General features: G+C 43.5%; 1 protein-coding gene and 3 long non-coding RNA genes across 9 annotated transcripts; 3 read left to right on the top strand and 1 right to left on the bottom strand.

Annotated features, from left to right (window-relative positions):
* Positions 1-24948: 24948 nt before the first annotated feature.
* On the top strand, positions 24949-74438 carry LOC134169652 (uncharacterized). Of its 2 annotated transcripts, XR_009966973.1 has the most exons (4): positions 24949-25267; positions 54748-54835; positions 56754-56936; positions 58194-58792. It is a non-coding gene; the product is annotated as an uncharacterized LOC134169652 (long non-coding RNA). The 2 variants fall into 2 exon arrangements; XR_009966974.1 differs by lacking the exons at positions 54748-54835; positions 56754-56936; positions 58194-58792 and adding exons at positions 63176-63314; positions 74346-74438.
* Positions 74439-117597: 43159 nt separating this feature from the next.
* On the top strand, positions 117598-185481 carry LOC134169574 (uncharacterized). Its single transcript, XR_009966926.1, has 3 exons — positions 117598-117670; positions 183435-184920; positions 185186-185481. It is a non-coding gene; the product is annotated as an uncharacterized LOC134169574 (long non-coding RNA).
* An 11071-nt stretch (positions 185482-196552) lies between these two features.
* On the bottom strand, positions 196553-197650 carry LOC134169572 (uncharacterized). The gene is made up of 2 exons (XR_009966924.1): positions 197439-197650; positions 196553-196896 (listed from the first exon to the last, which is right to left on the bottom strand). It is a non-coding gene; the product is annotated as an uncharacterized LOC134169572 (long non-coding RNA).
* On the top strand, positions 197125-279951 carry ADAMTS9 (ADAM metallopeptidase with thrombospondin type 1 motif 9). 5 transcript variants are annotated; one of them, XM_062630225.1, is made up of 40 exons: positions 197125-197500; positions 197620-198008; positions 199176-199338; positions 212618-212904; positions 213987-214070; positions 214168-214289; positions 214694-214734; positions 214849-214954; positions 216720-216866; positions 217717-217858; positions 218286-218393; positions 222286-222431; positions 227995-228176; positions 228278-228414; positions 229359-229476; positions 229742-229837; positions 232269-232435; positions 232541-232670; positions 233238-233364; positions 235109-235319; positions 236239-236403; positions 237418-237582; positions 238438-238557; positions 240524-240628; positions 240774-240941; positions 241146-241430; positions 242066-242227; positions 242785-242961; positions 256676-256843; positions 261435-261608; positions 267129-267299; positions 268749-268943; positions 270898-271030; positions 271261-271355; positions 271515-271609; positions 271704-271837; positions 273268-273359; positions 274978-275082; positions 277090-277184; positions 277304-279951. In XM_062630225.1, exons 1-39 carry the CDS (start codon positions 197407-197409, stop codon positions 277177-277179), a joined length of 5796 nt encoding a protein of 1931 aa, XP_062486209.1. In that variant the 5' UTR covers positions 197125-197406; the 3' UTR covers positions 277180-277184; positions 277304-279951. The 5 variants fall into 5 exon arrangements, 4 of the variants coding, with proteins under 4 accessions (XP_062486209.1, XP_062486210.1, XP_062486212.1 ...); XR_009966923.1 differs by lacking the exon at positions 277304-279951 and having other exon boundaries at positions 271704-271803; XM_062630226.1 differs by lacking the exon at positions 256676-256843.
* The last annotated feature ends 8407 nt before the right edge of the window (positions 279952-288358 follow it).

Genomic DNA, 288358 nt, shown 5'->3' with positions numbered 1-288358 from the left:
ATACTTGTGTGTGTGTGAGCAAGGAACCACGCATGGCTGCTAAAAATCAGTTACCAGATTTTACTGAGAGAAGGAATTGCATTTTAATGCCTTTATGGACTGTCAGCCTTAATCGCTCCTTGCCTATTTGTGTGGATACTGAAGAGAAGACCTTGCTGTGTCTGTAAACCAGGATCAGTTCTCAGTGGGTGTAACACTGCTAAAGCCACATTAGCACTCAGGGATTGAGGACCTCTGATGAATTTCTCTCTTTGGAGGTTTGGGTTTTTTCACCAGCAAAAGAGAGGTGCCCTTTTTATTGAGCACGATCAAAACCTGAGGAAATTATTCCTCCCCAGAGGAACAGAGTGGGTGTGAATCTCTCAGCAGTGAGCAAAGACTGTGAAACCCCACCACGGAGTTCCTGAAGGTGATGAAAATACTGTTTTCAACAGTTTTGCAATGTGCATTTATCCCCATGAACCTCCTATCAAAACAGTCACACACAAAAACACATCTTGCTGCAGACTCATTTTTCTGTCTCTTCTTAGTGAAAATAAATAAAATAATAAGAAAAAAATAAACCAGCTTACAAATGCCAACAGAGATTGCAAAACCTGCGGTGCTTGGGGGTGTGTTGCACCCTGTGCTGGGTGTGTGGCACACTGTCCCCAGCCCTGGGGTGTCACAGAGAGGGAAGTCAGATAAATGAAAGAGAAAATGGAGGTGCCAGCATGGATGTGGCTGGTAGGCTAACCCCTCCTGAGACCTGGGTTAGTTGGGATGGCAGCAGATGACAGAAGACATCACTCCTAATTAAAGGTGTTTGGCTGCAGTGTCCTGTCTGCTGCTCTTGCTTGAGGACACTCCAACAGAGAGATGGAGCTCTGTCCTTCTCCAGAATGAGAAAGGTGCCTTGCTGGGCGATGCTCCCAGCTCCCAACCACTATGTAGCATGAGCAGCACTGGAGTTGCCAGAAAGGAGTCAAAAACCTGCCAAAGCTCAGTTGGGATAAGGAGAGAGAGCCCACGTGGGGCTTCGTTAATAGGGAGCTGTGAGGGGTTGCTGAACAAAAGGACTTGTCCTACAACGGTACAGTAGGCAGGGAGAGATTGGGTTTATTTGCCTGTGTTTCATCCACGTCTGAGAGGGTTTATTCCACTTTGAAAGTTCCTTTATTCTCATTTGTGCTCCTACAAAACAGCTCTGGTGTTTCAGGGCTCCCAGGGTGTTTTTGTGTGCACAGTGGAGAGGGGTCCAGGTTGGGGCTGGGATGGGTTCCCACCAGATTCATGCAGCCCTGCCCAGTGAACTTTAAATCTCCTATAGCCCAGATCAATATCTAAAATCACTGCAAGGTGCCACAGCAGCTGAAAAGGAAGGGTGAAGGGCAGCAACAGTTTTATTCAACTTTACAGGTGGAAGGAATTGGTTAGGTGAAAATGGCCTCATAATTCAAGGAGTGGAAAAACCCCAGTGGCTCTGACAAATTTAACCCTGGCATGGAGGGAGCCTAGGAATAATACATGTTTTATACAAGTTTTCATTGTTAGCTTTTCCCAATCAGATTCTTTATCTGCTGGGGTTTTATTCACCAAAGCCTTTTGATGTTACTTTTCATTTTCCCCAGTCATTCTTTCTTCCCAATGGCCTGTTGTTGTCCATCCTTATTACCTGGAGCCATTTGTGTGACATCCCTTTTTTACTTCTTAAAAAAATTCCACTTCCTTTGCTAAAGGATGGATCACCTCCTATTTAAGGTCAATGGAAAGATTTCAATGAGCCCCACACTGGAACTGAAATTGCTGCTTCCTTTCAGATTTCTCAGTATGATATTTGCCTCCTAGCAACCACCATTTGCAGGCAGTGGTACAGCAATATTAAACACTCACTTGTGTGCTGCAACTGGCTTCCCAGTGCATCCCACAGAGCTTTACAAAACACTCAGTGGTATCAAATCACTCGTCTTGCTGTAGGTGCCATTTAGACAGCAGCATTACACAATAAGCTGAAAAGCAAAGGGAAGTACTGCCCCACAAGGCTGCAATAGGAGGATAGGGAATGTTGTGGGCTAGATTAATATCCCAGGTGTGACAGAAGTACCCAGAGGATGTTTAGGGATCGTCTGTGAGTTTTCTGCCTAGAACATCCCAAATAGCCAGTGAAGCTCTATCTTGGAGCTGCACTTTGTGCATAAGCTCATCCCAGGTGCAGTCTTCCAATCCTGCTTTTTGACAGCTAATTTGGTGCTTTTTTTCTTCCTTTAATTACAGCAATTCATCACATTCTCTGCCAGCTCATCCTCTCTGATGTACTGTGATGGTGAATGTCATTTGTCCAGGTAGGACAAGGTGAAGTTTGCCTGCTGGGAGCAGTGATTTTTCCTTAAGGACCTGATAAATGCTCTCAGCTGAGTGAAGTCTTTGGGTTATTTTGGCTCCGTTCTTCTTTCTTTTCTCCTGTTTTTGCATGTTAATTCCATGTGTTCAATTTCTGATTAGCCAGATTGCATCACTAGTGGCTCTATTTGGGGAAACTCAGGATCGTTTACCTTCAGCTGTATTAGAAGAAAGCTGTATGTTGTTCCTGTGGGGCTAGAGAACTAACACTGTTCATGCAGCTCCATCAGCAGGATGTTTCAAATGGGTATTTGTGGTTCAGAATGGCCTGGCCTCCTTAGCTCTTTGTTAAGAACCTCACAACAACAGATGTCTCACAGGGTTTGGATGAATAACCTCCACTCTAGTGCATCCTATTTGTAAGTTGCCAGTGACTCTTCCTAGTTCGTTAGTCACTAATTTAAGATCTGAAGGATTCCTCGTAATATTGGTGGGGTCATTCAAGGTTATCTCAGCTTCATTAAAGGAAAGGAAAGAAATAAACATTTAGTCCACCAAGAAATTCTAAAGAGAAAGCTGAACATATAAAGCTGGAGGGCCAAAATTCACAAACTCTGCCACATTTAAAGTTATAGTTATTATTTTTAGATATCACGACATTTTTAACAAACTCCTGAATTTTTAGAGCCTGGAGCAATTCAATTGGGAAGAATTATAGTTTTCAGCTGCAGCACACCTTTGGAATCTTCCCTGGTTTAGCTAAGAGAGAAAAGGATGCACAAGGGAGCTGTCTATGTATGTAGGGTTTTTGTATGCAGTACATATACGTAAACATATTAGCACACCCATTTTACTTGAATTGCTAAGTGGACAGTTTGTAAGGGCCATGTCTATAATCCACGAAGTTAAAAAGTTTAAGAGTAATAGCACAAATATACTGTGCATTTTACTGGCTGAACAGTTATAATACCTGGATCATATAAAAATAGCTGTTTAACAACAACTGCTTCTCCCACAGCAATTAAAATCCCATGAAAGTTGAAAGATGATGAGCATCACATAATTGCTTTGTGCAGAGTGTAATGAGACTATTTGCTTGGTAAACAGGGTATTCTCTTTCTTGAGAATAGAAAGAATGACCGATGATAAATACTTATAAATTAATCTTATCTTTCTCCTGTCATGGAGTCTTCATCAACAAACATGCTTCAAAAAGAAAGGTACTCTCATTAGAAATTCAGCTTGTTTACTGTCACTTAATAGTTGTACAGCAGTGGTGCTGAGAAGAATCAGTCCAAGGTCTCATGCTTCCCATGCTGAATTGCTGGATGCTCAGATCAGGTTATGGTAAAAGTCCAGCTAACTCCAAGGGCACTTCGGTGTCCAAATCTGTCACAAAAAGGTGTCTGGATGTCTGTCTCCCTGTGCAACACCCCGATGGCCATGGGAGCAGCAAGAAGAGCACACAATCGTCTGTACAGGCCATTTCATCTGAGGATGATGGCTGACCAAGGCACGAGAGCTCGACACTGCTCCTCATGCCTACTTTGGAAGCAAACCCTGGAGTAATGCACCATGAAGCAACAGAAGCAATCTGAGGGTTACATATGGCTTTTCTTTGCTACTTGCTCAGCTGTTTACTGTGCTTTATCATCAAAGCGTATTGGTTTGTGTCAAAGCACAAGTGGTTTGTGTCAGGGCAGCGGGTAAGTGTGTGTATCTCGAGGTATGAGTCAGCTACAGATATCTTTCAGCAAGTAAAGTTTTTCTTCAAGGCTTTGTTCTTCAGTCTGATTGTAGACAAGTTTTAACAAAAGACACCAAACAGTTTCCTCTGTAGACAAAAAGGAACCCCAAACCTGCCTGGGCAATATTCCCAACCATCTATATTCCAATGTGAAGCACATCGTTGGTGCTGCTGTGATCTCAGTTTGCTGCCTGCAAGACACCCCCATGGAAGCATCATGGTTTTGGGGAGAATTCTGGAATCTGGAAACATCCTAAATAATGCATCCTCCATTCACTGCCTATTTTATTTCTGTAACTCCACTTAAAGTTCCTTATATTTGGGTTTTGGGGGTGCATTTTCTGTATTAATTCCAGTCACTACTGGAGTGACTGCTTAAGAGACATTCTGGCCATGGCATGAGCTGTGCATGTGCAGTCTGAACCTGTTTTGTCAGGATGGATTGTACAATGCACTCACGTAGGATGTCTTGTCCAGCTCAGTTGACGTGTGCTAAGATAATGGTCTGACTGCAAGTAAAATAATGTGACGATATATATTGATATTTCAATTACTTTTTAAATTGCATTTGCTGAGATCCCTGTGCCTGACTTGGGCATTAAAGTATGGATTGTATCTGATTCTGAGAACACATCATTTTATCTGTTCAGTGCACATAATAACTTATACTTCCATCCTTGAGTAATCGCCTCTGCTTTAAAGAGTGACCCTAAATTGTATTTACACAATAAATTAATGTTCATTTCTTACGGAGAGAAAAACTGCTCCAAGGAATCTGTGTAAGTGAAATTTTCTCTGCTCTTCCTCCATGGTCTTGATCATAAATAAATAGCTATGAGTGCTCATGGGACAGTGCAAGGGCTTCTCACAAGCAGTTGCTTTTACAGCTTTTTTATGGCTAGGGTGTTGAGGAACTAACAGTTTGAAACAGAATCAATGGTGGTTGTAAATACGTCTCTTAACATTGCTGTATCTTCATTTGTTTCCCAGGAAATGAGATGATGGCAGAACAGAGACTCCTGAAGAACCTCCATTTGAAGGCAAAGGTGACCTCTTTTCAGCAACATATTAATGCGTATCATGTGAACAGCTGCTGTGACTGCAAGGCAAGTACTTTATTTAAGGAGGAAGAGCTCCTACTTGTCACCGGCGAAAGTTTCAAGTGTACAAGCATTGTCTCATGTAGTACAAAATGCCACTGTGCTCTTTCCTGGGGCATATGCGTACACAGGATTTTCTCTAAAGAAAATGAGGGGTGAATGTTGCATACCAGATGTCTTTTTAAACATGCTTGCTAAACAAGGTCATGTTAATTCATTTGGGTTCAAAACAATTTCACTTCCAGGATCTGGGATTGTTATTTCACTGAAACTGAATAAAAGGTGCAGGTCTTAAAAGCAACAGATATTTCTTTTAGTGATATTCTGCATGAAAATTGTATTCTCTTCTTAAAGGAAATGGAATTAAATAAAGCATTATGAGTGTTGCTGACCTATACCTGTGCTGAGACCAGGGACATAGTAAAACAGAGAGAGAATGGTTTAATCTCTGTCTACTTCATTGTCATGTTGAGACTGGAATAGCAAATACAGTTTTGCCTTTCACATCTCAGAAAGGATGTTGCGAAACTGGAAAGAGCCAGAGTAAAGATACATGGGCAGGAAAATGTGCCTTGTGTTGTGAGATTTACAGAGCTCAATCTGTTTGGTTTATCAGACAGATTTTAGCTTTCATTTGGTTACGCGGTTTACGTATCTTCATGAGGAATAGAGTTTATAGGTACTATTCCATCCAGTGCCTACAGGCATAGCAAGAACCAATGTCCAAGAGTTAAATTAAGAACCATTTATGTTTTAAATAGCACACACATTTTCACTGTTGCCATGGTTAGGCACCAAGAAAAGTGAAGAAAACTCAAAAGAATCATAAAATCACAGAATGGGTTGGGTTGGAAGGGACCTTAAAGCTCATCCAGTTCCAACCCCCCTGCCACAGATAGGGACACCTTTCACCAGACCAGGCTGCTCAAAGCCCCATCCAAATAGCTCCATTTTGAAGCCTAAGATAACGGCAGTGAGTTTCTTGAAAGCATGCAAGCAGCCAGTCCCTCTCCAGCAGAGCCACCAGACGTGGGTCTCCATCATAGGGACATCCAAGCACCCATGTGAGCCGTCCACGGAGCACGGTCACATCCTGGTGTGCCCTGGGTCCAGCTCTGGGTTACAGCAGAGGGTGCTCTGAGCTCAGCTTGGAGGGGCAGCATTCCCGGGAGAGGCAGAGGAGCTTCCCTCAAGCTGTCCCAGGAGGAGCGAGCCGGCTAATCCAGCCGTGCAGGCAGTTTGTGGTCAGCCCTGTGAAGGATTTTTCGCCTGTGAATTAAATCACTGCGCAAATGCCCGCCGCTGCCCGGGGTTCAGCTGGGACGCTGGAGCCGCGCTCTGTGTGCAGTTCCCACCGAGGGTGGTTATGTAAATACCGCTCTCACGGTAGTTAACTAACAGCATTAGCTCGGATGGGAGGCAGAGGCAATATTCCTCTCATTTGTCCTCCGTACTCCTTTCCCCACTGCACTGTTGGCAATGGGGCATTCTTGTATCGAAGCTCTGACGGGGTTTTGAATCGAAATAATCCATTTTAGAATAATTTCTCATTTATGTTTCTGTTTCCTTTTCTCACTGCAAAAAAAAAAAGGGCAGGGAGGAACATGGAAAAAAATACACTGCTCATTTCCCGGTTTTGTTAAAAAAAAAAAATCTGGAAAACTTTCAAAACCCCTTTCGCTGCTTGTGAAAATGCCCTATTTCAAACTCAGTATTTGGGCTTGGGGGAGAAGCTCTGCAGTTCACTCCAGCCGGTTCTAATACCCATTTTAAAAGACTGTTAGTGTTGAAACTAAAGATGCAATATCACCTTCTTCCTGAAAGGGGAAGGGGAGCAAGCTTGGATGACATGTAAAAGGAGCATGTGGGGAGCAAATCATTTATTCTCTCTTCCAGAGGAGCCATCCTGCAACATGGTGTTGGGAATGAAGGAATAAGAGGGGATCCTTGCAACAGCCCCAGCTGCTGCAGGGCCTGCAGAGAAAAGGCAATGGGTTGGGCAGGGAGAGGAGTCAGTCTGCCATAGCTGGGGTTTGGGGTCCTCTTTCCTCCCACAAAGCTGCTGCATAATGATGCTGGATTCCTCCATGGGAGCAGTAGCATAAGTGCGCTCCTTGGCATTTGGAGGTGCACACGCTGTCAGCTGTGGTTTGTTAGTCATTCTGGGTTTCCTTCCCCTCCAAATCTTCAAGGAAAGACTTGGTATTTACTCTCTGACATTTTATTTGCTAAAGGACTCTTCTTAAAATACCGTGGTTTATGTACAAAATATTGTTTATGCATAAAATACCACTGAGGCTCAGTTGGGTCCTGAGCTGACCCCTGCCTCCCCCTCAGATCTTCTAGCTTCTTATTTGATCTTAACAGTGTAAGCTCCCCATCTCCTGCACAGTACACAAAGCTTGCTTCCCGGTACACATACCTGATTTGTAGCTAATACTGTCTTTGTGGCTACTTTAATAACAGTATAGATTGTTTTTCTAAATGAGATGCACATGTGGCTCCTAAGCCGGCATTTCTCTGTTTCAGATTAAGCACATTTTGTTTTTCCAAGATGCCACATCATACATAATTTTCTATAATCTTTTCTATTGATTTCATTCTTAGCCTTCCATCAAAACAGCACTGGAGCAATTGAGGAGCAGACTGTGACCTAACATGCAGAGTAGGAATGGGCATGAAGAATCTACTTATGTCATTATATTGACCTTCTGCTTTGTACGCAGTAAGCTTGGGCAAAAGGAATAGTATTAGCTAAGGAGTACTGTTTCCAGGGGGTGGGAGTCCTGGCTATTTTCTTTCTTGCTAAGCCTCCTCGAAAGCGTATCTCTCCCGTGGGACACCGTGCTGCTTGATGGTACCATCTCCTTCCAGGACAAGCTGGAAATTCAGAAGATGCCTGTAACATTCTTGCAAAGCCGCAGGCAATGACTACAATAAGGACAAGCACAAATCTTGAAGGAGAACAAAGTTAGAAGTCAACCAGCTGGAGCTGTAAAAGGTCACTGGCTCAGCTCCAGAAAGAGTGGTATGTTTTGATGTTTGTGGAATATCCTCATGTTTCCTACCAGGACACACTGCTGGGACAGGATCATACCAGAGCAAGTTTATGATGCGGAGGCATCTCCTGGGTTTGACTACAGCAGAAATACCTTGTGGTTTCTCTCCATCTGGGTGAGATTAGGCAGTCCTGAAACACATGAAGATTAATAATAAAAATAAAAAGCTTTCCTTCTACCCCTCCATCACCTCCTCCCACTGACACAATTTAGAGATTCAAAATCAGTTTGTACTGGGGCCAGAGACTGGAGTTAGGATTGTAATGTTTCCATTTAGAACAAGGAAATTGAACTAGAGCAATTAATCAATAACAGTATGGGAAAGTAAAGACTGAGACAGTCACTTAAAGCTTGCATGCTTAGCTGGAGAAGGGGAATTTTAGAAGACTTCTGTCTTTTACTGCCTGTATAAGTTTTCTATTACCAGCTTTCAAGTACAGAGAGAAGCAGTGCTTTGTGTTGTACTGCTTTACCCGGCACTATAAACCCATTCATTTACAGCGAGCGGATACTTAATTATGAATAATCCCAAAGTGTTTCACTGACTTGTACAAACTGTGCACTCAGGCCTATTTCATACAGCCATGAAATGCCATCATCCCTCAGGTGAAACAAAGCAACTCTTCAGCAGCACAAAGCAAAGCTGCACAGCAATTTAGAAAAGGAAGTGAAGAATAATGGATTCATTTGAAACTGCAGGGGGATTTTAACTATGCAGAATGCAATTACCAGAACTGGAGTTTATCCAGGATACTGGGGTTAAGACCCTATCTATTACAAAAGATGCCACAGAATTGCCAGCATCCTTCCCCTCATTTCCTATGTGTTACTCACTGGGCTCCTGGGCACATACTGAAAGAGGCCAGTCCTTTTTAGGCTGTGAAAAATGATGGGATCTCAGGGCAAGGTGCAGAGGAAAAACCACTAATTCTCGCTGACCAGAGCTTCCTGTTTGAACATGATGCAAAGGGCTTTGTACTAGAGAGGGAAATGAAGGGCTCCTAGGTGCGTGACTCCATCCAGAGCCATCAAACCAGGGCAGCTGCTGCTCTATAGTGTAAGCTGCTGAAATAGCAGCGTGGTTTCACAGTCTAAATTTGGTCATCGGTACTTTAAGCCAGAAATGGGCCATTTCCTGACCAAGTTTATGCAAGTTAGACTGAATATCTAAATACTTTTTAATTTGGATTAGAAATTCCACATTTCAGTGGAAGCAATAAGCCAAGGTCAGTGTCTCCAACATCCTGGCTCACAGTGAAGAGCAGCATTGCAGCACACAAAAAAGACTTAAACCTCATCTGTGTGATGTCTGTTAGGAGCTCTCCTGAACTGTTTTGAGTTTCGGAGAGTTCCTTGACCTCCAGAGCCCAGCTCCCTTCAGGCCCTCTTCTGTTTCTCAGTTGTACACACAGTCCTGCCCATTGTTTAATAACTTCACCTGATAAATAACCAGAGCCTTTTATCTTGGAGCATTTACACCCCAGCAGAATCAGAGAGAAAAATCTCATATGCCAGAAGCTGTTTTTTGAAGGAAAGAGGACAAAGGGAAAGCAGAGAAGCAAAGCCTGGTCCAGGTAGGGGTGCATGGAGTGAGCATCACATCGCAGGACTGCCCCTGCTTTCCCTCTTGCTGCAGGCAAACAAGCATCATTAGCTCTGCAGGGGAGGAGGAGAAGCAATATTTGTTCATATATATGTATATTTTAAACTCCAACAAAAATACTGGTTGTGAAACTTCGGGAGCAGCATTTTTTAACTTGGCACAAAAGCTCAAGTGTACGTGGAAAGCTCTCAGCTGATTTGTGAGGTACAAAAGTCAGTGTTCAACACTTCTATTTCTGGGCATTTAACTGATTAAATTAGAAGTCAATAAGCCCTGCCTCTTTCTCCCTAGAGTTCCAGGTATTAGGTGTGCTCAGTGCTGGAAACATTACCTGTCTTATATCCCCTCCATTTACTGTTCAGAGTGTTTAGGTCTTATCTAAATGTCTGTAGTTAGATACCTGTAGCTATCATTATTCTCTCAAGGCTGTTGAGACAGACAAGGAAGCATCACAGAAAATGCATGATAGAATCTGGTTGCCCACTCACAGATGCTGGGGGAAAGGTTAGCAATTACTAGTGAAACCCCAATAAATAATGCTTCAGTCTTGTAACTGCAAATCTTTCTAATAGAACCTGCCTGTTTCATGCCCTGCATCATAAATCAGTGCCCCTGACGAGTAGGCTTTGAATGGCTGGACAAAAATAATTAATCAAGATTAAATCAAAAGCAGCATGCTGCATGTGAAGGAAGTGTTCGTCAGGATGCATTCCTAGGAATGAAATCACTTCGAAGTGGCTTATAAATCTGGGATGTGGCTGAGGTTGACAGGAGGAAATGTGATTGGTATGGATTTTCAGGTTTTATTGTGCATAGATACTGCATACGGTTAAGTCTTCCTGCTCCTGCAGGCAGCATCAAATTTCAGACCACATGTATCTTGCATCTTAATCTACCAAACATGATAGGTGACGATGCTGGGCTGACGGAGTGCTCTCACACCCTTCCTGCAATGGCATTCAGGAGATTTATACCAGGAGAAAGGCAGAGAGAATCCCAGACAACAGGAAGAAACCTGGGGAACTCAGACACTGTTTGTGATTTTACTGAGTACAAGAAGGACATGCAAAATCTGGAAAAAGAAACATTGCTGGGGTAGAGTTTTACTCTGTTTTAGCTGGTATTCTCCCTTGTGTTGCCTGAACTGAACACTGTATGTATTTTCAAGCAGATTGGAAGTGGCAGTGTCCTGATAGCTACTGTACCGAGCCCTGGCCCAGTCATTGAGAGTTTATCCAGTTTTTCTCTTGTGTTTATTTATTGACCATTCATGTATCAGGACTTACTCTTCACAGACACTGAGCTAAAGCTGCATCTGTGATACAACCAGGAGCAATGCTCAGGAATGCAAGACTATACACTTGCCAGCACGAACAGGTAAATTAAATAATCATCAGAGATGGTCTATTTACCTAATGCAAAATAATGCTCTATTTCAAATTCATCCTTAATATATTCTCTTAAACTAGTCCAATATATCTTTTCCATGTAACATTCCTGCCTGGAATATTTTTCAGCTTATTTTCTCTAAATCCTCTCCAGGGGAGAAAGATTTGCATATCATTAGGTCAGAAGCCCATTGAGGATACACTACCTGGAAATTTTGTAAAACAGATTCATCCTCTGTCTGTGAAGGGGAGCTGGGCGCAGAGCTAGCTTTACAAAGGCACCAAAAGCCAGACAATACCCAGAGGTTCTGCTTGCTACCGACAGTGCCCAGCAGAAAATGGGAAGGTACTGAATAGTTAACAGATCCATCTCTATAGTACCTGAAGTACACATTGCCAGAGCAATATAAAATCTCCCCAGAAGAATGAGAAGGTGGTAGCTGAAAAGTGATTATGATTCATAAGCTCATAGAAGGAGCAGGGCTGGTGCTGTGTCTCAGCATGACAGATTCACCTTTAATATAGTGGTTGTACACTTATTATTCAGTAATGGAGCACGCCTTGCTATCCTCAGTTCCCACCTCTCAGCACTGGTGAAGATTTCTGTTTGGGATAAATTTTCTTTCAAATAGTGAATAATATCAATTTTCTTGGAATTCTGCCTTTCAGCAAAAGAACAATAACCTCAAATTCTAATACCTTCATCATTCCGCAGTAATGCTGAGAGGATTAATAGTAATAGCTATATTTTATTATTTCTATAGCTGGTTGTAAGGGAAATGAATGTTGTGTGTCAAATGAAGGTCACTCTGACCACCACTTGTTCTAGCGAAACTTTGGTACAACTGGTGTTCTGGTTAGGTAATGTCATGAATAAGGAAGGGGGAAAAGCATCCTTAAAAATTCAGTGTGCAAAAAACCCTGCAGTGCCCAAGCAAAAGCAATAACACAGTATGAAAAATGGCATAAGAAGCAAAATAGTTGCTCTCCTGGCTCATTTAGAAATACTTCATGCTGACCTGATATTTCAACTAAGGGAAATCCAAGTTTTTCACCTAAACTTGTGTTCATTTTTTTGATGAACTCCAACCTGACTGAAAAGAACTCAAGTCACCCAGTTCAGTGTTTCTTCTCTCTCCTCCCTGATGGGTTTTGTTCATGCTACTCTGGAAGACAAGCACTGAGGTGAGACTTGTGGTGCTGGGTCATCAGTGGGCTTGGTGGGACAGTGGAGAGTGCCACAGGCCACAACACAACACAGGGAACCTGATTGTATGGAATTCTGCTGGATTTTGTGTCTTAATACTTTTCTTTTTTCAGGACTTGATGTCTGCCCAGTCTGGGGCTCAGGATAGATGTGTTCCCAGAGATGCAGCTGAAGAAGGAAAGGGGAAGCATCCCAGGGAAAACCATGAACCAGAGGAGATCCCAGGTATTTCTGCTGCGGAGTTAGGGGTCTCTCACCCTGCCATATCAACTCACTGTGCCTCAGAAAACATTTTGCTGCTATAAACATGGCTCCAGGTCCTTCTAAACACAGCTCCATTGTGGATGGTCACACCAACATCTGTGAGAGCTAAATACCTATGAAGACTTTTGGGACAGTTTTCCTTCCCCCTGGGTAAGTAACCTTATAGACAAACTCCTGTGTTTCCTGTCTTTGTTCTAAAATCGTGTGTATCTGCAGTTCACGTCAACTGGGTTCCTCAGCTGAAGCCAAGCTACTTGAGTTGATTCCTCTTCCAAACCCATCAGGTGCTGATAGAAAAAGGGGCCACAGGAGGTTCTTATGAGTGCCTAATGACCACATGTGTTCTACAGACTGATGAGTAGTTTTTAAATGGAAGAAGAAAGAAAGGATTTGTATGTATTTCTCCCAGTCTGAGGAAGATGACATGTGGAGGAGGAGGAGGACAGGACATATTCATCACTGCCAGCATCATTTTCTCTGCAGGATAGTGAGTGAAGCCTTCTGGCTTTGCAGCTCTTACTTTGTATCTCATTGCTGAACTAGCCTGAATTGTGTGAAACCCAGTTTGGGATTAAATCAGGTCAGTTTGTGGCTGCCAGCTTTGGATTGTGTTCCAACAACTATGCCTTCTTTTGTTTTACTGAGTATGATTTTGCCTGTCCTGCTGCTAACTAGTGGTTTTATTATAGACTGTGTTGAATCATAGCCAGTGGGGCAGGGGAGGGAAGCGGAACAATGTAGTGGGTGTGCAAGAATAGAAATGGTCCTTAAAATATGTTGGGGGTGGAACAGCAAGGATTAGAAGAGGATAGCAGTTGTCTTTATCTGTAAGAGTTTTTCCCCACCCAGACTCAAGTCTTGAGAATCTTCCTGCTTTTTCCAAAAATAAGGGCCTTCTTATATATCCAGAACACTTCACAGCAATTTCATGTCCTGTTTAACTCCTGGCTAATAATTTCATCTTTCATTTCCTCCTATTGTTCACCCTGGCATGCATCCCATCTATTATAAGCCCCAGATATCATAAAGTAGTGGGGTTTTTTTTTAGATTTAGGGAGAGGGATATAAAGAGTCAGCTGGTTTGCAGGAAGGTTTTTATAGAAGCACAAGTTCTGGAAGCATTGCACTGAGACTAGTATTAAAGAAATAGCTCTGTGGAAGGAACCTAGAGCGAGGAGACAAAACAGCCCTGGCTTTTTGTAAGAGCTGTGTTACTGCCATAGAGAAGGTAATTGGTCCTGTAGGGGACTCTCTTGCAAAATGGTGCTTTGTGGGCACAAAGGAGAAACATGAAGTTTTCACAGGCACAAATTAGCTGCTAGATAAGTACTTGTGGGAGCTGGGCTTTTCTGAAAATCTCTATTGAAAACGTTGGCTACAAAACAGCATATTTGCAAAATTAAAATGTCTGCAAATGTGGCTTTTGCCTCTGTGTCTGCATGCACAAAGACATGCTTTTACAGAATCCCTCAGCTGGACTAGAGTATGTTTCCCAGTTGGATTGCGCTCTGCTATGTCACATCTCAAGATCTTGTACTACTTCCATGCCTGCCTTTTTCCTACTAAGAGAAACGGCTCTTGGACTTTATCTTCCTTTTGTCTTGTGAAGGCAGATCAGAATCACCGAAGTAGCAGCAACACCAGGGCTAGGAGGCTTCTGAGAATGCTAAATGTAGTGTTGCAGCTCTGCTAATGAACCCCTTGGATCTGTTTCTTTTCCCTTCTATACCTGTACCATAACATTTTGCTTTCTAGGCTGCAGAAAGTTGACTGAGTGTTCTTTGGCCATTAGACAGGACAGGATGATGAGGGTTTCTGGAGGGCATATAAAACTGGTCCTATTGGCAAAGCTATAGAGGAAGTGGGTGGAGGAACAGGAGGTGTGGATACTAGGATTTTATTTGCTCTGGTGCTCCTCATTCATATCAGTGATAAAAAATTTATAGCATGTGAGAGATGAGATACTGCATCACAAAAGTTCTCCAGGAATCCCAAAGCATAAAAAAACCTCTACAGATCAGATTTAATGGTGGAGCAGAAAATCTGGGTGCTACCCTGGATTGGCACACCCGCCTCAGTCACTGTGGGTTTTATCTCCTTGCTCTGAGCTGTAATAGATACCTTGTAGCCTGTAATGCGAAGAGCTGGCTATGCTTTGATGTGTAGAAATCAAGGTTAATTAGAGAATATTCTTTAAAATCGCAGCTTTTCACCAGACTCTTCATCTCCCCTGTGCCAGGGCCCTGAGCTAGAAGAAGGGCTGATGCTTTGCAGTCATCTCCTGCTGTTGTCAGTTTGAACACTGCAAGAGCAACTCTACCAGTCTCGGGGAGCCTAAAGTTGTTCTTGAGGACATGTTTCACAGGTCACCTCACCTCCTGCACAAATTGCAGTTTGCCTTCTCTGAAGAATTTTTCATAGAAAGACTGTAGGAGGGCTGCTGGAAAGGAAAACTTAGGTTTAGAAAGGGAATAAGAACAATGAGGATATAGCAGTAGCTCTCCCAGGTCAGTCAAAGGTTGAGCATCATTTGAATGTGGGATACCAATACTAGAGGAGATGATGAAGGCATCAGAAAAAAATGGAAGATGCATCAAGAGAGTTATGAAATAAACAGCCCATGTTGTCAGTTTTCCATTAGCTAGTCCATGACACGCACCTTTTTCTTCTCTCTGTCCAAAATACTGTCAATGAATTCAAGTCTATTGTAACTTGGTCTAAATGTGTGTTTTCATACTACCGAAGAGATAAACACTCATTTCTCCCTGAAGAATTCTTAGGGCTAATAATGAGGGTGGTGCGATAGCTCTGTTTTGCAGCAATTGTGTGAAGCTCTTTGAGGGATACAGGGATAAGGTTCCTTGTGGTGTATGCTGTGATGACTCACAGAGTGGTAGTTCACCAAACCAATGTGGTGTGTGTTGTCAGTGACCTGTGTATTTCCAGCATGTCCCTAGGACTTGCACTTGCTGTGCTGTCCAGGTGTAATCTTGGGTCTCGCAGCACTTCTTCACACACACTGGTGTGCTTAAGATTAGTGTGCAAGGACCTAGGCCTGACCCTGTAAATGCTAGACTTTTAAAGCCTTACTGTTCTGGATTGTTTTCCACCTGTAACTGTGTTTTGGATTTGATGAGCAGTTATGATGATAACCAGGTTCTCACTCTTTATGTAAAGGCAGCACTTCATAAATACTGAAATCTGCTCTTTCTACATCTGTGCTGGTTTCCTACAAACCTGGAAATGAGATTATGTGGCTGCTGTCTTAAGCCTGTAGCTATTGAATAGCTATTGCTAACAGATTCATCTGAAATACATAAATAAGGAGAGGAATTCCATATGGTCTGGGAAAACAAACAAATACCACACAAATATGGCACGGTGTTTCTGAAGAGGGGGAAGGTGTGTGTTTGCTCTTTTCTTCTTGCATCATGAAGATACTGCAGTGTTACAGCTAAAGCCCTACTTGTCTTCAGCTTCGTGTCTGTTCCTTGGCTTCCCTGGCTTTGCACCACCAGCACCTCTACCTGTTGTGTGCTTGTGGCTGAGGTTCCCCTAGTACCGCCAATGCGATACATACAGTGGTTTATTATGAATGACACCTAGCGAGGAGAAAATGGGCACAATCTCTGTTTTGGGGCTGCAAGAGTTCAGCTTTCAAACAGGGCCACTATCTTAGTACTGTGTAATACCTCTAATGGTCTTGGAACTTCTGAACTCTGGCACAACACTTGTGAAGGCAGCTGGGTTTTTTGGCTTGTGTGAGGTTTTTTCCCCTTGATCTGAAGGATGCTAGATAACAAATAGGAAGTTGGAATAGGTGGAATCTAAGAAGAAAGAAATTGTGGACATTCAAGTGCAACAGTTTCTTAGAGGATGATGTGGGACACGGAGAAAACAACTGCAGGAATTTAAGGGACATCTTCTAGGTATTAGTTGACTATAAGTGAGATTAAGTCTTATGTAAACCCTAAAGTAAGCTAATATAGCTCATGAATACAAAATGGATATTTTGGACCAATTCCTTTCATGCAGCTACTGATATAACCTAGTAACAATAATGTGATTCTGAATTTTGTAGCAGGATTCCCATCAACTTTAGATGATGAGTCTGATTAAATAGTGAAAACTCCAGCAATGGCAAGAGCACAGGGTTTTCTGAAAGCATCACAGTGCCACCACCCACCAAGAGATGCAGGAAGACAAAAAGGGGCCAGGAGAAAGGAAGGCTTTTGAGAGAAGAAGGTAGTAAAGGATGTTTTGGGAGGGTAAGTTAAAATGGAGCACAAGGAAGGGGAGAACAAGATCTGCAGTGAGTGTGTTCTGCATGGGAAGGTTCAATGTAAAGGGGTTTTATTGTTCTGTTGGGTTTTTTTTAAGTATGAGTGGAAGGTCCTTAGGAGAGCTGTAAAAAACTATCTAAATCCTTTATAAAAGAAAATTAGTTGTCTCATGGCATAACCTGAGGAAAGGAAGTCTGCCAATGAGAAATTTTTGGAAATATGACAAGCCAAAAGAAAAAGCCTTACGATGAAAGAAGCAAGAGCTGGGTTGTCCCCAGCTGGGGCTCCCTGAGGATCCCTGGGGGTTGGAGAAGATGTGCTGGTTTGAAACATTACTGCAGCATTTTGTGGCTCTAAGTCATCATGGGAACAAGTCAGTGCTGAGCATGGGGAGACACCAGATGACCAGGAGTCCCCATTCTCTTCCCCTCCACCTCTTCTGTTAGTCTGTTATAAAGAAGCAGCTAGCCTGAGACAGCAGAGTTAAAACCAGCAAGAACTCCAGGCAGTTTAAACATTAAATTATTCTTACATTCATTATATTAAAGAGTCAAATATTTACTAATGGCACCAGAGAGAGTACATGAATTCTCCAGATCAGAACAAATGCAGTGATGCAGTCTAGGCTATTTTTAATAGTAAAGCTTTGGACACAGTGTGCTGAATCCAGTGTGTCTCATCACTATGTGCATCATTCAAAGCTCTTATAAACAGCCATGCTTCTTCAGGAGTCGGACATTAGGCAAGCACTTGGGCAGCACCATGGAGGAGTGACGTAGCAGCATGATAAACATTCACAGAGATTCAAGCAGGGCCTTGAGATGGCTAAATATTTGGCAAAACAGATTATGTTGGAAGGAGGGGTTGTTGCAGGACTTGGAAAGCTGTATCAGCTGTGCCAGTAATGTGCAAGCAGCAAATTCCCTTGAGGTCCCAAATTCTCAGAGTCTTTGTGAGGTTTGTACTACTTAAAATAGGAACAGGTTGCTGAAGAACTCCTTCAACAAAGGATATGTATTTCTTCTGCTACTTACAACAATAGTAGAAGAAACTCCTGCAGCTGTCAGGAGGCAGCTGTACAAGGCAGGATGCCACCTCTTCCCCCTGCCCATGTTGGCTGCATGGAGGTGAGTTAAACTTGTTTTCCTGTCTCCTGCAAGGCTGATGCATTCAGATTGTGCATGCGGGAATGACTGCATGAAAGCCTTGCCAGAGCTATAGAGGGAGCCATTTTAATTGACAGCGTGTTCTAGTATAAGCTGCCCTGGGTTTTCAGTACCTGTACTTCTTGTGTAACAGAAGTACAGCTCAGAACCTGCTTCCTTGGAGACATTGCATTACAGCTCCTTGTAGCATTGCCGGTGCAGGAGGGGGAGTGGGTATTTGAGGGCGTGTGGTCATGCTTTAGGTTCCCTATTTCTCAGATGTGAGTTCTAGAGCTGACCTGCAATGCAACACAAAGAACTGTAAGGAACTAATGCAGCTGATGTGGGACTCCATAATATATATATGTATATATATACACACACGTATATGGTGACCTGCTTTTTGGGAAGCTACCTGTTGTAGATCCTTGGGGGAGAGGAGCTGGCAGGTCATGTAGAAAGGCAGTACATCAAAGGAGGGAAGAGTATTTTGTATGTGGATGGGACATAAGCACTTTGTGTTCCCCATGTTAACTCTGTGCAGGCTGCAAAGCCTTCACAGCTGGGATAAACTTTCTGCTGGTTCAAATAGAACCATCAGTTTAGTGGGCTCCTGCCCCCAGCTGAAGTGGAGAGGGAAACTGATATATGAGCAATGTCAGAAAACAGGCTGTCTAGCTGACATTCAAAGTAGTGGTATTTAACAGCAGCAACAAATGCACTGTGAAACCACTGGAGAAATCACACAGAACATGGATCAGTAACTGTATGATCTAAAGCCAAAAGGGCACCACAGAACTGATGTTCAGAGTCTTTACATAGTGCTTTTGTCATCATCAGTTATAAGAGCTGTATTCCCACCCAACTGATGTAATTCCTATGGTTGTCTTGGCAGTACTTGAGTTACATCCCACCCCAAGGGAGATGACCCTTGCTTCGCTGAGAGCCGGAATAAAGTCCCTCTCAGGATTCAACAGCCCTGTTCCAGTTTGACCATGTACTTTGTGGTAGCTTGCTGAAGTCACGTGTGTTGACTTACCCTACTCCTGCGTAATAAAAATTGGCAAAAGTCCTTAGAGAGAGACCATGACTCTGCACTTACTGAGCAGCATCAGAGTGCTGAGTTGTGCCTCTTGTTTCAACAGCTCACGTGACGCTGTGACTTGTTTCCACAAGCTGGAGCAATGACAGAGGCAAGGCAAAGAGGTCAAAATGGAACAGGGAATAGATGCCACCTCCTGCCATGAAAAGCCATCCTAAATAATTCATCTGGGATCAGAAAGGCCACATTTTAGAGTAAATAAATGGGCCAGCATTGACAGCAGTTTCCTACCAGCACAAAGAAGGGAAGAGACCATGTGTTCTTGAAGTGTGTCAACATCAGTAAGGGTTTGGTTGGTGAAAGTAGAATTTATAACTGTTGGCTTACAAAATGTAAAGATCAAAACCGCAGAGAGAATAAATCAAATCACAAAAATACAGAAACGAGAAATAATGGGAAATCAGGTTTTCAGAAAGGACGAAGGAAATACTGCTCAGGAAAGAAGACAAAAGAGAATAGTGAAGAACATGATCAAAAAAGAAATTAAAAACAGAAATTCAAGATGCTCCTTTTCCCATTAGATGCTCAGATCGAAATTAAAAGCAAGGTGTTTGAGAACAAAGGTAATGAATGAAGTGGGGAGCTGGGATGCTGTCATCAAAAGAATAAAGGCTTTCAAAGAACTCTAGGACTCAAGAGATGTGAAAACTTCTTGCTTATACTGTCGTTAGCCTCTCCATCTCATTCCTGCAGCACTGTCACTCAATCAGTCTGGAGCACTGATGGTAACGGAGTAAGGAGGAGGGGGAAAAAAAGGAAGAGCTGAACTTTGGCTCTGCGTATTAGCACAAAAATAAGCACTTCTGAAATTTTCTTCATATTTTTTTCCCCAGCAGAAAGTTATAGACAACTTTAAATGGAAACAATTGAAATATTTTGTAGCTAAAACTTCTTTCACGCACTGGTCCCCAAAGAAAGCACTACACAATGTCACAGTATCATGCTTCAATCTTTTTCTTTCAAATGACTTTTTTTGAGCATACGTAGTGTGGAGAATCTCTGCAAAAGTCAAAATGGGAATGCTGTGCACCCTGTTGTGGCTTTGTTTTGATACAGGGAAATAAGAGCTTGCACAAAGAGAAGTCTGCTTTTGCAGCTACTGCCCTTAGTCCTCAAAGCAGGTTTCTTTTAAGGGAGAGCTGCTGCTGCTCTTCTAAGAATCACACAAGCTCTGTTGGCACAGAAGCCATCACAAAAATACTTTAAATATTGAGAGTATAATGGCCACTGTTGTAGGTTCAGAGCACCTGAAGATGTTGGCTACATCTCATCCAGCAGCCTGATTTAGTTTTGGGAGCCATCCAAATACTCGCATCTCTTAAGGCTTAGAAAAAATACAAGCTTTTGCCATGGTGCTATGGAGAATGTGACAGTGTTTCAAAGGGATTTGGCTGAATAAGCAATCCTTGGAATTGACATCACCTGAGAGTATAGCAGCAGGGCCTGGCTGTGCTGATATGAGCAGAGAAAGAAAAACAGAGAAGGCTCCCGGGAAAATAAGTAAGGTATTTTCTGTCTCGATTGACATTGTGGCAATCGGCAACAGCCCATTTGAGAATGAATAAATCCAAATACTGACTGTGATAGAGGTTTTGAGATACCTTTTCCTTTAAGTAAAACTCTTTGGTTTGGTTTTTAATGAAACCTATTATAAAATCAGACATGTTTGTTTGCCTCTGGAATAACTACTGATGTACTGCAAAGGGGTCACAGCAAAGGACTTACATTTGGGAAAAATGTGCTGCACGCGACATGAACTTCAACAGGATCTAGGTCAGCTCAAAACCCAGAGCACTCAAAAATTCAGCTTGTCCTCTGTTCTGTCACTCATCCACCATATGTTCTCTGGTGTTTTCATTTTGCCAAGTACAAAAGCTTTGGTGTGGGAAAACTACCTGTGACACACTAGGACTCTTCAAAATGGATGGTTGTTTTTTTGGATGCTCTGAAAAGACCATAAACTAAACTTGACTCTTTCTCCATATATTAAGCTCAGCTGCTGCTTCCCTTTCCGATCTAATCCGCAATAGGGGTTGTCATATCCTGAATACTTCTCCACGTGGATCAATCTGTGGTTTCCATAAAAAGTCAGGCATTCTTACTGGAGAAATACAATACACACATAAATCTGGCAAGCTGTTCATTACAGAAGGCTAAATCCTCTGTCCTCCATCCCATGATAAAGCCTGAGAGGTTACAGCAATGCCCCAGCACAGATTGCATCTCCAGAATATAAGCATCACAAACTTTGCACTTTCTTGAATAAACACTACAGCTGAAATGTGAAAACATTTCTGCAGATGTTGCAGTGTCACTGCAGTGAGAGAACAGCACCAGGTTACTGATTCAGCTGAAATGCTTCTTGCAGAGCCCGCATCAAAGCGAGGCTGTTTTATCAGTTTACATACTTTAAGCTGAGTTTATTCCTTGTGTAATCCTCCTCGAGGCACTCTGGTGACTGAGCAGAACCATTGCCAGAAAGTGTCTGCTTCCTGCTCTGCAAATGTAATTTCTGCTCCCTTCCCTCTGTTTCTGAGCTGGCTTCTGTGAGTTTTTGTATATGTGCTGTTGCTGAGCCTGAGAGAGGGCTTTTTTTTTTTATGATGGAAACATGGATTTTGATTTTTAAGGGGTTCCTGAGTTTAGACAGAAATGGCTGGTTTGCTCCTTGGAAATCAGTGTCATCTCACTATGAAAGCGCACTGCAACAAGGGATGTTTTTCTCCATCTGCAGAAGATCACACTGGAGCTGGAAAGCTCCAATGTTTTGCTTCACTGCAGGTCAGCTGCACTGCAATTCAGCCATCTGCTCATCTGTCCCTCCAGCTGCAGAATAGCCTCAGTAAAAGTGATTAGTTGAGAGCATTTTGAGACCAGTTCATCTCTACAAGCCATGTCTGGCTTTAGATAATGTGCTTTAATGCAGGACTCCTGCAGCACGATACCCTTCAAGATCTCTCTTCTGTTTCTGTGCTCTCCTTCTGATATTAAGAGGGACATCTTATAAAGGCAGCTTAACAGCTGGAACCAATAGTGAGGACTGTAAAAAGAAGCTTATTAACTGTGCACTTGCATTGATTACAGCTGAGGGAATCCTTCTTTTGTGAACTTCATGGGAGATGTATACCAAGATGAGAATGAAGCTGTTTTAGGATGTAGGTGAGGTAGGCTCATTGCTTTCAAGGCTGTGAAATACCTGCCTCCGGTAGGAAGTCTGCTGAAGTTCCTAGCATAGCAGGCATTTTGTGTGTGAAGGCTTCTCTCCTGTGTAATATTCACAGGTCTGAAGAGCTGGATATTTCTGTTGTCTTACTTACAGTAAAACTTGAGCAGGGTAGACTGAATCATTCTTAGAGATGTGCTTGAGCACTAAGCAGTATCTCCTGTGGTTTCCTACTCCTATGCCCTGTTCCCGTGACCAGGTTGACATTCCACATGGATATTTTGGTTTAAACAGGGTTAATGTAGTGGATGCCAGGAAATAATGCTGCCTATGAGAAATAGTGTGAACATCTGCTGTTACCTTTATTTCCCACTGGTGTTGAAGCCCTCAGGGTTCGGTTGCTGTGGGACTGGCACATCAGGCACCTCTGGCTCTGCTGAGAGTGCATTCAGAAGGTGAGAAGGGAGCTCCCTTCCCCTTTCTTGGACTGGGGGCTGTCTTCACCTCTGCTGTTGTTCTTCTCACCCCTACTGCCACCTGAACTGTTTCTGTCCAAAATAAAGCTGCTAACATCTCTTTTTACTGTGCTGGACAAGCCTGTGTGGCACTTTTGACAAGAGAGAACAAGCACAGCAGTTCTTTTTTGGGACACCTTGTTCCTGAGCACAGGAAGTTGTAAAAATGCTGATAACGAGCTAGTTCATTCAGAGCTGATGCCAGAAATGATTGCCTTCTGTCACAGCACCTCTTAGTGAAAAAGAGCTGATGATTGAGAAAAGCAGAGAGTTGTCAGTTCTGACTCTTTCAGTTACTTTTTGCCTTGAAGTCTGTTATCTTCAACTGTTCCCCTTGGAGCAGAGTAGGTAGTCTTGGCCAGGGCTAGGCTCTAATTGCTGTTTAGTAATTAATAATGCTTATCAAGTGCCTTTTCTGTGTTGTGGTTTCTACGGATCAAATGCCAAAGGTTTTGTTTTTTTTTTCTGAGCTGTTGTAAATAGTTGACATTTCAGCTCCTATATTATTAATAAGGCATTCTGAGAAATATTTTCTAGATGTATTTCCCAACATCACAATAATTTTATACTTACTTCTCAAGATGCAGAAATGTGTGTTAGTCCATGGAAGAAAACATCCCAAAACAAAAACATGATTCTTAGAGTTAAACCACCATGCTACTTTAATGAGTATCATTTAAATCAAACCAAGTTATGGGCAAGTGATGGTACGTCTCCCAGCAAAAACTTGTATTGTGTTTTGGCCCTCAGCATAAGGAGACAAGGATTCATTTTCTTGAAGAGCTTCCTTTTTTATGTTCTTCACATACTTGTGGAAAAACAAATTATTTAGGGAGGTGGATTTTGGTATTTATTTTGCCATCTTTGGTCTCACCCACCAATAAATCCGGAACATCAAGAGGTTTGTCATGACTTCAGGGAGGATGGTTCATGGCTGTTTCTGGTTACAGTCACATCTGGGAATCTAAACAATATTACAGGGCACGGTGGAGCATGGGTTACTTGCAACAAGGGCACATTGACCCCAGCTTGTTTCTTTTATTGCTACTTCTTTTATTTTTGTGGGGTTTTTTTTTGGAGTGGCCTTGACTATAAAATTGCTGTCAGTTCATTCCCCCTATGTTTGGTTTGTCTTTTCCCTCCTGAGACTTGCAGTGAGGGTCATAACTAAGTTGGCTGGAAGTCTTACAAAGGGTAGATGAAGTAAGGAAGTAGCCTTCTAAGCCAGACTCCTTTCCAAGATCCTGGGTCCTATCTCCTTAAGTTACCAGCTAAAGTTGCATGAAAGCAGGAAGCAAACTGTGCAATGTATAACCCTGACTGTAAATGCTACTGCTTTCTTATTCACCTATATATAGTGGGGGAGAAAGCTTGGTGGACTTCAGGGCAAAATAATTCAGGACACTTACTCTGGTAGTCTCTTTACCTTCTTAGAAGGGCCCTGGCTGAGCTGTGAGGCAAATGCATCTCATTGTGACTTTCCCATAGCACACTTCCCTCTATCTTTCTAACATTGGTTTTAGATGAATGCTCTTCAGTGTAGGGCAGATATCTCAAATAATGCTTTTTCAGTCAGAGCAAAAAGATGATAGTCTTCCTAACCAGGCTGGGGTTCTTCCTGACTCAAATCTGATAATGCAACAGTTAAATCTACTCCACTACGCTAAGATTGACAAATGGCAGTGAAATTGTAATGGCTCATTTGACTTGTGTCATGTTAATTTGATAAATACAATTTATGTAACTCTATCCAGGATTGTACTTAACAGCATATGATCTAGGTACTAAATGTTTACATACCATAATATGTTGATATTTGTTCTGATCCTTTTGTACTTAAGCATGAGATTTAGAATACCTCACTTCTTACAAACTATCTGTGCTTCTTTGTATTATTGAGACGAATTAGAGGAGTTCTTCAGTGTAAAATAAGTTGTAGAATTCATCTTGGCTGCACTGAGGGATCTGGAACTGGGGTCTGGTCCAGTCCTCTTCTTTCCAGTGTTTTGCTGTTGAAGTAGATGCAGAATAGCCAGCCACTGGGGAACAGCAAGCATCTGCTGTCACTCTAGCAAGCTCTGAGAGACTCTGGGTCCTCCTACAAGCTCTTACTGGGTCCCTGAAGTTGGTTTACACTTCTATATCCAGCTATGTTGCAAGAAGCAAAGGGCTTTTTATCCTTGACAGTCCACACCGATAAGGACTGCCTGCTGCTAGCAAACCTGTTTTTCCGAGTAATGAAGTAAAGCCAACAGAACTGGTGACAAGGGCTTGCTTTTCCTAGGCAGGATTCATCCCAGGAGAGCTTGGTGCACAGTAGTCAAGAGTTCTAATGTTGCCACAGCAGAATAACCAAGGGTACTTCCTGGCTTGTGAGTACTATGGAGATTTTTTTGTAGCCTCTAACAATGGCTTTTAGGTGGAGTCATTAGATGCGGTACAAGTAGTTTAATGGTAAAATCTTAGTAGCCTGTGTGCATGCTATACTGTGGTTGACAAAGTGGTGTGATCCTTAATGCACAGGGAGTTGAAGTGCTTCTAAATGTGCCTTGCACATGTTTTTAAAATATGTCTCTGCTCAGAAAACAAATTGGGATGTAATGTTACATACACTGTAGATCTTGCATGTGTTGTTTTTGTGCCTCTGGTGATAAGCCTGTTTAGTTATGTGTAGCTTTATGTATAAATCTCTGTACATATGCCAGAAGAGATACATACTTCTGTTGGTGCAGTTGCTGGGTTGTGCTGATACAAATTTAAGCAAGACTTGTCCATGTAAAAAGGAAATGTGTGTGTATCTAATCAAATTCTGTCCTATTTTATACTCCGGTTCAGCTCCAGTGAGAGATACGACTGATGTCAGGCTTTGGCTTTGCTGCGTGGGTTTGCAGGAGCTTTCAGCAGAGAAAGGCTTGCCACTGCTCACTGCAGAATTTCTGTTATTCACACAGCGAAATACGTTCAGTTAGAAGTTGTTTTTTTCCCTTTGCATCATGTTTCAAGGCAGTGCAGTTGACAGAATTGACTGTCCCCCATTAATGGAATGTGAAGCTGCTGAAAGCAGCTGGAGAACCATGAAAGCAGGGAAATCTGCAGCCCATTGGCTGCACTAACTACACTGAGAAACATCTGCAATGCCAGTCTCCCAATTCTGCTGGATACGCTTAATTATTTAGAGCGGAGCAAACATTTGAGTCTGTTTTCCTTTCTTCCTCGGAGAGTAGATGCATTAACATTTTCCTGGTGATTTGTACAGATAAAGTAGCTGTTCCAAGTGCATTTCATGATGCAAGATGTGCTTTTAGAGGCTTTCAGATACTTCAGTGAAGAACACAAAATGATCTCGCTATTTCATCAATCAGTGTGAAATGCTGCCTGTGATTAACATCTCCATTAAAAGTAATCTCTTGAACTGCTTGAAAAACAAAAGTGCTTCAAGAGCATCATATGGGTGCATAAAAAATAAAGTACTGATCAGTGCAGTGTAGTGCCAGGGTCTGACGGTTACACTGGAGATCAGGCTGGGGATAGTGTTGAACATAGGGCCTATTCTTTTAAAGAAGGAACCAACCATGTAGAAAATGGTGTCTTTTCCTGGTTATAACAACTTACATGTTTACAGGCTTTGTGCAGTGGAAACTACAACTATTTGTCATAAACTGAAAAGCACATGATTATAACATCTCAAAGTAACAAGGTGTTCTATAATATTTGATGAAATGTTTCCAATAAATCATATACATATGCATATCACCCATGAGAGAGCAGTATCCTCTGGAGTTTTAATCCCATCTTGGATGTTTATTTTCTTTTGGCTTAGAACAAATACTTTGACTTTTCTGTGAAGTTATTGTCTCCGAGTCACTTTCTTCCCTGACACTAGGGTTGTAAAGACATGTGGTTTTAAAGAATATCATGTTGATATTCTGTAATGTTAATTAAGGAGCAAAGGGTCTACAAAAGACCCTTGTACCTTGTCAGATACAGCTATTTATATGTTGTATAGTTGAAGCACATGCTCCAGATAGGTCTCTTCAGACAATAAACTGTACTGGAGTATCATCAATCACACAACTCTGCATATCCCCCCAGAATGGGGCTTGAGGTCAGTCTGCATTGCTCCACAAAAGCACTGACCTGACCAGGTTACAAATGCAATTTGCGTAAAGTAAAACATATGACAAGAAATATGGTCATAGTTAGAAATGACCGAATAAAAATGTAAACTATGCTCTAAATTGCTCTGATTTACATTTGAGAAGAATCCACTGTGGATTCTCTGGTGTGCTGTCCTGCTCTTCTTCAAAGCAGCAGCCCTATGTTGAAGTGTTCAGCTAGAGGGCACAGGAGTTTTTGCCTGGAGTTTGAGGTGAAGAAACCCTTAGGGCAGATGCACCTCCCCATTAAACACAAAGTACCCATACTCCTAATCTACTCCTCTGAAATCACCCATGTCCTAAAATGGTTCTCCAACAGCTGAACAAGCTCTTCATGCAGTGGTTGCTTATGTTCAATATTTTTAATAAGCAAAATGCAGATATTTTGGAGAAGTTAGCACTGGATCACAATGAAATGGAGGATCTAGTTGTTTTGAGCATCATGACAGCAGTTTGTCTCATTTGAAGGCTTGGTCCAGAGCTTAGTCCAGAGCCTTCTACACTGTTGGTGATGACACCAGCAGTGTAATGACATGAACATATCTCCAATTTCACTTACTGGTTTATAACCAGTATTGGTTCTGAGCCTTAGATGAATGAGGAGCTGCAGCATCCCTTGGATTTGTTGACTTAATCAAGCATATGATTTTTCTTACAAAGAAAACCCAGGTGAGGCTTTGTGTAAATGACTTTGATAATTGAATGTTGGAGGGAACATTGCTGGCTGGAGTGTCCACCTGAGGTGTCAATGAGAGAAAGCACAAGATATTTCATAGAGAAACTGTGGTGAGAAATAACCATGGAAACATTATCATTTGAGCCTGCCAGATGGTGAAAACAGGCTTCCCACACACATACCTTATTTTCATTATCACAGGTCCAATGTGAAAGTAGGGGACCAGCCAGCAGGACAACTCTGAGGTGTGAAGGAGCTCAGCTCTGTGAAGCAAGAAAGCGTTCGGTGACATTGCCGTTTCTTCTGCATCCAGGCTGTGGTCTGGGCCATGCACAGAGAATCATGGTCATTTTTCCAGCAGCAGAGAGGATGTTTGATTGCACAGCTCAGGGATGCTCAGTACTATCCAACCTTGCAAGGATGGCTCATCCAAAACCTATGGGGGCAATTGCTACAGGGGAAAAGAAACTGATTTCAATGTCCTGGGCAATATTAGATGAGCAAGAAGGACTCCATTCTTCCTTTATAGAATCCTGCTAATAAAGTGAGGAAACCTGAGGATCACCTAACCCATCTGCTGGCTAAAGAATTCTTGCCTCTCTCATTAGAGCAATGGAGTGAAAGCTGCAATCATTATAGAAGTGCAACGGTAATGAAAATGAGTTTCATTGGGGATTTGCCTTCATTTTTATTTTCCCGCCAATGGGGGAGGAGGAAAATGGATTGGAGAAGAATAAGGTACTAATTTTATAGGAAAGAAACAACTAAAAATGAAATAATGAAAGCACAGCTCTTCTCAGACATAAGGGGAGTGATTAATTCAATGGGAGATGGGAAGAACATATATAGGACTGAAGAGGTGCCAGTGATGAAGCCAGGCGAGTGAAGAATAGGAGGGATACTTAGGAGAGCGGACACTAGAGGTGCATGGAAAAGTCTTCAGGAAGGCATATAATTCAGGAGAAGAAAGCCTCAATTAGATTAATTAGAGAACCACTCAAGTCTGAGTCAAGACACCAAGAGCAGGCACTGGTGGGCTGGTTCAAGGTGCCACCACCACAGTATGAAACATTTAACCAAGAGGAAGAGCTCTGCTGCTCACCCAAGCTCTTTTCTAAGCACTGCATGTAGTGAAACTTAGTTCTAGTTGTTTTGCAGGTTACAGTGTTCAAGTATGGGTAAAGGAAAGCTAAAAGCTCTGTTTTCTCCCCTGCCAATCTTCCATTCACACATAATTTCTCCTGTATTCAGAGAGTGAGGGCTTTGGAAGGCTTTCTCCTAGTGTTCATAGTCCTTGGGTCTTTCTGTATAATTTGAAGAGGCTGTCTTGAGTAAGGCAGATTGGCATATGCAGCATTAAACCAGTGACTCTGGGTCAAATAGAAGTGTTCTACTGTATTTGTTCCAAGTATCTCTAAGATGCTAACTTCAAAATGCTTAACAAGGGCAAGTTTTAAATAGTGGAACATGGAAAAGGTCTATAGGGACAGAAGGGGAAAAGGCACTTAATAAGAGAGAAGACCTGTTAAAGGAAGATCTCCATTTCTTTGTTTAAAAGCCAAAATTTCAAGAGGGGATTGATCTTGAGTTGTTTTGGATTAGATTTGGTTTCTGATTAATGTGTTCCTTTCTTTGTGCGACAAAACACCAATTCTGTTTAAGTCTTCTGAGTGATGTTACAAAATAAACATTTCAATTTGGTTCAAAGGAATTAAACAATGTAGTCACACTCGAAGACACCATATTAAAGTGATGAGAGATGTCCAGGTCCACTTTCCTCCATAATTAAAGCCCTACTTGAATAAAACCTGAAAGGTCGTTGTCAGATCTCTTCTTTCAACCTTCTTTCATTACATTTGAAGTTCAGGTTTTGAATAAACCTTGGCAGAAACTTGAGAACCGTAGTTAATTCCAGACTATATTTGACAAATAAAAACGAGCATGGCTGGGCACTTCTGGCCAAGCGCATGCTGGGGTTTTATGACTTTGCAATGGACACTTCAGTCATCAGTTGTGGTGTCCTTTGGAAATTAGCTTCTCTCTCCCTTTTGTCCCCAGAATTTTGGATGTTTGCAATATAAAATCTAAATATTTTTATTTCTGTTGCAATATTGTACCCAAAGCTTTCAACACAAATATTTTATTCCTTGTTCATCTGGTTCTCACTCAAATGTGTGAACTTTTTTGCTATATTTGCTTCAAAGGAGCAGTTTTGAAGTAAAACCTCAATTATTTTGTAGTGAATGCTCAATCTAACGACTTGGCCAAGCTGATATGCTTTGTTCATGACCACATTTCACAAGATCTCACAGAAATAAATCTATCTCCTCTACTGTGATTAGAATCTATTCCACTTTTTCTGCTGTATGACCTTGTGGCAAGGTGTTACCAGGCAAAGCTATGTTGTTTTATGCCTATTATCTTGTATGAAGTCCCTGACTGAGGTTTATTGAACCTTGCCTCCTGTTCCAGCTCTGCGAGGAGGAGGACTTCCATTTATTTGGAGAGCTCCTAGCAGTGGAAAAGCCTGGGCTGGGGATTTGTTTCTAAGCAGTTACTATGCTAGGTATTAAGTTAGCTGCTACATACTGAATTTTTGCAGTGAGTGAAAGGTATTTTCAATGCTGCTTTCTGCAAGTGTGGATTATTCCCTCTGTTCACTGGGGAATGCAGATGACGTGACATCTCTGGAAGGCAAGGTAGTAATCTTTGAAGTCAGATAGAAAACTTGGTCTATCTGCTGAACAGAAGGGTATCTGAATGGTTTGTTAGTGCTAAATACACTGAAGGTGTGAAACACAGGCAGATTACAGTGGTAGGGTAGGAAAATCAGCTAAGAACAGTCTTTTCCACTGATCTTAAAAGAAACCCAGATAGTTCAGGACAGGTGTTTGTGAACCATCTGAGTGCATGCAACTCTAAATCTTCACAGGTGGGATGGACTGGGGGTCGTTGCCATGATATTGCCGTAAGTCACTGTAGGCTATCTGCAGTACATGATTATCTCTGTGTAACTTGTTATGAAGACTGCAGAGACTCTGCTTTTCTCAGCTGAAGTTTTCCTTTGTCTCAAAAGGCTGAAGCACAATGCAGGGCTGGGTTGAATACTCTATCCTGAGGTGAACTGTGCTCTTGGGAAACTCCCTGTAATTGTACCCAACCACTGCTGGTTATTGTTCTGTAGTGGCCATGTGTGCTTATGTTTCAGTTTAACTGGGTGGGTGCTGTAAGATCTATAGAAGTTGGTAATCATACAGTTATGGGGGCAAAAAGCACAGTCATTTAGCAGTTTTGAGAATATGATTTGCTTGCTGTCAGGTATGTCTGCTACCTTTACAAGAGAGCTATTGCTGCTAGAAGTTGTTGTGTTATGTAGTTATTTTTAATGCTTTAATATTCTTAGTGCCTCTAAGAAGAATGGACATAGTCTCCTTCCTTTTCTTTCATTAAAACCTTACCACTAATTGTGAAAGGGTGGTTAGATCATGAGCAGGCTGGGACTATTCTGGTGTAATATAACCCTACCAGCCAAGTATCTATAAGAGTACATATTTACTGCAAACTCATCCTCAGGCTGTATCTAAAAACTGATTCCTGACTATAAAGGGAACAAAACCAACTGTGAATCAATAGAAATGTTCACTTGCACATAGCATTAAGCAGAAGCAAATGCCCAGATTTGTCCTCTGGAGCAGTGTGGATGCTCACTTGAGGAAAGGGGGTTTCCAGCCTGGTGGAGCTGATGGTATGTGGTGGGAAAAGAAGCAGTGCTGACACCGGGAGTCCACAAATGGGATCCAAACTGGGGGAAGAACTGAGTCTGACTAAGTTTTAATACCTTAATATTCGAGGTTACGGACTGGTGTTGGTAGGGAGTGCCTGCAAACAGCTCTGCAAGAAGCTGCTGTGTTGAGCAATTAAGCAAAAGCTTAGTGTTTATTACTAATATTTTTCAGTTAGACTTTATCTCATATTGTTATTTTGGAAATGTTTTAATGCTAATCCATGGTTGATGTTGTTTTAAACTTAAAACCCAAACCCCCAAAGCACTTGATGGCAGTGCATAAGCTAAACTCACCCATGTACTAGGCATTTTAAATTTGTTTCACTGCAGTTTTATTTTTAGTTAGTTACTAGTGAAAGTGAATAAACAGAAGGCCATACCCAAGCTTTCTACTTAGGTCACCTTAGGCACATCTCTTTTTCTCTGCTACTTGTAATAACTGTTAAGTAATGCTGGAGGTACCGCAGAAAGTAAATAGTGCATGTTTAATTTTAGACTTAAGTATGACAATATAAATGGAAAGCAGTGGAAAAAAAGGTTGCTGATTCAGATGCTGAAGGCAGTGTAGTTGAGACAGTCCAGAGTTAAGCAGGGAGGCAAAGGCCAGTTGCTTACCTAGAACAGGGTTTGTATGGCACAAGGTAATGCCTTTTCTTTGGACCTGGGTTGGCCTAGCCTGAGCCTAACTCACTGCTCCTGAGGAATGCCTTAAGCGCTGTAGGGACACACCACAGACTGTTCTAGTAATCCTGTGGTCTTTGAGAAGCAAACAGTTTGGAGACATGCCAGATTTCCGCTATGTGACTCTTCTCTTAGGAACATGCGCAGTAACCATGTATTTGAATTCCCAATCTGAAACCTTTGATATTACACGAATTTTTATTTATTTATTAAGTTCATTTGAACTTAAGCAGTCACTGTGCTGCTAATGGAAGCTATTAAATCTTTGAACAACTGGAGCATCGAAGACTGAAGTTTCCTCCCTTCCTGCTGCAGCAGCAGACAGAAAGCTAACTTAATAGAATGGTATTTTCTTGGTTCCTGTGTGTGAATGAAATAATGCAAAGTGTTGAGTAACCCCATCTATGGGGTTGCTAGAGGAAGTATTGGAAAACTGCAGTGCTTTACTTTCTTTCAAGTGTTCATCTTTTTCTGTACAGACCTCCTAACATGCATGGAGTAGTCTCAGCTTGAAATGTGGTATCAGGATTCTCCAGGCTTTCTCTTTGTGTCACTTAGTTTTGTGTCACTTGTCTGTCATATTTTTGCTTGTGACCATATGGTTTATATACTGCCACTAATGCTTTGTGGATGCCTGTTCTCAGTGCTTCTATTGATGAATTCTTTTGTTTTATTAACTTGCATCTACAAGGCAAAATTTGATTTTTGAGGTCAGGCTGATTCCACTGGTCGCCTTATGGGAGTTAATGAAAGAATCTGGTTTGTAAGTCAAAGAAGTTTGTTCCCTGATGCTGTCATTATGTTCTCCTTATTCAGAAGCTTTTGCAACTTTTTTGATGACACTGGTCTGAATTTGTTTCACAGATGAATCAGGGCTTTGCTGTAGAACTCGTGACTTGTCTAATTAGATTTGTACAAACTGTTCTTCTGGAATAAAATGGAGTCACTTGGCCTTTGGGGGGTTGTGCTGATGAAGTGATTTACATCTTTGTTTTTTAGGACTTGGATTAACAAAGCAACTGAGTAAATGCTAAATTTTAGTAGGCGTATAAATATTTTGGGGGGTATTTTAACTACGTGTTACAGTACTGCAATGATAAACTCCCTGCATCTTCTGTAAGCAATGGCAGGAAAGAGGTGTTTCCATAGTGGGATTCATTGTCTTTTAAAAGCCATGGATGCAAGATTTCTTTCTGCAGTGCCTGACTAAAGCAGGAGCACAGATTGCTATTTTACACTAAATGCCTTGTATTTAAGTGGCTGAAAGTAGGGGGATTCATCTCTGGCTCTGCTGCTCCTGTGTGGAAGAAGGATTTCAATTGCAAAGGAAGAATGTGGCTAAACAGGATTAAGAAGGGTAGCATTAGGGCCTAAAGTGTCTTCTGGACTGATTATTGAAAGCCACAGGGATAAACTTCTGGTGATTTTAATAAGGTAATGTTCTCTTTTTAAGACCAGCTAACTCCAGCTGAGCCTACTGAGGTCACCTTCCAGCTAGGAGGATGTCTGTCTGTGGGGGGGGAATGGTGCCCTGAAGTGGAGAGAAAAGATTGTTAACTTGAATAAATGTGCAATAAGTAGGACTGTGAGTACCCTGTTACTGACTCCAAACTTCTGTGTGTGCAGCTGGCACCACAAGTCGAGAAAAGCTCTGCTTCAGGTACGAATGCATTTGAGACTTAAACTAGTATTTAACGATGATGAAGATTGACCACCAATGTCCCTCACTTTCTCCTGCCGCAGCATGATGTAGTCTACATGTAGTCTGCTGTTTCTGTGATTTAAAGTCAGCTTCCTCCACCTCCCCTCACTCCCCTCTTGCTGTCAGCGGTGGCATTTTCCAGATCCCTTCCCAGGACTTAACTCACATTCTGAGCCTGAGCAGTCCTGCCTCTCAGGCTTGCGTTAAAGCGTCTGCCTTGGGTGGGAGATGATATACAGTAGTCTGCTTTATTTACAGGAATGTCTTTTTAATGAGAAATGTCCCCTAGAATTTCCCCCAAAGAATAGTCTGGCTGCTGTACTCACACATCCCGTTCCCCAGGACACCCATGGAAAGGGCATATGGATTTCTCATTGCCCGAAGTGAAAAATGTTCCTGGTGAATGTAAATTTTCTGCTGCAGTTCACAGGTATATTTGGATCTATGGTCTTTTTGTATGGTTTGGAGTGCTGCTCTGCTCTCTACCTCTGAAAGAGGGGGTTGATTTATTGCAGTCCTCTGTGAAAAATGGTAATACATGATTTATAAGGGTACTCAGACAACAACGATTTCCCAAGCACTCATTTAAGGGGGAAAAAAAAGTGGAAGGGGAGCTCAAGCTGCCTGATAGATTCAAGACCATCTCTACCATGGCCAAAATCTTAAGTTGTGGGTACCTGTGGGAAGATCTGAGAAAGAGATGGGTTTGTTCTGCAAAACTTGACAGAGGCACCCCACAAACACTACAAAACCCTTGGGAAAAGCTGTGACCCTCCTGAAGGGGCTGAGCAGACTGTGCTCCCCTCCTCAACAGGTACATGTGAAATTCAGACCTGGATCATGGCATTTGTACTCTGGGGATAGCTTTGCTTCTGACTCCCAGAGCAAATGGTTTGGGATTTCAGTCCTTGAGGGTGGGAAGAGCTGTTGCACATTGATAAGTGGTGGTGGCCAGTAATTTCCTTCAACTTGTTTTTCTGATATGATCTTCCTTTCTCTTTCTTCTTAATTCCATTCCCTTGGCGTGCGAGTTGGTGTCAGGATGAATATGTATATATGTCCTTCACTCTGTCTCCCTCCTGCCCGCTCAGTTGATGCTAAGTCCTTGTCTGAGAGAAACAGACTCCTTGGGGTGAGTAAATACCTCCCTAATAAAGGGGGAAATATTCTTTTATTTTCCCTGATGCCAAGGGATGCGCTTGCAACTGCAGCACGCAGTCGCTGCCTGATCCTCTTCCCGTGCCTCCTTAGCCCAAGTGTTTCCTAAGGGGGCGCTTTTGGCTTCAGTGATGTATTACTTGTAAAGGAATTGTGGCCTTTTCTGTACTGACTAGGCATAGCAAGTTTCTCTTAAGAACATTTCGTTAAAACTTTAGCCGCATGTGCTGCAAACGGCTCCTGTCATAACTATGTCCAGATGTGTCTTTAAAATTGTCTTTATCCATTGGTTTTGATAACCTTATTTGGCAACTTACCTTCTGTGCTGAACACTGCATTCATTATCTTGAGGAGTTTTGCTCAAGTGCCTCGGTCCTTCCTGGTGTTTTAATTTTCTTTAGTGAGAAGCACAATAAACTTGGAAACACCAACTTATTTCATGTTGGCTAGGGATTTAGATTTATAGTTCTCTGGTTAGAGACCAAATAAGTTAAAATAAAGCCCAGTCATTTTGCCTTATCTAACTGGTGAAACGCTGTCTGCAGAAGCTGAAGTCATCCTTTTGTTTATGCTGGTTTAGTTATTTGTTATTCCCCAGCCTTTTCTATTCAGTACATCCCAGCCTCTTGCACAGTGAAGCTTTTTCCCATGCTTTGATTGAAACTTTCAGCTGTGCTTTACCAAGAAGACTTTGTCCTGAGTAGTAAAGATGCAGCTCCTCGATGCTGGTTTGCAAAGCCCATGCTGAGAATTCTTGTTCTCATTCAATAACAGCCTTCTGAAGGAAGGCGGTTGGAATGGCACACACACATCAGCGCTGTGTAAGGCGACGGCATCGCTTGGGCTGGTGTGATGTCCTTTGTTAGTGCACCCGCTGGACTTATTTGCATTCATATGTACAGTGGGAAATTGTGAGGACTTCATGATAGCTATAACCAACAAAGCTTCCCAGGAGGGGATTCCCGGGGGCCTATGATATTTCCAGTTAGGGAGTCTTGCGTCTTGGGTGTGGGGTTTGATTTTGTTCTGTTTTTCTTGGCAAATACTGTTTGCAAATACTTCTGTAACAGGCTTGCATTTTTATTTTTTATTCTATTTAAAAGGCATATTTTGAATACTCATCAGTATTTTTCTTTAGTGTCACAGCCACAGATAAAGCAAACTTATAATCTTCAGCTTTTAAATTATCAGCAAACTTTGGTATTCTGTTTTCCTTTTCTCCTAATGGTGTACAAATACCTATAAAAAAGGGGAGCTTTTCCTCATTTTTCTCTTGCCAGAATCTTTTACCTGTGGTTGCCACTGCTTCTGACTACTTGTTGCACCCTGGAGATGAAACTGCTTTGTATCAATGTATTGGGTTGGGTGACCTGGATGTGGCATCTCTTTGGTACTCAGAGCTGGACTTGTAACCGTAATCTGTCTCGGTAATGACACATTAGTTCCAGGGCAATCCTTAAGCTGTATAAGGGCAACTTCAGCATCTTCCTGCCACCTCACATCTGTGGCTTGCAGCAGTACTTAAGGGAGCTGGGTTCAGCAAGCCACATGCCTACTTCATCATTGTGAAATGTGGTTTCTGTATGTTTATTGTATCCTATTCTGTTTCTCTGATTAAACCTTTTTGTAACAAATCTATTTCTGATGCAAGTGCTACCCTCCTGCATATGTTTTTGAATATTTTTTCATTGTTAATTTTTAGTTTTGTCCAATGCCGGGCCTATTGCTGAAAATTCAATGCCTAGAGATAGATGTAAAATGAGTCAACATGGGTGTTTCAATAGTGACTTTAGGCATAAATCCCTGAATTCATATCTGTTACATCTTCCCTGACAAGAAAATAAGACATTAAAGGAAAAGAGTAGGTAGGAGTAGAATTTAGGTGTAGCAGTTCTTGATTGCATGGAAGGTAAGAATTTCAGAACTTATCTTATTCTCCAGTCCCTCCTTTGCCATTTCAAATGAATCAGCATCCTGTCGATGATGCAGTTCTACTCTGTTATTGCAAGAATCATATCTCAGTCAATCAGAGTTGAAGTATAGTAACATGTAGATAGCAGAGAAGGATGGAAAGTGCTGCCTGTGTCAGGCCAAGGCTTGGCTGAAAACCTGTTCTGTGCTGCCTCTCTCTGCCTTTTGCTGTTCTGAGACTGAACCTTTGTGAGTCCTTTAAGCACTATTAATGCTAGTCTTGTTCTGAAATGCAGAAAAGTGCTCTCTGCAGACAGCACTGTTACACAAGCCATGCTTCTGGTTGAAGTTTTGCCCATGGCACTGCTGTCCTCCTGCTTGTCACTGTGGCCTGTAGTGCAGTACTGAGGCGAGAGGATGCAGGCAGATGCAGAGCAGGTAGCCTGAACTGCCACTGCCCTCAAGCAAGGACTGCACTGGCTGGTGTTATAGGCGAACAGTATGTACGCTTGTAGGCTTTTAGAAAGACATTTATTTGATACATCCGATCCTCAAAAAACATGTATCTAAAAATAGCTTAAAAATGGCAGAAGTACAGATTTCTTTTCCGTCGAGTTATTGCTGCCACCAGAAGAGAACCATTTTGTTACCTATTATTAAGACCGCAAGTTTGCAAATGGACTAACCTAAATTGCGGTATTGCTTTTGTTATGTAAGATAATTTTCCTGTTTGTTGCAGTTTTATTTTAATTCCAACTGTGGCCTGTGGGTAAAAAACCCCAAACCAGTAGGTTTGTTTTCTGATGACTACAGTAAAACCATGGCATAAAACTTGTAATATTTTTTTAGTAAATATTAAGTAAATCCTGCAGTTGCTTGTGAAGCAAATGTGTCTTTTACTCTGATGTGGACCTCCAAGTACCAAGCACAAGAGAGCCCTGATAACCCCACACAGCAGGGAGGATTAAAACTGGGAAGAGAAATCATTGGGCCGCCCAGACTAGTGACCTCTGTCTTCTGCATACGCTGCAAAATGGTGAACTCTGTGCATCCTTTTTTCTTAACGATGAAAGAATCTGACCCTTTAATCCTCTTCCTTTAATTACCTTACATCTGTACCTTTCTTGATTTGGGCCTTAATGCAGCAAAGCTTTTTAAGCATGATAAAGTGTTTTCCTTAATCAGGAGTTCTAATTCAAATATTCCCAGAGGCCTTTCCTCCCTGATTTGGACAGTGTTTCCACATTTCCAGACAGAAGCAAAACATGGTATTATTTTTGCCTCCTTGGCATACATTGTAGAAACCTCTCTTACCAGTTCTTGAAAGCATTTTGGCTCTTCTAAGCATGCTGCTAATAAAGCTGGTCTGATAGGTACAGTCAGGACCTTTCGATAGGGCTCAGAAGTTGCTGCTCTCACTGAGAGTGCTCCAGGGTAAGCAGCTATGCCCCACTGCCTGCCCTAACTGCTGTGGTGATCCCTGTATTGGCCAGTAGCCACCCCTCTCCTATTTTGCAGCACCTTCCTTTTTATTTGGTACCAGGCCGGTTTCTAGTGGACTTTGTGTGGTGTCGTCATTTCTCACTGCCAACAAATGCTAAGCATGTTTAGCTTGTTGCTGCCCATGGGTATGACCCTCCCATGCCTCTGCTCTGCTTCACCATCTTTCTTCTTATTCTCTTTCCTGGTCTGCTTCTCTAGCTAATCTGCTCCTAAGGCTTGCATGCATTTGCATTCAAGAAAAGAATGTCAAGATGCACAGGACTAATGGCATTTGCACTCAATAGCCATGTTGCCTCTTCTTCTAAGCAGTGTTTTTTCTCCCACCTCCAACTTTGTCTTCTCTATTGAGGCTGCAGGGCAGAGATCCAATCTCTCTCTTTTCAGAGAGGACCATGATTTCAACTGAGCTTTACAGGCTTCTGCGTAATACAGAGTAATATTTGCTTTAATTTAATTAACTATTAGCATTTTCTTGGTGTGTTGTGTTCTGCTGTGAAGATTTTGTGTTGCTAGGCAGCTTGCTATTGCCGAACAGCCCAATGGTACTGACGAGCAATCCCTAACCTTTTAAGAGGGGTAGTTCAGGCAACGCTGAAGAGCATGTCCTGATGTGCAGCATATCCGTTCCATGATAAAGCTGGATAATTTATACCTCTATAGAATGTTCTTTATGAGGATCTGATTGCCTTTAAAGAGAGCTTTATGAATCCGCTCAGATTTTATAAAACTGTATGGGTGTTGTCCATGTGTAAGATTTTATCGGTCATCTTCATTGTGACAGAAAATTGAGTTTCCCTTTTACTAGTCTATAATGGCGGCTGGTATATGTCACACCACTCAGTAAAAAAGTAAAACAAAGCCTACTTTAAAGTTGGAGACTGCTGTATTTCATATTTCCACTGCCCCAAGGAAATGCCTTAAAATTGCTTTTGAAAGAAAAATCTTCTGGCTGGATCTGGAACTGGACTGTTGTATCCCTATTTCACATTAAAGAAGCTAAACTGTAAGGAAGAGCAGCTTCTATGCTTATCACAAATCTGTGGCAGAGTGCCATGGGTTATAAAGTGCAGATGAATGCAGAGAAAGTCTCTTTCTAATAAAAAGTGTGGAAACAATTTCTCTGCCTCTTTATCCATTCACTGGCCTGAGGGCACACAAGGCAACAGAGGGCATCCCAAGGTAATCGATACAGTCTGAAAGAGCATCCAGAGTGATAGTAGAGTGTGAATGTAGTCATGCTCCACATCTGAGAAGTGTGGCACATCCCTAGATTTACAGCCTGCAGCTCCAGAGAGCAACTTAGATTTCTCCCTGGTGTTCAGATTCCTTTTCACGTCGGACATTGCTGCAGCTTGTGCTGAAGTTGAGAGCAAAACCGTGGCTAAAGGCCACAGGGCAGGTTTGGTCCTTTATCTCCCCAACCATCAGGGTGGTTTCTTTCAGTTTGTCCCCTCTCTCTAGACAGCAGCAAGCGCTTTGGCATCCAGACAGTCTTCTTTCTGTATCTTTCTGGTATTTAACATGTCAGCTCTGCATCTCAGCTGGGACTTTGAGGTGTTACTGTGATAGCATCATAATGTAGGCAAATCGGCAAAGGATTCAGGGCTCAGTAGCTGTTTTCTCTTGGGTTTGGCCACTGGCATCTGCCTGCATGTGTTTCTGTTGCCCGAATCTCATCTGAGCCCATTGCAAGTGCCCTCTATTTGCTTTTGGGATCCATGGGACACATCACTAAATTACTTCTGCAGGTTAATTGAAGAAGCTACATGAGTTCAGGCATTAGGATGAGCTGAGCACTAATCCCCTCCGTGTGTTTTGAAAGCCCATCTCAAAATCAATAAGCATGCAGCTATTCTCTCCTTTTAAATAAATATTGTCATAAAGTGCCCAGTCCTTGCTGGTATAGATAGCGTTTCTTGGGCTGCGCTGTGATAGTGTCTTTTAGAGGAGGACACAAAAGGGCAAACCATAAACCCAAAGTAAAGCACTTTTATAGAGCGAGTCAGATTGAAATCAAGCAGGTTGTGGAGGAAGTGATGCCTAGTTTAGTGTACTTTAATTAATCTATTTTAGTTTTGCATCGTTAATTAATCTCTTTTGTGGTTCACATTACTGCATGCAAACACGTACTTCTAATGTGATAGTTTGTCCTAACTGCTAGCATACTCTTATACAATAAAATAGTCATTTCTGCCTGCAGTTGTTTTCTTTGAATTTCCAGTCTTTCAGTGACTTACATGAAATGCAGAGGAGCTGTGGTGGGAGACAGGAGGCTCTGCATGATCAGAAATAACTGTGAAGGGCAATAACTGGAGCTGCTGGTCATTCACAGGTTGTGATCCAGTAGCATCCTTGAGCAAAAGACTCGCTTTTGGGAACTTTAACTCTTTAAAAACATCCTGTCTGATGGCCAGTATTTGCAAGAGTGTGGGTGTAAGTTTTATACCTGTACCAAGGCGGGGGATATGTGATGATTTTCACAGTGGATGGAGACATCATAGTGCAAGTTTCCAGGCTACAGGAGTGAGTCAGAGTAAACATGGAAATGTCAGAACTGACTGTCCTCCTGGATGTTATGATAATTTCATCTCCTGCAATCAAGTAATTGTACAGCCCTGGAAGGATCCAGGTTTGGGCAAAATGCTTTGAAGTTGATCAGTGTGCTGTGAAAAGAAAACCCTTTAGAGGTATTGCTTCAGCTCCACATCCCTTGGGTGTCTTTTCTCCTGCTCTCAGATGTGTTATCTGGTGTGAGGTACAGGACAAGAGTTGTTTTTCAGGAACTGGAATAAGCTAGCTTCCAAAAGTAAAGGCTTCAATGGATCAGACACCACTTTAAGCCTGCTTGTGGGGGGCTGCCATCATCCTAGCAAATGAATGGGTCCGTGGCTGACAGATCATTGGATTAAAGCTGACATACAATATTTTATCAATGGAGAAGGAATGATATTGCTGCACAAATCAGTCTGGGTAATCTGAATGCAAAGACTGTGTTGAACTGAGCAGTAGGATAAAGGAAGCATCTGTATTTCTGACAGGGTCTGTAAGAGGCTTTGCAGGTCCTGAGGAATCATTGATATTTAACTGGAGAGAAGCTGAGAAAAATTAATTGCTGCTGTGCAAAGGGAGAGGCCCTTTCACTGCCAGTGGTGTGCAGCATGCTGACTCCAAAGAAAGAATTGAAAGAGGGAGACAAAGCATGTGGGTGAGAGGCATGACAAATTAAACCTCTGGGTAACCCGGTGTCAGTAAATCACTTGCCCCCAAACAGTTGTACTTCGTTCCTCAACATGCCATGAAATTGTGTAGGAGCACAACTTTATACTCTGTATTTGAAGTTGAAGCCTTATTGAAGTGCATAAAATACACTTGGGATCTTGGGAAAACTCTGTAGGGTCATCACATAGCACAGGATGTACCTCAATGTGAGTCAAAACATCCCGTGGTTGGGGTGAAAGGGAGGAAACACCTTTTGATACGGCATTTGGGATACACCAAAAGTTAGGTGTATGTTATGCTGAACTTGAATCTCCGTGGAAAACCAAACCAAGCTCCAGCCTCAGTTCTTCAATTTGTGGCAAGCTGCAACCTTCTTGCGCAATGAGGTTTCTTTTCAGACCCTTAATACATGATCAAATAGTGTACTTGTAAAAAGCCCCCACTATTTACTGAATAGTGGAGATGACTCCTGTTATACAGTGGTTACAGGTAGTGCAACATTCCCAATTAAATTGTGTATGTGTATCTGGAAGTCAACCAGAAAGAGAACTTTGGACAAACTGTCCTCTGCCTCACTGCTCAGTCCCACAAAGAGCCAAAGCCAGATGCAGACCACGTGTTTGGATGGATTTGCTCCTTTGCTCTTCCTTTGACACAGCAATCTGTGTGTGTGCACATGGGTATTTTCATGCACAGGAAGGGATTTGGTGCCTCTGTTAATGCTGTTTTGTTTTGGACCTAAAAAGAGATGATGAGCTCTAAAATGGACACAGAAGTACAAACATTCTTCCACATCTTGAATATTTTTTTTTTGACATTGACTGCTCAAAAGTTCCGTGTTTGAGGCATAAAAATGTGGTTTCCAGCTGAAGCGCAGCTATAGCAGCTCTAGCTGAGCTGCAGTCTGTAGCATTACTGCCATAGACTCCTGAGGTTTTTTTTTCCATGCAAACAGTTCTAGGTAATCACATGCATTTCCCAAATGCTGTTAAATTTCAAATCCAGGTGCAAATTCTAGTAATGCTGCTGTCCTTCAGGCTCCAGCAGAGCCACCAGCTCTAGCCAGTTGTAGCCACATGTAAAATAAAATGGTGCAAGTAGCTCTGCTGGTTATAAAGTCTTGTACCAAATACTTAAATTTTGATGTGTTTGTGATGCAGGGATGCTGATGAAGGCTGGCAGGAAATCAAAGGGATGAGGCAGGGAGGCACAGTGCTGGGCAGCTGCCCCTGCACAACCAACTGCATGAAGTGTGACCCACTGCAGGGAAGGGGAGTCAGACAGACAGATGTCCAAGCAAAACTGTGCTTTGGGGATTGCATGTTTGACTGTAAACTGAATAAAGTGAACTTGTCTTACCAGTAGGCATCCCTGAAACAGCAGGAACAAGGCAAATAGAGGCAGAGGGGGCTCTGCCTTAAGAGAGCTAGTAGATGAGCAGCAAATGAGTGCAGCCTGGTTTGGACTGGCTTGCTTTCATGCATCAGAGGCACGCTCCCCTCCCTGGACCTCCCTGCCAGGCTGTAAGCTGGGCGCTCATGACTGCTTCCCCGGTGCATACCGGAGCAGCCTTGGGGCTGTGCCTGGAGAGCTGCAAGGCTCGTGACCTCCAGCTCAGCTCTGGGGTTTGATCTCTCTCTACTGTGGGAGAATCTTTGTCTGGTGTATTTTGTTCTGTCAGCACAGAGATGTGCACATCTGTTTTTTTCCAGCCTGAGACCATTCTCATCTTTAAGTCCTACTGAACAAATGAGATATTGTTTGCTAGTTCTGAGAGCTGTTTGTTAGTGTAAAAAAAAACAAGAAAACACAATTCCTTTCTTTCTTTGTAGCAAAGAAAGCCAAATGAAGTAACAACTGGTTTAACACTTTCTTGTTTAAAAAAAAATGTATAATAATTCTCATAAATGTTTAACATTTTAGCAAAGTTCAGCACACGCTTCAGCAGTACTGCATCTGTGTTTCCTCTGCTATTTTTTTAAGCTTGGCATACAAAGTACCATTTAAATACCATGGTGAAAAGGGCAAGCATTCAATTTAATGCTATAGAAATTATTGTGGAATTAAATCCTGGGCAATATATCTCAGTCGAGCAGCGTTGCATGTAGCCGCATGCAGCTAATGAGCCATCAAAGGCAACGCTTTAAATCCCCAGTCTTACAGTATTCAGATCCTTTATTTTTGCTGTCATAACACAAATCACCAACCTTGATTCTAAATCAAACACAGGTAAAAGGAAGAAAATAAAAACCTTAAAAAACAAAAGGAAAGAGGGGGGAGTGTAACTTTGTGGCTAATTGTAAAGAAATTTGAAACAGCAGTTGGGGTTTCTTTCAACGCTATTAATCACCTCTGCTGGAACATCCTTCGCAACCCAAGTTTTTCTTGTCCTTGTTGCTATTTTCCCTCTTCAACATGGTACAGAATGTACGTATTCTTTGTTGTTCTTGAAAGCCATTTCTCGCATGCTGTGGTGGAAGGGCTTAGAACACAGGCCATTACAGCTCCCTTTGGTCTTGGTGGGGGCTGCAGGTTTTCTGCCTCCATCTGGAGCCCTGAACTTACTAGTTGTGGTTCTTACCAGGGTTGGTTCTGCCCAACAGGCTGCATAGGGAGATGCTGATTCATTTTCTACATCATCCAGTGCAACAAGGCTGAGACCTCGAGGATGTAACACAATAAGAAGCCAAAGTGAGAGGGTGGTATTTGTGTACAGAATTGAGGCATGGGTTTTGCCAGCATTTCCTTCCCCTACCTTACTTTCTCCCAGGCTAAGGTAAACATATGCAACAGCTTTGGATCCATGCTGATTGCCTGCAGGCTGCTTAGTGGCCAGTGTAAAATGAGAGGTGGCCATTAGCTAGCTCCATAACCATGGGCATTCACCTTGCTAAAATCCTTGAGGTATCTCGAGGAGGAGGTTCTGCTGAGGGCCACCTCGGGCTCCTGCAGCCTTTGAGCAGAGGAGCAGCACTAGGAATGTGTGGAAAACCACACTAGGCTACTTTAATTTTCATAGGGACTATGGGGAGATCAAAATAGGTTGTCCCCAACCTGGTTTTGATTCATTCAGGCTGCTTGACAGCAAGACAGCTGAATGGGTGCTGTGTGTCTGTGATTATTACCTTAAGTTTTCAAAAGTGAGAAACCATCACTGCACATTAGCAGGTTTGTAGCTAGCTGTAAAATGAGGGGCTGTACACTCCACATGTGCCTTTTTTTGACTGGTTTGTGTTTTGACAGCTTCATGGGGTGGGTTTTTAATAACTGGTGTCAGATATCAGATATTAATTGCATGATAATGATAGAAGCCAGAAAATGAGCAACTATGAGAAGCACCCTTTATGTTAGGCAAAAGACTTTTGTGGGCTAAGAGGCAGAGCTTGCCTTAAACACTTGAAATGCCCAAGGTAGTTAAAAGGTGGGAGCAGGGAAAGGTTGTTACTGTCTCTACAGCTGCATCGGCACGGCACAGAGGAATTAACTCATCTCGAAATATTAAGGAGGGTATCACTTAAACCCAGCATTACCCATGGAGATGTGTTTGAATGCTATGGCTCAGTGTCCCCACTCGGCTCCCATATGCCATGAAGCCACATAGGTCACATACACGTGTGAAAATATGCTTGTTTGCTGCAGTATTCTGAAGTGGTGAGTGAAGAAGCTGAGCTGGAATTTGTAACTATCATAATAATTTAAAAATAATAATGTAGTAAGCAATAATGAAAAATGCTTAGGAGATTGGCAGATACATCTGCGCAAGTCCTTCAGCCTGATGCGTTAACCAGGGTATTCCCAAGCTCTTACAGTTTATCTCTGCAATGTAATTTTTCTGCAAAATGTTTGTGCCTTCTTATTAAAATGTTATCCTCGGTTCACACTAATGGAGTGGTTAAGAAGTTATCATGTTTACTGAGTTTTGAATTTGCTCTGGTTTTAATCCTCAGGCAGTATGACCTGGATTCTGTGAGATATTTAACTTCCTGGCAAAAGAGGTATAGAAAATAAATCAAGCTTTGCTATTGTAATTACAATAATGTTTTCTACTTGAAAGTATGTTGCCTGTATGTTTATGTGTGCATGTTTATGTAGCATACACAAGTCATTGGGATTATTTTCCTATAGTGGAAATTCTATTCATGTCTTAAAAGGCATCAATGGACACTGGTCATCTTTGTATTCAGCATATGTTAGTGCAATGAATAGAGATATTTTCCCCATACCATTGCAAATATTTATACACTACACACCACTGCAATTTACTTTAAAATATATTTTCTCTCACAGGGGTTTCCTCTGTTTATCATGGTATTTATCCAACTGGGAAACACTGAAAAATGGGATTGTGTTAACAGAACAAGCTAGAAGGATACAAATCATTCTCTTTCTGCCCCTCTGTGAGAATAATGTGAATATTTATAGATCTGGAAAGCTTTCAGGAGTCTTTAATAAGTGAGAGCCAAACCATTCTCTTTGTGCTGATGCCATTTCTGCTTTGACCTGAACATCCATCAGCTGGGAGTTGTAGCACCAAGGCAACTGAATCAAATCTATCATCTCTACTTATGCCAAATTTCTGGGTCTTTTTCTATTAAAATTGCAATCAAACAGGAGCAAAGATGCAGAGCCCTCCAGTAATGTTGTCCTCAGCACATGGCAAAAGGGACACTTAAATGCAGCCACCTTGGGGTGTGGGAAGCGTGTGGCTTCTTGCTTTTAGTTTTACTGTGAAGTTGCATGGGTCAAACACAAGACTTGCTTGTCTCACACAGCTAGTGGTGTTCTCTGTGCAGTGTTGAGTCTTTGCAGTGGTTGCTTTTTGCCAAACTGTTTTATGTGGAAGGTGGGTAGGGTTTTATGAGAAGTGAAAGCACACTGGTAAGACAAAAGAGGAGGTTCCAGTGAGCTCTTATTGAAGCCAACTGATGGAGTGGGGAAAGGAGGAGGGTTAACACGATCCAGTGGGAAAGCAGAGAGCAGAAAAAGCACTTCAAAGCAAAGGCTGAGCAGGGGTCAGAGCTAGTGTCAGGTCCAAAGAGAAATGGAGAGGGGATAACCTGAACTCCCTGACAAAGAGAGTGGTGTTGGGTACTAGGGGGAAGAGTGAAGGCTGGCTGAAACAGACACGCTGCAGGGAAAAGATTAGAGAAATCTAGGGAAAAGAAAATTGATTATGATTTAACAAAATAAAAAGCAAGCAGGGTTATCTCATGAAAAGAATCAGTGAAGTCTCTCTCGTTGCCTTTTCTGAGTTTCCAGGAGCAAGGTAGGAGCAGAGCTCCAGAAGGTGAGTGGGAGTGTGTGTGTCTTATTAGAGGAGATGCAAGGCTGAGTCCTAGCATAGCTCATTCTTCATACAGTTCTCCATGTAAAGGTCATATTTAAGCCTGTTGTTATTGGCTTTAGGATTGAAGGCCCAATTCTGACTGGGGCACAAGTCCCCTTTTCTGTACTACAGTACCAACCTAAATTAAAGCTGCAGGATAGATCCTCAGGTCTTTATTCATATATAGGCAAAACAAATCAATAAAACATACTCAAAGATTCACCTGGGGTCATGCATCCTATAAAGCTTTCCAGAAGGTTTAGTTCTACTGGATTATTTTGCCTGAGAATATTTTTGAGCATGAAGCAGTTATACCCTACAACAGTCCATGGGCGCACAAGAACTGGAAAAACATACTATATATAATACAATACTGTAATAATTGCTTTGCCTCCTAATAATGGAGGCAAAGCAGTCTCAAGCAATGAACATAGAGCAGGAAGATGGACTATAATTGCTTCAATCTGTGTTTAATTTTGTGGGGGGATGGGAAATAAATGTCAAGTATGACTAAATATGACATAAGGAGATGTGCTGGCTGCACTGCTGTCAAATTAGACAGCTGTCTGCTGCACCAGTGTGCGCTCTGAAAGCAGAGCGTAGGACCACCTCAGTGGCAGGAATAGTAAAAATTGTCTTCGGGAGAAGAGCGATTAGCTGATACCAAAGCAGAGAAGAGCTTACTACTGACTTTTGCTGAAGCACTGGCCCTTTGCCTGGTAACTGCCAAGCTGCTTGGCAAGCTGTCAGGGAGTTTGGGTTTTTGGGTCTGCTGGCTCAGAGCCTCCCAACCATTCAGACTGCTCCTGGCTCTGGTGTCTGCAGGTTTAGCACATGTCCCAGCTGCTGCTTGGGCTGAGGGTACCCAGCTCCATGGTTTCCCTGTGAAGAAGCCAGCAGTCTGGCAACCTCTGCTGTGCCCTCCCAACAGCCTGGGAACAGGCTTGGGGACACCTGGGTCCCTCTCAGGTTAGTGGGAAGGAGAGTGCCTGGCACCCTGAGGGACCAAGAAATGGGAATCTCAGCTGTTGCCTAATTTGGAAAAACTCAATATTGTTTTGATGTTTTTTTTTTCTTGTTTTCTGCCTATAAAGAATGCTGTAATTTCCAATCTTTTCTCTAAAACAGAATGATGATGATTTTATTCCAAACTCTCCATGGACTAAATTTGAGTCATTGTACCCTCAAGATTAATCAGATTTTTCTGTTGCACATCCTTCCTCCTGACCACAGTTTCTGTTTTTCTGTGCTAGTCCTTTTGGCTTCAGGGTTCAGTTGCCTTCATTGTACATACATTGTAAAATAGTTGCTTTGTCTTTTCCAGTGTTCAGAGAAACTTTTCTTGTCACCATTTTCCCAAGGGCCAATTTAGATGCTGTTTTATCTTTGCTGATTTTTTCTGTCCTTTTAATAATCCAGGGGCATGGTGGAGCCTGTCTCTGCTCACTCTTTAGTCTCTGGTGCTGAGCTGCAGGCTCCTTTTTCTCTGTTGTCTACCTGTCTTGTTTTGGGATTCTTGCTCTTCCTGCTGTCCTATTGCCATCACCAAGGTTGTCCAAATTCTCCCTTCACCCTGGAGCAACCCCAAAATGCGTTGAGCTCTTAAGAGAAAATTCTGAGATAGGGACCAAACTGACAAATGTCTCAAGACATCAGTTGCAGTAAAAGTTACTGAAGGAAGAAGGGTTGGTAGAAGAGACTAGTTTCTCCTCTTGTTGTGATGATTTCTGAGCCAAAATCTCAACAGGGAGGTCATACTGTCCCCAGTGAAAAGGCTGTTATATTCAGCAGGTGAAATACATAAACATATAAGAAAGGTGCTGTGCACCAATGGTTTGTGGTGTAACTTTCAATTACAGGGAAGGCAGGAAGAGCTCTTTTTTGTTTGTTTTGATGTTGTGGAGTGCTGGATACCCACAGCAGGAAAACATGCTATGGGCTCAGAGGAAACTGATCTTTGAGATTACTCCATGTCTTGAGCCTGGGAAAATGCCTTCAGTGGTGGTTTCATCATTTCTGTGAAGGCAATAGCCCTGTCCAACAGCTTCAGTTTGCTGGTGAGAGCATCCTGGCTCAGATCAGCCCTCTCTGCCCTTCTTTGCTCACAGGAGAAGCAGTACAATGCTCAAGAGACTCACCCATGCCCTCAGTGATGTGCATTGTCCTGGCATTGCAAGTCTGGTATCTGCAAAAACTCAGAGCACTCTTAATCTGTGGCTTTTGGGAGCTGATGAGATTTGCACCTTTAGCCGTGTGGCAGCATGGGGATAAGAGGATGTTCTGAAGATTCTCAGCTATATCAAAAGAAGGAAAAGATTTGGTCCAAGAAGAATATCCCTCCACATGCTATTAGCAAATGCAGTGATTATGTGCCCTCCATTTCAGGGGCTCTGTGTTAGAGCATTTTGGAATTTGGATTAGTAGTTCAGGTTGGTGTGCCATGAGTGCCCCTTCTCACACTTTGGTATTATTTTTAATCAAACTGTTAGATAATAATGCTTTTAAAAGAAACCAAAAACACTTCAGGAGAACATTGAGTCCTGAAGTACCCAAACAACAATGCTGCTCCAAATTCCTTCTCTGTGTGTGGTGAGGAGACCAGGACAAGTATGGGGCTTTCTTTTATGAGACCTAAGCCACTGCCACTGATTAGAAATGGAGTAAGAAGGGTGGAAGGGAGTCTATAACAACACAGAAGCAATGCTGCCATCTAAAACTGGCCCTTTACATAATCTGGGATGTCAACGACACTTTTACTGGGGTTTATTTTAATGGCTCTTAGTAGTTATGGCTGATTGGCAGCGGCAGGGCTCGCACCATGCCTTGGAGGGGTAGCCTTGGCATTGCAAACCTCCACACCCTGCCACCAGCCTGCCCCAACTCCAACGGGACCTTGGCCAAGCCCCGTGCCCTTTTGCTCCTTGCTTTTCCCTGCTGAGCCTGGTGAAAAGACCTTCAATTACTTCCAATTGCAGTGACGGTCAGACACCCAGGAATGAGCCGACCGCCTCATTAGGCCACTGAGCTGCCCGTCAGTGGTGGCTGCTCCCTGTCACAGCTAACCTGGCTGGCTTCTGCACAGCGATGGCTCTGCATCTCCCCAAGCTCTGTGTGAGCAGAGGCTGTCTTCCCAAGGGAAGGTCAGAGATGTCTGCAAGGCTTTGAATGGCCCTACTGGCACCCATGTTCTTCTCAAACCTGATACGTATCTTTGCTTCACAGGGAGCAGTGTTGTATAGAAATGAGTGGTCCAAGGACAGATCCAGATGAAACTGTAACCTCTGACATGACTACGGCATGAAGGAGCAATCGTTTTTTGATTTTTATATAGTACATGCACAAAAGCCTTGTAGATGCTCTAGTACATGTTGTGTTTGTTCAAGTCAGACTATATTTGGAGTTTGGTGGGTTGGCCAAGGGATGGATACATATGCAAGCAAAAAAGGGATGTGGGAAGGTGAGAAGTTGGAAGGGGAGGGGCAAAATCGGGTTGTGTGGAAGTAAAGCTGGGATGATCTCCCATCCTTAGGAGAAAGAGCAACACTCTAGTACCTATAATTGCTCTAACCAAAATCATGGCTAAATAGGTTTCAGAGGAGCTGGGAACAGGAACGAGAAAAGTCTAAATTAGCACAACTTCAAAAAAACTCCAGTTCTAGAAAGATCAGCATGTCCTTCAGAGAATGGCAACACTCAAAACAGCTCTCCTCCCTTCATGCGCCATATCTACACAGCTCTGATTTTCATGCTGTAGGGTTGTGTTACTTGCTGAAATTGAAGAAAAGTCTATAGGATTTATGAATCTGGTTTCAGAAAGAACTGGATTTTGCCCTTGTTAAGAGCAGAATCTTTGTTTCATGAATGGTTACTCCAGGAGAGTACAATTGCACATCCCATACTTCCAAGTAAAAGTTTCTTCTCCACATCTGTCACTTAGAAGCTGAAGAATGCAAATGCAGCTTTGGGGTATCTGGCTATGATCTCTCAATGTCTCAGCATGGACATGTTACTCCCATTTCTGATGGCCTCCAAGCAGCCGTGTGCCTGCTTGCAGCAGCTTCCTTAGAGACATTTCAGAAGGAGTTTTCCCTGTTCTTCTAAGGCATTGGATAACATGAATGCCTCTTACAATGGTTTTGCTCTAAATACCCTTGAGGTCACTGGTTTGCAATTCAAAAGCAGGCAGTGATAAAATACCCATAGAATGCAGAGGCTTTTTCTCCTCCCTGCCAATAAACTCTTGTATTATTTGCACATTGCATTCAATGAGATTTCCTATTGTAACAAAACCAGAAGTTCAGCTGATGTGTTCATTTAAGCAAGATGTGTCTATTTTCTTGTGTAGAAAAAAAGGTGTCACTTACTTTCTACTTAATTTTACTGCATCTGTCCATATTCTCCAGGAATGAGCTTCTCAATGTGGTCTGATTTGTGTTCTTTGTTGGTTGTTTCTTATGACCTCCCTTCTGTTTCAGCCTGGGGGCAACAGCAGGCTTCCTGTGGAGATTGGTCCATGTGACATGGTCTGTTCCCTTCTTCCTTCTGTCATTGCCTTCTGCTCTCACTTCTGTTTCTTCCTTTGTAATGGCTGTTCAAGGAGGATGGGGTAATTGTTGAGCCTTCAGTCCAGATTGTTGCAGTTCATTTTAGATTTGCTGTGTACTGCTGAAGGAATGTGAGCAATATTTGTTATTGTCTATTACAATAGTAGCCAGAGGCCCAAAGCAAACACAAGGATCTTTGTGCTTGCCATCACGCAGGCAGAAGTCCTACACTGGGAAACATCAAAATGCACAAGATGGGCATTGGGTTAGGGAATGTCCAGTCACTGAGGTTTCCCACTTCTTAGGCAAGTTGTATTTTGGGACTGGGTTTCACTCTGTGGAGCTGCAATAATGATTTTCTCTGTCCATGTTGTGTTTAAATCTGTCATATGTGAAAAGTCTGGCTATTTTAGTGTTAAGCAATGATTAAAGACCCTTTCACTTTGCTTTTTCCTTTTATATCTCCTTCTCTTCGAGGCTGTGTGTTTCCATGCATTCACTTTCTTCTCATCTCCCTTTTTTTGCTTAAGCACAGGCTCACAGCAAGTCCGCCAATCCCAGACCAGCCATTACATTTAATTTTTTGCCTCTTGAGGCATCATTTACATGTGTAGCAATGTCACCAAGCTCATTAAACTTGCTTGTTTAAAATCTGTGTGATGGCTCACATTTACAGATGGAAAACTGGCTGAAATGCCTTCCAAAGCATGGTCACAAACCTGTGCTTTACCTCCCTATTTTATTTAGAGGAACCAAACTTAGAGCAGTGTGTTCTCTTTTAGAAAGGCTTCACCTTTTATGTTACTCTACGCTGTAGGGCGCTTTTCTTGAGCATGAGTTAGTGCATTGCAGGACTCAGGGCAGCCTGGACCTCCAGAGGTCTGGAAAAGCTGCCTAAAGAATGGTTTGTAGTTACGAGTTTTACCTCTACAAAAAGCTGCTTAATTCTCAGCAGAGACTAAATCAAAAGCATTTTATACTGTAGAACTTCAGTCCACATGAGCAGAGAGTAAAAGATAGTAACTTAAGGGTAGAACTAGTGTTCGAGAGACTGTCTCAAGCAAGCTGAGACAGAAGACCACAGAAGTTAAGGGACAAATCTTATTGGGTGCTAGTCAGCTTCTACTGCACGCTCTGCATCTTCAGCTTCCAAAAACTCAGTAAGCTGAACATGTTCCCACCCTGAGGAGCTGAGCTGTAGTTTAAAATGATGACTATTCTTAACACAGAAGTTTTACAACTTCTGTGTTAATCAACTTCTGTGACATAATTTAAGGCCTTTACATCTCAAAGCTGCATTGAGGTGAATCTAATGAAATAGTAGCAGTGACCAAAAACTTTATAGTTCATTTGGTAACTTGGAGATGTGTTGTCAGCTTAGCAAAAACTGATAAAGCATAAAAGGTAAACCAGCATCTTTCAATTCCGAAGATATCAGCTTTGTGTTTAATTCCAAGAGTCATTTTTAAAAAGTATCTGAATTTATATACTGAGATTTATTTATCAAATACTATGCTATAGAGACATGAGTGAATGATACCCTTACTGTTTTCTGGTTTTTGGTTATGAGGGCAAGAAAAGGGAGCAGAAAGCTTTCCCTCATTTCCATCATCACTAGCTGTGAATCACCAGTACCGACAAGAGGTAGCTGTAGCACTTTTGGATATAGAGAGAGGGGACCTGTATGAGAGAAGGACCCTCTTGTGCTGCAAGTTGGGCAAAGCCTACAAAGTGTGTATTTGACCTGTATCCTTCTGCAGAAAAAAATAGTCAGAGTTCTTATTCCAAGCACAGCCTCCTTCAAGCCTCCATGGCTGAACATGAGCCATAATTGGAGATTTCACCTGTAAAACAATTCAGCTGAAGAGCAGATTCTTGGCTCACTTTTCTCCTAGCCTACAGGGTCCAGTTCATTTGAGGTAAAGAACATCAGTCATTGTTCTCTGCCAGTGGAGCGCTACTCCTGGAAAAACAGGGTACACCTGGTTACCAGAAGAGCTTTGGTGGATCTTTTCCATTAGTTAGAAACTACATGGAGAGCTTCATTTTCCAAATCTAGTACAGAAAGTGTATGGAAAACATTTGAGAAAGGCTGCCTTGCAGTTAATGCTGGTAAACTTTACCTTAAAGCCCTTGATAAGGGCTTCAATTTTGTATTAGCTACAGATGTCATGAGGACAAAGCCAAATGTCAAGAAGCTCTTAGAATAATGCAGTAATGCCTTAGGTGCGTTCTGTCACAATAAGATGTATTTTTGTCTTTCGGACAGTCTTGCACAAAACTGGCAAGTCAAAAAAGAAAATACAGCACTTACAGCAGACCCAACCAAACCAATTACATTTCTATGTTGTCAGTGACATTTCAATCATATGTGTGTAATTTCAAATATGTGTGCTCCTTTTTGATGCTTTGAATGATTATTTTTGTTACTTCACGAACATCTCGCTTTGAGAGAACCAGTATCATGCAGACCTCATACACATAAGGAGCTTTACAAGAGTTGTTGACTCTTGGAAATAGCTCTTTGTTCTCTGACTGAATCCAGTTGCTTGGGTTTTCAGTGTTCAAGTTCAGCCTTTGGTGTGCAAATCAGCCCTGCTGATGTCAAGAACAATTGCACAAAAATATTTAAGTGTGCAATCAGTCTGGATGAGTAATTTTCTCTCTCTATGTATTTTTTGATATATAAGGGAAGTGAAAAATTTTTCTTTTTTTCTGCATTATTGTTGCTGAAACAGTGTTTAGTTTTTTGGACAAAAACATAGAAAAAGAATGTTTGGCACAAAACTAAGATGTACTTGTCTACCCAAAACATGTATGGTGAGCTCCAAGACATACTTGACTGGGAGTAGAGTTGCAGATCATGCCCCATGCCAATAACGTACTTTGCACAAAGACAAGATTTAGAAATTGAACTTTTCAAGGTCTTTCTGATCATATAAATAGCTCTTTGTCCCTGACAGATATGATACAGAATGTGCTTTTGTATCTTTCAAGGTATAACAGGATCTTGCAAGGTATAACAATATTTGCTTTTTGTTAGAGTTCTGTAGAAAAATACTATATTGGTGCCTGACAATTCATATGAGAATACTTATTTTTATATAGCAACTTTATAAAAAAAGGCACTTTCAGGATGTTATAAGAATTACTTCCTAGTATGTTGTTCCATGGCTGATGTTTCATTTCAGATTGGACATAGGAAGAACACGCAACTGTGGTTGCCTAATGGTGCCGGAAGAGCACCATCCGCTTTAACCTTTTGCTGCATTGTTAATGGTAAAGTATGAATCACAGTTATTGCTTGGTACATTTTCCTCATGCTGTATGGTGATTCGGATGTGCGTATCTGTAATTAATGTGAAGGAGTTGCATGGCTAATTCCCTGTGTGTACTGCTGACATCCTGTCTGCAGCTTTGTCCCTGATCTGTTACTTACGTGTCTCAAACAGACGGTTATTGCATTACATCCTTGTATTATATGAATAAAGCCTTGAACTTTGTCCTTTGCAATATTGGTTCAGAGCAGTTTTAATTCAGTTTAAAGAAGCCCGAGTGTTAAAATCATTTGAGTCTCCCTTACGCATCTTAAATGTTGATGGGATGATTTCTGCTCAAGAGAAAGCACTAAGGCTAAGAAATTGCCTTCTAACTTTTTGTCATTGATAAATGAGTGCATGTTTCTTCAGATTGAAACTATGCAGGAAGTCCTTTCTGGGCAGGGAGTACTCGTACTCCTCTGCTTTGCAAGGCATCACGGATCTACAGAAATTACTAGTGCAGTATTTTGTTTATTATTTCATCAAACAATTCTGAAACAATAACTCTCCTCAGGCAACTTCCTTCCCTTGCTGCAGGCAGATCTCCAGTAGTCTCTTTATTTTTCCCCATCGCCATGTTTTACAGCTTAGTTAAGGTTTGTATCTGTGAATCTTCCCTGATAAAGCTAGGTTGGCTCTAGAAACATTGTAGTCCATTAAGAGAGAGGCCGGCTCGCAGATATAATGGTGTCAGGAGCCCAGGCCTCCAGGAGGAGTCTGAGCTCTTTTCTATGTCCCCATCCATGTTGTTCTGTTTTTATCATCCCAGTATTTGTGTCAAAAGTAGAGGTAAGCAGGATGCTTATGTCTTGGAGCGTCTAAACTGTGTCACTGCTGAACTTCAGTTCCGCACTGATAGAAAATGGGGAAAAAGGTGCTTAATTATCTTCTGTGGATATTGTGGGATAAAGTCATTAAAGATTTGGAGTATTAGAGCTAGACACAATCTGGCCTTTGTTAAAATCATTGTGATTGTAATGCCGTTATTACCTCTGTGCAAGTCCGACAAAAGTAATTTTTGTTATAATGGTGGAGATACAGATCCTCTAATTATCTAGGGCAACTCAAATTAGCACCACAAATAACTGCTAAAAATTGAGACTGCATGATGTGAAACATAATTGATTTTGAATATGTTAGGGCACAGCTGATGTTAAGTGATATGCAATATTATTTTCTCCTCTTGGATGTTTAGCAATGCTTTGAAGAGAGATGTGATTTATACCATTACTAGAGATTTTGGGGAGCAGAAGCCTGAGAGAAGCAAGTAAAGGAAAGCAAACTCACAACTTGCTTGAATTTCTTAAACTATTGCTACTTTTACCTTGTCTTGTTTAGTTACAAGTGCCTTTATATGGATTTTATCATATTTGCAGATTTTAAAATGGGTGCAGTTACAAAGCCAGAATTAAGACTTTATTATTGTTATTACTTTTCAGATCTGTCATATTAGTAGAGAAAAAGAGATTCCTAGCAAACATCCATAGGTGTTTTTACTGGGAGAAGTAGAATAAACTTGATGTCTGATAAGCTGACTCCATTTAGATTCTCTCCCTCCGCTTACTTTTGTAGTTATGCGTAAGCAGTGATTGCATGAAGCTGCCTGGATTCCAAGTAAATGATATGCCTTTGGCATACGAGAGTTCTTGTAAATAATTTAAAGCTGGGCATTCTTCCATGCTTGGCAGAAGAAGGATACAGAAAGCTTTTGTACCTCAGTTGCATCAAATTGAATATTTCTTTAATCACCCTGGAGAAGAATGCACTTGATTGCACTCTGCGAGTTCTCCTGTTATTGTTCTTGGGTAGACCTGGTGGGTAACGGATAGCCTGACTGCACACCACTGCTGTCCCAGCCACCTCCTTTTATCCAGCAGCTCTTCTCCCTTGGGCAAGACTTGCTCCACTGGAGTAGTAATTGTGCAACAGTCAAAAGAAAAGAATGTGAGGAAATAGCCATCAATAACAAAGTTGGCAACCCCCTGTGAGGAGAGCTATTTTCACATGAAAATCTTCTTCAAAGAGGTAATGAAGCCTTGCTTCATTTGACATCTTATCAGGTAATTGCAGAGAAGGTGATTTCCAGGTAAGGATTTATTATTTCTTCCCTGAATGTAGGGTGAATATCCACTATTTAAAACCAGATAAAAAGCTCTGCACACTGCCCGAGCTGTCAAAGCACACAGTACAGAAGTTCAATGTTTCTTTTTTTCTTAATAAGACAGAGCTAAAAAGACAGTAACTCCTATATGAGAGATTATTAATCCTCCACAAGAGAGAAACTGATGAAAGCCTGGGACTGTTTCTGCGTGTGGCTGCCCAGTGATGTATTTAATTTTGACGGCTATTAAACAAATCTGAACCTTTCCCTCCCCTTTTGCATTTACAGCAGATAGTAAATGTAAGGCCATAACTAAAAAAGTAGATTGTGCTGTCATCAGTTTAGGAATTTTTCTGGGGAATATTATGAAAAAACAGTAAGGGGAAACCCACATTTTTTCTGTTCTAGTGTGCTCAGTTTTCACTCATAAGCTCCAAGCTTTGAGTAGTTGCTTAAATTATTCTAGTCTCAGTTGTCAGCCAGAAAGAGTGGAAAAGGAACCCTATTCTGCTGGTGTCTTTAATTGGCATAGTTACATTGAGTACCAGAAAGCTAAGGGGAATTGCAATCTTTCTTCTCAGTTTATGAACCAATTTGACAAATGTCACTTTTTCACTGGAGGGCTCATTTGGAAACTGTTTGGTCTGTGGTAAAAAAGCAGTTAAACTGCTACCGATGGCTTCCCTCCAAAGAAGGAGTAATAGTGCATCTGAGCGAGCATTCCCCTGGTGTTTTGGTGCATGGTGCTCAGTACACAAGGATGAGCCTTTTCCAGGCAGGGGAGGTAATGCTATTAGGCAAGAGCAAGAAGTGCTCATCCCGCATTTAGACCAGCTACTAGAAAACGACGTGTGACATCCTGAACTGACAGGATGAACACATCTCATTCTACTGAGTTCTACAAGCGTGTGGGGGCAGAGTTTTGCCCGTCATATTTTTCATTGAATCCACGTTAGAGGCTTCATTTTTGACACGGTCAACAAAATCTCTGGCTATATGTCCACAAGAACAGGTGCAAACACTTGCTTTTTCACCTCCATCTGGATGTGAAGCAGCCCAGGCTGGGAGCTGTGGCAGCTTAACTCCGATTCAGTGATGCAAGTAAAAGGGGACTTCCCATCTGCAAGCAGTTCACATCTGGTGGGATGCCTGTGCCCATATGTGTAGACATACCAAATGTAAACATGAATCCTGTTAATTTTCACGTTTGTTACAGCTTCCCCTGCCTCCATAGAGGCCTCCCACAGCTGCCCTCCTTGATCTTGCTGGGAAAGCCTGGATTTACGGCAATGCAGATTGTTCCTTGGCCTCATATTGGGATGCCAGAAGTGGGGCAGTAGTTTCATCGCAGTGTCAAACAGAGAGGCAAGCCCGGCTGGGAGGTTCAGTCTCATCAACCCATGTTGTCATCCCAATTCGTTAGCTGCTGTCACAGAGAACAGGGAGAGCAAGACTGATGGAAGGGGAAAGGTCTTTTGAAGAAACACCTACGAGGTCATAAAATGTTTCTCAGACTGGGAGGAGGGATTTACTTGTAAATCACTGCTTTCCTGCTCACAGTGTCCCCTGGCATGGCTTTCTAGATGAGCACATTCCAGGGATGTGAAGTGGTCTGTCTGCCTGATTTGATGCTTGCTCTTTTAACCAGAACCACAGAAGAGGAAAATATCAATGATTTCTCATGTGTACTAAGTGCACGTTACAATTATTTATATTTTGCTTCCTGTGTGTATTTGGAGCCTATTTAAAGTAGCAGCACACAATGCTTTTCCAGTGTAGCAGGCAGGTGGTCAAACATCAGGAGAGGAAAACAAGGTGGGGAAAAATCTTGGCTTTGTGCTTGCATCTGTAAGTCCTGCCGAGGTTTTGGGTGCCTTGCTCCATAACAGGGTGCAATAATGTGCTGGGGCGGTGGCTGGCGGGATGCTGGGACCAGAAACTCCTTCCTGTGCGCAGGCGGGCTGGGACAATGGCCTGGGTCTGCTGGTGAATCAGTGCTTGGGCTCGCCCTGCAATCAGCGGTGCTTGGGAAACGAGCCACCTGCCCCGCTTCCTCTGATTTAACTGATTTATTTTTAAGTGGAAAAGGCTGTGAGCTCTGTTCCTTTTTCTCAGGGACTTCGTGTCCTTTAGGGATTCCTGAAGGCTGCAGTATGATCAGCCCCAGGGACCCTCCTTTGGGGAGGCACATGCCGGTATCTTCACTCAGTACCATACACTAAAGCCAAGGCTATTCATGAGATACACACGAACCGAACTACTGGACAGCATGGCAGAAACTCCTGATGTTACCTGAGCCTCCTTCTGCCACATTCCCAAGGAGAGCAGTAGAAACTGTTACTGAATAGAAAGGCAGGTACTGGCTCTGCTGAGTCTGTGGTCTCCTCACTTGCATTTGCTGACTGTTACTGGTGCGGTCCTGGTGAATGGTGAAGCTGTTGGGCTGGGAGGCAGCATGTTTGGAGTTAGTCTGATCTGGACTTTTGTTGACATCTACAGTGTTATATACTCTCTCACTGCCCATTTGTAACCACACACTCTGAATTTGCTTCTGCTGTACTTTTTTTGTAAGACAAATGTGAATCTAAGGTCCAACTGTTGACCAGTGGCACATCTTCCATGGGGTTACTATTCCCTAGGGTAGCATTTGAGACGATACCAAGCTGTGAGCCAGCACAAAATAGTCCATCCAGATATTACAAATGTGATCTCCAAAAGCTTTGCTTTGTAAATCAGCTTTGGAAACATCAAGGTGGCCTAATGTGATGATGTTTTTCTATGTTTTTCTATGTATTGTGCTTGTGCTCTTCATACAGCCGTTACCTGGTCTCCATCCCATACTGTGCTGCTTCATGTAAAGGTAGCTGATGTAAATTCTGGCTTAGGTGTTGTGGCTCTGGGCCCACTGCTGTATCCAAGCAAGACGTTCCTATAAGGTGATGCTGTTTCTGGGACCTGAACTGCTTTGTCTCTGTGGTGCAGCATTGCACTGTGTAGATATACTAATTGGCTCTTATGTCTGGCTTGGGGATCTTCAGCAGACCCCTGCATTATATGGGTAGGCATGCCTGTATTTGCAAAACACTGGTAATTTAGGATTAAGTAGAAAACTAAGCAGTGTGTGTAAACTCCTTTCTTAGAGTGATTCATGCTTATCACCTCTCCTTTTATTCTACTCTTCTCTGTATATGTACTAATTCACATTAGCACCTATTAATTCATATGTTTTAACTTGCTCAGCATCCTCTTTTGTTTCCAGATTAGAATAGCTTCTGGGAGGGGAATAGCTTCTGGGTTTTTATCTCTCACTTAACTTTTGCCAAACCAGTGATTCTCAGAGAGGAATGTCAAGTGCTTGAGAATTAGTTTTAATCAAATAAATAAATAGCATGGCACTACATGTATGAGAACAAGCCCTATCTCTGTGGTGTTAGGGTGGATTTTAACCATAGCTCCAGTACCTCTTCTTTCTGTGAGGAAGCAAAGGGGATGCTCCCAGAGCCATATAACCCATTGGGTTCTGCTGGAAAAGGTGCACATCACTTCACCTCTGCAAAGGTGTGTGTAGGTAATAGGTAGGACCATTCTCTCCAGTACATCCTTCATTTTTGTGTGGTTATCACTGTTTGCAAAGCAAAGCTCTGTAGATGTAGTAGCAAAGACTGGGCTGAATCTAAAATCCCAAGTCTTACCACTTGTGTGATACCTCATCCAGATTTACCCAGCTGCTGTGACCAAAATGTTGGTGGGTTTTTTTGAAATTTAATTCCTTTCACAAGGTCTGAAGTTTTAGCCAAAGAACAAACCCGAGAGGTCTGTAGCCACCCAGCTAAACTCAACAGAACTCATTCTGTACTTGTGGTCTTTCCTCTCTCAACCTCCTCACCTTATTTTTCAATATTCTCATAAATCTTTACTTCAGCCTTTGTTCAGGAAATCATAAGAATAGTTAGGGTTGGAAAGGACCTTAAGATCATCTCGTTCCAACCCCCCTGCCATGGGCAGGGACACCTCACACTAAACCATATCACCCAAGGCTTCATCCAACCTGGTCTTGAGCACTGCCAGGGATGGAGCATTCACAACCTCCGTAGGCAATCCATTGCAGTGCCTCACCACCCTAACAGGAAAGAATTTCCTCCTTATATCCAATCTAAACTTCCCCCGTTTAAGTTTTAACCCGTTACCCCTTGTCCTATCACTACAGTCTCTAATGAAGAGTCCCTCCCCAGCATCCCTATAGGACCCCTTCACATACTGGAAGGCTGCTATGAGGTCTCCACGCAGCCTTCTCTTCTCCAGGGTGAACAGCCCCAACTTTCTCAGCCTGTCTTCATATGGGAGGTAACTAACAATACAATACAAACCATGTAAACAAGGCATCATTGCACAAGGTCAGTGTATGATACTATTTGTGGATATTTCTAGCTATGATAGCTTCATTCTCCTTTTTTGAATACCTTTTTTTGCCTGTACCTTTTCTAATGTTTGTCTTTTCCCAGTTGACAAGTGCAGGGTTTTATTCTGATTTTTACAATTGGCTTTCCTCATTAACTGCCTTAGCATAAGCACCACCAGCTGTAACATTCATAGTGTTAGCAGTATGGTGCGGGGAGAAGTGTGTATCAGCTAACCCATATTACCTCTCAGAGCTAGATGGTGGGGTGAAAAAATATTGCAAGTTCATGTTTTCAGAGCTTTTTTTCTTCAACTATTTTTCAGGACTGCATTAAAAAAAAAAGAAACAAACCAAAAAAAAACCCAAACAAACAAAAAACCCCAACCAAACAAAAAAAACTAAAACCCCATCTCTCAAGTGAAACCCCAAAGTGGCTGAAATCTGGAGAAGAGTGAACTCTGGCTCATCTTGCACAGTGAAGCCAAGAAACCATGTAATCTGTAAGACCTTCTTGGTAAGACTGGCTAGAGTCAAATCAAAAAGGGGGGAGTATACAAAGTCATGCAATTTATTATTTAATCAAATAATTATTATTTAATCAAATGATTTTATAATCAAATGATCAAATAATCAATAATCTGTAAGACCTTCTTGGTAAGACTGGCTAGAGTCAAATCAAAAAGGGGGGAGTACACAAAGTCATGCAATTTATTACTCCATTGCAGGTTCTCCAGAAGAATACAATACATTGCAGTAATAGTAAGCAGAAAAACAACTTGAGGTCTATGCAAGTTCATGCTGGATACTGGGTGATGACTGGCCCAAACTGCACTAAAAGACTATACAAACACATTCTTTCTGCTAGTACAACAAAACAGTTTAGATATAAATTAAAAATAACTGCAGTTTTGTGGTCCTTGTCAGTTACGTACGAGCCTCTTCAAGTATTTCTTTATCTGCCTTTCTCATAAGAAATTAGGCAATTACATAAAGAAGTCTGAAGCTGGAAACACAAAATTGTGAATCATTACTGGATCATTACATGGGAAGTGGTAACAAAAGGAAGGCCAAGAGAAAACTCCAGGGTTTTTCAGCTTCAGGAAATCAATTTTAAATGAAATTGAAAACAAAGCCTTTAATAAGTTTAACGTAACACTGTGGAAAAAAGCTGTTGCACAATGAAGAGGCATTTGCAGCCTGAAATTCAACTGCATGCTACTCAAGATATTTCTAAACAGGAAAGAAATAATTACTGTGTCATTGAACTTGTCACAAAACTTTGTATAGGGGACTCTTTCATTAGGGAGAAAAAGAAATGTTGTCTGGAAGTCAAACAATTCAGAAGGAAAGAGGAAATATTTCACTTAGTTGTTGTTTGGTAACATCAATGTATATGCATTCTTTATTAACTTTTGGTTTAATTGCATAGTATATATATACTCAATGTTTTATCTATGCATCTATAATACAGCATGAAACTATATTGTTGTGTAAGAATGGCATCACAAGAAAATATTTCAGGACCAGAATAGCAGCCGTTTGGGGTTTTGGGAGTTGTGGGTGGGTTGTTTAGTTTTTTTAGCCTATTCTGATATTATAGAATCGAAACATAGAATCAAATCATAGAATAGTTAGGGTTGGAAAGCACCTTAAGATCATCTAGTTCCAACCCCCCTGCCATGATCAGGGATACCTCACACTAAACCATCTCACCCAAGGCCTCGTCCAACCTGATCTATTTATTTGTTTATTCTCAGTCAGCAGAAGAACACATTTTAAGATGATTGGGTCTTTTTCAGGGTGAAAATTGAAGCTGTATTAAAAAAGCGTTACACTCCTTGCAAACCAGATCAGCATTCAAAATGTCTTCAGTTTCTGTGAATGTCAAAAGGGAGTGCTCAGCAAGACGTGGGCTTGGCCCTGATTTTATAACTTTAGGTAAGATTTTTTGATATTGCTTACACAAACCTGGTAAGGTCTGCAGAGCATTGCTCCAGAGGGATAGGCATCCAGCAGATGTAGATAAAATGAGCCACTGGTCTTCAGGAACTGAGCTGTTGGTCCTCTGTTCTGCTTGTGCTCTATAAAAAATGAAATCAGGAAACTGATGCCCACACTTGCCAAAAACTGCAGTCAGATCACAACAGACAGGAGTGATGGTTTTGATTGCTGAACACTTCCCACAATTCTCTTCTCTGGCTGCACTGCTATTAATCAGAGCAATGGGCCATCATAGCTGGGAATATATCTGCCACTTAAATAAATGTCCAGTCTCCTTTTTAGTTCAAGTATTTCTTCTTAATAATTCACATCAAAGCAGGGCAAATTGGGTGGAAAAGAGACTATTTGAACTGCCTCAGGTTTGCTCAAACCTAGTGACTCTTTTAAGGAGATGTCTGAATCATGTGCTTAGTATTGGTATGCCCTAAGAATGTGATTACCTTTGAGCATGTACCTGAGTACCAACCTGAAAGATGAGACTTGGGAACCTAATATCTTTTCCAGACCTTAAATGTGCTGTAAGGCAATGAATGACTACATTTTTCATTTTGCAGAGGATGAGGGAACTCTAAGGCAGTCACCATAGTTCAAGAGATGTCATTCTTGATTTGGGTAATGACAGAGATGAGAACTCAAAATTGGGGTAAATGGAGTAGTAGGTCACCAGGTTAACACAAAATACAGCTGAAAAATGTATAGGTAATAATAGCTGGCAATGGGAGATGACGTGCTATTGTTCACAAAAGGACAAGCTATAGCAAATTGAGTCATGAGAAGATGAACCTTGGTGTTACTCAGAGAAATTATTAAAATCTGTTTCAGAATATTCAGCTTGGGTTCAGAGCCAATCATATCTTTTCTAATGAGGATGTGAACATTTTAACAGTAATATTAAAGTACTTTTTGTATGGACTCACACCACTTAAAAAAAGGTAAAGTTGAGGAACCTCTTGCCATCAGACCAGTCAGTCTCACCTCTGTGCCTGGCAGAATCTTGGAGCAGGTTCTCCTGGAAGGCACATGAAAATCAACAAGGTGCTTGGTGACAGCCAGCGTGGCTTCACTAAGGGGAAATCCTGCCTGACCAATTTGGTGGCCTTCTATGATGGGGCTACAGAACTGATGGACAGGGGTAGAGCAGTTGATGTCATCTACCTGGACTTGTGCAGAGTGTTCGACACTGTCCCACACGACATCCTTGTCTCTAAATTGGAGAGACATCAATTTGATGGATGGACCACTCGGTGGATAAAGAACTGGCTGGATGGCCGCACACAAAGAGTTGTGGTCAATGGCTCAATGTCCGGCTGGAGACCAGTAACGAGTGGTGTCCCTCAGGGATTGGTGTTGGGACCGGTCTTGTTCAACATCTTTGTTGCTGACATGGACAGTGGGATTGAGTGCGCCCTCAGCAAGTTTGCCGATGACACCAAGCTGTGTGGTTTGGTTGATACCCTGGAGGGAAGGAATGCCATCCAGAGGGACCTCGACACACTTGTGGGCTGATGCCAACCTCATGAAGTTTAACCATGACAAGTGCAAGGTCCTACACCTGGGCCGGAGCAATCCCAGGCACAGCTACAGGTTGGGCAGAGAAGAGATTCAGAGCAGCCCTGCAGAGAAAGACTTGGGGGTGTTGGTTGATGAGAAAATGAACATGAGCCGGCTTCAGTGTGCGCTTGCAGCCCAGAAAGCCAACGGTATCCTGGGCTGCATCAAAAGGAACGTGACCAGCAGGTCAAAGGAGGTGATCCTGCCCCTCTACTCTGCTCTTGTGAGACCTCACCTGGAGTATTGTGTGCAGTTCTGGTGTCCGCAACATAAAAAGGACATGGAACTGTGGGAACAAGTCCAGAGGAGGCCACGAGGATGATCAGGGGACTGGAGCACCTCCTGTATGAAGACAGGCTGAGAAAGTTGGGGCTGTTCAGCCTGGAGAAGAGAAGGCTGCATGGAGACCTCATAGCAGCCTTCCAGTATCTGAAGGGGGGCAATAGGGATGCTGGGAGGGACTCTTCATTATGGACTGGAGTGATAGGCCAAGGGGTAATGGGTTAAAACTTAAACAAGAGAAGTTTAGATGATTGGATATGAGGAGGAAATTCTTTCCTGTTAGGGTGATGAGGCACTGGAATGGGTTGCCCAGGGAGGCTGTGAATGCTCTATCCCTGGCAGTGTTCAAGACCAGGTTGGAGGAGGCCTTGGGTGATATGGTTTAGTGTGAGGTGTCCCTGCCCATGGCAGGGGGGTTGGAACTAGATGATCTTAAGGTCCTTTCCAGCCCTAACTATTCTATGATTCTATGATCTTATTGAGAGGTGAAGGTAATAGAGATGCTGAGCGATAGAAGAGGACCAATAATTCATTTTCCAGTTTAGAAATATCAAGCAGCTTCTCAGAGTAGTGGTAGTTATCTCCTTTGTTGCCTTGTGCCTGGTTTTGAAACCTTTTCTCTCAATCAGTACATTGGCTTCACTGTATTTGCTGTGTAGAGAGATCTGTTATGAATTTCAGTGGACAAGTTGCACATTTCTAAGGCCCCAGGAGAGAATAAGGATCCATTATGCAAGGTGCTGTTTAAACATGTAGCTGGTACTTACATCCTGATTAAATAAAAAAGGAACAGAAAAGTTCAGTTATGTGCAACAACCCCATGAGAAGAAGTGGCATTGTCATGGTTTAACACCAGCCAGCAATTAAAGCTGGCTATACAGCCACTCACTCACTCCTATCACCTCCCAGTGCGATAGGGAATAGAATTGGAAAGAGGCAAAACCTACAGGATGAGAGAAACTGTTTAATAATTCAAAGTCAGTAAAACACAGTAAAAGGAAAAAGAGAGAGGAAAAAATGCAAGAAAGACAAGAGATGCGCAATGCCGTTGCTCACCACCCACTGACTGATGCCCAACCCATTCCCAAACAGTGATCAGTGGCTCCTGGCCAGCTCCTTTGGCCAGTTCAGAGGGATACTTTCCTGGCTGTGCTCCCTCCTGGTTTCTTGTGCCCATCCTCATTGGCAGAGCATGGGAAAACTGAAAAGTCCTTGGCTTAGGGTAAGCACTACTTAGCAACAGCTAAAACATTGGTGTGTTATCAACATTATTCTCATACTAAATCTGAAACACAGCACTGTACCAGCTACTAAGAAAGAAAAGTAACTCCATCCCAGCCAAAATCAGGGCAGGCAGTCTGGAGTCAGCCCAGCTCCCTTGACTTCTAGTCCATTGCCTTTTCTACTGAACGTTGTTGTACTGACATCTTGGATTGTGCAAAAAATATTGGATGATATATACCAAATGGGAGGCTTATCACAGTTATCTCTCAAATTCTGGCACCAGAAGGAATTACAAAACAGACATAAAATTATAGACACATGGCTGTATCCTGACCATATCTGTTTAATGCAGTAATGTATAACTGCTTGATTATTGACAAATGAAATCCTCATGCTGCTACTCATCTCCACCTGTCTCAATATACACTGAGATCAGTCCCTAGGTTTATTTCTTGGTCTCAGGTGTAGCAATTAAAGAAATGTTCTGTATTGCTGAGAGCACCAGATGTGTGCAATGGAGCATCCTATACTGACAGACATTTTACTTTTAATAGTTCCTTTGGGTACACGTTGGCATCTGGTTTTATTTTTCTGTTTATACTTTATTTTTCTGTTTTATGGAGCTGTTTCCTTGATGGGGTTTTTCAGTTTCTTGCCTCAGAGGATGGTTTGGGGTAGCATGGATTATGGCACAACAGCAATAAGAGCTGTCTTCTGTTTCTATTTTCAGTTAAGTTCATTCTAAGTGCTTCATTTGAAACCTCTTACATGAAATAAGAGTGGTGCAAAATCCATACTGATTCTGAAGCACGCATTGTGGATCATGATGATATCTTCCTGAACCTTCCTGATGTCTTCTTGATGTCTCTTTTGTCTTCCTAGACCTGGATCCAGACTTAAGTATATGACAAGGCTGTTTCAGGAGCAAGGTTTTTCAGCCACCATAGTTGCAAACCTCTTTTCACCCACACCCTGGAGGTTGTGGGCACCTACAAGGGGGCAGATGATTGTCTCTCAAGGTCTATGTTTGCAGATTTTCTCCTCCAGTCTAACTTTCAGCTGGTTCTTCCCTACCAAATGGAACAAGATGCTGGGTTGGGAAACTCAGTGTGAGTCAAACGACAAAAGGCTGGAGTGAGGCAGCAGGCATATTCTAATGATTTAGAGAAATCTGATCTATTTTTCTCTGTGATGTTTTGTACCAAATTGAGAGTACCATGGTAGATATGACTGGCTGAGATGAGCCACAAACGATGTTTACTCTTGTAAGTAGACTGGAAAGTCTTTCCTTACCTCTGCAGTTGATTATCTTCTGAAAGGGTGGAATTTGACTCTTTTGGCTACAGTATGAGCACTTTTAAATGTTGTTCAGTATGGTGGATGCTATTCATTCAAAGTAATACAGGCAGTAAAAAAAACAGATCTTCACACTCTTATTATTTATTAGAAGTGTCAGAGCTATCATGATACCATGACCAGCTGAATTCTAATATGGGAAATCCTTATCTTGCAAAAACCTCATTTATTCATTTTTTTCAAACAACAGTTCAGGTAAAAGCATGATGAGCAAAAGATTAAAGCTCTGTCAAATAAAAAGCAATGCTGCACTATTTCAACTATCCTACTTTTGAAAAGATAATGAAATATGCATTAATTCAAGCAGACAACATAAATATTGAATAACCATTGCAATGGATTGTATTAATAGATATACAAGATGAATAAAAACATGTTTGATTTACTTCTCTGCTGATGGTGCCAGTGGATTACAGGGACTAATCTGTCTACTGCAATGTTACCCATCAAATAGCTATAACTCAAATCTTTCCTTTTTTCCCCCCTCCCAGAAAAACAAAGTAGTTGTGATAAATAACTGTGCCTACACCATTTTGTTTCTCTGGAGACCGATCCTGATCATACCCATCTAATTTCACTCAACCACCAGTGCATCTACTTGGGCATAATTGGGCATAAATTTGGTGTGAGAACTCTTGAAGAAAAATAGGACCCAGGTTGCCACTGACTGGCAGTGAGATCAGGTCCCATGCTGCCCTCTCTCCTGTCTTGTAGAGATGAGCATTTTGAGGATGGGGGTTAACGGGCATTCCTATCTGCAAATGGCATTCGTACTTCTTTATGCTGACATGAATAGCCTATTTCCTGGGAGCACAGTATAGAACTAATTATTTGACAGATATTAATGTTAAAGAATTCCATGGAGTTCATCTTTATGGAAGACTCCTATTACCTGTTATCTGGCTATAGATCGGGGATCCAAGATGTTGCAGGTATGCTCTCTTTCCCCCTGCACTGTGTGGCAAAACCTGTGTGTGGTCAGACCAGCCCTTTCTCCTGTATTACTCTACCAGTTGGCTGAGGAGTGCTGCAAAGAGCCCCTGCACCCCTGGCCTGGCTCTTGATGCCTATGGCTTCTCTTTGGTGCCAACCCCTTACAGTAACATCTAACAGGTTGAGAATAAGCGGGAGTGATGTTAGTGGGAGGTTTTCTCCTGTATCCATAGATCCAGGGTGCAGTGTGCTTCAGGGATGGAAATCTTAAGGATACAATTTAATATTCCCCCATGCATTTGAGAAGTGATAAATCATACCCTCCATTTTGATTAGTTTTCTGTCACCTCCAGTGGCTTTTCAGATCACCCCTAGCGAAGGAATGCCCGTGAGGTGGCATTAGAGATGTGGCTCTAGGAAATGTATTACCTATATTAAAATGTGCTAATTCAGAAATACCTTTGCCACCTTTTGGTTGCCCTTGTTAGGGAAAAATACTTCACTTTAAACTCCAGCTAACTGATTACCTGCCAGTTCTGAAGCTGTGCTCTGAATTAATCTGCTCCAAAAGCCAACAGAGATGACTTATGTTTGGGCACCTCACAGGAAAGCAGGGAGATGAAAAGCCTTAGCCAAACTTTGACAAACAACTTGGAGTGTTTGACCAACTCTGCACAGCTGCTGCTGAATGAAGAATGCAGGTAACATGCTGAACAGAGACAAGAGGTGATCAGCAGGGAAGGCAGCTTTTGTAGTTGAACTGAGCATTTTATATTGAGGAAAGGAGGGGAAATATTCTGAATTACCTGTAGGAGGTGTGCCTGCTTTTGATAATAGACGTACCCAGTTTATGCATTAATCCCTAACCGGTCAGATCCTGTACTGATGTGCACTGGAATCGCTCTGAGATCACTGGAGATACACCCATGCACAGCACCTTAATTCGACTGATTTCATCCCACCCATTTAAACATGTCTTACAGACATGTTTGCAGAGCTGAACTGAAATATCTCTGCCCCCTCCAATTCCTGATCTCAGGCAATGATGTCTCCTCATAAATCCTGGATACGATAGCACCAGTGTGACCCATCACTTCATTACATCAATGTGCAAAGCTGTGTATTCTACTGTGGAGGAGTTTATCTGGTCAGAATGGATCCAGTCCAGGAACAAATAAAGGGGTTAGGAATCTGATTATTTCTGGGCCAATTCTGTATGAATTACAGCTTCTCAATTTTCCTGATGTCAGCTAGTTCTACTCTGCTGTTTTCCCTCCCCACACAGGAGGTGAAGTATCTAGCTAGCAAAGGCATTTTGATTGCCTCCACCATTTAGCTGATTTCTCAACAATGCAGGAGAGCCAACTGGAATCTGGAGTCAGGTTGGGATGAAATGTACCACATTCAGTGTTGTTTGAGCATTGGCTCTTGGTGCATGCCAAGCTTATTTCAACGGGGATCCACCTCACTGCCAGGGTCAGGGGGAGTACATGGATCCTCAGATATCTCCCCATCTGCCTCATCAAGTGCTGTCTGGGAGGGGCAGCCTGATTTGTGATCCAAATGAGGGATCCTTGTACAGAGCAGTGATTTCCTGGTGACCAGATACCGCGGGCTTTTGTACAGCACTTTTCCACTATCAGCAGGAATGGATTAAAGCAAGATGGTAGGCAGGCTTTAAGATACTCTGCATTGATTCAGGCATGAGTTGTAGGGAGAAAGAACACTTTCTTCCATTTTAGTCAATAATCCAATCTTTTCTTTAGAATTGCTTTCCAATGATTTCAAACATAGTGCAAGGCTAAGAGAGAACAGCTATTTTGTTTAGTCTGAAATGGTATATATCACTTGTTTATTTCTTCAAGGGCATTATGTTTTTCCATGTATTTACTTAATGGTTTATATTTGACTAATGCACATCTTTCAGAAAGGCTTTTAAACTGGATTCAATGATTGCTGGAATTTCCTATTTTTTCCAAAACATGAAAAATTACATCAGTGTGTCAAGAGCTTCCCCTGCTATGATTCTTCTAAGCAAGTTTTGCAGACTTGATGGCTTTAGCAGACATAACTTAATGTAGGTACTCACTAAGGTTTTAAAGTATTTAATTCGTCTTGAATGTTCATTGGAATTAATATCTCAGTCCAAATACAGGGCTGCAATATTTACTGATCCCTTTTGTCTGTTCTGCACATCTGAGTTGTCATTTCCAGGTAGGTTGGTACTTGTGTATAGGAATTGTAAAGTTCAGTGGCTTTCAGCAGAAAGGGAGATGTAAGGGGAACTTGTGGGCGTACACCCTTAGCTGCAGCATGGTCACAGCTCCTCAGTTACTGTTTCTGGCACCTCTCTTTAGGGCCTTACAGAAAGTTAGCTGGATGTTTCATCCTGCTCCCTCCCAGGCGTGTGCCTGCCTGGTCCTTTTTTGATGTGCCTGTTCCTGTGCTGTAAAATCAGAACTGGTGAGAAGCTAACTTGCTTGTTTAATTTAGCTTCTAGTCCCTGCCCTACAGGGGAATTAATCCTTTTCCAGGAGCTAAGGACCAGCTTAGCACTGGTAACTGAGTACCAGGTGGCGTCTTCAACATCACCTTCAACACTTCAGTGCAGAAATTAAAACAAATGTCTTGTATTACAGAAAACAGTTTGAAAATGAGTGCAGTGTTTTAGCCAGCCCCCAGAGCTTGTAGCATGAAGGACATCTAGTGTGAACCCACAGCGAAGACTGCAGTGTGGAGCTCCCTTGCTGGGCTTCTGTTACACTGCAAAGTTTTGGTGCATGGAACAGGATTTCCTAGTGCCAATATTGAGAATAGCATTGAGAACAGCTCCAAAGCTCGTTTTGAGGAGTTACAGTGCCATTGCTCAGAGGTGGAGGTGAGTACTCCCCAGTCCTGCCCTCCTGGCAGCCTCTATGAGCAGTGAGGGTTGATGTCCTGCTCCTGCCAGTGGGGATAGAAACTACCAAAAAAAGTCATTGGCTTCAGAAACTATGCTCTAGACTTGTACCAAGTAATTGAGTTGGAAAGTTCCCTTTCATTGCAGTCACATTAATTTAGTGGACTAATTTCTAATCATGTAGAGAGTTAGAATTTAGAATAAGTATTTGAGCTAATAAAGAATTTTGATTTTAGAGCTGTGCCCTTTCTGTCATATCTGAGAATAATGGTGTGTAGAGAAGAGAGTTTATTTCCGGGCTGGTATAAATAGTTACAAGGGACAAATCTCTGTTATGTGCAACTGGTACAAATCATACTTTATCATGCAACAAAACATGATCTTCTCCGATTCTTTCTTCTGTCTGTAAGGCAATTCTGTCCTGTGCATAGCAACATTCAGGCTGTGGAGTGCTTTTGTTGTGCTTTCTTCTAAAGCAGCTGTGAGTTAATCTGTTCAGGTTCTTGTCCTTTTGTCAGTTGTTCCTTAGTGGTGAGAACCTGTGTGTATTTTTACAACACAGATGCATGTTTTTTTTTAATTTTCAAATTAACATTTTTCTCCTCTTAAAACTAAACTTGAACACACGTATTCTGGGATGATGACAGCCTGAATTTGTTTTGAATGCCTAGCACACCATTATGTTTTCTTATTAATGAACCCTTACATAAAAATAACAGAATATTGGCAGTGAATAACTCAACTGAAGAATGTCAAATTACTAAATTGGAGAAATTACTAGTTAGACACCTGGAATTGGAGCTTCTTGAGTAATAAACTAGCTTTTGACAGCTGTAGCCTTTTTTTGCAGGTGCAAAAAAGAACATTTTCTTCTTTCTATTTTATCTGGTTTACATCACTTAATGACTGGAATATTCCAAGTTGGGAAAAGAACTCAGAGTTGAAAGAACAGGAAAATTTGTTTATCCTCTCCCACATTATGAGCAAAAGGTGTGTGTGGTGGGGTGTGTGTCTGACTAATCCTGATCTCGGAGAACATGGAAGCAAGGAAAAAATAGCACAGCTGATTATTTGCTGATAATATTTGCACTGTTAGATGCACCAACTACCTTGAAATCCAAGGAATATTTTGATAATATTTCCTAAAATATGCAAGACACAATGTAGTTCTACTTAAACAATTATGTTCTTCTGGATATTGTTGTTCAGAAGCAGCATGACACAAAGCACCACTGAAGAGGTTCATTGGGTGACTAAAAATGCTATGTCCTGTTTTCTCCCAAATCAAATGTAAAAATAAAACCCCAAAATAAATGCTGAGGTATATGGTGACGTAAGCATGGTTTTGATGTATTCTCTTAGTTAACAAAAACAAATATTAAATGCAACCTCAAAGCCACCTTTCTTTGCAATTAAACATTCTAATTAGTTGTCAGTCTCTGAGAATAACTCTTTCTTATGAATATCTGTTAGAAGGCAAAATTGCAATGCAAATTAGTTACTTAAATTGTTATTTCCTGGTTCTGATTTAAACCACAATTAAGAAAACTGACTTAAATCAAAGTGATATAAATTGGTCCATCCTGCTTTAAAACTAATTAAGGATGTGCCTTGAAAGCATGCTTATATCAGTGCTCTAACTCAGTGGCTTCTCGGTATCACTCAAGTCTTAATAAATCACAGGAAGAGGTGGAATTTTTATTTAGCTGAGCAGTCTCGATCTCTGAATTTAAGGCCACTGAAGAATAGATTAACATTTATAATTACTAGGTTGATCAGTAATGCAAATTGAAAGTGAGGATTTCAAAACAAATTGACCTTTGCAGCACATCACACAGAGACAGACAGTGAAAACTTTGAAAAGGTTTCTCTTGTCCTTGAAGTGGTTTGTCACAAATCACTGTATCCTCTGTGGTGCTTTACTGCTCTGCTAGTAGCCTCTGGAGCCACAATGTCCAAAAAATAAACTGTGATAACCGAAAGAACAGCATGAATGGTTTGAGGCTGGCAAATCACTGTATGGGTTATTGTTGTTTTGTGTCGCTCCAGGCAGACTTGTGTATTTGGGTACTAAGATTAGGATGTTTAGGCTAGGGCCAAATGGGTTTATAATTAGACGTGTGCAGGCTCTGACCTATTAATTGAGGCTCATGCTTCCCTGCATCTACCCTCTGTGTTTGATGAGACTGTGCTTTAAAGCAGCCAATGGAAAGAGGAACTTCTGTACCTACATGCTTCAAATCTGCCTGTCCCATACTTTGCTGAGAACGTTTCACTGCTCAAGAGGCAGCTCAGCCTTTTTCCGAAAGCTGTCCCTCTTTGGAATACCACATGGATAGAACAGGACAGTGTGTCAGTATGGTCTGCGTTGTGTTTATTTGTAAAACTAACAGCTAGATCCCACCTGGAGAAAACAGCCAGATGTGATCAGCACTGTGTATGTGTCATGCTCCTCCCTGGGCAGGAAAGTGGTCATAACTGAAGAAGATTGAATGGATTTTGATGGCACCACATGAAATCTGAACAAGTCTGAGACAGTTCCTTCCATGCTTAGACATCTACAGAGATTGGAGACTATCAAATGAAAGAAAATATTGCAGACGTTCATGGAGGGATGTGTGGGGAAAGTGTGGGGCAGTCTAAGGCTCGACAACCATGGAGGGAATGGAAAGAGCAATGGTATCACCTATTAGAGCAACCAGCTTTGGTCTCTTCTCTTGCAGGTATGTCAACTCTTGGAACGCTCTTGTCAATCAGTGTAGCCCATGAGATCTCCAAGTTCACTGTGATGTAGTTCCAAGGAACAGGAGATAAGGCAACTGTGCTGCCAGTGTAAGCACGCATGATACGTTTCTGCTGTGATCTGTAGGCTCCCAGAAAATTGCTGTTTTCACATCTACAGTGCTTTGCCCAAAATTTCAGTTCCTTTGGACAACCTTTATTGCCTTCAATGCGTATTGCTGATGACTGAAGTAGAATGCAGAAGAAATGTTCCCCTTTTCTCATAACTTAACTGAGTGCTTCCACAGTACTTAGCAGAACTGAATAGTCAGAAACCAAGGTGGAGTACATGACCCAGTAGTCTGACCCTGTGGAAAGTATTAGACTATGCATATCCTTTGTCTAACAGGGAGCAACTGCGTAACTTGTTTGTAAGTGGACTTACATGGGGGGAAACCGGTAGTATTATCTCCTGATCCCAGGGCTCCAGGAGGATATAAATAGGGAACTCATAGTGGTATTAAAAGACTCCTCTGAACAGAAAACTTTGTTGTTATTGTTGTTGCTAAGTTTATAAACAGAAATGAAACTAAGCCAAGCTAAACTAAACAGACTAGAATAAACATAGAACTGTTGCAGCTATTGTCATCACCAATAATTGAGAGTGAATGGTATTTTGGCTAACGGGAAAGCAAAACCAGGGAGGTTCCTTAAAGGTGTCCAAATTTGAGCAGCGGAAATGCAAAACGTTTTTCTCTGTGGTTGAGCATAGATGAGCAACCTAGGTCCTGATGGAGCAGCAGGGGCTGATGGCACTAGTCAAAGTTCAGTGGTCGGCCTTGTGGCGCACTCACAGGCATTGGCATCAGGCATGTGAGGTGGGGACAGACCTCTCCTTCCTGCCAGGGCCACAGTAGCTACTTCATGCTAAGCTGCTCTTAGCTTCTGTCATCCAAAGGATGGTAAATGTGGGTGGAAGGTGAAGAAATACTGGTGTGGCAGGTATTGATAAGGCTACTGTGTGGTGAGCCAAATGCTTGGAATATTTGTCAGAAGTTTTAGCAGACAATACAAGATGCACTCTTGAAGAAACAGGTATTTGATGTCTATTTTGTTCAGTGGTATTGGCAATAGCAGCTAATTAATAGGTGGAAAATTATTGCTCTTTTAATGCATGCAAAGATTGCACAACTCCCATAGACATTTATTTCAACATGCCTTGCTTTGCATTGCCTCATTTTTTCTCACCTAAATACACTGCAATTTGTTCAATAATCTCTCCCTTTCGCCATGTTCTATTACTTGCTGAATAATTATAGTTTTTTTTTTTCCCCGAGGGGAATGAAGTATTGCACATGGACTTTTTCCAAAATCAAAGCTCTTTGGTATAGTCATTTCTGGTCTGTCTTGTTACTGATATTTATACAGATGTACTGACAAACCCAAATTTATTGCAATATTTATTGGACTAAATTCTAGGTTATTAATAATGTAGTTAGATGGCTATTTATTGGACATGTCACAATATCTATTTAATGCTTCTCCAGCTGTCTAGCTGGGATTATGACATAAAACAGTATTTATCATATATAATCCAGAAAATGTTACAGGAAGAGTAAATTCTGAGTGAGAAAGACACAACTGTCTGAGTAATGGAAGGACAAAGATGTAGTATTAAACAGCAATTCTCAGCCAGGTTGAGGGAGGTGAATATTTAGGATGTGAGGAATTCCAGGTGCAAGTTTTAAGTTCTCTAAAGTGCACCAAGACTCTGCCTAACAGCTGACCTTTCCCTCATGAAATGGACATTTTTCATTTAGAAAAGGAAATGAGAATCATCTTTTTTGAGGTTTCCTCCTTCCCCTTTTTTTGGCACTGATTAAGCAGAGTTAAAAGTTTCTATGGGACCATTTTCAGTAGGGAACAATTTAATAAAAATCAACCATTTCACAAGCAGGTGTTACTTTGACATTCTTATGCTTCATGTTAAGGTGGTATTGACTGTTTTGTTTCACTGTGATGGATGCAAACGACAATGTTTTTTTCCTGTATTGGTGTTTTTTTAGCCCTATGTTTCACTGCTGTGTGATCAAGACAGTTTTTTGCAGCATCAGGACAAAAATCTTCAGTGTTTATTAATATATATGGTTCTTTTTCTTATTTAAATCAGAAAATGAATTCACATATTGAATATCCCATGAAGAAATCTGGATAAGGCTTGCCTGCAAGGAAGAAGAGACTGTAAGGGCAATAATTGACCAAAAGAATTATGTATTTCCTTTACAAAATAGTTTCCTGTAATCTTCACCAAATGCAGATACTGCAGGAAAACTAATCCCCCGTTTTCATATACAGACACAGGCCATCTTAAATATTTCACGAAAAAAAAGCCAGTCTCCTAACCTCTGTTTAACAGATAGACCCATTTCTGTGGGAGGATGCGGAGGAGAGAGGAAATGAGGCCAATGGAAGGTTGTGCAGGTGTGAGGGTGAAGCTGGGTTTCCATTCCTCATGAAGGTGTGGTAGGTGAAGGATGCAGTGTGGGATTAATGGGGTGGTCCTCCTTTTTCTCATGCTTCCTTTTTGCTCTTTCTTATGGCAAAAGAATGTGTTTGCAGACAGTGTCAGCACTGCGCAGAAGCAGCAGACCCCATCCCAGCATTTGCCTTCCCAGCCTAATTTGAAGTTGCCACCCCACGTCCCATGGGACTACTTTCTCTGCATATATGTAATTAGCTCACTACAGAACAGCAGCTGTTGTGGACCAATAAATATGTATTTATCCTTCACTACTTATAGATGCAAGAGTTGAAATACTCCAGTCTTTAGATACTAAAGCCTTGAATAATGTAGGATGAGATGTTGAATAACATGGAGGCAGGACTTGGAGGAAAACTCTGTCCAGATCAGACATGGGCTGGGAAGAGTTTTAATGACGATTTTTAAAAGAAGGTAGCTGCCAGCTAAATTCAAGCTAATGCTGGTGAGAAATTACAATAGGCAATCCAAGGTATATACAGTCTCTCAAATTCATGAGCTTCCCATAGAGGGTTAAACAGCATAACTAAAAATATTTACATAGGAATTACAGTGTTCAAACAGAATGGGTTATTCTGCTCACACCGAACTTTAAGGGAGGTGAATTAAAGAGGATTACTAGCATATTCTACTTTTTCCTTCCTTGTAAGAGTTGTTGAAAAATATAATAACATAAAGGAGCTGAAGATTCATGGTTTCATAATAGCTGTATCTGAACTCTCCTGCCTGTGAAATTTATTCTCTGTGGGTGCTGATGCTACTTAATATTTCTGATTTCTTAGCCATCCTGTTATTCCCGTGTATATAGATCTTTTGAGTATGGATATTAACCTGCAGTCCTCTCTTAGCTAAAACATTCTTTGGCTGCATTGTACCTGGGCAAGGTCTTTTACAGGGAGCAAAAAGCAATATGCAGAAGTGATCAGAAATATACTCACGAAAATTCATTTTTACTTTGCTCGTTCACTCTAATTGTTCTCTTAAGGCTTGATCTGGAGCGCAGAGAAATCCAAAGGGGCTCACTAGGCTGTAGGTCAGGTTTTCGGGTCACCCATACATGGCAAGCGGTGAATAACGAGCAGCACACTACACAGTGCCAGCTCCTCTGATCTTACCTTGATGATGGAGGTAAGAATTTGGCTTAAGTGCAGTTTCAGGGCTGGAGGAGAGCATAAGCCACTCTTTCTGCAGTAAAAAAAAAATCACAGACCTTAATGATCAGCAGTTTGCTGTGTCCCAGTAATGCAGTTGACTGTGCCCTGTTTAACTGGTGCAAACAGTGCCCCAGAATGTTTTCTCTGTAGAGTTAGCTCTTTTATGGATGGCAAAGGTCAAAAAAGTTGTTAGAGTCACTGCAGGGACTTGATTTGATAATAAATATATTTCCATGTGTAATAATGAGTACTGTGATGGCCAATTTGTCCCTCCCACTGATATAAACAGGCTGGAATTAATATGTGTATTTTGCAATCAGAACTGCATAAACTGAAAACTGTAAAACTGTTTAGGTTGGACTTTATTTGTTTTTCCTTTTATTTTTAACTTAATAAAACTCTTTAAGCTAGTTGAAGAAGTTTGCTCTTACTGACAGAAATTTCCTTCTCCCTAGTACAAATTAGGAATTCAGGTGGGAAATAGGATTTGGAGTTGCTTTGTTGTCCTACCAGGCTTTGCCTTGCTTTGTTAGATTTAAAGGTTGTGAGAGGTGGCTGCTGTCTTTTGTCTTTTTTATAGAGCAGCATGGTATGACCCAAGACCAGGGGCTCTCGACATCATGGCAGTAATTGTGATAAAGGTTTAGGAGCCTCTTGGTCAACCCCAAAACTCCCACCTGTTTCCACAGTGACAGAAACAGCCCACTCTCAGCTTCTAGCATTTAGCATCTCTGAGGGTACCCCTTCCTGGTGTTCCATTGCTTTCCATACATTGGTTCTACTGATGTCACAAGGATCTGGAAACAGATGTGTAATTAGCAAGACTAAGTCAGATTAGTTCCAGGCTTGAGCATTTCTTTTTCTGCCATGGAGTAGAGATTTAATATATAACTAATTTCTCTTTCCTACTTTCCAAAGATGTCAGCCTTTCTATATAAATTCCATTGTCACTAATCTAATAAAGCTCTACTTTGTTCATAATTTACTGCATCTTTCAATAAGCATTGTAATATTTATGCAGGGCAAGTATATAAATCATTGTTGCCCTTCTCTACTTTTTTACTAATCTGGTTCTTTCAGGGTCACTAATCTACCTTATAGCTTTCATCTGGTTTAAATATTCTGCTATTACCTTTTACACCTCACTTTCTCATTCATGCCCATTTAGATACCTGCAGCTGCATTTTCTCAAGTAGCTATTGATCCATATTTCCTTGCTAAAGATTACTATAACTTCACCAGCAGTAATGATACAAATTATATCTGTTAGGGTTCACACATACCTTTTTGCTGGTTAGAAAGACTGTTTTCTGATTTTGTTGTTATTGACAATCTCTTCTGCCTAGAATATGTAGAACACAGAAAAATTATAAATATCTAGTAAAATACTCTCATTTTGACACGTGTAGGCTTTAAGCACCCAGGTCATGCTAAGAGGCTAATCAGTCCCTTCTGACCTCCAAGAGCCTGAAATGTAGCTGGGTAAGGCCCCAGTCCAGCAAAGCACTTAAGGATATCCTTGTGTAAACATACGATCAGTCCTATTTTCAGTGTAATTTGGTGAGAAGTGCATTTCAGAGTAAAGCATCTCAGGAGATGCTGCTTCTTGCAAGGGCTGTGCAAGACCAGGCGGTACCAGTCACAAATGCAAGCTCAGTCCAAGATATCTTGGTATTCTTGCACTGGGCAAAGTAATGTTCTTCAAGTGTCTTGCTGGTGGGGAGATCCCCATGCTTTTGGGGAAGCTGTTGCTGCGCCCCTGCTTTAGAGTCATAGTGCGTTTGTGAGTGTGAGCCCTTGTCCTCTGCAGCAGCAGTGAGCTCTTAGGATGCTTGAATTTCTTTTGCCTACTGTCTAAGAGACAATGAAATGATTTAGGAGCGGGTAGAGTAATCGTCTAGGTCCTGCAGGACCTGATAGCTGTGCTCATTGAGTCATGACTGGAGGGATCATTCTATATTCTGGCTTCAGAAGTGCCAAGTGTGTTGCTGCCATGGGATTGTCACTCATATACAGAAAAAACACAGGTGAAGTGGAATTTTGCTGTGGTGGTTTGCCAAGAAGCAAAGCTGGGACAGTTATCACCATGGTATAGAAGAAAACAGGGCTAGAAGGAGGCCATCTCATCCATGCTTATACAAACTGCTCCTGACACGTTTGTCTAACGTGTTTCTTTAACCCCACCAGCAGTGGAGGTCCCCCGGCCTCCCTAGGCGACCTCATCCAGTGTCTAAAAACCCTTTCATCAGAGAAGTTATTCTAGCACTGAACTTAGCTCTCCCTTGATGCATTTAAACCCATTGCTTTTTGTGCTTTCCGCACAGATGTGGATAACAATGTCTTGCCTTCCTCTTTGCATAAACCTTTTACATAATTGGTAGACTGTTATCATGTCTCCTCTCCGCCTTCCCTCCTCTAGACTAAATAGCCCAGATATGAGGATGAAAGCTGGAATGGGGTATCAGGGAGAAAGGAAAAGGCATTGGAGGAGGAAATCAGAGGGATTAATCCCTCTTCCTGTGCCTACAGAAATGGACTTTTTCCTGCTGGAGGATGGGGAGCTGTGGGAGGAGGAGATATAGTGTGCAGTGCTGATGATTCATGAATGCAGCTCTGTGGACTCTACCTGATTGATGGGACGCTGCCTTGCAGCCTAAGGAAGAGGGGCTTGGGCTCACCCTTCACTGAGCTGCAACACACCTATCTAGCTTGTGTGCTTAGGAAACAGTGCTTTAATATCTTATATTGGTGAGGCACGTATCCAACTCACATGTCAGCTCCTGCGAGATGTATCTGGTTGAGCTTCTGTGTATCATGAAAGCTGTTTCTAGGTGCCATGTGTGTTATACAGTCAGATAAAATGACAGTATAACACCATTACCCTGCAGCAGCATCCAGGCAGCTCACTGTGAGCCGTGCCGGAGAGCAGGAGCCCTCTCCTCTGATAGCAAAGAGGGGTTTCTGTTTGGAGCTTTGCCTTCCCTACAGCTGTGTGCTCCCCACCCATGCACAGGATGGAAAGCCACCCGCCACACACGCTGCCTACATGTGTTTCACAACTTGATTGCTGTTCATAAAACCAACACGTGGAACAGGCAAACACCATCTGATCCAAAATGCCCCAGGGCGTATTATGTCAATGTCACATACATTAAGAAAGTACAGCAAGCACTCAGAGTGACTTCTTGTGTTCATAGCCCTGTTCCATTATTCACGTCTGCTGTCAGAGCTGTAGCACGTACACAGCCGTTGGATCGTGGCTGTCATAACCTGGAGGAAACAAAAATAGCTCCCTGCCTGGAGACTTCCAGAAGCACAAGGTGGGGGATAACATAGGGAAAAAAATGGTTCTTCACCACTGAGCAGTCCCAAACAGCTTTCAGTGGTGCTTCTGCTTTGCTCTAAGGGCTCCAAGAACAGCACGTAAGGTGGAGCTGTTTTCCCTGGACTCCTGGCGACATGGGATCACAGGTTTATTTACATCAGAAAAGGGTTGGCCTTGAAGAAAACAAAGTATTAGAGGCTGTTTAGGACGGAGGGGAAGTCTGCGGCGTTGCAAGCACATTGCAGGCTAGCTCCCTCATTTGCTCATCACTCAGATGTTAAGACTCTCTGATTCAATTTCACAGTAAAAAAAAACTTGATAAATTGCAATCTAATTAATTTTTGTTTAACTCTTCTTCTGCCCCCCTTCCTCCCCAGCGTGACTTTGAAGGTGACATTTGTATTCCTGAATGAAAACCACATTTGCCCGGCTCTGCGAAGGGAGGAGGCAGGGGCAGAAGAGAAACCCTTTTGTTCTTCTCCTCGTGGTTCCCCCTCACCTGCCAGGGCCAAGCTCCAAAATAATTCCTAACAGCTGAGGTTAGCCGGGGACATCTAATCCTGGAAAGCTGGCTCTGAATTCCAGCACACAACATTTGAGTTTCATCATCAGCCATTTTCATCTAATTCCTCCAGACTTCAGGAGTGTGAGTATATCTATAAGTATGTGCTTATTTAATTGAAACGAAAAAGAATAAATCTGTTTTCTCCTAAATCTGAACCCAAATGGCATTGACGGCAGTGACAACAGTCATGCTTTTTAAAGCTAAGCAAGCCCAGCCATTGTTTTGAGGATGTACTGGGGTCTTTTAGGTGTACCCTGAACAGCCATGTCTGTAGGACACCCAAGAATTGTGATCCTCAACAAAAGGAGAGCTGCCTCCTCTTTCCCTGATTTTCTGTAATGGAAAAAGATTGCTCTGTGCAAAGGGAGTTTAATGTATCTTGCTGAGTTTGCCGAGACCTGTCCTGCGTAAGAACGGATGTAAGGAGCATCCTGGCAACACATCAGAGAGAAACCTCTTGGACTTCTGCTACTCCAAGACAGGAGGATGTGGTAGCAACAGGCTGACTTTGAGGGAAATGTACCTTCCCAGGCATGAACAGGGACCAAACGGGACATATTGGGTAAAATTGCAGTTGATTTTCTTTGGAGTCAGTCAGCAGAGATAACAGGCTATTCTTCTTAGAGGAGTTTCAAAAAGAGTTCCCCATTTTGCCCTAAGTATTATCTGTGACCCAAAGATAAAACTCCCCTTTAGTTCTGCTGTATCCTTTACCAGAAAGAATATCTCCAACATCTTTACGTTTGCTTTAAGACTGTACGCTTTTTATTAAGAAAAAGCTTTAGCTTTGCTGTTTAGCCAATTGAAATGAGTAATGAAAATGTTATTTGTATGGAACAAAGGAAATATTTTCTTTTAAATTATCTCATCTTACTAATTGATTACAAGGAGGCTGCTTGGATGCTTGCAGTGTACAGCATCCGGTCCCTCTGGTGCGAGCACGGCTTCAGCCAAGCTGGTATAAACCATCTCATGGGAGAAAACAAGAGTAAAAACTGTATTTAGGGCTGCTTGTCCCATAAAGCCAGCTTAGTCCTCATGAGGAAATAATTTGTGTTTCTGTAAAGAAAATATATTAAATGTTTCTGTGGAAGATGAATCACTACTGAATATTGATAATTAAAAACATAATCTAGAAATACAAATTAAAAATTATCTAGAGAAAACTCCTTCAAGGAATAGGTATTTTCTGTTGCTCAGATATCACTGAACACGCCTGCTAGCTTAAAAACGACTTGCTATTGATGAAAAGTAATAACATAAATCCACGGTATGTCTGAAATCAGAAAGGGAAAAGGCTAATATAAAGGTTTGCAGTAAATTCCCTTGGGATGCAAAAAGTCTCATTTGAAAGTGAGTTCAATATAATAATCTTCAAATATTCATGGCTGAAAATGTTTCCTAAATGCTGTTTCCAAAATAGATGTCGCGAGACAGCAAATACATCCTGAGCTGCCTTCAAATCCATGGCAAATAATGTTGTTTCATATAAACACAGAGAAAATGTGACATAAAAAGAAACTAACGGGGGGAAGTCATCCAGGTCTGTGTATCAAGGATGAAGAAAGAGAGAAAGAGCTTAAACAGGAAAGCTGCAAAAGCCAGCTTGAAGAAGCAATGTCATTCCCAGCTCACCAACCCATCCGTGCGGTTTGTGGTTCTGATCTATTCCCTCTCGGCTCTGGCAGCCGCTCTTGCTGCTTCTTGCTGCCAAGAAGTAGGTCAGAAACCCATTTTTGTCTCTATTTATTCTTCTGTGGTCACATCATGGTCGCTCGCCCAGTGCAGAGTCAGGAAAGATTCTGAACAGAGGCTGAGGGACCAGACTGCTGTACCGAGCAGGGTGACCTGTCCCGGGCACCCTCCATAGCCAGTGGCATGAGGAAAATGATGTCTCCAGCAGCAGGGATTTCCCTGGGGGTGCCCATCTCTCTCTGCTTCCTGGAAAAGGATTCTTAGTCTGTGGTTAAATACTTTACAGGATGAATTTGAGCCAAAGTGTGTGTAGTGTGCCAGCCCCACCCTGTAAGCCTGCATTCAAGCAGTGCAGAAGGTTTTGGTGTTAACCCAGCTCTCTGTGGGCTGGGTTACAGAGTGGCCTTGCAAACACTCACGCTGAGGTGGGGATGAACGGGGGTGTAAGGCTGAAGCAGGAAGCAAGGGATGAAGCAGAAGGCACTGTGTTGTGGCTGCTCCAGAGCTGAGAGCTGTCTGTTTCTCCTCCTGTCCCCCAGGGCTAGTGATTTTATCACCTCTGCTTGCTAACATCCTCCTTTCCTCTCCAGGTACCAGCTGTCCTCTATTCCCAACTCTCAAATTGTCCAACTGATTAATATAATACAGTTAAATTCAGTAATTGTTTTCAACTTGTACTTACCTTTAAAGTTAGCTGCAAGATGCGCCAGTAGGCTGTTCTGATTTTCCCACTCTGTCATCTAGAAATTAAAGAAAAATTAAAATCAATTAACCTGAAGATACTATTTCTCCTCATGGATTTGTCTTCCTTGTATCTCTGTCAGGAATGCCAAACTCCTTGCTGCCTCACCCTGCTCCTGTCAATGCAAAGCAACTGGCAGGGATGGTGGTTTTGCCATCCTGGAGCCCTGTGACCTTTGGAGGACAAGTGATCCATCTCCCTGTGGGAGACTCTTGTGTTTTGCCACTGGTCAACAAAATACTGTCCTCAAGTGAGCAGTTTTACAAGTAGCAAACCCATCCATTGCTTCTGCCTCAGAGCATGGCACTGTTCTGAAACTCAGCATTGTTGTTTGTCACCAGTGGGGTGAGTTGCAGGAGGCAGATACCAAGCAAGAGCATTAATTGTAATGTGGACCTCTAGTTATGTCTCTCTAAAATATGTGCAGGGCTCAGTCAAACAGTGCTACTTTATCTGAGGGAATTGCAGGCTCTGTGACATAAAAACAAACTGCAAAGCCATTGCCTCATCATTCTGCTTCTAGCAGGTCCCGAGTCCAGCTTTTCAGACCAATTTTTCCCTTTTCACAGCGCATTTGTCAGGATTCCCACTCTGGAAAAGAAGATCAGGGAAAATGGGGATTGAGGAGAACAAAAGCTGACCCAAACCTTTGACCTAAACTTAACGTAAGGCCAAATGAAACCTTAGAGGTTTGTAAATGTTCATGAAACTTTTCTACCTCCTGCTCCCCCTCCTTTATCTTCAGTTTCTTTATACTTCCACACTTACTGTTTCTAATTGCAAGTCTAACGTAAAGCCCCACTAAATTAATGGAAAGGCTCTCACTGGTTTTTAGAGGCTATTGATTGAGCCTGCCAGAGAAAGGAGATAATGTCTTTAATGAAAGTGCCTTTAAACTTAAGAGAAAACAAAACCTGAAAAGAGAGAAGGAAAACCGGAGGTCAAAAGCAATTTTCCAGCTAGCAGCACATGTTCTTGATCTGAACCACACCCATGAAATTGATATGGGTATTGTTAACCCAGGAAAAAAATCACGGCACAGAAACAGCGAATCACAGTGAACTGGTTTAATAAGCTATAATGGTTTAATATATATTATATTTGTATATATCATATATATAATAAAATACAAATGTTTAGTAAGCTATAAACCCATGGCATTTTGCCAGTGTTTACTGTCAGCTTGCACTGTAGAAAACTACAACTGGTAATCAGCTGGCATTTGTGACCTGAAGTTTCCATTTATATGTGTGAGATTGAATCTTTCCCTTGTTACCAACACTGCAACAGAAAAATACTCTGCTGCTGATAAAGTGTTTAACTTTCTAGGTGACTTTTGTTAATAGGGGGTAGAAATGTGACTGTTTATAGGGCGTACTATCACCTGAGCTTCCCTAAATGAAGCATTAGATGGTCAGAATAAAAGCATTCTTATCTGAGTTATGTTCAGGATTCACAGATGAGGGACTTGTGGAAGGCTGGTGAAACCAGCTCAAGCAGAAATTAAGACAGGGCTTTTCTTGGAAGGCTGTTCTTACACTGTCATTTAGCAGGGACAGCTCCGATGGATTGGTGGTGTCAGTTCAGAGCCTGGTCTCTAAGTGCTGACCTGCCTCAAGCTCCTATTTTGCACGTACAGATTGAGTGTTTTGTGTGTGTGGACTCGTATGGCTGCATGTTTTACTTGTGAATACATGCACAGCTTATCTAGAGAATTGTTTCCCAATACTTGTGTAACAGTTCTGATTTTCCCAGTCACTGGGTATATACACACAGAACAGTGTGTACTCCAGGGGCTGTTACTCAGTCTTGATAGGAAACACAGATGTGGGAAGTGGTCCTAGGAAGGTGCTGCTAATAAGCAGCCACTGGTTGTTCATAATGTTTCTGTAAATGAGCATTATTTTATTATTATTTACATACAAATTTTACACAGAATGGGGTCAATTTTTTTGTCGTACACTGTTTTCCATAATTTTTTTTCTTGTCTTTGTCTTTTTTCCCCTCGCTCCCGCTAGATTTTCTTGCTGAACTCCTCCAGAGTCCTCCCCACTGTCAAGTCTGGACTGTCTGGTCACTGCCAGCAATACGCTAGCTTTCTTGGAGTGCCTGACAACAGTGATGGCACCACCTCTCTGTGAGACCCTGTGCTGGGGACACTGAAAGGCTTGCTGCCTTCAGAGCATCTGCTGGGTGACTTTGACTTTGGAGGTTTGGCCAGTTCTCTCCATGCAGTAACCATTGTTCAGCTCCTAAAGAGAAGTACAGATCTTGACCCAAAGGTGCTGGCTGAGGTCTGTGGACCATCCAGTGCAGGGTAGAAGCAGTGGAGGGAGTCCTCTGTCCAGAGAGACCAGGGACAGAAGAAACTGATCCTTTTTGGTTTTTTCACCCTAAGTTGGAATCTTTCTCTTTATAGAAATCATACATGGCATGAATGCCTGGAAATGAAGCAAAATATACCAGACATAAGCTCAGCACATTCTCTGTAGTTCAGTATTCTCTGAAGACTCATTTGTCCCTTTCCTCCTTTTAAATATTTCCTCTCTTCTTTCTGGCCTGATCTTGTTATTTGTTTCATCAGCCAGTTGTTATCCAGCTCTTGGCGGAATATCAGGGAAATCTTCCTGATCGTGAACTGGAAGGGAACAATGTGAAAGTTGTTCCCGTGAACTTTCTTAAGGGAACAGCGACAGCTTCTTTACTTGAGACAGCTGAAAATGAGATAAGACCAGATACTGTCTTTGCGGAGACAAAGTTTGCGAGAGCTGTGATGTGCTTTGTGGACTCAGTTGTGCATCTGATGAAGTTTGTCCTGCTGGGCTTTTCTTTGGTTTTTAACTCCATTAAGGTGTGGTTTCTCCTTCTAAAACTTTCCTCACTGCTGTGATGGTGGTCAAGTAGGCAGGGATGGAGGGATGGACTGAGCTGCTGCCTGGTGGGAGCTGAGCTCCACGTGTGTGACTCCAGGGAGGTGGGTCTTCTCATTTAGGGGTGGAGATGCCTTTCTGGCTACAGGCAGCCAGATGGTCATTAAAACAAGCAAGCCATATGCTTTCATCTCTCCTGAGTCCACAACTTCCTCAACCCAGATGAGATGGGCTTAGACCCAGTCTGGGCCTCAGTAAACTTTTCACTTTCAGCCTTTCATTTTGACCTTACTCTGGGATTATCCTGACATTCAGCTGCTGTTGGGTTCCTCTCTGCCTCCTCTCCAGCTGAAAGCTTATAGCTGAGCTGTGCAAGTGTGTCCTGACTTCAGAGCAAGCCCAGGAAAAGGCAGACTCCCTTGGCAGGTCTCCGACAAACCTGTTACTACAAATTCACCCCAACCGGCAATTCTGGCAACCACAGAAATCTGCATGAAGTTCATATTAGTTCAACGACAGCTCATGTTGCCAGGAATTCAGTAGCTCCTTCTAACTGTTTGAATCTCAGCTGAAAGATTTAAGTGCATTTGCCATGCAGCCTCTCTGAGAAAGGCATGAAGGTAGGTGGGCAAGCATTTCCTTTTCACAAATACCATGGCGCAACTGATTTTTAGAATGTCATCTGACAGGATTGAAGATTATAAGTCCTAATGCATAGTTGTCATCTCTGCAAGGTGTAATAGCATCTAGGTTAACTTCCAAAACAGCATAAGACATAGAACATATAGTTTGTATAGTCATCTTCATTTCCACTCACTTGATTCATAAGGTTGTACAAAAATTGCATAAACACAAATATTTATAAAGCCTTTCTTTTTGAAATAGTTTCTAATGCTTCTACTGTATGTATTAAAACACAGCCTGTTCCAAAAGCACTTCCCCCCTTGTAATGCATTCTGTACATTATAACATCTGCAATATCTTCAGCTGCTACAGAGGCTTTGCAGAGCTGAGGATGTTCATGTTGAATAGATTCTGTATTTTTGTTCCTCAGGTTTGTCAAAAGTCTTTTGCTCAAAAAAAAACCCAACCCAAAAATCTATGTTGGTCAAATTTGATTTCTTTTTTTCATCTGGAAGTTGAATTTCAGTGTCAAATTTCAGTGGATTTTTAATGAATGGCATTATGCAAATATTAGCAACACTGCTGACATTTTCTGTCCTCTTCCAGCTTCTGATAAGTTAACAAGGATTAATCATTGTCTCACCCCTTCAGCTGGGGGAATGTCATTTAGTCTGGCTGAAGACTAATGAACTAACCTCAGTCCTTTACTAGATCTGGAGCGAGCCATTGGCTTCTACAGCTCCCAACAAATTTCTGCAGTGCAAAGGTAAAAGCATATCCTATGACCTGGTCTGGTACCTGTTCACACACTACCTAGTGATGTACCATCAGGTTTTGGAGCAAGACTACCTCTATCCTGCTGGAAAGGGCTTTACAAAGAGGAAGCAGAACTCCTCCCTGGTGCTATGCAGAACAGGCTGTGGCTTTGCAGGGATGACCATGGGAAGTGGCATCTGTGGGAAGATATGGCTGCTGCCCAGCCCTGGGAATGGGAGGCATGTCCACAGTGGGAGGCAGCCTCACGGGGGGTTCCTGGTTCTCACCATTGAGCATTGTTCAGAACAAACGAAGATGCTGTATATGAACGTAAAGCTTAATTTGTGGTTTTTACACCCACCACATTTCTTGGAGTTGACATTTTCTGCAACTTTAAGGCTTTTTATTTCCAGGCTGTGTTATGGGGGGGGGGGGGTGTGTGTCTCATTCACTTTATAGAAAGCTAACTGCCCATGTTTTTTCATCTACATAATAAAAGAGCATGCAATCAAATTGGCCCACGCTTCAGCCAAAGCAGCTCAGTAATGCTGCTGTAATCCTTTACTCAAAGGTGTACGAACCTGGAAAGCAGTGGGGACACATGTTCAGTTGGTATAATGTAGTGCAGCTGCACCATGGCATTGCTTGGGTGGATTCTGAGAAATTTGGAGGAATTCCCTGGGGAAATGCGGAGTTGGAAAAAGACCAAACTCAAACCTTGCTTCATCCACTGTTCCCCTTTGTGCCCAACACTGAGAGCAGAGTAACTTACTTTTCAAAAATGGCTTGGACCAGCTGTAACTGAACACCACATGGGCTGTTTCTTCCTCTTGATAGTGCCCAAAATGTTCAGGTCATTTTCCAGATGGGAGAAAGATAGAACTAAAGAGACATAGAAGACAGAGGGAGGAGATTCAAGGCAGCAGGTATTTAGTGTAAGTGCAGTCTCATTCTTTCTAAAATTTCAGCCTTCTGTGATGACTTTATAGATTAAAATAGAAAATATTTTTCTGCTCTCCCAGCAGTACTGAAAAGTTGATTGCTCCTCCTGCTCTGTAGCAGAAGATACTCCATTAAAGTTTGTACAGGACTTTGGCAGGAGGTAGATAGTGCTCACCTCTGACAAGGAGATTAGCATGAGATGGGACAGTCACCCTTTTTCTGGGAATTTCCAGCCAAAGAGAATAGTTGTGTGTTTTAAGTCATTGGCAAGTGGGCTTTAGCATGGATCATTGGCAGGCATGGCATGAGGGCTGCGCAGAAGTGGCAGGATTGTTATCACCTCTTGCTCTGCCATCATCAGGTGTGTGGCTTTGGCACACATCCTGAGTCAAAACCCTGAATTGTGGATTTTGGCACATGAAGCAAGAAAATGAGAGGCAGCTGGGAAAAAAATGGTAGTTGCCCCAGGGAGGTATTGATGGCCATTTCCCATTGGTTGGAAGTTTCTAGTCTAGTTTCAAGGACACTTTAATTTTCAAATTTCTTTTCTACTGGACATGTACATTTGAAGTCAAGTAGCAGAAATAAAAGCACAAGAATATATGCTTAGCCGCCTGATTTCTATTGTATACATCAATTATAGTAGCATGCACTTTGGACTGACAGCATTTTTCAGCAAGAGTACTTTAGAAATATTAATCTCACATTGGCTATTTGTGTTGAATATTGCCTTATTCAGCAGGTGATGTGAGCCAATATTATCATACTTTTATAGACAGCAAAACAGAAAGGAAGATTAAGTGACTCACCTCAGGTCAAGCAGTACGTCCAAGAGGAAACCCATTTAAGCCTGGGAATTACTGACTCCATGTGATTGAGAAATGTGGGCAGTATTTCTGAGAAACTAGTATATGTGCACCTATAATAAATTAGAAATTATCCTAATTTAGGATGTTACTCATTCACCAGTATAAGGGACATTTTCGTTGCATTTTATTGTGAAAGCTGTCAAGGCATGGTACTTACAGACAGCAATAGCCAGATCCTGCAGAAATGTCACCATGTTCCTACTTCTGCAAGTCCCATGGACTTCAGTTTCTTAAAGGAGAGATGGATCTTCAGTAAGTGATTGGCCATTTGCCATTAATGGAAAGGGATTAATACAGATGGGACTATTTCCCAAATATGGGGAGAGACTACATGATGAGGAACAGGAGTTGTATGTCTGTGTGTCTCATGCAACAAGTCTGGAGGTCCAGCATCTCTGAAATTGAACACTGCTGGTATAGTAATTTTAGGAATCTAATTATCCCTTAGTTGAGTAAATTTCAGGGAAAAAAATGTTCACATTGAACAACTGACTAACAATAGGCCTAATATATTTGTACGTGTGGGAAAGGAGAAGCAAAGCCTTTTGTTCCTGGACTTTCTTCTCTTACATTGCATTATGAATACCATTCAAGAAAGTGACCTCTGCAGAATAGGTCTAATTGGTACCTAATTATGTTTCAGCAAAAACGAGCAGGGTCTCAGATTTTTCTTGGCTTGGATGTTTAAAGGCAAATTATAAGTTACGTAATAAAACAACAAAATCATTAAACATTGATTTACATGTTTATTTTGCTATAAGAAATGAAATTTTTATTGGAACGGGATTAAACAGAGGTTTATGTGCTTGTATTCCCCCTATCTTTTTATACACCAATAATACAGCAATATTCATAAATCATACCAGAGTTTTTGAATTTTCTCAGGAGTGACCTAGGCAAGAAACCCTTAACAACTTGCTGAGAGTCTTTGAAATTAAATTCAGCTGTAATATCATCATGACTAATTTATGGCTAGTTTGGTTGCTACAAAGATACGTTTAAAGAAGCTTCAGTACATTTTGAGGATAAGATAAAACATGGGTTTAGTGTCACATAGTTTTCCAGTGGAATGATTTTTTCTATGTTTCATTCCTTTATTTAACATAGCAAACCAGTCTGCTTCTTGAGAGGAAACCTTATATAATGAAATACGTAAATATTAGATATAAAATCAAACCTTGTATAGCTATTAGACTCCATTACCTTTGACATCAGATACCTTTGTGTGTGTATATGAACACACATGTGCACTCTATACATGTGTATGTATATATATATGTGTTCATGCATGTGGTCTCCACTTTAGAATAGATTTCATAGTAAAATATGGTTAAAGCTGAGACAGACATGATCTCATGCATTTTGAACCATGTTTCTGAAATGCCCAGCATCCCTGAAGCCCATTTTTGACCCACTGCAGCTTTTGAACCTCCTGCTAGGCTCATTATGGCAAATGGAGATTGATGACAAAGTGCAATGTTTTGAAATTATTAAAGGTATTTGTTTTTCCTCTGATTTCTTTTACCACAGGATGAAAAATGATTCTTTTTTTCTTTTTTTTTTCACAGTAATTACATGACTGACTTCTCAAATTTTATGCAGGTGGAAAACTCCCTCTGAACTGTGTGTGTTGGGACCTAGCTCATAAGGGTCTTGCTTTATCCCACTCCAGCTTCATCATCACCTATTTTTTCAGATGTGGATATTCATTCTGTCCTTGCTGGTTAAGACCAGTGAGTCATTTCAGGCAGAAGTTAAGCTAAAATGTTTCTTGGTCTATTTCTTTTTGTGCTTCCTGTCTTTAGGTAAATGGTTTTTCTATTGTTGAACCTTCTAGGATATCGGTTTTCTGTAGGTGACCTTCTCCAGGGCTTCTTGTCCTTACTGCCTTCCTTTGTATCTATACCCAAAAAATTGACTAACAACCGAAGCACTGAGGGCCAGGCCTCCCAAGATCATTTTCCCAGCCACTCTGTGTGATGACATCTTGACATTGCACACGATGAAGCAGTTTACAAAAGCCCCTACAACTACCAGAGATCTTCACCATGTCCCAGTCACCCTGTTGTCACATCACTGCCTGTGATTCAGTGGCTCAGTGCTGCAGTCCTCATTCCATGGGTGCCCTCCCAATACCACATGTGCCTGGACTAAGGTGAACATGTCCCTTCCAGAGGAGAGCCATGAAGATGATCAGAGGGCTGGAACACCTCTCCTATGAAGGCAGGCTGAGAGAGTTGGGGTTGCTCAGCCTGGAGAAGGCTCTGGAAGACCTTAGAGCAGCTCCCGTGACTCCAGCAGCTCCAGGGCTGACAAGAAACCTGGAGAGGGGCTTTGGACAAGGGCCTGTAGGGGCAGGACAAGAGGAATGGCTTTAACCTGCCAGAGGGGAGATTGAGATGAGCTCTTAGGCAGAAGCTCTTCCCTGTGGAAGTGCTGAGGCGCTGGCACAGGGTGCCCAGAGAAGCTGTGGCTGCCCCATCCCTGGCAGTGTTCAAGGCCAGGTTGGATGGGGCTTGAAGCAACCTGGTCTAGGGGAAGGTGCCTGTGCCTGTGGCAGGGGGCTGGAACTGGATAAGCTTTAAGGGCCCTTCCAACACTAAACCAGTCTGGGATTCTGTGATTCTGAGATGTGCTTTGGCCAGAGGTGCACAGGAGGTGGGGGATGTCTCTCCACCCCTTGGGGTGCACTAGGGTTTGCCTTTCCCAGAGTTCCCACAGGGCCTGGGGACCAGAAATTGTGCAGCTGGAGCCCCTCTTTGCGGGTGAATGTATGGCCTTGAACATTGTACTTCTTTGTAATATATCTTCTCTGTGTGGTTTGTTGTCCTCTATGCATCTCCTGTTACCTGCTTGCATCTCCCTTTGTATTGTCCCCTTTGCCTTTGCACTAAGGTTTCTTTTTAAAGCCCATGAAGATGTGTGGTGGTGCTGCTGAGACCATTGCAGCCCTGTCCCAGGAAAGGGGCATGATGTTCACAGTTCAGTATGACTAGTGTTTCCATGCTTCTTATATGTAAATGACCTTGGAACGTGTCACTGTTGGTGAAGTTTCACACACACAAATCAGTAATTGGATTAAAAAGAGCTGAGTTGCCATAGGGCTCGTGTCCAGCCCCTGTGCAGGGTGCAAGGGGCCTGGCACTTCTGTCGTGGTTTAAGCACAGCCAGCAACCCAGAATCACGCAGCCACTTGCTCCCTCCCTCCCTTCCTCCCCCTGCTCCCAGAGGTGTGGGGAGGAGAATAAAAAGAATGTAATTCCCACGGGCTGAGATAAGAACAGTTCAGTAACTAAGGTATAGCACAAATCACTGCTGCTGCCACCAATAATAATAATGATAAAGGAAATAACAAGGGAAGAGAATACAACTGCTCACCACCTGCAGACCAATACCCAGCCTGACCTGAGCAGTGATCTAGCCCTTCCGGGTAACTGCCTGCAGTTTATATAGTGGGCATGACATGATGTGTTATGCAATACCCTTTTGGTCAGTTTGGGTCAGGTGCCCTGTCTCTGCTTCCTCCCAGCTTCCCCTCCTCCCTGCAGAGCATGAGCCTCAAAAAGTCCTTGGTCAGACTAAACATTACTGAGCAGCAGCTAAAAACATCGGTGTTATCAGTGCTGTTCCCCAGCTGAAAGTCAAAACCACAGCACTGCACCAGCTACTAAGAAGGAGAAAAATGACTGCTACTGCTGAACCCAGGACAACTTCCCAGGTCACCTCAGTGTGAGAAGGAGAGCAAATTCCATTCTCTGTGTGTGACTCCTAAAATGTAAATTGAAGGTAACAGCCCATGGCTGGGCAAATACCATCAGTCACTCTCTTGTGCTCTCACCAGGTTGTTTTTCATGGATGTCCCTCAACATGGATGTAAAACTAGATACAGGGATGATTTCTCTTACTACTTTTTGAAAGAGGAAGAAGATGTTGCATCGAACACAGATTTTCATAGACACATGGTTACTAAAGAAGGAGGACATGAATATTTCATTTTCAGCCAATGGCTGAAGTGTACTGTTTGCTTTGTTCTGTCATATGTGTAACCTCCTCTGGATGGTCCTGCCTTGGCAGGGGCTTTGGACTAGATCTCCAGAGATCCCTTCCAAACCTTATTATTCTGTCATATGAATAACATGGGCTGCCGGCTGCTGGCATGTCCCCCTCCTCTTGTGTGCTCCTAGAATGGGGATGGGTGGCCCAGAAAGACAAACAGATGCACTTAGCTGATGTTCTGAAGTGGATATAGCCATGGCACTGGAAGCAATGCGCAGAGGGAGGCTGCGGGAAGGGGTGGCTGCAGGTTTTGTTCTTTGCTCACTATTTGGTTTGCGTGGAATCTGGGGGGGCTGTTGGGTACCCTCCTCTGTTGCTGGCTGTGCTGCAGTGCCCAAGAGGAAGGTAAGTGCCCTAAAGCTGGGAGCAGCCTGGTTTGATGCCAGGAGTGCTATGGGGGCTGTCTTGCTGCTTCCCAGCCTGGGTCATTGAAACCTGTCTTACTGAGTTCTGTGCTCCCGGTGTTACTCCTGGGACCCGGGCTGTCCTGTGGCACCTGCATAGTGAGCACTTGTGGGCTGGCCTGCAGCCTGCTCTTGTCTTTAGGGTCTTAAGGACAACAAATGATCATAAAATCCTGTGGGAGAACATTGCGCAGAAGAGGATATGGACTTCCCATCTATCCTTCTGAAAACCAGGTCCCCATAATCTAACTGCGAAGTGTCTGTTAACTTTTGGATGTGCTGTGGTGTTGGTAAAAGTGTTTACAACAGGTTCATGCCCAGGATGTTGGTATGAGGTAAACTGTGGGGCAGAGCAAATGGTGCCCCTATTTCCCACCTTCCCCACGAGTCCACCCTCAACTGACTCTTCCATACATCCATACCTAACCTATTATGTGACCTACAAGTAAAGCCAGACTGTCCATTAGGTAGATATAACTTAGCCGTGACCAGTGGGTAGTTGCCATTGCCACCTACAAGAGAAATTATGTGCTCCTCAGTGGAGCCTGTTCCTTCTTATGTGTCCTTGGGGACAAGGTCAGCATAAGGAGCTAGGAAGCTGTTGTCCTGGAGAGGATCTGAAGGAAAATTGCACATGCATAAGCATGTTTGGGATCCACTTCTGTTTTAGTGAACTGCAGGCACTGCGAGGGTCAGGTAACAATGTGGGAGCTTTAAATTGGGGATAAGCTTTAAGGTCCCTTCCAACACAAACCATTCTATGAAATCAAAACTGATGCTGATGCTCAGCATTTAATCTGTGCAATTTGTGCCCTCAGGGGACCCTGATTTATAGCTGAGGTTTCCCGGTGATACTGCAGAAACTTTGTTTTTTTTTCTAAAGCATTCCTCTATGCTTGGGATTTATCCCTAAAAATAATTTATTATTGATAGAAAAAAAATGCTTCTTGTAGAAAAATATGTTGTAAGGTGGTTGGATTTGTTTATGGGCAGTTGTTTTCAGCATGTGAATTGATCACACAGCTGATACTTGCTTTTACCTGCTCATGTCTCTCTTGATAAAAAAATCATCTCTTCTTTTTTATCACCATTCTGTGTAGTCAGAGACTGATTTTGCCAGTCCAGTAATTTCCTGGAGAGCAAGAGGCAGCCTTTTGAAGGAATGCAGGCTCAGGGTTCTGAAGTTTCACCTCTGAGGGGAAAAATGATTTTATTCCTTTCCACTGCAGGCCTGGAGAGGAACTTCATCAGAACCTTCTTACACTTCTCACTGTTCATTTGGTCTTCTACAGCCCCATGCAAGTGCTCCCACCTTTCACTGGGCATGATAATGGCAACTTAGAGATCTGTGGTGTGTTGATTGTTTAGAGATTTGTTTTTGAGAGTAAAAATTGGGATTCTGCCTCCTACTGCTTTGGTACCTCTGTGTATCTCTTGCAAGGCATTTCAAGGTGGAAGGGACGGGTAACATGACGGATGCCCTGCAGGCACTGGCCAGCAGGGTCCAGGTGCCTGGTGCTGCTGGAGGTCTCGTCTCAGGGTGTCTCTGCACTGTGGGCACAGGGGCTGCAGCAGACCCTTCCGCAGTGCCTGTGGGACCGCGTTGTTGGACGGCACTCTTGTGGAGCCTCGCAGCAGCGGCTGGGCTCAGCTGTGGCTGGCGCTTGGGAGTGGGGATGTAGCCCTGCGCTGGAGCTGCGCTGGCTAGGGAGGGTCACCAGGCACGGTGCTGATCCCAGGCTGGATCCTCTGCCCTTCACACCGGGGGAGGGGCCGTACACACCCTTCGTGAGCGTTTTTTCTGCTCCAGCCCTTGGAACCGAGACAAAAGGTTTCCAAGGGTGGGTTTGTGTTTCCCTGTTTGAGTTACTGGAGCTGCTGAGGGACAGCTGATGGCTCCTGCCTTACCTCTCACGCCTCCATGCTTGCAGGTGATGCTGAGGACGGTGAGGACCAGCCTGACCTCCTCCACCTCTCCTCCCACCTCCCTGTTCCCTGAATGGGGGCTGCCCCTGCATGCCTGGTCACTCTGCATAGGGCTCCCTGGAGCAGTTATCACCAGTGCTCTTCTGTCTCCATACTGATGTTTACGCACACAAACACTTTGCTGTCCTGCTGGTCTTGTAATGGAAAGAAAATCCCCTGCTCCGCTGCTGTTTGCTTTCTTTTCCTGGTGCTTGGCTGTGGTGGCACAGGAGGCTCTGTTGCTCCCCAGCCATCTCCTGGAGGTGATTCCTCTTTGCATCCATGCCCTGCTCCCAGTGTGATGGGAGACAGACCTCCAGGGAAGGTGCACTGCTGGATTCCCTCCATTGAACATACCCGCTTTGGGCCTGTCTTCTTTCCTGCAGAAACCATCCTGCGCTCTCCTGCTGGCCTGGCCTGAGGCTGGGCTGGCTGAGTGCCTTGGGCAGACCACCACTGCAGCTCAGCCTTCTGAAAGGTGAGGCTTGCTGTGGTGTTTGACCCCGGGCTGCTCTGCTGAATGCCCCTTGTGCAGGTAAGTATCAGTCGGAGTGGGGATGCATTTGATGTTGTATGTGAACGGTGGGATCCCACAGATGGGCTCTGCTCTGCCTGGGGGACCCCAGTCAGTGACCTGAGTGACCCCACCACGATCTCTTCCAGCAGCACGCCATGGCTCAGCCCCAAGACAGACACTAGTTTAGCACAGGGATTTCTCAGCCTGTTCCTAGTGACCCCCAGGAAAACTGTAGCTGCATTTCAAAATACCAGATGCTCTGTTGTTTCCCTCCCACCGTGGGTTTTCTACTGCCCCAACCTTGGCCAAGGGCAGCCAGCCTGGATGCTCTCCCCACTGTCCAGGCCCTCCTGTTTCTATGGAAGGGCTTTCAGGTCAATAAGTCCCCGCTCCTCCATATTTGGGAGCATGACCTGGTGAGAGATGATTCACTGAACTTGCACCAGGATGCTCAGCAATGACACAGGCAGCTTTGCTCCAAGTACCAGACCCGGATGGCTCCTGCTCCCAGGCATGGCTGAGGAAGCTTGGGCACAGGTCAAGTGTGCACAGGGGCCTGTGGTCCAGCTGAGCCCAGTGCAGGGCTGCCCAGCAGAGCACTCACCCAGGAGAGCACCCTGGGAGGACACGCACTGCACTGAGCTCTGCAGCCCATCATGTCGGTGTGTGATGTTCACAGTTCAGTATGTCTAGTGTTTCCATGCTTCTTATAGCAGCTCCAGTGACTAAAAGGGGCTACAGGAAACCTGGAGAAGGGCTTTGGACAAGGGCATGTAGTGACAGGACAAGGGGAATGGCTTTAAACTGACAGAGGGGAGCTTTAGATTAGACATTAGGAAGAAATTCTTTACTATGAGGGTGGTGAGGCGCTGGCACAGGGTGCCCAGAGAAGCTGTGGCTGCCCCATTCCTGCCAGTGTCCAAAGCCAAGTTGGACACGGCTTGGAGCAACCTGGTCTAGGGGAAGGTGTCCCTGCCTGCGGCAGGGGGTTGGAACTAGATGCCCTTTTACAGTTCTTTCTAACCCAAACCATTCTATGAATCTATGTAATGCCCACAGCAAGTATCCAGCCAGTAGCAAAGTGAACCAATGTGCTTTGCTGTTTAATATGCAAGGGAAATGAGTCGCAGCTAAACTCATTGCATGCATCTATTATGTGAGAGAAATATTGATATTTCTGTAAATCCACCAGGGAATTTATTCATTTCAGCCTCCAGCAATGCTGAATTACCCTGGTGACTGGTGCAATTTGGAAACACATACAGCCATAATGAAAAAGTACCATCGTTTCCCGTAAAGTAATATAGTGGTTATTGCCGATAGTTACTGCCTTTGTGAAGTATTAACATGTGCTTATAATGCAGTCATGTAGCAAAATTATAGGGAACTGTAGAATGTTACTTAGCAACACTTGCTAATGTTGAGGTGGTAATGAAGGCATGGAGTAAAAGAAATGCAGAGTATATGAGAGTCATAAAATAAACTCTGGTGTGACTTGAGAAGGCTGTTCTGAAGATAAAGATGTTGTTTCATTCTCTTTTTGCCATGTAAATATGGTAGAAGAACTTAAGAGCTGATTTGAAGCAACACATTTGAAATATCTAAGTACCAGAAATGAGCATTACATTGGGGTTTTTTAATAGTTGCTGCTGCCTGGGAAAAGCATCAGAGTTGCTGGGCTCTTGAAGAAGCTCTCTCTGTCATTCCAAACCCATCCTAAGGCACTAGCTGGCCAATCAAAATCATCTCTCCTTTGGAAAGCTAGAAAAGATTCTTCCTACTACATCCATTTTGCCCATTCATTCCTTTACATAACTCCCTCCACTGTTACTCAAGTGCCTGTAGGCCTATCTCAAGAAAAGGGTAAGGCCATAAAAATAAAGGCAGACATTTCTCATTACAGATGAAGCTTCCCCATGCTGGAGATCAGTCTCAGGCCTTTATCTTGGTTTATCTCCACCTGTTTAAATTGGAAAACTCACAAAAATCCATCTCCTATGAGATTTCCAAGGTTTCTTGATTTCATTTGGGTCAGAACTGCCGCAAGAGATGCATTTCTCTGAGCATATCTGAGCTGCTGCAGGAACAGGGAGTACTGGACTGTGCCACTTAAAAAAAAAAACCCAGAAGTTTTCTTTGAAAAGTCACCAAATTTTTTAAGCTTTAATAAAAAAAAAAAAAATAGCCTAGCTTAGTCTTGGATATGAGAATTGCCCTGATTTATTGGTGTCAAACAAAGTATGTTTGGGTAGGACCGCATTTTGTAATGGAAAAAGTGTTAGTGGAAGCACTGCCTACCAGCAGGGCTTGGACTGGATGAGAACCAAGCCTTAAAATTGCAAGTCCTGAACACTAGAGAAATGAAAGTTTGCTAAAAGAGTTGTAACTAAAAGGCTGTGTCTCAGTCTCTCAGATAAGGGTAGCTATGAAATCAACCTCAACAATATCTGGGGTTCTGCTGATTAAATAATAGATGCTATTTGCCTGCTTTGCGCCTTATCCTGGCCCGGCAAAGCAAATGGAATGTCTCATTTCTATCCCTGCCAGGAATATGGAGTGATGGTTTGGGGACTATTTCATAGGAGAAACTTTCTGTATACATGAATTTAATAAAAATGTAATGTTCTCCATTTGGTAGCATAGCTGTCTCCTGCTGTCTTTGATCATGCACTTCTTTTTAACTTGTAAATGAAAAGGCCATTTTATTTTGACTAAGTTCTTCTTGCATGTTACCTTACCCAAAGGTATGCTCTACCAGACCACTGTCACCAGGGACTACCCAGAAACAAATGGAAAATCAAATGTGAATGAGTGGTGATGCAGAGGAGCCAATCCTGCTGTCAATAAGTGAGTCTGTTTCAGCCCCCACACGTCCCACCAAAACAAAGAAAATCATGATCTTTCTGAAGCATTTTTAATAGGAGAACCCTGTGAAAAGAGAGACCTTACTGAGACAGCCACTCTTGCCCTTCCTGAAACCACCATGTTCATTCTCCTCCCAAAGCATGCAACTGAGTTGACTTTTGGCTTTCAGTCTCCTTTATGACCCTTTGAGATGCCATTGAGATTACAGCTGAGGCCCTCAGCAGGACAAAATTAGTATCAAATACAAATTTAATTTGGTGAACTTAGGATAAAAATGATATGGAAAAATCAACATTGACAGGAAAACCCTAATATGAAAAGTTACACTGGAATTTGCAGAGTCCTCTGCATCTATACATATTTCTTCTAGCAGATGTTCTGCCTGTCCCACTTTCAGGCAAAACTACTCTTGGTCAAAAAGCTCCAAACATTAAGAAAAGGTGGTCCTCATTTTGTAACTTTTAGCAGTATTTATTTTGGGTGAATAAAATTGTCTTCTGTCTTCAGATGTTTAATGATTATTTGAAAGCAACTTGATGAATAGAAGAGCGTCTACTCCCACTTGGGGCAAATGTATTTTTGGAGTGATTCATAATAATTAATCTTTGTCTCAGTGGAATGCATTAATTTCTCCTACTGGTGGCAACTGTACTTCTGTTTCTTTTCCTAAGTTAGATGGTTCTGCTCCAGAGGCATACTTGCTGATTAAATTGGATCGCGACCGGGTGCTTAGGTTATGTCACTATTACCCAAATGATCTTTTAAAGAACACAGAGTACTTGTTTATTCAGATATAGCGTGCTCCATGTTTAATCGTGAATCTTTGGAGCTTGTTATTTCTACATTTCAGATTAATGCAACCTAAAAGCTTCTCTGTCCTTGCCAGTGCTCAGTGACATAAAATGAACTCATGTATTAAGAAACAAAACCACACAAATCTTGTCAAGTTGCACTGAGGGATGGCAAGAAAAAGAAAACATGCTTTACGGTGCTCTGGAAACCTCGTCAGCAGCACAGCTATAAAGGGAAATGTTGTAATTGGCTACTATTGTCCATGTAGGAGAGCTTTACTTTTGAGAGTGCTGTTACTCATAGCAGTACCCATGCAGCTGGGGGTCCTGAGTTGCGGGTGGGTTGTAGATGCATAGTGAGAGATGGTTCATACCCCAAAGAACATCTGGTGTCAACAGAGGGGAAGGGGAACACAACACAGGAGCCGATTCCCAAAGTTGCCTGCTGCTGCTCAGTGGGATCAGCCACCAAGCCCCTGGTTTAGCCTCATGTTTGCTTCTCCCGACCCTGCTGTGGGCTGTATGACATACCCAGGGTCACTTGTGGCTGGCCTGGAGGCTGCTGAACAACTGCAGAGCAGTGTGCCTGTTGCCATTTTCCTCCTGCTGCCTCCTCCTCCCTGGAGCCAGGGATGCAGCTTGAGCTGGCACGGCCCCTGCAGCCCTCAACGTGCTTGGAGTTCCTTTTTTAGTAAAATGGCTTTGTCTCAAAAGTGCTGTGGAGCAAAGCCTGTCCCCGCTGCCCCCCTCCTTGCGCTCAGTGCGTTGGAGGTGCCAGGCTGACGTGCCAGAAATACTCCTTATCCTCAGAGACTGAGCATCCCGCAGCCTGTCTCCCCCAGCCCAGTGCCTGGTCTACCCAGTAAGAGCCGCCTGCCACTCCCTGCCCTAGCAAGTCCCTCTCTGGTGAGGGCTGGTGGCAGCATTGTTCCTTTGTTCATTTTAAGTGTGACATCTAACGAATGGACAGAAACTATCCACTCTTCTTTTCTTGGCCTGGGATAACAAATAACTTGCGTGCAGCTGTAAAACACTGCACCCAGGGCAGGATTTTGCTGGCTGCAGCATGAAAAACTCTGCACAGTGTCATTAGTTTCTTCCATATTGAGCTTTGCCCTTTTGGCACTGGTCCTGAGCAGCCCACACTACTGCTGCTGAGGCATGGCCAGGGTGCTAGGAAGCAAAATGACACAAAGTGGTGATGGGGGTAAGTACCTTCATCTGTTGTTGCTTTTGGTCGTGCTCCATTTCCTAGTTCTGATGTTTTCTGATTTCAGAAAGGGCTTTGGCTCTGTTTGCCAGTATTCCATCACATAAATAATTTACTTGTCCAGATATCTCCTCCAGGTCAGATGATAACTTGGGGTGGGGATAACTGGCATCACCTTGCCCTCAGTGGAGGTACAAAAGGAAGGCACAGAACAAAGGGAGAATACGGAGTGGGTGGGCAGGGAGCATAACAAAGGAAAATGGCCCTGGGTTGTTGTAGGGGAGTCATGGAGATGCTGGGAGCTAATGATCTGCTAACGAGGCTGATAAGAAACCTGTGGAGATAGAGTGAGTGAGCAGTAAATTGAGACGGTTGGAGGTAGGATGTGGAGGTCTACAAGTATCTGAATATATGGTAGGGATGGAATTAAAGCAAAGAAGACAAGGCTGGATAAGGGGTGAAGGCAGGATGTTTGGTGTTGCAGGTAAGAAGGGGTAGATTTGCATTCACAAGATTACTGAACTGATTTGTTTTTTACTCATTAGGTTAGGTATTAGGAAGCTCTTCCCTGTGAGGGTGGTGAGGTGCTGGCAGAGGTTGATCATAGAAGCTGTGGCTGCCCCATCCCTGCCAGTGTTCAAGTGTTGGACCAAGCTTGGAGCCACCTGCTCTAGTGGAAGGTGTCCCTGCCCATGGCAGAGGGATGGAACTGAATGAGATGTAAGGTCCCTTCCAACCCAAACCATTCTGTGATTCTATCGGATGTTGTTTTCTCTGGTGCTTTGTTGGAGTTTAGTGTTCCTGGCTCAGCTCTAAGCTCCAGCAAAGGGTCCCTGTCTCTACCAGAGCCCATCTGCATCTTTGCCAGCATATGGGACAGATGCTTGTACACACACTGTTTCTGTGGCTGCTCGTATGAGCCTAAGTGTGAGAGAGCGTCTCTGGTTTGAGGAAATAAAGTGCTGGACAGCAGTACAGTCCTTGGTAATGCGACAGTGTTCTGTTGGGTACTGGGGCAGGTTTTGTCTTTCTATTTAGTTATTTTTAATCTATTTCTATACATCTCCTGCCACTGCTTTAGTCCCATATCCTGAAGGAAAGATGTTACCTGTCATATTTCTCTTTCTTCATATTGAGAGGTGAGGCTGGGACTTCAGAATAAGGCAGGATGGTTCTATGATTCAGGTCATATGCATTTCAATACCATCCTGCCAAACTGAATTCAGTTTCCTCAGTTACCCAAACTAAACTCTTTCCTTGGTTTTGGCCAAGGATTGGTGTTTTCAGACATTGATATTTCCAGTTGCAATAGATATTAGAGTTGAATTTTGCATGCATGGTGTAAAAGTCTCTGAGAAACAATTTTTCTGGACAGTTTGGACACCCACAAGGGGTACCGGGTTAAAACTTAAACAGGGGAAGTTTAGATTGGATATAAGGAGGAAATTCTTTCCTGTTAGGGTGGTGAGGCACTGGAATGGGTTGCCCAGGGAGGTTGTGAATGCTCCATCCCTGGCAGTGTTCAAGACCAGGTTGGACAGAGCCTTGGGTGATATGGTTTAGTGTGAGGTGTCCCTGCCCATGGCAGGGGGGTTGGAACTAGGTGATCTTAAGGTCCTTTCCAACCCTAACTATTCTATGATTCTATGATAAACTGGTTTATAAAACTGAAGACTTTCCAAAGCATGAATCTTGCCATCCATCAAGTGCATTTTGTTTGGCTTTTAATATATACTTCATACCTCTTTAACCTTGACAACTAATATGTTAGGGTATAAAATATTGCTAGGGTGAAAGATAATGTTTGCAGCTCCTATTTCACTCTGTGAGTGCAGTCTTAGTAGTGTAAGCACAATACAGGAGTAGACCCCATTCATGATTTGCTTCTACCTTTCTGAGGCCATCAATGAGACCATGATCTCAGTGACATCCTTGGCAAAACTCCCACTGGTGTTGGTGGTGACTAGATAACTTTCACTGATATCATTCTTCCAAGACCTTGGACCAGCTATGTATTTAAGCATGTGCTTGGCCTTGAAGCCCACTGACTAGTGAGGGTGTTTGGTGCAAACCCAGTTAAGAGAGAAAACACTGGGGAGATGGTCACTTCCCATCCAGATTAACTGTCTTTCACCCTAACTGCTGGGCAGGCTCCCTTCAGCCTCCGATGATGTTCATTACTTCTTGCATCATTTTAATCTGGAGAATGGCTTCTCCAGAGATGGTGTCTCTGTGCCTTCCAAGTTTTCCTCTCCTCTTCCAGCTCAGTGCAGTGATTGCAGTCAGATAGTGCTTGTCCTTCAGCCAATGTTATGATTCACTTACTGTATGGAAAGCAAAACCATATGGAAGACAAGGAAAAGGCCATTTATCTCTAAGTCTATTGAGATGTGAACATCTCGCATTAAGGCTTTAGTTCAGCCAGGCTTTCTTGCACGTGTTGCTGTCATCTCTTTCCACCAGAACAGAGATGGATTCCTGCATCAGCCAAAAGGATCCTCTTAGCTTGTCATCTGGTTTGTACTTAGCATGGCCCTGCATACAAAAACATTCAAAGCTAAAAAGAACAATATTATGTGTTCTCCTTTATCCTGAGAAGCTCCCTGTGCCAGCTTTCCCTTTGGAGACTGCTATCTAGTAAAGGAAACAGCATTCTGAGATAGGGCTGTAGTTCAGTAAATGCAATGTGCATCAAGCTTGGCAAAGGAATGCTTGTTTTATGTTAACTAATTAGATGCTTCCCCCTGAATGGCTGAGAAGGGATGATATTATTCAGTTAATAGCTGCTTTAAAGGAGGGGAGACCAGAGGACAGAGCCTGGTAATGCTGGCTGTGCAGCCAGTTGAGGGACAGCAAGCACAGCACATGGCGCAGGACATTGCTCCAAAGTGTCCTGATCCTTCCTCATCTGAGAAAGACCTCTAGCATTTAAGCAGGTATTTAATGCTCCTTACCTGATACTGTCTCCCAGCTTCCTTTCTGCAGTTCCCACCAACAAAATGAAATGACAGCTTATTTAATTTGGGGTGAAAGCCTCCATTTTTCACTCCTGTGGAGAGCAAGAGATTGGAAGTCCTCTGAGATGCTGCTCCGGTGGATGTCCTGCAGTGTCTGCTGGTATATTTCTGCTTTCTTCTCTGGGGTTGTAGCTTATTTGCTGATGGATTTATGCTGCAGTTGGAAACCAGAACCCAGGACAGCCTGTTCTCTGGCTTCATGCTATAAACATAAATACACTCACATAGCCATTTTTATCTGGTTCTTTCTATCTGCGCAAGGATTTTATTATCTCTCCAAAACAGTCCTGAAGTGGAGCAAGAGACTGGTAACAAAAGTATCCAAACAAGAGCAAAAAGGAGCAAAGGGCAAGAAGCTGCTATGAGACCATGCAAGAGAGAGCAGGCAATTAATGGCGGGTATCAAAGTGGCTGTTGGAAACTGCAGGTTTTCCTATGAGGCCCCGTCTTTTGAGTAGGAGCTGCTGTCGGATAACATCAGAGTCACCCTCGTCTGAAGTGTACTTCTAATATGGAGAAAGCTTTTTCCCATCTCCAGTTTTGAACCTTGCAGAATGAGTTGCTAAGTTAATGACAGGCTTTTAAGTTAACTCATGCTATGGAGCAGCGAAATGAGTAACATGGATTAAAAAAAATGCAAGCAATTATGGTTTAAATAAACCTCACCCTCTGTGAAGAAACTACCTGAGAAAAGGTTTCAGCAGTATTAAATTCATCTTCCAAACAAGTTATCCCAGCTCTTCTGTGTGAGAAACTGGGAACCAGAGGGTTTGCAAAGCGTGGGAAACACTGAATAATTTTAGGCAGACAATACCAAGATCTCAGATGCTTTCTTGGAATCCTTATGAAGTCCTCATATTTGGGTCCCAGTTTTGTTGTTACCTTGCCACTAAATGCTCATGGTCTGTTCCACATGTGGAACAAGACAAGGCAAATAGGGGGTGAAAAAGGGAGGGGGGACAAAAAAACATTGAAAGGTGCTTGCCTGATAATGTGATGCTGCCCAGAGAAGCTGTGGTTGCCCCATCCCTGGCAGTGTTCAAGGTCAGGTTGGACTAGGCTTGGAGAAACCTGCTCTAGTGGAAGGTGTCCCTCCCTGCCCATGGCAGGAGGTTGGAACTGGATGAGCTTTAAGGTCTCTTCCAACCCAAACCATGCTGTGATTTTATGCTGATTCTATGTTTGCAGTGTCTAGAAAAAGCCCAGTCTAACCCCTGCTATCTACTGATCCTGGACTTAGCTGAGTGTAAATGCCTTTCATATCCTGTTGGCCACAGCCATCCTGAAGAACCGATGGTGCTTTGCTTGCGTAGACAAAACTATTGCCATCTTTCAACCACCACTCAAATTATCATATTTCGAATGATTCCAGCTGTTCTCCACACTCTCAGAGATACCATCAGAAAGCAGTGGCTTACACTGAGAATACTTTAATGATATCAAAGGGTGTGGAAGAAGGCTGCTAATTAGTAAACCCTCAAGGTAAGAAGATATAAATAGCCCTGAAGCAGCGAGAACAGATCCAAATTTTCAGTCTAACATTATCTTGGGATGAAAACATTACATGTAGACTGATTCCTCTAGAGAAGAGTGATTGAACATTCCTTCTGAGCTGAACATTAGGGCTTGATTGATTGATAAATTTTGATTGATAAAGCTCCTTGTCAGATTGAGCAGGATATTATCAATTTATTGAGCCACCTGCTAAGGCTCAGCTGGGAGCAGCAGTAGCAAGAACTCTGGGATGAGCAATCCTGTTGGAGAGGAATTGCTGGTTTGTACTTATTTTAATAAATCAATAAAATAGCACCATCTTCTAATTTCCTTTTGCCAAAAGCTAAAATGCTTTTGGGGTCCAGCCAAAAGGCAAAAATGGTGATAAGCAGCTGAAATTCATCAACTGAGCATTTGCTAGAAAAATAACCCCATACTACCCAGCACAGTCATTGCAGAAGGGAAATGCAAGGCCTGGGAAAGATGGAAATTGTAGCATTGCCTGTTCTGGATCTCAAGATACACATCCCTCATCTTGCAGCTCTGGTGACAATTCATTCTCTGTCTTCCAGCACAACTGAAACTGGCAAACCAGTCAGCTGCTCTGAAATGGCTGTCTTGTATTTTGACAGAGTTTACTGTACTCCTTCACACTTTGCTTTCTGTAGGGATTACTTAGGACTTTTTTTTAGTCTTATGCTGTGTCTCTTGAATACAACAAAACACAGCTTGCAGTGGCTTGACAGCACTATCACCCTGTGATAAACTTGGAGAACATGGTTTTAAAGTGAAGGCTGCCTTAAGAGGGAGAAAAACACAAAATCTAACCCAAGCTTCCCTTCAAAATACCAGCCCAGCCATAGGCGTGGATTTGCACAGCTGTTCCCAAAGGCAGGATCGGAGCACTGCACGTAAGGAGCGCTTCTGCAGGACCACACAAGTTTACTGCTATTCTTAAATCCAAGCCTTGCAACAGGGAAACTCCTGCCAATTTGTTTGAGACAGTGGTACCTGGGAAGCATTATAGGAGTCTGTATTGCATCATGAGAACCTTATTTGCACTTAATTAGACATCTCCCTCCTTCCCTTCCCCCCAGTATAACAAGCGAAACACATGCTGCATCTAACAAAGTGAGAAAGAAACATAAGTATTAAGTGGAATCTGACAGCCAGAAGCCGAAGAGCAGACTTCGGGCAAAGTCCCAGCAATGAAGATCCTCACAGTTTAAACTGGTGAAAGTTGGTGCTGCCTGTAGCAGTACCTGAATATCCCATGTACCTTAATGCAGCTGGGATTCAAACAGGCTGTCTTGCACTCCTGCCTCCTTGTGCTGAAATGCTGGTGGAAAGGTCTTGACCTCCCTTCTCTTCCTTGGTTCCTTTCTGTGGGCCCATCTCTCAGCTGAAAGCCTGGACTTTGTCTTCACAGGCCTCCTGCCAGTTGTTTTCTGTGGTGCTGATCATAACAGACTTACCCAAAACGTGTTAAGATTCCTTGCAAGGATTACTCTGCCTCTGTATTTGGGGCAGTAGGTTAATAGGCACTGGTTGGGCTAACGGGTCTTCTCGTGCAGGCTGCTCTTCCAGGGGTGGGTGATGGAGAGGCAGGAAAGCCTCTGTAACAGCAGCATCGCTGTGCTGTGTTTAACAGGAGCAGATCGCCTGTAAACAGATGCAGCTGATAGGTGGGCACAGATCCATCACCGACTAACACCCGTCTGAAACCCAGTGTGTTTATTCCCTGGAATGGCTGGAAGACAAGATATTCCTGTTTCAGAGGGCAATCCCAGGGTGTGCTTATGACAAATGAGCCAATCAGTCATTTTAAAGCGATTCATTGGAAGCATGGGTTTCCAGGAGCACTTCTAACTTGGGCTCATTACTCGCGGACTTGCTGTTGTGTGTACTTACGGGCTTTACCCTTTTATTCTCCCCTCATTTACACATCAAATCCCCCATCCCTGCCAAGACAGGAAATTTATTTTCTGTTAACATCAGGCCATGGTAATGCAGTCACTAATCTGGCACAAGCCCGGGTTGCTGTAAGGGGGTGATCCTCCTCCCATTGCCCTTTTCGCACCATCTCACTCATACTGGCTCTACAATTCATGGGTTTGGGCTTTAATTGTGCAAGTCCCAGAAGGTATGATGGAAATGTTTATCAGATGTGGTATAGTTGAGTGAATAAAGTGAATGCTCCTTTACAGTGTTGAAAATGCAAATTTAGCAAGGAAAGTTTCAGTTTACCTGGTTCAGCAGTTTTGCAGATAGTGACTATTGTCTTGGCTGAGAAATGGAATTCCTCCATATTTTGTATTGACTGTTCATCTGCATAGAGCCCACTTGACACAAGTTTGAGTTACTGCAGATCACAAGATGCCTCTGCACAGCTCCTCTGTATGATGGCTTTCAGTACAAAATGGAGGATCTTTTGTGGTTTCACTTTAAAACTTGCCTAATTAAATCCGTCACTTATTTAGGCACTGGGTTTAAAAACGAGAGAAGGGAAATATATGTGAGCAAAGTCACACTTTGACACTCTTCAAGATCTCCAGCATCTTTTCAGATGGGGTTAAGTTCATTCTGCGGAAGAATCATTAACACTTTTTCATGTCCATTCATTTTAATATGCATTAGAACTCCAAGCAAGCATTGGGATGCTTAAAAAAAACCCACCAGAAAACAAACCCACCCTTAACCAATAGTTTAGCTTTCCTGTTTACTTTGACATGTGATTTGAGCACATTCTTCTAAATACACCAAGGCTAGTTGGTGTCTTGACTCTTTGGCACACTCAGAAAATATACATGTCTATCTTTGCAGCTGAAATGTGAGTCATTACTGCAGTTAAATGGTTTATATGCTGAGAAACACAATGTCTTTATATAACAGAAAGCGCTGTTTGCAATGCCTATCGGATACTATTAGGTGAAAAAACATTCCTTTTACTACGCCTATAATTGATTTCTTCCCTGTATAGCTCTAGTAAGTTATCCCACATTCTGTTTTAAATGTGTTTCTAATTTTAATGAGGTCTCTGGTTTAATTATGTGTCTGTTTTAATGACGTGTGAACCCCAGTCAGAAAAAGCTGCTTTACATGGAGATGAGAAGGGGTGTTTTTTAACTCCCAGATCTTCAGAACCTGTGTGCTGTGACCGAGCTTACCTGCGAGGCAATAGCTCAGGTTTCCTTCTGTCCTGGAAATAGCACCAGGAGGATGATCACATGGATATCACTGCTTTTCAGCTCTCTCCAGAATATGGTAAACTGCACAGTAGGGGGAAGCTTCCATGGCTGAATTCCTTTTGGAATTGGGAAACTGATATTCATTCACATTCAAGGCGGTTTAATCTGATTGTGTGTCATCTGTCTATTTAATTATTCAAGAAGCTGTGCGGGTCAAGGAGTGTAAAGTGGAATTCTGTGAAATAGCTGTGCTATTAAGTGGTCCCTATACCTGATGGTGCTTTTGCTCAAACTTTCTCTCAGGCATTGAATTAATCCTGGTTTTCACATTAAAACTAGGAATTATTCAGCAGGGCAAGATCTCTTACCTTATATTATAGATTTTTCTCCTAGTGAGGGGTAGGAGCTGCTATACTTCAAAGTGAGTTTAATTCAGCTGCTACACTGGCAGGCACTTGTCAGAATGAAGGCTATTTTAATGGCTTGAACAAAAAAGGAATAATTGAAACTTCATGGAAAGCTGTTTGGATCCAGCTGGAGTTGGAAGGCTGGATGTGTCTGTCTCTGCAGGACCCTGTTGGACGTCACTTCTGGTTACGCATGTGCCAAAGTATTTTGTGGAGCTGGGCCCTCAGAGCATGCAAAAACACCCACACACTTCCAGAGACTATCCAGGGACACAAACACTTTCCATTCTTCCCGCAGAGAAACTCGCCCTGTCCTCGCCTCTCTGAGAAGTGTAACTTCAGCAGCAAAGAGAACTTTGCTGGTGTGGGAGGAACAGACAACTGCATGCCTATCGGGAAGCATCAAAGGTGGTGGGTTTTCTTCTGGACGTGTTTCCTGAGGCAGCTGAAGGACTCCTGGATTCTTGTTTTATTACTGTTATTCCAGCCAGAGTCTGCGGGCAATCTCATCCCAGGTCAGCTGCATATAGCAGGAGCTATGAAAGGAGCATTTTTAGAGGGAATACTGTTTTCTTAAAGCAAGAAAAAATGATAGTCTCTTGTGATTAGGGAGAAATATATATTAGATGTACATGAGCGTGTGTGTTGCTCTAAGATAAGGTAAGAAAATTAAGCATGACTCTTAATCATGCTGCAGGTCTGAGGGAGGATGGACAGCAGCTGCGTCCTGCCTGAATATACTGATTGAACAACAAAATGGGTTAAGTCAGGGTTTTACCCACTTGTGCTCTTTGCGGGTCACTCAGTAAGAGCTGGCCTGCAGCCCTGTTGTTTCTACTGCTGCACTGGGGATGGAAGTGGAGGTTTTGGTGCTCCATGAGGCTCAGCAAGCTGGGGGCAGTCTGCCCAGCCAGCAGGAAAGTTCCCCAGCACAGGGCTGTTTGCTGCAAACCTCATCATGAAGCAAACCCTGAGTCCTTCTTAAATAAAAGATATGATTCATCTTGCTTGAATTGGTTCTTCCTATTGTTTCAGACAGTTTGTCTGTGCCTTCAGGCATGCAGCTGACGCCTGTGTGTCATGTTTGATTCTGCATGGCACTCAATTGTTGCAGCACTTCCAGCCTGGCCTCAAACCTTCATTCTTCATCCCTCAGTGGACTGAGAGTGGTTTTGCTCAAGCAGATTACAGGGTGAAGTTGCACTGAGTGCAAGCCAGCAGTGCTGCTCCATGGCAGCAGTGCAGGTGGTAGCATCGGCCGCAGAAGGCATCATGCTGTGTCCAGCCCCAGCCTCAAACTTACTTCAACAGGAGCTAGGGTACTGGCCAGAAAAACACTTGGCCTTGAGTGCTTCCAGGGAGGAGTCTGCATACACACACAGTGTCTGACTGCCTGCTGGCCAGTGTAATCTGCATGTTGATGAATCCAGCCTATGCTGACTTGAACACGGGTTTTGTGTAAAGTTTATGTCTGGTTTTGGAGAGTACCTGGCTGAAGTGTCTTTTTTTCATTTGAAATAAAAACGTGTATATTGAAAGATGCAAAAGATGTTCAAGAAATGCACAAATCATTGTTTGAGGCAGGTTGAGCAGTGGGACTGAGTTAAAGCATGGATAGCATCTGTTTTGATTTTTGAGGGTTTCTAAACTGTATAGTTACACTAAACAATTTTGAGTAAAGAAATCTTTCCTAGGTAGCTTCCAATTTATCCCTTTGCTTGCTCAATCAGTATTGCTGTGCTCTGCCAAACATCAGTGCAGTTGTGTGACTATAGCTGACACTTTTAGCTAGATCAACCAATGCTTTCTCATGTTGCAATATATATATATATATTTAAGTAAATAGATTCAGGGACAAATTGTCCAACAAGAATCTATAGCACAGAAGGGATTCTGGAGTCATCTTCAAAGTGTCTGCTGATATTTTTAAAATGACCTATGAGTGTCCCTCTATTTTGCAGGGAGTCCAGGGGGATTTTCAATATGATAGCTAGGTTATTAAATTACTGTTGGAAATGTGGAGTAGACCTCCAGTGGCAAATATTTCTGTGAAAACATTGGCATGCACTTCATTTGGTGAACTTTCCTCTATTGTTTCTTTTCTAAAATCAAAATAAACCTTAGAAATACATTGGATGAGGCATGAAAACAAAATAAGCCTATTTTGTTGCATTGCCTGATAAGCAATTCAATCTAACTGGTAACAAATGTTGGACACAGCTACTTCTAGCAGATACTTGAAGTCCAAGATGCCTTTGAACTTGCACATAAAATGAGATGAAGTTACTGTTCCTTTTCTGCTGATTTTGACTAATGCTGATGAGGGACATCCCCTTGTACCAGCATTTCATTGCACAGTGCTGACTGACAGAAATGTGTTGCACTCAGTAACACTGTGAGAAGGTTCCCGGGGATGGATTTTGGGCTCAGAAAGGCAGAGTGAGTGGCAGGAAGGTGATGGAGGAGATGGACACTCAGACCTGTGACACTTCCCTGTAATGTGCCTGGTTTGGAGATCTGCATGGGAGTGTCCATCTCACATCTATCATCCTGATGACCAGATTATACTGGCAGGAGCTCTAATCTGGTCAATGCTTCACTGTTTATACAAATTAACTGGTTCCAGCAGAAGGGAGCTAAAAAAAAAAAAAGCCTTTAGTGAGCAGGAAAAGGACTTGAACCTGAGCCTCTTGCACTGAGATGAGTAGTTGCGTGTGTCCTTTTTAAATGAAAAAGACAGTTTTGATTTTGACCATTAACAAAACCAACCCATAGAGTTCATATGATGGATTTCTCAGTGCTTTCAGGCCCTTTATGGAGAATTTTGATTCAGCCCTTTAATAATGACCTCAAAATTTAAGGCATTTTCCTTATGACCTCCTAAATTTTCAGACTCGGGGGTGCTAGAATAAAATATTTACAGACTCTGCTGCCCTAGGCTGTGTGACACTGTTTAACCGGATCCCCATCTCAAAAGCAGTGCTAAGCCTCTCCACCACCTTGCACTGAATAAACCCAGTCTGATTACTGATGCTGTAACCATCTTTGGATCTCCTGGTACCTTTCAGGACAAAATCCTGTATCTGGCAGTTTTCCTGGGAAGAAAGGCCCCAAGGTCCAGTTCTTTAACCCCAAAAATTCATGCTAGAGTAGCATGGCTCCAGCCATTTTGCGAGAGCTCATTAACCCCCAGAAAAGAAAAAGATATGATAAAAAACAATGGACACTGGAATAGCAGAGATATGTTCTAAGGACAGGAAGTGTTATTTTTAAACTGTTTCAGAGGGTTAAATCAACAAAATCCTTAACTGTTCCCTGCAGACTCCATTCACATCTCTTTGGAAACACGAGGTCTGGACAGCATCCCCAGGCCAGATCGCACATCCTGCTTTCTGAGCTGGGACCCCTTGGACATGCCTGTAGAGTGGCTGTGAGCAAACTGGCCCCTTTCCACACTTGGTTTCTGGTGCTATGGCTCAGTCCAAGTCACATCCAGCAGTAGTGTTTCCACCAGGTATCGGACTCTGCAAATAAAAGCCTTCTTTGATATTTGACATCAGCACAGTGCAAGAAAACTGGGAGGCCAGATCACGAAATCAATTAAACTGCCAAATAACAATTACAGTTACAATAACAATTAAAATGCAAAACAGCAATTACAATGTAAAATAACAATTACAGTGGAAAATAGAGCTTGGGGGAGGAAACATCAAGGTCTACAAACCAAAGCTAAGATCACTGCTATTTGTGCTGCCTTTCCTAGTAATGGAAAAATGCTGAGATGATTCTAAAAGCAAAATAATAAAACATGACCCAGGTCAGCTCCCTGAATCCTGATGTTCCTGATGTGTGGGAAACAGAACTGCATCTCTGTCATGCACTCCAATTCCATTTCTTTGCAGCAAGGTAATCAGCAGTTTTGTGGTCATAAGTTAAAGCTGAAACAAAGTACTACAATTCTGCAGATGCAAACAGAATGTATTGACACGTACAGGGCCCTGTGTTTTACAGTCACTTAAATGTTTTGTCTCACCACAGGAAAACACGCAATTTGCTCATTGTTTAGCCATGTGCTCCGGAGCATTAAGAGGAGTGATCATTGATAAAATGGTAATAACTAGAGGGGGAGTGCAGCTCCATTTTCTCACTTCAGCTTGCCAAGATGTGGGGAGCTGACTAAGCACTGTCCAGGCTTGGAGTGGACAGAGAGCAGATCTGGTTATCTTATATATTGAGTGGAAATATGCCAAGGGGGAACTGCAATCTGAAACTAGCTCAAGTGGTTTGGCACAGAATGTGATATAACCTTCACATCAATAGCATTACCCATGAGATGCAAAACAAAGGCCACGCTATTGTATAAAATCATTCTTCCCTCTGGGCAGAAACGGATCTTGCTTCCTCACTGCTTGCCAGCTACCCAAGTTGGTTAGTAATTGTTTAAGTTCATGCTGATGAATGAATGGTAAAACTGAACCAGAGCTGCAGAACACAGTTCAAACGGCAAGATAAAAAGGATGGATAATGCACAGAGAGCAGTGTCCAGAAGTGAAATGTGAAAATGATGACAAATGAGAACTAAGTTTCTAAATGGCAAGAAAGCAACACATGGAATGGATAAAAATTTAAGTGAAACATAGAGGGGGTAGCACCATGTGGCCTCTCTTGCCACGTGTTGCTGATTTTCTGGACATTTGAGGGTAAATTTTCAGGTTTGCCGTTCTGCATCACTGGTGGAAGTATTACCCTTTCTGCTCCAGAGCCAGCCTGGAGGTCTGACTCTGTGGGCACACTGCCAGCCTCACTGGGGACAGGTCAGCCCTTTGGAGTACACACGAGTTGGGCTTCTAGGATTTTTCCTGGTCTCTTCTATTATTCTTCTACTGAAGTTTAAATTTTGCTTGATTTTACTGTATGTTCTTACCAGTTTTGAGTTGGGTGAGTTTTCTTCTTAATAGAGAGGGCAAAAGTCTGTTAGTACCTATGGAGGAGGAAGGGCTGTCTGCAGGAGGCGCAGATATCTGGTGAGTTCAGACCATGATCTATAAGGGATAGGGGAAAGAAACCTTTCTCTTTTAAAAGTAATATGTTTAAACCTCTGAAAATTAATGTTCTGCTCTGTGTATTTTGTGTAGCAGTGTAAAGTGAGGACCCTTTGGGTCATAGTTGTGAAGAGCGATGTGATGTGTTAGCTCTTCTTTTTCCTGCAGAGAAGAAAATTGAGTCATTTTATGATTATTTATGTCAAGATGGAGCTGTGATTGTCCATGTGGCACAGCAGCTTCTCCTGCAGGCAGTGCCATGGATGTCAGTAGGAGTGCTTTTTCGGCACGGGATGACTCAAAACAACCTGTAACCAGCAGTAACCCATAGATTTGGGGACATTCTGTGTTGTATTATGTCTCATTAATTCACACATTCAGAGATTAAAGGCTAGAGGGGACCCTTAGATCATCCATACTAGCTTCCTCCTACCTCAGGCTGTTTAACCTCACCCATCCACCCCTTTGCAAAGCAAGAAATCTGTATTTAGCTTGCACATGTCTTCCAGGAAGGCATCCAGTCTGGATTTGAAGATACCAGGAGACAGATGATCCATCACTTCATTGGGTAGTTAATTTCAGAGGTTAATCCTCCTTGCTCTGAAAACACAATGACTTATTTCTCATCTGCATTTGTCTGGCTTTAGTCCTTACCCAGTCATTCTTGCTGTCTTCCCTCATTCTTAAATAGCCTTTATGTGTCTGCTATTTTCTCCCCAAAGTTTCTTCTTTCCTGTAGCCCAAGCATTTCTTAATCTTCAAAAGAACATGCTCTGTAAGTGTGTGCTGAGCAAGCATTGAGGTCACTGTGCCCTCCTCTCCAGTGAAACACCTCCTGCCTTTCTATGTCCTTCAGAAGTCAAACACCGGTGTAGTCCATGGTGTTGCAGCCCTGTCCTCCCTGCTCCTGCATGCCCAGGAAGGACTGTGCCCTCCTGCCCGTGCTTCTTGGGACCCTTTTTGCCATAGCATCTCTCTGGAGGTGCGTGACATCCCACCCCTGCTCTTAGCCATCTGCGCTGAATATAGCCATGGTAAAACTCATTTTATCTCGCTAAAGTAAGCAATCCAGGTGACAGATTGCTCTCTCCATGTCTACAACACTGTGAACTCTCAGTTTGCACCCAGATGTTACCAGTGATATATTTTACTTCTAATCAGAAGTTTCTAATCAGCTTCCTCATCATTTCTTTTACTGTACTCGTGAGCTGCAGCAAACCAATATGCCACATGCTTTTGTAAAATATTGTTTTAGTAACAGGAAAGAATTGGAAAACCTTGAGCCAAAGGGATTATTTGTATTTTTACTTCTAGTTTTGTCTTTAACAGTTACATCTCTATCTGCTCCATCGGCTGCTGCACAGAGCAGCTTGACCCCAATCCGGGCTTGGTTCTGAGGTTATGAACATTTACTCACTGATTCACTCCATGCACTGTGGCTTTTGTGAAATGGATTCGTTTAGAAGTTTAATTACTGGAGATTAAATATATGACAGCAGAGGTAAACTGGAACATAATACTGATGCTCAGCCAACCCTGATGCTGCATATTTGACTCGCTCAGCAAAACCCCACCAGATGTGTAGAATCACCATTTACCTATGGACATTTTCAGGGTGCTGTTTGTAAGAGCTGGCTTTTTCGTCTGTGATTTGTGTGATGTTGGAGGATTATGTTAAAAGTCCTAAAGTCTGCACCTCCTTTCCCACCTGTGAACATCTTACACGTGTCCACACTTTTCCCTTGGGATGTGCATTGGGTGCATGAGTGGATTTGCAAATCAGTATCTACCTGCCCCTGCTGCAGAGGCTGGGAAGAGTGAGTGCGGCTAACACTGCTCGCTTGGTGGAGAAGGAATGGGGCAGCTCTTTGCCCCTGTATGTCTCTTGTGTCTGATGGAGCTGGCAGGGCTCCAAAGGCACATTTGGAGACTCCTCCTCCTCGGGATCATAGAGTGACACTGAGATGTTGCCTTGTTCATCCACTATGAAAGACCAGCTGCGTCTGGAATACTCCCTATAGACACCAGTCCAAACTAAACCTTGTTACTGAGAATTTTCACCTGCCCAGAGGATGTGCTCCAGCATTTAATGAGCATTATTGCAGGGAGCAGCCTGAGTGCAGCTCATCCACCTGTGGTGGAGCATTAGGAGTATGCGCTGGCACCATGAAGCTCATTAAAAGCACTGATGATTCAGTCTTGTTTGCTTGCTAGCTGAGGAGGCTTCCTGGAGGTGGTGTGGGCTGCAGAGAGCCTGTCCTCTAGCCCTCTCTTTGTGGGTGTTTTGCAGGTAGGTGCGAGACTCTCTGTGCAACTGCAGGGTCACTCATGAGGGGGAAGAGTAAAGAAGCAAGCACCTATTGTACAGGTTGTTTCCCTACTGTCAGTATGGCTGTGTGATGGTTCTCCTTGCTGTATGCAGATGGTTTGCTCTCATACTCTCAGACCAAGGGTACTGTACTCACTGCTCCTGGATGTGCATTGCAGTGACTTTCTACTGGCACTGCTCAGGGGTAAGCAGTAAGCAGGGAGGAGGTTTGCAGAGGGCATTTAGCTGCTCCTCTATTTCCTGATACAATTTTAGCTGGCTGTGTCTGGGCCATTCTTTTCTTGCTTCATCTGAAAATATAGGTCTAGCAGTTGGTGCAGGCACATGCTGTAATACCCCCACCGATTTCATTAGCCTACACTGATTCAAATCAATATAAGAATGGTTTTTAAATAAGGGAAGGGGGAGGTCAGAATGGATTTGTCATGCTATGCAGAGTGATGTGCTCAGACACAGATCAGTGCTGGCACTAGCTTGGATTAGAAGTAGAAAGGTCTGGCAGGTCCCTCCTCTTAAAGTTGGCCCTTCTGCCACGGCCATGGTGACACAGATGGACCTTGTGCTCCCCATGTGTGCTTGCATGCTATGCACCCTTTCAATAATAAAATATATGATTTTCTGGATTTGTAATTAGAAAATCCTGGCTGCTTCCAACACTTTCCAGCAGTTCAGCTAAAAGTTAATTTTGAGAAATGTGGAATCGACTGCTGTACCTCTGGATTCCAGAACACATCTCTCCAAGAGATGCCTTTCTGGAGACAGCAATATACCACAACCATAATTTTGCAAGGAGAAACAATAGCAGCATCCTCATACAACAGGGATTGCTCTTTCATGCGGTAAGGTCAGCACCACCCCCACTGCTCCATAGGAGATTACACTTCAGTTACAAAGCACCAAAAGCATGAAAATAAATCACTGCTTTGCCCTGTCCAGTGGGTCAGAGCTGGGCAGCCAGGAAAGGCTCCAGCCCCCTGGCTGGGGGTCTCCCTGCACCTCCCCAGCAAGCTAAGCCCTGACTGCAGACATGTTCTTATGGTTATTTTTAATACATTTCAGCTTCTCACTGTAGGTTTTGGCACCCACACCCCCTCGAGGCTCTCGCGTGCTGCTTGGTTCAGCACAGATTGCTGGATTGGGCTGAGTTGTGACCTTTTAGCGCTGGGGTGGCAGCTGCTTAATCATAGACTCTGTGCAAAAGATGCAGGATCACACATGCAATCTTCATGGCTAAGAAGAGCATGAACTTGAAGCATACTAAGGGCAGCTGAAAATAATTACTTTCTAGCTGGTCTGGTGGAGACTGGCCCTTAGAAACCATTTGATTTGTTGTAAGTTTCCTATACTCAAATGTATGATGAGATGAGCCACAATACTCCTTTCTACAGTTCTGTGGTCTTTATGTGCTGTGCTTCGAGCCAACTTTTAAAGTTCACATCGATATGCCAAGGAAAACTTCCTCAACAAACACAGTTCCTGCATCTGTGCAGTAGCTGGTTTTCAAAGTTAAGCATCCCTGCTGTTTCACGTTTTTTTAGATGCCAGCAGTGATTAGACATTACCATGGGCTAATTGCTTGTACAGTTTCAGTTTTTACCTTGCAGCCGCCTTGAAATTTACAGCTGCAACACCACGAACAAACCGCGTGCTCTCAGCAAATACAAATTAGTCAAAAACAAAACAAAACTGCTTTTTCTTGTGCTTTGTTTGCAGCTGTTTATCCCAGAATGGGAGAGCTGCTTACACCTCTCCATCTGAACTTTATAAACAGACATTACCCAGGTCTATGGTGACATACATTCAATGTCAGCCCTGAGCTCAGCAAAGACACCTTCCCTGCTCAGAGAGAAATACTTGCATTTGCGATTAGTACTGTGGATCTCAAGGTTTTTCTTTCAACGCAAGGGATGGTGAACTCTTTGTGGAAAGGATTTGTGACTCGTGTTTTTCATGTATTTGATACTGCTGTTCAAACCAGATTTATGCAAAAGGAATGCTATTCCTGCTGTAATTACTGCAGGTGCACCTAGGAATCAACAGACAGGGCTGAAAACACATTGAGGGAAGTAGCTGAATTGTAGAATAGTTAGGGTTGGAAAGAACCTTAAGCTCATCTAGTTTAAAGTTCATCATGCTGCAAGTGCTGCTGCTCAGCTCCAGACTGGGGCATGTAAGCCATTGTTTGGAAGTGTTATGGACAATTTTTTCCCATGAATAGCTTGTGTGGGTTTTAAGGGAAAAAAAAGGCATGCAGACATGTACCCAGTGGTGACTCTCTGGGGCAGTGTCACACAAGGGTTAATGTCTTGGTCTCCAGAATGAATTTCTGTATTAACCAAGCTGAGTGTCTCTAGGACAGAAGCATGTGTACAGCAGGGTGTATAACCTCCCTGTAGCAGAGCATCTGTAGCTGACATGACATGTGTTTCCAGCTTGTCCTGACTTCAAAGAGCTGCCCTGGCCCAGGCATTGCCACCTGAAAGAGCGAGGAGGAATCACCTTGCTGCCTTGTGCAGATTTTGGCATGCCCTTATTAGACTCAGATGCTGGAACATATGCTAATGCTGGAGAGCCTACATCATGCCTGCGGATGTTTGCTAATCCCAGATTTCAGAGCCTCCCTGGTCTTGCCAGAACATCAAAGTTTAGCAGAGCATTGCAGCACAAGGAAATTACAAAGGGCAGCACATGGCAGGTAATGGATTAGGGTCTTTCAGAGGACTGAATGTTTGGATCAGTAAAATGATAGGTAATTATGAACGGTATGGGACTTGAGATGATTCCAGGATTCATTTATGTCTAGCTGCTTTTTTTCTCTTGTCAGCATTTCCTCTGTCCCTTCCCCAGTATTCCCGATGGGCAACAATGCAAGAGGCCAAGCAGTGCCTGAGAGGGCAAAACTGCTGCCCATCTTCTCCTTCTGTTCCCATTATGGATCTGCTTCCAGGTGCTGTTGGGCTCGACCCTGCACTGATTCCAGAGGCTGCTCTGTTGTTAGCAGCTCTTAATCTTGCCTGCTACAAAAAACATATGGCGAATTGGTCCTTCTGCCCTGTTTTATGGGGACAAATCCCCAAGCAAAGATCAGCACGTGAGCTCAGACACATACGTACTCCCATGAACGCTAGTGAATGCCAAAACAAAACTAGGAATAAGTAACAAAATGTGAAGCCACTTTGGTAAACTCTGCTTTTAAAAGCATATATTTGAGTAATTGTAACAAGATGTTTAAACAGCCTGGGTCAGTTTTAGTTCCTAATTCTAGGAATGGCTTTAAAACAAAATGCTACGCTGCTGTTTACTGGACATGGACAAAGTGCAGCCTGGTGAAGTAGGGAAGTGGATGGTTATATTGCATAGGTTGAGGGGACTGTAACTTGGCTTTTCTCTCTCCAGGCATAACCAGAGCCAATAATCTGCCACTCAAAAAGCTGCCTGAAGTGTTGATGTGCTGGTGAAAGCTGGGTGGGTCTGTAGCAAGGGCTCTCCTTGCCTCCTGGCTCAGCAGATGCATGTGCCCACTGGTTGGGCTGCTCAGGGGCAAAAAAAAACAAGCAAGCAGAAGGTCATAAATTTGGAGTGTACTAACCTGCAACAGCTAGTAAGGCCAGAAGAGTCTCTGTGCTGTTTGAGTTAAGGCACAATTTCTTGAAGCATTTTCCATCTATCATGACTTCTAACAAAATCTGTACTCCCTCTACTTTCTGCTTTCTAATCTCTACTTCTCTACAGCCACTGTTGCTCCCACCTCTCCAAAAGCCCTCATCCTCTGTGGACTCCTAAAAATCAACACGAACTCCAAAGCAATGCCATTTCCAAACAAAAACCATCAGCAGAGTTTCCCCCCGTGGTCCTGTGATGTTACACAAGTACTGTAAACGCTACGGGGAAGGTTCCATCCTATTTCCCCATGTGAATTCCTTGGCTGTATAAAGATTCAGGATTTACTATGTAATCCAGGTACCTTTTGATTTGAGCTATAGCTGTATTAGTCACACAGGAGAGGAGGTAACATGTTTCATTGGAGCTGTTGGGAATTGATTGTGGCCAGGAAATGAGAAAATGTGGCTGTCCCTCACCTGCCTTTTCATTGCTTTCCTCCCTCCATGCTCCAGTCTCTCCTAACACATGGGGAGGCATTCAGTGGCCTCAGGAAAGCATTTGTGTATGTGCTGTGCTCTCTCTGGAGACCAGGTAATACCTCGCTACTGTTAGTAGCAAGTACATTTATTTCCTTAGCCAAAAAATGGCAAAGCTCGACCTGCAACACTGGTGTCTCTAAAGCTTTGACCAGTAGGTCATTACAATATCTGCACCCCAGAGCACCAGCTAGTCTGTTTATTGCTTTTCTTCCTCTCTCCCTCTTTTTGTCATGAGCAAGAAATAAGAAACTGTCCTTTCCCCTACTTACCTCATTAGGACTTTAATAACTGAAAGCACATTTTTGGCAATTAATGTTGGCAGTCATCAGCATTTATTTCTTTTTTTTTTTTTCAAACAAGTCTGAACCTTTGCAACAGCCTCAACAAAAAAAAAAAAGAGGTTGGGGTTTTTGTTCCCCTGTCTTTATTTTTGGAAGCTTCAAAAAAGAAAGTCTGTACCACTGTTGTGTAATGTTCTTGAGTGGAACAACTTTCTATACAGCTAGCAAAATAATGGGGTTTACAGCTTTTCCAGCTGTTTTCTGTGATGCAATGTAAACAGTAAGAGTGATAGCTTTCCTTGGAAAGGCTCTGTGCAAGCCATACAATTGAATTCCAGCAGGATAAGGTTAGGCTATGCTGTCTGCTGCTGCTTGTTGTTCTTCTCAAATTTCTGAGTCAGCAAAAACAGTGAGGAGAAAACATGCAGCTATCTTACCATCGCCCATTTTCATTCCTTCCCCGTGCCAGAAGGAATGCAATAAAATTGATGTAGGGACACAGGGAGTTACTGAGGAAGTTTTTGTGGCTTCTAGAGGAGAAGCTCTGGGCTTTGTATTGTGGGGAAAAACCATTCTCGTGGCATTTCCAGAAATAAAAACTTGCAGAATAAGGGAGATTTCATGCCCTTGTGTAAGAAGAGCTGTGCAAAGCAGGGGCCTATCCATCATCAGTAGTAGTCATAAGTTGCCTGGATTGGCCCTTTCTGTGAAGTGCTGCATGGATAGATGTAGCCATGGGTGCTCCGGTTAGACACCAGGCAGCTCTAGTATCAACTGAGCCTGTTTTTTGCCCATCCGCATAAATTTTTCCTTGTGAAGGCACAAAGCATATGATTTCACCATAGTGGGGAAGTTGGAAGCAGGCACAGGGTGAGAGAAGTGGAAGGAGGTAGTGTACCATTGAGGTTGATTTGATGCTGCTGGCCCGAGAGCCGTGCTGGAGTAAATCTCAGTAGACCTAAGAGCTGGGGGTAGAAGCTGAGCTGGAGCCAATACAATGGCATGGAGCCATAATACCATCCTGAAATAGTGCCCAAATGACAATGAAGCACCAGATTTAGATGGTGAAAGTGCCTGGTTTTAGTATCTAAGGTAATAACCTGCTCTGTTACTGAGACAGTGCTCTCCATGTGGGAGTGAGCTAGTGGAAAGCTCAATAAATCTTGTCTGCAAGAACTGCAATTTCACATGCCGATGAAGCATGAATGAAGCCAAAGACGAGCTGAAACATCCTCTGAAAATGGATAAACCCTTCTAGAGCTCAGAATCCACTTGAGAGCACCTTGCTGAGGATAAAACAATCAACAAAGTGAGTCTATTTCTTTAGTTGTAGGGCTGAGCTTTCTAAAGCAACCATGGCCTTTTATTAAAGCCAAGGTAAAGCCATGGAGGAGGCTCTGTACTGCTTCAGCTCCCATTGAAATCCACAAGCCCAAGATGCCTTTACACACCTAGACATCACATACCTGCAGATGCCTCAGCTGTAAAGGTACATTTCTTGTAAACACTGTTATTTTATTGTTGAACTTCAAGAGGGAAAATCAAGTGAAAGATGGCAATGCTGCCATATCCGATTGCACTTCTCCGTTACACTTTATCCTTCCACGATCTCTTCAGCTGGTGAGAAATGACAGGGTCTGATGATGATTTTGTGCCAAGAGAAATCATCTGAACCTGAACATAGCCTTCCAATGAGATGTTTTAGTGAATTACAGAGGTGAGGTTTTTTCCCTCTCTGTTTATGTGCAACAAGCCCTCTCCTGCCTCCTCCACGCCTGTCTTTTTCTATGGCTGCAACGTCTGGTCATGCCCTGCTCCACGGAGAAGAAGCCAGGCATGTCTGAAATGTTTGTAGCTGTTGTTGCCAAGAGACAGGAGGAGGCTCATTGGGTCTGTGAGCCAAGCTGTTAGCTACTGAAAGTGTACCAAGGCAGGGGGTGCAAATGTGCAGTGACAGGTCTCTTCTTAGTGAGAGGACTGAAGGCAATAAGCAGCATCTTCAAAGCAATTTTGGGTCATTCCTTTAGGCAGACTAAACTAGAAGGCAAAGTACATTGATGTCAATGGTGGGTAACCATGCAGCTGAGAACAGAACAGAGTAATAGTTCTGGTGCTTTGATCTAGCTGAGACACTGGTATTGATCGATGCTCTCAAGTGAATTGTGAGCAGGATTCAGCAATGATGTTTATCACAGTCTTTCCCCTAAAATCTCCAATTCCTGTTGAATCAACAGCTGCAGGAAAAAAAAAAAAACAACTGGTATGAAGAGCTAGGAGAGAAACAGGCTTCCTGTGCCCAAAGATTTTCTAAATTTCAGAGATTTTCCAGTTCTGCATCAACACAAGGCCTTCCAAAATGATCTTCAGAAAAAAGATTGAAAGAGGCATATTCAGGAACAATAGAGAGCTAGAGGGCAAGGCCAGTTGTGTGGGCTTTGGGAGGTGAAGCTTGCTCTGAGTAATGGTGCAGACTCGAACTTGATTCTCCCGTGTTCCTGACAAGCTGTCCAAGTAGGCAAATCCTTAACCTCTGGTGAGTCTCTTACCACAGAGTAGGTCCTATGCTGAGGAGCACTAGCCAGGAGCTGAGAAACCTTTCTTGAGCAATGTCTCATCAGCATCAGTACATTCTCACAGAGTCATTTCATGAGCTGACATCTCGCAGTGTAGATCTTTCACTCGCAGAGTCCCAACCTCTTCCAAATACAATATTCTAACATAAACACCAACGTTGATGAAAGATAGATAGTCAAACAAATGTTCGAATACTGTGTCTCAGTGGTGCTTTCATGGTATCATCCAGTAAGCAATACAGCATTTTCCTGCAAGACTGCTAGAGTTTTCCATCACCTACAGATACTGACTGCAGTGCATTGGGATCTGCAGCTAATCAAGAGATACATCAGGACAGAAACCCTCTGATTGTTCAAATACCTTTATCCACCTCTGCCTCATATGCGTGTTCCATGCACAGTTTATTTTAGCCTGATACCAGCTATTCAGGGGAAACTCACTTGTACACAAGTTTCTTGGAGAAACTCCTGCAGCTCTTTTAGAAATACATAGCTATGAGTATTCTGTCATCGAACCTTTCCAAACAGGGTTGAAATAAATTCTGTTATCAACTAAGGATTCCTGCAGTGTTATCAGAACAGTGTTGTTAATGTGCCACTTTACTGCTGTTCTGCCCATAACTTCAAGATTTTTAGTGTTCATGTTTGCCTAAAAACCTCAGCTTCTCTTTTTCAAAATACAATTTTCAATCTTCATGGTTGGCTTCATCTTGGGTTTAAACATAGAATCATAGAATAGTTAGGGTTAGAAGGGACCTTATGATCATCTAGTTCCAACCCCCCGCCATGGACAGGGACAACTCACGCTAAACTGTGCCACCCAAGGCTCTGTCTAAGCTGGCCTTGAGCACTGCCAGGGATGGAGCATTCACAACTTCCTTGAGCAACCCATTCCAGTGCCTCACCACCCTAACAGGAAAGAACTTCCTTATATCCAGTCTAAACTTCCCCTGTTTAAGTTTTAACCCATTACCCCTTGTCCTGTCACTACAGTCTCTAATGAAGAGTCCCTCCCAGCATCCCTATAGGCCTCCTTCAGATACTGGAAGGCTGCTATGAGGTCTCCACACAGCCTTCTCTTCTCCAGGCTGAACAGCCCCAACTTTCTCAGCCTGTCTTCATACAGGAGGTGTTCCAGTCCCCTGATCATCCTCGTGACCCTCCTCTGGACTTGTTCCAACAGTTCCATGTCCTTTTTATGTTGAGGACACCAGAACTGCACACAATACTCCAGGTGAGGTCTCGTGAGAGCAGAGGGGCAGGATCACCTCTTTTGATCACCTCCTTTGATACGGTTGGCTTTCTGGGCCGTGAGAGCACACTGAAGCCGGCTCATGTTCATTTTCTCATCAACCAACACCCCCAAGTCTTTCTCCGCAGGGCTGCTCTGAATCTCTTCTCTGCCCAACCAGTAGCTGTGCCTGGGATTGCTCCTTTAAGTCTCTATATCCAAAAAGCTAACTAGAAAAATCCCTTATGTGTTTTGTTCATTCAGTTTTTAATTTTCTTTTTTTAAGGAAAACTGTTGATCCTAAGTGCCTTGTTATTGTGAAAGACTAGCAATGACCAAGGTTGCATTACTTGTATAACCTTTGTATCAAAAACAAACATGTGCTACATTAAAAGCCATATTGTTTAAAATTAAACTTAATGTTATTACCATGGAAGATAGAAGGAAAGCTTTATTGCAAATAGAGTTTACCAAGACAAAGCCTAGATGCTGGAAATCTCCAGTCTAATTGCTGCACAGGTTGATAATGGAATGATTAATGCCTCGACAAAAGTACAGAGCATTAGACTAGGGATGCAGAAAAAGTTTTTAGGCTAAATTACAGCTAATAATTATAAGCACATTATTCAGGGACAATGCAAGAGAACCTAAGGATGGAAAACTTCACTCAGCAATGCTTTGAATAGGCATGGGCAGAGGAAATATGAGTTGCCAATGCTGCAGCTGTTGAGGTTACTGTTATTGGTGTGTCACCCTGGGACCCTGAGCAAGGGACCTGCCCCACTGTGGACAATGCAGACCTCTCTGTGGGCGAGAGCAGGGTCATGCCCGCCAACAGCAAGTTTTGCCCATTGAACTGTTCTTTTTTCCTTTCTAAGTCATTGTTCTTTATTATCTCCTTCCTGCAGAGGCCCCTGACTTTGGCTCAGCTGGTGAAGGGTGGCTTTGTAAGTCAGTTCCTCCATCAAGTACAACCTGGTGCCTCTTTGCTGTCTCTGTCATAAAGTCCCGCACAAACTGGCACCAACTCTCCTGCTAACCAGAAGTCTGATCTCTCCTTCCAGTGAGGGGCAGCTGAGCTTTGAGTCTATTTGCTAGCTTTGGCAAGCTCAGTGATTTCTTTAATCTTCCAGTATGTCTTTTCCTCCCTTCAAATGACTCTGGATCCTTTACTAGAAGGATGTTGTAAATCACTCCAGAACCTGGAGGGAAGGAAGTTAAGACACTCATCCAACTTCTAAGCATGCATCTGAAATACCTCTTTTGCTCTAACCGGTATCAAGGATGTTTTCACAAATTGCACTTTATGTTTTTAGGAAATGGACATGAACTTAATAGCTTCCTTATTGCTGTTTTTTTACTCCCTCTAGCCAGTGCGTGTATTCCTTGACTACGCAGTGTGGCAACTCAAAGTCAATGGTAACTGCATGGACACCTGTAGAAACTTGGCCTTGGATGTACTCATGGCCTCTTGGCAGGCCTTCTCCAATTTATCTGGGATTGAACCAGCAGCAATTGACTTTCAGGAAAGGACTAGTAATTTCCCTTTCCAAGCTGAGTGCCAGATTCTGGCAGGACACAAATGCCTGAGCTGGAAGAAGAGCAAGGCTCAAACTTGTCTGTCAACTAGAGCTGCATTGTGAGACAGTCATGCAGGGCAAGATGATTCATTTACCCTACTTCCTGCTGGAGTTACATTTAAAACTTGTTATATCCTTTACTTGGAGCATGATAGTTCCAGGCTCTATTTAGAGTGGAACACAAGGAGCCATAGCTCTGGCAGCAGCACCCACCCTGGGACCAAAGGCTGGATCACCTATACCTTGGTGCTGGCCAGTGCCCGACTCCATGGAAAGCTGGACCTGGCACCGTCTTGCCAGCAAGAGCAGATCAGGCTGCTTGGCTGTAAAATGTTCTTCAGTGTCTGTTCTAGCTGCAGGTGGTGGTGACAAGCAGCTCCCTGGCTGTGCATTAAACCCAGCACCCCTCTTTGTGCTATTAAGTGTATTCTTCTGGGCTGACTAAATTACCACTGGACATCTGTAAAACACATTTATGTGGCTAGAAGGTTTCTGTAGACAAAGATGGGTTAGCTCTAGCTACCCTCCCACTTTAGCCCCAGGGTATGTTTCTGCTGTGGACGTCTCCAGTGACAAACAACATTCAAGAGTTAACAAAAGGCAAGAGAAGCATTTTTGGTCTGTGTTATTCATTAGTTGCTGGAAGCTTGCGCCAAACAAATTCTTATTGTTACGGTTGATTTGTGTGTAGATAGCAATGGATATACCTCTGAGAGAAAGGGAATTCTGTATATAGGAACCTGTCTCCAATGGTTCATGTTTTTATGGCTTTCCAGGCACTGCGCTGAGTATTGCACGTTATTAATACGTATGCTATCTGATTGCTGAAACCCAGGGGGATACATTTGCTTTTCCTCATTCCTCAAACTTGCAAAAGTGCATTCATATGTTCCAATTTTTGCATGGTTACTGGCTTTATTGGCTTTGTTGGACTATTCACAATATTGTGTTAGGCATATATGCTTTTTGGAAGGAACAGAACCTTATTCTGACTTTATTCATAAAGAAAAAGATGTGATAGGTTTGGGACAAATGCAGTTCTTCTGTTCTGTGTCCCTGCAGTGTATAGTTGTGGATTCCTCAGCCATGAATCCTGTACCTGTATACTACAATTACTTAAGGAATAACTACAAAATAGCTGTATACAAAGGTGATAGAGCACCCATGACACACTCTACCCTCCTGCACAAAGATATAGATTATGAGTTCCTTTAGACAAGTGACACTGCTCACTGCATAGGAGTCATGCATGGATTGTTACACTGAAATGTAACTGAAAAGTGTGCTAAATATTAGCAAATTTCACAAGTTCCTTATGGTGCAAGTAATTTTTCTATTTGTGAAAGATCATTCAAAGAATATAAAGCACCAAAACCTTTCCTGTTGGCGGGGGCCTGTTAAAACTGGGAATCAAATTTACCTTCTAGCAACAGCTAATACTTGGCAAACAAATGTCTACTGAGCCCATCTGCTGAAGTATTTATGCCTTGCTCTCAGTCTGTATATGAAATATATTGCTAACATAGCGCTAGTCTAATTTAAAGCTGGGAGTGAAGCCATTGTGTATAGCAGAAGGCATGAGTGGGGGAAATCCAAAGATATTATTTTCCAGGCCATATTTGTTTTTAAATCCAAGGCATGCTGCAATCTGGTTATTCCAGAGAGGAACAGGGAAAGGGAAATTTCTCAAGAAGTATTGTTACGAACCATGAAGATAAATCACCTTTTTCAGAGCTGGCTTAGCAGTAGTCAAAGAAGCTGTAATTCCTAAGCTGGGAAGGAACTCGGTGTAACCCCTGTTCTGTGTGCCAGCCATAGTCTGCACCAGCAGAGCATTTGTTTAAAAGCTTAGTTCCTCCAATACCTAAGGGAATCCTGGTGAAAGGGAGCACCAATGACATCTGAAGTTACTAACGTACTATTAAAAGCAAGCCTGCAGTTTAAAGTTGGCAGTGCATGAATCTTTTGTGATTAGAGGAAGAAGAGTAACAGATAAGAAGATAAAGATATCTACCCGCGCTGACTCACAGTAGTTGCAGAGCACAAAGGAGAAATGGGGAACTGTGCTGCTACAAACAAGCCTCACTTCACCTGTCCTCTAACATTTCAATTTCTTTGAGTCATAACCACGCTTCACATATGCAGTTTTAACCACTAAAGGGCCAAGCAGAATCTGTGCTCATTTCTGGCCATCCAACTGGGTCAGAGTTTGATGCCTGCAGGAGGAAAACACAAACAGTCCTCTGAGAGCAAATTCCAGAGACATCCTAGACTGCAAGTGTTTGCTCCTAATGCTGTGATGCTCCAAAACTCCAGGATGGGGCTGAACTCCTTTGGGAAGGGAGCATATCATTGCAGGAGGATTCAGGTCTTTCCCAGTCTTCACACACCACCCCAGTACTGCTGTGGGACAGCCTTTTTGATGGACACATTATCTTTTACAACTGGGCAAAGGGGCCCCTCTCCTGGAAGAGATCTCCTGGGGAGGTATTTCATCTGCCATCCAATCCCTTCCTACTGGCTAAACGCAGTCAAAAGGCACTGCAGGATTAACCCTTGGAAGTCTGGTTCTATTCAGGCATTTGGGTGACTTTGGTCAGCAATTGCTTTGCAGACCTTAGGCATAAGCAAGCACAAGACGATGTCTTTGATTTTGCTCTTCAGTGTCCACAACTGAAAATGAGATCTGAAGTGCCAAAAAAATGAAAGCAAAAATAGAGTACAGAAATGTGTAACTCATCTAAGGTACTAGACAGTGACAGACTATATAAAATGTTATTGTTCAACAAACACTGTCTCTAATAAACTCCATTTATTAGTGTTAGCAGCTTGGCAACTTGGAAACCCCAGACTCCAGTTAAGTAAGGAAACAAAAAGCAGAGCCATATGATGATACCCATGAACTACGCAGCTGGTTTCTGTTTTTAAAGATATTCTACTTTCCATATTAAATAAAGCTGCTTAGAGTGCAAAAAATCCCATATGGCTTTCTGGAAAATGAGAACCAAGTTCCAAAATAAAAAAATCCCTGGCTGTGTACAGTCGTTAAAAAGAAAAGTGTGCTTTTTCCCTAACTAGCTACTGTAACATCAGAGATGAACCCACCCCAGTGGAGCAGGAAGTGGAGAGGCCTTCTGCTTCTGCTCCCAGTAGACACTTGGACCTCCGGAGATGCTGCAGTGGGAGCTGTAGATGTCCAGTATGATATGGGTGTAAGGCCAGGTCCTGCATCCCTACCTGCAATGGATTTCGGTAGGAATGGAAAAACCTCAGGGTTTAACATGAAAGCTCTTTACTCTTTCATAACAAGTTGACCTTCTTAACATCCTGGTAAGTGCAGTTTGAGCTTATATACCCATTTCTGGTTGCACCCCAGGATTTCTGTTTAAAGATGATTTACAGAGCCATAAAAATATCCCTATACTTTATAAATCTTACATATATTTGTGAAATGAAGATATATGAAGTACTGCCATATTTGTTTGAAAGTATTTAAAGCATCCCCTAATTAAATCTTCAGTTCAGCTACGGACGACAGTGAAAGAGAAGTTGGTTAATATTGCCATTGTTTTGGCCAGTCTCCTTCAGTATTTCACTTTCAGTGCTTGTCTGCTTTTTGATAATTGTATTACATGCAAAGTCCTGGAAAGCTTCCAGCTCTCTGTATCACAATCAGCACACTAGATACCCCTGAAAAACACACTTGTGGCATTGGCCTGTCACTATTGCCAGTAGCTGGTTCTGCTTGTGTATAGTGGTTACATGTACCTATGGCCAGGTAAAAATAGCTTAAGTTTTCTTAGCATGATTTTTGTATTTATAACACTACCATGTGATGTCAGAGTTCTTCTGCTCTGCTGGTTTCTGTACAGACACAAGCTGCAGGCCCAGGGACACCCATACAAGGGTGGCATTCTGGTGTCATGGACTTCTGAGGCAGGCTGGAGAGGTCAGATGGCAATATTTGTCTAAACCCACAGATGTCTCATTCATCTGGAGGCTGGAACAGGCACCTGCAAAACACTCATCCAAGTTTAGTTTGGATTTTACTAATGCTTCTGTGGTGTTTTCACCTGAAATTTCAGGTTTGAAGCCACCTTTCCTGCCAGTGTCAGGATTCACAAAGGACATGTGACGTGGTAGCCCCACGTCATTGCTCTTCTGGTGGGGAAGTTCTTTATAACCAGCTGTTCTCATGGAATCTGACAGCAGCTTTAGAAACATCCAAATGATACTTTACTGAGGGTTTTATAAAATAATTTTGAATGTAGAGCATAATTTTGTTCTATCATGTGCTGTCATAAGTAGCCTTTGAAGAATAACAAAACAATTTAAGCAGCAGCACATAAATTTGGGAAGGAGTTTTGGCAGACTGAATAGCTTTAGGAAGCAAATCTTTCCAGAGGCCAGGATGTAAGTAATAACACATTTATACACATGTGGATTAATATCACAGAGATAAAAAAGAAGTCAGAGAAAGTTGTCAACATTGTCCATCAGAGTTGGAGATTACTGGTGAACTGATGCTCCTTCTATGCAGCTCTGCATCCTGCTTCAGCTCTCCAAAGCCTTTGCAGGACTATAGCATCATTCACCTTGTGCTTGCAAACTATGGGGGGGGGCAAAAAGTCTTCAGGGTAGGTGGTAAGGAGATAGTGATTGCAGGATTCAGCCTGTGGGTGGCCTGGCTGGGTGCTGAATGATGGTTGAAGCCAGTCTGCAGATGGGCTCCTTCATGAAGAGCTGATTTGGGTTAACAGTCCCAAAGCCCTCAGTGCACAGTACATGGGCTGCAGTGACAGCAGTCAGCTCATCCCCTGATAAAGAGAGAAGTGCTATTGTCAAAACACAAAGCAGCATCTGGAGGGCTAGAAAGTGGAAAAGGCAGGATGGGAAGGAAAGAGGGATTCAGCCTCCCAGGACAACCAGATAAAAAGCCTTATACAAACTTTGTAGTAAAAGGCGAGTCTGCATTCAGAACTGGCAAGATGAAACAGTAACTTCTTTCTCTCTCATAGCAAGGAGATAAGCACAAGGTAAGCAGGCTGCTATTTTGGGGAAGTGAGCCCCATTTTCTGGATCTGCTGGCCAGGGGTCATGTTGATCTCAAAGAGGAGGTGAGTGACTTTTCAGCTTCAGTGAAGAAGAAATGAGGGGGGGATTCACTGGAGTGTGCAGGGCTACAGCTGCAAGTCTGGAGACAGAAAATCTTGCTAATTATGGACCAGGTTATTTATGAAGTGGGGGGCTGCATCTTGCAGGAGACAAACAGCTCTAACCCTAGAGAAATGCCTCCTGAGAGCCAGCAGCCTGGGAGATAAGCAGAGAGATCCATGAAAGGAAAGTAAATAAGTAAAACAGAGGAAGCAAATGGCAAACAGATGCTGTCTGAAGGCATGAGCATCCTGGGTCACAGTATGCCCTGTGGAGAGGTCATGTAAAAATGGTCCATGTCTGAGCTATGGTGCAAAGGGTGGGGAGAGGAGCTTTGCCTTGTTCCAAAGCTTCAATGACTGCAAGAGCTAAAAGAAGAAGAAAACAGTACAACTGAAGATGCTTGCTGTGTGGATTTGTCAGATCCAAACTCAATTAAATCCATGAGGCAGGAGAGGACTGCCAACTATTCAGCCGCATTCGCACTTATTGAATCAACCACCTCTTTCCTGCCAGCTGGGCTGTCATCTGATAAGCAGAAAAGAATCAGGCTGCAGGCATATAATAAAACCATTCTGAAGGCAGCGGTGAAATGCAGGCTGGTGATAGAAACTTCCAGAGCAGGTGAGGTTACCACTTGGGCTCCGGGAGAGCTGCTGGCACAGAGAAGTGCCACCTTCAGCAGTGCAGAAGGAGGCATGGGCGTGCCTGCAGTACAACACTGCAGTACGCTCAGCTTAAGGGCAGGACAATGTTCCCTCTGCACTTTACCTGGGGCACAAGGCTTTGCCAGGCCTTATTCTGAAGAGGTTGATGGATTCAAGGAGAATTTTGTTTAGTCTTGGTGGAGCCATTAAATAGTCAACTGGCAAACCTTCAAAGAAGAAGCATTAATACACCCATAAAAAACCAACATAGACTGGATCAGCAGCCACATAAAGGAAAAAAGAAAAAAAAGAAAAAAAATCCAGGAAAAGCAAAGAATGGCTTATCTAAGTGTAAGAACCACATAGCTGAACACTGGAAAGAAGTTTATCACCACTATCAGTGCCTCGGACAGGCCAGCTCATCTACCCAGAGTGAAGCATCCTGTGGATCAGAGATCAAGAGCTGCTGCTGGCATCCTGAGCCAGACAGGAGCAAGTGTCACCCCCAGTTTGGGGGAGCTGGCTTTCTGAAAGGCAAGCAGGGAAGAGCTGTGCCCAAAAGCCTGAAGATAAATTTTCCATAGATTCAGAACCTTCCTTCAGCTTCCTGCTTTAAGTCTTGGGATGGATGGTATAAATCAGCCTCAAATGAAGACAGGCTGAAAGATACATAAAATATCTTAGGGTATTAAGCCAATAACAAATCAAAATGGATCAAAGCAGGGAGCTGCTGTGTGTAACACAGACTACTGCACTGCCAATTCAAAGATTAATTCTGCTCCAGTTCAGTCATGGACCTGTCCTCGCCCTGGCTGCCTCTGTGTCTCCGGGCCTCCCTGTGGGATACAGGTCTCTTCTGCAGGTCATTGAAGGTGCTGACGCATCCCACATATTGTCCTCAACCAGGTTGAGGCCACAACCAAGTGGCTTCAACAGCCACTCAAGAAAAGCCTGCCCCTTCTGAGGAATATGAAATGCATCCCTTCAGGCCCCTCTGTTCCTGCTTCCTTAAGATTGAGCCACAATTTGAACACATTTGAGCAGCCTCGTTTTCTACCATGCTGCCTCCACATGCAACTGGAGGGAAAAAATAAAAGGTTCTGCATCTGCCCTCCAGCAGGTAAGCAACAGTTTTTACCCCAGTGCAGTGGTACAATCTTTCTCAGATGTTAGCCAGTCCAAAACCTGATGTCTTTTATGGTGAAGACTTACAAAAACATGGCATGGGATACAGTTTATTTTCAATGGAAGAAACATTACAGATATGATTTACTTTCCTTTTAGGAAAACTATATGTATTCCCTGGGAAAGGGAGAACATGATCGGAAAGGAAATGAGAAGTGACTCCATCACAGGGTTCAAACAGGACCAAGCCCAAGCCCTTTGAATATCTGAAAGGGGCCTATGCAACCCCAACAAAGACTTCACCTTTCTCCTGAACTCTATTTGAGTAGAAAAGTGGATGTTTTCTTTGCACCTCCCAAGTTCATGAGTTTCCTTCAGCCCAGTGAAAGAGGTGATGTATTTTGAGATACAGCTTGCTCAGAGAAGCCCTAAGAGATCGTGAGGTTTGGAAACAACACTTGGTCGAGACCCAGCAGAAGACTGCCAAGTACAGCATCACCCCATGAAACAGCACTGCCAGGTACCAAGGAATATGATAAGTAACAAAAGCCTGGGGAGGGGGTAAAGGAGGCAAGTAATGAATGTACAGGCCTTGAAGGAAGGAAAAGAACAGTCTGAACTGAGGGTTTTCAGTGTATAGAAGGTAACAGGAGAGCTTTGGAGAGAGCTCAACACACCTTGGAAGTGTCTTTACATGTCTGATCCAGGCCGAGTGACTCTGTAAGGCAGTTGGCATACCAGGATCTGATGGTAATGTCATTTAAAGAGAAAAGAGCTGTGGCCAAGTTTCAGATGTGCAGGATCACCAAGGGCTTGCACCTGCAGTCTGCTATATTACATATGCAGTCACTGTAAGCACATAAGCAGATTAAATGCAGACCTTAGGTGTACCGCTGGCTCATGCACTTCCAGGCAAATGCTCAGCACTTCTTTAAAGACATTGCAGTGTGTTGTAAGTATATAGTCCTGCTTTCACTGTGCCCCCAACAATGTCTTTTTCATAAAGACTTTATTTCACTACTTAACTGACATCTAACCCTGGTGGTAGAGGGAGTACAAGTTGCAACTGGCTGTACTGATCATACTGACCTTGCTCCATTACCTCTCATTTGCACAGCCCTTCTGACACGGCTGTGATATTACCAGGCTGGGACTTTGCCTCTCAATTTTCACTGTAAGTGTGCCAAGATGGCTTTTCAATAATGTGCTTTAATCATGTTGCATCCTTTAGCATTAGTGGAAACATGGCTCGAAAACCGTGTCTCAGTATACATCATGATTAAAGGACCAACTTACCGCCATTGTACTAAAATAGGTACATTCGGAACTGGTACAAATGTTGGATACCTTACTTCTGGGAAGTAGACCTGAGCATCTGAGTTGTACCAGATACTGTTCATCCTTTATATCCTTACTTACTTATTCTGTTTGTTCTTTCTGTTGTGCATTCCCTACTGCATTAGTACTATGATGATGCTACCTAAAATCGCTTCATCATTTGTTTATTGAATTAAAAGATCATCAGGGCATTAAAATGGTATTTAGTAGCTGCTGTTTACACAGATTGGTCATTAAAGATTCCAAGCTCCATTTAGCTCAGCGCTTACAAAGCAACTCATTAAGCTAAGACTGCAAGGCCTCCCATTCAGCAAAGCATGTGCTTACATTCCATTAAATTCAGAGTTTTAGGCTCATCATTTTGACTTTTGCCATTGTTCATTAGACATTGCAGCTGTTTCTAGTGGTTATTTTAAATGACGTCTTTTCTGATGCCACAAAAAAAAACCCAGAAAATATAATCAAAGTCAGGGGGTTGAAGGCCATTTTAGAAGCCAATGTCCACCCAGCTGTACCATAAATGAGCTTGTATTTACATTCACAAGCTTTATACTTGTGAGTGAAAGTCACAGTGTGGGCTGTTCATTGTCATCTTAGAGGAGGCAGCAAAGAGGCAATGACGGGGATACACCTTGACTGCTGCTGACTCAAGTGTCACCTTTCTGCAAGGTTGAAAAAATTAAAGCAAGTCACTGAACACCTGCAGCACTCATTATGTTATTCAATGGAGCTTTTTGTGTTGGCTGCTTTGTTTCTCTGTCTCCATTGATGCTATGGTAGATTAATTGGCACTACTGCAAATGTTCACAGCTGTCTACAAGATGTTGGTGAGTGCATCGTGTCAGTCAAGCATGCTATCACCAAGGAGATGAATTTATTTCATTCCTCAGAAAGACAGTTCTGTAATGTGACCTAATGAAATAAAATCTTTCAGCAAGCATTGGGATCATATCCATCAGTCTTCGGGTTAAACTAAAAAAGCTAAGCTTGGGCTGATATTTTATCATCTTAACAGCTGTGTACTGAAATTTTAATAAAGTGGTCACGAGACAAATCTTATGGCATAATATAAGCAAGATGCTTATTAAACTTCAGATGTATAGAGCTTCTTACTCACATGTCTCCAATCTGGCCAAAAGAGGGTGAGTTTGTATATTATATGTATGCATACATACAGAGGTATGTTTTGTACAAATTATAAAATAGCATTATACCTGTCAGGTAAGGTGATTATTATTCTCTGAGTCACCTAAATGTTTCAGCCAAAGTGACTCCAACATGTGCTTCAGTTCACTGCTGTGCTTTTGTACCTTGTGAAACATGGACAGCTGAATTAGTTGCTTACAGTCTGGATTCAGGTCTTTTATGTATCTATTTATTTATATATACATATAGGCTGACTGAATAAGCCTATAGCTCAAACTGGCAACCCCTGCTCATGCAAAGTGCTGTCTTTTTAGGCCTTGCTTGCAGGTGTGCTGAGGCAAGCAGTGATGGGAGGGTGCAGCATGGCCATTGGCTATAAACAATGCTGCCCACTTGTAGCCCCTTTGCAAACCAGCTCTAACAGAGCAAGTGGATCTTTTCGGAGTCAAAGGAAGATCAAGGTGCTTTCACGCTGTGATTAATGTGAGTCTAGCTCTTTCCTCTGAGAGGAGAGGTTATAGAAACTATCTGAAGGTTGTGGTGGCTCCTTTGGGTTATAAAGTGACCTGTGGTACATGAAGCTGAGGTGAAAGAGGTACTGCTGTTCTCTGGAGAAAGATAGGCTACCTTATACTCTTTCTTGCACAAGGAGAGATGATCTGCATATGTGTGTTTGCACAAGGCAATGAATTTGTGTATGTATTTTAACTTAAACTGTTGATTGAATTGGAAAACTCTGCCCTACTTTGTTCCTCTAAGGAGTCTTTGCAGAATGTCTCGTGTTATACTTCCTGAAAAAGTGTATTTCTGTTTTTTGCTATTGGCCTTTTATAACAAAAGCAGTAGAATATATCCTGTTGAATGTTATATTGACTTACCATAACAGACTGCCTGTTAAGTGTAGCTCGAATGGAGTCATTACACCCTCTATCAAGTTTCAGAAAGTGCTAACCTTCAATTATGTCTACAGAGACTTATTTTTCAGATGACAGAATAATTTATCTAAGAACACTAACCAGAGTCATTTTGATTTAGTTCTAACAATCAAAAAGAGCTAAGCTACCCAGAGCAAAGGCATTTGACCAGCTCTGAAACTTCCACTTTTTACAGTGCAGCCTAAATGCCTTTATAGAGCTCATTCTATGAGACCCCTGCTTAAAAGCATATTACAGGCTTATTGTAGTTTTTTTCTTGAGTGACAAGTATTACTTGAAATGACCATGCATCAATGTCAAGTGCTCTCAGCATTTCCAAGTTTTTTGGAAATAAAGTAATAGAAAACCTAGGTAATGTGTGTATGTCAGGGAAGTATGAAAGAGGGAAAAGGAAATTGGCTCATTGAAACTATTTTACTTTATTTTTTTAATGCAAGTCTGAAGAATGACTCCTTCCAAATAGTGGTTTTCTGAATGCCATAAATCTTTCTGTTTTGGCAGCCTGTCTTAATTGTTACTAGCTTTGAATTATTCATTCAAAATATATGCTTTTAGGAGCATTCGGTAGTGATTCTCCGCCTTCACAAGACAGAGGTGTGTGGTTGTGTTGGTAGCCTTGGCTCAGGAGAGATGTATATGTGTATAACTTTCGCATAGCGATGAATCACAACCCAGGGCTTCTTTTATAGCCCTCCTCAGCAAGCTGTGATGATGTACTCTGTTACTGGAAGTGAGTGTGCATTGGAAGTGGAGAAGGAGATTTGTGGGGCAGTTTAAAGAGGCAGACCTCAAAAATAAATGAGGTGATCTGGAAATATGCCCTTCTAATTAACAGTGTGGCTGCTGAAAAAGCAGCTGAATCTCCACACCTTGTGTGGATTTCTTTCTGCTTTGCACAGGAAAAGCACCGCAGGGAGAGTTCTGATGTTCCAACTAAAGGAGCAGAACTTTCACTGCAAAAAAAACAGGGCACAAAAGGCTCTTGGGAATGGGACTTATCTTTGAGGAGAACCGGGCTCTTTTCGTAACACAGCAGTCGGTGTGGGTGAAGCTAGTTCAAGGCTTTTCAATAGTTTAGGCATTGTACAATTCCTTGTCCTAAGGAAGAAATTACTAGCTTTGGTTCTCCTCTTCTGCAGTTACTGGGGTGGCAAAGGTATGTGAAGGTAACTTAACCATTTCCTCTTCCTTTAAAGTTATTTCTCCTTCCTATATATGAGTAAGCAGACAAAAGCCCGGCTCGCCACAGCTGCAGCATCAGGAAGGTGGGTAGATGCGTTCCATCCCTTGGATGATGCTCTTCCCCAAGCTGCTGTTCTGCTCCCTCAGCTGCCTGCTCTGCCTTGAAGGTGCTACCTTATTCATGTAGATTGGCTCTTGTTCATGCACATCCATCCTTTAAAGCTCTCTTGATAGTGCACAAACAAGGAGCTATCTACTGCCTATTTTTCAGTGTGTGCTGAAATGAAATATATATTCCATCATGCACAGTTCAGGTCAGGAGCTTGCTTTGATGTAACAGTTGAGGCAAAGAGCTCAGTGGGAGTCAAGAAAAGTGAAAAATGAACAAACCCAAATAAAGATATTTGAATATTCTAACTTCAGGCTGCAAACCAATGATCAACCACATGAGGTCAGAGAAAAATGTTTCCCAGCACAGCTCATGCATAGTTATTGACTAGGAGTGTTACAATCTACACAGTAATGCCATGGATGGTATTTGACTCCAGTGGACATTAATCTGCTGGTAGAGCAATGCTCTTGTTGTTTTCTGCAATAGCAAAGAAATTATCAAATGGCTTAATACACACTTGAACATCCATATTCTGAGTTCAGCCATTTGTAATGCTATCACATGGAATTATTGCTTATGGTATTGATTTCTTTAAAGGTCTATCAGTCAGACTTAACATTCCTTTTGTGCTGACCTACTTAAAACTTTGGTTTAGACTCTCAGCTGCCATGCAGCAGCTGGTGTTCCATCTGAAAATCTAGCTTCCTTTTTCGCAGACCCTACAGATTAATGTCAGAAAGGTCCCTAATTCTCAATTATGTTAGCACTCCTTCTTGCAGTTGAAAGAGAAAGGGGTGAGGAAGGCAGGGTACTTGGTGTTCTCAGCCTGGCTGCTTTTATAGTTAAAAGCAGGGAAGTTTGAGTCCCCACCCCCGTGGGACTTCATTAATACTTCTTGCAGGTGAACTTAGCCCCTCACAAAAGGGTTCTTTGTATTTTGTCTTTAACCAGCTCTTTGTTTGGGCAGATATCCAGGCCAGTGAGAAAAAAATGTCAATATTCTCTGTTGAATCAGTGGCATTTTCCTGCTCTAAGTTTCAAAAGGGAGTTTCATAGACAACATGGTTATAATTGGGTGTAGAAACAAATTCATGGGATGTATACACACGAGGAAGAAGTACAGAATTTACACTGAAAATGCAAATTTCTCTTAACAAGGAAAAACTAGATCTTAGTGGGATTGTTTAATTAAAAATAAGCCACAATTGCTTTGCCCAAATGGATAAGGGCTGAGCAATTGCAATTCTTATTTACAGTATGTGGTAATATGAAAATAGCCAGAAGTTGCCCTTAAACGTCTGACCTGATGCTGACATTTTTGCTATGTGTATATGGCTACAGAGGAGAGGAGAAATGCAAAACTCTCTTAATCAGACATGCTTTCTGGAGAGTAGAAGTTAATGATGCATTTGGGAGCATCTGTACCTGTGAATCGCTGCTGGCAGGATTTGTACCACTTGTTCTGTGGGATGGACTGGGACCACCAGCAGCAGCTCTGCATTTGTTCTGTGTGCAGCAGAAGTTTTCCTGGTCCTCTAAACCACTGCATGTAGGTCATGTGTTAAAGCCTTAAGTGGCTCAGTTATGCTCATTCTTCTTCTGGCTCCTCTACCGATAGTTGATAACACAAAGAGCCTTGTACTGGTAATAACATCTGAAGAGAGGCTGAAAACGGGCAGATTTAATATAAGTTTCCGATTAGGCTTACAAGAATAGAGGACAAATACTGTGCAGTATAAAGCTCTCTGGTGCCATCATGTCTCCTATCACCATTATATCTGAGCAGATAGATATAGTGCATGTAGGTATAGGCTTTGATATAGTTATTCTTCTAATGCAGATGGCGGAGAAATAGGTAGAGAAATTCTAGCAGTGAGGCATTAAAGCAGCAGGAGTCACATCCGGATTCCTCAAAATATTTCAGTACCTAATTAAGGACAGGACAATGAATACAGCAATTTAAATGTGAGATGAGATGTCTCACTAAATGTGCCAGGCCAGATTACTTTCTCTAAAAGTTTATAAATGACTGTCTCATCCTGTAGGTGTTGCAGTGAGGTTCCTCTTCCTTAATGCAGATATTCATGTAAACAAAATTTGGTTTCCCCTGGCAAGCTTGTCCTCTGTAGTTATGAAAGTGGAAGGAGGAATAAGAAAAGTGCTATGCTAGGCTAGTTTTGATTTCTGAGTTTGAATAGACTGTCTCCTCCTGGAAACACACCCTGCATCTAAGCATGCGATGATTTTTTTCCTCTCTTCCATAGGGAGAATATGCAACAACCTTGGTAGACAACCATTGCACTTCATTTTGCTAATCTGACGCTGAACTGAGACCCATCAGTAGCTTGTCTTTTTCTAAAGAGCAAAAAGAAAAGGGGGAAAAAAAAATCTAAAAAGGACCAAACGACTTTCATTTACTTCATCTCTCCAGAATGTAAACTAAAGTGAATCTTTGATGTTACATGCACAGATGTTGTAGTTGACATATTTCATGGCCGGCACCAAGCAAGAAGTGACGGAATAGCAGGAAGCTGAGTAGACCACAAACATCCAACGCTACGGGGATGCCCTGGAGCAGCAACCTACACAAACACAAGGATCTAACTCCACTCTTAATGAAAGCAGTGCTTTACAATATACACTAGAAAACTGGGGCTGTACTTGGAGTCTGAGTTTTAGCTGGGGTTATTGATGCTAAAGTAAGTCTTGGGGCCAGCAGTCAATGTGCAAGCATCCCTCCAGAGAGAGATGCATCTATTGCAGTCTGCCTGAATGAAATAAGATGTGATATCTGGGCTCTCTTTAAGGAGTTACAGATTTTAGGATAACCAAAAAGCTAACATATGTCTGTTGTTTGCCCATGAATTTAACCATTATTTTATTAGCTAGACAGATACTACTATTTTGCAATTTATTATGCTTTCTGTTCTTGGAGTATCTGTGAGCAGGGAGGATGTCTTCCTCTTGTCATACAAATAAACTTTTGCAAAAAAACTATTGCAAAGGATATTTGGATTTAATGACAGACTCCTGACTCCACATATTTTATGCTCAGTCTTAACATGGAGTTTAAATTAACCAGCTCTCATCAGTTACATCCGTATTTCAGGTCTTGGATTTGAATGTGCAGTGTTATAGCTGTCCTGTAAAGGGGTCAAAGTAGGGAACTATAGACAGAGATTTTGAGGACAGTGTTGCATGAGAAATAAAAGAAATTGTGAATGTCTATAGTCAGCAAAATGTGGCAAAAAATCCCAAACAAAATCATTTCTTAATGGTCCAGCAGAGTTTGGCTTTTCTCTTGCTGCAAAATGGCTGCCCGTGTTTGCACAGTCCTCCCATTAAAATGTGTGTTGAACCTTTGTGATGTTCACTTAATTCCCCTTTTGAATCCTGAGTGGTTTTGGGAGCACTGTACCATGTTAGCAGCAGTGCTCCATCCTCTGAATGATTTCTGGGGCAATGCTAGAGTTTACAAGCTTAAAATTCTTACTGCAAGCACTGATGCAGCAAACTCCAGTGGAAAAGTCTGGCTGGAACAAACTCATTTCAAATGCAATCATAATGTTCACAGGTGATGTTTATTTTTCTCATGCTCTTCTCTCCATTGCCTGTGTGCTTCCCTCTGTATTGCCGTGATGAGATGCTAGCATGCTGCTTAATGAAAATCCAGTGTTAGACCCATGCATGAGTAAGTTCTTATATATGGTGAATGTAGCTGGACTCTGAGTGCATCCATAATGCTACTGTTCCTTGTCCTCAGTACACTCCTTTAGTTTTTGATGGGTTTGATGTTGATAGCGGATTGTTCTAATTTCTCCAGACTTGGTAGTTTAAATATAAAGTTCAAGATATTGCAAAAATGTGTATAAAAATATGTGAAAACTATCAAGAAATGTAACACAATAGCTGTTAAATGTTACTAAGTAATCACCAATATTAGTATTGGGAGGGAGAGGGAATATGTCTCATATCTGTACTGCTGGGAGTGTTCCCAGCGGTGAGTCAGAGGGGACATGCTTGGGACAATGCACTGTTTCTAATCAGTTATACAAATGTTGGTGAACGGCAGCAGATTTATCATCTGAAATTATTCCCTCCAAGTAGGCTTTTTTTTTATTATTGTAATACCAGGAAACTAGTCTCCTTTTTTTTAAGTGCTTTATTGAAATCATCTGGATATACTCTACCTAATAAAATGGTAGTCTATGGCTGCTGCACTTCCTGTGAGAAAGAAGAATTAATCAGATATGCACAGACACTATAAAGGGGAATGGAAGTTGTATCAGTTGCTGTAACTTAATGGAAAATATGTTGGATCCAGGTGTCAGTGGGTGTAAGATGGTTTAGCACTGGGCAGGTCACTGGAGCCATATCCACTTTCACCAGCTGAAGATGGCGTATTTGTGTTGCAGTTGCTCACATGCTCGAGACAAACCAAGCAGGAGCACTGGTACAAATGTTTTGGGAATTATTTCCCTTGCAGTCAGCAAAAGCAATATTTGGAAGCTGTTCTGGGTAGAAATCATTCCAAGTGAGACGCTTGAACGCAAGCAGCTTATTGTCTGCCTCTTGTAAAGAAAGATGCGGTGCATCACAGGGTGCTTTGGAGATGTGCTTGTCCGAGCCATCTCGGATGACTTACTGTCTGATCTGTGCACAGAGCAACTTTGGCTTTGCTGTACAAGAGAAGCAACTGTGGATTTGGTTCCCAAGTCTGAAAGTGAAGAAACAAAGCTGCTATTCAGGGTGTCTGATTTTGCACTGTGCAAGCAAATAATGGCTTGCCCAACATGTCACCTGCCATCTAAAACTTCAGGATGCTCCACAGAGGTGCAGAGAGCTCTGTAGAGCCACTTGTATAATTTAAGCCTGTATTAGGAAAAAACTTCCTTCTTGGTTGTTCTGTGTATGCTATTGCAGTTGTCTCATTGCCGTGATACCTCACAGCTCACTAATCATGCACTAAGTGACGTGGCTAATACAGACTCTGTGTGTTTCTCATCCAGGGGCAAATATCTGCTTACTGTTTTGATTTTAATGCTGGTTTCCCCCCCATACCCTGAAACTTGTTTGCTTCTCTGTCTCTTGCAGAAGAGACATCTGATTAAAAATGCCTTACTTCTCCCTCAGAGAACTGTTTTTTCAGTGGATGAGGAGGAAGTCAGTAAAGTTAAATTGGTCAGTGCTTTTATGCAGATCATTTCTTTCTTTACCTCCTGGAGATAGCTGGGAAAAATTTACTTTTCTTTTCCAAGAGACAAAAGTTAATGTTAAAAAAATGAGGACATGGTCTGCTTGAGTATTCTCCTCACCGTGGTACCTGGTGGATAAAGTGAAAATGCTCGCAAGAAGAAAAGAAATTCATGGAAGACCAAAATGATGAGGACTCTGAGATCATGAGGAGACCAGGCTGCAAGGCAGACTGATATGGAAAAATGTAGTGTCTGGCAGTGAGATAACAGGACTTGTGTCTGTGGCCAGATTGGTTTTGATGAATGACCAGCTTAGTGACTCACTTCTTTGCTATCTAAAGAGATCCCAGTTAAATAGCTCTTACACTCAACAGTCTTCCCTCTCCCACTGTGAATTCATGGCTGGAAAGCGCTTGAATTAGCTCTGTCCAGAGTAAAATTTTGGTTTGGAAGACTCGCTTTATATCAAAACCATATTTTTCCTGTTTGAAAGAAAAGAATTTCCAAAGCGACTTTTGTAGCATCTATCTTAAATAAGCAATAGACAATGCGGTGCCCTGTGTCTCCAGCTAGTACTTGTCTTCAAAGGCAGGAGCACTTAAAATGTAGCAATGAATGGGCCGTTTACTCGTTTGCACCTTTCTGGAGACGCATACATTAGCAGTCAGTCTGGAAATGTCATGTGGTTGTGGATTCTTGCTTTGAGCTTATTTTGCCTTATTTATCCCTTGCTCAGGCCAGGCTGGCAGCTGCCTTTGGGACCTGATTACTTAATGCAGTGATTCCCAGACAGGGAGAGCAACGTGCCTGGTGAGAGGATCATTGAGGAGGAACAAGTTCAGGGATTGTCTGTGATTTCCCAGCAAGGCAGGGAATAGTGAATAAATGGCTTGCCCCCTTTTGGATGCTGGCAATGAGATGATACATTTCTTCTTTGTCTGTGATTATGTCAAAGCGTAAAAAAAAGAAAAGCCTTCCCCATGCTACAGAGCCCTGTAAGAGTAATGGTTACTGTGAAAATCCTCCTGTCTGGTGGATCTGTCCAGAAGTCTAATGGTTTGCCTGCATGAGGGCATTCAGGTGACATAATACAGGGTAATTAAAGTGAATTTAAAGGGGTATTATGCTGCACTACTTTGTAGTTACAGTAAGACAGCTTCAGTTCTGGATAAAGGTATCTGCCCAGAGGTCTGCTGCAGTCTTCATTCATCCACTGTGATTTTGCTGAGTGTCCCTGCATAGCTGAGGAGAGGCAAGATGGATCAGCAGACAAAGGAAAGTGCTGCAGATTCTTCTCTCATCAACTGTATTACTTTTAGCTGCTTCCTCAAGCCAATCCCCACCCACCTTTCAGCCTCAGTCCTGGTGGCCTCTTACATTTCTCTGCCCCAGAAGGTCCCCTTCATCATGCTCACTCTGTAGAGATCGCGGTTGTGGAATTGCGTGGACATTTTTTTATGGTTAAGTTGAAGTCCCTTATGCACCCATGTGAATTTGGCACTTAATTTTTCATGTTCTTGAACTATGTCTGCAAGCCTCTGGGTGCCAGTATAAATCTCTGAGATTTTTCCTCTTTTTTTTTGATTCCTAATTGCACAGAGGGTTTGTTTTTGATTTGCAAGCATTAGGAGAAACAAGCTGCAGTCCAGCTGTAAGCTGTAAGCCCTGTGCATTTTTATATGACTTTATTCAATAGCACCCCTGAGTAATACAGTGCCTTGCACTGAACCTCCAGAGCTTGACTCCTGCACACACACAGGCAAGACAAAATATCTGTGGAGAGCAGTTAACTTTTGAGTCCAGCTTCAGGCTAGCTCCTTTGGCTACTAGGGACTGAAAGGCAGGCAGGACACCAGAGCTAGAGCAGTCACTCTGCTTTTATTGGTCATTTTTGTCCTGTTGAAGACAAACTATTGGGGTTTTTTGGCATAGGGGTGATATCTGACCTTTATGGACTAGAGATGGCACAGCTAACATAGGGGTCTCCTTCTGCTCTGAGTACAGTGAGTAACCAGAGAGGAGGACTCTGATTCAGAGGCTAGGATGAGTCTGCCTTCTGCAACCTACAATGGTCCATCAAAGAAAGGTTTCGGAGTTGGGGTTTCTTTTTTGAGACTACCCACAAGCAGCCATCTATAAATCTGCTCATAAGCAGGACACATTTGATGATGTCTAGACAATGATTTAACCTCAGGCAAGTTATGAACAGAAATTTCTATTAATATACATCCCAGCCCTTCACTAGCTGAACTCACTGGCAGCTTGAGTGACAAGAGTTAAGTAGTTCTTATTTAAAAAACAACAACAAACAACTTATTGTGTGGTCTTTGGGGAAAAAAGCTACTAATTCAGTTGAATTTGTTAACAGCTTTGCTGTTTTGAGCTTTTCCCAACATCTTCTTGTGCTCTGCCTGAACTTTTGTTTTAATTGAAAATCAAGAGATGCTGTATTTCCCTCTGACTCATGGCTAGCAAAAATGCGAGGCTACAGAGTCTATTCACACTCTATCACTTGCTCAAGAGGCTGCACCGTTCAAGTGAAGCGTACTAAAAATGTAGCCTCTGCCTGTGGCATTGACTCAGCCTTCCCGCTGCCTATCAAAAGCAACCATGCTGCAGCAGCTGAAACAGTTGGGATGGGGAAACTTCTGCTGCAGAGAACAGGGAGAGATGCTCTGTGCTTGGAGAAAACCGAAATATTCAATTATGGCTTTCACTGTGGGCTCAGAATTGAAAATCTTGTTCTGGCATTTGTGAGAGGGGTTTCTTCTTTTCAGTGTATTGTGGAGATGCCTCTTCTTTTTCCATGTTTTAACCTTCATTTTGGCTCTCTGTCCATCTAGAGATGGTGCTGAGGCAAATTTTGAGTGACGAAAGTTGCATCCTTCTCTGCTGTAAAAATTCTTAGTCTCTGTTCAAGGAAAAATCCCTCTTTTTATCAAAAGTGCCCAGCCAGAAGTTTGGGTCGCTGCTATGGATTTGGTACACGAGGGCTCACAAAACATGCCACTCCATCCTCACTATCTGACGTGGGCAGTAGCTCTGCTTTTGGTACTCTACATATCGCAGTCTTTATCTGTGCCTCAGTGTTAGCTCTGTCACTTGGTTTTCAAATGGGAACACATCTGCTCCCTGGCAAAGAAATGGGAGCTATCGTTCCCACCAAATTGTTAAAGGACTCTGAAATACTTGCAGAACAGAGAAGTATCTCCTATTTTGTATCCCTTTAGACTAGAATTAGCTTTTGCCTACCTGATTTCTTATCAATGGCTCACTCCATCCATTCAATGCCATCTCTTTTCTTCTCATCTCTGTTTCATGGAAAGCAGAATTTCTCGCCATACATTGCTTGGAATATGACTGCTACGTTACACCTCAATCCTACACAAGAATCCTGTCCCTTTTTCTTGCACTGAGACTACATAAAGTCTGGGGATGTTCATTTAGATCTTCTGGTGGAATTGACTCTTGTAGCATGTCATAGGATATCAGATTTTGGCTGCTAAGTGGCTGATCTGGGAGGTGCTATGGCAGAAGAAAGAAGCTGGTCCCTCAGGCAGGGTAGATATCCTTTCTTATCTCTATTTAATGAAGGTGGGTCTGACTTTAAACATGCAGAAGTCTAGTGAGGATGTGAAGTGACTTGTAGCTGATCCTCTTCTTTTCCCCCTTTTGCTCATTTAGTTTGAGCTTCCACATTGTTTCATCCCTGAAAAAGAAGCTCTTGTAATACCGGAGCATGCAGTGTGGGTGGCTTGAGGAAGCAATGCCGGTTTGCTCCCAAGTCAGACAGGGATGTGGGGAAGTAATAGTAGTAAATGTTTGTTTCAAAGCAGAGATCTTAGGTACTATTTCCTTCCTTGCTATTATCTTAAGACAGGGTGAATAACACAAACCAAATGACAATGTATCACAAAACCAAGGAATGTCCTGCAATGTGCTCTCAACTGGAGTGCTGAGGAGTGCTGGAGCACAACAGCCAGGAGGTGCTGGGCTGACCTCCACGTGCATGGCTCTGCTCCAGTCCCCTCCTCTCCTTCAAGGAAAAGGGGAATTTTAGGGGAGTGCCATGTGTGTGGCAGGATCAGCTCATAATGTACAGATCCTCTCCAACTGTTGCCCTGGGGAGTTGTGTTATGCGAAGCTGGTGTACAGTCATCTTTGCCTCCTCTGCCTGTACTTCACACAATGTAGCTCATCCTTCATCTCTGCTCCATCTTCACTTCACTAGCTTGTTTTGCTCTCTTTGGTGATTTCCTGAGTATGTTTTAATTGATCCAGCCTCCTCCCTTTCTTCAGTCTCCTGGCTACTGTTCATCTATTCTTCATGTACAAACATAAATAAACAGTTGAAAAGTGGTACAACTCCAGGTCAGAGCTCAGCTAGTGCTTTCATCTTCAAAGGGTTCAGCTATGTGGACCATGAGCTGCAAGTCATGCCCACCTTAAGATGCCTTTGGCACCAGGGCAGATATCCTTGTCTACTGGATGGGATCCTAGGTTCTTCCCCTCAGGTTCAAAGGCAGGTCTGTTACCTCTACAGCCACTCACCACTTGGAAATCATTTAATCTGAATCATTTTCCCTCTGTGCAAGGTCTTTGTTACTAGAATGAAATAATCAACTTGGTTTGTTTTTTTCTGTCCTCTGAGAAGAGGGTAGGAGTGATGTCTGGGTGTTGTATGCACGTTTGGTGAGAGGCCATTCTCTGTGCTGTTTCAAAGAGGTAATTACAATTGGAGCTTATAAATCACTGGGGAGGTACAGGACTGTCCCTTACTAATGCAGCTTTTTTGCAAATGAGTGCTGATTATGGGCTTCCTGATGGTGTAATTGTATCTGGTCTGAACTTACCATACGGATTGCATACCGCTCTGATTATGTATTTGCCTCTCTGAGGCTGCCAGATACATACAGGGAAGCATGTGCAAGCTGACCTCTAGCAGAGGTTCCTATAGTTGTGGTTTCTTCCCTCTCAATCCCCTTTTCAAGCAGTGGTACTGCTCAAAGTTTACCACCTAAACTCACTCAGTAGGACAGAAGACAGTTGTGCTAGGGTACAATTTATCCTGGGGGAGGATATTTTAGCCAGTTTGTTTAGGTAGTGTAAGTGGCATCAATGCTATGAGGGGATCCACTAGGTTGCAGCCAAAATTCAGTGGCTTGTGTTGTATTAATAGACCCATTAATGACTCTTAAAGTATTAGACACAATAGACTGAAGTTTGAACTTAATAAAAGTCTGGGAGCAAGTTGGCGCAGTCAGTTCTAGTTGTGAAATATCTGCAGTTTTTTGAGCATCATAAAAGTATCATGACTCCACAATGCTAAGTGATGGTTGCTTACACAAATTAATGCCAAGGAAAAAGCTGAGCTGTTTTGCTCACAATGTTTTCTCCCCTTACAAACAGAGGAAGCAGTGGCTTTGGGATTAGCACCACTTAATGCAGCACAAGAACAATGCTATCTATATTTTGGGCTGCTCAAAATACTATAGGGAAAATAATCTATTGCTGGATTTCTTTGAAATTGGCAACCTGGAGCCAGGTCCCATTAAACCCACTGGCTCCAGGACTGGGGAGGTCCTTCCTCTTGTTGATAAGTCTGCATTGAGCAGTTCCCTTCTCTGCCCACACTCGTCTTCCTGTTGTATGTTCCCAAACCATTTGGCTAAAATTGGTCTGATTTTTCACTGAATAATTCAAACCAGAATGAAAGGGAACCTGTCGTGTGTTGGTTAGGATGCACTCCTGGAAGTGGAGTTACTGGAAATGAGGTGTTTAGCGATATTTTTTACATGGTATTGTTTAAACACAGGGTAAATACTTAGTTTAGGCTGTCAGATCCTGTTGTGATGGCAAGGTACCCAAGTACTACAGTACGTTTAGCTGCCTAAATAGATATTTATCTATCTAAATCTAGTATGGTGCTAGCAAGACTTTTCTAAAGTATCCAGAACACCAGAAACAGCAACACCAGGGGTATGTTGGCATTTATAGATCACAAAAAGCTTTTTATGGTTTGCGTTCCTAAATTGTTTGTGAAAGCAGACTTTAGACTCCCAGGCACCTTACTTGTAAGTCACTTTAATGTTACTCATCCTGGAATAAGGCAGTAATTCAAAGCAAAAGTTCCTAAATTACAAGCTTATGCTCTAATGGGAAGACTGCAGATATGTTTTACATTCCCAGTTGAGAAAAGGGTTGGGGAAGAAAGAAAAATCACTTATGAAGGAGGGGAGAAGGGGAAGAAAGGAAACCCTTTGTCCAGTTTGGTAATAGTTTGCTGCTGGGGGGAGGGGGTGTGGGGCGTGTGTTTTGCTATTTAAATCTTTCAGATATAGACAATCCATAGAAGTCACTCGTAAAATTCACATAAAGATAATAACTTCACCCATCTAAAGAAATGTTATATCACATCACTTGTAAATTGAGAAACACTGTGGTATTGTTACAAAATTCTCATGAATATCCAGTAAATAGTCAAACAATGCTGTTTCTTCATGTCTGAAATAAGCTTGTTAACTTTGTTTTGAACTTTAGCTATAAACTTTAAAATAGGTTGTCTGTATGTTTATGTGACTTAAGTGTCTTTCTGCCGTGAATTTTCCCATCTTAACTTTCTCTGACAGCCATAATGCTTGGAGAAAGGATTATATTTAAATCCATGAGTTGAATTCAGGAGAGATGTGGCATCAGATTTAGCCCCATTATTCTCACAGCTGGTCTGTTCCTCAAAATGCCATAGTCACATGTGCACGGCTTCAGGGATTTCTGCTCTAGCTTCCCATTGCACCTATGACCATGATGGATTTCTGCCATCATTACTATTTGATAGTGGATAGGGATAATATGACATTTTCTCTCATGGAATCACTGAATAGTTAGGGTTGAAAAGGACCTTAAGATCACAAAGTTCCAAACCCCCTGCCATGGGCATGCTTGGTGTCCCCAAGTATTTGCCTGTGTGCTCCATCCCGTGTGGTCACTTGTCACTGGTTGATGTTGGGTATCCAAGTAGCAATTCCAGCATCCTGATTGCTCAAGACTCAAAGTTCTGTGCTCCTATTTGAAGAGCAGAGTTACCTCAGTCCATCTCTGATGTTTCAGATGCTTCCTTGTGTCGGTAACTTCATGCAAGCAAAGAGCTGATAGTGACACAAACACAGCGAGGAGGATGTTAGGCTCTGCTATGTATGATTTTGCCAGCATTGTGAAATCAAGCCTTTTAAATTGAGTGCTGCAATTGTGCCTCATGGTGAAACCAAGCATAATAGGCCCACGTTCGTGCTTTGTGTTGTGACGGAAAAGGCAATATATATGACATTGACTGACTTTGTGTGCATTTCCCAAAATCTTTTCTTACCCTTCACACACCTGTATTTCTCCTGCATCCAAACTGTGTGGTTTTATGTGATCCAGGATGGAAACTTTTCCAAGGGGAAAGGTAATACATTCAGTCTTACCTATAATTTAAAAATAAAACAAAACCAAAAACGCTACAGAGAAGTAAAGAAATCACTTGGTTTTAGATGTTAGGAAGAGGGTAAGGGACTATACACCTGAAAAAGCATTTGCATTTAAGTGTACATTTCAGTATGGACGTGATGTTCAAACAATTCAGATAGATAATTTCATTGTGCATTCAATTATCCCAGCTCATAAGAAATTAAAGTGAGCTAGTAATTACCTTCCAAGTATCCGTCAGTTCTCTGAGTAGCACTGAAGTAGGCTTTAATGGCTCATATGCACTGTATGCCTCTCAGCATGACAGCATGAGTTTGGCTTTGCTGTTGTTATCCTCTATTTCAGTGTGTCAGTAAGTATTGGAAACTGGAGACAGACAAATCTTTCCTTAACGTATGTAGCTAGCATGAGAGAAACAGTAAGTTGCTATCATAACTTTTTATATTCACTTGCAGGGGAAATATTTTGGGGTACATTAAGATCATGATTACACTGTAGTTTACCAGTTCTAAAGCATTAAGTAATATTGTTCTTCACAAAACCGCACTTTTCTACCCCTGTACATCTTCAGTTTTGGTGCTTTACCAAGGATGGGGATCCTAGCTCTGATGTACCCTTCCCTACTAATGGTCCATGTTTTTTACCACTGCCTTCTGGTTTGGGGTGAAGGCTTATTGTAAATTGGGCTCCCACACAGACATCTACACCTCCTTTCCCACTCCCCTAATTTGGGGTGGTATTCTATTGACCAGATTTTAAAATCCACTGAAAAACCCGGTGTGCCTACTGATGCCTAAAGGGGAACTTTCAGGACACTCTGCATCTTTCAGATTTGGTTTATTTGCATATGTCTCTAGAAGGGAACTAAGTTCCTTTTGAAAAGGCAGAGCCGGAAAAACCCATTTAGCCTCCTAGGAAAGATTTAGGTGTTTGCCTTTAAACAGCAAAAAATAAAAAGCTTTAATATAAATACATCCTGGACTTCACCAAAACTTGTTTACCGTTAAAGCTTAGCTCTGAGCTTGCTGTTACAAAAGCTGATGTAAGCATAGTAGAACCCTATAGCACATACTTAAAAGCAATTTACAGTACTGAGAATCTAATAAAGGTAGCTGACAAGATAATTGCCAGATTATATGAATGCATTACCACTGCTCTCACACAAATGCTCTTTAATTATTTTTTGGCATCCGAGGAAAGGAAGAGAAATGCTGAGTTAATAGGCAGCATGTAATCCATCTGTGTTTGTTTTGGTGCATCCTGGATTTGTGGAAGATACTGACAAGAGTTGTTGCCTGGGGTACAATGACCTTTGTGCACAGGGGAAAAAAATTGCCACTCGCTAGACTAATAGTGTAAAACAAGAGAGTTGCTTGTCTTTGGATTATGACCCGGTCACCTAAAGCATGTGGGAAAAATGTGTTTAGATAAAGGCTACAAAATTGTTAACACTTTTAATTATGTTTAGATTACAGAGCATTATACAACTAGCAATGTCCATGTTATTGAAAACCTTATCAGTTGCCATTCAGTGAATGGCCCCACTAATAAAGTGCTTCATGGAATTTTTGCATGTATTTGTGCCTGGTGTTTGTCCAGCCACATCTTGGGGGTTTCTTTCTGAGGCATCCGTCTGATCCTAATCCCAGCCAACAATAGTCTATTATACTCTATCACACAGTAATTAAAGAAATTATTTCCTTGCTGTCATTATCATTGCCTTTGTAAGCACCACACGGATGAAAATAAGAAAAATATTTCTTGTTTAGACACTCATCTGAGCTATTATTCAGCCACTTGTCTGTTATGCTTTATTGATCCATTTAGAAAATGACTTCAGGTTACAATGATATGGAACCCTTTAATAGCATCATTGTCTGATGCCAATTTTTTTTAAATGAAGTTAGTCTATTTTGTGAGGGGTGAAGGTAAAATGTTCTTCATTTATAATAATACCCTGTTTAAAGCTTGCTGCTTCAGACGGTAAAAGCAAAGGGCTTAATGAAAACTGACTTAAACTAGGATAGGAAATACTGGCCATGCATTTCTTACAGATAGGACAGCCAGATGAATAATTCTTCTTGTGAAAGATGGTTCTCTGGCAGTGCAGAACACCAGGTCTATGTGACCGTGTATCTCGCCTTGCTTTAAGCATACAGCGTCCCTGAAGTACTCTGTGGAACCAAATTAATTTGTCATCTTACAGACCTAAGGTTGGAGGTTTGGTACCGGGGAAACCATCAAATAGGGTGGTGGGAATCAGTGTCAGCATTCATCATTGCCACTTTTATGTGCCAGGGGAGGGAACACAGCAATAGAAGAGGAGAGCAAGGAGGCATGGAGAGGAGCTTGGAGGAGAGGGGATTAATCTTGTGACTGTGCCATAGCCTCATGCAGATCACACCTCCTTTATGTAAAGAAAGGGTGACATCATCTACACATGGGGCTGGAGACACCTGACACAAACTTGTCTGATATCTTCTGATACCTGGCACAACCAGGTTCTTTGGGAGAATAAAAGCAGTAATCCTCTCCGGTTGCTCTATGGAGCAGAGAAGTGATGACAGATAGTAGATATCTGCTCACTGAGAGTTGGTTGGAAATCCTTTTCTCCCAGAATCCAAAAGCTTGGGCTGTTTCTTGGCCTGAATCTATTAGTCTAGGTTTCTGAGTGAAAGCTTCCAAGAAAAACAAAGCCTTGCTCTGAGGTGTTATTTGAAAGCCCTGATTTTGATCTGTGGGGATGGGAATATACTCGGAAAAAGTCTTGAGTGGTGATTGTTGTTCAAAAGCAGACAGGAGGGCTCCACCTTCCCTCCCCCCCATACTTCTCGTTCTTCCCCTATTTCTTTCCTCCCCTGCCCCTTTCAGACTACTTTGTTTTTTTTCCAGCAGAATAAGGCAATCACATATTCAGTCCTCAATGTCATGCTCTTTGGAGAGATGTAGAATGTGGGATGGAGAAAAAGAATGGTAGAATTTCAGATAGTTTTTATATCTGGAAAAAAACAGGCAACCCATTCAAGAGGATTTGTGTTCACCATCCCAGCAGCTACCGAGGTGCTTTTCCTGGATAGGAATTTTGAGACCAGCTTCCTACTCAGTTTTGCCATTTCCTACTCAAATCCAATTTATTTCCACTGTCATCACTGGCATCAAAGGGAAATCTGACTGCTTCTGTGTTTGCCAGCATGAGAGCAAAACCTAGAGCTCTCAAACCAGCATACACCATTTTTGGGTACAGTAAAGGGGTATGTTTGAAAGCATCATATTAGAGTTGTCCCCAGCACAGAGTGGTTCATCCTTACATTAAGCTTTTATGCTCACAAATGCATGGTTGAGGAGTATAAGCTGATTTTCCAACACTATTGATCCTTTAGGGTACTTAAACATGTGCATTCCACGGGTACCATTGTATAATGAACGGTGTAATTGCAGAACCTTTACCAGAACACAGGCACTGAAGTGATCTTAATCTGCAAGCATTGGCTTCTGTGATCATTTTGGTTTGCAGGCTTTTCAAGCTAAGCTGTACTGCAGTTGATGGTGAACAGTAAGAACAGGTTATCACCCTTAAACAAAACTCATTCCTATTCATTTCCTTTATTCCTTTGCATTTTTATCCAATCAACAAATGAGGGTGAGACAAACACGTCCTTGCTGTGCAACGATCTACAGAGGGGGAAATAATTACTCAACAGAGAATCTTCAGAGTCACTTTAAAGTTTTGTTACTTCTTCCCACACACAATTTCTACTTCCATAAATCCTATGTTTTCAAAAATTCTTTGAGTAATCTGGACATATGTCACCAGATTTTGGTTGATTTTCTCTTTCTCTTCTTTTATGAGAAACACAGTAAGATCAACAGGCCATGTTTTTACTCAACGATTTTGTGTATCACTACTTTTAAACAACTTTCAATGATGAGTGAAGCATTTCTCATGATATTTTTCTTATCTCATAGGTCTCCGAATCAGATTTCACCCCTGTGCAGTTAAGAATTCAAGCACACTTTACTAAGGCCTAAATAGGTGCTTAAAACTAAGAGTGTAAGCATGTGTTTTTGTCAGATATAAATGACTAAATCTATGCTGCTATTATTTTCTGAAGGGTCACATGTGAGTCACTTTATTCAAGTGCTGTAGAGGTCCCGAGGTCTGTGAAATCTCTAGCGCACATAAAGTTAACCTTGGATAAGTGGTTGTGGCATCTGGTCTTTGGCTTCAAGAATAGATTTTGTAAACATAAACATTGCCTTTCTTTAGTATGCTCCAATACTTGCTTAAAACGCTGTTTGTGTGAAATTCCTAGCAGAGAGATTTGTTAACAAATTACTCTTGCAGAGCAGCAAAACCAAAGCAAGCTCATTTGCAGGGTAGAATAAATGCACACAGGGTACTACATACAGCAGCCATCCACTTTTCACTGACAGCATCTTCATTTTAACATAATAGTGAGTAAAATAAAATATCACAGGGCACAATAAAAGCTACTCTATGATCTCTCCTTGCCTCTGTGGAGACAGCAAGTATGAAGACTCCCATCACTGATTTTCTATTTAACGTTCATAGTGCTTCGAGTAGTTATGCTGCTAGCAGGTAGAGTATCAACTGATTAAAGCTCTTTCTGAACTATTTCTCTTTTGCTGTTACTAATAGGCATAAATATTTACTCAGTAGTTATCAGTAAAATGTATTTTTCTACAAGTACCAATAACAAACCTATCCCCTAATTAAGATGTAAAACAGCCGATAGCATTCATAAAAACATTTCCCTATGACAGATAAAGAGAACAGAACAGTGCTGGTTTCACTTGGACCCTTTCAGAGAAACAGGAGAACAGGAAGGGAGTTAAAATACTATATTCTACATGCACCTTGACTCCCACATTGTTTTCTGCTCAAGATTATAAGCGATGTTTAGTTGAGAGGCTTTAGATTTGTTATTTCAAATGCTATAGTGAATGAGTATTGAATTAACATTCAATATTAATCTCGTGGCGGTACATCAGAGGCACCTCCAGCTTGTGCCCCCCAAGCTAAACCCCGTTGCAGCCACTGGAGGTATATAACCTTTCTGCTGCTCAAAGATCATTCAGTAAAAATTTCATCAAATATTCACCTCTTTGTGATGTCTGCCTATGTGGTGTGTGTCAAGAGCTGGAAAGATAGATTGGTATCAAACAACTACTGTTTGGATCCAAAAGGTTTTTAATAGCTGTGTTACGATCCCTAGGAGCTGCTCAGGGATTCTTTAACAGTAGTCAACAAATGTGTCTTAGTGACTAGAACAAAATAAAGTCAAGGCAGGCTGAACTGCAAATGGTTTGTAAATCCTAAACACGAGATCGATTCTATTCTTAACTTCATTCATCAGTGTTTAAATTGATATGTGACTCAGAGTGATGGCAAGATGGCTTCAGTCAGCTGTTGTCTCATGCTTTTGAGAACAAGCAGACTCGAATTCAAAGCATCTGTTGCGAAACTAAATGAATCCTGGTTGAAATTTATTTCTAGAAAAGCTGTCCATTGGGACATTCCTGTAGTAAGTTGAATATTTATTTCTACTGCGAGACATAATTGCATCTGCTGTGTGGTTTTGATTTCGGAATGTCTGAGAGCCAAATCTCAGTTGCTCTAAATGGGTATAGCTGTTCTCCTTTCTTTTGTTACGGAAAACTTTGCTTAAGACATCAAGCCATGAGGGAGATTTCTTGTGAGGATCAGACTTTGGATAGGTTAATTTTTTGATGGGTTTGGAGTTTCTTCCCTTGTGGAGATAGGGTCAAACTGCAAGTAGAATACAGACAGCAATAATGTTCTGCTATGGCTGTTTAAAACGCTGATTTAAATATTTTCCTTAGTTTTTCGAAAAAAAGGTATTTTTCTTTGCTCAAGTTTCTATTTCCTTTGGGTACATTAACATTTCATTTATAGCCTAAACATTTTCATTCAACATAGTGCCACTGCTCCTTGTTGGGAGCATGAGAGTTTGATGCTTTGGTCCTTCACTGTGCACTAGGCTCCTGACTGAACTGACATCCATTATGGAGAGGAACACAAACTGTTCCTCTGCCTGATTTCCACCGACAGAGATTCGGGTTCGGGGGGGGGAGGGGGAGGAGTTGCGGATGTTTTGGGGTTTTGTGGGGATTTTCTTTTAGGAAGAAGATATTTTATTTTGATGTACGTTTTATCAATGTCCACAGTAAGGCCTTTTGTTCAGCAATAATTTTGCCCTTGAGGGAAGGGTTATATATGATGTTACTTCCATAGTCTCCCAAAGTATCTCCACAAAGCTTCTCCAGTGTAAATTATTGCATGTTGGAGCAGGTTTTTCAGGGAACATCAGGATGCAGACAGCGTAGGCACACATCCCTTTGCACACCTCATTGCTGATGCCCCATACTCTGTGGATCAAAATGTGACAGTGGTGAGATATCTTCATAATGTTATAACTTTAATGCAGAGGGTTTGGGGCTTTTCAGGATTTTCAGCCTAACTTTGTTTCTTAGTTCTTTGTCTAGCTACTTGGTGCATGAAATAATTGAAATAATCGAATACTGAAATAATCAAAGCACATTTGGTTTGGACATCTATTCAGAAGAAGGCTTCAAGTTCAACTTTAAAATTGTTTAGTTTGTGTATGGGAAATTTTTTTCCCACTAGTTTACTTTGGCTAACAGCCCAATAAGCCTTAGTTGTACCCTAGCCAAGATTTTTCATGAAGCATCAATAATTTACTGAGTACGTAGGTTAATTTTTTTCCCGTGGGACTACCTTTCTCCTGCAATCCAGTCTGGAAAAGAGACTTGCCACTAACATGACCTTGACACTTTGCACATTTCCTATACTTATACTCTTGGGTTCTTCAGAAAACCAGCACCGGTGGGTCAGCATACAAAACTGTGAGAAAAATGCATCTTTACAGTTGTACAACTCTTATATGAAAATCATGATTTAAATAAATAAATATGGATGCTGGATGTGTGCCAGAAGACAGAACAGAACTGGTTAGCAGAAACTAACTAACTGCTTCATTAGCCTTGATAATATGTGTGAGTTGAAGCTTCTGAGACTTAGAAACCGATTTCGAATCACAGGGAGTCAGAAGTGAGAAACTCAACTGAGGGACCTCTATCAGCTGCCTGACTCACCCCAGACCCTCATTAGGGAGTAGATGTGACCAGACCGAGGAATTGGATGTCTAATATTTGCCAGAATGCATCTGTCACCAGATTTTATTATGGGTTATAGTTGTCATTCTTCAGAATAGATAGGCCACACTTCAGTCTACGCTGTCTGCTGGAAAGCTTATGCCTTTCAGCATCAAGAGTTTAGCAAACGTTGGAAAGGGTGGGAGAGGCTGAGAAGGATGCATCTGGGGGAGCTATGTGTAAAATTTTCATTGTTAAATCCCCATACAGGGGTACTTTTAGTGTGGAGATGAGTCCTAAAGACTGATGTGTATTGGAGAAGTCGGTCTCTACTGAGTGAGGTTATACAGCAAATGTCTTGTGGAACTGCTTACCTACTCCTCAGGCCAAACTATGTCAAATATTTCCTTTTCAGTTTTTCATGAATACTTATTATTGACAGAGGATGATGGATTGATTGCTTATCTTTAGAAACACAGCAGCATTTGCTGTTGGGTCTGCCTCGATGTAGTGATTTGTCAGCATGTTTGTCCTACTTCTTGAGACTGGTGAAAGTGCCAGTCAGTGAAAATAAGATGAAACCTGCTACATTTTAAATGAGGTGTTTCTTGGCCACTGATGACTGTGTGTAGAGTGCTCAAATTTATTGCTCTGAGTATTGAAGACCCGTTTCATGTTGATTTTTAACCAGACAAACTGAACATGCTTTGACTTTCAACAGAAGGCAGGCAACCCAGGAAGAACACTATAGTCCTCAGCCCACTGATTTTTTTTTTTCCTGACTTCATCCTCAAAAATCCTGTCCTTTGCTATTAGAGTTTTCCAGGAAATCTATCCTTACCACACACTCAGCTAGTGTCTGTGAGTTATTTACACTGTATAAGATTGTCCAGCTTGAAGCAGACTTTCCAGCAAGGGTGGTCGGCTCCAGCCGCTTAGGTCCTTTAAGAAGTCTTAAATTTGACAACCAAAAGTCATGTAAACAACTTAGTCATTACACCTGATACTCTGTGCTGTTGATTAGTCATTTAAAGTAACACCAGTTTCTTGTTTCTGGTCAGGCTGTGCATGGCTACAGGGAAGGTACTGAAATTGTGCTTGTGCTCTTGGGTAGCCATCCTCAACACCTTCTGAGTCTGCTCACTGTGATGTCCTTGCACAGCTCTTGCGTGGTCCAGGTTGTAACCTGTTTTCTCTCTTTCCGAAGAAAAAGCTGTACCAGTTTCTCTGCCTGTTTTCATGGGGCACTGTGTTAATATTGGCAAAAAAGATGGTTGCTGAAGAATATTTGTGAATGTGAAACAAAAGCTTTCATGGGTCTGGGTTTTATCTTAGTTACTTAGACATTTTGGATTGAAAGTTTAGTAGAAATGATCTTTACATTTAAAATTAACAGAACAGCTTTTTCCATAGCTGTCAACTAATACTCTTCACCCTGGATCTCCAAGGGCTCTTGTGAATGTCTTGTTTCCCAGCCACCAAGTGTGATTGACCAAGAACCAAGATTTATGGGTCAAAGTCACTATATTACTTTTACCTTCTCATCTAACTTGACTGACTGCCAAGTAGGGTGCAAATGGTTTGAGGCATCCCCACTTGTTGATGTCAGGACATCATTTGTACTTTATGGCCTGTGGTGTAATTCTTCTTGTATGCTCCAAATCACTGGTCTAATTCTTTATGAATCTCAGTCTAATATCAGTGGAGTTTGAAATCTGTAACCTTCCTTGTTTTGTCATGGGAGGGAAATCTCTTGTTCTAGATATTAAGAAAACCCCAAACGAACAAAAAACCCATTCAAAACTGCTTTGATTGCAAATGCTACACAAACATTCTGAATAACAACGTGATAGAGGAAGCACAGTAAGTCATTGCAATTTCTGAGTTCATATTTGGTATTCAACATGCAGCAGGAATAAGAAATTCGATAGCTTTGCTCACTATTTTGTTGAGGACTGTCACTAACAATGATAAAAATGACAAGATGACAAGACCACATGTGCACTTAAGGGAAAAAAACCAAAACAACCCAAACCATGCAGGATAGTTCAATCCATAGATTTAATTTTCATGCTCTTGCAGTCTCTAAGGACTTGTATGACTGACAACTTTAATAGCAAAAATCTGGATCCGAGGGTCTTCCTCCACTGACCCAGTAAACCTTTGCCAAGTCATGATGGTTGCCTGATGCACAGCCTGAGTGTCAGCTGAAGAAAGAGAAACACCTGGGATTCAAGAGCTGAAAAAGACATTTGAAAAGGAAATACAAGCTGAAGTGGAAGAAGGTCACAGGAAAAGAGCAGAGACTGGGGTAGGTAAAACTAATAGCATGGAGGAGCAGACATCATTAGAGATGAGGCTTCTCCTGCTTTGTGGATCATATGGATTTCCAGCCTGTGTTTTGTCACTAGTGATACCATGCTATTGTGATGTTACTAGCTCAAGCCTGGTTCTTCTCTAAATGTCCATTGTGTAGCAATGCTCTGGGCAATGGGCCATCTTCTACCTCTGAAAACAGTATTCTCATCTGGGTGCAAGCACCAGGCAAGAGGATGAAGCAGGGAGTAATGGCTTGCAAGAAAGAAGGCTCTGCTGCCAACTGGGAATGCCACAGAGCTGATCTGCAGATCTGAGATCCTATTTAATGTGATTTCCAGCAAATCTTTAATTGAGATCATGATTATGGCTGACTAGCATTCCTACGTCACTTTTATCTGGATCTCTCAAGTCTCACCCCATAAAAAGTGCTTTTTATGAAGATGTGGACCAGCCTACTGCACAAGTGACACATCACCTCCTGAAATCTAATAGAGCTGTCATCCTCGTGTTACTGTTGTATCTGTTAAAGCCATCAGCTTAACATCTGTCCCTCTGTATTTTATACATTACAAATCCACCCTGCCAACTCCCTCCACCGAGCCAGGTTCCCGGAAATGCTGCATTTTTAAATGCTTTTAGAGTGGGAGGGAAAAGGGAGTGTTTCTTCATTTTTCAGTCAGCTGTATCTGATAAAACAACAATTTGTAGCACTGGGTAACCCCAAACATGTAAAAGCTGGTTTGCAAGCCATGCTGCAGTGTTATAAAAAGGACTGGAGCTCTTCAAACCCCATTCAATTGGAATCACATTGGGCCCAAATTTGGCAAGAAAACCACCTAATTTCAGCACTGAAATCTGTAACAAACTGCAAGTAATTCTCCATTAGCATGGAATTCGTATAAATCAAGGCTTCTGCTTCCAAAATTGAATTACCCACAACAGCACAAGCTATTGTTGCTTTTAAGAGCAGACATTCAATACTAAGTGCAGCCAGTTCCAGGTGTTCAATGTTGTAATGGGGGCCAGGATTTTTTGAGACATTTAGATATGTTAAACAGCACGTTGAACTCTTCTGAAAAATCTGGTCCTGTCTTGGCTGCTATGGAAGGGATTTTTGCTCTCAAAAATGCCCCAAAAATCCCGGAAAACCAAAAAAAAACTGACTTTTTTTTTTCCATTCCTGGTATTTTTGCAAAGTCCATTTTCTGACAGAATCCTTGTATTTAGTTTGATGCTACCCACGGGAAAGAAATGCAAAGAGCTCCTGTGTCTGGGCTAGCAGCAGAAAGCTGAAGAAAACACTGATGAAATGGAGGGATCAGGAAGGGGAGCAGACTGCAGGGCATGGCTGGAGGAGCTTGCTTGGCAAGTCCCTCTTCCCTGCCACACGTGGCTAACACAACTTCATCACATCCACATCAAACAGAATTTCACCTTCTTCTACTGCATGAAGAGCTGTGCACATTGCTATTAAAATCAATCAGATTTCATAGCATTAGCTGTAGGCTTGCAAATGCAAAGTAACCAGTTGGTTTTTTAACCTTGTTTTGATGCTTTATCCAGGTGTTTTGGCTGCCCCTTCCATAGGGGTCACAAACCAAACCATCTACCAAATACTTATGCAAAGTAATTAATTTCTTCAGTACTTCTAAACAATCAATGTGCAGATAATGCGTTTCTGTTAGTTTATGGGCTGTACCTGACTGTGGGGCAGTTCTAGGTTAGAGTTTCTTGTCTTTCTGCTTTCCACTTGGAGTGAGTGAAAAGAGAAAAACATCCTTTCCTAATTCTAAATTTTATTAATGTGTTGTGCTTTTGTTTTTTTCCTCACACCCCTTTGCTTAGACATAGCTGGAGAGTCAAACCATGTGCAAAGATGCTGTATGTTTAATATACTGCTGTTGGGATTGACATGGGATATGGAGTGTTTGAAAGTTCATCTGGAGGGAAAAGTCACAGTGCAGGTAGTTTATTAGCTGTGATGGTTCTTGGTACCTTGAGAAACTCACCCTGTTACACCTGCCAAGAAAGACTGTCTCCTGGAAAAGCAAAGGCAGTTTATCTCAATAAATACTTGGATACAGCATAAAGCACACTTGCTGGCTGGGTACCTGCAATCACAATGGGTTAAGACTTAACTGCGTGTGTCTGCAGCCTGATTATGTGCTACCGATAAACTTGTAATCAAAGAAGTAAAACCCTTTTGAAGATCAAAGGAACTGTTATTCACGTGGATGAGTACAACATATCTGATTGCAGTCAATGGTCTAGCAGCATCTTGCAGCAGCAAATATAACCAAGGAAACAAATGGGTGGTTAGGCTGGGTGGATGAGGCTTTAGCAGTCTCTTCTCAGGCACTCTGACCCAGTACTAGAAACAAAATACACATTGCTGTGGTCAGCATTTGTCCAGTTCCTTTTCTAAACTGAGTTTTCAGTCAGCTGGAGAGACCTAGGTGGATAGCAGAACTGTCAGAAATATTTTGTTGTGGAAAGCCATCCTGAGTTCTTGAGAGAAAGGAAAACTACTTTCTTTCACTGCTTCTCATTTTCCATTGCAGACATGGCCGAGAACCAAGAGGGGAGAAAAAGAGTCTTACTCAGCTAAGACATCTCTCATCCTTATGTTTTTCAGTGTTATTCATGTTTCATGGCTTAGGCTTCATCCTAGTACTAACATTCTGTCTAGTGTAGTAATACTAACAATTCAGAGCTTTCAGTGCTCACTCCTTCTCAGAGGATGCATTCACAGCATCCCTTGTCAGGACCATAACCCTGTCTCTCTTCTGAGTTTTGGGGGATGAGGGGAATTTCTGTAGACTCTGGGCACAGAGTTCAACGAGACCCAGAGACAAAAGTAGCTGCATGCCAAGAGCAGTGTTGATGGGGTGTGGAGGAGTTTGATTAATGTGCTGAAACTTAAGCTGTGTCTGCCAGAGGCTGGTACCAAAATAACAAGAAAAGTTGCAACAAGATACATGTTTGAGAAATGCTATAGATGGCCTCCTGTTGGCTGGGTCACAGTGAGGAGAAACTTGCCTTCTTGTATGTCTGTCCAGGCTAGACATTATGTTACTGGTAGATATCAAAAAGCATGAGAGGAAGGATAAATTGGGTATCTGGCGACAGGGATTTTTCCCCAGAGCTACCTGAATAGCAACCACAGAACAGCCTTTTCAATCTGAAGCAGGTCAGATGCACTAAGATGTGCCATAACTAATCCTTCCCTCATATCCTCTATTCTAGGCAAAATTGCCTGTACCTGTCAACACCTCCAGGAATTGTGGTGTAAAGGTCTGTACAATAATCCCAGTCTCATCCACTGCTTGTGCTCTCATCTTTCAATCCCCCTCCTCTTTCATGTATTCCAGCAATGGATTTCCCAGATAACTCTGTCCTATTAATTAGGCATGCTGTCACTCTTTGCCATAGAAACTGTGTAACACCTGAAAACCTGAAGGGGAAGAAAAGAGTTATTTCTTGAGAAATGGTTTCTAAACTAAGAAATGTAAACAAGTGAGTCAAAAGTACTTCTTGGGGAAGAGGGAGGCTAATTCTAAGACACAGTATATTGCAAATTCTGGCTGCACTAAGGTGTTTGTTTATCACTGAATCACAGAATGGTTTGGAATGGGAGGGATATTCAAGATCACCTTCCACTAGAGCAGGGTGCTCCAAGATCCATCCAACCTGGTCTTGAACTCTGACGTAGCTTCTCTGGGAACCCTGTGCCAGTGCCTCAGCACCCTCACAGAGAAGAACTTCTTCCTAATATCTCATCTCAATCTCTGGCAGGTTAAAGCCATTCCCCTTGTCCTGTCCCTTCATGCCCTTGTCAAAAGCGCCTCTCCAGGTTTCTTGTAGCCACTTTAGGCACTGTAGCTGCTTTAAGGTCTCCCTGGAGCCTTCTCTTCTCCAGGCTGAATAACCCCAACTCTCTCAGCCTGTCTCCTGATCATCTTCATGGCCCAATCCTTCATGAAGAAAAAAAAAAGTGGTTATAAGAATATTCTGGTCTTGCTATTTCCTGGGCATGTTGTGTTGTCCCTTGCTCTTGCTGAGGCTGGATGGTGTCATTCTGATAGAGTGGGAAATGGGCTGGTTGACCACTTCTCTCCTATTAGTTGTCACACACTCCATGTAACCAAGGACTGAAGCATAATCTGTTGGCACAAGGTTGACTGAACTAGGGTATAGAGACAAAGAACTGTTTCAAATACTCGACATTTCAGTCTTGACCGTGGTTTATATCTGATGTAATTTGGAGGTTTATTTTTATTAGAATCTGAATAGTCATTTCTGATTATCAGGCTGCATAGATCAGAAATGATACTTCAAAGCTGAAGCGATGCAGATTGCCAAAGGTAACACACTGTCTTTGCTTACTCAGGTTTTCAGTGCTAAACTTATTTGAAGTTAAGCTGAACCATGGAATATTTGTTTAGTTTGCAAATGTTGTCCACCCATCTGCTTTAGGTTTTGTTTGATTTCAAGAAGGGTTGGATGGTTTTGGCTTTTTGGTTTTTATTAAGGACATTAGGTACATTAATCCTCTGAAAAACCAAAATGCCCTCAAGATTAATTACAGATATGGGTCAGCTATTTGCTGCATTCTACCCATACGAAGCAGGTGTTTGAGTTGGCAAGTCACCCAGAAGCAAGGGAAGGACTTGGTAGATGAGAAGCAGCACCCTTTTATTTCATTTTTCTTCAAGTTAATGGTGAATCCAAGCTCTATATTTTGTCTAGGAGTCAACTGCTTTGAATGTTGTGTTCTGCAAAACAGTTCTCACAGGAATGGTTTCATAGAGTCATGGAACAATTGAGGTTGGAAAATAAAATTGCAATCCCTGTACAAAGCAGCACCATCTGCTTGTGTGTCTTCATCATAGTCACACATGAGATAGCTGGAGAAAACAATTAGATGCACCCATCCTCAGCTCTGTCTTTTCCAGGCTGAATAAATGCCATTCTCAGTCTGTCCTGTACTCCAGCTGCCTTGGCTACAGAATATTCATGTCTTTCCTGACATGCAGTACTTCAGAGGTAGCCTTTCTATAGGAATACAGGATAATAATTATTTTCTTGACCTGCTGTCTTAAGCTCTTGCGAGTTCAGTGCAGTATGTGGTTGAGTGTCTTTGGTGGCTCAAACCCAATTCCTGTCCACCTAGATCCCACCTCCTCCTCTGCAAAGCTGCTTCCTATTTAGGTAATCTGCAGCATGCATGTGGATTATTGCTTCAGGTACAGGAGCTGGCACTGACTTTGTTGAATTTCATGAGGTTCCCGTCATCTGACTTCACCTGCCAGTCAAGGTGTAACTGAACAGAGCCTTTCCCTCTGGCTTATCAGCCATTCCCACCAATTTAGTATCTCATGTGAAAACGCTGAAGGTGCACTCCATCCCACTGGCAACATTGATGTTGCTAAACACGGTGATTCCAGTATCAAACTGTGAGGAGCTCCATTGATGATCAGCCACCAGTTGAGTGTCAAGACCCTGACCACTACTTTCTGAGCCTGGCAGCCCACCCGTTGGTTCCATTCATCTCCACATGTACCCTGAAAGGTTGGCTTGGGTTAGAGGACAGTACAGCCAAGGTCTGGAGAGAGAAAATGGGAAGGTAGTAAATTCACGACTGGAGGACAAGCACCATTTGCCAATGGCTTTCAATGGGAGGTGGTGAGCTCACAGTGTTTTCTCTTGGGGAAATCTCTTGTAGTAGCATATTTTGGTGCTCCTGAGACTTGGAACCCAGGATTGTTTTCCTAAGATCTACTTAGCAAATGAATAATGCTTCCAGCAGCCAACAGTGCTGCAAATTTGATACAGCAGGGAGCCCTCTCATTAGGTAGAAGGGATTCAGACTACAGAGGTTAAATGCAAGTGCTGGAATCCCAGGCCAGCATAAAGCTGCTCTTAAGAAGAGTTTGTTTGCCAAATGCTGATAGACAACTGTCTTTTCCTCAACAACTAAACTCTTGTTTAGCTTTATTTCAAATGTTTACTTTTCTGCTGGGATTTCAATAAAAGACCCTTGTCCTGCCGCAGCAGCAGCAAGTCATCCAGCACAAGAATGGGGTCTGTAAAACTGTCCTTGTTTTGTGCTTGTGTAGTTCTTTTAGAGAGAGAGAGAGAGAGAGAGCGCTACCCATCTTGTGGTTTGCTTTTGGAAGGAAGTTAAGCATACATTATTTAAGTTATTTGTGTTATTGCTAGACCACCGGGACAAAGGGGCTGACTGGTAGCAAGCATAAAGTAGTTGAAATGTATGCTCTTATGAGTCTATTTCCTAAAAAAACCCAACCCTAAAACAAACCCCAAAACAGGAAAAAAGGGGAAAATAAAGAGTGAAGATTAGTCATTAGGTTTTGAGCTGCTTTGGTTTCCGAGTTGTCTTTTTTCTTCTGAGCTCCTATTAGACTCTTACATCACTTGCATCCACTCCCCAGAAATAAGACCACTTATTTAGTTTCTCTAACATAACTGTTGGTCTTGAAAATTAAATTCTGCAGATAGATCATTGGTGTATCATGTCCACCGAGGAGGAATGCATTCAGTAATTGGAATTGCTCTGCTTTCCCGACAGCTTTTCCTTCTGCTACTGCATGATGATCATCTCCCCATCACTGAACTAACACTACAGCAGCACTGGACAGGAGCAGAAATCTGTATTTTGAATTTCTATTTGATTTCTCTGTTTCAAGGTTTAAATGGTGTTGAGTAGTGAAAAAAAGCAAGCTTTAGGTCTAGGGCAGGAGCAGGTCTCAAGCTCTGCAGATGCAGCCCCCGTACCTGTTGGGTGCACTCGGTATTCATAGTTTCTGTGATGTTTCAACAGCTCCCACAGCATTCAGCCCGAGTGCAACACTGAATTCATCTCTTCCCCTGCCCCCTGAAGAGGGGGGAGCCACAGAGGCAAAACCTACGGGTCCTTCTCCCCCACTGATGTTGACTAAATCGTGCAAGAGGGATTAAGGAGACCAGTGAAATATTTAACCCTCCTCTCACCACAAAAGCAGTAGGGTCCTGGCATGTTTACTTAACAACTGGGCATGTGCATCAAAGAGGCTGGTATATGAGAGTGGGAGAGAGGCTGAGTTTAACAAACAGCTCTTAATCCAGTTAGCTCTTGATACTGATGATGAGGGCACAACTTGGAACTGAAGTTTGTGCTCCAGTATTTCCTTTACAGGACTCTAAAAGCAATATGTTCCCTCTGGACAGCAAGCATTAAGGATCCTTTGCTGCTTTTAGGAAGGCAGCAGTGCTGCAGCAGATTTGTATGGTGTTCCCACAGCAATTCCCACTCCTCCCTGGAGCTTTCTGAAACTCCTCTGCCTTTTGATAGTGGCCCAGCTCCCCAGTTCAGTGCCTCGTCTTTGTGCGGGCACCACAGAGTCCTCACTGGAAGGGAGATAATACTTCCTGAAGTGCTCATTTAGCGCAGCGGGAGACAGGCAGCCAGCAGCATCCACATGGGTTATTAAGCTGCACTGGAAAGAAAGAGCAAACTGCAGAGTTGTATTAGTTTATGTATTATCAGCATTTGTAAGGTACCTGTTGCCTTAGTAACGAGGAACAGTGTATATAGCTTTGACCAGGCAAAATCACCCTCTGGTCAGGGAAATAAAAAATTCATGGCCTCTCCTCCAGGGCCACTCCTCCTGTGCTTAGGGAGGGGAGCTTAAGAGACAGAAGAAACTGAGCTGGTTGTTATGATCATACAATCCCGGTTTCTGTTCATTCACAGCTCCTCGGAACCCTGCAGAGCTGCTAACAAGCTGTGTGTATATTGAGAGCACATAGGAATATGTTGGAGGCAGGGGGGACAGAGGGGGCTCATGTAACCCAGAGCATGTGCAGTGCCTTTCAGTGCAATGGGCTTGGGTTTATTCATAGCTGTCCTTTAGGTGTCCCTCCTGTCCTCATCTCTAAAGGATCTGCCTGGCTGGGAGCATGTTATCGGTGCTTCTCCTGGCCCCATCCACCCTGGGAACTGGGCTGTTTCTGTGGGAGAGGAGTGACTATATCTACTATTTGTGTGGCAATTCCATGTGCTGCACTGTCCTTAGTTCTCTGAGTTTAGCATTTTGTCATTAAATGGGAGTAATAGTATTACCCTACCTCATAAGCTCCCATAGACCCCACAGTAGCAATTAGTCTTCTAATGTGGGCTGAAGAGGTGAATGCCTTGGATGCCACTAATGTGTGTAGGTCCGAGTGCTGTGCACTTGGGAGCTCAGCACTGGCATAGTGTTCCCACTGGGGTACAGCAGGGTTGCACCATCTCCAGAGCAGGGAGCATGGCCTCAGTATATGACCCTCTGGACTTTCAGATGCTTGACATTTGATATTTCCTTATGGAAAGCTAGTCCGCTCTGTATAAATACTAAAACAAGATAAACATTGCGCTCAGCATGACAACCAAGAATAATACAGCAAGGTCAACTTAATGGCTGGGATGGGTTCAGAAGACAATGATGACTTTGTGCCAAATCAGGGGAGACTCATTGCACAGGTCCTGGCAGTCACAGGAGATAAAGCAGCACTTTCTATTGCACGTGGGTCAGCTAGCATGGGCTTGTTCCTTTTATTTATTCTATATGCAGCCTAATGACAATACAGTTATTGTTCTTACACCTGTTTGCAAAGGGAAATGAACTGATGACAGGATTTTAGTGCCTTTTCATAAAGCACATGGGTCAGGTTTCTTTATTTTTGCCACTTTGTGCAGTACATCTGGTCTCACAAATCTGAGCTGCAGCTCAAGATCTATATAGGCAATTCAGAGCCTTGTTTTATTATCTTCTAAAGGACAATAAAATAAGTCTCCACTAGAGTGAAATTAGAGGTGAGATTCTGATAGTTATAAACCAGGCAGCCAGAGAAGGCGAATCCAATTATCTGTGGCATTGCAGGTTTCTATACGTCGTAGGCAGCAGCATTAAGCGTACTTAGGTTTGGCTTGACACATGTTGACACAATTGTTAAACAAACATTAAAATCATATCATCTATTACTGTTCCACCTTCCTACCACTCTCTTTGTTGCATCAGAAGAGATTTATCTTCACTCTGTATCAGCCACTACAGTGGTTACCACTTCTGTTACCTTGACTATGATTTTAATTGCCTATAGATGCTGCACTGATCTACTTTCTGACACTGAAAGATTTAACAGTGGAGTTAAGCTCCAGAATCAATGTTAACAAGTCTTTATTTGGGACTATTTTATTTAACAGACTCTCATAGCTACTAGGGGTAATTTACAAAACTGACTTTCATTGACTGTCAGGAAAAACAGAGAATTGGCAAATACCTTTCTTCAGCAATGGATCCTTCCTGATTGGGAATTACCCTGGCCTCTAAGTCATGGTCACAACTTCACCTGCCCCAAAGCACTGCTGCTGTAACTTTTCACCAGATGATTTATTGCCCTCTGAAGAGTAAAATAAAAGCAAACTTCTTGTTCAATACACTTTAAAATGTGGCAGCAGAGGTGGAAGTAGCTGATTACTTGCAGTGCAGAGCCTCTTCCCATGTCTACCCAAGCTGATAGGGTAGTTTTAAATGTCCCAAGTAATAGGAGTCTGAAGCAAACACTGTAAAAGATATGGTATGGCTAGGCTTTGATGGAGACATGGCTGGCTAACCTAACAGGCATTCCTTGGCCTCAACAGCTCTGCAACAGTGTGCAGCGATTTAAGTTCAATATGAAGGTTTCTGCTTTAAAAAGTAAAGGGGGAGAGAAACTGCATTACCATGCTGTTCCAGCAGACAATGTGCCATTGGGATCATACTCCCCAGTTAAAATGGCTTAGACACAATCTGTCTGTTCCTACCCATCATATTTCTTTCCATGCCAGTGGCTGGCAGGGCACTCCCATTCATACACAAAATGCAGTGGCATTTGGAAAGGTGAAATCATGCAGCTGTTAGAGAAACTCACTTGCTCCTGATCAGAAAAGTAGATGAGCATTTTACAGATGATAGGTTTGGGCAGTAGTTCTGAAGTGACTTCACTCTGCTTTCTTCTACCCTCTGATTTGACTGCTGTAGATGCAGTATGTACTTCACAGAAAATGGTATAATAAAGGGTTATTAAGCAATACAAGTGTGTTAAGAAGTGCTATCCACAAATCGGTATAAAATATTCCAGACTATTATAAGACCCTATTACAAGAAAATTTAAGGACTTTTCATCAGTTGATTAACCAATTACGAAACCGTGCCTCTTTATTAAACTTTCATGTGACACGTTAAATGTACAGTTGAAAATGAAAGGCAAGTAGGCCATTTATTGTAAAACTAAATGATTGAAATGATAAAAAGGGGGTTGTGCTTTTGTGTGGGGATACTGCCAAGAGGAATAGGAAGAGCAGTCCCAAAAATGGGAATGCCACAATGTGCTTTTACTCCAAACCAGAATCTGCTGTGTTAGAAAAATCTATTGCCGGGACTTGAGTGAAGTATTATCTAACCATCTGAGACACAGCCCTATAATTCATGGGTCATTGACACAGTAGAGAAGATCAGTTCTGGCTATTGTAGCAGCAGAGGGACTCTTAATCCATGGATTATTAACGTGGAAAATTGAAGGGGCTGTTACAGGCTTGTGGTTTATTAGACTATTGTGGATTTAGGGAGCTTTAATTTGAAGATTATGGACACAATGGAGTGCAACAGATCCTTTGACAATGTCAGTGGCAAGGCTTTTGTACAGGGGAAAGCTTCTGCCTGAATTCTGGTCTTCCCCATCCCACAGGATACTGCTTAGGGAAACACTTATGGGGCTGTAATCACCTTTGAAACTCATTTGATCAAAGCAACTCAGAAACCCACTTCTCTGAAGAGAATGTTCCCTGAACTATCCCTCTTGCTAGCACTTGATTTGCACTCACCATTGCTGTTTTGTCTTGCCAAAATCTGATGCTATACATCATTAGGTCCATGGGATGTTTTGCAGTACTAGTGAGCTGACTGAATGTCACATATTAGAGAAGACTAAGAAGTAAAACCTTGGGCTTTCACTAGCAACAGCTTTAAGAAATACCATCCTCCCCCTGATCGCTGAGCAAGCTTATCTGTGCTACCCATTCACCTTGAAGGACTAAGAGAGGTTTGAAGAATCTGTGGGTATGGAGAGACACAATGAAGCTTGAACACAACCACAGCTCAAAAGACGACTAGCCTAATCCAAAAGCCAATCTGGAAGAGTTTCTCCATTGCCGAAGCATCTTTTACGTTACATATTCTCCTTCTATCCTATTCTGTTCCAGAAATAGGGAAGGGAACCAGAAAGGGTTGGTCTTAAAGTGTGGTGAGGAAGACTTAGAGTTGGCATTGGGGTCAGCTTTGTGACTGCAATGGTATTTGAGAATGGAAAGGCTTTGCCTCTGGAGAGCAGGACCATCTGTCACTGCAGTGTCTGAGCAGGTAAATCATCCACTGGGAAGGTCTTAGCAGTGGCAGGCTCCACTGCAGAGCAAAGGCGTGAACCAGACAAACTTCCCACTCAATTCTCTTGACTTATATTTGCAATAAAAAAGGGAGCTGTGAACAGAGCTAACAAAGCGGCTGCTTGGATCAAGGATCTTGATGTGTCATCTGTGCACATGCTTGGCTCAGGGTGACTGTGCTTGCACTGGTCAGATTTACAGCTCTTGCATGAATGTCTGTGGCTGTGGGTGGATGGAGGGAACAGGGAAGAAAGCCAAAATGCCATGTGTCCATGGTGTTGTTTGTTTTATTGCACTGTTGTCCAGAAAAAGTACAATTAGGTCATGGAGCTCCTTGACACTGGAAGCTGAGGAAGTTAAAGCATGAATGGGATCAAAAGGAACTACATGAATCCATGGGTAATGGCTAATAAATGGCTTTTGAATGAGGGCTCAGGCACGATGTTGGGATGCAGATTTCTAGAAATAAGGAGGACGACAGGAGGAATAGCCATGCTTGTCCTCTGGTCTAGGTTATCTCCCTAAACTGGGTACTGCCGACTCTTTCTACTTGATTTCAGTTTAGAGCCAGGCAGAATCTTAAAGGCTTTCCCAGGGAAAGGACTAAAGGAAGAAGACATCTATAGGATATGTGAATTGGGGAATGGGAAGTGAAAAGGAAGTGGGGAGGTCTCTCTGGCCAAGAGAGAGGCAGAGAGGCTAAGTGAATGCTGCCATTTATTTGCCCACTCTCAATGGGATAGTGTCGCAGGCACTATAGGATGACATTCACAGCATGAGGACAGGCTGAAGTCAGCAAAGCTGTGTTTCTTCTGTTTGTCTCTGCTTTGCAAGAAGGGGATGCTGGAGGAGAAAGCATGTGCAGGACTTCAGAAACTGACTCAAGAGTTTCTAGAAGTAGCCTTGGGCACTACACAGTCTATATCCTCTGATGCTCCAGTGTGGACCAAAGGGTTGGTTTATATACAGAGTCCCAGTAGTTGTGCAGAACTTTGATTAAATCGTTGTAAAATTGAGGTATTTCACTAGCTTGAGCAATTATTTTAATTAAGAAAATATATATTTACTTGAAATAAACCCCCGTTTCTCAACTATGCTTATGTTACACAGATAGCTTGGTTTATATTTAAATAGAAAATGTTTAATATTCAGCCTGGTAATAGTTGTTTAGCACAAATAACTATTTCTTCAATATTAAATTCCACTTCAAGTATTTACATTTGCTCTCTTTCCCTCCTTTGCCCTCTTCCATTCCCTCCCCCCACCAAAATGTACTTGGATTTCCCAGGGAATATAACTGGTTTAGAGTAATGCAAAACAAATGATAGATTGAGTGTATTTGCAATGGCCTTTGAAAACTGTCCCAGTGTCCAAAGACTGCTCAGTTTTATTTCTCTAAGTGTTCTGTGCTTACTGCTGCAACATGTCAGCTACACAGCCAGGAAGTTGTACAAGATATACAAGATTCAAGCCAAGAGGATAAAATCCAAGTGATCTTTTAGTCAGCTTTTCAAATGCATATTACTTTGTGACCCAGAACTTCAGAAATGAATATTAGCTGAGTGGTCAAACACAGATGGTCCATATGAAGTTTTCTGTGTAACTTCGAATTTGACATGTTTTATATAATTTTAAAATATACCAGGGTTTTGAGCATTGTGCTATTTAAGGAAGTGCATATTCTTGCAAAAACAAGGACCTTCTGAGAAGTGACTGTGTTTGGCTAGATTTAAGCAGTTTTCAGAATTCATGTAGTACAGTTATTGAGTTAATATTCCAGGCTAACCTATGGATGTGCGAGCAATAAGATATTCTGAAAATGCAGATTGTAGAATATGCTCAGTTTGAAGTTCATAGAGTCTTAGAATGGTTTGGGTTGGAAGGGACCTTGAAGATCATCTATTCCAACCTCCTGTCATGGGCAGGGACACTTTCCACTAGACCAGGTGTCTAGTAGATGTCCTACAAACTTGAAGATATTGATGCTTGGGTTTGTGAAGATAGGACTTGACTACAAATGATTCTGCAAACTTGGGTCTGTAGTCAGGCATTAAGGTGTTCAACTAGAAGCTAGGGATGTGGGCTGGGAATCTTGCTGGTAATGGTGCAGAATCAATACCAGAAAGTCAACTCGTGTGTACAGACCTCTCCAAAGGGAGAGCCCTGCTTCACTAAGCACACCTGTCTGCCTCTTGAGCCAAAGATGCCTGATTTTGATAAGTGCTGTGTGTGCCACTCCATGAAATGGGAATGCATCTTGTAATAGTGGTGCACTAGACATCTGCAAGGACTCTGAAGCCCTAAACTCTAAAGTAGAGGTAATCTTTCCTTTGACTTCAGCAGATGTCTCCCACAAGTATGCAAGAAAATATTTGTCTTTTTATCAGCAGTAGTTTTTAGGTTAGGAAATAGCCAAGTCACAACTTCATTTTCTCTTGAGCATGGTTCTGAATGAAAAATAACTGAATAACTTCTATTTGATACTTGCACTCCATCATGATATTCTATCAATTGCTTATCCTCCTAGTTCTGATTAATAAAGTGGCTGATTTTTGGTAAACAGCTGGAGTGAAAGGGGTGTGAGAGGTAAAAACACAGTAAAACTGAGATAGGTGAGAGGTTCTCCTGGTCAATATAGGAAGGAAGGAAACACTGAGTTCCTCGAGCTCTGGGCATCACTCCTCCTGTGAGAGGATTGTGAAATGTTTTGGTCATTTGGTTGCTAATGTTCAGAGTAGAATTATATCCTAGTTGTAAGTTTTTTGCCAGCAGATGAAGCTTTCCTTCTATTGGGACTGAAGTCTAGAAAGCGTAATGGTCCTTTTTGACACTCACTTTCAGAGGGGGTACCTGGGTCTGTTTGTTGCACAAAGTCTCCACTGTTCATGGTGAATAGGTGCTCCCCTTGCCATTGCTGTTTAGAACACTGAAACTTCTCCCCAAGTGGAATAGCGCTGCCCAGACAACTCCTACTCACGCCACTGCTTTCTTCTGTCTCATGGCTTTCCTGTACAGCAAGGTCAGATAGAGAGCCATCAGGAGGCTGCTGACACTAATTCAGAGCAAGCCTATTCATTTCTCCTCAGCTTTGCCAAGACAACCATCTCTGCTATGGAGAGCCAAGGTGGAATTTCTTTCTCCACTTGATCAAAGCAGCCCTATTACATCCTTTTGGAGCTTTACGTATTAGCATCACATAACATCTCTTTTCACTTAACTACTCCATCCATTTATTATCCATCCAAATGGAATTTGGCAGTGCTTTCTGTATTCAAGGTTTTTTTGATCAGTAGTTGTATTTGTTGTTGGTCCAGAAAATGTCAGCTTTCATGTGTCTTCTCCCTCGCACTGAGCTTTTCCTTTTAAACCAAAATTGTTGTTTAAGTATTTAAACATGTATTTGTTTAAGTAGCAAACTGGTGCGTTCTCTACTCATGTCAAATTTCACTAGACTGCATTTCTCTGGCTTTGCTTGTCTCATGGCTCAGCAGATAACATATTAATGGCCTGCAAGAAAACCCAGCAGGATGTATCCTGGAGAGAAAATGGACTATGTCTGGATTTCCTGATGGTCCTTCATTTGGATGATTACTCAGGAAGATGTTAGAACTCTCTTGGAACAAATACAGCTGCTTCTTTGCATGTGCGACATCCACAAGGAAAGATTATCCATGGTCACTCCTCTTATATCAAAAGTTGCTTGCACGTCCTACAGAAACGTTAAGTTCTGTGGTTTTAGTCCAATAAATGGCTGCCATTTAATGCTCCAACCAACCTTCCTAGTAATTACAACCAGCAGGGTTCCCATGCTGTGCATCAGTGATGGTTCGTGAGCTTGCTTCAGTAACTTCCCATGAGCCATCAGCAGAGTTGACACAGCTGAATTAAACAAGTCTAAGTACAATTATGTAGTTTTGTTGGGGTTTTTTTAAACCTAGTTTCCTAAAGTGAAGATTTCCACCATCACACTGTAAGTCAAACTCTGTGCCTGAACACACTGCTAAGTTTCATCCAAATTTGACAGACAGATATGTCAGCAATAGCAAGATAAGCAACTGAAGAAAAGAGAGATTAAATTCATGCCCCCCAATCAGGAACAGAAGTTGCCTTGTAATCTCAAGTAAATCTCCAGATCCCACAAACTACTCATAGGAAAAGTATTCCTGCTAAAGGAGATGTTCTGATTTGATTTTGTGTGTTACTACCTAGAGACTGGCCCAACCCTGCACCAGGGAGCCAAAGGAAACAAAGCTTTGAAGGTTCTGTTGCTCACAGATTGGCTTCTTGTGAAACGTATTCCTAACTTCACCGTCAGAGATATGTGTGAGCCTTTGGTTTTTGGTTTTAAATACGCAAAGATGTTTTTTCCATTAAATATTGTGCAACTGACCTGGGAGGTAAATTTCCAGTACTTTCTTTACTAATAATTCTTGAGCACAGAAGGGAAATGGAACCTGAGGGCAGGGTGCACAGAAAGCTTTATTGCATTAGATAGGATGGCAACCTGCGAACGTCGCTGGTGTGGGACAGAGGCTTGTATAAGGTTAGAACACGTGCAAACACGTCAGATTCATATAACATGGTGCGATGTCTGCATGATTCCAGAACTCTGCCTGGGACATTGGTATTTGAACTATAACAGCCCTCTGCATGTTGAAAAAAATCAGGCCTGTTGTATGGCAGGGAACACGCAGGGGCTGGTTTTCAGCTCTATGGTTTTAATAGACCCTCGCACGTGACAGAGGAAAGGTGTTGGAGCTGAACCCCACTTTTCAAGCATGAAGCTCTCTTCCAAGTCTGCATGAACACTTGCTGTGAAGTGTAAAAGAAGGAAAACAATGTTATAAGAAGCAGCAATGCCATATAAGCTCTAGGTAGCACTGCCTAGTATGAGGACAGTGGTTCTCATGATAAATATTTCACAGGTCATTCATGTCTGGCAAAGGTGAGCAGCAATGCATGAAACTTTCATATTCCTTCATCTATCTCCTTTTTGCAGCAGTCTTGTTTGCCGGAGGGCCTCACTCTCCCAGTCCTTGCTTTTGAGGGAAGAAATCGCTGGTTTTGACATTTTCTAAATAGTAAAAGCTGAGGCAGAGAAAGCTACATCTGTTGAAGTAAATTAGGACAGAAAGAGGCACACAGAGCAAGCCTCAAAATTCCCCCCAGATGTCCAGCTCCCCTTGGCACCAGGCATTAAAGAAATTCCTCTAAGTTTTCTATCTGCATCTTTGCAAACCTAAATCCCTCTGAATGTCTGGCACTAAATCATCCACCCATGGTTACAGAAAGAATTTGAAGTATCACAGGGAACTGATCCTTCTTCAGTAACAAAAATGGTGTTTAATTGCTGCCCTTTCCATCTCGTGTGCTGTGTTCTAGAGAGGAGTTTGCCAGCTTCAATTGGACACTTTTCAGCTGCCAAATTCTTTGTTGAGGGAAACTCCCAAACTGCTTTGCAACAGGAAAAAACATATCTATAAGTATGTATCAGTGTATGTGCGTATATATATTTAAAAATATACATAGTGTGTGTATGCATATGTTCATATACAATATAGATTTACACTATCAAGCAAAGAAGAAATGAGAGAGCTTCCAAGACTCTCAGCTCTCTTTTAGAGGAGAATTGTGCCTGTTGCTAGTGGCTTATTTGAAGTGCAAGTGCTAGGTTGCACATTGTCATCTTTATGTCCTAAAACATAAAGATGGCAAATGAACTCTAGTAAATTCTGAGTAGCTTTTTCCCTTGTTAACTTGTTTAATCTTTCCAGTAAACTCCTTCCCACCAGAAGCTCAGCTGGGACTGCTTGCTTAAATTTATTTTGCTTAAAAAACAGGAACTGGGCCTTAAACCCATTATTAATAAACAGTTTATTTTTTACCATGAGGCATCAGATGTAACTCATACATTATTGTCCATTTAATTAAAGACATTCACCTTCCCAGTTGTTTCTCTAATCAGCTTAATCTAAAGCAAATAAATTCAATGGGTGCTTTGCCAGTAATGTCAGGGACCTTGGTGCAAACGCAAACACTTTCAGACTCCTTCCCTTGTCATCCTGGGTGTTACCAGATCCTGATCTGTCCTGAGATATGCTTGAACTTCTGGGGTCTCTGCTTTGTCACCAGCAGGTTGTCCAAGGTGGATGCTGCCATGCCTGGCCCACCTCTTGTCTTTACCTTTTTTCTTATTCCCTTTGAACTCAAAAGTGGACCTGTAAGATATTAAAGTAACTTAAGGCACAACTCTCCTAGGGAAGCAAGTCTGAGCAAGTGTCTGGCTACGTCAATGGCAATGACCCTTCAAGCTAACCCGTATACAAGATCATTTCCTACGAAACGGAGGGGATGTTTCAAGCAGCTGGCTGGAGCAAGGAGTTTGTCTGTGACTATTACCCGGAGGGAAAAAAAATAGGTATCTTATTTTCAGTCCTTTCTACAGCTGGCTTTCTGAGTCTTCTTAGTTCAGGAGTAACCAAATGAGTTCATGGAAAACAATTCCACTGAGGGCTATGAAGTACAAATACAAAGATACCACCCTGACTCCAGAAATCACCTCTGAAGTTTGTTAGAGAGGTTTCTGGGGGAAAGTGGGGTGAGAAACAGAAGGTAAAAGTAGCTGGAAATGTCTGGGTTGATAAAATACACCCCGCTTTCAGTGACCTGCAAAAGAGGGGAAAGTGGGTTGACCTTTGTTTATAGAGATATGCCAAAGATGAGTTTTTCTTCCCTGCATCTTGCCTTTAATTCACTTTTATTCCCAGTCATCATATGCTCCAGTGGCATCTGCGACATGATTCAAATGGGGGTAAGAGAGAGCATGTGATGTCTGCAGGTAGGAGAAACCAAGACATGTAGATAATTACAGATAGTAAAGAATTATTCTGAAAAAAAATATAGAATGTGACCAGCAATCTCTCTGTGATCTCCTCTAACTTTTTCAGTGCCCAGAAAGCTGCCTTGATGCTCACTGTTTTAGTGTGTAGGGCAGACAGAAAAGGGATGAAAATGCTCCTGCAATGTTTTCTCAAGCACCTGAGCCACCTCTGCTGACCAAGTAGCTGCACTTCCGTGACTGTATCATCTGTGTGGTGACATCAGCACTGGTTTGCCATTAGATAACACTTCTCGGAAAGGGAAATTTAATCTATTGGATTACTCTTTCAAGTAATTGGGGAGGGAACGCAAACAGGGAAGCTTTGCAAGGCAGAGTTTGTTTTTACTTATGACGTCCTTTAAAACAAAGATTAACCATCTGCTCAGACAAGTCCTTGTAGAGCTAAGGTTCAAAACTGAAAGCAACAACCAAGCAGAAGTGTGCCAAAGTAGATGTGACTCAAGAACTGTGTCGCAAGCTGTGGGCTATGAGAAATCGGCTTTGTTACAAGAATCCACGACAGCTTGAATGCTGGATGTTTTGGGTTAGTTTCCCCTTTTTTGAATTTTAATGTTACTAGCTTTTGCAGTTGAGTGGTTGGTTTGATTATTCCTATGAACCCTATAAAAGAAAACTTTTTTAGTTTGGAGAAAGCTGAAAGAGAAGGACAAAGGCAGACCCTCTGTCCTCGAAGGTAGATACCTCCGAACCACTTGACCTGGTTTGGGATTGCTCCCCTTGGCAGCCCTGCCCAGGGGCTGTTTCCATAAGGCAGGACCACTGACAAAAGCCTGAAGGACTGTGTTGGGACTAGGGACATACTTTGCAGAGCATCCCCTTCATGCACTGCAGGAGAGCCAGAGCCAGTGCCACTTCTTGACTGAACTGGGTCCTGTGCTTGTAGATTTAACCTCATTTTCTGCTACAGTCTCCTGATACATGAAGAAAGCAAATTCAAGTGCGCCACTGTTCATTGAGGCAGCAAACTTGGGGGGGTGTTGGAGGGGTAAGTGGTGTAGAAAATTCCCCTCCTGCAGTTCATGGTGTTCTTCTAAACTATTTATAAATAGGTCTATTTTAGGATGGCTTCACTGTTCTCATTTGCAAGGCTTCTCTCAGATCTGGAAGTAAAAATCGGGCTGATTCCCTCCATTTGAAATAAACAGGGGAAGAAATTTAACACTGTAGGCAGGTGGCTTTAATGCAGTAATTCCCAGGAACATTCCTCCCTCATGCATGGTGGGGACAGAGCTCTCAGCCCACTTTCCCTTCTGCTCCCTCTTCATTTCCCTGCCCTCTTCATTAGTTGATGATAGTTGTAACTTCCTGTATCCTTTTAAAGAGATCCCCCTGCACATCATCTGCGATTCATGAAATGCAGAGATTTGGTAAGCAGCACAAATGGCTTGCACTTGCCAGAAGCCCTGGATAAGTTTTCAGCTGAGTTTATACTTCACCTCCCTCCACTCTAGAGAGGAATAACCTATGGCTTCATTTTCTCCAGGAAAACTTGCACCAAGAAACAGCAATCTATTTTGTGAAGGATTATTTTTTGCTGATTGAGAGGTGTTTGGAGATGACAGGCATCTGATCTCATCTTAAGCCTTAAATTGCAGTAAATCCTCTATTTATTTACTTTTTACTTCATCCAAATAGGACATTATCCTGCCTTTGAGTTAACACTTTCAATGCTTGCCTCAGCTAAGTGCTGCATGCCAGAGGTATTATTACCTACCAACACTGGACAAGGAGCAGCACAGAGCCACCAAGTCAAGTATGAAACAGCGAAAACACTAAATAGGATTATGTGGCTCATGAGACACAGATAATGAGAACCAGCCTGCTAAGCAGTCTTTAAGTTGTACTACATATATGTAACAATCATTTTGCTTCTGCAGGGGGCAACTGAAGGACAGGGCTGTGAAACAGCCCAAGACACGTGCTTTGTGTGTATGGGCATAGTATGTAAGGCCTCATCGCCTTCCTCATGCTGGCATCCAAAGGCTGGGAGTAAGAAAGAGCTCAATGGACATTTTCTTGAGGTCATAACTTATATCCGAATGAAGAAAACGTGGCTTTGAACATGGGTGTGCAAAAATTCACTTCTGAAATGGAAACTTTTGTTGTTACATAATCAAGAGCACCTTACCCTCCCATATCCACAGGACCTAGCTAGCAGCTTTCTTCAGAGTAGATTATCCTTGACTCAAATGATATATTTACTTTGGGATGGGTTTCTAATAAATAGAAGTTTCTAGGTGTTCTGAATGCAGGGAATGTAAGTGGTAGGTTAGTACACTATGAACTTAAACAAAGAAGACTTATAAGACTAAATACTGTTTTACTGCCTATTTAAGACTTTGAGATGAAATGTTTGTATAAAAAGAAGATGCAATATGCCAAGACAGTGGTTTTATGTCTGCTATTACTAACACAGTGTTACAAAGACCCACAAGGTCTCTGTAAACACTCTGCTCTGACCGAGCTATGAATTAAGGCCAAGACGAACTTCTTTCAGTAAGTCCCAATCACTGAGGCAAAGCACTCTTCTTCAAAGAGGTGTCCTGGGCAATAAGTCTAGAGGTGGTCTGATCAACAACAGAGCTCATTCATATATGTTTTTACTGATGTATGGTCTTTTAACCCAACAATAATGTGTGCAGGTGTAATAGCACAGAAGCACTAAACAGCTAATTGCTTCTGTTCTTGGATGTGTTCAGCTGCTTCTTGTTCTGAGCATCCCACAGGCTCAGAGGGATAGTTTCTGTGCAGGCAGTAGCAGCTACCCTGGCAAATAAGTGTTCACCCTCTGTTTAGAAATCTGATTTTCTTCCCTTGTTTGTTGTGGAAAAAAATCACAGGGCATTCTTGTTACAGAATTCCTTTCCTGTGTTTTGCACTCTTGCAATCTCTGCAATTATCTTGGGCACAGCAATTACTATTGTACCAGCTGTAATTCTTGCAATAGGTGATCCTAACTAACCATTGCTATGTGTCTTGTGAAATTCCAGCACTGGTGAGTGTGAACCCCACCAGAGCTTTTATTATGGATTTCACTAATTTGTTTGGGTATGCATATTGAAGGCTTTGATGTGATTTACCTTAATGCTATAGCAAAGTGAATTGCTAAAATTATTTACTTCTGAAATCTGATCTTTTATGTAGAAAAGTGCAGTTTCTGGCAGGTGGTAAGGGATGAGTTTACGCAGTGTATTTTTCAACTGCTTGGCACCTCAGCTGAACAGCACAGGTTTTAGTTTTATACATCACTGAAAAAACCTCATAAAACAAGGTTCAAGAGGACTATCTCTGTGTTTCAACAACTGTTTCAATTATTATGAAATCATTTATTTTAATAACTGCCATTTCAAAGGTTTTTTTGTAGCTCTATTTCAATTATAGACACTAGTTATATGCATATATTCATAGGAGGCCTTAAAAGTTTTATTTCTTTTTATATTTCTTTCATTTATATTGATTAAATGTCATACACTAAATAACTACCCATTAACATATGATTTGCCCATTAGTAATTACTTTGTCATCCTTACTTCCTCAGGCTATTTTCAACTTTAAGCCACTGTTAATCCATGACCTTTAGTGCTTTTGTCTCCAGGTCTGAATTATATAAGTATTATGGAACAAGAATTGAAATGAACTACTCTTGGCTTTATTGTACAATTACAGTCAGCTGATTGGTTTTTCTATTTCCACTAACTAAAATAATAGAGTAAATTTAATTCTTTTAAGAAAGAATCATAAGAATTTATTAATTTTACTTTTTTTTTTTTTTTTGGAGTGTAGGAAAGCCAAGTATTTCTAAGAAGAAAGTAAAAATGGAGGAAATCAGCCACTGTCTGCTTTTCTGGGTGTTCAGGATTGCTGCCAAACAGACACAAAGACGACCGAAGCAGAAATGTACCCCGCACTCTGCAGTGGCCACTGCAGTGGTAACTGAATAAAATCCACTGAGAGGAAAAGAAAGGCACTTTGGTCATGGAGCCGAAATGGAAAAGTAGATGTGTTTAAAGGACCTTTTTGTGTTGTGGCTCCTCAGACTCCTTCTCCTTCCATGAGACTACCCAAAAAGCAGAACACCTGCTGAATGTCAGGTTTCCTTTTGGCTGCAGGAGCACAGCATCACACAGCATGGTCAGGTCTCTAACAGACCGGGGGGGGCAGTTTGCTATTGCTCGTGTTCCAGGCAAGCCATTTGATTCTTGTTTGAAATGCTATCTCTAAGCTGCTTTTGCTGAATTGCTTACTTTCATGAGAGGTTATAAACAAAAGGCCCGACTTCTGGAAGAGTTTGGCTTCCTTATATGATACTGGTTTCCAAGGGGCATGTAAATAAGGGGTCACATTTTCCAAAGGGAGGACTGCCCTAGCATCAGTGTTGTGAGAACTCTGCTTTGCAGTTCCATGGGTGTATTTAGGGGGAAACATTACTGTCAGGCTGAGTCAGTGGCCTAAATTCTCCTTCCTTTATCCATACAACCACATGAAAGCCTGTGCCTCCTATCCACAGAGTGTGCATGAATAATTTGCTTGGCATGAGACTGGAGCTTGCTAGCACCGTAACTATGCCTTTGTAGGCTCCATATGTCCCTTGCCTGGGACCTTTTGAAATGATATAAAACTCTGGTACTGTGACCAAAAAGAAAAAAGTCTGGGCAATGACTTCAGAAGCAACTGGGAGTGACTTGGAGCTCACGAAAGGACTCTTGACTTCAGTGGTGTTGACCCAAGTCCATGACACTGGAGAGTTACATCCAGACCTTACGGAGATCCTAGAATAACCCCTGTGGTCTGCAAAGATTGTGTTTTTAATCACTGCGAAGGAGTCCTGACTTCCAAACACTTCAGAAACACTGGACTCTTTAACTGTATTTCTTGAAATATGCTCAAGAAATAAGTGTGCACACACATTGCCTGTCCCTGGCCTCCTCTATGCACTGAACATTTTTGGTGTAGGAGAGTTCCATAACGGAAGCGTAAACCTTGTGTTTACATCTATAAACAAGATAAGGTACAAATTGCTGCAATACAAACTTCCTTGCTCTGGCCCTCCACTGACCTCAGCTATAAAGGACGAGGATCCTCCTTTCTCACAGTTGCAGGGTCTTTAGGACAAAGTTTCAGCCAGCAAGCATGCTTGCAAGGTCTTCTATGTGAATTTTTCCAACCGCCATGCTACTCATACACCATGGGACTCATGGCTGTGACATGGGGATAAGGCATCCCCACTTGCAAGTTGCTCCAGACACCACCACCCACAAGGTGAGGTGAGTTGCATTTGCACGTACCTCCTGAAATCAAGAAATGAGCCATGGGCACTTTTGCTGAAGGGCTTTGGTAGTGAAGTGCACTCTTGTACTGCATTTCAGACTGACGGCAGATACGTGTATGCGCTCCTATCTTCTGGATGGGTCAATCCATCCTTCATCCAATCATTTCTTTGCTGGGTCAGATAAATTGGTTGAAAAATATCCGAGTAAACCAAGTATAATTAGATTAAAAAGCTACTCATGCATTGTCCTATTTTTACAGATTTCAGTGGATGCAGAAAGAAAAAGATCTGCCAATAAGACGAGCTGGTTTCTAGGCAAAGGAACCTGACTCCCTGGTGGCCTGGACGCATGGTCTGAAGGAAGGACACAAGCAGAGGGCTGGGGTATGAGGAAAGTGAAAGGGATTTCTGCTCTTGACAGCTGTAATTATAGCTCCATGCACTGAGAGAGCTCACAGTCTTTTTTGCTTAAAGCTCACAGCCATTGGCAACCCTAGTCTGGCTGCATACACATGCCATTGAGACTAGGGAGGGCTGTTTTTAATCAGAATTTATTAAGCTGAGATTCCTATAGCCATGTCTGTTCTTGGTGATCAGTGGAAGCTAAGCTATCATAACCGGTATCGATGTCAGAGCACAGGACAGTGCAAGGTCAAGCCTTTCAACACCAACACTGCATTTGCAAAGGGCGAAGAGTTCCAGTGATGTTTGTATCTCCCCAGACAGGAATGAGGTCCTCTCCTCCCTGAACAGCTCATCAGAGAACATCACACCTCTGGCATGGGTCACCCAATGGCACATCCTCAGATGGACTGGTGCTCAGGTATGGCACTGCTTACAAAGGTTACCTTGTTCTTACCCTGTCACCATTGAACGGTCACTGTTGGCAGGCCCTGGAGATGGCATGGAAATGGCCATAACAGAGCAGTAGTCTTTACGTGTTTAAGCAATGCAGAAGCTCCTCTTTTGTTCCTCATGCTGTGCAGTGGGCTGCAAGCGAGTGGCTTAGGGATGGCTGTGAGACGGAAGGGCCATGGAGATGGCTCTTGGTTAGAGATGCTATAGAACCATAGAATGGTTTGGGTTGGATGAGGCTGCCAAAGCAGCAGAGAGGTGGTGACATTGGATCCCTCCTGATGCTCTCGATATAAGCATGTCAGATCTTGAAAAATGCTGACTCCTGTCTCAGAGGCCTATTTTCTATTCACAGTGGTGTTCAAAAATGTTTGGTGCAGTCAGATATGCTGCTCTAAACCAGATGGCCTTACATACACATAACCAGGGCTACAAAGTTACAGTCTCAGTATTTAGAGGCATTAATTCATTCACAGAATCAAACAGGATAAGAATGTATTTGTTTTGATGAGCCCAGCATTACACATCTGTTCTTGGAGTGTTCTTTTGGCTCTTGTGGTGTTTGACTTGTGGGTGCTGGGAGATGCCAGCATGGCTCACCAGCTATGATGGTCTAGGGCTCTCAGCCATCATCAGCCAGCATCTCCCTGTCCTGGTGTCATACAAACACAGAAGTCCACTTTTGTTGGTAGATGAAATGGCTCAGATTTGGACAATTCTGTTTTGAATATGGGCTTTGAGTTACAAACAGCCATGGGCAGGAACCTGCTATGAAAACAGTATAGAGAAACAATGCTGCTGCTATGCACGGGTTTTCCCTCTCCTGAAACAAATGCTACTCTTAGCTGGCCAGCCTGCATGGAGTAATGCATTAACTGAGTGTGATAAGGCAGGGGAACTCCGATACCAGCTCCACTTTCAGTCCTGTGTTTGTTCTGCAGTTAGCACAAAGGGGTCTTGGTCCCTTGGTAGGCCCTGTCATGTCAAAACAATGTCAGTTAAGTCAACAAATCCATTCATGTTACAGTGATTTCCAAGTCATGCTTCCTCCCTTTAAAAATTCTGGATGGAAACGTTAGGGATATTTAAGAATTAAGCTGATAAAACATGGGGAGAAAAATGTGGGAACAGCTGGCTCACAAACATGAGCCTGATTCCCATCACCAGCATTCAGTAATGCTATTTATATTCTAGTGTATACAGAAAGTAGAGAGGCCTGAAAAACATGACATATTTATCCCAGTATTAATGTATCATGAGACAGGGAATTACCCCTTTAGCAGTGCTGCCATGTCTCCAGGCATACAAAACATGCTGTCCACATCACATCTTCTCAGGTCTGCCATGCACCTGCCAGTGATGAGGAGTCATGGTTATCAGGAAGGTCCAAATGATCCAAATCCTCTAACTATCTCTGGATAACACTTCTAGCTGGGAAAGAAATGTCATGCCCTCTCACTGGGTGCATGTGAGTTCTGTTCTTGGTGTCATCAAATTCAGCCCCTGATATTGTAGGTAATAGTGCTATAATCCTTATTGCAAACTGATCACTCTTTTTTTTAGGAGTAAGTGTATGAAAGCAACCTCTAGAATAGTGGCATGTTGCTTTCTCTTTCAGTCATGCTGCTTACTCCTAGTGGCTTCCTTATGGATCCTGTCACAGTTCATCCCTCCTTGCAACCAAAAGACAAAGTGAGGCTTGGTTTTAAAGTCTTGGGAATTTTGAGGACTGATCCATGGTTTTGTGTGCTTACAAAATTAGCTGCTTACTTTATTAACTGAAAACAGGTAAGTCATATGTATAAGTGATGAGAAATACCTGCTTGTGCAATGAATAATTAATCAGTGAAAGAAAGTGCTGCAGGATAGTACCTGGGACGGAAACTGCATAATGTCAGGTGAAATTCCCAATGACTGGAAAAAGGGAAATATAACCCCCATTTTCAAGAAGGGGAAAATGGATGACTCGGGGAATTACAGAGCAGTCAGTCTCACTTCCGTGCCTGGCAAAATCTTGGGGCAGATTCTCCTGGAAGGCATGCTAAGGCACATGAAAAACAACAAGGTGCTTGGTGACAGCCAGCATGGCTTCACTAAGGGGAAATCCTGCCTGACCAATTTGGTGGCCTTCTATGATGGGGCTACAGAACTGATGGACAGGGGTAGAGCAGTTGATGTCATCTACCTGGACTTGTGCAAAGCGTTTGACACTGTCCCACACAACCTCCTTGTCTCTAAATTGGAGAGACATCAATTTGATGGATGGACCACTCGGTGGATAAAGAAATGGCTGGATGGTCACACATAAAGAGCTGTGGTCAGTGGCTCAGTGTCCGGCTGGAGGCCGGTAACGAGTGGTGTCCCTCAGGGATTGGTGTTGGGACCGGTCTTGTTCAACATCTTTGTTGCTGACATGGACAGTGGGATTGAGTGCGCCCTCAGCAAGTTTGCCGATGACACCAAGCTGTGTGGTTCGGTTGATACCCTGGAGGGAAGGAATGCCATCCAGAGGGACCTTGACACGCTTGTGAGGTGGGCTGATGCCAACCTCATGAAGTTTAACCATGCCAAGTGCAAGGTCCTACACCTGGGTAGGAGCAATCCCAGGCACAGCTACAGGTTGGGCAGAGAAGAGATTCAGAGCAGCCCTGCAGAGAAGGACTTGGGGGTGTTGGTTGATGAGAAAATGAACATGAGCCAGCTTCAGTGTGCACTTGCAGCCCAGAAAGCCAACCGTATCCTGGGCTGTATCAAAAGGAGCGTGACCAGCAGGTCGAAGGAGGTGATCCTGCCCCTCTGTTCTGCTCTTGTGAGATCTCACCTGAAGTATTGTGTGCAGTTCTGGTGTCCTCAACATAAAAAGGACATGGAACTGTTGGAACAAGTCCAGAGGAGGGCCACGAGGATGATCAGGAGACTGGAACACCTCCCATATGAAGACAGGCTGAGAAAGTTGGGGCTGTTCAGCCTGGAGAAGAGAAGGCTGCGTGGAGACCTCATAGCAGCCTTCCAGTATCTGAAGGGGGCCTATAGGGATGCTGGGAGGGACTCTTCATTATGGACTGGAGTGATAGGACAAGGGGTAATGGGTTAAAACTTAAACAGGGGAAGTTTAGATTGGATATAAGGAAGGAGCTCTTTACTGTTAGGGTGGTGAGGCACTGGAATGGGTTGCCCAGGGAAGTTGTGAATGCTCCATCTCCGGCAGTGTTCAAGGTCAGGTTGGACAGAACCTTGGGTGACATGGTTTTGTGTGAGTTGTCCCTGCCCATGGCAGGGGAGTTGGAACTGTATGATGTTAAGGTCCTTTCCAACCCTAACTATTCTATGATTCTAATATCAGTCTTCACGAGTCAATCTGCTACCTATAAAGCTAAAGAAAGGGATTTCTGCTGTCTGTCCTCTCTTCAGGCAGAAAACAGAGTCAGTAAAAAACTGTCCTCTTAACACTGTCTGCATTTAGAAACAGCCTACATTTCAAGTAATTAAAGCTGATGATCCTGACAAACATTTGCCTCCAAAGAAATAGTATATTGTAAATGTAAACTCTCGAGATCCTTCCAGGCATATCAGCACAACTGTCTCCTAAAAATTCCTCCCAAGCCATCTGGTGCCTTATCTTTGTAGCCAAGCCATACAATAACTTTAAAAGATGATTGTTGCTTTAGTCTCAGGACTACAGATTCCCTTCAAAATATCACAGCTAGCCCTGAACCCATCAGCAGGGAGCTCTGGCTGTGTGAATACTCCACTTTTTTCTATCAGGACCCAAAATATCCAGCTGCGGTTCTCTGGGGAGATCCCTTCCTCATGTGGTTTGCAAAGGGGGTGAGGGAGAATGCTGTGCACTTCCAAACAGGGATTTATACTCCATTAATTCTCTCTACGGCAGCCCAGCCTGAGTGGCACGACATGAATGTGGTTACAAAGGCTGCAGCCAACCCACATCATTCTTGTAGCTCTCCCTGTACCTGCGAGGGGAAGTATGGTTGCCAGGTTTGCTCCTACACAGCTTTTGCTATCAAAAAAGGTGTTTAGTGAGTGAGAGGGCAGGAAAGCATGGAGCACAGATGGCTGATGGAAACAACTAGGGAGGGAAAGGACATCTCTGCTTCAGCTTTGCAGATCATCCAGGGTTTGCTCTCCCCTGGTTGCACACCACTACTTCTGAGCCTGCTCCTTAACATCTCACCTAAATTCCATCATTTAAGAAACACTGAATTCTTACCGTTAAGCGCCCTATTTTGGTTGCAAAAGCAGAGCTTGACAGTGAAGTTAAGTAACAAAGCCAAACCTGCAGGCATCTGACAGCAGAGCACTGATCCAGCCACAGACTATTGTAAGGGATCTTGTGTTAGCTGCTCAGGCAGGACAATGGCCGTTGTGAGAAACAGGCAGGTTGCTGCAGCCACACACTCTAAACAGTGCATGGCTGAAAATAGAGCTTGCTCACCGCTCACTCATCCAGGGCAAACACAGCATAGTTGGGGAAAGACCAAATCCCTTTTTAGGTCTTAGTGGCATGTTTATATGCTGACTCTACCCTGCTCTAGTCTGTTCCTTATCAATGCCGCTTTCAGAGGAAATGAGGGAAATGGGTGCAAGAGTGTAGAAGCACATGTAGGAGAGCTCCTTCCTCAGCACATCCTGCACTCAGCAAGCTAGAGACTTGCTGGAAGATGCACCTGCAGCATCATATTTAAGCAGTGTCTCTTACTCCTTTAACATTAGTGGAGCGATCCCACATAACTGCTCTGGTTTGGTGCACCTTCTGGCTGTGCTAATGATGTGATGCCAGAAGCTGTGTCAAGTGATGGAGCTACTATTAGATTACCTCCTCCTTCTCTGTGCCAGTCTGCGTACAGCTACATGGGCAGCATTTTGAAGCTCCCTGGTTTTCAGCTCTGCACCTTAGAGAGAAGAGGTATTTTTCAATTAGAGAGAAGTGTTGTTTCAAGCTGTTGCATCTTGGTAATGGAATACTGGCTGTAATATATGCTTGTCAAGTATTAATAAGCACAATATGATATTGTAAAATTGCTCCTGCAAATGACAGAGGTCCTGACTCTGCACTTCTCCAAGTCAGTGGAAGTTTTGTTGATGAATTCTGACAGCAGCTGGATTAGGCCTAAAACATTCCCATTTATTAGCCACTGAAAGTTTTCCTAATGTTTTTATAACTGGTACAGATTTTCTACCACTGTACAAATGCAACAACATCACAAAGACTTCCCACAGGAAGATGCTTTTGCTTTTAGCTGGCTTCCTTGTGATACCTGTAGGGAAATCAAACAACTTAGGGGAAAAGAACTTGGTATAGAATCCCAGACTGGTTTGAGTTGGAAGGGACCTTAAAGCTCATCCAGTTCCAGCCCCCTACCATGGGCAGGGACCCCCTCCACTAGATCAGGTTGCTCCAAGCCCCTGTGTCCAACCTGGCCTTGAACACTGCCAGGGATGGGGCAGCCACAGCTTCTCTGGGCACCCTGTGCCAGCGCCTCAGCACCCTCACAGGGAAGAGTTTCTGCTTAAGAGCTCATCTCAGTCTCCCCTCTGGCAGGTTAAAGCCATTCCTCTTGTCCTGTCCCTACAGACCCTTGTCCAAAGTCCCTCTCCAGGTTTCCTGCAGCCCCTTTAGGCACTGGAGCTGCTCTAAGGTCTCCCCTTAAGAAGCCTTCTCTTCTCCAGGCTGAACCAGCCCAGCTCTCTTAGCCTGGCTCCAGAGCAGAGCTGCACCAGCCCTCACAGCATCTCTGTGGCCTCCTCTTGATTCACACAAACAGGTCTGCGTCCTTCTTGTGTTGAGGGCCCCAGTGCTGAACACAGTACTCTAGGTGGGCTCTCGGGAGGGCAGAACAAAGGAGAATCCCCTCCCTTGACCTGTTCCTGATGCTCTGGGGACGCAGCCCAGCACACAAGAGGGTTCTGGGCTCAAGTGCACATTGCCAGGTCATGGGGAGCTTCTCGTCAACCAACACCCCCAAGTCCTTCTCAATTTAGTCTGTGCCCAGCCTGTATTTGCACTTGGGATTGCCTGAAACCATGTGCAGGACCTTGCACTTAGCCTTGTTGAGGTTCACATGGGCCCACCTCTCAAGCCTGTATCTGTAAAGCTGCTGAGCTTTTTCCCTACTCTAATGGATATTTGTATTTTATTATCTCTAAAGACAATCTGCTATTTGGGGAAAAGAATGAAAACAACCCTCCTAAAATAGTTTTACAGCTTAATGATCCCTGCAATGAAATATTACATTGTACACTGAGGCTGCATGCAGGTTTCAGTGAGAGGGTGGAACTGATCACAGGATCAGAACACCATGACTGTGTCCTTTGCCAAACTGCCCATCTCAGTCTCCTTTTCATAGGGTGATGGTGATACCTCACAAAGCTGTTATGATAATTAGCTTATGTGAATAAAAGTACATGGCTCGAGGGGTAAAGTTTTTTGTACCTCCAGACCTTCCAATGTTCCCAGATTGCGTTTTGGTGCAGGATTACAGAACATCTGTTCTGTTTAGTCCTCCTTGTATTGCTGTTAACGTTTTGGCAAAGGCACCTGGAACACAGCATAGATGCATATGTACATAATATCAGAAGTCAAAAGGAGTGTATTCAGGTCCTGTTTGATTTATAGCCTGTCAAACACAAAGAATAAACCAATCTTGTGTTTAGCTTGATGGCTTAATTTGCACAAAAATAGGAAGGTCCAGAATTTAGTGTTTCTTGGCTCGGAACCTGCCCCAGATTGCTACCTGTAGTAAAAAAGGGCAGGGGATGGGATCTATAAATGCTTGTCAGGCCAATGGAACTGCCAGGCTGCAGCAAGAAGCAGAACTTGGGCTACTCTGAGCGTGCATTTTCCACAAGGCAGATAAGAGGTGTAAGCAAAAGTCTGCACAATGCTGGGAGGAGGGGAGGGGGTGAGGTGGCACCAGCAGTTTTAAGGGGAAACCCTCAAGGGATCATTATGTCCATCCATGCTGACCTGAAACCGAAAATCCCACACATTTCCAGTGCCTACGTGGGCTTTGCTGTTCCTCCCACCCAGTCCCTCATCCCTACTCATTTGTCTGTTTTTCAGGATCAAAGTTGTTTCTAGGCAAACGGAGAGCCAGTTTCCTTTCATGTGAGTGGAGCCATATGACTTGTTTGCTTTTCCTTCTTCACCTCCTGTTCCCAAATGGTAGTTCTGCACCCAGGCAAGGAGCAGGGGTGATGACTGCAAGAACAGGGTTAGACTTGCATCTCTACTGCACCCAGCTTGCTCCCACAGGACACAGCTCCTGCTGCAATTCACTGGCAGGGAGGACATTTGAGTTGCACAGCTTGACCCAGAGGAGGGCCACGAGGATGATCAGGGGACTGGAGCATCTCCTGTATGAAGACATGCTGAGAACATCAGGGCTTTTCAGCCTGGAGAAGAGAAGGCTGCGTGGAGACCTCATAGCAGCCTTCCAGTATCTGAAGAGGGCCTACAATGATGCTAGAGAGGGACTCTTCATCAGGGACTGTAGTGATGCAATGAGGGATAATATGTTTAAACAAAGGAAGCTCAGGTTAGGTATAAGGAAGAAGTTCTTTACTGTGAGGGTGGTGAGGCACTGGCACAGATTGCCCAAAGAAGTGGTGAATGCTCCATCCCTGGCAGTGTTCAAGGCCAGGTTGGACAGTCTCTTGTGTCTGTGTCTAGTGTGAGGCATACCTGCCCGTGGCAGGAGGTTGGAATTTGAGGATCTTAAGGTCCTTTCCATTCCATGTGAGCAGAACAGCTTCCTAAACTGAAAGGCAGCACAAGGTATCCTTGTTAGGACAGATGAGCAAGAGAGGCTAAAACCCAGTCTGCAAAGCTGTTAAAAGGAAATGAAATCTTTCACTTTCTGACCACACAGATTAAATGGGAGGAGAAAATGTTGGCTATCTTCAGTTAGCTTGTGGCATTGAAGAGCAACCATCAAGGGAAACAGTCTGCCTGCTGGGATAGTCATTGAGCAAGAGAGTGGATACAGCAGATAAAGGAAGATGACTCTTACCCAGAGAGGCTCAGCAGCAAAGAACAAACATTAGTGACTGGGGATTACACACAGGGAGAAAGGAAACACTAACTGGAGTGAAAAGCACTGCAAAAACCTCAGGAAATTTGGGTTCCTCGAGTGTATTCTTGCAGCAGTGTGCACTGCTTTAAATCTCCTACTGAAGTTCTGCTGTTGTGGTCAAGTTCTCATTCTGTAGTTTAGAGAAGGATTTGCAGCTCAGCTTTTGCAATATTTACACAGGTAAGACTTCCAGGGTTTTAAGATTTTTCCATGGGTAGGTATGGGCTCTTAGAAGTTACTTCTGACTCGGTAAGGACTTGGAGTCTGCACACTTACCATACCGTAAGTATTAATAGATCCTTCCTAATAGAAAAGTTATTTGAATTTAAGATTGTAGCTTAGTTTCTCTAAATTCCAAGTAATCAATTTACTTATGCTTCGGCTTTCCTTCTGCACTAATTGTCAGCTGTAAAGATTCAAAAGCTGCACAACATACAACTCTTATGTTTGTCAGTGGAAATGGCACTGTAAGTAAGTAATACCATGGTGCTAGAGTGTGTTTAGGACTATTGCAAAGTCAGGATTTGGTCCTGAGAGTAAACTTCAGTCTGCTCTCAACTCTGCCCCATAATTGAGATCTAATGAGTCTCTCCATGGTTCAGCTCCCCTCTTCTGAAAGATAGAGGGGGTTTGTCTCTTGCTTATCCTCATGTCTGTATGTGCCAAGGTTTCAGATCAGTGAGCAAGACTGTGAGGATGCTCCTCCTCAAGACAGCCTTACTCCATTCAGCTCAGTGCCAACAAGAACAGGGTCTTACCCACCCAAGTCATAGGTAGGGGCTGCCACTTCTCACTCTGTGACAGCACTTGAGCTCCTTTGAACCCCACCTCAGAGCCAAAATAACTGGTTACCTTGTAGAAAACTAAGTTGAAAAGTCTTTGATAGGTTTTCCTGTGTCAGCAGCTGAATAGAAGCAAGGCAGCTCCCACCAGGACCAAACCTGGCATGAAGGGATGCCAAGGTTGGGAGCAGTGGGATGCAGGATGTGAAATGGAGACAGTGGTTGCCTTGCGGCACTCTGCAACCCAGATAAAACAGCAGCAGACCCGTTTCCCAACACCACCCTGATCTGAGGACTGAGGAGATGCAGGAGGGCTGCACCCCTCTCCCCCAGGATACCTGCAGGACTAGCTCCACGTAAGCCTCCTCCCCTCCCCTCTGACTCAGCTCTAATGCTATGCTCAGCTTTTCACTCCTTCCTCAGGCAACTCTGTTCATTTTTCCTCACTCCCCCTTTGCTGACTGGCAGCTTGATATGGCTCAACACGCCCAACAGGCAGAGCTGGCCCACCCTGGCACTTCCAGGATACCTTTCTGCACCCACCTGAGCATGGGATATGGCCTCCCTCTCCTTTGCCATGACTTGTGGGGCGTTATCCCAAGCTCCAAGCACTCTTATATCCCTCTTCCTGTGAAGTCTGAAAGTTTGGGGGACACATGGAAGTTGTGGGAAGGTGTTGGAATGCACAGGATGCTCCCATTAGCCCAGTGGAGCAACACTGCAGCTCAGGGAACAGGTATTACTTCTGCTGTGAGTTAAGTCATTTATTTGGTGGTGAGACAGAAATCATCAAGAATCAGAGCAAGAAAACATGCCTGGAGTGAATTCCTGGGCTGCTAAGCATTGATGTTGAGATTCCCCTTTTTGCTCATCCAGCAGCCCAAGGACCTTGGTGGCTTTTCCGCCTCAATCAGGACACAGCTCAGTGTGGGACGGGTGGGAATGCCCATATTCTTTCATGCCGAGACAGGAAAAGCCATGCAAGCCAGGAGTTTGCCTGGCAGCCTCAGCAGGCTTTGCAGATTGAAGTTATTTTAGAATAGTCTAGTCTTTCCTCTGAGGGTTTCTTTCTTAACATAGGGGCATGAGCAAGGAATTAGCTGCAAGGATAGGAAGATGTTACTTGTGCAGCCCTTTGTGTCATTAAAAGCAAATCTGGTCCAGGTCTGCTCATGAGCAGGTGAGTGCATAGAGATAAAACCACGTTCGGTCATAGGGAAGAGCTGCTTCTGGCAGAGGACAACATATACCAGAATGGGCACATCGCTGCTCCTGCACACCCAGAGTAGAAGCAGGGAGATGCCTCTCTGCTCCTCAGATCTGGGGGACCATCAGACAGCCACAGCCATGCTCACACCAGCCTAAGACTGGACATAGTGAGAAGATCCAGTGCTGCTCTTGGAGCTGGCTGCATGCGAGGCAACTTAAGTCTGGAAGCATCCCAGCTTTGTCAAGCCCCTGAAGCCAACACGGGTGAGTTATCTTATTGTAAGCATCCAAGACTCGAATTAAACATGGTTTGTAAGAGCAGGCACAATGCCATGCTGGAAGGTTACGTGCCATTATGCCTTGCCCTAAAGGTGTGATGATTTGACTTGGGTCTCCACCAGCATGGAGATTCCTGCACTGTGCCCTGTTGTGCAGAGCTGTGGCTGAGGGCCTGCCCAGGAGCTAATGGCTGAGGTTTGTTAGGGCTTTGGCAGTTAGTTTAAAAGAGCCAGGAGGTGCTGTTTGGCCAGAAGTGGATTCTGAATTGATGTATTTTAAAGCTTTACCTTCCTGCAGCAAACATTTGTTCTTTGTCCCAAAGTCGAGTGAAGAAAGTGAACAACTTAAAACCAAGGTTTGGGGTTTTGGTTTAAGGAAGGGTAGAAGACAATGTTTAATTACATCGAACTCTAAAGGATGTCTTAGATTTCAATAGAAAAACTTCCAAATTGTAAACCAAAATAAACTCGGATAAAGAAAAAATCTTTCTTTTCCCTCAGAATGCTTGAAAGAAGGAAAATCATCAATTACGTAAGAAAGCTCGGCTCTCTTCTCGGCGAGTGACAGGGTCGCTCTTCCCCCAGGACCTTGCAGCTCAGTAGCAGCCGGTGACGCTACGCCCGGGCCACTTTGCCTTCTTAAATCCATCGGTGAGGAGCAGCGGGGGCCGCGGCAGAGCCCCCCGCAACCCGCCCCATCCCGTCCCGCAGCAGCGAGGGCTTTTCTTGGCGAAAACCTGCGATTCCGGCGTTCCTCGGGAATGAAAGAAAGTGACATGTTGGAAGTGGGGGGAGAAAGAGAGAGAGGAAGGGCTGTCCCTTCTGCAGGGCGGGATCTTTCCTCTTGCTTGATCTATGGAGCCCAGCCCCTTAAATTGGCTCCCGGGAGCGCCCCGGCCACCAGCCCGACGGGGGGAGAGGCGGAAAGCGAGGGAGAAGCAGGCAGGCGGGCGGGCGGCCGGATCCCCCGTCCCGGCCCGTCGGTGTCGGTCCCGGCCCGTCCGCCCCCCGCGCACCATGCGCGGCCCCCGGCGCCCCGCGCCCCTCCGGCCCGCCCGCCCCTAACGCCGCCCGGCTCCGGCGCCTTCCCCCGGCCGCACTTCGGGGGGCGGGGAGGGGGGAGAAGGGGGCGAGAAGAAAAAAAGTAAGGATAAAAAACATAAGGGGGGGTGGGGGAAGGGGGACGAGAGGAAGAAGAAGGAGGAAAAGAAGAGCCAAGGGAAGCGGGGAAGGCTGCTCTCCTCTGAGGACAGCGCGCAGCACCATGCAGCTGGCGCCGCTGGCGCTGGCACTCACCACGCTCTTCATCGACGGCTTGAGGATAGGAGCGAGGAGGCAGAAGCTGCACCCCAGGCAAGGTAAGGGGGTGCTGGGGTTGGGGTACTGGGAGGGTGCTGGTGTGCTGCCCCCCCCCCCCCCCGAGGGGTGGGGGGCTCGGCCTCCCCACTCAGGGGCGTGTGGTTCTCTTCCCTTGCAGCCAAGCTGCTGGAGAAGCTCAGCGAGTACGAGATCGTGACTCCTACCCGGGTGAATGAGTTCGGCGAGCCCTTCCCCACCGATGTCCACTTCAGGCGGCGGCGGCGGAGCACCAGCGCTGCCCCCGATGCCTGGATGGCCGCCTCCGCCGCCTCCCACAAGGCACACTACAGGCTCTCCGCCTTCGGGCAGCAGTTCCTCTTCAACCTGACAGCCAGCTCGGCTTTCATCGCCCCGCTCTTTACCGTCAGCCTCCTGGGAGAGCCCGCCGCCCACCAGCGGCGCCTGTACGCCGAGGCGGCCAACGCCGACGTGAAGCACTGCTTCTACCGAGGGCACGTCAACGCCCGCCCGCGGCACACCGCCGTTATCAGCCTCTGCTCCGGGATGGTGAGACCCGCGTCCCGGTCCCGCCGGGCGCCCAGCGGCGGCGCGCCGGGGCGGAAGCAAGGAGGAGGAGCGGGACGAGGGAGGGGTGGGCATTGGGATGGGGACGGCCCCTTCCCTCCGCCCGCGGAATAAGGGCTGGCGGCGCCGGCTCGCCCCTATCGGGGGTGACTTCCACCCCGCTTTTATTATTCCCTGTGGTTCCGGCAGAGGGTGCTCCGCGGGTCTGGGGGGAAAAACTGCCACCCAGTGGCACCCCGGCGGGAAGGTCAGCGGGTCAGACACCCTCCTGGCCCCGGAGTGCTGGCGAGGGCTGCAAAAGGGTGATGGAGGCTCCCCACAGCGCTGACCCCAGAGCCGTCCTGCACCCCAGGGCATGGCCCACGGGGTGATAAAGGCACGCTGCCTGGCAGCCACTCTTGGTGCCCTGCTTTGCAGGGGGATGTTAGCGAAGGAATGAGCAGAAGGTCCCAGCAGGGCTGACCTTTCTGGTGCCTTATAGCACCCTGGGTGCCTGTCCCAGGTGTGCCCAGGGGGATCTCTGCTGTCTCCAGTTGGTCGGTCGCTCCCCTGAGTGTGTACACCCCGCCTACTACACGTGTGTGTGCATGGGCATGCCTCCCTACCAGTTACTGGTCATGCATCCCAGTGTAGGATGGCTTTTAGTCTTGGATATCTTGTTTACATGCCAAATCCCTATGTTCATAGTCACATGCAACCAGGAGTGTTGGTGTTTTATCATGAGTTGGGATTTCAGTGGCTGGACACCTCCCTCTGGTCCTTACATGTGTGTTGAAAGCCTGTCTCAGGAAGAACTGCTGTATGAAAACCAGCAAAACCAGATAGAGTTGTACTGAGACCTCCAACATACTGCAGCACCATCTCCCCTTGGGTAGGAGTGGTGTGGTAAATGGCACAGGGACAGGGTCTGGTAGACATGCCTCTCTTGTTCTTCTGACCTATGGATTAGTAATTTGCTTTCCGTAAATTGCAGTGGGATGGCTGCAGGGTGCAGTGCAGCCTGGTGTTGGTGTGATGGGACCTGAAGCTCACATGGGTTACTGCAGAACCAGGCACTCCCTCATTAACCACTCATTACGTTGGGTAGTCCTGCTCCGTGGTTTGTCATTGCCCAAAGCTAACCCTCTGCTCCTCTCTGGTCCTTCTCAGCTAGGCACCTTCAAGTCTGACGATGGGGACTATTTTGTAGAGCCACTGCTATCACTTGAAGAACAGGAGTATGAAGAAGAGCACAATAAACCACATCTAGTCTACCGACACCGGACACCTCCAATGAACTCTTCAGGGGACAGGCAGACTTGCGACACTCCAGGTACACATTCTGTTACTGCTCTTGGTGACTTGGCACCTATGAAAGGGAACTCATGCAGTAAAAACAGTAGGTTTGGGTGGGGCACAAGGGATGTGGAGTTGAGGGACCCCTCTAGAAATGGTGCTGTGTGAGCTAGGACCGGGCTCGTGGTGGTACTGCTGTCCTGGAGAGATGTGGTGCGCCTGTGCTTCCTAGTAAGGGGTTAGAAGGAGGTTGTGGTCAGGAAAAATGTTAGGTTTCCGTTTCATCCCTGCTGAGGCTGGCAAGAGATCCGTTGGGCTGTCTTGCCTTAAATATCCCATGAACATTTCAACTTGCTTTGTGTCCTCTCCTACGTGTAATTTCTAACTATCCTAATCTAATTTGTTCTCTGTCTGAAATTATCTTTCTGTCCTTTAAATGACTTCTTGGTCTTGCTGTGCTCCTGGTCTTCCCTTCCCAAATGTGTTTGTGATTTGCAGTGTGTTATTTCTTTCTAGTGGAAATGAGAAGGTCCTAACACCAGGCCTGACAGTTCTTCCCTTATTAATCACTTTTCCATGGTTCATTTTCAAAGGCCTTTTTCCCTCATGGCCCTTTCTCCACCAGCACCATCTCCCTGACCTCCTCACTCCCTCTTTCTAGTCATCGCACATATGAAAGAGCACAAGGCTTTATCTCCCCTTCACTTGCCTTGGTGAGCAATAGCCTTGCTCCTACTGTCCCTATTATCTGCAGTGGCCTCCTGCTGCTCTCTGCTTCATTGACTTCCTGATTTTCACAACTAATCCTCTTCTTTGGCAGCAAATAACTAAGTTCTCTCCTGTTTCACCTACTGTTTTGCCCTCCTCCTTTGGCCTGCAGCTAGATCTGCAGGAGCTTTAAAGTCTAAACAGAGTAGACCTTGACTGACTTCCCTTGTGCAGGCTGCAAGCCGCTCATGTGCTGCAAAGTAGGTGGAGTTACTCAGGGAGTAAAGGTACCACTGGAGGAGAAGCGTGGTGCCAAACTCAGGCTTCATTTAACACGCGTGACTCATTTGGCACCCATGACTGTGGATTGTGGCTGTGCTGTTGAGTTGTCGGTCTGTTCAGCTTGAACTGATCGTGCTACCTCAGAAGATGCTCTGGTGCTCTGTGACCAGCCAGAGCCGATGCACTAGGAACATGTTTTTCTTCTAGAAGACATGTGGACACATGTCCACATACAGGCATACGTGCTGGGGGACAATGGTACCTCTCACAAGGCCATCGTTGTTTGTTCTTCCAAGGGTTGCTGCTGGACTATGCCATTCTGGTTTCTCTCTTCCAGCTGTTTCTGCTCCCTTCTTTGAGATCAGATGCAGGAGACTCAGAACAGTTGGAAAGAAACACGGAATCTGGCACATTGCATCAGTAGCCCTTGGAGGAACGGAGCAGCAGATCACAGGACTCATTGAATCGAAGGTAGCTGGGAGGGCTCTGGCTTTGGCTTGTGGTCTTCACTCTGTGCCGTTATAACAGCCTTCTGTATTTCACACCACTGTCATAGCTTCCATTGAGGGTATTATTCTTCTGGATCATGATTCACAAGAATAATGCTCCATCTATGGTATTATATATATGATGTATATCTCTCTCCTCTTTTCCAACATGCTTTGCCTCTTGTTTATCTTTATTTCCTTGCTCTTCTCAGTTGCTTCATGTAGTGGAGGGAGAAGATCTTGCCTCTCACATACAAGCTTTAAGGTTCCAGATAGGTGTGACAGTTTTACTTGTCCTCCTGTCCTCTTTCTCTCCATCTCTTGCTTCCTCTTTCACCATTGTCCAAGGTTTTGAAACAGTATGACGTATGGTGAAGAATTCTTGGTCACTTAATTTAAGCAGCATGTGCAGGGCAGCTTGGGCAATGCTGAACCTTGGTGTTCCCCGTGGATCTGGTGGAAAGGAGGCATCTCACATGTCTTTGGAGCAGAGGAGAAAAAACAAAATCTGGTAGCACTCACTGTTTTGAACAGGGTGCATCTGTCACTCCCAGCAGAGAAGAATGGTTTCATGAGAGTCTGGGGGAGCTTGTTAGAGCTGTAGGTAGTTGTGTGAATCCAGGGAGAAGAATGTGTGAAAAGGTGCATTTGCTTTGCAGGCTTCTGGCAGGGATTGAAATTTGCTCAAAGAGGAAATTAATGCAAAGGAGATCTTTGGTACCACCCTGCAGTGAGCAAGGGAGCCTGCATTGCCGGGCACTGGGGCTATTAAGAACAGCTTTCTGATAGTCTTCTTCCTGGAAACGATTAATAAGCAACACACCGGTGTGCCCTTGCCATGATGATGTAATTATAGACTTATTGCAGTATCCAAGAAAAGTTTCCCTTGTGAGTTGACTGACAGATTGAGTAAAAGCTTTCATTTCCAGTGGTCTCCTGGTGTTACTTTTGGTTTTCAGCATCCTCAGGTCAGCTTAGAAAAACATGTATTTGATTTTCTATAGAAGTTTTAATTAGCCATTTCTGATAATGGTTTTAGGTTCTCTGACATACGAGATACTCTGCAGATGTTGTGAAAAAAGGCCTTTCTTCTCTGAACGCTGATGGATATCTAATGCAAACTGTGCTCTGAATATGAACTTTCATAGCACAAACCAGGGTCTCCTGGCAATGCACTTCAGCGTCTGGTGTATAGCTCAGCCACCGCAATAAAAACTTTTGACAAAGTTTTCCTTGGGGTAACAGGTTAATGTAGTTTCAGTCATAGGAAATGGTGCAATTTCTCCTCCTTCCCTTCTTTTAGTTAGTACCGTGAATCAATTTGTCATCTGGTCAAGGATCTGGCAGAATAATTAGTTGCACTTTACTGAATAACCCTGACGGGATGAAGGCTTGGCCTGGTTGAGAGCGTGATGTCAGTAGGTGCAGCGCCGCTACCACCCATCGCTTCATGATAGCAAGCTTTTCCGATCCAAATTATTAATATCCGCTTTTTTGAGGTGGAGGAGGAAGGGAAAAGAAATTCTGATCCTAAAAAAAGAAGAAAAGGAAGTGGCTCATTGCGAAGCTGGAGAGTGGAGCTTTCCTGCGCCCTGCGGAGGAACAATCTGACTCCGATGATAAAAGGCGCGTAGCTGCATCCTGCAGCTGTGTCCCTCTGTGCCGGCCGGTACTGGGGGGCCAGCAGCAGCAATCTGACCGGCCCATCCAGTCTGACCTCCTGCGAGGAGCAGACCTGCCAGCCCTACCCACTGGTTTCCATGTGAAACCCCAGAGGTTTGGTATGGCAGAGAGATGTCCAACTGCAGATGCTAACGTCACACTGCCTCTAGTCATCACCTGAGTAAACCACTTTGGGCCACCTCTTGCTCTGCATCTTGTGTCCCTTTCTACTGCCTCTTCTTTCTCTCATGTTTCCCACATTTTCTGTCATTGATATGTTTTTTAGGTATATTTTGGTTGTTGGATTCTCTGGAGCTCTTCCAGTTTTCTTTGGTTTTGTGGTAGCATTAGCGTTTTACTGAGTCTTATTCAACCGTTCTGCTTGTTGGCCACCCCTTGTTCTGAGACAGATTGGCCTCCGCCTGCCTGGTGGCACCAAGCCACAGCTGCCTTGTGCCCATGACTATAAATGCAAGAGTTGGGCTTTCTTGTCTCCCCAGTTCTGCTGCATGCTCAGCTATTTCATTGCTCCAGACTTTGCCAATTCCTTGTTGCTTTTACTGTGACCCTGTTGCGGTGCTCCTGAATGAACTCTTTTGGGGCAGCTCCTTGTTTGTTCCCACTGCATTCATTTTACTGCTCTTCTGATATGTGCTTTCCATTTCCTTCCCAGCTTTGTCAGTCAAATACCTCCCTGTTTCATAATTCTTTTATATTCAAGACCCAGCAGTGGCTAAGATGAATGAATCAAGGACTAAATCTTTAGTGAGCATTAGCTGTTCCCATGACTTGTTGCTGGTCAGCCATGCCTGTCCTGAGGCTGGCGTGTCAGATGTGGGCTCCAAGGCTGTGTGTGAGGATCTTGCACTAAGTCCTGGCTCCTTAATGAGAGTGCTTAAAGTGGGAATATTCACCACGGGCAAAACTCCTCATGCAGAAGCAGCAATAACACTCCAACGGTGCCAAACTAGCAGGAAGATGATTAGAGCTTTCCTGTTTCTGGAGGAGAGCCAAGGGGCTGCAGTCAGCAAAGAGGCCTTCCAGCAATTCTCGCTGAGGTGGTGAGGGTTTGGAAATGGGCTCAGAGGAGCACAGGACAGAGCAGATCTTACCTGGGCAGAGCTGGCTGCTGGCAGAGGTGGGAAAGCCCAGTGACTCAGCTGCTGAGGTTGTTTTCCAAAACTCATATGCATTACCAGCACAGAGAGCTGCTGGGCACAGCCTGGAGGCTTAGCACTTCCCAGAAACAGATGTAAAAGGGTCTCAAATTTGCAGCTGGGTATTTAGCTGCAAGGTGTTAAAGCAGTTGGACTATTCAGGAGGCAGCACATGTGTACTGCAGCTCCAAAAAGACAAGGCTGTGTACTCATACGGGTGAGGAGGAGAAAAGAAGCTGTGTGCATGTAAGTTGTGTTGAAAAGGTTGCTGTAAAAAGCGCAAGACAAATCAGCGTGAACCAAGTCTTGCCGCCGAGCTAGCATGACATGGGCTTAATCAGTAATATGTCACTGATTTTACAGTTGCATTAATGAGTAATTTGTAACAGATTACCCTTTCATAGTAAATGTAACAACCCTTCACACTGAACGTGACACTGGGGAGCCCCCAGAGCAAAGGAGTGCTGCCCTGGGTCTTGGGCAAGCAAAAGGTGCTGCCAGCCCCATGACTGCGATCTTCTTTCTGCATGATAATTAGCATCAGCCTGCTCAGCTATTACAGATAGTTGTCATCTCTTTCCCAGTGCCACCCAGATGGAAAGAGTCATTGATGAACCCACGGCACAAGGAGGAGATGGTCCTGCCCCTGTGTTCCCATGTGCTTGAGGAGTGGCCAGGTTGAGGTTGATAGAGGGTGGGTCAGCTAATGTGTTACCGGTGCTGTGACCAAGGAGGTGGCATGGGTGAGGATGTGTTGGGGGTCTGGCACCATGTCTGAAGCCTGACTTTGTCCCTTTCCATGTATCATGGTCTCTTTGTTCAGGTAGGTGATAAGCTCTTTCTCCAGCCTGACCTGCAGTTTGAGGTATATATCCCATGTTAGGACTGTCAATGGTGGGGACTGTGGCCAAACAGGCCAGAGGTGGAAAATTTCATACTCATTCTTCAGACCACTTATACATGTTACAGTCTCATTTTATAGCAGGTTTGAAGCAGAAACTTTAAATGTCCTTTTCCACAGGACTCAATGTTTGTGTTCTGGTGACTGGTCCATGATGAAAACCCAGCTCCTTTTCAGTCAAGCTGTTGGTCTAAAGCCCTCTTGTATTTTTGCTGTTCCTTTTGGACCATTTGTCTTCATTCTGTCTGTGACCTTACTTTGGTTTTCAACTCCTCCATCCAGCAGAACTTCACATTCTAGGTGTCTGGTTTCCAGGCAGGTCTTCAGGCAAATTCTGTGGTGCTGGGTCTCACGTAGCTTTGGGTTTGCAGGAGATCTGCAGGGAGGTTTCCCTAAGCCTTTGCTTCCAGGTTGAGCAATCCCTGTGCTCCTTCAAATGTCTGTTTAAGCTGTCAGCTTTGCTCTTGGCCTCAGGGTAAAACATTGGCTTCGTTCTTTCCCTCAGAAAAGTTTCTCATCTTGAGGAAGTGAATTGTAATTTATACTAAGATAGTAATTATTTCAGGTTTCCTTCCCTCCCAAAACCGGCGAATAAGAGAGTTACGTCACAAGTCCCATATGCTAATGTAATTAATTCTATTTCTGGCTTCCTATTGAGGTAATAGCGCAGTAACAGCCAACTAGTACTTGCTCAGATGGGCCTGGGATGTCAAGCATAAGCTTTTCCCATACTGACTTAGGAAGGGATCAGGCTGGGATGTTTGTGCTATCTTGCTGTGTGCTGGCAAGTGAAATAAGGTATTAGACTGACTTTGGTTAAAAAATGTGATTACAGCCGGTAATGCAGATCCCATACTGTAGTTTTGTTTTAAAATTTTTCAATGTGAGTTACAAGTGAGGTGCATGAATTATCTTGTTGTTAATATTAAAAATGTATCAAGTCTGGTACCCTAATGGTGGAAAACCAAGATTGTGGCTGAGCAAGTCATTATTGCTTGGTTATTGTTTTGCAACTTGAGCATGGTAACTGAAGAGAGTTAAATTACTCTCCTGGAATCAAAATTGATGTAATTGTGATTTTTCAACTACTTTTACATCGCCTGTGTGGACATCCACTGAGGAAGGGCAGGTGGGAGAAGCTGGGAGGTATCAGTTGGGTCCTTTCCATCTGTACCCCATAGCATATACTAGTGAAAGCAAACAGGCTGACTATTCTGTGACTTCTGTGATGCCCCATCCCTGGCAGTGTTTAAGGCCAGGTTGGATGAGGCTTGGAGCAACCTGGTCTAGTGAAAGGTGTCCCTGCCCACTGCAGGGGGTTAGAACATGATGATCTTTAAGGTCCCTTCCAACCCAAACCATTCAGTGATTTTATGTTTTTCTTTCCACGTGCCTGTATTGTCATTACCAGTTAAGTTTCTTTCTTTCTAATGGGATTTTTTTCTGATCTTTTGATCTTTGACTGAGTTTAGTACAAGGCTATGGTGATCCCAGTGTTGTTCCTGTTGGCATGGTACCTCCTAGGTATCACTAGACACGAACATGGATAACGTGTTGGTGCACTTGAGGCTGTCACGCATTGGGAGTTGAATTAAGAGCAAGCAAACAAGCTTAGTATTTCAGGTGCTCCTGTGGCTTGCAAAGCAGAAGTCAGGTTCAGCAAGTGCAACCTCTAGAGTGCTGCAGGCAAATAGGTTTAATTAGCCCTGGCAGTGCCAAAGGCAGCAGCTCTGGCTGTTTTCCTGATGTACTGAAATACCACCAGTGTATGTCAGTGTGCCCATGGTATATTCATACCAGTGTCACCCACAGCCTGGCTCAAATACGTGTCTACTCACAGGTGAAACACTGCAATGTACTTTAGCGAACTGCCCAACCCCATAAAGTATCAGGGTGGGTTTCAAGCTATTTTGCCATGTTTTTTCAGTCATTCTCCATGGCTAGTTTATTTTTCTTCTTGAATCAGTGGATTATGGAACTGGTATCAGTGAATTTCAGCACTGTAGCTTTCTGTCAAGCATACCTTAAACCAATTTTGAACCACTGCAATGGTCCTTTTCTGCCTTGAGGTTGTGAGGTGCAGTTATTTACTTATTTCTTTTCTGTAAGATGATCTTGAATCATTTTCTGCCACATGGTCAGCTCACATGTTCCTATCTGCTTTCTTAAAGAGGCAATTTATTGTTTTGTTCATTAATCTGGTTTCTGTCTACTGTGTGAAATTGATAGCTGGTTTCACATACAACTTTTTACCTTAGGCAGAAAAGAATTCTTTAAAGCTGGAATGCATTCTGACATACATCATCAGGAAAGGAAATGTCTGGAGTATGTGTGGTCTTTAGTGCTTGCATGGTATAAAAACAGAGAGTATTTTCTTACTGAGAGAAGTTGATTGGTGCTAATTGCAAGTCCATGGTTCTCAAGCATTCTGGTTGAAGCAGCAGGAAGAAAGGCAGGATCACCCTGAATGACATAGGTGGGCTCAGCATCACCTTGAGCCTTGACAGCTCCAAGGCTGAGTCCTTATAGCCAAAGCCACTGCAGGTGGTAGCTGCTGATTTTTGTATCAGTGATGCTTCATGCCAGTCTAAACTGCTCATGGCTCTGTAGTGTTGCTTTCTGGCCTTGAAGAGTATTTTCATAGGCTACAAACACAGATTCCAGGCTCTGGGCTTGACATGGGGGACATCTTCAGCACCGTGCTCCTGGGCACGGACCTTTCTGAGCATCTTAACATTGCTCCAGTTGGAGATCTGGGAAGCCACTTAGTGAAGAGTACCTATGTAACTCAAAGGGGAGGAAGGCAAGAAATTATCAAGGTGTACCTGGGTAATGAGGGCTTGTGATCTGTTCCTGGAAACATTTCTCTTAATAGTAAAGAAAACTTCTCTGTAGAAGCCCATTATTTTGATGCTCCTGGAACAGTCTGGGAGGGAACACTTTTGAGCCCATACCATAGTATGAACAATATGGGCAAAATTGAACTATTTCTCTTTCATATTTCTCTAATAGTGGCACAGTCTGATATTTTACTGCATTTTCAATAGTTCCAACTGTGAAAGTTTGATCTATGCAGTTTCATCCAGCTCTTGCTGATGAAGGCTGATACTTCAGTTGATCTCTCCGTTAAATAGGTTCAGATTAATTTGCATTTGAACACTTTCTGGTTTGCAGATTAGAATAATTAGGCAAATTTTCATTTCCACTCTTGGTGCAGGATATCTTTCTCTTTGGATACTGGGTGGCCCCTATCCTTCATTTCCCTTCTGATGGAGGTCACTGATCTCACCTCTAAAGCCTGTTTCCCCTTTCTATCTATAGCAGCAGCTCCAATTGCACAGCCACAGAGCTATCCAGAGGGAAGGCAGGATTAGTCCTGCTCATAGTTGTCTCAGTGTGGTGCAGGTCATGGCAGTTGCTGCTCCCACATTACCATTCCTGGTGAGCAGCTGCTGGCAGCAGACGGATATCTGTATCTGTAGGTATATTGAAAGAAAGATAGAGATATAAAGCATATTGATAGAGAATTAAAGCAGACCTAAAGCTAAGAAAAATCATTTGGTCCAGCTTAGGACCTGTGTGGGTCTTCAAGAGGAGTCAGTTTCCATCCCATTTCCTGGCAAAGGGAGCCTAAAAACATGGTTTGATTTCAGCCACTCTGACCTCTGTATGAAGAAGACCCATTTTGCCTCTTGCCTCTCTTTTCCAAGTGATGACAGACACTTCAGTGGCTGCTGTTGTACCAGCTACAGACAGCAAATTCAGACCAGCCAACTGTAGCTGTAGCTTGTACTGGAGTGCTTGAACAAGGTTTGCTGCAGTGGCTCCTGCAGGTCACACACTGACTGGAGGTGTGCAATAAATAACTTCCAAATGATGGTTTTATCATCTGTGCAGCTGGATCAGAGTAGGTCTAAGAGTGCTATGGGCCAAGCACTGAGTGTCAAACTGTGTTCAATATCCTAGGTCATACATTCAGGAAAGGTCTGATAGTAGGTTAATTTGAAAGGACCATGCTCCACTTCTAGCTTGGAGTAGTTGTTAATGTTATTAGCTTGAGAAATAGATTATTTTCCCCCCTCATGATCTCTTTTATGTCTCTTTTTTGGTGACTGTCTTCCCCCTGTTATGTGCAGCTTTCATGAACTTGGAGCTGATCTGCAATTGCTTGCATTGTCCCATGCCTTATTTAATTGTGCAAATTGCTTTCTATTCCAAGGACAAGTTAATGTAGAAATGGAAAAAGTTAGAACTGTTGGGATAAGCGATCACACTTTCTTTTAATTTTTGGGTTTAACATAACAATAGCTACTATTTCAAAAGCAGTCCCTTGTTGACGCGGGAGTCACGGACAATGCAGAGATGATCAATGTGATCAAGCGATTGCCAAATTTATTACAAACCCTTAACTCCTTATATACTATTTCTTACATGCAGTTACAGTGATTTGGCATATTATGATTGGATACATGTCTTGAAGAACCTCAGTGACTAACATATAATTGGTTAAGCACAGGTGTGAGAACTTGACCTCAAAAGCTTGCCAACAGTCCACAGTTCTCATTAACTCAGTGAATTCCAGCTTCTTCTTATCTTGCTTGCTTAAGCTTCCTCGGGCCTCTCATGGCCTTGCTGTATCTTTCAGGATTATTCAGAGTTTATGTACCAGTTATCCATTCTCCTGTGAGAACACTGTCTCCACAGTCCCTGGCTCTGCCCTGTCACCCCTTCATGCAGGCAAAGTACTCAGTCTGAGTCTCCTCTGCCCTCTCCCTTGGGATAGATTCAAAGTCCATTAATCAGTAGAAATCATCCATAAGTCAGCTCAGTGGGCTCTGGGCTGAGGCTTCTAGTGCAAGTGGGAAGATGCCATCAAGGAGGAATTATCCCTGTCACAGGATTGGGTCTCCTTTATAAGTCCCACATAACAAAGAAGAAACCAGGCAGAAAGAAAAATGGACATAGACCTCCAGCTCTGTCTAAAGACAGTGCAAACACCATAGACTAGCTTAGTAAAGCAAGCTGTTAAATGGACATTATTCCAGCAGCCTTTTAGCCACCTCTTGAATGAACATTAACTGCTGAATCAGTGCATAGACTCACCCAGTACTTGAATTATTGATGTGTAGTTTGCATGGGTTTAAAGTGTTGGTCTACCCATTGGGCTTAGGTTTTTTTGCAGATTAAAGCAAATGTTTTATTACTTCAACCCAACTGATTCCTGCCATGTGTAGATAGATGTTTTTCAGGTCATTTGCAGAGATTGAGAGCTTGCCAAGCAAACCATTCTTCCTGATTTCTGTTAATATATTAACACAATAGGAAACTTAAAAAAAGGGAAACCCAGGTGGAAAAACATTGCACCCTTTTTTGGTGCTGTGTGTGGCAGTGGGAAGCTGTCACTGTAAAACTGAACTTTTCTTCTGTAACTTGAGAAAATCTCACTTCTGCTTGATTCAATGGCAGTGTGCTGCACCATTCAATAAGGGTATGGCTCTTGTGGCCATTGTAACAGAGCAAGATAACAGCAGCACCAGGCACAGTGAGTACTGGCAGGGCCTGTATGCAACTCCCATTAATGCTGGTGGGGTTTTATGGGTGGGTTGAGAGCAGTGCCCTGCCATTAGTGTTTAATTTTTTACAGGTGAATGTGCACCATCTCTGAGTGTAGTTACATGCAAGAAAGATGGGTGAAGATAACAGTTCACTACTGTCAAAGTCCAGGAGTGGCTTTACATATAATGCACCCCTGCTGTGTGCTTGGTTTTACAGTAACTAGGCTGGCAAACATACTGTATGTGACTTGTCCAAATAGTGTGCTGTAAGTGTTGGAGTGATTCATACCTGGAAAATAATGTCAGCTTTTGAAGGGATGATGGGGCTGACTTTATCTATGTGCTGGACAGGGGAAGTGCAGATACTGTACTGACACTTGGCAGTGTTAGGTTAGCAATTGGACTCAATGATCTTAAGGATCTTTTCCAACCTAAATGATTTTGTGACACTGTGCCTGATCTCTGCAAAAGGAAAAAGGCAGTTTTTCCTCTGTGCTGGGCATAGCTGCCTGTGTTGATCCTGCACAGTACATCAGGTTGAGGCTCTTAGAATCAGACCTGGCATTTCATGGTTTTGGGGGAGTTTGAGGTTCTTTTTTGAGCATATGCCAGCACTAGCTGCAAGATTTCAGTGCAAGCCTAGTGAATATCAACAACTCAAATACCTCCTGTATAACCACTTTCTCTCCAAAGAATCCTTTGCATGGAGGAGAAGATGCCTTAGCCCCATGGTTCCATTTGGGGCCCTATGGAGCCATGGTGGTGAATAGTGCAGAACTCTGCCTTCACACTGCAGCCTTGCCTTCAGCCTCGCTTGAGCTCTGTTGGTCATCTCCTCATCCTTAATGCATTTTCTTTTAGCACTTCTATTTTTAAGTTGGATATTTAAAAGGAAAATTTAAGGGACTGGCTGAGGGTGCAGAGAGGAGGGGAGCTGGTTGAAGGACTGTTAGCACTTGCTCCTGAGTCTGGTCTTCTTCACACCTTTAAGTTATTTGTATGCATAGTTGGCTTCCTGCACTGGTTGGCACTGAATGAGTCAGGATAATGTCATGGTTGCCCACAAAGCGGTGCCAGCATAAGAGCACAACCTTGCCAACACAAGGCCATTGATTAGTGCAGAGGAACTAGGGCAATCCAATTATAACCACAAATGCTATTGGCTTTCTCAAATTCTTAGTCAAATAACTTCAGGCTCTCTGCTGTATTAAGGTGGTCTGGACTATATCAAGAAGGGAATTCATAGGACTCTAGGTAGTGCAGAGTAAACAGGATTTAATTCTTGAATACTGTATTGCCTATTTACACATAGGACAAAAGGATAGTATTTTTCAAATAGGTAGAAGCTGGCTGACCCCCTTTGCCTGCCCTTGATATTGGAGAATGTATTTTATATGTCCTTTTTTGGAAATTATTACAAAATATCCTAAGAGGAAACTACACAGGAAAAATAGCTAAGAAGTTTCCTATCATTTTGATCTTGTTTGAGCATTGAGTATTCCTTTGTTCCCTAATATTATGCTTCCTCTAACCTACTCAGTGGGTCAGATAAGGAAATGTGATATTTTCCACCACCATGATGAAATTAGGCTAAAGCTACAAAGATTGTGAGGGTTGTAGCCTAGAGTCTTAGATGAGTAGTTCAGATCTGGCTTTATATTAAATGCAGAAGCAAATAGTCTCTCATGGATGAATCACACTCAATTAGCTACTTCCTATGATGAACTGATTAAAAATTAAGTGGCATCAAATAAGATTGATTTTGCTCTTACATTTAAATAATGCTATAATTACATACTAATCAGATGGTAAATCTTAATTGTACACGTTCCATATGTTTTATTTGCCTGTTCTCCCTCTTCACTTTGTCGTCTTTGTATCAGCATGGAGTATATTTTCAGGCTGCTTTTATGTTTGGCCTAATTGAATATCAAAAGCAGTATATGTGAAACTTCCTGAATTCTATTCTTTAGCCAGTGGCAGCTGTGCTATTAGATGACCTTTACCATTCCTGTAGCACAGAATAATAAAGGGAGGGGGGGAATTGAAGCCCAGCCATGTTATTGTTAGAGACAGAAATAAATCATATATAATTGCTTTGCTATGAAGGCCAAATCCTGCCGTCCTTCATGCCTGAGTTAGAAATACAGGATTTGGACCTTTGTTTCCTGTGGTTTCCTGGCCACCTTGGACGTGCCCAGAATCCTCACACTGTCGCTGCGGTGGCTAATTACCATCATGGGGCTCACGTCGTGTTAAACTGAATGGCAGCCCAGGCTCCATCCCTCCTGCATGGGCAAGGAGACAGCTCTGCTGCAGGGAAACTTCATGGGAATGTCCATCTTGAAGTGCCATTGACTTCTGTAAGGTTAGTTTAAAGATTAAGAAAAGCCTTAGATGTTGGATTACATGGTGGCCTTCCACAGAGTGCTTCTGGTTTGGGTACTTGTTTGTAACAAGCCTGCTGACTCTTTATTGAAGTGAAATAGCTATTTTGATATGTGGTATTAACTTTATTCACTCCAAATTGCACTTGGTGTTTTTGTCTGCTTTTCAATCATAGATCATGAACACAGTCACAAAAAGAACAAGCGGAAACACTGGAGAAGAGAGTGGGCCGAAAGCAGTATATTATCTGACGTGGAGATGTTGAAACACAGTCTGGAAGTGAATTCATTTTCTGCAGATAGCAACAAGACTGGGAACATCATTGAAAAGAAGAGCCACAAACGAACAAAGCGGTTTCTCTCCTATCCTCGGTTTGTGGAAGTGATGGTGGTGGCTGACAGCAGGATGGTTGCCTACCATGGAGCTAATCTACAGCACTATGTCTTAACGTTAATGTCAATAGTGAGTAATTCAACTAGGAGGAGTACATTTACCCACGGATCATTTTCTAGGCATCACAGAGCACACTTTCTGCTGTGTTCATGTGCAGTACCATCAGTTTGCCTAGGCCAGGCATGGAGATAGTGCTGGGATTAGAGTACAGCTTGGAATCACTAGTTGGAGTTGTCTTTCTTCCCAGACTTTTCCTACATCTCTCCCTTCCACCTTTCCAAACACCAAGAATTAAGAGAAATATCACTGGCCCTTCAGTCCATGTCTTCTTTTTATTTAAGCCCATGTGAAATAGCAACTGAATTAAAAAGGTACTTTGGGAAGTGTGCCTTCCAAGGGACTGATGCTAGCAAGTTACACAGGTGCCTACCTTCCCTTGCTGTTGCAAGGAGAAGCAGCCTGGGGTCACCTGGATCCTTAGCATAGTGCTGGGATGGGCTTTCCTGGCAGAGAACAAGCATTTTAGTAGCTGCTGGTACTAGGATGCAGTAGTACCATCCCCAGATAAGCAGCTCTGTAGATGCAGAGTGACTGGAATGAATATCTATCTTCCATAGTTGTGTCACTGGAGGGATTTTCATCCTGTTTGAAGGTAGAAGTGCACTGAATATGTGGTCTAAAACTTTCTACATCAAAATGAGGTAGTTGGGAGAATAAGTTGCTTTTGACAGTCTTGATTGGTGGTCATTGTATCTCAGAGCAGAATGATCCTGTAATTTGATGAAATGTGCACTAAAGCAAAAGGAAATGTCTGGTTTCTAAAATACCAGCAGGTTTGCCTCATTCTGAAATTGTGCTTCTGGTAGGAGGTCTCTCCAAGTAGCATCAGAGCACTGAGTGGGACAGAAGAGCAGCTCTGGGATAAAACAGTTACAGAATGGAAAACATAGACTCATAGAATGACTCATAGAATCATAGAATAGTTAGGGTTGAAAAGGACCTTAAGATCATCAAGTTCCAACCCCCCTGCCATGGGCAGGGACACCTCACACTAAACCATCTCACCCAAGGCCTCGTCCAACAACGTGTTGTCTTAGTTGTTTCTTTCCTTGAATGTTAACAATAATTCTGAACAATTCTATTTGAATCAGGTGGCTTCTATCTACAAAGACCCAAGCATTGGAAATTTAATTAATATCGTTATTGTGAAATTGGTGGTGATACATAATGAACAGGTAATGGAAGCGATTTTCTTCACCTGCTGTTTGACAGTGGTGTTTGTAGTGGGCATTGCGACGAATAAGTAAATTCCTGCTGTGTGTTTCTTATTAGGATGGTCCTGCAATATCTTACAATGCCCAGACAACACTAAAAAACTTCTGCCAATGGCAGCAATCACAGAACCACCCTGAAGGAAGTCACCTTCAACATGATACAGCTGTGCTTGTTACCAGGTATGGTGAATATTCTCATGAAAACTATAGCCTGTCATATATCAGAGGCTGTGAGCATGTCACGTATCCATCTATGGGAAATTATTAGGTTTGGATGTGGGTGCAGTGACATTTGCAATTGTGGGAGCAGTGTAACTGTGAGCTGAATTGGGATAGTGTGACCAACATAGCGATAGATGACTGAAAGCTTCAGGACTATCCAAGTTCTGCCTGTGGGTTCACCATAGGGTGAAAAACATTGACTGTGGTAGGGAGCTGGTTTGGACTCTCGATAATGTGGCAAACCAGTATGAGAAGGTCTGTTGGAGGACCAAGAATTGCTTTTGGATGTTGTTGTTATTGTGCTTGTACCTTAACTCGCTGCTGCATTGAAAATTAATGTGTCAGGTCTGCTCTGCTTTCAGACAGGATATTTGTAGAGCACACGACAAATGTGATACTCTGGGTAAGGAAAACCTTTCCTTTGTCTTTTAATAACTTTTTTTGTACTGACATTGTTAGTTGCCTGTGCTGAACTATGGGAAACATTTCCCTGTCATAAATCTCTGTTCTCTCCTAGGTCTGGCAGAGCTGGGCACAGTCTGTGACCCATACAGGAGCTGTTCAATTAGTGAAGATAACGGACTGAGCACTGCTTTCACAATAGCACATGAACTTGGCCATGTGTATGTTTTATGTAAATACATTTACATTTAAATAGCCCAAGATTTATACTAGCTAGGGCAGGGCTTGCCGGCCAGACTAGGACTTGGTACCTGCTGGGCCTAATTATTTGAGAGGAGATAAATACACTTGGGTAGAAGATGCACCACTGAGGAAGATTAAGCTGTGATTCTGAGAGGTGGTGGAGTGCTCCAGAGCCCATCTGAGAGCAGCAGAACCACATTTTGAGGAGGATGAGTGATAGGGTACCCCAAGCAGCACTCAGGCAAGGGAGGAGTGCTAACAGATGTCCCTTATTACTGCATCTTCTCACATCTGCATGCAGATGGCAGGTGCTCAGCCTGTCACAGCTCATCCCACTGCCATTTGTGGTGCTACTGAAGGCAGCCCAGCTGTGTGTGAAGGCAGAAATTTACCCAGGGCATCTGGCAGGTAATGGGAATGTATAAGAGAGCCTTATCCCCCTCTTTAACTATTTCATGATGGAAAATCTCATGCTGCTGGACATCCCCAGAAGAGATGCTGTCATTCAAGATTGCATCTCCTCCATTGGAAACTTCTTTTAACTGATTTTGACTCCTTTTGAGAGTGGTTGGGAGAAAAATCATCTCAGATCATGTAGTCCTTTACCCTTACCCCCCAGCTGTAACTCTTAGCTGATTTAGCTCCAAACCACCTGCCTGGTTTGCAGTGGAGGTCTGTAGGTTTGAGATGGATGAGTACTTGAGAACAGATCTCTCATTGTTTTAAACTCCCTTTTTCTTCACGGGGAGCTGGCTGAGATGGTCTGTTTTTAACTACAGTAGTATTTGTTTAAATGAGATTTCCTGATGAAAAGTCCCCGAAGTTTTGGTGTTCCCCACACCTAACCTGTGGCTAATTCCTTCCCTAATGCCCCAGATCTGCCGAAGGGGTTAGCAGTGCTCCCGAGCAGGAATCGCCTCTTTGCTCTTTTACAGGGAGCAGAGTGGGAAAGGTGGTTCAGTGGAGGTAATCTTAATGGGATATAAACTCCCCAGCCTTCAGACGCAGGATCACACCGGGTCATTTCCCCTTCTCCACTTCAAACAGCCAAGCGCTTTAAGCCATTCCGTCTCCCCTAGCATATTTGCTGCATTTTCCAATATGTCATGTGCTGCAAGCTTCGCATGGGTTTCTGCTGATATTGATGCTTGGTGGCATTTTGTAAACCTGCTACATAAAGTATAGGAGCCAGGTCTATCCCTGGTGTGACCCTGTTTAGCCAACAGCATGAGGGATCAGCGTGGCCCAAGGTATTCAACTGCATTAAAAAACATTTGGCAGGCAATGTAGGGTGCACGCAACGGACTTCAGGTGGGCAGTGAGCTCAAGACATTTGTCTCCTTCAGAACCTCCTAATTCCCCTGGCTTCACTCTTGGGTCTTTTTCTCAGTTCCAGAGTTCTTTCTATTTTCATGGTGGTGGGACCAAACTCCAGCTTGCCTGCGGGTGCCAACAGTTAGTGAAAAGCTGAAATAGCATCTTACTTCAGGCTCCCTCCGGCTAAATATGTGTGGAGAGCTTACCAGGATGTTCTTATCTTTTTGCAGACAAGTGATAGGGCCTGCATTTGAGGAATACTTGTTGACACTTAGGAATATGTGCATATATTCTGCAGTGCCCGTCAGCAGTATATCTAGGAAAAGTTCTTGGGTTTGCTTACTTTTAGTTCATACTGTTGCTATGCTGAATACTTGACATTTGTCACTTAACTGACTCTGCTTTTCACTGCTGTTTTTCTCTTAGATTTAACATGCCACACGATGACAATCATAAGTGCAAAGAAGATGGAGGTAAAAATCAACAGCATGTCATGGCGCCAACACTGAACTTCTACACCAACCCCTGGATGTGGTCAAAATGCAGTAGGAAATACATTACTGAGTTTCTGGAGTAAGGCCTTGCATATGCATGAGTTAGGCTGTTTTTACGTGTGCATGCATCCCATGGGGTTCCTTGGTTAATCTGAAGTCCTAGTGTGCAGCGTTTGGAGGAAATCACAGGGATTTGTGTGTGCACACATCCTTTATATAGAGCAGGAATGCACCCCTGCTATCCAGTCCCTGCCAGTTCAGCCTCATGATAAGCTGGCAAGGACCGGCGTCTCTATGGGGAAGAATGTCTAACCCCATGGATATTGCTTTTAAGGAATGCACGTTCTCCTCGAACCTGAAGAGTGAGTTTTTCAAGCCCTGTGGCCCAGATACAGAGCTGTGTTTTAGGAGGCAGATTGCATCTGCCTTTCTGCTCCAGAGGTCAAGATAAAGCCCTGGCACTAACCTGTGGTGGGAACACCATTCCAGGAGCCCACGGGTTAGTTTGATATGCACAGTGATTACCCATTTTGCTCCGAAGCCTTCCCCTGTGTTGTGATGGGGAACAGAACGAGAGCCATGGTGGCAATTCCAGGAGCTGAGTCCCTTGGGCAGTTCTGCTAATCAGTGATATTCTTTCTAAATAGTACCAGCACTTGCTTAGCCACTAAATACAGGTTGTGCACTCAGATATGCTTTGCCAGGATAGCTGACTGCAAGGTGGTGGATGGTTGTTGGCACAACACGGTGGTGGTGGTGATAAATGGGTGATGCACCCTCCTGTGCTTGAGCCTGCAGTAGCTGTTGTAGTGCTTGTTAAATATGGCAAATGTGGTGTGCATCTGCCCTAAGGTTAACTCAGGTAAGCAGCAAGGGGTTCTGTTCTCATGGCCTCTTGTTTAACACTGTTTATCTGATTTGTGTTGTAGCACTGGCTATGGGGAGTGTTTGCTTGATGAGCCTTCATCAAGAACGTACGCATTGCCTCAGCAGCTTCCGGGGCTGATTTATGATGTCAACAAACAGTGTGAGTTAATTTTTGGACCTGGATCTCAAGTGTGCCCATACATGGTAAGTGGAATTCCACCCTGATGTTGCCAGAGCAAAATAAGGCCTCCTGGGGTTGGGTGAATCATAGATTCTTAGACTCATATGGGTTGGAAAAGACCTTTAAGATCATCAAGTCCAACCTTTACCCCAGGACTGCCAAGTCCATCACTAAACCATGTCATAAGGGCCACATCTACATGTTTCTTTAAACAGTTCCAGGGATGGTGGCTTGGCCACTTCTCTGGGCAGCCTGTTCAATACCTTCACCCTTTTGGTGAAGAACTTTTTCCTAATATCCAGTCTAAAAATGGGAAGTTCACAAGCCATCAAATTACTGTCAAGCTTGTGAGTTAATGATAAATGCTAGGGGGATAATTTCATAAAAGGTCAGATATCTGGTAAGGTACATGGCACATATTTAATACTTCCATCTTTTTAATACCTGAAGCAGATGCAGTGTCGGCGACTTTGGTGTATCAACATTGATGGTGCACACAAGGGATGTCGTACCCAGCACACACCTTGGGCTGACGGGACAGAATGTGAGCCTGGAAAGGTCTGTAGTAACTGGTGGTTACAGCTTTGTAACTGTTTCCTAGGGCTTAGGCTAAGCATATCAGTCCAAACCATCCTATCCCAGTGATCAGTTGTATGGGGAACAGCTACTGATGGCAGCGGTGAGAGCCCAAAGCATCTTGTTGAGTTTTACGTCTGGTGTGCATGGGTCAGCTCTACCCCAGGTAACGTGATTAACATCGACTGCTTGGCATAACGTTGTTTAAAGCAGGTATTCCTTCTGGAGTGCTTATCTTTTTCAATTAATGCCCTTGAGTGAACTCTTGAGCAAAACCTTTGCAAAGCTTCCCTAGGCTTTTATTAGAAATTTCCTATACGGTGTGAGCAATTAGTAATTTTGTGTAACATAAACTGGCCAACTGGTATCATAGCTTGACAATATCAGAGTAAAATATGGAACTGATTGACATTTTCTACATGGAACATTTTTGGCAATAATTCATAGAAACTTTCAATTTCCATGTGCAATGTTAGTTTCCAGCTAGCATTGTGGTTTCTAGGATAACTATTTAGTATTTAGTTTTCCAGATCTGGAGAAAAATAGTTGAAGATTTTTCTTCTTCTTTTATTGAGATACTGAACCTTTTGGTGAAAAATGATAACTAGTTTTCATCATTTGTTTCTGAATAAAAGTATTCTCTGTGTGGATCTAATAAAAAAACCAAGATGTTATTCTACAATTTATAACTTAAAAATTTGCTTTTCAGGCTGTTGATGATCAGTTACAGTTTTCCTTTAGAGTCAACATTTTAATTCATAGCCTTTCGAATGTATGTTTGGGTTTGTTGTTGAGGGATGTGGTTGGAAATCCTATTTGTGTGCTACTCCTTGGAGCCAACTGTACACCAATGTTTAAAGTTTTATGTAAAACCTGTGCTGGTTTGAGACTAAGGATAAAGGGAAGGCAACTGTGGCATCCCTGTGACATGAGACCTTGTGCCTTCAGCACCTCCATTGGTGACCTTGTGGTTGCTGGAAGCTCAGAAATAACTTACTTTCTTGAAATTCCAAAATTGGGGTCGCAATTTTGTTCTGACAAACCTGCAGTTACCCTGGGACATGACCAGTGATGTGCAACCAGCTGCAATTGGGCAGATTAGCACCTCCTCAGAGTTACCCTGTCATGCAAGAGGCAGTGTCCAGCTGCATGGCTTTTAATAAAGACTGTGTAAGCGAAAACATTTCAGCCCATAAATTTAGACAATTTAACAAGTCTAGACAAATTAGACAAGTGTGACCTGAACTTCTCGGCTGAGAGCAGATGGGCTCTTAAGAAGAGCTAATGCAGGCCACTCGTGTTCAGGCATTTGAATGCGTTCTCATAAAAAGGCTTTATGGAGTAATTCTTTTATCTGTGTGTTGGTCTAATTCAAGCTTAAGTTTTGGATCATCATATGGCATCTCCTTAGTGTTTACTTGGGCTTGTAAAGTGTTGTGGTGCGACTCTCTCCTGGTTATCGGGGTTGTTTAAAGAATGATTAAATAAAAGTATATGAATAGTAATCATTTCTGTCTTCTGCTGTATGGCAGCAGGTAGCATATATGTTATGCATGCATGGAGCTCCACAGTACTTGTCTGCCCCCTGCTAATCTATTCAGCCAAAGTCAGCCCAAGGATGGGAGCTGGATGTGGTGAATTATCTGGGACTCCAGTGGCAAGACAAAGGGAAGGAAAGCCTGTTGTACTATCTCCCATCCCTGCCATTGCTCTCCTGCTCAACTGTGTGTCTAAGTTGTTTTGAATTTGCTCCAGACAAAAATTCTTTCATGCTCTGCTCTGGAAGCTCATAGGAAGGAGAACCCTGGCAGGCTTCATAGCTTTTCTGTTGTAACTCAACAGAAAGTATTTTTAAAACACAAAAGGCATGAAGATTGTGCAGCCAGACTATTCACATTGTGCTTCCAAGAAACACCATTGCATTTCCCTAAGATAATCTTGCTGTTTATTTAAAACAGCTGCTCCTTTGGGGTTTTTTCTCCTCCCTGATTTACCATCAACTACAAACTCCAAATTTTTAATCAAATGAAGGTGGTTTCCTGGTTAATTCTCAACCAGGATGGGAGACATACAGGTCATGTCACAGGTTAGCTGTGCTCATTCACTAGTTAGCTATTCAGTCATCTTCTCTGGGTCAGTGGTGCCAAGCATGATTGTGGTTATATATTTAGCTGGGAGCATCAATATTGCTGCGAGCTCTCCTCCACTGGGACAGCACTGTTGAATTGGTGTCATATATTTTTGTACGTTGATGATAGCTGTTGGACCTCTTTGTCCCTGTACAGGACTGGCATAGGGGTCCCAGCGTGCATTTTTTCAGCCCTCTAAATGCCAGAAGTTATGCATCATAAACATTTGTCCTGCAGCAGCGAAACAGGCATTTCAGCTTGTTTTATTCCTGTCCTTTACTGTGGCAGAGATTTTTTAGCCAGTTTCTATTTGGGGACTCATATTTTCAGATGAAAGCAAATCTAGGGCACATTGCAGATTTAGAGACTATGCTCATCCCTCAGCAAATGCCACGTTTAGGGTGCAAGCTATGAGTTGCTCAGCTGTCCTGCAAATGAATAGGCCTTTGCTTTCTTCATCAGCAAAGCAATGTGACGAGCTGGTCATCATGAGCAAAAGGTGTTAAATGTGCTGCAGAGCCAGTGTCCTATGGGCTGGATGCACAACTTTCAGCATAGCTTCATTTTACTCTGTTTTGCTAGATAGACTTCTCCAAGGTGGTTCATGAGGATGTCTAAAAAAAGGGAGATGAGCTCATGGTGTATCCTGACTCAACCTTGTTCCACTGTTAGTGAAGGAGCTGGAGAAATGCAGTACATGAGTAAATTCAACCCATTCCCATAAAGATCATTGGGTGTTTTCCTGCCTGAACAACCTCTGGTGCAGAGAAATATTGCAAGCAAATATTTTAATGAGGCACTACGTGTTTTCTTCTTTAAGTCTGTAAATTCTTCTAATCTGTGAGCAATCAGCAATGTTTGGGCTTTCTATAATTGCAAAGATTTAGACATCCACAGGCAGATGATCACGCCTCTGGGTTTAAATCTGCTGTAGCAAGCACTGTTCAGTAGGAGAGAAGCCCTACTCTCTTGGTCTTGGGGACACCTTTCCATCTACTCTTGTGGGGCCAGAAGGTAACTCTCTCCTAGATCTCACCTCTCCAGAAGTCTGTGTAGTTGAAATAGCAAACACACCCCAAATGGACACAATTTATACCATAAAAATGAGGAACAGGGGCTTGCCAGAATAATTTAAGCCAGTTTTCCAAACAAAACAAGAATTATAACTGGAAAACAAAAGTCTAGGCCAGGCCTTGGCAAATCCCATGTTATAGCTGAGTGAAGAAAAAAAAAACAAACAAACAACTTTGGATTGAGGAATTCATTTTTCTGTTTCTTTGCCCTTTGGATTTGGAAGCTTCCTTTCCACTTTGTGGGGAGGCTTGAGTTTTCCCTGGTGTTTTATTCCCATTGCCTGTCTCCTTCCCTGACACAATGCCATTCCTACTGCTCTCCAGGAAATCAGATAAGCAGTGCTGCAAGCGCTGCCGTGTTGTTCAGCACCGGTCAACAGGGAATATTCAGTGGTTACTGTTGTCCTCGGTCTTCTTCCCATAAATCACTCCCGTGGACTCAGCACCTTGCCTTCACTTCTCCATTTAAGGGTGTAGAGAAACTAAAATATGGAGGAGATAGACAAAAAGTAAAGTTCTGTTATATTTGATTGCAAAATCTTTGCTGCATGATGCATGTGGTTGTCAAAGAAGTAAACCTGAGTCTTGTCACCCAGGCTGGTCACTGTCAGTCGGTTCATAATGCCAAAGCAATGCAATCCCACCTTTCCCATCTCTTCCCTTCGCACGCAGCACTGCCGGTTTGGGATGTGTGTGCCCAAAGAGCGTGAGACACCAGTGATAGATGGAGCATGGGGGACGTGGAGCCCTTTTGGGACCTGCTCGAGAACCTGTGGTGGTGGCATAAAGACAGCGATACGGGAGTGCAACAGGCCTGAGTAAGTGTATGGAGCTACGGGAAGCACTGGGGGGTAAAGTTGGGAAAAGCAGCTGGGTTGCCCAGATGGGCTGAAAACCCCTTTGGTTGCTCCCAGCCCATGGGTACTTTGCCTGGCATGGACAAGGCATCATAAGAACCAAGGGGCCGCATCAAAAGCAGCGTGACCAGCAGGTCGAAGGAGGTGATCCTGCCCCTCTACTCTGCTCTTGTGAGACCTCACCTGGAGAATTGTGTGCAGTTCTGGTGTCCTCAACATAAAAAGGACATGGAACTGTTGGAACAAGTCCAGAGGAGGCCACAAGGATGATCAGGGGACTGGAGCACCTCCGGTATGAAGACAGGCTGAGAACATCAGGGCTTTTCAGCCTGGAGAAGAGAAGGCTGCGTGGAGACCTCATAGCAGCCTTCCAGTATCTGAAGGGGGCCTATAGGGATGCTGGGAGGAACTCTTCATTATGGACTGGAGTGATAGGATAAGGGATAATGGGTTAAAATTTAAACAGGGGAAGTTTAGATTGGATATAAGGAGGAAATTCTCTACTGTTAGGGTGGTGAGGCACTGGAATGGGTTGCCCAGGGAAATTGTGAATGCTCCATCCCTGGCAGTGTTCAAGGTCAGGTTGGACAGAGCCTTGGGTGGCATGGTTTAGTGTGAGGTGTCCCTGCCCATGGCAGGGGGGTTGGAACTAGATGATCTTAAGGTCCTTTCCAACCCTAACTATTTTATGATTCTAAGGAGGAGCCATTCATAGATTTGGTTTATGGGTAAAGTGCACTAAAAAGGGATCCATTCTAAGGAGAAGGAAGAAAAAAGCTAATATCTGTGTGGGTTTCATGCCTCCTGTTTTCCTGGGGGAGCACAACCAGAGTACCACTTCCAAAGGTATTTTTCTTTCTCCAAAGTTATGGATCAGAAAAGATGGAGAAGGGAAGGAGCCATGGTTTTATCCATTTTTCACCATTTTTCAGCTGTTTCTACAGACCACTTTCTACAGTTTTCTACCATTTCACTCCTGCTTTGGCTGGATTTGCAGCTTTTGGCTGCTTTTGCAGCTGATCCTTTATACAGTTATATGTCATCTGGTGCAGACTAGCCAAAACTCAGCAGAAACCTGTGCCCCGTTAAAAAGTGGCACTCAGAAATGATTGCCATCAGACTGGAGTGCAAAATCCTGCTCCCTTTGAAATGGCAGGGATTTTTGCCATGGGCTTCAGGGAAACAAATGCATGGCCAGCAAAACACTATTAATAGGTTGAGCAACTGTTACGAAAACACCTTGTTTACATAAATAGTGAACTGTGCTGGTGTTTGTTTAACTGCCTCTGTTCAGCCCACAAGAGCAAGAAGGGCTGGGCTGGTTGCTTTCTGGGGTTTCAGACATGGAGACGCGAGTGGTCAGTAGAGCTGGTCAGACTGAGGGGTTTTAAAACGAATGAGCAGGCTCGTTCCTCCTTCTCATCATTGGTGTTGAACAGCTTACTGCAAAGGAAACTGTTATCAGTGATGTGCCAGTGACAGTTCCATCACTGCTAATGGGAGAAGGGAGTGCTTGTAGCTGCAGCACCAGTGGTGAAGTGACAGAAGAGACTGGCTCAGCACAGCTGGCCAAGTGGTGGAGGAGAAGGGCTGAGGTTAAGGGAGTAGGACAGCAGCACATTAAGTAACATGATGCTGAGAAGCACATGAGTGCAAAGGAGTTGTCATCTTGCTGTGCTGAGTCAGTGCACGCCATATGGTCTTCAGTAGCCATGAAGAGACAAAACTAACATGTTTTTCCACACACAAAACCAGCTATGCTATGCAGACAAACCTTTGGATGCTGTCAGTGAGATGCATCCCTCTCTTCTGGAGAGGCATCTGTTTGGATTGATAGCTTTTTGTGGTAGAAAATCTCCTTTATCCTAAAGGGATTTTGAATTCCATCTTCTCTTACAGCTAGTGTTTTGTATCTTGGTGTGTCATGAGGCAGATTGCTTTGGCTGGGATTTGCAAAAGCACCTAAATGCACTCAGCACCAAGCTGCCTGTGAAATCACATGTGGTCATCATTAATAGCAGTCATTTTCCAGGCCCCCTTTTGAGAGCTGTGTAGCTGGCAATGGCCACTTCTCCAGCCCCTCACAAAGCCTGTCCTAGCCCTGTCCACAGAGCTTTACACCGACTCTGCTGTTTTATCCCTGTAATTTGACATCGTAGCGTGGGCTCCCACCATCTGCGTCCCTGTTATCAAAGGACTGCTGAGACAATGCCAGTGATGAGACACTGCTGGGTATTTGCCTGCCTTTCCTGCTTATCAAAGTACTTCAACCATTACACAGCGTTTCTCCTCTATATAGAATGCAGCAAACCCAGCCCAGATACCTTGAGTAAGGTCTGAAATAGTGTTCAATAAGTCTTTTGTATTCAAAGATGATTTAGCTTTTTAAAGTGTTTTCTGTGCACAAGGATCAGGGGAGGGATCTTGCATGCCAATAAAATACTTGTTAAACCTGGCATTGAAAATGACACAAAATAAAGCTGCAGCTCTTTAATGTGCTCTGACATCTATGCAGACAAGTATCTTGCAGGGCTGTAGGAAGAGCTGTAAGCCTCCGAAATGGCAGCAGACTGTTGACATACACTGAAGGAATGCATTTGCTAACCAGACCAGACTTTTCCCACCAAGATTGCCCTCTTGGGAGTTTGAGACTGGCTGGTACAGACAAAGCCTACGGCTGTGGGGCATCACATTAGAGGGTCTGTGGTGCAAGCCCTGGTTTTCAAAGCAAGGCTTAGCTGCAGAAGTATGGGGAAAAGGCATATTTCATAAGATATCAATACCGGGAGCCTTGTTTTCAGGAATGGCTTTCTGGATGGGGGACTGTTGTCTCTGGATGTGAGTCAGATCATGTCTGCCTTTTAGTCCATCACGGAAGTATCCACCTGTGCTGAAAGCTGTCTAAGCTCAACATGTAAAATGTAAATACATCTATAGGTAACTATGCTGGTCACTGGCAGCACATGTACCAATTCCCTGTCCCAGTGCTTCCCAGGATGATGCAAGAGATCTCAGACTGATGTGTGCACACTAGAGCTTCACAGGTTTTTCGGAAGAGGCACATAGGCAGATGTGCAGATGAGCAGAAATGCTCTGCAAAATGCTCCAAGGGCATTTTGTGACAGCCTGGGTGTCCCCTACAGAGCTGCTGCCTGTGGGGCTGAGCATGCCCAAAGGATCCCCAAAAGAGTGCTTCTTGGTGAGGAGCCTGTACCTGGTGCTCCTGGATAGCTAAGAGTTGGGTGCTGCCTTAAGGTCTGCAGATTAAAATACTCAATATTAGTAATTGCAGATGATGCATTAAGCATCAGGTTGCCCAGAGAAGCTGTGGCTGCTCCGTCCCTGGCAGTGTTCAAGGCCAGGTTGGACACAGGGGCTTGGAGCAGCCTCCTGTAGTGGAAGGTGTCCTTGCCCGTGGCAGAGGGTTGGAGCTGGGTGGGCTTTAAGGTCCCTTCCAACCAAAACCATTCTATGATAAAGATATTATATGGTGGGAAGTATCCATATTTCCTCATGACACTGAAAATTGATATTATATGAGGCTGACTTCCTTTGAGAGTCAGCTCTTACTCAGACTCTGGGAAACGCAATTCTGCTTTTAAAAGACCCTAAAGCTCTCAGGGTGCTTTGGGGCTGTTTTGCAGTGTGGGCAGTGTGAGTGTGCTTCAGCCCCAGACACTGGCTGTGGGGAAATCTACTGCCACAGTTAGGAAGCAGACAGTTTGCAGTATGATGGCAATATTTAGCATCCTTTGGTTTGTGGTGTGTCCATGTGTTCAATGTTATCTCAATCCTATGGGCCATGTAGAGAAAAGGAAACGATAAGGTAGCTTGGAATCTTTGGATTTTGTTAGACTTACCCTTTAAAAAGCTCTTTATGTTCTTCTTAACTAACTTACTATTTAAAAGTTTCATTTTTGTTAACTTGATCTATATTGGAAGCAATGTGAGTACCATAAAAATGTTGTGATTGCAGCTTTTTTAATGAAATGCACTGCCAGAAGTTTGTGTAATTTAAAGCATGCAATAGTCCTGGGCTGTGCCTAAAGACAAATCCTACCCCTCTGCATTTAGGGTAGGCCTTAAAGGGTCTGCACCATGGCAGTGTGTTAGTGAGGAGAGGATGCTGGCAGGAAGAATCCCATTTGTGTAGCAGGTGATGCTCTGCATCTCACCTGCTGCCAGGATCAAAGAGTGGTTTGGGTTGGAAGGGACGTTAAAGATCTAGTTCTAACTAGAAATTGTAGGTTTAGTGGCTATTTTGCAGCAGAGGCTGGAGCTGAGCCAGATGTTGTCCTGAGCTTCGAGGGCCACTCTCTGCCTCTGTATATGTGCCCCGCAGTTAGGGCACAGTGGTTTGGGATGCTTGGGATGCTTTTGCTCTCCATTGACTCCTCTGAAACTGTCTACTAAAGGGTGAGGGTCTCACATCAGCAGGTGGAGACTTTCCCATGCCAATGGCTGAGGAGCATCTTAACTTCATCTCCCTTGAGCGCATGTTGTATCTCATGTAATTTTTCCTTTCTGGATAATTACAGTTTTGCCCAAGCTGACCCTGGCAACATGTCATCCAGATGGCAGTATCTTTCCTTCGTATCATACGGGAAAAGCAGAGCTGCCTGGGTGGTACTGCATGTTGATGGAGGTAGCTTGTAGAAGCCTTCAGCATGCCCTCACAATGTCATTTAAAGTTTCAGGAGAGAGCAGTAGAGAAGGCGGAGGAGTTTTGGAACATTTAAAGCATGGTGCATCCTTTTTTATCTTATTGTTGCAATTCATTATATACATAGAAGGCTGCACTTAGTCCGAACATATGAAATGTCCTTTGAACAGACAGTAAGCAGCTTTTATCCCAAGGGTACTTTCCTTGAAGTGAGGTGAAAGGTACTAGAGGTGAAAATGGGTCCTCACCAGAAAAGTGCCTTCTGCTGAGCAACTCTGATGCCATCCACATGCAGCTCACTCCCACACTGCTGACAGGGGCTGGAGTGGGAGAGGCTTTTTCAGTCCCTGAAGTGAGCTGTTATCTGGTAAAGGCTCCATCTACATATGAGGACAAAAATAGCTTTAGGACTACAGCCCTGAATCTGGGAGTTGCAAAATTCAAAGACTCTTCTCCTTTCTGCTGTGGTGTGTAGTTATTTGCAACCCACTAGATCAGGCAAACCCTCAGCCATCAAATTCATAGGATCAGTGGGGTTGTGGGGGGATGATCCCATACGGGATCCCTCAGTGTGAAACTACATCCTCAGATGGGGAGGAAGATGTTGCTCTTCCTCTTTGGCTTCTCTCAGTATCACTTTTTTTGGCAGAGAGCAATTATTCCCATTTTCATCCCCTTTTAGCATTGCATATATGGTCTTTTTTATTAGGCACCTACCTAATCTTTCCTGCTTGTCAGTCTGGCATATTAAAGACATACACAGGGACAGAGCCCAGAACAGTGTCACAAATCCTGGCTGTCCTGAATAGGATGCAGAATTGGAGCTTGCATCTCATTTCCAGCCTGATTTTGTTTCTGTAGGCCTAAAAACGGTGGGAAATACTGCGTGGGGCGCCGCATGAAGTTTAAATCCTGCAACACCGAACCATGCTCAAAGCTGAAGAAGGATTTCCGGGATGAGCAGTGTGCTGACTTTGATGGGAAGCACTTTAACATCAACGGGCTGCCCACGAACGTGCGCTGGGTTCCCAAATACAGCGGCAGTAAGTGGCAGGGGTGATGCAGATCCTGTCTTCTGGATTGCATAATCGGGGTGATGGTGTTTAGATAGCGTGCTTCTGGTTTTCCTCTCTCCTGTCCCCAGTTCTAATGAAGGATCGGTGCAAGCTGTTCTGCAGAGTGGCAGGAAATACGGCTTATTACCAGCTGCGGGATCGAGTTATTGATGGGACACCCTGCGGCCCCGACACCAATGATATCTGTGTGCAGGGCCTTTGCCGGGTAAGTATTTTTCCTCCTCTTCAGCAAAGGGTGATTGCAGCTTTGCACATCAGGCTGGTGCTTCTGCCCCTTGCTCTACCCGGTTGTTGGCATGCCCTCTTCATTTAGGTTGTAAAGACCTTTGAGTCCAACTGTAACCTAACACTGCCAAGTTCACTATTAAACCATGTCCCCAAGTGCCACATCTGTACATCTTTTAAGTACCTTCAGGCATGGTGCTGCCACCACTGCCCTGGGCAGCCTGCTCCAATGCTTGACAACCTAATACCCAATCTAAACCACTCCTGGAACAATTTGAGGCCATTTCCTCTTGTCCTATCACTTGTTAGTTGGAGAAGAGACCAAGTCCCACCTCACTCCATCCTCCTTTCAGGTCGCAGTAGGGAGCAATAACGTCCCCCTGAGCCTCCTTTTCTCCAGACTAAACAACCCTGGTTCCCTGAGCTCCTCCCCACAGAGTTGTTCTCCAGACCCTTCACCAGCTTCGTAGCTCTTCTTTGGACACACTCAAGTGGAGGAAGTTTGTACATCTGCCCTAAGTTACTGAGGGCTGTGGAGGTCTAAGCCTGAATCCAAATGATGCTTCCTTCTGTGCCCTGCCCTGGTTCTTCCCGGTCAGACCCCAGAGCACTTTACATTTCCATTCACAATTATTTTTCACACTTTTCTGTATGGAAACAATTGATGGAGGAAGTTTTCTTTAGTGAAGGCATCGCCTGGTGCAAATGGCAGCTCTGATTCTTGCTTTGTAAGGAAGCCTTTTGTTTGGAAATGGTGTGGGATGGCCACACTATAATTCAGCAGAAAAATGTGGGGAAGCAAAACAATTTGTCTCACAGCAGCCTTTTGCATACACAGCTTTTGTGTGCCTTAATTGGGAGGTTTGTAAATGCTGTTCTAGTCTGTATTTGCTCAATCTAGTTTTTTCAATGTCTCTCTTAAAGCAAGCTGGATGCGATCATGTGCTGAATTCAAAAGCGAGAAGAGATAAATGTGGTGTTTGTGGTGGGGATAATTCTTCATGCAAAACTGTTGCAGGCACATTTAACACGGTGCATTATGGTAAGAATCTGTTGCTAAAAACTTTATAGTGAAAAATGCAGGTCTATAAAAGCCATTACCACACTTAATCTACAAAAAATACTGATGTAAAATGCAAAACCCTTCTAGCTATAGTATATTCTATTTTATAACTATTTATGCTATCCCTAAATGAAAAGTATCAGCTTGTGTAATGTGAGGTAATTTTGCTCATTTCCCTTCCCCCTGTAAAAAGCAAATGAAATGTCTGTGTAACAGCCTTGGCTTTTTGTTAAATCTTTTCTAGGCTATAATGTTGTGGTCCGCATCCCAGCTGGTGCAACCAATATTGATGTGCATCAGCACAGTTACTCAGGGAAGCCAGAGGATGACAACTACCTGGGTGAGTTGCAGTCCCTGTTTCAGTCCAGAAATCTGCTTTATTATCTGGTTGTGGCGATACATCTACTGGTGATCTCTGCAAGACAGGGTGAAGAATTCATTTAAAGGAAATGTTTTCTTATTGAGAATTTCTTGTATGTTTACAAAACACTCAGCCTTGTCTTGTTCCTTCTTTCTGTGCGTGCCATCCTTGATGGAAAGTCTGGGAGGTTCACATTAGAAGAAATACCCCATTATAGCACCTCTGGAACTGGAGGGACTATTGAGCCTGGGTGGGAGTGGCAGCTGAGGCACAAAGCTGGGACCAAACAGACTTCCAAGTTCTGCTGGAGCCTCCTCACCACAACTTAACTCCTCTCTGCTTTCACTGTGCCTTGGCTTGAGACTAAATATGGCATACCCTGAAAGACATGTGTACAAACAAATTCAAAGGGAATTGTTTGCTATTCATCTGAGAATAATAATTCTGATTTCACTTAAACTGAGCCCTTCTTTTCCCTGCCTGACAGCAATCCATAAATGTAAAGAAACACCCTGCACCAAAGATATTGGCTTGATTTAAACCCAACAAATAGCTTGGCTTTTGGCTGTTGGACATTGGTAGTCACTGTTACCTCTGGGTATGTCTGTAGAGGCAGATGAAAATGCTTGGAGTGCTGTGTTAAACCAATCTGCAGCATACACATATGGCATATGCCAAGTGCTCGCTGTAAATGGGGATGTTAAAAATGGGACTAGGTTGATGGTTTCTAGCCCATTGAAGGTAAAGGAACTCACTTGAGAAACGACTAGGGGACACTATTGTGCATCAAAGAGAAACAGTGCTTACAGCTTTGGCTGTCTGAAACACTGTCCATGTGGCTGGACCCTTCATTCAGTCCGAAAGCTGAGTGGGTCCTTTGTGTCCTCATTCCCAGACTGGGGTCATAAAATCATAGACTGGTTTGGAAGGGACCTTAAAGCTCATCTAGTTCCAGCCCCCTGCCACAGACGGGGGCACCTTCCACTAGAGCAGGTCACTTGCATGCTCATAGCCTCACTGCATCGTTTTGAACATTCACAGCAATGAGAGATGGTGCAGGATGAATGCACATCAGTACCAAGAAAACCTTATTGAGGTGTGATAGTTTTCCATCCTGGGGGAGGGAGGTGTGTTTTATTCCTGTTGTCTAGAAAAAGCATTCCTCCCCATGTTGTGCCGATTCCAACTTGTTCACCCCAGAAGGAGCCCCAGAGAACTTTTCAGTTCTTCTTGGAGGGCCTTTAATCTTCTTGGGAAGCAATGAAGTCAAATCTTCTTTAATGTTGCTTTAATATTGCTGGGAAACCATCTCTTCATATTAGGCCTGACTAGAAGCAAATGAGAAGTGTGCATGTGTTCACTTATTTTGAAGCTCACTGAGTGTGAAATCTTGGGCCCACAGTACTGAGAACCTTGTAGTTGCTTAACAATTTAGGAGGAATTTGATGTTGTCATCAAGTCCAAGACGTGTACCTACTGTTGTAGGAGATACAGTAAACAGGAAGGACTCCTTTAATGAGTTTTACTACTGCCTAATGACATTAGAGCCTCCAAAGCATGGAATTTGGTTGAGTGTAGTGCCTGCTTTATGAGCTTTCCTCCATCTATGTCTGTTTGCTACAGAGCACTGTTTTGCTTCATTATCTCCCCTCATTCAGTGTACAACCCTTCCCTTTGGTGTTTTGGTGTTAAGTTTGGATTTTTCAGTACAGAGTCTTTGTAGTAATGTAGCTGTGATGGGTGAAATGGTGGGGAAACTAACTTAGGAAATTAGCTACATAATCGCATTAGTGTGAAGCTGTGCAGCAGACTGCTGTTTTCAGGAAACTGTTCCTTTTATAAAGCATTTAGGCTTTAAGCCTTCATTGCTTTCACATACCTTAAGATTTGGAATAATAAAAAGTACAGAGGGAGGAGGGAGAGGGGGAGATACTGACCAAACTCCCTATAATTGCCTACTAGAAAATGACATTTGGGCAATTAGGGTTACATACATTTACCCTAAGAACACACCTGGAAACAACAGGGAAGCCACCCTATCCACACAGCTAACAAGACGTTTTGGGCAGGATTATTTCTGCAGAATATGAGTAGATACAGACAGTGTGTGCTGTGTACAGCAGCCAGCCCCACAGGCCTTTTGGGTATCTCTCTGCCCTGGGTTATTGGTCAACTAGTTAGAAATAACTTCAAGCTTTCAGCCTCGGTTTTAATGAGTATTTTCAGTGGAAGAAGGACACAAGGTCTGTAAGAGCTCTGCTGCTCTGTTTACATCCTTTCTGTCTGAGAGTGCCAGTGGGCTTTTCCTCTCACTCAAATGAAAAGGAGCACTGAGAGCGCATGATCCATGTTATTACGTACGTATGAGTTAATTCTGCCTCTTTAGTTCTTGTTTTTTGCACCTATGCAGCCTTATCTAACAGTCAAGGAGACTTTATATTAAATGGAGACTTTGTCGTCAGTATGTTTAAAAGGGAAATCAAAGTTGGGAATGCTGTGATTGAATACAGCGGATCGGATAATACTATTGAAAGGATTAATTCTACAGATCGGATTGAGCAAGAAATAACGCTTCAGGTGAAGTATATGTTGTGTGTGGAGAAGTCTGCCCAGCATTAATGGACTGAAAAGAGCGGGCAGCAAAGTCTCTTCATTTATCTGCTTCATCTTTTTTCCTCTCAGGTTTTATCAGTGGGCAATTTGTACAATCCTGACGTTCGTTACACGTTTAATATCCCCATTGAGGACAAACCTCAGCAGTTTTACTGGAATGCATACGGCCCATGGCAGCCCTGCAGTAAACTCTGCCAAGGTGGGTGCTTGGGAAGGCTGTTTTGTCCTGGATTTGTCTGGTATCTGAGCAGTGCTGTCAAATCCCTCTCTGTTTGATTTCTTTGAGATTCTCACATTATGGGTGCAATTGTTTCCCTGTAGTAGTAGATAATATTGTACAAGGCCTTGTAGCACTGCTTTGCTGCTTCTTGGTTTCAGAGCAGGGCATGTTTACAGCCCCTCTGAGCTAGGTGAGCCTGGCAACCTTGTTTGCACTTGAGTAAGATCAAACACAGGAGAAGTTATGTGGCATTTCCTAAGGCAGCAAAGGGCATCAGGGTCTGGTCTGGGGTCTGACATCCAGTTGTTGCCCCCTGCCAGTGCTGACTCTGCTAAACACACAGCGCCCATCCTTGCCCTTGCATCATCTTATCTGTGTTAACCCCCTTCTGCTCTTCTTATAATCTTAACCCCCTCCCTGTTTCTGAAAGAGATTTAAATGCATAATTAAATATCTCTTAAGTGCTGCTATAGAAGGACTAAGAGAAATAACTGATTTGATTGCTTTCCTGTAAGACTCAAACAATGTGCCCTTTTTTCTGTGTAGGAGAGCGAAAGAGGAAACCCGTGTGTACAAGAGAGTCAGATCAGCTCACGGTGTCGGACCAGCGATGCGATCGAATTCCCCAGCCTGACCCCATCACGGAGCCTTGTAGCACAGAATGTGAATTAAGGTGCACTCCACTCGTCTGTGTCTATACATATACGTCATACATTTACTGTTGTTTACTCCTCTTCCCTTTTTCCTCTCACCAGAATTCCTTTTCTTACCAGTCTGTATTAGATCTAGAAGAAAAAGAAAAGGATTAGTAGGGATTGACATCCACCAGCTGTGTTTTGAGAGGCACTTTTCTACATTTTCACATTTCTCTTGTTGGATTAATCAGTGCTATCTATAAAAAAGAAGAAAGAAAAATCACCTAGTATTGAAAAATCTCCCTGTGCCTTGAAATTTGCATCTGCCTGAATCAGAAATACTCAGCACCATCCTCCAAACAGTCTGCAAAGAGGGAAAAACACATGTTCAAAGCAAAAGAGTAACTAAGACTTGGATTTATCACCATTTGCTGAAAGCAAAGATTAAGTGTGGTGCAGGTTTGGGGCTGTCCCCAGACAACTCCTGGAGAGCTGGAATTGATAGAGAATGGTCTAAATCATCCCAACCCATTTTCCTTTAGAAAGCAATCTGTTTTCCTTTCTGGAACTTAAATATGGTGACATTAAACGACTGCTGGTGAAGGAATTCAGATGGCCGTGTTTCCCAAGGGGTTTCTCTGTCTGTGTTCAAGCCTGGGCTCTGTATAGGGGCTCTACAGGGGCTGTAGGTCGGGTTGTCGAGGTAACAGCTGTTGCCATTGCAACAGGTTGGAAACTTGAGAAGGGTAAATGCAGGAGTTTGAAAGCAGGCAGGGATGTGAGGGGTCCCACTATTCAGGAGCTCTTGACTCCAAATCCCCTTGATCTTATTCTTTTCCTGGCTGTGCTGAAGTTTACTCTCTTGGCTTAAGAGCAAGGCTCTTTGCTCCACACAGGCTATCTCACCAGCCCAGGGGTGCCCAGCACCTCCTTTCCCAGGAGCCATCAACTCCTGTTGATTCCATGGTCTCCGACATCTCCCTGGATCAGGCCCCATGTCCAGCATCTCTTGTCAGAGATGATATGAAGCAGGGGTGAGGCCACCAGCACTATTCCCTGCTGTCCATCATTGGAAGGAGGTAGCAGGGTAGGAATCTGTGTGTCCACAGGGAAAATCTCTAATCCCCACTGACCCCTCTGGGGCTGGTGTGTCTTGGAGCAAGTCATTCACTCACACTTTGAGTAGCTGAAACTATTCTACAGGTATCCTGCCATGGGAAGTGCCTTTAGAGCCTGTGCAGATTTTATGATTCTGTATTATTCAGCTCTTAGTTTTTAGAGGCCAAGGTGGCACCCCTTCAAGGCACATGGGGTGGAAAGCCTTCAAAGCACTGCTCCTTTCTTGGCCACCTTGCATGGTCCCGCATGTTTGGTTTGCTGCCTGTGAGAGGGACCTGGTGACAGCTCCTTCTGCAAGGAGCAATGTCAGCATTGATTGTCTTAGAGTTTTGGAAGCCAGAAAGCATTGGGAAGTATTACAAAGAGCCAAAACTTCCAGTTCAAGGGTGTATATTCATTATTCATAGAATTGCAGAATGGTTTGGGTTGGAAAGGACCTTAAGATCATCCAGTTCCAAGCCACCTACTATGGGCAGTGACACCTCACACAAGACCATGTCACCCAAGACTCTGTCCAACCTGGACTTGAACACTGCCAGGGGTGGAGCATTCACCACTTCTTTGGGCAACCTGAGCCTAACCTTACTTGTATCAAACACCCTTTAGCACATTACGTGCAGGGTCCCAGAGCCCCACCACTGATGTTTGCTCTCCTCGGCTCAGGTGGCACATCGCGAGGAAGAGCGAGTGCACGGCCCAGTGTGGGCTGGGGTACCGCACCCTGGAGATCTACTGCTCCAAGTACATCAGGCTGGAGGGGAAGATAGAGAAGGTTGACGACCGGTTCTGCAGCAGCCAGCCCAAGCCCAGCACAAGGGAGAAGTGTACTGGAGACTGTAATGTGGGAGGGTGGCGGTATTCAGCCTGGACTGAGGTAAGAGATGCTCAGTGGTATGGTGAACACGGTCTCTTTCTTGTGCAGGGATGTGTCAGGCTGTTAAGTTTGCAAGCAGCATTTGTATAAGAGTTGGCTGCAGTGATTCTGCTTTCATTGCTTTTCCTGGAGGATGCTGTAGTTGAAATCGGTCTGGTACTCCTTATTTTCCTCAACTTATTTCCCTTATTACTCCTTATTTCCCTCAACTAATTTATGCCTTTAAGCATCCCAAGGTCTGCTTTCATTATGTTAAAGCTCTGCTGGCTGTCTTAGAATCCCAGACTGATTTGGGTTGGAAGGCACCTTGAAGCTCATCCAGTTCCAGCCCCCTGCTACAGGCAGGGGCACCTTTCACTAGACCAGGTTGCTCCAAGTCCTGTCCAGCCTGGCCTTGGACACTTCTCCCATGAAAGCCAGCACCACAGCCAGGAATGGGCAGGACATATTATCATCAGTAGAGAACTTCTGAAATTTCTATCCTTTATGGCTTTCAGCTTTTCCATAAACTGAGTGCGAGCCTGGCACCAAGAGAATAATGAGCCTGGGACTTTTCAGGGAGGGCACAGTGATGAGGTGGTTTTGGCTGGTTAGAGGGAATTAATCTCTCCTAAAATGAGGATGAGCAGCAACCATTTGGGAGAACTGAAAGGCAACGCTTGTAAAAGTAATAATGGGGTTATAACCCAGAATGAGTTTGTGAAACTCGTTGCCATGTGCTTTTATTAAGCTCATCAAGATTGACTTTTTAAAGGAATATATAGAGTAACAGCCTGTTACTTAAAGTACAAATTGTTCTTCCAGAGCTTTTCTGCGGTCTCTTCACAGTCTTGACTGCAAAGGGGGTGAAGGCCATAAACATGCTCTCAGCCCATAATAGCGTGGCAGAAAGTATTTACTCAGTGTCTCTCCTTCCCAGTGCTCCAAGAGCTGTGGTGGGGGCACGCGGCGGCGGCGAGCCATGTGTGTGAACACCTACAATGATGTCCTGGATGACAGCAAATGCAGTCAGCAGGAGAAGCTGACAGTGCAGCGATGCAGTGACTTCTTGTGCCCCCAGTGGAAGACTGGCGACTGGTCCGAAGTAGGTGCTGGTCACCAGGGTGGGCTCACACTGAGGGGATGATGCATGCAAAGAGACATCTCTGTCCCTGCTCATCCATGGTATTTTGTTGTGCCCCAGGGCATGGTGGCACTGTGCCTCCTGCAGAAGGTCTCCCCAAGCCTGAACACAGGGAGGCTTGAGACAGGCAGCAAGGTCACTGATCAAGTGGCTGTTTCCCTCCCTGCCAAGCCACAGGGGTTAATTCCTCTCCAGTCCTGCAGTAATTTCTACCCAGTTTTTCCATGGTTTCTCCACATATCTGGGAAGAAAAATGCTCATTTTCCCTTGAGATTGTCCTCATGAGCCCTCGCAGCTCTGGCTGTCGCTGGAGGGCAGGATTTTGCCCTACTAATGTTTTGCTCAGCCTTCTGCCTGCTGTTTATTAGCGTTACTTCTTCCACTGCTGCTGGTGTCCTTTGCAATGCAGCAAAGCCACATCTTGATAGGCTTTTCTCTGCAGCAGGAGCTGGGATGCTGGTGAGCAGTCTTCAAAGGCTGCTTGTCACCTTCAGGCCAAATGGTTCTTGGTTCTGTGAATCACATTCTTTAAGAAAATAATGACAGCAATTGAGTGGGAACAGGGATTGTTCTCTGCAAAATATCTCTTCTGGGTCGAGCCGCCATCATCACAAGCACACGTGAGCTGAGGCCCTTGACATCCACACTCGAAACCCGAACAAGTCTTCTTGCAAGCCTTTGCCTCATGTTGTGCCCCACAGGGCAGTGCTGGGGCTTTGCTCCATGTCTCAATGCAGCTGGAAGTCAAGAGCCTTTGTGGTCTTGCTTTGCCTGTGCTGAAGGGTCCCAGCCTGGCTGTGCTCTCCATGCTCCAACCTCTGTGCTGGACCATCTCCTGAGAGCAATCCTGTCTCGATAAAAGATACTCACAAGTTTTTCAGTGCAGTGATTGCAGCTGGTCTCCAGGGCTAGGGCTGATGCTGAGCTGTTAGCTCATCCCCAGCACTGCTTGAACTTGTGCTTTCCTCATTGCAGTGCTTGGTGACCTGTGGAAAGGGGCACAAACACCGCCAGACCTGGTGCCAGTTCGGAGAAGATCGATTAAATGACAGATTTTGTGATCCTGAAACAAAGCCGGAGTCAGTGCATACATGCCAGCAGCAAGAGTGTGCTTCGTGGCAAGTGGGGCCATGGGGCCAGGTACCACGGGGTTCCCCAGACCATGGGACCAGGGTGCTGATGGCTGAGGCTGGGTACTATCCCTTCATCCAAAATCAAAGGCATTAACTGCATTAATTGACTTGCACAGCAAAGCAGCCCTCTGTTCGCTTGGGTTCAGCAGATGGGCAGCAGTAACAGTACCTGCCCTGTGTGCTAAATTTAATCTTTGTCATACTAAATTGGCCGTGATTGTTTAAAAAAAAGGGTTTCCAAGGTTACACTCTTAAATCCATATTTAAGCATGTAAATACATGGCCTAATTTTCACAGCAAAGCTGCTCCCTTTGAATAGCTTTTGTTGCTTTTAATGTTTTCCAGTTTCTGGGTTGTTGAGTGGTTTTTTCCCTGTTAGAATACAAGTCGCTCATTTCTCCCGGAGTGTTCTGGCATATCCTTTTCCACAAAGCTATTAGCTCTTGACTTAAAAACACAGCAACAAACCCAGACCAGTTGTCCCAGTAGGACTGATTTCCCATCAGCAATATTATTCATTAGCTGCTTGTGCTACCATGGGGCTGAACAACTGGTTTTAAAGGAGGATATGATGCAGGTTCTACCAGACTGTGATTTACTGTGTGCAGCAAAGTTAATCATTTAAATGCTCGCACATTCATTCCCAAGGAAGCAAGTGAAGCATGTGAGGCTCTAGTGGGCACAGCGAGTTAAAACTTTGACCTAATTTAAAGCTGAAATGCATGAAGTGGAGAGAAACCTGGAGGGAAGCTGCGTTTTGTTTTTGCTGCTTGTGCTGCGTGCCTAAACACAGGCTGGGCTGATTAATACTGCCTATTGGAAGCAGCTACTCAGACCCAGCACTTCTTTTGTCCTCTCTCAGTGCACGACAACTTGTGGCCAAGGCTACCAGATGAGAGCAGTGAAGTGTGTTGTGGGCACCTACATGTCAGTGGTGGATGATAATGAGTGTAATGCTGCAACCAGGCCAACAGATACCCAGGTAAATCCTGCCATCCTGGCTCCATCTTCTGACAGTGTGTGTATGGAGGTACTCCAGCTGCAGTTTCAGGGCTCTGAATGCCAGTCCATGCGGAGCAGTATATTGGTTTCCTATGCAGCCACTGAAAAGGTGTAGCACAGCAGTCTGTTATGGTAGAAATGGGACAGAGAAGCCATATTCAGGGGGTTCTATCCAGACCCTCTCCTAACGTGGTTAACCTTGCACTCTGAAACACCAGATTTCCAAAAAGATGACTTGTTGTGAGGGCATCAGGACTTTGTGGGACTTTGCTTATGGCTTGTATCCATGGAGCTCTAGTCATAGGATGGGTTGTGTGAGGGGCTGTGCAGATTCAGAGCTGAAGCTGGTCACTAAGAGCTTATGAGCTAAAGAAGCAGCAGAAGATGTACATGGGAAGAAAACCAGAGACCAGAAGGATAAAATGAGACAGGGCTTACCAGCCTCAGAGGTTGGGGTCTTAACACAGCAGACATCTCCTTTGGCTTGCATGGGGTGTGGGATGCCTGGCTGCAACCTAGGCTCCCTTGGCTGCGGGACTTCTGCTGTGTGGTACCAAATGATGGCCAGGGGCCATCATTTCTTGTCTGCTGCATGTGACAATATAATGTGCCAGCTACAGTTCCAGATACACCCTGTGGGCCAGTTGAATTGAGAGATGTTGCACCCACTGTAAATTTGCTGAAGAGACTTTTCCATGCTGTGTTCACTGGTACTTGGAAGCAAACATGTAAATTCCCATTTCAAGCAAAGAATGTGTCCAGGGTGTCTGAAGGAGTTGAATAAAACAGAAAATTACCATCTGTCTGTAATCTAGGAGAGTTGTAGTGCTGATGCCCTGCCCAGCTTTAGTCCTGTGTGACATATAGAATCATAGAGTCATAGAATAGTTTGGGTTGGAAAGGACTTTAAGATCATCCAGTTCCAACCCCCTGCCACAGGCAGGGACACCTTCCACTAGAGGAGGTTGCTCCAAGCCCAGTCCAACCTGGCCTTGAACACTGGCAGGGATGGGGCAGCCACAGCTTCTCTGGGCAACCTGTGCCAGCTCCTCAGCACCCTCATGGTAAGTTTGACTAGGGCCACAACATTTAGTAAAGGGCTCGTTTCGCTATGTCTGGAGATACTATAGTCAAGGGGTAACAAACCCACTTGTCATCAGCCATCATTTGGCATGCACATCTCCAGTGTAAGTAAAGTCACAGCAGTGCGGATATCATTGGTGCCATTTGTCCAGAGCTGCTTTCTCTCTCGTGGTGACAATCAGTATTAATTTCCCTTTTGGCAATGACTTACTCATAGGCTCATGGAGTGAAGTCATGGCTATTCACCATTTCTGTCACCAGACCTCCCAGGAGGCCCAGAGCCCTCCTGTCAGGCACTGTACCAAGGCTGAGCAGAAGGAAACAACCATCCCCAAAACCTTGCATGCTTAGTGTGTGATGAATGTGTGTATGGATATAGGTGGTCTGGTGGGCTGCAGGGAATCAAAGGGTCACAATCAGCTCAGTAGCTTAACCTTTATTAAGTGTGCTGCAGGTCTTGTGCTGAAGGAAAGGAGCTTTGAAGGGAGATAAAGTTGCTGATTTGCAGATGTGTGTTCATACCAGAACCAGAAAGTCTCTTAATGAACTTTCATCTTTTGCTTCAAAAACATCTGGTTTTAATGCATGGAGATGGCACATAGTTATGGGGATCCCTTTTGTAGAGTTCTTAATAAGTCAAAAGTCCACTGAAGTTCCTGCATATGAGCCCCTGGGGGTATTGATACCAAGTTTTGCTGATTCACCAACAGGACATGAGGGAAAGCCTGCCAACACACAAGCACGCAGGTCACATTTTCAAGACATTATGTGTTGTTCATAAGTACATTGAAAAGGAGGTGGTTTAACTGCAACATCTGCAAGTTCTTCATTTCCCTCTTTTCCCTCATGTATTTCGCATACAGGACTGTGAAATAGCAGCATGTCCTCCGCATCCAAATAGTCCTGAAGCCAAGAGATCCCTATCAGGCATTCACAGGACGCAGTGGAGATTTGGATCCTGGACACCGGTAAGCATGTGTTTTTAATACTTTAGCATTATTTTCCAGTAGACAATGTGATATTCTTAAGAGCATTTGACCAACTTTTCATTCCAAAGCCCTTGTAACATATATGAGGAAAGTTTCTAGTGGAGTTGTTGTCGCTCTTCCCTAGTGCTCCGCAACCTGTGGGAAGGGTACCCAGATGAGATACGTCAGCTGTCGGGATGACCAGGGCTCTGTGGCAGACGAGTCAGCCTGTTTCCACCTCCCGAAGCCATCAGCCACAGAAATGTGTACTGTGACACCATGTGGGCAGTGGAAAGCCTTGGAGTGGAGCTCTGTAAGCATTGCGCTGTCTCTTGCATTAGAGCTTTGTAGTCCTCGTTGCTGGAAATTAATTAATTTCATTAGTGTTTCATTAATGTCACACTTGCCCTTCTGTAAGTGGGGAGATTAAAGCTTTCTGCTGTTGTTTATTAGCAATAGCTGTCTGATTTTCAAAGCTGGAAATGTGACCATGTCTCCTTTTCCCACTGTAACACAGTGCTCGGTGACTTGTGGTCAAGGTAAGGCAACGCGACAAGTGATCTGCATCGATTACAGTGACCAGCTGGTGGATAGAAGTGAGTGTGATCCAGACGACCTCCCTGCCACAGAGCAAGACTGCTCCATGTCTCCTTGTCATCCAAACAGCCATGACTATGGCAGGCCTATCCACCCTTTCCTCTATCCGGATCATCGCCTGAAAGTGCACCCTGGAGGCAGCCTGAACAGAAACCGTGCACATATACCAGGAGGCAATCAGTGGAGGATTGGTCCCTGGGGTGCTGTAAGTGACCTTGTTTCCTTATTGCTGAGGTTTTGTTTTTTTTTCCCTGGGCTATTCCATGCTTTTCCCTAAGTCAGCACATAGTGAAGAGAGAGACCTTTCTCTCTGGTGTCTGCTCTCTGCTCACACAAGCATTGCAGTAGGGCATAAGCATTGCTTCTCACACTTTGTATCTCCAAGACTCACTAGTCAGAAAGCTAATGGCATCATTTTCCATGAGGCAAAGGCCAGCCTCTGCTTCTTGGCTGTATCCTGGGACATATACAGCTGTGCAGAGCTGTTGCCGAAGCACAGCAGAGCCTAAATGCCAGTTCCTCTCACCCCAGCCAGTTGCAGCACTTTATCATGGAAGTCCCTGAAGGGAATTAAACACAAATGGGATGTCAAACACTACATTAAAGGCAGTAGAGATTACTCACCTGCTTAAAACCACGCTTGTGTTTATTTTCTTTGCTTAGTCAGCACCTAAGTCATTGCACTGCTATTAGTAATAGCAGGGTTTTGAAGTTAATAATGCCTGTTAGCTGTATTAGACTTCTAGCGGTGCATTCCCACGGTGCAAGGCACTGGGAAGAAGCTGGGAATGCAAAATTATCCCTGGACTCAACAAAGCCATGGGCAATTGTGTCTTCCAGTGCTCTAGCACGTGTGCAGGGGGATTCCAGCGGCGGGTCGTGGTGTGCCAGGATGAAAACGGATACACTGCAAATAACTGCGACGAGAAAAGCAAACCTGTGGAGCAGAGATCATGCGAGTCTGGCCCCTGTCCTCAGTGGGCTTATGGCAACTGGGGAGAGGTGAGTGCAGCATTCATCCTGTGCAGGTTGTTTGAAAAATGGGGAGAACAGGGTGGATATTGTGGTGATCTTTATTAGAAAGGTTGGAGCTTGAAAGGCAGGCTTTGATAAATGAGTGAGCCCCAGCAACTGCTTGGTGGTGTTTTGCTTTCCATTTGTCATGGGGAACTTTCTTCCCAGGCAAAAGCGAATTCTATGAAAAATGAGATTTTCTTTTTAAGAGAAGTTTAACTGAAGGCCTTTTTTTTTGTAATAAAAACATGCTTCCTTCTGCAAATTAATTTGAGATGAACTATTAGGATGTTAACCTCCAATATCATGTTGGGTCTGGCAGTATCATTGTGGAGCAGAATGAACAGATTTGGGAAGAGAGAAGCTGAAGTAGCTGGTGCCTGTCTGACGACATGCAGCTTGTGGTGGGGGGGGTTTGGCCAGAGTGGGTTGGTTGGGAAGAGAAACAACTGTTGGGTCTCAGGAGGTGGTAGTCCTTAGCATGACTGGTCAGCAGTGTTTCTGCTACCCAGGCAGTGATTGCTTTGTCATTTGCTGACTTCCAGTGCACAAAGCCATGTGGGGCAGGGACAAGAACACGGCTAGTGGTGTGCCAGCGCCCTAATGGAGAAAGGTTTACAGACCTGAGCTGTGAAATCCTTGACAAGCCACCAGACAGAGAGCAGTGCAATGTGCAGGACTGTCCTAGAGATGCTGCCTGGAGCGCTGGTCCTTGGAGCTCGGTACGACCATAAACTCTTTCTCTTTGTGAACCGTTTTGTGGATATCCTGTAACAACAGATTTAATTTGCTTCAAACGAAGGTGCTAATGCTTCGTGTCTTAAAACTGCACTTAAAGAGGATTATTGACAATATATTCAGAGTAACAACTGTTCAGGAAGGGCTTACATTAGGGGAGCTCGAGTCCTTTAATTTGAAAAGCACTTTCTGCTAGGTAGCCACTTTTGTCCATGTTATTACATTGTTCAAGCGCTGTGCATTATGAGTCTTGGTTCTGATGGAGTTCTTTGCATATGGATTTAAATCTGGCATTTAAGCAGTACATTGCCATTGAAGTTAAATTTTTCTGGTATTTAATGGTAATACTGCACTGTGCACCTCCTGCTTTACCCAGTTGTGTTTTCTCTACCAAAAGCAAGATGACAGGGGAAAATCTGGACTAAATTGCATTGACTCCCAAGCATGTACGAGTGTGTATAGATGTGTGTGTATGTCCCTACCTGCCCACACACACAGCCGTATAGGACATTTGCAGTCGCACCTTTACTTTTATTTCTTTTCCTGTGTATACATGAGTGTGATGTACTGTGTAAATGCACTTGTAAACTATTCTTGTGCATCTCTGGTTCTGGAGAGCTGTTGTCTGGCCTGATCTCCAGCTTCTGCTGTAGAAATCATTAGATCAGCAAGGTGGCGAAAGGCTTAAAAGCCCTGGGAGTTTTCTAATAACAAAATAGTGTTTGGAGCAGAGGTGTCTTCTGGTGCTCCTTTGCTGCTGGAGGAGTCTGCTACAGAGACACTTCCGTGAGGGCAGGAGCAGCCCTGAACGACAGGGCTGGGATGCTGTTGTGGGCCCTGCAGCTTTGAAATGCTCCCTGCCCAGAGCAGCACTTTCTGCTCAGCACAGAGCCCCAGTGTGCATCGGGGCTGAGCCCTGTACAAGGGTGAGTACTGCTCGGGATGCTCCTGGTGCACTGGAAACAACAGACCTGCCAGTTTTGGAGTGGCCTTCAAACAAATGTCAACCTTTATTGCATATTTTGTTATAAAAGCATTTGAAGAGGATTTAAAAAAAACCTTAATCTGACTTAAAAGCACTTTATATGCAAAAAAAAAAAAAAGGCCTGTTTGTAATGTATTGGACTTCTTTAATTGTCATGGTTTGAAAAGTCATCTTACTAAAACGTAACCACGCTGGTTTCTGTGGGTGCCTTCAGTACCACTCCTCAATATCCTTACCATACCTCAGTGAGCTATGCAATAGCCATCAAACTGCTGAACTGGCATTTAAACGGTGCTTCAACCAGTACAAGGGACAGTGATCTGAAATACTTCATTTGAGGTGCTAATGTATCACTTGTATGCTGATATAGTTGGTGCTAAAAATGAGCTAGGTGAGCTAAACAGAACTAGCGACCCATGCGGTGTCTTCCCAGTGGAATTACCAGCTGGGAGTTGCTGCCAACCTTTTGTTCCCTGTGCTGGACCATTTGCAAGAACCAAAAGTGTGGACAGAGTTGCGTTGCGTTTTGGTGTTGCTCAGCGTTCAGCCTCTTCACAGCTGTTCAGGAGCAGGCTCCAGGGCTGCGCCCAATCTTCTCTGTTGGAAATGCAGGGTGCAGTCCTCGTGGTTTGGTTTCTGGTTGTTCTTTTTCTACCTAGGAAAAATCCCTTTGACTTTACTCGTATTAGCCTTGGTGAATTATCCTTCCTTCCTCTCCTGGGAGAGGTGGCATGTCAGGCAATCTGAGGGCAGAGACATCCTTCCCTGCCTGCAGCATCTCCTCCCATCTACCCATGGGGCTCCCGCAGGGAAGGGGCTGCAGAGTTGAGCCCCATCACTGCCACAAAGTGACTTGATTCAGTCTTATTACTGAGGTGTCCTTTGGCTCTGATGTAGGGGACCCAAGAGCTGTTTGAAAACTGAATTGTACCTGTGGGGCCAACAGGGCTCCGTGTCCCTCCTGCAGACCACTCCACATGTATGTCTACCTCGTGCTACTACTGTAGGTAGTAACATCCAAATTTTACTTTCTTTAGTGTGGTATCACCCGGATTTGATTTAGCTCTGTCATCGGTTACAAACATCATTCTGTCAGCTGTACATACTTCATCTGTTGGGATGGAGTGTCACTACCATATTTTTGGTCACTTTTGAAACAAGAGTATAGTATTAGCTGAAACTTTTCAGCAGTATGGATTTATGTATTTATGTAAAAGTGTATTTATTTTTCCAATATTGTTATTTAATTTTATATAAATATTGCATACATTTACGATGTTTAATGTTAATGTTGAACAGTGAAAATTAAAGACAAATAGAATGTAATCATAAATGAATTTGTATAATGATTTCTTGAGTCTTTTGGTAAATTAAGATCATATACCTAGTTTTGGTAACTTTAACTAAATTTTCTGAAATGCTACTGCGATGTTCCATCTTTTGACTTGCTTTTCTTTTACTTGCTGTGTTCTCCAACAGAAACTGTCATTCTCAATAATTAAACACAGTTGAAAGTATATAAATTACAAAGTTTGGATAACGAATTTCTTGCAAGCATCACATTGTCTCAGCTTTACTCAAGTTTCAGTGAAATTAGTACTATAAAATACATACAAATTAAAGCAGAGAGAGTCTGAAGAGTCCAACACCCGCAGTCCTCAGGTGAAATTCCACTGGGAATTTATACAGAAAAGAAGTGATTTTTATCTAGCTGGTTAAGTCCAGTTTTTAAAGAGATAATTAAGTGAATAAATGGCTTTTTGTATGTAAATGATAATTTTATAACAGGAGACTAGTGAGATGCCTTATCATTGTAATGTGTGTTCAAAGACGACTAAGAGGAGGTGGTATTTTCATTTCCTTGCTTATTTAAGAACATGTATTAAAACACTCTAGATTTGTACAGCATGTGATAGACCTGATCTTTTTATTAAAATAATGCTTTAGAAAACATGCAGAAACTGTCACCAGGATACAGAGAGTGTTTTTAGCTCCTCTGAATGACCTATGGTATGAAAGCAGATCTCCCTGCATGCTCTTGGATACTGAGGGACATCCTGCCATGTTCTCCAGAACGAGGGAGATGTTCCCAGAGGGCATTACCCATCTCTTCACTTAGAACCCAGGGCTGAATCCATTTCTCTGGGAGCAGATTTGCTCCTTGTAATAATCCATGTGAGATTTTGAGGTTCCCATAATGTCCAACTGTATTCTGATACCATTTATTAATAATGCAGAGTTAACATGCTGTGGGCTTCTCATTCCTTCCAAGTTAGAAAATGGGCACAGATAAGGTAGAAGAGTTACATCACACAGCACCTTGTCTTGGTTCAGTTGGGTGAGTCATTTGAGCTTCAAAGCACTGGGGTGGTAATCATTTGGCTTTGACTTGTGGAAAATAGGTTGGTGGGGTTTTAAATTGTTTATTTGCTTGTCTGTTTGAGGTTCTTCTCTCAGAAGAGTCTTACAATTTCAAAAGTAATCTGCTTTGGCAAGTACTTACCATTCTTGGGTATCAAAAGTTCTAGCTGCTAATGCAATGGTTGTGAAGCTCTTTGTGCCTGCAAAATGGCAGTATGTGCTTCCCAGCTCTTTATTGATAAGACAGAGATGCTGCTGTCTTAGTTTTTGAGGGCCTTTCGATCTCACAATGAAGAATCAGAAGCTTGGCATAAGATAATTAGAATTTTATCTGGCTAAGCTCCAAACTCTGTTATTGTCAATGTGAATTCAGGTTTGCTGTGTTTGCTGGAAGCTGGTGGTATTGACATCTTCGCAGGGCTCTTTGGCTGCTGCAGGGACGTAGGTAGCAGTGATGGGGCTTTGACCTCAGGGGAAACTGCCTGGACTCCATCTGTGTCAGGGAGCTGATGCTCAGGAATGTTAATCTTAACATTGGTGTCAGTGGAAAGTTCAGGTTATTTGTATTTAGTTCTGTCAAAGCCCCAACACATTGTTTATGAAATGCCTTCCCCATTCCCTGGCTGAAAATAGGGTGTTCAACAGCAATATTCTCCATGTCGTTGTTCTGATAATACTCGTAGCAGGCAGGATGTTGGCTCTTGCTAAGGCAAAAGTGATAACCGGAGGCAGATTTGGTTGCAAGTGTATATAACTCTGCTGTTCTCTTCCTCTCTTCTGCAGAAAACAAATTTGCTGTGACAGCAGCATTACTGAGCTGCTGTATGATTCTTTACACATGTTTTGCAATAACAAAGCCAGCCTTGAAAATGAACCCTTCAGTCACTCAGTGATTCACATTGCTTTTCCTGTCCTTCATTCACATGATGATGGCTCTGAGACTTCAACAGCAAGTCTGTATTTCTCTATAGTGCCAGATATTATCAGAAAGCTAACAAAACCAGTCCTACCCCGAGAGCCTGTGGGGGAAAGGATAAATGCAAAGGCTGCATAAATGATCCCAGCACCCATAATGCAGGCAGAGGAAGGCAGTGGGTGGCTCACATGCTTTTAAAAAAACGTGTAGGAATAGATGCCTTAGTGAAGTTTTAATAAAGCTCTTCCAGACCAAAATGAGAACTTGGTAGCCTATGGCTATACCCAGCCATCTGTCTGAAGCTGTCTCCATCTCAGAGCTGTTTACTGTATGCTCAGGCTGGCTCACCAAGGCTGTTGTCCCTCTTGAGTTCCCGGCTGCCTCCTCTCCAGGATCACTCAGACATACTGACTCCAGGGACCGCCTGTTTGGTGTGCTGATGAAAGGCAACAAGTTGTCTGCTTTGGTTCCCAGTCAGAAAAAGGCCTTTGACAATGCATCCCTCTTTGCTTTTGTTTACAAAAAGCAAACCAGACCCATTTCAGCCCTTTCCTATGGTCCCTGCTGTGTGACACCCATCCAGAGAATCCCACCACCGGTGCCCAGTTCCACAGCCATTCCAAACATTCACATCCCTGGGTCATAGATGGGAATCTACCTGTTCACTGCCTTGGCCCTTCTCAGGGCTTGTCCCAGAGGGTAAACGCAGTTGTGGTTTTTGTTCGAAGAGTTTCACCCTGTTGCTCCTCTGGGGCAGCAGCGATGGATGCTCCTGCAGCTCTTTCCTCAGCTCAGTGTCCATCATCCCTGCCAAGGCTCAGAGCCACAGTTACAGGTGGGTGAAGCCAGTGGTACCCAGCTGCCTATTAGAGGAGCATCACTTTATTCCTCTCTTGCTACTTTAAAATCTCCACTTTTTATTTTCCTTTCTATTTTGTTGTTTGCTTATCATTACCATCTTTCATTGCTAGTCCTGTTTCTCCTTAAATAAGGAGAACTATATAGGTATACTGTTGCTACTGGTTCTGCTGTCCCCTGTTTGATAGTGTTGATGCTCCATGAGCAGGAAAACAAGCACTGAAGCCCATCAGGCCCTGTGGCACTGTGTGCTTAACGCTGAGCCTGCACTCAAGTGCTTTGCTGCATCCATTCCTCACAAGACTTGATTTCCTGCAACTTAATTCTCAGCTGTTGTAATCCACGCTCTTCCCATGCAGGCATCCATTAGTCTTTGCACCCATTGTGATCTGACCTACTGGTTAAACGTAGTGTCTTTTAATCTGATGGAGGAGTAAAAGGCTGGGCAGCAGTGTCCCCTCTAACCTCCCTAACCCAGTGACCAGGAGGAGGTCACTGGGGAGGCTGGGGAGGTACCAGCGTGATGAACCGCAGAGAATGCCCTGTCTCATCTGCTCTCCCTCAATAGCCTCTCCTATGCTACTGCCAAGAGCTGGACCAGTGGTTAGACTCAGGAAGGTTATTTTCTTGTATCTTTAAACTCCTCCCCTGCTCCAAATGGTGCATCTTTTCCCAAGTTCCTCAGTGCACCTTCCCACTCAGAGCAGGTAAATCCGTTACTGTTCACTGATGTTTCTTACCATCCAACCCATGCTTCTGTCCCAACTTACTATAAAATACTTGCCTTTCTCCTCCCAAAGAAATACATTGGCTGTTTGGCTGCATTTGGTATGCCTCCATGGTTGCCTTTTTACAGGTCCCCCCTTATACATTTTCTCAGTGAGATGGTTGTTTTTAGGCTGTGCACAGCTGGCCTGAACTTGAACAAGTGGTGGGACTGCTGTTCAACAATGGTTGGCTTGTCTCCATGTCGTCAGGTGTGGCCTATCCATGACTGCTGGCTTCATAAAGTCTGCAGACCTCTTATACATGCACATATGCACATACTCACACATGCAGGAGAGAAATAAAGCCATAAATAAAAGGGCAGTAGTTGGGACCATTTGTCTCCCAAAGCACCGTCTGTGAGTGCAGCAACTGAAATATGCATCAGACTACAGGAGCCAGGTTAGAGCAGGAACACAAGGATGAGCAGTGAGGTTCAGCATCTCCAAACAGATCCCTAAGCTGGGAAGTCTGTGTGTGTTTTTGTCCATATTCCGTATTCACACTGTATACCCCAAACTGCAATAATTGCTCTTGCTCAGATCCTAGGGGTTGTAGCGTTTAGAAATAAGGATGTGTGATGATGAGGGACACTAAGCACAAAGATATTTACTGTGTTTGTAACTTTTCCTGGTGACTGATTTGTGCAGTCATTAAGGAAAAATGATGTGCTCAGTCTTGTTCCAAAGGCACTTAATTCTCTATTCATGTTTTAATTTTTACTAGCTCGCAAGGGAGCTGAGTGAGCCAGCAGCATAGATGAAAATGTGTCTGATGCTCAAGACTGTCTGCAGGCTGACAATATTTGATCCCTACTGCACTGAGTCAGGATTTGTCTTTATAAAACCAGCAGCCCAGTGCTCCTACAAACCCCTGGTGTGATACACACCTGCGAAATAGGGCTGGCATTCCTCAGAGAGCTCTGCGGTTCACTCCATCCAATACTGGAAAATCCCATTCTTTAAATGGGAATTATAAAATGGCATTATAATACAACTGTTCACTAAAATATGAAGTGTCAGCCTGGGCTGCTTGCTGCTTTAATTGTTACTCTCTTTAAGGTGCCACAGCATGGAAAAGAGGCTCCATCAGTGCCTTCCACATGCCTTTATACCAGTGTCCTTGGGTAGCTCACACACCTCCTCCTGATTTGAGGAAATGCCATCTAACCCCCCACTCCCTGGAGAGACTTTCAGCGGCCATTTGGGGGCTTTTGCTTGTTTGCTGTTCGGGTTCAATAGCGTGGGAAAGGGCAGGGATGCAGCTTTTAAGGCAGTTCCGTGTGTTCACAGCCCTGCTGCTTTCTGTACCTGATGAAGTCTTTGTGTGGGATCTAACAAGAAAGAGGGCAGGTGAAAGAGGGGGAGAAGGTGCTATTTACTAAGTGGATGCCATAGAAGGGAAGATGCAAGACTTCTCCTACTGCAGTTACCTGCTTTTCTCCCATGTATCTTGTGAGGTTTCCTAGATCAGGGAAATTGTGTATTGACAGGGCTTTAAATCTTGCAGTAGTTAAAGAACCCAAGATCATCCTTTTCTCCAGGTAGTCTGGCTGCTGGAGGAATGGGCTCCAGACACACCAAACTCTTCCCTCTGCTGCAGCAACAATCCAGTTGAACCTTTTCCTTTGAGAAACTTGGGAAACTCTGTGTCTCTGCAGAGCTGAGAGCAGAACAGCTGGAGGATGGAGACCCTATGTGCAACAGAGAGCCAGGCCAAGCCAGCATGGCTGTTCCAGGGAGAGGAGATCTCCCTGGCGATGCTGGTGCAAAGCCTGCTCTTGGGCCCACCAAGTGCCCCTCTGGGTGGGCTCCCTGGGACATTTCCATAGGGATTCTGGGCAGTGTTCACAAACCTACTTAAACTGCATGCTCCAAATCCTTAATGTTCATGTATTTTTCCTAATCTTCCTATTTTTCTGGGGAGTCTGCTTTGATTAAGCATTTCTAAAGCTTCTTTCAAACTGCAGTGCAATGCTTTGGTGTGTTTTGGTCAGGTCTCTGGTGCAGCTGTCCTGCCTTGAATATAGAGACTACTCTTCCCTTTTAAATATACAAAAATCAGATGTATTTTCTGGCCTAGTATGAGCTAAAATCACCCAGCTGTGTGTGTTAAGGTAGGAGAGGAAAGCCCAGCTGGATGAATCCTTCCCTGCCATGTTCCCAGCCCACAGGCATGGACTTCTCACCATGCCAATGCAGCTGGGCATGAGACCATGCTAAAACAGATCTGTGGAAAGAAAAAGGTTTCAAAGAAACCATTCCCTAAACATCTCCTGAGATGCTGCAGCCACTGGAGAAATCATAGCATGGAGCTGAACCCTTGTTTTAAGCTCGTTGACTGTCTCACTGAAGCCAAGGGAGTTACCTGCTAAATACCTTGCTGTTGTGAAGATAATTAATTTAGTTTGGATGCCACAGAGTCTCTATTGCTGGGTAACACACACACAGCTCAAGCATTTTAAGACTTCCAGTAAAGGTTCAGCTGGTGAGGAATGATCCAGGCTTTCCTTGGCGGTGTGTCTGCTCATGTCCTGTGTCCTTGGGAGATCTCAAAGGTGTGGAAGTCACAGGGCTGTGATTTCAGCATCTGATAGCAGCAGTGTGAGTTATAGTAAGAGCTGATATAGAATAAAGGACGCTGAAATGTAACTGTGAGGGTGCAAGGCTGGGCTCTGCTCATCGTTGGAGAAGTTTGCTGACATGCAGGAGCACAGCCCCTCACAGAAAAGAGGGTGTAAAGCATTGTAGGGCTCTGTTGGTTTTCTGTTTTATTTCACCCAGCATATGTTTCAGCTCAGATAGTTGGAAAGGATGAACAAGGGCTTACTTACTTTCCATATAATCCTTAATGTGTGGAAATCTAAACCTGCAAGGATTTATTTTAATTTCCTCCAAAAAGTTGCTCCTGGCAGAATCTGATAAAGCTGGTTTTAGTCTAATTCTTCCCAGCCCCCGGCCCTGCCCTTGGTGAGCTATCAGAGCATACCTATCTTTGGGAATTCGTTTGGTGATCACCACAGCTTGCATTCATTATCTCAAATACCTCCCAGATCGTCGGCTGATGCACGGAAAAGTGATCTGACAGCATTTTCTGAAGCGTTTCACGTTGCGGGGTGGGGGGGAAGAGTGTCCCCAGGTTCTTGCTGTTGTTTTGCTTTCCTGTCCCATGTCAAGCAGCTCTTTAGTGCACAAAGTTAACAAGAAATGGAGCTGCTGTTTCTTCTTGAGTGTTCTTTGCTGCCTCTTCGTTTTCATCAGGATTTGTTCATTTGTGCCCAGGGCTTTGAGTCCTTTTGCTGCCAGCCTGGCCTTGCTCCCAGCATAAGCTCCCTGTGCAGAAGAGAAGGTCGTGGTCTCCCACAGCAGGCTCAGAACCTGGGCACAACCAGACAGACATTTTGTACAAGTTTTTAAGAGCTTTTGGGGTACATATTCTGTTTTTAACCCTGCTACCAGCCCAGTGAATCAAGTAGCAGCCTTTCTATTTAGAGAAGTCTTAATGAATGAGACATACCCTCATTGTCCAAAATATCAGAAAGATGACCTTATTGCAGCCTTCCATTACCTAAATGGGCCAACAAGAAATGGAGAGGGGCTTTTTCTGAGGACACGTAGTGATTGGACAAGAAGGAATGGATTTAAACTGAAAGAGAGTGGGTTTAGATTAGATATTAGGCAGAAGCTCTTCCCTGTGAGGGTGCTGAGGCACTGGCACAGGGTGCCCAGAGAAGCTGTGGCTGCCCCATCCCTGGCAGTGTTCAAGGCCAGGTTGAACTGGGCTTGGAGCAACCTGCTCTAGTGGAAGGTGTCCCTGCCTGTGGCAGGGGGCTGGAAATGGATGAGCTTTAAGGTCCCTTCCAACCCAGACCACGCTGAGATTCTGTGATCAGAATAGGAAATGCAGCAAGGGTTAGTTTACAGCAATTTTGCACATACTTGGTAGAACAGAATGATCTTCCTCATTGCTGAACTCTGAAACAGAAAACAAATTTCTTGTGGAAACACAAACATAAGCTTGCTGCTGCGCTGGAGCAGAGTGATGCATTGCAGGAGATATTTAGCATCATGTTCTGACCTTTTTGGAAAGAGTTGATATGGAAATGTTTTTGTCATATTTATTTAAGCTTTTTTCTTGACTTTATTTATACTAGACAGTATATTTGTTTCAATGATTCAGCAGTATGCCAGTCCCCAGTCCTTGGCATATTAACAAAACTAATCATGTAATAAACATAGCCCCCTTAAATCTGTGCTCTAATGCTCTTAGGAAAGTCCTTTTGTTCTTGTTCTCCATGTAAAGCACCAGGTGTGACTGTGATGAGTTGAGGAGATAATGAAGATAATAACAAGAGGAAGGTTTAGTAGAGTCTTTAGTGTAATGGCTATAGCTGATTTTTTGAAATAGTATTTCTCTACTATTTTATGTACCACAGTCAAATTGTTTCTTGTGTTTTTTTTCCTTAAGAAACAACACAATGTGTTGTTTTCGCACCATTCTCCATGCCTGGCCACCCTCCCAGGTTCACCAAGGGGTGCTATTTGCTGTGCCTCAGTCACAGGCAGGAAACAGTATTTCAGAGCAACGTTTTCCCCCCACTTGAGTGGAGGCAGAGGGCGGGTTGACCATGGGCAACAACAGATCCTGGACTCTATAGAAAGCTGAGTTAATGGAAAAAGTCAATACAGTACCTTGGCTACACCTCCAGGGCTGCATCCACAGGTGATGAAAACCAGTAGAAGTATTTCTGTTGACTGCAAAGAGCCTTGAATAAGACTCCTGTTCCACAGAGTGCAGCCTGTCCATCCCCAGTACTTGGAGGTATTTTCTGTGGGAGATAGCAAAGAAATAAAGAAAAGGAGAAGTATGAAAGGAGCAGGTTTGTCTGTGCTACTCAAATCTTGTAAAGAAGGCAGGGTCAAAGCTTACCTCGCTATGGCAGTCTTATTGATAGATATCAAAAGTGATGAGAAGTCCTGATAATGAAATGTAAAGTTTCTCCAGGGTCCAAAATAAATGATGGGGCTGATGGCAGTGGCTTCCCTAAGTCACATGGCATTGAGATGAAGCCCATTATTAAATTGTTTTCTGCATGTAGCTCACATATGCTTAAAATCTATGTGCCAAATTAAAGTTGGAAATACCTTAGATGAATTAGAAGGCAATTATGAAGTAGTCTCTTTGCAAAGGAATTTTCAGTGTCTGATACTTGGCTACATTGGATTATTCCGTCTCTCTTTTCTGTCAGTGCAAATAAGATCATAACTCACATGTGCATGAAAGCAAATGGGTGATCTAGATCTAAAAATGCACACTGCCTAACTTTGATTTATACTGAAGACAGACACAGGAATTATTAATTCCAGCATCCTGGGAATTACATTTAAGTATTAACAAAATTAGGCAAATTAGGCTTCAGCCTCTGAGTGCACCAAGGTATCTATGCAGTCTTCTTGTTTGATCCTGAGATAAATGTTAGAATCAGGCACCATACTAAAGTTAAGCAATTTGTAGATGTGGGATAATGACTTTGGAAATGACTGGCACTGTATTATTTGTGAGATCAAATATTTATCAACCAACTTCAGGTCCCCAGAAATATGCTTGCCTTGGTGCACAGTGTGGTTATTCTTCCTTTAGAATAAGTATTATTATAAGGATTGAGAGTAAGTATATTACTCTTTTAGAATAAGTAGAGGATCCAATACATTTTTTAAACTAGAGAAAAGATGCATTAGGCTGTACCTGCCTGGGATATGTGGGGCAAGAGAGAGTCCTGATCAAGTCTGTAAGTTTACTGTTTAGCTTTGGCTGTCACAGTAAAATGCCATCAACCTGCATGGAAAGCACTTACTGAGGAGCACTTGAATTATTGCTTAAGTATCAGTGCTGCTGCTTAGTCCAAAGATAGTAAATGGATAAAAGCATTAGAAGTTTACAACTGGGTTTGGTAGGATTTGACATTTCCTTCTTATTGCTGACGTTCATTGCCTGGGGAGAGATGTAGAAGGAGTGAAAAAATGAACTTCTGATGAAATTTGAAGGCTTATAAAAATAGGATAACATTAACTCAATCTTTTTTCTGTTGATGCTAAAGAAAAAAAGTGAAGTTTGTGAATCTGGGTAACTTGTGAGAAAGTCTTACTTTAGAACAAGGGACAGCATTTCCTCTGTTTCTCAGTGCAAGGTTGAATGTTGTTCTTTGGGGGGTTTTTTGCCTATCTTGAAATTGGAACTGGGCTCAGGAAAACTCAGAGGTGGCCATCCGTGCCCCAGGCTGGGCTGGCTTCCCCACCTCTCTAATGGTGGAGGAGCAGCATTACTGGCCCTTAAACCCTTATTGATCATAAGGGAGGTGGGCTGGCTACCTTTTGTCAAGCTGTAACACCTTGTAGCATAAAAACAGCCCTTTCAGGACGTTACTTATACAAGATTTTAAGCAGCAATGTCTGGTCTGATGAGTTACATCCATTTCTCTCCACATTGCTCTGAACTTTTTCATTTTGGAGCAAGTTACTGCTCTCTCACTGATTCTTTGTGGGCTGAATGAGTTGGAAGTATGGCTGTAATTTAAAGTAATCACAGCTGTCAATGCATATGCCAGTTTCTGTTCTAACAGATCTTCCAGATCTGTTACATATATAAATTGTCGGATTTTAAGTTTAAACATATTCATAGGCTGGGAAGAACTTGGGCTGTAATTTATTTCTTAGGAAATATACTGATGGAGTGCCTCCAAAATGAAGGTAGAAGCCTCATCTCTGAATGTTTGCTCTGTTCTGTAAAGAAATCAGAACATTTTATGTTGAGAGGTGGTTGAAATAGCATGTTTGTGCTCAAGGATTAAACCAGGGTGCTTATGACGTAGCATGTAATGAAGAAATTGAAGCTGAGTCTCTAGGTGCATCATGCTGAGTAAGAGGCTTGTTCTACATGGAACTGTCATATTAAATTCTTGTTGTGATTGCAGACCCCTTTGATTCCTAAATCTTTTGGAGGAGACTAATCTGAAATCAAAGTGAAGTTGCTTGGGGTTTGCATGCCAGAAGTGGTCACATTTGAAAAAGTTCAGTGAACCTGCAGAGGGAGGTTGAAATTAGTTCCTTCACTACAAAGCTTACAGCTAACATACCTGCTGATTTGCTTTTTGCTTTGATTCTTCAGGCTCTGCTTTCTTGCTACTTTCTGAGTTGGTTTCAAAATGCATAAATCTAAAGGATGAGCATGTCCTGATTTCAGTCTGTTTAGGTTAAAAAAAAACAAGTAAATCAGTCTACACCGGTAAAATTGATACAAGCATTAACACGAGGGCATGGCAAAACTGCATTTTTCCCTTCTGCCTCTTCCTTTGTGCAGTTATTCCCCTCTGTAAAGGTGTATATCACACTTTACTCTCCTGATTTACCAACATTTGACCTCCCTTTGTACCAAGGTAAATGGAGATAATTCCTTTCAAGTTCTTCTAAGTAGATACTGAGGGCTCTTGCCTTGATCCCTGTAAGATGACTCTGCTCCTTTGAAACCACTGGAGCAATGCCAGGAATCCAGCGTGTTATCCCTGCTGAATGTCAGCTGCTCTCTCTATTTTGATACTGGCATTTTGGGATGATTTGACCAAGAATATCATGCAATATTAAGTGCAAATGGAAATATTTCTGCCCTTCCTTATCCCCCTTAAGCCTTGTTCTGTGGGAACCTGGGGATGTGTTTTTTGGCCCAGCAACAAGAAAATGCCCTTGGTAGCCATGGCCCATACATAACCATATAGATGGCCCTGCATTAAAGCTGATCTGTTGTTACTTTATATTTACAGTGTTCTGTCTCCTGTGGAAGGGGCCAAAAGCACCGCAGTGTGTACTGTTTATCAAAGGAAGGGAGGCATATAGAAGAAGACTATTGCAAGCACCTTGCTAAGCCCAGCATGCAAAAGAAATGCAGAGGGGGCAGATGTCCGAAGTGGAAAGCAGGAGATTGGGGACAGGTGAGACACGTTGTATACCCTTGTGCACCCTTGGATATTCTTCCTCCCTCAAATTGGTTGGAAGCTGCTTTTCCCATCATTTCTGTCCTCTGGAGTTTTTTAAGGGTGAAAAGTTTTGGGTGAGAACCTTAGGTGATAAACAACAGCGTAGCTTCACGGACAGCAGAGATTTGTACCAGTTGAAAACATGGCAACTTGCTTTTAGTGTCTATCTGAAAGTCAATTCCTTGTTGTTTATTTTGTTTCTGCTAGTAGAGGCATTAGTAGATAATATTAAAGAGAATCTACTACTTATTTGTGGTTTTAATATCGTTATTATTTAAAATGTCACATCCCAAGCAAGACCTTCCTTAGTTCTGAGAAATCTGAAACTAATTTTATTATCAGCTTCCTGGGAAAGCTTAACGTAGAATCAGAGCTCTTCATTAAAAATGTTTTTCTCTGCCTTTTGTTTCTTAACAAGCTCATTGCTTGATTTTGCTTCGTTAAAAAGTCAGACACTGATGCACAGAGCAGAGGCTGCTGGAAATGTGAAAGTGTTCAGAGTTATTAAGCATTTTGTTTGCTGTAAGCATACCGCAGATCCTTGTTTTCCTGAAAAATAATGTCTTTGTCATCACCTTGAATCTGCTGCATCACATTTTTCTCTCTGAACCTCCCTTTTCCCCTCTACCTCATTAGTGTGCTAATCAGCAGAGGTATTGAAAATCCTAGACTAAATGAACTGTTAACTTGTGAAACATCATGTTCTCTTGAGGTCTGTCTTCCACATTAAGGTACAAAACACCAGTTCTCATTCAAGTTCCCTGAAAGATAAACCACTAACATTGCTACAGGCACACATGCAAATGTTAGGACAAGGACAATATAACGTTGTTTAATGTCGACTATTAAAAAAGACAATAAAGCCACTGGTGTGCTATAATTGTTTTCAGACTTGTACTTTTTCTTAATGCTTACCTTTGAATTCATAGGATAGGAGTATTTGCCATTATGTGTGTCAAGGGCTAAGTGCGGAGGTTCAGTTACTGAGGTCTGGGTCCTTTACCTCAGGTATGGCTGGGAGCACTCAGGTAGCTGTGCATAGCCCTGTGAAATGCTCCCATATTGGAAATCAGCTCAATATTATTACCTTTATTACCTGCAGGAATGAAAGCTCAATTTTATACAGGAAGCTAGATTGAGAAGCCGCCTGAAGCCATTAGGTAGTCTCATCATATCCCATTTGATCCTTATTTAAAGTATTTTTTTTACACCTAATAACTGTAAACGTAATAATGTAATGGTCTGTTGATTGCGTTAAAACACACTCATATTAGTTGATACAAGTATGTGTTTTAAAATTCCCAACATTCTACCGCATGATCAGAGTTAATTTTATGCAAGTGGAGAAAGAAACCCAAGGTAATAGGAGGATGAGGTGATTTATGGCCTGAGGTAATCTCTTGTGACTAGGCAATTAAGGAATATTTGTATGCTAGTGGTAAGAATAGGCAGTGCATTTCCAGGGGTGGCTCCTCAGCCCAGGTGCCTGATGCTGGGTGTGCTCAGCCAGCCAGCATCTTGCTTGGGGAAAAATAAAGGGTTAGAAACACTCATTCTGCACTATCAAGCTGGGCTTTTGGAAGCTCTGACATGGCTTCCTTGTATCCTGATCCTCACTCGTGCTGGCAGAGCTTTGCCTGTGACAGATGAAGAGCTGTGGCCATCACACGTTCAGGGCACCAGCCATGGCCATGTGAGAGCACAGGGCTTTCATGGCTTTGCAGAAGACTAAATCCAAGAGCCAAGGTGAATTTAGGTGCAGAACTTCTCATTAAGGCTGTATAACAGGCAGGGGTTCAGCACTCTGAATACCCAATAGATTGATCAGGGTCGAAATGGGCCCCATAATTCCGTGTCACCTTCCCCATCACCAGTACCACTGCTGAAAAGAGGAGCCTTGATCAGTTTGCTCTTCGATCTGATCAAGGAAAAGCTTTCTGAAGGTCTAAGTACCTCCGAAAGATAATCCCAAAGCTGAGCTGCTGTGAGCTGGCTGCCTTCCATCCTGGATAAACCAGCGAAAGTCTATGTGAGACATAAGGCAGGGTTTTCCCATAGGAGTGCATCTTTTTTGTCACCACATGTGCACAGGACCTCATGTACCTTTAAGGTTTTGGGGGTGGTTTTATTCTTTTTCATTTTGTAAAATGAACGATTCAAAAATCAGGATTAAAAAATACAGAAATGGTTAAATTGAATCCCCGCTGGCAGCTGTGCTTCGCTTCCAGGTTTTTTTCTCTCTGGATGTTTTGTATTCAGAGGCTGCATAATTATTTTCTAGATTGTTATGAATCCACTTTCCTGCAGCAAAGCATTTTTAATATATCTGCGGTATCAGAAGGCAAGCAAAAAAGGCTTTTTCTCCAAGTTTTAAATGTGCTTGTATCTGCACTGAAATGTCAGATTTAATATGTTTGCATCTCCTAAGTGGTATCAATTATGGCCATTTTACCTTTCACTTAGCAAAAATACCAACATTTATTCTGCTGTGTGGTATTTACACATTGCAGCTATAAGCTGAAATCCAGGCTGGTCTGAAAATCAGCTAGAGCATCAGGTAGAACTTCCCTATAGCTGTGCTGGCACTTGGCAGTTTGGTGACTGACTTTCTCAGTGGGGAAAGGAGCACTCCTGGGAAAACATATGGACATTGTTGAAAGGACTAACAGGCTGCCTGACTCATGGCATCCCCTAGGAGAATATATATAGGTACAGCAAAAGCTGTCTGCCCCAGACTGAGTATCTTCTGGCAGTGTCAACCAGCTGTATTTCCCCAAGGTAGACAGAGGTTGGCTGTTCTGGATTAAAACAGACAGGATGAAAATGATGTTAGAAACCTTCTTTTCTTACCTCTGTAATAGAGTGGAATGGTGTGATTTTGAAGCCAGCCATAAATGCAGTGAAACAGTTCACTCCCCCACTGCAAATCCTCCCACGCATTCGATCAGGGTGCAGCATTTATTCTCATGGGCTTACACAGGGGCCAAGTTTCACCTAGGCACACAGTGAAATGAGTCTATGGCTTTACCTGGTGTCGTGCTTTGCCCAGCACAGACAGGTACCAACCTCTGTCTCCCCAGACCCACTCTACCTGGGTGTCACACACAGCACAGCCCCTGTGAAAGACCCACTACATCGCTAGTGCTCCTTTATCATAACATACCCAGGCATGTGCCTTTTAGGTGACTGATAAATGCAAACCAAGACGCATTTTGGAGCATGGTATGCATCCTGGTGTACGTGTTTCTCCAAGTTTGTGGCCATTATTCAGTTTAATTGTTCCCTGTGGAATGCATAGGACAAACACAGTGCTGTTAATCAGAGGGCAGCAGCGCAGCATATGGGAAGCATTTGCATCACCAGTGACAGAAATCTCACTGCTACTTTCAAAAGTTACACAAAAAAAAAGTCCCTTCCATCATCTAACGAATATCTGGAGCCAGGCAGATATTCACAGTCAGCTTTTCTTTGGTTTTCTTGGCTTTATGGGGTATTTGGATAGTAAAGCAAATGGAGAATTACAAAGGAATACTCTGCAGAAGAGAGAGTTGCTTCCCCATTAGGCACTGCTTAATTCCCTGCCTTAAGAAGTCTCGCTTCTACGGGTATTGCAATAACGGGCTGCAAACTTGTTTTCTTAGTTCCTGATGTATTAATAAGATTATTTATATTGATGGTTAATTCAGCAGATGGCTAACTGTAATAGATGTGTTGTAAATACATACCTCTGATTTTTAGATGCTTTCTTCTATAAATACAAATTCTCTTTATTCCAAATCTATACAGTATACTTTAAGATCTAGCCCGGAAGAATCCATACCAGAGGGACATTAAGTACTGCTAAACATATTACAGTGTGCAGTCACAACACTAAGAAATGTTGCATGAAACTGAAAACAAGCTGTTACAAGCATTTTAGTGAAGATGATAATTTGAAAATGTCTGAGAAACAGAGGAATTCGGGCTCTTTTTGCTGTGCCTAGAAGTGGGGAGGAATGTGCCCACAGTGTAATGAAGGAAATGTGAAATGCAGTTCATTAAAAAAAAGACATTTATTTTCACAAACTAACAGGCTTGTGTGCATGGGCATGTTCAGATGCTCACTGAAAGAAACCCCAGCTTGTATCATACCTTTACCTTTCTACTGCTACACACTTTCTTCTATATAATCCAAGTTCGCTTTTCATTAAACTCCATTCCAGTTGTGGCATTTGATACATTTTGAGCTATTACCTTCTTGAGCTGAGTGCCTGTGAAGCAACAGGCAGAGCCTGTCTCTGGCATGCTGTGGTTTAAGTTTAGCAGTGTGGCTATCCATCTCCAGAGGTTTTTGCAACAGAAATCCTGACCCCACTGAAGCCCAGTGCAAAATTCCTGCTTGCTTGAGCGGAGCAGGGATTTCAGTCTGCAGAAAAGCCTCCCCTGGAAGTTTAAATGCTGGCTTTAGCGCGTTGCTATCACAGCCGCTGAGTTCAAAGCAGAGGGCGAACCCACAGAACTTACCGTGAAGCTGCGACCACCACTCACCTTTTGTCCCTTCCTCCAGTGCTCGGTGTCCTGTGGCCGGGGTGTCCAGCGCCGCGCCGTCCACTGTCACAGCGGCACCCCGAAGGCAGCCGAGGAGGCAGAGTGTGACCCGTCCAGCCGTCCCCCTCCGCAGCAGGACTGCCACCAACCCGAGTGCCCCACGCACCGCTGGGCAGCTGGCGAATGGCAAGCGGTAAGCGGGGTCCCCCCCTTCCCTTCCCTGGGGTCACGTCGCTTGTGCTCTCGTGTGCGGTGCAGGATGGTGCTGGAGATGGGGAGTTGCTGAGGCTGGAGATCAGTGCTGGAAGGATGGGGTTTTGGGGTTGCAAACTGGGCTTTCCAAAAGATAAAGCAGAGGAAACACTCACATGTGCTGGGTGGAAGGGGGAGCTGAGAAATACCTCGATAGGGTTAATACATGGCTTTGTGCTGCCCTGTCTTTGGCTGGGACCTATGCAAATGGTGAGCGGGTTTGGGGTAGGGCAGATTTGGGTCTGTTCCTGGAGGCTGAGCCCTGCTGTGCTGCTCCAGCAGTCAGCCCTGTGCTTCTGGGTTTGAAGGACTGGTAATTCCCACTTTTCTGCCCCCTTCTGCCGTCTCTTTCCTTTCACTGAGCTCCTGGTCCATGCTTTTTGTCAAGCTATAAGCAGAGGTGAGATGCAGTGTCCCACAGGAAATGGTGTGCACTGTGGCAGGCTTTGAGGTATACAACAGGTTTTGGCAGAAAGAGCTCAGACCAGGCACCAAAATGATGAATTTTGTTCTGGCTTAATTCAGTTTTTAGTTATCCCTGCCCCAGCCCTCATCCATCCCTGTCCTATTGTCCCAGGCTCTTCCCAGGGACTGCCAGCCTTGGAAATGGGAAAGGTGATGGAGCTGCCAGCTCTGGTGAGCTGACTCCTGTGTCACACACCTGCAAAGGGGCCACCACTCCTATGGAGAGGATGTCCTTGTCACATAGGGAGGAGGGGATTGCACGTCATGGGCCCTCCATGGGGATGCAGGGGATGGAGGGGTCCAGCATTCACTGACAGTCAGGCTGCTTTTATATTGCTCCTGCATGGCCCAGGGAGGTCTTGAAGTGGAATGAAATTGGCTGAGGTTCCTTTGCCTGCTGAGACACTGTAAAGAGGCCATGGTGTAAATGCAAAACGGGGCCTCATGCTCCGGTAACAGAAGATAGAGAAGTGTTGCTGGCTTACTGCTCAAAGCCTTGGTGTTCACAGGCACTTGAGAGCCTGCCCTTGTGTCACTAAGGAAAAAAAGAAGGAAAAAAAGGGGGAAGATAGGAAAAGCAAATTTACTGATAAGAGAAAAAGCATCTCACATGTACAGAGGCTGTGCAGCTTCTCTGCTGCTGCAAGGAAAGATTCAAGGTGAGGTCAGCACCTGTTTTTCTCTCATCCTTCCTCTTTCATGAGCTATTTCTTAGCTCCTCACTGTGCTGAGCACCCCAGACTGCAAGCACTTGGGTGTGTGACATTGTCTAATATCCCCTAATATACTAGGCACATTGGCCTGGTAGGAATAGTGTAAATAAGTTTAGCTTGCTACATGGTCTGGTGTGATGTGTCCTTGTCCATGGCAGGGGGTTGGAACTGGATGATCTTAAGGTCCTTTCCAACCCTAACTATTCTATGATTCTGTGATTCAGAGCTAAGCTGATGGCTCAGTGGTACCCAATGAAAACATCCTAGCCTGGAAAAGAAATGTAGGAACAGCCCAGGAGGCTCGAGCAAATTCCTTGCGATGAACTTTTGCTTTTACAGAGCCCGTTAAATTTCCTCAGCTAATAAATTTACAGGCGGCAAAGTAGGTCAGCAAACAGCATGCAGTTGCAATCCTTATCCAATGGTGTAATTAGCTCTGAAAAGCCGCAGCTCTTACCCCATCATTTTGCTTCTTCGCTTTACTTTTACAACTTCTCAAACCAGTGGCAAGAGGCCTCTGCCTGCTTCTACCCTACCAAGCCCTTGGTGGGAGGTGGATGTTGATATTTTCCTCAGTTTCCCAACACTGGGAAAAAAATTACTGTGTTACAGAGGTTTGTTGTTGTTTTTTTTTCCCTTGGGAGCTTTGCTAGAGGAAAGCTGGGCTGAAAGTTTCCTCACCCATAAATAACCATTAATAGAGACATGCAGGAGATCCCAAATGTGAGCTCTGCCCTTTGGCTGACTCCAAGCAGTTCTGGGCACTTCTTATTTTGTTCTGATATACCTGGTGAAAGAAAGTAATAGCAGCTTCTCCCCAGCCATAAGTAGGGGCTACATATTATTCGTAGTGAGGAGGCAGAGACTGCGTTAGTATCTCTGAGCAGGGAACAGCAATGAACCCTAATTGATACGAAAGGCAGGATGTAAAATAAACATCCCAGCCCTGTCTTATTCTTGATTTCTTATCTTTAAAGGGAATCTGTAAAGATGGGTTTTTGTATTGTTCCTTTTTGTTGTTATTTTTATGAAAAAAGTTGGTCTTGCCCATGAAAGGAAGAGGGAACTTACTGGAAACCATTTATTGCTCTGTTGGTGTATCGCCATTAATTAGCTGTCCTCAATACCCCCACCAGGGAGAAGAAACTCAATAGAAAGGGCCTTGTTAATGTCAAAGTAAAACTCAGACCATGGTCACAAAGAAAAAGGGAATATTGGGGAGAAAAAGGTTTTTTTTAATATGAACCTCTCTGGAAGCTGCAATGCAGTGCTTGAATCTTTGACATTTGCCATTTGGGGGAAAATCCTTGTCTGACTGGGATTGCAGAGTTACCCAAGGCATGTTTGGAGTGTTCGTGGCTTGGGGTTTCATTTCATCTCTGTGTCAGATTTTGATTTAAAATGAGATGCCAAAGAATGCTTTTGCAAAGCTGTGCCTTTGGGGTTTTTAATTACTATTATTACTCTTCCAAAACAGTTGCAGAAGTGTTTGAAATTGTTCTTAATTTGAACTGCCAGGAAAACAATTCAGAATATGGGAAATGAGGCAAAAGAGATGAATATTGTCAAATGCCTGAGCTGTTTTTCAGCCCTTGCTATCAATAGCTTTTATACCCTGGCTCCTCTGTTTTGTGGGAGATTTAGATCAGTCATGAACATGAGATTTCATGCAAAATCTATCACCATATTAAAAGGAAAAATAGCCTTTTCATACTAGCTGAACTGTCCACTTCCTACATGAATAATGTTTTATAACCTTGGGGTAGCTGATTGGAAACTCTGGAGTGCTTCTCTTTGATTTATTTTATGATGGCCTCGCTGTCTTTGAGCCATATTTAATATCTCAATGGGATTAATTTAATTGCCAGTTATACCTAAAAATACAAATAATCAAACTTTAATTTACTGATGATGATAAAATGCACAGGGGCTGGCTCAAGTTTATTTGCCATGTAACCATTATTTGCAGAGAAACCCAAAGCAGGCTGGTATGTGCTTGAAGTTGTCAATCTCTCATCAGCAACTAATGATTTTAAACAAGGAAGGGCTTTTGATATGATAACTCTTCAAAACCAGTGTCAAAAGATGCATTGATGGCATAGAGGTTGTTCATCCTTTTAAAATTAAGCCTGATCCAATGTACTTTGCAAATTTAGGCTTAATTATACATTAAGGGGAGGAGACAAAATCAGCCTTGTGTTTTCCTAATCTTTGAAAGGTGCCTTCTTTGAATGTGAGCAGCAGAGGTCTGAAACGATTCACTCTGTGCTAATGACCATGTGCTGTGCTGGTGTATCCCAAATCAGAGGCAAGGCAGGCTCTGAGCATCCCATGGCGCCGCTCTCATTGCGCTGGAGAGTTCCTTGTTGAGAAGTAACAGGAAGGTTTGGGGTTCATGCTGCCCCTGAAAGGGAAGCTACGTGATGATGGAACATAATGATTCCTTATTCACATGTATAAACCCCCTTCCAGATTTTACTTATATAACAGGGAGATATTGGAGAAGGGCAAATATAGCACAGCTTGTTTGCTGTCTGGGGAAATCAAACTCCTCCAATACCCATAGGATCACTGTGTTTCGGCACAGACCTGGGAGAGGCTTCTAGTCCAAGGACTTTTATAGCAAGAGAGTAAATAAGGTTGAAAGCACACGAAGCCCTTGGGGTCTTCTGGCAGACTACGGATTTTGCAGTGTTGACTGTTGCCTGAGAGCTCCTAAGTTATTCCTTCAGAATAGATGCTGCTTTGTGGGGCTGCCTCTCCTTCACCATTGCCCTCCACTTTGCTCAGTTACTAAATATTTACAACCAAGGTTGCTGTGACATTCCTGGTTTGCTGCTTCTCCTATGGATTGATCTGATTTTTCAAAGTCTTGGTTCTGACAGCTAATTATGGAAAGTGAAGGCCTGACAGTGCCTGTGCTTTGCAATTAGCTGAAACCACTAATAAACTTGCTAATTGTGGGCCAGTCAGGAAAGCAGGAGTCACTTTGGGGAGGCTGGAAATGATGTTTGGAGGGTGAGACTCTAACTAAATTAAACTGGGACAGTCCTATCTGACTTCAAGTAGTGTTTCTGTACAAATTGGGATGGTCTGATTGAATGTTTTATCCTTTTCCTTAGGGGAAGACATTTCCTGCATGTTACATAAAATGATTATTTTCATGCATGTTTCTCCTTGTTAATCCAGTTAGTTGAAAGTGTTAGAAGTCCATTTCAGGATATAACTTTAAGAAAATAGGGCTTTATCCAGACAGCTGCTTGTACTCTGATGTAGTTTGTTTTATGTGTGTTTTCTGTAAGATGTTCTCCAAGCACATACCCACTCCCAGGATCATAGCTTTTTCCAAGGTGAGCAGAGAAAGAACAAAGTCCTTAAAGTCTCCAGAAGCCCCCAGGGAGCAGTTGTGCCCAGCTAGCATGGGTTGCTCTTAATATTGCTCAGGGCAGTGTTGAAAAGAGAATAAATCCATAGGGCTGCCTCTGCTGCCGCAGCTGCAGACATGTACCCCATGCCATGGGAGGGCAGAGTGCTGCTGCTCGCCTGCTGGCAAGGACAGGGGAAGGGAACCCCCCACACCAGCCACAGCCAAGGGTGTATGTTGGAAGGGGGATGGCTGGGTTGTCATTCTCCAAACAGCTGTGTTTACTAAGGCTGAAATAGAATCACAGAATGGCTTCTGTTGGAAGGGACCTTAAAGCTCATCCAGTTGCAACCCCCTGCCAGAGGCAGGGACACCTTCCACTAGAGCAGGTTGCTCCAAGCCCTGTCCAACCTGGCCTTGAACACTGCCAGGAATGGGGCAACCACAGTTTCTCTGGGCACCTGTGCCAGCGCCTCAGCACCCTCACAGGGAAGAACTGCCTAATACTTAATATCTTCCTAATATTTATGTATCTCCTCTTTCAGTTTAAAGCTGTTTCCCCTTGTCCTATCAAATGCTGAGGATCAGCCCCTTTCCCCCTTGCCACATCTCCTGGCCTGGCATGCCCATCCCTGCATCTCTTGGTCCCATCACTGGACTCCACATCAGCCCCATCCCAATACTTGCTACCTCAGTTTCTCTTCTCTCCCTACATTTGGAATTTGCTCCAGAGGATGGGAGCAGGGATGCTCCCTCAACACCCAGCATCAAATTTGGCCTTCGTGATACCAATGGAAGATGCCAACACAGGGCATAAAGCCATCTACTCACTCAGGCCGCCAGGAGGGCTTGCTCCGGATGTGGGTTGATTTGCAAAAGTCCCCGATGTGTAGCATGAGCTGTTGTTTGTTGCAAACAGTGCATGAAGACATGCGGGGAAGCATCCCGGTACCGCAAGGTGTTCTGTGTGGATGAGAACAAGCAACCGCAGAACAGTGGCTACTGCGATGCCAGCAAACGCCCTCCCGAGATCGAGAGCTGCGGGCTGCCACCCTGCGAATACGTCTGGATCACTGGAGAGTGGTCGGAGGTGAGTCCCCATCCCTGTCCCTCCATAGGGGATGTGCTGTTCTGCACCAGGCCACGCTGTCCCCCTCTTGCCACCGGCCTCAGTGACATATTGCAGCCCAAATCAACAGTGTCAGGGCAGCGCTGCGTGGTGTTATTTTGGGGGTTGTTTCAGTGTGCAGTTTCCCTGCTGGAAAGAGAGGAGCAGGGCTGTGGTAAAAGACCAGGATATTAAAGACTATAAATGCCAGCATGCTTAGCATCCTAACTAATACCTAGAGGCAATTTTCTTCCAAAGCACGTTGCCTCCAACAGGCACCCTCTGTGGGTTTGTGCTATTTCATTTCATTTATTTGGTTTTATTCCTTCCAGTGAGCTCCATGAGCAAGGGTCTGGGTGAGCATCCAGGGGTAAAGGTGAGCCTGGACGTGACTGAAGGGACATCCTTCCTTGGTGTTGTCTCTGGCATGAGCAAAGGCAGCAGGTTCACTCTCACTGCTGGGAGAGGGCTCAGCAAGGAAAGCAGATGGGTTTTCTTTGTGGCAGGCACTGCATGCAGGAGGACCTGGGCTAATCTCAGCCTGTTTCCTTATGCTGCGAGTGAAGGATTACTTTCCACTTGGAGGAGCAGCAGAGGGAAATGACAAGGCAGCTGCTGACACAGCACTGATTAGAAAGAAAGAACAAGGAAAGGGAGAAAAAGAAAACAGGCTGGGGCTGAGGGGGAGGAGAGGCAAACCACCCAAGATAGCACAGGAGGGAGAAATGCAGAGATGAGAATTTGTTGGAGAAGCCTGGTTTCCTGGGTGGTTTTCTAAGAGAAATATTAAGGTGCTAATATCAAGCCCTGGCTGCCCCTTGCCCAGATGCCCACCACTCCCTCTCACCTCCTGTGACACCCCCCCCCCACTTCAGGCCCATGAAGACACAAAGGTGGGCAAAGCCTCACAGAACCAGAGCTCAGCTCTCCCCAGCTCCCACTCAGCCTGTTGGTGAAGAGGATAGGAGCACTGTCTGCCCTTTAATTACAAGGAAAATCTTCCCTTTTTGTCTAGTTACTGCCAAGTACCTGCTATTCAGGGTCAATCTTGACCATTTTCTTTCTCTGTGCATCCCATGGCAAAACCCAAACCAAAACAAAAAAGGGGAAAGAAAAAAAAAGAAACCCAAATAACAGAAGCACTTCTGAGTTCCCAAGGATCTTGTGCACCTTTCTTTGCCCTTAGGGAGAGATTCCATGTGCCCAGGAGCCAACCCGGAGTAGGGAGTCCTGGAGAAGCTGTAGGAGCGACACAGGGAGGAACAGTGTGTGCAGTGTCGGGCACTGGTCCACTTGTAGCCACTCACAGTATTCATGGCTGGCTTAAATAGTTACTAATGATCCCTCAAGCTGTCAAGCCTGCTTTTCCCTGCCATTTTGGGCAGCCTTCCTAAAGCATGCAGTGCTAACAGGCACTTCCTCTGCTTGCAGTGCTCCGTTACATGTGGGAAGGGATACAAGCAGCGCCTCGTATCCTGCAGTGAGATTTACACCGGAAAGGACCACTATGAGTACGGGTACCAGAACACAGTCAACTGTCCTGGCACGCAGCCACCCAACATCCAGCCCTGCTACCTTGGGGAGTGCCCTGTCTCAGCATCCTGGCGTGTTGGCAACTGGGGAAGCGTGAGTTTGGCAAACTTCTTTTTATAACCGAAATCATTGGAACAAACTTTTTTTTCCTTACACCAGGAGACATGGTCTGAAAGTTTGGTGGGGAAATGCTTAAAAGCTGCATAAATGAATGCAATGAATACCCTTGTGCAGCAACAGCCCTGGTGTGTGTAGGGCTCCATGCTCCAGATTGAACCCCATCATATGGGGGAGTCCCAGCAGCTACAAGTACAATCATGATTTCAAGTTTGGATGTAGCCAAAATTGGTGGCAGTGTTGATAGTCATGCTGAATGCTTAGTCAGAAAGTGGGGTCTTTGCCAGAAAAGGAGTGTTTTGAAAGTGTGGTGCTAGAAGGATTGATGGATAGCTGGCAACTAGGGTTGATCTTGTCCATGTGTATGAGCAAGACTTGGGAACCACCTATAGGCCAAAATGCTGGTAATTTGAGCCTTAAAAGGATTTTACTTTCTTCCCTCTCCACATGACCTCCTCTTTATAAAGGCTGGAACAGGGCAGGGGAAAGAACTTAGCCTTTCTGCTAAAGTTATTTGTGTTGAGCCTCTTTTGGGGGCCTGAACTACAAGATCAGGTTTTAGTTAAGGTGATAACATTTCACTTCTTGTGCTCCTGACATCCTTTGAAATGTGGTGTTCCTCCCATAAATTTGATTTATTAACCCAGCTCAGGCATTTGTAGGAATTTGTCAAACCTTTACAAGGCAACAAGGGTCAAATCAAGCAAAACGCAGTGGAAACTGTCAAAGTAAATGGCAGAACCATTTGAAACCTAAGTTGCTCCTGCTCCATAGGAAGCTTCAGATCATCCCTGAAAGTCAAGGCAGAGGAGTTACAGCAAAGAGCTCAGCCTCAATTAACTGGTATTTTCTCCAGAATTTCAGTGTAAAATGTCCAACTCATTAATACAAGTTCATTGCAAGGAGTATCCATTTCAGAAAGCCAGACCTTTCTCCTCACTTTGGGCTGCTGAACGTCCCAGTGACTACCATATGCCATGACCCTTCTCATCTCTGATTTTCAAAGGGATTTAATGTAAAATACCATCACCTCTGATGGACAAAGGGAGTCCTGCTCAGCTCCTTAGTTAAGTTTTATGGGTCTGAACCTAAGGAAGAATAAATGACAAGCTGTGAATACCATGAGCCATTGAAGACCTTCTCCTTCATGGTGTGTCATTTAGACTAATCATTTCTCAGTAGACAAGCAGCATCATTTTCTTGGCGGCCCAACCTGGTATCTGTAGAAAGAGCTGATTTTCAGTTCTCCAGTACTTGAAAAAATAAGCTGCGGAGGTGGAGCAAGATGCTCCAAACTCCCATAGCCCATGCTTAGCAGCAGCCAACTCACACAAGCTGCTGCTCCGTAGCTCCAGTAACTTGTGCAGTTTCAGCATAAAGATTGCCCTTGATTTGAGCTGTTTGAGGATGACAGTTTTTTGCTGTTTGCACAGATTTTTCCAGAGGGTGAGGGGAGAGAGGGTTTGGAGGCTGTGGGTTTTTTTTGGTGCAATATGGATAGAAAGTACCAACCCACATTGTGTTTGTTTTGAGGGCCGTGTCAGTGACCCAAGCAATGTCTCCCAGCCACCAGGAGAGGATTTCTACCATTCAGGCCTTCTGGTGAAGATTTCTCCCTTGTATGACCTTCCTAATGTGAAATACAAACAATTTCAGGAGCACATGGTTCACATTAACCAAATGCCTCATCCAGTAAAGTGTGCAAGTGCTAAACAAAGTACAGTCATTTTCTTGAAACAATTAATGACGATAATAATGAAGTGATTAATAATCAAGAGGACTACTCATTTGCTTAAAATTAAGTCTAGGTTTGAATACTTTGCAGGATCAGGGGCTTTGCTGCTGTCTCTTGGTACAAGAGAAACAGTCTGTGCCTGTACTTCTGAAGCCCAGAAACCCTGGAGATAAAGCATGAATCTCTGTCTTGCAGTGCTCTGTCACCTGTGGAGTTGGAGTCATGCACCGCTCAGTGCAGTGCTTGACGAACGATGACCAGGTCAGCAGCTTGTGCCAAGCAGATCTGAAACCTGAAGAGAGGAGGGCATGCCACAGTGTCCATGACTGTAAGTCACAGATTTGCCTTTCTCGTGGTTTCAACATCTTTCCCACTCAAACTAGAGATATGCAGCGTTTCCAAGCACTGGGAGCCATCCAGCTAAGCACTAAGGCATTTCAGGGAAACCTGTCATAAGATAAACAAGGTGTTTTGGTGCTTTGGATGCCACACAGTGTTACAAAACAAATGTTGATGTACAGTGGCTCAGTGACTACAAGTGTTTCTGTTTTGTTTCAGGTGAATTACCAAGGAGTTGCAAGGACATTAAAAATCTCAAAGGTGTCATTGAAGATGGTGAATATTTCCTTCAAGTCAAAGGGAAGACATTAAAGGTGCATTTCAGCAACAAATTGATAGTTAATGCATTTCCCTAAGGTGCAAGAGGACCCTGTGTGTGCTTTTCACTTCTGCTCTTGGACTTTCTACCTTTGATTTTCTTGCCCATCCCTTTGCACAGGATGCCTGACAAAACTCTGGCTTCTCTTTCTCAGGTATATTGCTCTGGGATGCAGACTGACAGCCCCAAGGAGTACATGACCCTTGTAAATGGGGATGCAGAGAATTTTTCAGAAGTGTATGGATACAGGTAGGAAATCCCTTAATCCTGAGCTTCACAGTGGTTTTATTTTCCATGGCAATATTTTTCGGTCATGAGTAGAAAGGGTTTTCTTTTGATTTAGATTGCATAACCCGACTGAATGTCCGTATAACGGGAGCAGACGAGAAGACTGCCAGTGTAGGAAAGATTACACAGCAGCTGGGTTTTCCACCTTCAGCAAAGTAAGGCTGGACCTGAACACTATGCAAATAATAAGTGAGTAAAAACAGGGCCTTACCATTAAAAACAATATGTTTATTTTACACAAATGTAGCTGTAACTAGAAGCAAGCAGTAGTACTGTAGTGAGCAACATTCCTGAGCTCTCCTGTTTTGAAACTTGGTCACTTGTTTGCTGCTTTAAGCTTAGAGACTGCAAGTTGAGTACCTCAGAGATGCTCATACTTATTCTCCATAATATGGAAAGACATTCAAACAGTTGCTGGTACATCTGCTGTGCAGAGTGAATATTTGCATGCTCCTGGCAGGCCAGGGCTTTTTAAGGACTTTATTTCATTTGGTCTTCTATTTTCAGATGGGACTCGGAAGGCTTAACCTCATTTAACATACACGTGTGTCAGGAGATCCCAGCACAGGGGACTCCTCTGGGGTCAGAATGCTGGTCCCTTTGGGCCAGGGTGGAGGAAGCTCTTGACAGAGCCAGATGATGGGGAAATAACTTGTGTGGAGAGTGATGGAGCTGAGGCCCTGGATTTGCAGGGGCAGAGGGGAATGTAGCTGTGCAGTATAAGTGATACCCTGTCTCTCTTATCATTCATGGGAGCTGGGAGCCTGCAGCATCCCACAGGGTCATGGTTTCAGTCCCACTGACTCCAGAGATACTATCAGTTTCCATCAAATGATTTAAAAGCACAACATATTGTTGGAGGTTCATTCAGCATCTAGCAGAGATGTTTTTCAGTGAATCAAAAATCCTTCCTTGTAAAATGACTCTTTATCTGATAAGGGTTTTTTTTTTAATCACTTAATTTTCAAGCCATGAGACCTCCCAGTCTATGAGTCTGTAAAAAGCTACTAATAGTCTGTAAAGGTAAAGAGCTCAAAAGAACCACCCTTGGGAAATTTGATACCAGCTCCCTTTGAATTTCAAAAGGAGCTGGGCACCTACCTCTGTCAGGCAGGAGCTATCTCACATCCCCATCTAAATGAGTCTTGATTACTTCACATCCCTCCAGAGCAAAATACCCCAATTCCCTTTGAAACCCCGACCCCTGTGCTGAGGCAGCCAGGAGAGCACTGAGATAGTTGTTTGCCTTTGTTTAAAAAGGAGATTTAGGAGGTCCCATGGCTTTCTTGAAAGTGGGTAATTTTCTGACAGAGAAATAAAACCCAAGTCATGGGTTTGAGTTTTGTTCTTATTTACACCTAGGCCCTAAATCACCAATGTGCTTAAACTGAACTGTGAAGTTTGAGTGTTTAAGTGTCTTGTTAAAGTCAATGCTCACATCCTGGGAGTCGCATGTGGGATGAATAGAGGGATTTAATATTAAAAATCCAGCAGTTTTAAGATTCATGTGTGAAACCGGCTTTAGTGAATTTCAACGTTAGCAAACAGCATATTTACAATTGTGTTGTCTCTTCCCCTGCATCTTTCTTTCCGTGTTATTCACCAACTATTCTCCACAGCAACTGATTTACAGTTTGCACGGACACATGATGGACGACCTGTGCCTTATGCCACTGCTGGGGACTGCTACAGTGCAGCCAAGTGCCCGCAGGTATTTCACAATAGCATTTCATAGCAATTGGTGACATTTGTTATGTCCAGGTCCTCTATTAATTACTGCTGATCACATTAGCCCAATCTTGGTGAGTGTCACATTCTCATCTTAGTGATTGGAAGCTTCATTTTGTCCATGAAGGAAGCACCTTCCATTTTCCATGAGTGAAAATGTCAGGTCATTATCAGGCCACTGTCAGGACTGGCTGAGGGACATTCCCCTGGGCCTCAGTCAACAGTAAAGGGTTTGGGTTAGAACTTGAAGATCACCTAGCTCCAATGGCAGGGACAACTTCCACTAGACCAGGTTGCTCAATGCCCCATCCAACCTGGTTTTGAACATTTCCTGTGCATCAGGGCAAATCCAGCCTGTCCCAGCACCATGAGGTGCTGGCCATAAAAGTATGGAGCTGGGCACAGGCTAAGTTACCTCCTTGGAAGCTCTAGGAGGTGATGTAGGATATCTATTCCAAGCCCAGTTGCTTGGAAAAAATACACTTTCTTCAAAGTCTTTAGGAGACTGATTAACACTTTGCTATAGGTGGATTGCTCCCTGTCCCCAGCACAATTAGCTTTTGTGGAGCTGGAGGATGATAAGTGATGTGTTTGGGATTGGAACTAGATGATCTTGAGGTCCTTTCCAGCCCTAACTGTTCCAGGATTCTATGTTTGGATAGTCCAGGCTATTTGGTGGACCATATTTGCAAAGAGCATTAATCAAGGAGTCGCTGCAACACACGGTAGAGGGCAAACCTCTCCATCTCCTTCCCTCCGTACTTTTAGAGTTGAAGCTTTTCTGCATAGCTCAGCAGCTTAGGGATTGACTTCCTACCTCAGGAAGGCTCATGAATGTTAATATCCATCTACTTGACCCAGACAGTTTGATCCTCACAGAAAATCAGCATTCCCAAGGCAGCCACTGCAAGGAGCAGAGCTAACAACCATCTGGTACCATGCGGCCATGCTGGGTTGTGGGTCAGCCTGGGGATGTGTCCAAATGATCCCTCCTTGGGTCCCAAAACAGGCAGGGCTGGGGTGTGCCATGGGACTAAGGCAAAGGCTGGGGGGCTGTGTGTTGGATGAAGGCGTAGCCCTTAATTTTCCTTCATTTGGGGGATTTGGAGATGGGGTGGAATAAAGTGAAGGACATTTTTAAGAAATAAGCAATTGAAAGAGTTTTGATTTTACTGAAGTCCAGAGGGGGGAAACCCAGTGGAAAACAGGGAAAACACGGACAAGTGTGCCCTCTCCAGCTGAGGAAGGAGCAGTGAGAGCCGCTGCAGCGCATCCCTGGGGTACCTTTCCCATCAGCTGTCGGAACACGTCATGCTCCGCAGTTTGCCATGGAAAAGCCAAGAATGCCCTCAGCCGGCAAACCGCGAAAAAGCAGTGAAAACCCAAGATAAAACCCCTCCTTTCCTGCAGCCACCAAGAAGGAAATTCCTAGCCCAAGACATGCTGTGATTCAAACAATATGTGCTTATCACTGTCAGAGCGATGGAAGACATTTAAAACATCGCTGGCAAGATCCTGTTGGAAAAGTGGTACTATGGCAAGTCACAGGAGGCCAAAGCACGGGGTTTTGGGCTAACCAGGCTCATCTGCTTGCTTTTTAGGGTCGCTTCAGCATAGACCTGTACGGGACAGGCCTGACCTTAACGGGACGAGCAAAATGGCTCTCACAAGGGAATTATGCGGTGTCAGAAATCCAGAAATCCCCAGTGAGTTGTAATTTTACCTATGGTTATAGCTGCTTATAGGGCTTTTAATTGTCATGTTGTGTTTCATGGTAACATCTTCCAAGTAGACACTAACAAAAGAATAGCATCTGACATTAAATTGTTATCTGTAATTGCATGGGGAGAGCAGGAGCTAGTGGGTTTAACTTGATGTGAGTTGTTGCAATTAATTGGTGAGCCTGCTTAACCATGAGTGCTGTGGGGTAATATCCTTAATTAGTTGTCTGAGATGTCCAGCATAGAGTGTATATCACACAGCAGGCAGGACACATGTGGTCAGGGCTGCAGAGGGTCTATGGGCCAGCCGAGTGCCCTCAGTAGGAATTGTTCCCAAAGGGCTGCTAATAAAGTGAGGAGGATATGGACTGTCCCACTGGGATGGGTTTATCTGCTTGGGAGAGACTGGAGTCCTCACAGCTGCATTGCAGGGCACTGTCCCCTGGACCTACCTGTGGCTTCACTAACCTGTGGTCTCTGGGTAAGCCAGACAGACCTTCAGAATCACCCCACGCCCAAATCTGAACTTGTATGGCTTAATTTGCCTGCCTGTTAACACCCCCATCACTGTGTGCCTTTACATACTGTTGCTTCTGTGTCACGTTCTGAAATTGGAGAAACCCAGGACTGCTTTTTTGGCTGTTACTTCATATGAGTCATCCCAACTGCCCCTGTTAAAGCTCTCCAAACTTACGGATGTCACCATAACCATTTCATAGAAAGCAATTTGCAAAATATCCTCTCCTGTACTGCTATCGGTATCCCTGGCTCTGGGGAGCCCCATGAGCCTCATCAGTGCTAGTGCTCTTAAAGGAGAATTAAATGCTACTGGTCCAACCACATTGCAGCAAATCATCCTCCAGTGCAGGTGGGACCAGCACAGACCTGGTAGCTTAGTTCTGGCAGGTGCTTTGCTGTTCTACCTTTCAGAAAGAAGATGCAGCCGACTTGGGGGTTGTGGAGAGCAGACACCACCACAGCTAACAGGATTAAAACAAACTTTAAAGAATAAGGGTCAAGGAGACAACTCTTACCTCCATCACCCACTGGCATCTGTCAAGTGCTGTTCCAAGGATGTAATTGCCTGCAGGATCAGGAGACAGGCATCATGAGAAGAAATGATAGCAGCCTGCTGCAATCACAGATCAATAGTGTCAAGGGCAGGATGGAGCTCGTTTAAAAATAAATGCTTTGTGCAAGCTTGTCCTGCACTTAGGTCCAATTTTCTGGTAATTGAGGGCTGAGCTCCCCTCAAGGACTGTCTGTCCGTCTTAATGACCAAGAGGAGAACGACTCTGCAGAGGTGGGATGAGGAAGGTCAGATGGAGATGTTAATCTCCTGACTCAAGACCAGAGTTGCATCATCCTTGCTGAGCTCTCCTGGAGACTAGGCTAACCCCAGGACCTCTCCACATTTTCCTTTGTCTTTTCTGGCTTTGGAAATGCAGAACTGGTGAGAGACAGCACCTTAGCAAGTAGCAGAGCCTCAGCCCATTGCTTTCCTTCTTGTCGCTGCAGCCACTCCAGACCTTTTCCTTCCAAATGGATGTTTCTTGGTATCACCTGCAAATACCTTTCCTGTGCCCTTCACGTGCTCAGGCACAGCTGAGAAGCTGTTATTGTCTAGATGTGGTTTTGCATGAGCTGAGTTTTCCACTCACTACAGTTATTCACTGTGGGGCAGTTTGGAGAAAGCAAATACCCTTGAGATACCCCTCCAAATGGTCATCTCCTTGGGCATCTTTCAATGTAATGAATCAAAACTACCCTTTCTTATTTGTGTTCACCATCTGACCTGGTAGCACTAAAGAGAATTACATTTGCATATATTTAAATATAACATTGATTTCATAGATTGATTTAGACGTAATTTGTTTTCCTTTCAAGGCATTTTCTATAAAAACCCTTACTAGAATAACCCAGATCCAGCCCTTCCACAGCATGTTATTCCTGAGCCCTTACCTGAGATGTTATTTCTGATTTTGCCTGCAGGATGGTACCAAAGTAGTAGGAAAATGTGGCGGTTACTGTGGGAAGTGTACTCCATCATCTGGAACAGGCCTTGATGTTCAGGTGTTATAGCCATGGTAAGTTCCCTGCTGCTCCTGCATGAAGGGAAATCCTTCCCAAAACATCCTAGAGGAGCAGATGCGGCTTCAGAAGATGATGGTCTGACTTTAATGTGCACCTTGTCTGTATTTTCTAGGTTGTCTGCAAGCGGAGATGAGACGAATGAAGGATAGCGATGCAATACCTCTGCCTTCCACTTTTTTATGTTTATGTATGTATATAGATTGCATATTCTTAATGTACAGGTTAATATTTATGTTTGGAATTATTTATTTTGATTTAATATTTTTGTACGTAAAATCATGATATTAAGGCTGCTTTTCCTATTTTTATTTTTTATTGTTAAATCCTGCAGTCAAACCACTGCATTTTGCGTACTCTACATTATATGTAGCATTATGACAAGTGATACTTTATTGTCACTGTATTCAGTTGTTTACTTTCAATCAGTAATTTTCCTTCAGTTATGGGCTGCTTTTGCCCTCTACGGTGCTACACAATCTGCATAGGGGTATTTTTGGCATTTCAATCTGTCTTTATGTTAAGGAAAATAGACAAGATGTGCTTAAATTTTATTTTTAGGGATTAGGCTGACAGCACTCGAGGAAAACATGACAATGAATACAGTGCTAGTTGCATTAGCAATCTTTATCTTTTAGGTATGTTTTGAATTTCACATGACCTCTGTGGCCAGTGCTAAAAGCACTGGTTTGGTGCTAACATGGTATTTATTAATGCTCTGTAGTTTTAGTTAATCCAGTGCCTTTATCAGTGAAAAAGGGAAGAAAGTAGAAAAATTGTCAGGTTCAAATAAACTGATCTCAAGGTCCTTTCCAACCCTAACTATTCTATGATTCTAAATTAAGATCTACCCCAGGTTTAGGAAAATTCCTGCAGATGGATCTTCAGCTCAAGCCCCTTTTTCATAGGGCCCTGAAGAGAACTTGGTTTTTTAAAAACCGTATCTTTGTCTCCTAATTGCATGTGCCACTGTGCTTCCTGCTCCATCTGGAAGCGGGGTATTAACTCATCCCAGACAGGCTGATCAGCCCATATGTTTCCCTGGGCTGTGTGCTGAGAAGTGATGCGGGTTCTTATGGACATTGTCACAAAATCCTAACGGGAAGCTGAAAGCACCCCTGCAGTGTTATCTCCCCTGGGGCCAGTGTGGACCGCAGGGGATGTGGGACAGCAAGCCCAGCCAAGCCAGCCCTTCCTCTTGGCCAGGGGACTCCATTGCAGGCACCTGCAGCGTTTCCCCAGCCTCCTACTCACCCACAGACCATCTGCAAAGGGAAGCTTCAGCCTTAATTCAACAAGATCACTCTGTACTTACAGATAACTCTGCCCCCCCCTTCAAAAACAAGCTGCTTTACGCCTACTTCTGTATTGCTTTGGATCTTCCTGGTAAGGCATCTGTGCTCCTTGCCTGTTTGCCACCCTATGTACAACCAGACCTTTAGTACTGGCTTTGTTATATATATACATAAAAATTGAGGAGCCATCTCCCATAGGCACTGAATGCGGCTGTGCAATAGTACCTGCCTGTACATAGCCTACTGCTGATGGCATGCCGCCTTTGTGCAGAGCTTCGTAGCACATTGAACGGGGGTGATGTGACCAGATTATTTTTGTAGTCTATGACTATGTCCCTTATCTCTTTCTCCACAATTTTACTTAGTGATAGGAAGATGCTGCCCCTTCGCATTCTCTGCTGGGGCAGCCAGGAACACAAAGTACAAGGAAAGGAAGCTTTTCAGCACAAAATTGCCAGAAGTTTGGAAAAATGAAGATACTTATCTGCTACTTCAGATAATTCTTTCAATTTTGATGCAAACAGTTAACAAATGCAACCTCAGGATCTTGTGTGAGTCTTTCGCAGAGCTCCCCAAAGGATGTGTAATCAGTCTGTTACAAAAGAGTTGGATAAATAGGGATAAACGATCTGATCCCTGAATTCATACCTCATGTGCACTGGGCTGTGTTCAGCCTTCAGAGTGAAACCTGTCAGCCAGCCTGACAGTCAGGTATCAACACACCCATGTCAGCTGGGAGACATCTCGCAGGCAAGTAGGGCTGTATTACAGTCCAGCAGCTACAGACCTGATGAAAGAAAAGGGGAAAAGGGAATGGGAAAGGGGAAAAGGGAAAGAGCAAGAGGCAAAAAGGGAAAGGGGAAAGGAGTAGTAATGGAAAAGTGATTTATTTTTAAATGATAATTGCTCATGTATAACTTCGGTAGGGGAAAAAGGAAAATTGCACTATGAACTTTAGAAAGAAACAGTGGTGCTTAGAAAGTACAGGTTTATATTTTCTCTAATGAAGTGAACGTCTGTTTATAAAAAGAGATATTATTTTGACCTGTACACATTCATTTCTACCATATAGTTTCCTAGCAGCTATTAACAGAGCAAGTGAAACCTAAATGAATATTAAATAAACTACAAGGGAAAAAAAATGATAGAGCACTGATCCTATGGTTCATTAAAGGGCTTTGTTAAATGGGAACAGACTTTGAGGACATTAGGTATTTCTTGTTCAAGAAACAGCTCTGGGGGTTTTATATCAATGTAATTATTTTTCTACAAACTGAGGTATTTTTTGCAAGCACTTTCCTGTACAGTGTTTCTTTTCTTTCTGCTTATACTCAAAAGGAAATGAAGACCCATAAGACATGTCTGTATGGTCTTTCTGCATTTGCCATCATATTTCAATACATGTGTGCTATTATAGAGGCAAAATACTTTGTACACAAGGGAATAATACATTGAATGGTAAACACTCCTTTCTGTGCTGGTGTTTATTTCTAAGCTTTGGGTTCCTTGTTTCACCATCCCACACAAAAGGAATAAGGGAGGATAATAATGTTGTTTATATGGAGACATACCCCAAACCCACATTGGGGTCTGTGGACCAGCGACCATCTTGGAGAATGGCCCCAGCCATCCACTTGTGTCCTGCCAGCTGGACAGACTGATGCTTCACGATTTATTCTACAAGGGGAGTGATCTGAGGTACAAAACGTACACAAGCGTATCTCAGAGGTGCCCTGTGCAGGTGGTGAGTGGCTGGTGCTGCCATCCATGCACCAGGGACATCCCTTTCCATGCGACAATAAGGGAGCCAAATGTTTTTGAAGGATGAGCTGGGATGCTGGACCTGGCCCACACTGCTGGCAGTGCTATTTACAGAAATCTGCAAAAACAATCAACTTTTCTAAGCTTGGGGAAAAAAAAAAAAGAAGTATCAAATCTACAAGAAAATTCAGGTAGAAGAAATTTGGGTTGAGAGAAAGCAGATGTGGGGACCAAATGTGGAGGGCAACCAAGTGACAAACTACAGCAGAATCTTACATTGCTTCTTTAAGGACTTGGGGGTGTTGGTCGATGAGAAAATGAACATGAGCTGGCAGTGTGCGCCTGCAGCCCAGAAAGCCAACTGTATCCTGGGCTGCACCAAAAGGAGCGTGACCAGCAGGTTGAAGGAGGTGATCCTGCCCCTTTACTCTGCTCTCTTGAGACATCACCTGGAGTATTGTGTGCAGTTCTGGTGTCCTCAACATAAAAAGGACATGGAACTGTTGGAACAAGTCCAGAGAAGGGCCACGAGGATGATCAGGGGACTGGAGCACCTCCTGTATGAAGACAGGCTGAGAAAGTTGGGGCTGTTCAGCCTGGAGAAGGAAGGCTGCATGGAGACCTCATAGCAGCCTTCCAGTATCTGAAGGGGGCCTATAGGGATGCTGGGGAGGGACTCTTCGTTAGGGACTGTAGTGATAGGACAAGGGGTAATAGGTTAAAACTTAAACAGGGGAAGTTTAGATTGGATATAAGGAGGAAATTCTTTCCTTTTAGGGTGGTGAGGCACTGGAATGGGTTGCCCAGGGAAGTTGTGAATGCTCCATCCCTGGCAGTGTTCAAGGCCAGGTTGGACGAAGCCTTGGGTGACATGGTTTAGTGTGAGGTGTCCCTGCCCATGGCAGGGGCGTTGGAACTAGATGATCTTAAGGTCCTTTCCAACCCTAACTATTCTATGATTCTTCCCTAGATGCTGCAGGTGAGAGTGAAGAAGCTGCATTTTTATGTCCTCCCTTGTATGTTCCTCATGCTCTGCCTCAGAAAAGGCAGCAGATCTCTTATTGCTGGCAGCTCCAGCCTTTTTCAGCTTCCGTGTTTTCAATCCAAAAGGAGAAAGGATACCTTTCTCGTGCTGTCTGAAACAGTCAGATGCAGAAAACAGAACAGGTGGTATTTGAAAAGCTTGATTTCTTAGTTTAAACATCTTAAAGGCATCTTTCTTTTCTATCATTTATCTTTAACAAATGATTACAAAGATTTAAAATGTGGGCTGCTGTGGAATTAAGCCAACAGGGAGTCTGAATCATACTTAACCTTCTGGCGCTGTATAATGAAAGGGTCATTTTAATACTTTTGATGCTTTGATCCAGTTATTCCATGAAAATTACAATGCTCTTCTTCAGCCTCATTGCACAGCCTAGCAGGAATAATTGGTCCAGAGACTGAGGTGATTGATTCATCTCTTCAATGTTCTCTTCTGCCTCAACAATGGGCATTATTTCCTCTATGGAAAAATAAAATGCATTTTGTTGAAGACTGTTGGAAACACAAGGGTCTAGTCTTATATCAGCACAGTTGGTAGGAAACCTTCTTCACCTTCATAGCCATGCTTTGAAACATGGGGAGAGGCAAAAAAGACCAAAGAGGGCAGTCTGGGCTTGAAAGACAATTTTCCATTGAGGCACTTCCAGACATGGACTAGTGAGTCTTTCCAACACGACTCCTCTTCCCAAACAGATGATTGAGGGCTAACTTGGAGAAAGCATTTCTGCTGGGGGAACAGCATTGAGGTGAGGCAGAAATTCCACTCAACCCAGGAGTCATTACCAGTTGAAGCAACTCAGCCCATGTGGTAAGTTCTCCCACCACTTGAGCTCTTCAAATGAAGTCTTTTTAAGAAATACCCTTGAGTTCATCCAGCAGCCACCAACCTTAGCTGATGGTCATTTAGTGGGAGGGGATGAGTCCCCTTTGAGGAACAAATTCCTGGCAGCAGCTCTCCAGCTTGCATCATGCAGGAGGAAGGAGCCAATGGCCAAAACTGGTGCTTGTCAGTCTCACTCCAGTATTTTCCAAGTATTTTTGCCTGTGCTGGAGTAATCCAGGCAATCAGTGTTGTAGCTTTCCAGAAGGAGGCTTAGTTGACAAGTTTCTGACCTCTCTTTGCAATAGTGAGATGAAGGATGTTGAGAAGCTATTTTTGGCCTTCATGGAAAAGCCTGAGTTTCCACTTCAAAGTTGGTTTAATTTCTCAGCTATTATATATTACCAAATATAAGGCACAGATTTTGAAAAAGCAAAATGAGAAGAGAATAGTGTTTTGACCTAATCCATACACTTTTTGTACTTTATTTCATGGAGTTTTTTGTTTGCTTGTTCCAATTAAAAAAGACCAACACACAAACCTGTGAAATTTTCGGTTAAATGAGTTCTGCCTCCTCTAGCTATAACTCTTACTTCCAAAGTGTTTAGAGACGTGATGTGTTGACTGTTCATACTGGTACCTTTTTAAGCCAAGGGAAGGTAGAAATACATTTCTCCATTATGAAGCTGATTCAGGTCCTTCAAGGCAGCAGCTGGATATGAAAAGCAGAGGCTGAGGCCATGCACATCAATCCATTTCCACCAGGAAAACCTCGATTCTGCTGGGAGCATAAGAGCCTAAATGGTTTCCACGTTGCATCTACACACAGGTTTAGGTGCATGCTTGGATTTAATGCTCCTGCTCAATCTGAGCCATCGGCAGCGATATCAAGCTGCAGTTACTTAAGCATTTGTCAGTAGTCAGTGTCTCCATCTCTGAGAAGACAGTGTGAGAAGAGCCAAAATTTTGGAGTAATCTCTGAATACAAACCCCTTTGTATGCCGGGCTGAGGGTGCAAGGGGAGGCAGGGCTCTGTGTATTTTCCCCTTTAATATTATTGCTCTGCTTCATTTATATGCTTAGAATTTCTTCATCTGCAGAATTTCTTAATCTGCAGCCACGCTTCAGATGAGTAATTAAATCAATCAGGTCTTTGCTATATTGCCCTTTACTAATCCATCCTGGCCGCCTTGGTGACCTTCCACTTTGAAGCTATTCACTGCTCACCGCCTGCCTTCGTCCACCTCCACGCAGAAAGGAGTATTTGCTGTGAAATGCTTTAATTGCTCAAGGTACCAGGGATGGCTCCCTGGAGAATGAGTGGCAAGAACAAACGTGTTCAGGTTAGCCACCGGCAAACACAAGTGGGGGCTTATTTGCTCCCGTGCCTCTCTATACACACAAACACACACACACACCCCGGCCCTAGCAGGCATGAGCACAGCTGCCTGCAGCAAAGGATAAGAGCAGGTACCAGATGCTGCCAGGGGCTGGAGCTCTGGTCTCACGCATGGCTTGTGTTCCCTGGATGAGGTTGTTTCAACTTCAGGTCTGAGGTTTTAACAGCCCTTTGGAGCAGGGGCCAGATTTGTGGTGCTGGGGAGCACACCACTGTGCACTCGCCCCTGAGGCTGGTGCCTTACCGCAGCTTAGCTAGAAGAAACACGTATCCACCAGTGGCAACCGAGCCCCGCTTGAGAGAAGACAGCTACAGATAAAACATACCCACATTTAGCTGAACCAGCAAATAACTGAGCTCTGAAATAATAAACCACATATGGCTCAGGCCAAGCTGATGAAAGGAGGTGTCGTTCAGCCACGGAGGTTTGCTTCATGCAGGGAATAACATGATGAGGCTGAGCCTTGCCTCGCCAGAGCAGGAGCCAGTGGCCTTTCTCCTCATCTGTGCTGGAGCTCAGCTGCTGAAAGACTTGTCTGTCTTCCTTTCTCCTTCACTGCTCTCTTCCCCGGGGGGGTACCTGAGCATATCAGGTCTGTTCAAATATCTCAGGGAACAATCCACCAGGATCAGCAGCAGATAATCTAAGGAAACCTCAGACAAGGGCAATAGATTGCTCTGCTGCCTCTATCTTGAGTTGCTGTCCCTATCCAAGTGGGGCAAACAGAGAGATGATGTCCTTTTTGGGAGTTATTCCTGGATTCTGCTGACTGAACTACACAAAGTGGGGTGTCTTCAAGTCCTTCCACCAGCTCTTTAACATCCACAGCTTCACTGTATGTGAAACACAGCGGGTGTGCCTTGAGCTGGTGTGTAGCTCACCTGGAATAACCCTGGAATGCTGCATGCCTGCCCTGGGCGAAGCTGCCTTCTTCAGGTGCCTGAGATAATCTCATAATATCCTCCTCTTCATCAGCCTTCCTCCACATTGTGCAGGTGTTGTGTGAAGCTTTCCAGGTATGACTTGCTTTCAGATTTCATTAGTTTTTCCCATTTGATGGTTCCTAATGGCCTGGGTATTTCAAGAGCCTAAACGTACAGAAGCATTTGACTTGGAAGTATTGAAAGCTTTAGACAGAAGGTAGAGCCTGGGCTGCTTGCCTTGGCCAAAGAACTGGTATCTCCAGCAGGTAAAAATAGCACAAATGTAAAACCTGACAACATTCATGGCCAGAAGAGAAACCATTTATAGCATATTGGGGACCTCAGGCACAGTATTCTGAATTTTCCTTTCCATAGCTACCTAAGTTCTGCCTGATTTGAGTGCCATAACCACTGTCAGTCTGGTTTTGTCAGGTATCTCACTCCCCTATTTATCTGCAGGTTTCAAGCTTATTAAACACTAAGAAAAAGGCTCTTTTCTTTTCCCTCAATGAGAAAATACAATAAAGCAGTTTTAAACCAAAATGAATAAAAGGAACTTTCTGTGGGATGGCAAATACATGATTAATGTGAGAGACTGAACAGCACTTGTGATGCTTCCAGCAAGCAAAGGGCAGGATGGCTTTGCCCCCAGCAGCTCACCTCCTGCCTTGACTCCTGGCACTTGCCTCTCCGTGAGTTCCCCTAAATAGGTTTGGTTTTTCTCATCTTCAGGAATGGTCCTGAAAAGTAGAGGTATCATGGAAGGAGTGTGAATTTACATTGTAAAGTGAATAATCCTGCTGAACCACAGAGCACAAGGGAGTGAGGGCTGGGGATAGCAGAAAATTACTTGTTGCTATAGCACAAGGAGGTTTAGTGCAAATTGTCAGAGCCCCAGCTGATTGCTTTGTTTAGCCTCAAATTGAGAAGCATTAAGGAACCGCATGAACCGGGGCCATCTACCACCCACCTCTCCTCGGAGGGAGGTGAGGTAGAGTTGTGCTTGAGGGCTCTGGAGCTTGACAGCAAGGAAACCCAGCTCTGGGGAAAGCTGCAGCACTGTCATTTTGGGGAGTTACAGTGAGGATGTGGAAGGGGCTGGAAAAGTGGGAAGGATGGGAGCAGGGCAGCAGATGGGATGTGCTTTGTACATGGCATAGCTCATGCTCCAGCACCAGCGCTTCACTGGTGGTCCCTCCAGTACCCAGTTTGTGAAGGGCAGAGCCCTTTTTTGGAGGGATAAGCTTTATGTATCCCCTTGGCTCCACATTCCATAGCAAGTGCATGGAGTGGGACTGGGCTGGAAGTTTATATTGGTGTGGACTCCAACTCCCAAATGCTATTTACAAGGAAATTGAAGCCCACCTTCAAAATTAACAATAGATGGCTGTAAATCTTACTCAGTTACCTAGCAACTAACACAATAAAATCCTAAGGTTAAAAGGAGAAGGATTGTTTGGAGATACCTTGGGGAGTACATAATGGCAATTTGCATTCCTGGGTGGGAGGACAAAAAAGAATTTCCTGGGATATTTACAAATCAGTGTATTGATGAAGGAAAAAATGTGAAATTACTCAGTAGGGCTTTAATCAAAATACCTCAGAACTGACAAATACAGCAAAAAAATAGTAGTCAAATGGCTGTGATAAAGAGCACTTGGAAAAATGTATGGTGATCTGCAGAAATGATGGAAGGGTTTTGTTAAGTTGCTAAGCCCACTTTGTTGCTGTTTCTGACATCTGAAGTGTGTGTACTGCAAGCTAACAGTGTAATAAATGTTCAAAGGGAATTTGACCGGTATGTGCCTGATGGAATATGCCCTAGAAAAGCCTACGCAGTACAAAAAACATTTAAAACCAAAGTAACATAGAATGATTCATGCCGGCCTGGGTTCCTGTTATGCACAGCACAGATTGAAATTCCATATCCCCACCTCAAACAGGGGTTTAGGCACAGCCTTTTCTGCCTGCAGCAACTACAAATCTCAAAGATGGAATGAGCAGGAGCACTGAATTGTTTCCCTCCTAAAAGACCCTCATGGGAGCACATTTACCCAGGAAGAAGGAGGCTTGGTGGAAGAGCTATGAACTAAAAAAGATGTCTGGTCCCTAGCATGCCCCTTCATCAGCTGTGGCACTTAGAGGCATATTTAAGCTCTTCTTTTGTTGTTGAAGGGTTTCAGACAGTAACTGCCTAATAACAGTCAGACATTTATTGCCTTCAGGGTACTGAATGGCGACAGGCTTCGTGTTGAGCTGTAATTCAACTGTGCAGACTGCTAGCAGGAGGAAACACGAGGAACAGCCAAATTAACCTTGACATCGAGGAGGGGAGCAATGTATGGGTCCAGCAGACAAAATAGGAACTGTTTTCTGCCTTACTCCAGGGTTTTCTGTTGGTAGCATTGCTGCACCAGTGCTGACAGTCAGGGCTAGGCTGTAGAAGGCACAGGCGTATCAGAGCTGATGCTAAGAGCATTCCGAAGGTATTTTGGAGGTGATTTCTTAACAAGAAGCACAGATTGCAGGATAGAAGAGCTGGGGGCACTTTCCTGGAAAGACTAGCAAAGTTTCCTGGCTCCATACATGAAAGTGTGTCTGCCAGCTAACTCCCTTCCAGAAGTGCTGGGCCAGAGCTGCAGGCAGACTCCATAGTCTTTGGTGGGATGAGTTGTCCCTGTATTTCCCAACCCCTGGTTGCAGCTACTACTGTGGACATGCAACTCCTCTTCCTGGGTGGTAAGAACTACCCACTGAGCTTGGACACAAGTGACTTAGTGCTCCTATTGCTCAAGATGATGTCCCAAAGGGGATGGAGGTCACTGGGAGAGCAGTGTCCTAATAGCATCTCCTTTCCACCACGTACAGCAGTGAGGCAACACTAGAAATGAGACTTGTCAGAGCTGCGAGACTGGGGACAAACCGTGAGACCAGGCAAGCAGAACAGCTCTGCAGCAACATGAGCTTGTTCTTTCCACCTGCTGCTCCCAGAGGCTGAATTTGCTTGAAGAAGTGTATTTATTCGATCAGGAAGACTGAGCCCATGTCAGCCCCTGCACAGCTGAGCATGATGGAAAGCTAACACAGGAGCTGCATTTTACTTTTCCTTGAGCTCTTTGCTTTTAATCATAATTATTTCTGCAGTACCAACTACAATGGCAAGCAGGAAAAGAAGAGCATCTCTGTCATTTCCCTCCTCTCACCCATCCATAACTTCAAAAAGGAAAGGGGCCCATCTCACAGTGCATGAATGGAGTAAACTGGGTTTTAGACGGGTTTAGTCATGGGAAGGGCTGAGGAAAGTGTCATCTCTAGGCAGGTTTGGTTGAAAGAAAAATGGGAGGGGAAGATGGTATACAGAACAATTTAAGTGACAGCAGAAACAATAATTTGTCAGACAGAGTGTCTGGCATATATTATCCATGTGTGTCTGTTTCTGAGCCTATGTGACAGCAGTATCTGACACCCCCTACCTCCAAGCTGAGTCTGTCTCTTTTAAGAGAAAGATCTACATGTTTCTAAAAACAAACCTACAAGAACCACTTTCAAAAGGACCTTTTGTGGTGCCACAAGTAGGGCTGGAGCTGTGTTGCTGTCCCCTGCCCAGGGGAACATGCCAGGATGTGTGCATCATCCCCTTTGAACATGGTGACAACAAGGGAGTGGGAGTTTATTTCCTGAGAGATCTTTACTCTTGGCAGCTTTTCTGGGGGAGGAAAGAGAAGAAGAGTGTTCAGGCCAGTGAGATAATGTTTCCCCTCCTTTTCCCAAATACATCCCAGAGATGATGTTCTGGCCTGGCTGTTTCCTTATGTAAATGCAGCATCTGAGCATCCCTAAAATGTGGCCAGAGACCTCCTGACTAGCCCTTCATTTGTCCTGGATATCTTGGGCCAGAGGGAAACTGCTGTTTCCATGAGACATTTA

This window comes from Pezoporus occidentalis, unplaced genomic scaffold (assembly GCF_034315485.1).
Source record: "Pezoporus occidentalis ecotype Australia unplaced genomic scaffold, CSIRO_AGI_Poc_V1 ctg35, whole genome shotgun sequence".
In the NCBI taxonomy this organism is placed as follows: Eukaryota; Metazoa; Chordata; class Aves; order Psittaciformes; family Psittacidae; genus Pezoporus; species Pezoporus occidentalis.
This window is presented reverse-complemented; position numbering and strand designations above follow the sequence as displayed.

What these genes read in the sequence shown, in the direction of transcription:
- ADAMTS9 (XM_062630225.1), top strand. Translation starts at nt 197,407, where the DNA reads ATGCAGCTGGCGCCGCTGGCGCTGGCACTCACCACGCTCTTCATCGAC. An exon ending in CAGCTGGCGAATGGCAAGCG is followed by an intron (nt 261,609 to 267,128) that starts GTAAGCGGGGTC and finishes TGTTGCAAACAG; the next exon opens with TGCATGAAGACATGCGGGGA. An exon ending in TCAGAAGTGTATGGATACAG is followed by an intron (nt 271,610 to 271,703) that starts GTAGGAAATCCC and finishes CTTTTGATTTAG; the next exon opens with ATTGCATAACCCGACTGAAT.